The 288,358-nt window shown below is 40.7% G+C and overlaps 1 protein-coding gene across 10 annotated transcripts; it reads left to right on the top strand.

Moving 5' to 3' along the window:
* The first annotated feature begins 86,136 nt into the window (after positions 1–86,136).
* MPDZ (multiple PDZ domain crumbs cell polarity complex component) lies at positions 86,137–243,542 on the top strand. Of its 10 annotated transcripts, none has more exons than XM_063455138.1 (51): positions 86,137–86,267; positions 89,811–89,849; positions 93,412–93,578; positions 119,456–119,668; positions 120,670–120,809; positions 132,728–132,941; positions 133,790–133,918; positions 135,639–135,848; positions 136,149–136,263; positions 139,865–139,953; positions 141,949–142,132; positions 145,305–145,391; positions 146,143–146,225; positions 147,778–147,924; positions 150,118–150,288; positions 150,545–150,637; positions 150,989–151,174; positions 152,134–152,343; positions 155,484–155,600; positions 159,498–159,650; positions 164,743–165,084; positions 166,743–166,863; positions 167,689–167,887; positions 169,223–169,264; positions 180,883–180,966; positions 182,502–182,594; positions 183,381–183,558; positions 184,652–184,762; positions 185,102–185,185; positions 189,229–189,324; positions 191,797–191,868; positions 192,941–193,100; positions 194,890–195,086; positions 195,542–195,633; positions 197,869–197,959; positions 198,777–198,860; positions 201,993–202,085; positions 202,161–202,235; positions 202,772–202,955; positions 203,314–203,459; positions 204,242–204,325; positions 204,422–204,615; positions 209,598–209,745; positions 223,084–223,170; positions 224,290–224,386; positions 227,806–227,846; positions 228,877–228,999; positions 238,332–238,436; positions 239,968–240,080; positions 240,956–241,079; positions 242,238–243,542. In XM_063455138.1, exons 2-51 carry the CDS (start codon positions 89,834–89,836, stop codon positions 242,382–242,384), a joined length of 6,531 nt encoding a protein of 2,176 aa, XP_063311208.1. In that variant the 5' UTR covers positions 86,137–86,267; positions 89,811–89,833; the 3' UTR covers positions 242,385–243,542. The 10 variants fall into 10 exon arrangements, with proteins under 10 accessions (XP_063311208.1, XP_063311207.1, XP_063311213.1 ...); XM_063455137.1 differs by having other exon boundaries at positions 146,140–146,225; XM_063455143.1 differs by lacking the exon at positions 155,484–155,600 and having other exon boundaries at positions 146,140–146,225.
* The last annotated feature ends 44,816 nt before the right edge of the window (positions 243,543–288,358 follow it).

Below are 288,358 nucleotides of genomic sequence, written 5' to 3'. Positions count from 1 at the left end.
TGTGTTAGTGTAGTGAATGCAGTGTGTGTGTAAGTGTAGTGGATGCAGAGTGTGTGTTAGTGCAGTGGATGCAGTGTGTGTGTTAGTGTAATGAATGCAGAGTGTGTGTTAGTGTAGTGGATGCAGTGTGTGTTAGTGCAGTGGATGCAGTGTGTGTGTTAGTGCAGTGGATGCAGTGTGTGTGTTAGTGCAGTGGATGCAGTGTGTGTGTTAGTGTAGTGGATGCAGTTTGTGTGTTAGTGTAGTGGATGCAGTGTGTGTGTTAGTGCAGTGGATGCAGTGTGTGTGTTAGTGTAATGAATGCAGAGTGTGTGTTAGTGTAGTGGATGCAGTGTGTGTGTTAGTGTAGTGGATGCAGTGTGTGTGTTAGTGCAGCGGATGCTGTGTGTGTTAGTGCAGTGGATGCAGTGTGTGTGTTAGTGCAGTGGATGCAGTGTGTGTGTTAATGCAGTGGATGCAGTGTGTGTGTTAGTGTAGTGGATGCAGTGTGTGTGTTAGTGCAGTGGATGCAGTGTGTGTGTTAGTGCAGTGGATGCAGTGTGTGTGTGTTAGTGTAGTGGATGCAGTGTGTGTTAGTGTGTTTAGTAGTGCATGTATGAATGTAATGAAAGTTATTCCCCCCTCCCTGTTTCTTACCTGGTTCAGGGAGGGGGGAAGATCCTTTGATCCCTGGTGGTCCGATGGCATTCTGGGGCCCCCCGGCTCCCTGTATTTGCAGAGGGGGGCCAGCGGACTGCAGGAGCACTTTCCAGCATTTGCCTGTCTCTAACTCCCGCGAGACGCACATCTCGCGGGAGTTAGAGACAGGCAAATGCTGGAAAGTGCTCCTGCAGTCCGCTGGGCCCCCTCTGCAAATACAGGGAGCCGGGGGGCCCGCGGGTGCACATATATATAGCGATGATCGCTATATATATGTGCAGAGTGTATGTGCAGTCCGGGCCCCCCAGGACCGCCGGGCCCGTGACAACCGTCACGGTTGTCACCCCCTGATGGCGGCCCTGCAGGGATATTATACACAGACAGTAATTGATAGCTGTGCTGCAAAATGTCCTTGGAATTATTTTTCAAATGTTGGCATCTATGGCACTGTATCAAAGGAAAGGTGTTTGTTTTTTAATAATCTTTGGTGGAAAATAATGAATCCTCCACCAGGGATTATAAAAAGAAAACCAACACATTGTGTCGGGGGCGGGGCTTAACATGCGGCAAGGGCGGGGTCAAACTGCGGCGAGGGCGAGGTTGAATGTGCCCCCCTACTTTTGTCCCTGGCCCACCCTGTGCCCCCCCTAAAAATGAATCCTAGAGAAGCCACAGGTCATGTGTCCTGCATGAACACTTCTGGGTTCGGGTACACGGAGGAGCATCACTTGGATTGGTAAGTCACTTTATTTTACAATGTATATACTGGTTGTATGTTCACTTTACTTACTGATCTAGAGAAATAACCGCATAGGGGTCGAAACATCGATCTGGACAGTGTGTACCTTTTGCTAGTATGCAATAAAAAGCATTACGTTTATTCACCAAAAATACCTTGAGTGCACCCACTTTATTTTGGAATATCTACTAAACGTGGATAGCACTGGGGTAAGAGTTTGTCTTTATATGTTAAAGGTGAGTGCCAAGTCTTCGTTTTATATATAAATATATATGTACGTATATAGAAAATAATTTCTTTATATACAAAACAATCCTTAATTATATCCTTATATCCCTCCCCCATAGCTACTAGCATTTTCCTCCCTCTATATCTAGTATAAAATGCTTCTCTTCTCCCTCCTAACATCCTATCCCTTTCCATTATGAATCCTCCCCTGCCAGTTTATTTTTTCCTACAAGTAGGCCTTATCTCTGGTGCAAGACATCAAACGCCAAGCCTCACTGTGGAAAGTAACATCAGAAATCACCAAGTATAGCATGAGCCACACTGAAGCATTGCACTGAACAGAGTTTTATTCACTAAACACACTTTTTGCGACCAAACTCATTCCACCTGTAGACATTCTGGTCCTGGAGCCTTTGCCTGTTTCCTACCTTCTCATAGCCACATATGGCATGTGGTGGTTGCAATAAAGTGTAAGCAAGAGAAAATCTTCAGCTTTGTGCCCAAACAATATCTGTATTATATAGGTTTGATGCAGCTTGGAGTTGACATGGAATTGTGAGAAGTACATTTAGTACAACCTTGCAATAGTCATATCAAGCAGAGAGCCCAAATGATTAGCTTGAAAATGTGTTAAGTCAAGCTGGTTAGACTGTACATTTTTTTATGGCTGTCATAATTATGGTTTTCTACCTCTTGTGGTCACCAGCCCTGTTTTTATGCTCTGTCTTCCTTTCTCCATTTGTAGCCTTTTCTCCACAAATCTTCTTCTGAAATCTGGACCATGAAATTGTTTTCTACCGTCGCTCTTTATAGTTCTGTATTTTGTGATGCTACCCTTGGTCTCCAATCTCTTATTCCTCCTGCCATTCCTAACACTACTGTAGTTCTTTGTCTAATTTGTACCCTCTCCTTTTTTCCTTGAGAGATTTCTAAATTTACTTTTACAAAAGAAAGTTGGAGATAGGAATCATAGTGTTACTCTACGTACACTTAATGTAAGTAGGTGGAGATAGTAATTTGGGGCTGATTACAGTGTTAACACAAAAGTAATTTCCCTGTTTACATCAAGCAGTCCTGATCATGTGAAAGAGCAATCAAGATATAGCACAGTAGCATGTTGAAAATCATGATAACTTGATAACATTAGCTGACAACAAGGTAACTGAGCTAAAGTAGTAGAGTAATGGCACAGGAAGAGCTAAAGCTAGCTTGAGATCTAAGCGTGGATCCACCGAAGGGCAGGCTATTTCAACTCTTGCCCATTCTCAGTATTCTCTTCCACCCTGTTTTTTGCTCTCCATAAGTTTTAAGCGTAATCTAGATGAGATATCGCCTATATCTCACTGTTGCTGTATCTCTTTTGCAGAGAGAGCTGGCCTGATTTTGGATCTGTTCCACCCTTTTGTGTGGAATCAGTCAGATATGCAAATGGTCTTGGTTCTTTTTGTAATGGCACAAGATGAGCTAAAACAAGCTTGAGATCTGAGCGTGGACCCAGGGCAGGCTTTTGAGCTGTTGTCTGTTCTCAGTATTCTCTTGCGCCCTGCTTTTTGCTCTCCCTAAGTTTAAAGGGTAATCTAGACGTGGACTCCCTGTTCACAGTGCCGTGAGAGATGTCGAATGTACCTTACAGACAATGCCTAACAAGGTTGAAAACATTGTCTGGGGTTGCTGTATCTCTTGTGCAGAGAGAACCGGCCTGCGTTTTCTATCTGTACTGCCTTTTTGGGTGGGATCAATCTGATTGATAAATGGTCCTGGTTCTTTTTGTAATGGCACAAGATAAGCTAAAACCAGCTTGAGATCTGAGCAGAGACCAAACAAAGGGCAGGCTATTTGAGCTGTTGTCTGTTCTCAGTATTTTCTTGCACCCTGGTTTTTACATTTCATTAGGTGTGTTCACCCAGGAATGTGTAGGGGGAAGTTATTTATGTTAGGCCATCTTAGCTACTAGCAACATTCAAAATCTGCTAAACATACAAAATTTTACTAACCACAGAAGGTGTGCGCAGAGTTGTGTTTTGCATAAATGCGGGTGCCTGTAAGTGTTGTAGCTGTCTGTGTGAGATTTGTGTGGCTGTGAGTGATGTATGTGTTTTGACTGTGTGTGATGTATGGGTGACATTATGTGGAGAGGCTATGTTAAACACAATCTCCCCACATTGTGATGCTTTCTATTATTATATATTTTGTATTTTCAATACATTTACCCTTTCCTGCTTACCTCCTGATGAAGAAAAGGGAACAATAATATAACCTCTTGTGGTCCTCTGGGCTGCTGTTGGATTCCCTGGTGGAATAGTGGGACCCTGGTGGTCCAGTGGGATTCTTGTGCAGCCACAGTCCTCCCTGTTCAGTGCTCTGTGATGACATCGGAGAGCAGGTTGAGAAACCCAGCACCTGTGCTCTGACTCCTTCCCACAGCACCGGAACTGTGAGGTAGTATGGCTACACAACTGACCACCAGGAAAGGAGTATTATAGAGCTTTTGATCTCCCTGCCAGCTCATGTCTGGCCTAATTAACGCAAGGCTGGTCAGCATTCCGACTTCATTAGGGTGTGCATGGGCACACCTGGCACACACAGTGCACAGAACTGTTTTGCATATAGTGAGATTGTAAGGGCATGATCTATACACCAAATCTGCTTCATTAAGCTAAAGTAGTTTTGGTGCCTTTAATGCATTGAGTAGTATAATCCTGTTTTACACCAAAAATCACTATTTATGGAAAGATTCAAAGTCGATAGTAAAAAATGGAAACCATTCTAATTTTAGTGGCTATAAATAGGCAAGAAAAAGAGGGAAAGTGTTTACTGCAATTGATGTAGTGATAGTGAGTAGTCGCAATGTCATAAAAAGGGAAACATGAGAATGCCACAGTCACATATTATTATTATTATTATTATTATTATTATTATTCATGTATCACCAATAAATTCCACAGCTCTGTACAATGGGTGGACTAATAAACGTGTAATTGTAATCAGACAAGTTACACACACAGGAACAAAGGGGTTGAGGGTCCTGCTCAATGAGCTTACATGCTAGAGGGAGTGGGGTATAGTGACACAAAATGTAAGGGTAGCGATAGCAAAGTAAATTGGTAGAAAAGTATTCACTGACTTAATGTGTGCTTTTTTATATAATTATTTATTTTTGTTGTGCTCAGTGGTGAGATCTCTCAATGTGTCATCAGAGGTCACAGCCTTACTGCATAACTTTTGTGGAGTCAAGGGGCTCTCAGGGTGGAGCCCGGGGAGGTAGCAGGGCATCTGGGTCATGTTGCCGCAAGTCAGCTCACCTTGGGCCGGAGAGATTGGCCGCCTCTCCCCTTCACTTCACCCGCCAGGCCTCACTCACAATCTGCCGAGGTCTCTGTCTGAACACCCACAGACGACTGCTGGTAGGAACCCCAAGCCGGTTAATCATGCAGGGTGTCAAGTCTGCTTAGATCTTAGGTGACTGGACAAAATCAACACCCGACTTAATGTGTTTTTTGATAACACTTGCAAGAGAGCAATCGGGGGGGGGGGGGGGGGGGGGGGAGGTACTCCTGCAACTCCTAATCCTCTTTGTCATATAATCTCTTCATCACTTATCCTAGCAAACAGGAATCTACCCCTCTGCTATCACAGACAGAAATGCCCATGCCTCTAGAGAAATGTGAGAGGTAATAGAATCTGATAAATTACTTCAGGGGAATTCTCATGGGGATGTTCTAACTAACAATATACTGAAACACACAGGGTTATTCACTAAAGTATAAAGTAAAAGTGAATTTTGGGTTAATTCTGGAAATTCTGGAAACATTCTGTAAGGCAGCTATGCTTGCAGTTTGACAACTTTGACCTTAAATTTGAAATTAACTTTGAGTTCTTACTTAAGTGAATAATTCTAAAGATGTTGGTAATGTTTGATTTTGAGTCAAAGTACTCTTTAAATTCCTATAAATGTGTGTTAGTACAGTGTTTCTTTCTATATTTGTCCACAGTCTGTGAAAAAGTCACGCAAAATTGACTGATGTATGAAGTGTGAAAAATTGGTGAAAATCAATTGTGTGATTATCTAAGCATACGTAAATCCACTTCTAGTAGAACATATTTAATAAGCCCCGGGAGAGCGGTGATTATTTTGCATTGCAGATAGGCCTGTGTATAATAAACACAATTTAGCACCTCATTGTAAGCACTAAAACTATTTGCCTGTACCATTTCCCATAGTAGGCCGACTGACACTAACTTATGCCACTGCCATATGTGCTAATGTTTATGGAGCCAGAAACAAAGACACAGGCACAATTTAGATTTTCATCATATTATCTGCCTTTTATTTAGGACCTGATTCTTGAGTGCACAAATCTGAAGCCGGCATTGAAACGGAAGTTTCATGTGGAGCTAAGCTCTTTTCAAAAATTGCATTTTCTTAAACTGTTGTTTTGTTCTAATTACTGCCTAATCCAGTTTGCAGAATCCACGGTGTGAGCTGCTACCAAATACAGCGGGGCTCTTGGCATGTTGTTTCATCATCAGTGATTTCAAGTCATACATGTTTGCTGGATGTGCATCTATCGTTGTGCCAGAGAGACCCCCACTGATTAAAGATCACACATGCTGCATTTTAAAGGCAAAAAAATAACAAACAAGCCAATCATGTTAAGCCTGAAATGTTCCTAGTCTATCACATGAAACATCCTAACACCAACTGGAAACCCAGAGTAAAAAAAGAAGTTCTATGCACTTTACCGATCCCAATCTAGCTCTATGATGTAAATATAGCAAACAATATTGTATGTATAGAACACGTTCAGTTAAATAGACAGAAAAGGCACCATATCCTATAATCGTATACTGAGGATTTCAGCTTCTGATTAAACATGATAATAATAAATGTTATCATATAAAGACTTAGATTCTAACTAGTGACTTACATTTTAATAAAAGATAATATTTTCTTATCACATGCTGACTAATTTAAAATTATGTTCATTGCATTTTAACCCACCAGAATTGTGAGTTATGTTGCACTGTGGAAACTTCTTACGGATGTTCTAGTGTTTCAAGAAGGAAAGAGAAGACATCGAAGAAGACAAAAACATAAAACTTGTAGGATATACACAGAAGCGTACATGAGCAACTGTTGGGTCTAAGAAATGATCAGATTATATAATATTGAGCAGACTTAGACAGTTGAAATATCAGGAGATTTCATTAGTACTAACACATTCCAGGAGCATGTTCATGACATTTCGTACAGTTGATGGAAAAAAGACAGGACATTTTACCTCAATGCATACAGCCAGTACTTGCAAATAACTAATACAATTTCAGGATGAGTGGCAAAAAAATAAAAATGTGCCATTATCATTTTTTTATTACTATTATTATCTTCTGAACATTCTGAAATATATGCCTTCTGTTTCCTTTCAACTGAGTTAATTGTATTCAGTTATTCTCCCACCAGCCTTTTCTATGTCACTTTACTTTTGTATCTGAATATAGAATCTGGAGAAATAACAGAAGTATACAGATGCAATATTAAGAAAGATATATATTTATAAATATATTAAAAAAAATAATTCTGTCACACAAGAATCAATTATAAAATACAAAAGTAAACTTAATTTAAATTTAAGTATTTAATTTCCATCAGGATATATTTTATATATAATATATATATATATATATATATATAAAAACACACACATATCCAGTACAGTATATATAAATTTGTGTTTTATATATGTTTATATAATTACTAGGTAATTTTCTATTAATGTAATGTTTAGATTACTTTTTGGATGTAATCAAAATGAATGTCTTAATCCTAATGTGCATGAATGTTGAAATTGATATCACTAAGTCATATTTAATTTTATTAAGGTCAGCTTAGAAGATTAAAAAAATGTAAAGATTTTAGATTTAAAAAAAAAAAAAAAGAAAACATGTTTTCTGTTTGCGATTATAATCTCTATCCTGTGCATTTACTCCTCTATTAGAGATCATAATGAATGCATATTAAAGGCCTTCAGTCATTAAACGAACCTTTTGTTGGAACAGAAAATGTTTTAACTGTGAAACAAGAAAGCCTTTAATAACCCATTCTATTCTTCAACCATGTGAATGCACTGATTGTGTGCACAGGGAGGCTGCTTGGGAATCTCTGTTTAAACTCAGTCATGTTACAAGGAGATATGTAGATTTCAGCTGAGTGCAAGAACATTTTTTTTTGTCAACTTTGGGGCTAAGACAAACATATTTTTGTGTGACGCACACACACAATGCATTTATTATTTCTCTTTTTATAATAATAAAGGCACATGAGCTTAATTGGTTTGTTTATTTTGGGCTATATAATCCTGATATACAGAATAAAGGTTTTTTTTTTGTAGAGCATTTTACTAGGAAATTACTTTATTAGAAATAAAAAAGGCAATATGTAAATACAAATGATAATAATAAAACTAATGTATGTTTCGATAATTTCAACTTATATGGGTTTTAATTATCTATACATATTAGTATATGTATACTGAGAAGGTTTTTATGTCACACAGGCATTAGTTTTGGTAAAATATATACAGTAAAAAATAAAAGTTGACTTATAATATAAAACACAATGGTCTGTACAAATATCACTGTGAAATGAATTCTCCTTTCATAATAGAATTCCATGTTAATGCTTTTTGATTGGAATTAGTGTTTCTCTGTTTTTAACGAATAACCTTGTTCATGTAGGGGGCTGTAGTTACTAAGTGACACGTTGTCAAAACATTTTTCAATTTGACTGGGATAAATGCTATCTTTTGACCAATAACTTTATAGTAAATAGGGTGGATCTCCAATATAGTTTACACATTAATATGCATTGGTTTTATTAAACATTTCAAGAATTTACTTTAAAGAAAGGTATTTACATAATTAGAAAACAAATATATATGTTATAAATTGCACCAAAAACACAAATTGGGAGATGAGATTTTAATATTAGCAAACCATGGCCATTCCATGTCTGATTTAATAAAAAAAAAATCACTGGCATGATCTAGATGTGTAAATACATGGGTATGGTGGTATTAAGGGTTTCTTAAGATGGATATTACACATTACATACATGCTTACATGAGACTGACTGCGGAAGGATGAAGACACAGTTGTAAAAGTGCATCTATGTTACATCGCTGTGATTTTGAGCTTGTCAAATTGATATCATAAGTTCCTGTTAAGTAAAAGCAAACTTAAAATCTAAACATACAGTAGAAAAAGAAATAACAACAATATTTGATGAAACTCTTCAAATGTCTTCAAGAAAAATCATTTGAAATCTTCCCTTTATAAACCCTCCAGTACTGTGGAGATGATTTCTATACATGGTACTTATTATTTATTTAGTATTTATCTGTAGGCATATCAAATATATATTGTACATTGTACTATGCACCCCTCTCTTTCTTCAAATTTAATGTTTTTGGGGCATGTTATAAATAAAATATAGCTAATATATTGCCCATATTTTTTTCAGTATTCTCTTCAATATCATTATCAAATGTAAACGTATTAAAATTACAAAATAAAAAAACTGTATATAGATCATTTGAACATTTAAGTGTTAAACATATTTGAGAACGTGAACATCAAATCAATGTACTGCAAAATCTTTAACACTATAACCAAAAGTTCATTTTACCTAAACTGGCATGCTTGTTTTATTTTCCACTCTCTTAGAACTATGTTTATTCAAGGAAATATGTAGTGCTTTGAAAAATGTGTAGCATAGTGGACTTTGTACATTTCTTGATTAGTTTAACCTCTTCTTCTATTTGCCTAGCATCTTCTTTGAATTTAACCATTAGCTCTGATGTACATGATTTACATGATCTTTTCTTGGCCTACATCAGTCAAGAAAAACTTACCGAAATCCATTTTCAAGACGAATCATCACTTTCTTCTGCACGCGTAACCTTATACAGACCTTTTTTTTTTTTAATTATTCAAATCTTGTAGAATGTTTCAAATTCCTTAAGAAAATGGCATAGTTTATTTAGTCACTATAAACGTTTTGCCTTGTATCAGCATGTCTTCACTGTTAAAAAAGCGGTAAAAAACTAAAATAAAAGTTGTACTATATACAGGCAAAAGGACAACGAGCGACACTAAACAGCACGAAAACATTTTCGGAGAATCCACACTTTTAGACATAATCTGGGGTTGTCTTTGATTTGCACACACAGACACAAAGACCAGCACCTATCGCCAATTCCCACCCTCTCCAAATCCATCCAAGTCCTTCTTTTAGCCATTCCTAATTAATCTTTGTGCATCTCTTTGTTTTGCATTTTCTAAACCATGCATGTTATTACCCTTGAATATGCTAGAATTAATCCGGCAGTATTTGTGTATATATTCTTTTGTTAAGAATTAAAAACACTTTGTAACTTTTAAGAAGAAGGCAATTACCATTTTGTTTATGGTAAATAAATTATATATAATGCTTTATGTGTTCAATAAGCCATGATTAATTCCATTATTAGATTTATTTTTTATGTCCGTGCAGCAAAAAAAAATAATTTTAAATATTATCCCTGTCAAGTGAAAGGACGCACCAGAATATGACACATTTCTTACAGTACAGTTAAAAGCAAACAGGTAAAAATACCGAAAGAAAATGTAAAAACTTTATAAATATGAATGCGTAAAATAAAATGTAGTAATATTTCAGTAGGGAAATAAAGAATCTCATCACGTTAAACTAATGGTTTCACCTCATCATTATCTATATTAAACTATATCCAGCAAGAAAATGCTAAATTATTTCAAAGTTTCTGAAAATAACTCAGTTGAGTTTCGATTTTTGCAGGGTAAGCATTCTCAAAAAAGACTCTGGGGATTTTATAATGATGGTTAGCCTGAATGTTTAATAGAAAGGGGAATTCTTCTGTTAAGTTTTATATGTCCATATTAACATGCTACCTAATGTAAAATGGAATACAGAATACCAATCTTTGAATTAATCAGAGGGGATAGTGTGTGCATTCTGTCATTACATGGCAATATTTCCCTCTAGTGGCAGTTAAGAAAAATACTGGTTGAAATAAACTATATGACCATTTTTTTTATATATTAATTTAAAATATAACACCAAACAACAGGTGTGCATACATTTACTATATGTGTGACCATTAAAACTGTAAAGTTATTATATTTCTTAAAGAATTGTGCTGTGTTTGAAACATTTAAAAAATATATATATTTACAAAAACAAGTGTGAGCATGAATTATGCAAACTAAGTTGAAATTGTTAAGCCAATTGCTCAAATTCTGTTACTATATTGTGCAAATTTTTAAATCGAGAGTGCTACTAAAAAGTGTCAGATATGGTACAATGTGGCATTATAATCCCTAAAGCTATGTGACTTGATAGATAATCCCGATAGCTCAGATATTGGTTCCCGCCATTATGGCACAGAAAAGTGGATATCTAGCAAACTGCCTGGTTTTTGTAACCTGGATCTGTGATATGTTGGGTTGCCTAATATACTTTGATAAAGCATGGATTTAAAAAAAAATATATTTAATCCTTTTCATAACGTTAAATACTTTTCACTTGCCGATAAAATATCTCAGTGTTAGCAGGTCTGTAACAAAGAGCTATGACCCTTTAAATACAAATCTGCAAACTACTGGGAGCTATAGGATTTAATACCACCTGGCAAGGCACACATCAGCTACTCTGACCAAAGAATGAAACAGGAAGAGTCTGATAATGGTGTTACATTTTCTAGAGATATTTAAAATATAATCTTCCAAGCCTATCCTATACTTCTGACATGGTTTTAAAAAATAATCAGAGACCTTTGTTTAATTCAAAATGAAACGGTGATTAAAAAAAAAAAAATAACTAAAACTGTAAACCAGGTATAAACATACACTTTGAGATAATCAGAATTCTAAGAATATTTTTCCACGTTTTAGCTCTATGTAAAATCTATCCCTGTCATACACATATTTCATATTTTTCATTTATTTATAGCACTTTGTTTACTTATTAGATATTTATTTATTTTTCTAAAGTATTTCAAGATATCTATTATTGTATGTCTCTATTGCTATGATTATTATTAAAAACAACTTATATATACATATATGTATTTTCCATATTATATTTCAGGGTTTATTCACTAGTAGTTTTGGATCAGCACAATACGTTTACTAAAGGCATGTCTCTGAGCATAGGATATGAGTATATCCCATTCTGTAATAACCAGACCACTTTAAAACTCAAGATTTTCCATAGCCGTATGGAGGCAAATATTATGCATTAAACTCTCTTTACTACTCCACAATAGCAAATGATTAGTTAACAAACTAGTTTGCTGAAATAAACCGAAAAGCAATTCAACCAAATATAGATAGAATATCCAACATCCGTTCATATAACTCCATAGTTCATATAAGACAATGTATCTATAATCTTATCCTAATTCGAGTTGCAACAAATATGTGGAAATCTATTCACAAACCGGACTTTACATAGGACACGAGGTCATGCATTTAGACTAGAAGGAAGAAGATTTCGTCTAAGGCAAAGGAAAGGTTTTTTTTTACTGTAAGAACAATCAGGATGTGGAATTCTCTGCCTGAAGAAGTGGTTTTATCAGAGTCCATACAGATGTTCAAACAGCTACTAGATGCATACTTGCAAAAACAGAATATTCAAGGATATAATCTTTCAATGTAGGGTAATAACTGCTTGATCCAAGGATAAATCTGACTGCCATTCTGGGGTCAAGAAGGAATTTTTTTCCTAGCTTGTTGCAAAATTGGAAGTGCTTCAAACTGGGTTTTTTTGCCTTCTTTTGGATCAACAGCAAAAAACATATGTGAGGAAGGCTGAACTTGATGGACGCAAGTCTCTTTTCAGCTATGTAACTATGTAACTATGAAGCTAAAAGTAAACCTTCAGCGGTTGGCCCTAGTTTAGTGTTAAATAATCTAACTAATTGTGGACCATTTTCATCAGGATTGATTTCCTCTATTCACTAGACATTGCTGCATTAGCATTGCCTAGAAGGCATATTGCCCTCTGCGTCCAACCCCTTAGGGTGTTAACATGTATCGGATTGCCAGTTTTAGTAGAGTTTTCTGACAATTCAAAATTTTTAATTAGAGGACCAGTTATATACAGTAATTTATTTTGACAGAGTTTAAGAGATGCCTAGTCTGTTCACAGTATTAGACAAAAAATGTAATCAATTTCAGATCCAGTTCAGGTGTAGCATACATTTGTTTTAATGATAGGTCGTGGTCATTCAACCCTTTATTTCTGGACAATTTGGCTAATGGTTTTCTCATTCAATTTTCAATATATTTAGAGACATGCAAAACTGTGTGCATTCCACTTCATTTCTTCATTGTCAAAAAGTGTTTACTCACAGAATCCGAACTCACAGAAACAATTTCATAATCAGGATCATCTGAGGAGGAAACAAATTCTGAAGTTGGAGCCAAAATCGTTTCCTTCTGAGGAAGAGTTGCTAGAGGATGTGAAGAAGGAGTCTGGTTTATTCCTTTTCAAAGCTTTGTGATCCCGTTGCTCTTCATTACTAGCAGAGGGTCTGTGGTGTGGTTGTTTAGCACACTTATCCATTTTGCATGTATCACACTTATCACCATGGTCTTGGTCCTTTAATTTTGATATGTTTGTAGGATCTTTAGTGGGGATAGTAGGGCCATTAAAGAAAAGCTTTCTTTTCTGACTGACCTTACCAGATTTTTATTACATTTTCTAGCTAACTGGCATTTAAACTCTACTGCAGACCAACATGGACCAGGATTAGAAGTGTTAGCGGAGGTAGACTGTTACAAGGCCAAAGCCACATATTTAGTCAGAGTGTCTTGCAATGAAGACATAACTGTGAGAACTGCACAGGCAGGGGCGTATTAGCCGCGAGGCAAACAAGGCATTTGCCTTGGGCGGCATTTTCCAGGGGGCGGCAAAAAAAGCCGCCCCCAAATGCCCAGGGCAAATGCCTTGTTAGCCTTGCGGCTAACTGACATGCCGTCTGGGCGGTCTGCTGGACGGCGCTGGCAGGCGGCTGGCGAGGGAGCACTTCCTCTGAGCTGTCTGCTCAGCTCCCTCGCGCGCCGCACAGTGAGGCTGGGAGCCGGAATATGACGTCATATTCCGGCTCCGCCTCCCAGCCTCTGTGCGGCGCGCGAGGGAGCTGAGCAGACAGCTCAGAGGAAGTGCTCCCTCGCCGGCCGCCCGCCCGCCCGCCAGCCCGCCAGCACTACCCAGGGAGAAATAGGACCCCCCCCCAGCATTCCCAAAGGTAAGGAGGGGGGGGTCATTTTTTTTTTAAAAAAAAGTGTTAAATATGTGAGTGAGTGAGTATGTGTGTATGTCTGTTAGTGTGTGTGTGTGTGTGTGTGAATGTCTGTTAGTGTGTGTGTGTGTGTGTGTGTGTGAATGTCTGTTAGTGTGTGTGTGTGTGTGTGTGAATGTCTGTTAGTGTGTGTGTGTGTGTGTGAATGTCTGTTAGTGTGTGTGTGTGTGAATGTCTGTTAGTGTGTGTGTGTGAATGTCTGTTAGTGTGTGTGTGTGAATGTCTGTTAGTGTGTGTGAATGTCTGTTAGTGTGTGTGTGTGTGTGTGTGTGTGTGAATGTCTGTTAGTGTGTGTGTGTGTGTGTGAATGTCTGTTAGTGTGTGTGTGTGTGTGTGTGTGTGTGTGTGTGTGTGTGTGTGTGTGAATGTCTGTGTGTGTGTGTGTGTGTGTGTGAATGTCTGTGTGTGTGTGTGTGTGTGTGTGTGTGTGAATGTCTGTTAGTGTGTGTGTGAATGTCTGTTAGTGTGTCTGTGAATGTCTGTTAGTGTGTCTGTCTGTTAGTGTGTCTGTGTATGTCTGTTAGTGTGTCTATGTATGTCTGTTAGTGTGTGTGTGTATGTCTGTTAGTGTGTGTCTGTTAGTGTGTTAGTGTGTGTGTATGTATGTCTGTTAGTGTGTGTCTGTTAGTGCGTGTGTGTGTGTCTGTTAGTGTGAGTGTGTGTATCTGCTAGTGAGTGTGTGTCTGTTAGTGAGTGTGAGTGTGTCTGTAAGTGTGTGTGTGTTTCTGTTAGCTAGTGTATGCGTATCTGTAAGTGAATGTGTGTGTGTATTTAGAAGGCGGGGCGGCGAAAGGGTGGGAGTGGTGCGGGCGGGGGGAAGGGTTGGATGGGGGTGGTGCGGGCGGGAGGGGGGCGCCTGAGTTTTGTCCTGCCTAGGGCAGCACAAAACCAGGATACACCACTGTGCACAGGCACTGTTTTATTAACTGTTTGCAGTTGGTCTGAATGGAATCTGATTTGTTTTTGTTTCCACCTTATTTGCCATTTATTTTTCAAAGAATAAGTAAATGTCACAATAAAGAAAAATGATAATACAGGTAGGACCAACAAATAATGCTAAAGATACCAACCTAATTCACTACAAAGGGATAGGCAAAAGTAGGCACTATTACTTTAAAACTGGCACTAGAGAAAATAGCTGTATCATTTAAAAGAAATGCTGTCAAAACAGTTACATAGTTGCATAGATGCATAGCTGAAAAGAGACTTGAGTCCATCAAGTTCAGCCTTCCTCACATATGTTTTTGCTGTTGATCCAAAAGAAGGCAAAAAACCTAGTCTGAAGCGCTTCCAATTTTGCAACAAACCAGGAAAAAATTCCTTCTTGACCCCAAAATAGCAGTCAGATGTCTCTACCCTACTAATTAGAAATTATATCCATGTATGTTTTGTTTTTGCAAGTATTTATCCAATTGCAGTTTAAACATCTGTATAGACTCTGATAAAATCACCTCTTCAGGCAGAGAATTCCATATCCTTATTGCTCTTACTGTAAAAAAACATTTTCTTTGCCTTAGCCTTTGAAATCTCCTTTTATCCAACCTAAATGCGTGACCTTGTGTTCTATGTATTGCCCTGTTTATGAATATATTTCCAGATAATCATTTGTACTGGCGCCAAATATATTTGTATAATGTTATCATATCTCCTCTGAGGCGCTGTTTTTCCAAACTACAGAAATTCAAATTTTTTAACCTTTCTACGTAACTAAAATGCTCCATTCCTTTTATCAATTTTGTAGCTTGTCTCTGCACTTTTTCTAGTGCCTTGATATCCTTCTTTAGAACAGGTGCCCAAAATTGCACAGCATATTCAAGGTGTGGTCTTACCAGTGATTTATAAAGAGGCAAAATTATATTTTCATCCCGAGAATTTATGCCCCTATTTCTACATGACAAAACCTACTGGCCTTAGCAACTGCAGATTGACATTGCATATTGCTGCCTAATTTGTTGTCTATAGCATTTCCCAAAGCCTTCTCATGTGTGGTTATCCCTAATTCACTACCATTTAGGGTGTAAGTTGCTTGTCATGATTCACAGCAAATCAAAGCACAAGAAATATGGGTACTTGACCACATGCATCACAACAAGAAGAGGAACAGGGAGGCAGTCTATCCAAGTAAACAAAATGGTGGCTCCAAACAACAGGCACTGAAAAGAAGCAAACAAATGTATGGAACTGATAGAGCAGGCAGCAGAACAGAGAAGGCATGAGAGAAGAGTGAGGAGAGGCATAAAACTAAATAAAGAAGCATGCAGGAAAACTGTATCTAAAGTTCAGAATAAACACAAAACCATAGGTGAGCAATGTGCCAGTTAAGTAGATGAAGGCTGTAAAAGAAGTCATAAGGGCAACCCTTCCGATAGAACCATGATATATAGTATAATGGATCCTGCTATCCCTGTAGGAAAGATCCCTGCAGCTTCTCCCGAAATCCCAGCTGAAGTAGAGCAAAGTAGTGATTATAGCTCCCAATGCCCCAAACATGAGTCAAGACTTCTTGAAGGGGTAAAACGATCTGGTTTAATGCTGGCCACAGCTATGCCTTTTAGGATGGTCTTCCAGCAAGGGTTACTCCCAAAGGGACCTTGTGGAAGACTGTGACAAGAAATACAGTAACCAATCATTTTACATTACAATAATAAACACACCCACACAAACAATGAAATCCCTCCTCTCTATCCTGCTATCCTGGAGATAAGTTGCTTAAGTGGTTGGAGTAAACTTAATTATCTCCAGGTAGAGATAAATACTTTATTTTTACAATATAACAAAAATGTATTAAAATCCATAACTTATATTTTGCTGAACGGAATCCCTCTGTTCAACATACTCCAGATAGCTTGGATCTGAGTGCTCAATATAGCCGAACCGCGCTCAGATCCCACGAACACAGTTCAAACGCCATGGAGCTAAAGAGTTAGTTCACCGGCTGTTTGTGAAAATGTGTCTGAAAAAAGCTCCATGGATTCAGCTACCTGGGGTCGGTCTCCTTCGTATACTAAATGTCCCAAATGGCATGGTGTTCGTGTACTTGGAGACAAATGGGATGGATGTTGGTGAGCCTCAGTGGTGTTCATCTGAAAATGTGTCTGAAAATAGTTCCGTACTGTCGATGACAATACACTGCTGGGCGTTCGACGATTTAAAATGGCCCCCGCCACGTGTTCGACAAACAAACGATGACCACCCAGCCGTTCGTCAAATACTTGTGGTAAACCGCAATGGCTGGGTGGTTAATGAGCTGCACACGACCACTCTAGGTGGTCTGACTGTTCGGTGATTTGTTCGGTTCTTTTAATGAAAGCATGGAAGGGCCAAATACACGAATACCGTACAAAATAAAAGACTCCAGAGATGCAGCAAAACAGGGGTTTTGTCACATATGGATGGAACCATGAGAATGGTTTTGAAACAACCATAAGCAGATTCATTGAATGTTGCAAGATTATGAAAGACCTGAATTCCACAGATGAAGATTCCAAAGCTTAATGTGGTTGACTTGAGATTCTTTACTGTAGTATTATATAAGGTAGCTGCTATTACTCATATTTACTGTTCTCTATCCCATATTAAAAACTGCAATAAGCAGGAAAATTGTTATTACAGGAAGAGTAGAATTTTAGTGAATAAAACAATAAACTTAGAAGTTGTCATTTTCCCACAGATTAGTACTCTAATATTATACTGTTATCATAATTTCTGTTCTTGATTGTTTACATGGTGTAATATCGTGTTCTATTTAAACAAGACCAACATTATAATCATTAAACAAATACTATTTTAATTTTGTGGGTACAACTTTTTCTGGTAACTCTATCACATTTGATGCAGAAGTTCTCTATGTCTTAAAAATGCTTTAAATTGATTTGTAATAAACACATGATAAAACATTCCATATTATCTCAATCTCAAACAAAGTAAATTAGGACACAAAGCAACTACTGGTGAAAAAATAATCACCTCTTTCCTGAAAACTGAAATCTGTTGCTCCTTCTGGCCTCCCTAGTAATGTGAAAATGGCAGTGAGGGCTTATTTGCAGGGTGACCCCACACAAATTATATTTTGTTTATTAAATAGCTTCTCTGGGTGGTGCACATAAATATGTTTCATAATCAAATAACTAAGATTTGATACAAGAACAAATGGCACAACTATGTAATTTTAAAATTGATATTTAAAAACATATGTAAGATTATTCAACATAAACCAATTTTATCTTTCAATTGAATTAAAATATTGCAATTTAAATGGTCTATTTATAGCATTATCTCAAAGCATGCAGTAATATGCATGACAACACAGACTTTACTGCATTAGTAATCAACTTGATCTTCGGAGAGATGATTAAAAACACCCGTGAGATGGCTAGCATTCGCTCTAACTCACATACGTCTGTGGAGTTTATTTATTATATCTGACAGCTCTAATGGCTGATAAATAATCACAGAAAGACATAGGGGAAGGTGAGTATTGCTGGGGTTATTATAGTAGCAGAAATGTTACAGATTGATTGGACAAGGAAATAATTCTACCATATATGGCATAGGATCCATTAACAGTAACAAATTAAATGTAATTTTGTGTGCCTTAATTTTCCTATGCTATAATGTCTGTAATATGCCTTCTACTGTAGATAACAATTGACAATATTTCTGTCACTATTTTCATACTATCAAATTTGGGAAAAATCTCCCATCACAAAAAAAAGGAATGCCAAGATAGTACAACCTGGAAAATTGAATTGATCCAGATTTAAACTTTCTAGTCTGTGCTGTGTACTTCCTTCTGTTACTGAAAATAGGACAAACTGAGTATTCCGTATTTAAATTTGTCATTGACTAAACTGGATTGTTTTTAGATCTATATAAGAAATATTTAAATATTATAATTTTTGGCACACTTCCCTTTTTTATTGAAAACCTCAATACAATACCAGGGTGCTTCCCAGCACATTAAATATATCCAAAAAGTAAAAAAGAGCACTCAATGGTTTTTGAAGGTGAAACAAAATGTGTATTCACTGTCACATATACAGATCAACCTTTCGGCCGACAAAACGGCCTTTATCAAGATGATCTGTATGATCTTGATAAAGGCCGGTTTGTCGGCCGAAACTTGGATCTGTATATGTGACCGTGAATACACATTTTTTTTCACTTTCAAAACCATTTAGTGCTCTTGTTTACTTTTTGGATATAGATATGTAAAACTAATGATCAATTTCATCATGAGATGAATAACTTCCCCATTACAGAATAACATTATTCAAATAGCATGCCACACTATGTGCAGACGTCTAGCTGTCTGTTGGCTAATAATCCCCTAAAATCACTTAAGAGCATAACTATACTTCTTAAAGAGTAAAAAAAAACATTTATTTTTATTGTTCATGAACAATATCCGAAGCATCTAATAACTTGTGTTGTAGAAAGAGAGATATCTAACTATGAACAAAAATATTTGATTATCTGCAGATGGAATACTGAATAATGTGTATGGTCATTTTGAAAGGTAAACTATGAGCAGCTCTTTAAAGATGCATAAACGGATTGACTTATTTTGACCAATCATTACCTATGTTCTATCATTTCATATTTAGTCCTACACCTCTATAACCCAATTCTCTATAAACATGTCCAATCCCTTTATATGTGAACATCTTACAAATGTATTAATTGCTTCCAGATTTTCTATTTCACCAGTGACGCTTATTGAGATTGTAGTCAAAACCAGCAAGCAAGCAAGCAAGATGTTCTAGAATCCCTTCGGCATTTTATGGAATTTGTAGATAGACAAACTGCAAGCCATGTCAGCCACAATCTTGGAAAAAGTCTGCCAGTTTAAAAAAAATAGAGGATTTCCCATCTCAAACAATAGGGAAAAACAGATGGATTAGCATCATGGCCTCAGTCATCCCAAAAGGGATAAATAGGGACAATGATTATTCCCGTATCCTATATTTCTAATTGAAAGGATGCTTTTCTTCTGAAGATCTCCCACTGGAGTGAAGAAAAGCAGATGTGAGGTCTTTACTCATAAACATGCCATCTCAGCACATAAAGGATATGGAGCTGTAGGCTTCATAATTACTGTGGGAAAGATGCTTAGCAAGTTATTAAGAAACATCATTCACAAATGTTATTTATACAACAATACATAGAGCTAGAGTGACTTTAGAAGCAATTCATTGTGGTCTGTCAATGTACTTTTTGTGAGAAAAAGAAAAGGTTCATTGATACCTGGTAATAATTATATTTATTTATTTTGATTTGGGATACGGTTAGGACATTTAAAACATAATATCCTTAACTCATATACAGTACCTTATTTTACATATACACCGCCTCAGGAAAGTTTCCATATGTTCCTGTGTTAAAACCCAGAATCAAGATTTTATTTTTATTGTTACCATTTGTTTTATAAACATTTGTTTTATAAATAGCTATAAGTTAGAAAAATAGCAGATTCACAGACTTTATTTCCCCGGACACGCAGGTCTTCATGCAGTTGTCATGCCTCCACTGGCTGAGATAATCAGTACTGAATAATGTGGGAATCTCAGCCAATCCAATTCTACCTCATAAGGAAGCATTGGGAGCCCAGTGTGCATGTGCAGCAATCACCACGCTGCAACCAATGCAGAGCTTGGAGATTTAAAAGCCGGTCCTGCATTCTTTGTAGGAACAAACCCATGAAGCCCTTCTAATGTCTGTTCAAGTGACTGCCACTAGAGGTGACATTAGACTATATGGTCCAGAACCACTACATTGAGCTGTAGTGATCCTGCTACCTGTAGTGTCCCTTTAATTAAAGAAATACTCCAGGAACTTTACTAACTTTATCAAAATGGTTACTGGTTCTGGCTTACGTTAATGAACCATTTTACTCCAAAGTTTTCAGTCCGTTGCCACACAGCTCTGCCCCCAAAATTTCCTTTTGAGTCCAAGACTTCAATCAGGAAGGTATGCCACTGATTTGCGTAAGTACTCTACCCCAATTTCATGAAACCACTGCACAAGCTCTGGTAGAGCCAGTAACTTTCAGAAGTAACATTACTAGTTAAATAGAATCCATCTTCATGAACGGAAAATGTCACATGATCTAAAAACAAACAAGCCTATATCTAGAAGTCCTAAATATTTGAGAGAATATCTAAAGAAACAATATCATGATAGCCAAGTGAGTATCAAAGCAACTCTGAATGTCAAAGTTCTGGAGAAGCACCAGCCAGTGTTATAAAATAAATTTGAAGTGTTAGATCAATTATTAAAACTGGATAGAATATGATACAACAGTGCCTTAAAAAGTTTGTTCACAACAAATTAGCAATTGTGCAAAGAAACAACCAAGAGAGCAATGATAACATAAAGAAGTTGAAAAGATCTGTAGCTACAATGGAAGAAACTGTCCATGGGACAACTAGAACCCATATAGCATGCAAAACCAAGTTCGAAGGACACACCGTGAGAAGAAAGCAAGTCTGCTAAAGATATTCAGGAGATACAGCCAACATGTGGTAATACTTATGCAAGACATTGAATGACATCAATCCAGATTCATATGTGTACTCTGGTGTCTCCCATTGAGTACATGGTGTGCTCTGTGCAGCCTTAGTAGACTCAAAAAAAGGATATTTTCTACATGTATGTGACCAAAAGTGTATTACTTGCAATTCAATTTCTAGCAGTAAATACATCTTGAAATGAATTGTATTAGAAACTAAAAGTCAGGGCCAATCATCTGTTCATGTACAATATCCATGGGCTTAAGTTATAAAAAAAATATTTCTTAAGTAAACAGTAGACAGAAAACTTTCTCTATCTGGGAATATTGTGACAATTTGACATTGACAGCTCCATCTGTGAAAGCATTAAAATTCATTTAAGTCTAAAAAAGAATGAAAACGAACAACAGTGATGTCAGTAAATCAAAGTATAGCTAGCAGATTAATTTTCTTTTGAAACATTGTGAATCTTCTATGTCCTGTGACATATTAATGTTGAACATATTTTAACATGGAAAGAATACATGCCATAATAACAACGTGCCTATTTGTCATGTCATTTCCATTGCTTTTTCCCGCTGTGTGCACATCTGCACTTTCTTTCACTGTCACTGGAGTATCGCAGAGCACTGCAATCTCATGGTTCCAATCATCTGGAGGTCATGAGAAAATGAAAGCCTGTTATCCCATGTTACTATTTGTGAAGACTCGTAGGATGATTTCCAGAGAAGTGCTACAAAAATATTAAATACAAGTGGTAATAATTGCATATTTAACACAGTACACATCATAATATGTAGGAGTATACTCCAATTATACTTTTATTTGGGGGATTATGCAATAAATGTGTAGTCAACATTTATGACTGTTATCATTTAAAGTCAACACATTTTTCCAGTTCAGATGAAATTTTCTGGTTTTACTTGAAGTTGATCGGAAATCACTCAAATTATTCTAACTAAGGGCCTTGTGTGTTGCTCAGAAATTGAAATGTACCCTAAACTCCCATTAATACCTCCAATAATAAAAAAAAACATAAACTACATTTTTAATGTTAGGTATTGACTTTATGAAAAGCAAACCTATTCGAAAACAAAGATTTTCAATTGTTCTGATAACAAAAAAAATCATAAAAGCATCTAATGTGATGCTCACAGGCTCTCTATAACTACAAAAGGATATCTCATATTATTTGTTTGAAAGAGCACAGAGGGATATAATACAAATATATTCAAGGTCAGTATAAACTGCTCTCTGGCTACCTGTTCAAATAAAAGACTATACAGAGGACAATTTAGACTTGAAGAGATTTCACCTATAGCAAAGGAATAGTTGTTTTGCAGTATGAACAAGTATGGTGTAGAATTCACTGCCGAACAGAATATTCAAAAATATAATAGTTAGTATGAGGGATAACTTGTGATTCAAGGAAAAACCTAACTTTTGTTTGGAGTGAACAATGATTTTTATCATTTTTTTCTTACTTTTATATAAACAGTATTTAAGTTGCCTGAAAGGTTGAACTTGATGGACTTTTATTTTATTTTCATCCTTTATTACAATGTAATCATGTAACTATGTTAAATATAAAGGCTTTTACGTAGTCTCCAAGTACACAGACTCTCCTTGTTTTTTTATGTCTTTTTCCCTTTACCATTGTCACTTACTAGTTACTAGATTTAATACAATTATGCCTTTACTGGCAGAGTTATTTACTAAAGTGAGAAACTAAAGTGAATTTTAAATTTGAAGGCCGTATCAGGTGAACTAAGAGCATGACTGTAGAGAATATTTCCAGTTCAACTATTTGGATCTTCAATTTGAAATTCACTTTGAATTCTAACTTTTCTAAATAACCCTGTACGTTTCCCTTAAGAACTTTTATTGCAGAGAATTGTGATGAAAAGACTTAAAGGCTAATTTTTCATAATGAACATTCCCTGTTAGTTACGTACTGAAAGAGAGGTACTCAATGAAACCAAACGGTAAGGTTCACTTAACTGTTTTAGTTCTAGTGTAAGGAAAATACAGCAGTGTGTTAACCATTGTTACCTTGCAACACCTCAATTGTGCACATTTATGTAGACAACAGTATCATTTACAATAAGAAAATGAACATATAACTTGTGTTGTTATTAAAAGATGTTTTTTTTCTAAATAAGCTGTTCTTAAATTCTTAAATGTTGACAAAACTGTCAAAATGTATTCAGAACAAAGCATGGATTGTTTAAATTAAACAATCTTCAATTAACCATGGAACCTTTACTCAATTACAATCTAGCCTCAGGCAGTGTGTATAAATATAATCTATCATTTGAACTTCATATTAATAAGTTAATATGTAACGTCTTACTTAAAATGAATGCTGAGTGCAAATGTAAACACCATTCATTGATGATAAAGTTTATGCATCTTTACCTCATTTTGTATATAACTAAAAAAAAGACAGTCAAAGCCAAATAATCACTGCAGGCTGCAGCATATTATAGTGCTTAAGGTGACTTGAATCCCCTGATGGTGTCCCCCAGAAAAGAGATAAAACAAACTTACCTGGGTCTCAGGCTTTCCTTGATATATAGCTAAAGCATAATATCCCATGTCTGCGTAGATAGATGTATAAAATAAGTCCCTAATTGGATGGAATTTCTTGGTCGAGAGGATCAACAGTTAGCTAAATCAATTAGTTAGCTGAATGGATCAGTTTGCTAAAGCTCTCCGTTTGGCCCATATGGCTTCTAGATAGAGAGCTAGAGATAGATAGATAAATAGATAGGTAGACAGATAGGAAACCTTCCTATTGTTCAAATCTCATCTGAGTCAAATTCTAGCATGTTGCCCTCGAGTCACATGATGAGTCCATCTATCTATGGGGGAAATGCTAGACATGTGCAATTTGTTTCGGCCGAATTAAAATTCGGCAGAATTTCGGATAATTCAGGCATTCGGGTTCTTCCGAATGTCCGAATAGTTGAATTGCTGAAGTGCCAATATTCCGAATTGCCGAAGTCCCGAAGTGCTGAAATTACCAAATTTCCGAAGAGTAGTAGTGCCGAAGGGCCGAATTGCTGAAGTGCCAAAGTTCCGAAGTTGCCAAAGTTCCGAGGTGTCAAAGTGCCGAAGTTCCGAAGCACAGTATTGCCTAAGTACTAATATACTTACCCAGTGAAAGAAGAAGAATGTTACATTGTATTTAATTTTAAATAAAAAGTATACAAACATAGCCAGGATTCAGCTGTATGCGTTTGCAACACTTACAACAATCAAGTAACACACATTCATATAAAATGTAAGTTTCTTAGCCAGTCATGTAATGACAGGAATGAATAAGTAGATAACTCCCTAATTCCTTCGGTATTAGGGAGCTATCTACTAAAAGGCTGAAAGACCTGAATTGGTATTTCAGTCAAATTTACTAATACTAAGTAAAGATTACTTAGTATTAGTAAATTATGCCCCTACTCGCTATACCGCGAGTAGGGTCATTTCTATTAAAAAGCCTGCGGCTGCTCACTGTTAAAAAAAGGTCCCTCCTCCTTAGCCCCCATCCGCGACGTGTGAGTGGGGCTTTCAAACTAAAGGCCCTCCCTGGCCCCCACCCCTGAGCGGCGGGTGGGGGCCCTAAAGTAAAAAAAGGGGGGAGGACCTATTGTCCTCCCCACTGGCCCCCACCCCTGAGCGGTGGGTGGGGGCCCTAAATATAAATTTGGGGGGGGGGACCTAATGTCCTCGCCCCTGGACCCCACCCATGAGCGGTGGGTGGGGGCCCTACACAAGAATAAGGGGGGGACCTATTGCCCCCCTCGGCCCCCACCCCTGAGCGGCGGGTGGGTGCCCTAAAGTAAAAAAAGGGGGGAGGACCTATTGTGCTCCCCACCGGCCCCCACCCCTGAGCGGTGGGTGGGGGCCCTAAATAAAAATTGTGGGGGGTACCTAATGTCCTCCCCCCTGAACCAACCCCTGAGCCGTGGTTGGGGGCCCTAAATACAAATTGGAGGGAGGACCTAATGTCCTCCCCCCTGGCCCCCACCCCTGAGTGGTGGGGGGGCCCTAAACTAGAATAAGGGGGTACCTAATGTCCTCCCCCCTGGGCCCCACCCCAGAGCGGTGGGTGGGGGCCCTAAGTACAAATTGGGGGGACCTAATGTCCTACCCCTGGCCCCCACCCCTGAGTGGTGGGTGGGGGCCCTAAACTAGAATAAGGGGGGACCTATTTTCCTCCCCCTGGCCCCCACCCCTGAGCGGTGGGTGGGAGAACTAAATACAAATTGGAAGGGGCCTAATGTCCTCCCCCCTGGCCCCCACCCCTTAGCGATGGGTGGGGGCCCTAAACAAGAAAAAGGGGGGGACGTAAAGTCCTCCCCCATGGCACCCACCCCTGAGTGGTGGGTGGGGGCCCTACACTAGAATAAGGGGGGGGACCTAATGTCCTCCCCCCTGAACCAACCCCTGAGCCATGGTTGAGGGCCCTAAATACAAATTGGAGGGAGGACCTAATGTCCTCCCCCCTGGCCCCCACCCCTGAGCGGTGGGGGGGCCCTAAACTAGAATAAGGGGGGTACCTAATGTCCTCCCCCCTGGGCCCCACCCCAGAGCAGTGGGTGGGGGCCCTAAGTACAAATTGGGGGGGACCTAATGTCCTACCCCTGGCCCCCACCCCTGAGTGGTGGGTGGGGGCCCTAAACTAGAATAAGGGGGGACCTATTTTCCTCCCCCTGACCCCCACCCCTGAGTGGTGGGTGGGAGAACTAAATACAAATTGGAAGGGGCCTAATGTCCTCCCCCCCTGGCCCCCACCCCTTAGCGGTGGGTGGGGGCCCTAAATACAAATGTAACCCCCCTCCCCCAGGTGACTAGGGGTCCCCAAACCCCTAGTCACACCCTACCCCAAAAAATGAACCCCTACCTAAACCCCTCACCTGAAAAATACTGAGGGGGTAACCTTTAACTAAGTACCTGTAAAAATAAACATACCATTTGATGTTTTCTTTCTTCTAAAATCTTCTTTTTTCAGACCCAAAAAAGACCAAATAAATATCCATAATAACCGACGCAATAAATGTATTTTTTTTTTCAACCCGAGCGCAAAAAAAATAATCCATCTTCACCCTTGGAGGGCTCCGCGCAGACTGAGCTCTGCAGGGTGGGGGAGACTTATAAAGCCTTGCCCCGCCCTGCAGTTAGGCTCAGAGCACTCTGATTGGTGGTTTTAAGTCATCCAATCAGAGTGCTCTGACAGGTAAATGAAGAGACTAACAGGTAAATTCCTCCGTCAGTGATGTATTCAGAACTCAAATATAAGAGAAAGGAGACAACAAATAGTGATCACTGGGTAAAATCCACGGATAAAATAAAAATAAAAATAATACTCACAAGAATGGAGCAGGCCAACTGCTCCTTGATAATAACACTGGTGGTATTATCCCCACCTTGGGATTACTTGGGGTCCAGGATGATGCCAGGTAAAAAACAGTGTTCAGTGTATTTAAAAAGATAGATGGTACCAATAAAAAAAGTAACCAAATAATCTTTAATATGATGAAATACACAATAAAATTCCACAAACGCGTTTCGCCAATACGACTTTATCAATATGGAAAGAGAACCACAAGGGAAAGTTTAAATAGCAAATAATTAAAATTGGCGCCAAAATTTAGGAATAGCCAATCAAAATCCAAATAATGTGCAATAATAATATAACATATTAAAATAAACTGATTGTGTAAAACATATATTACAATAAGCTCTGTGAGCCTTATAAAACATAAATACAAAAAAAACGAAGGTTAGATAATGTAAAAATAGATTTAGTAATGCGGTCATGTGACCGGCAGGCGGCCGCAAGGGGTTCTGGGGCTTGTAGTGTATAGACGTCGGCAAGCGTCCGAAGTTGCCGAAGTGCCGAAGTTCCGAAGTGCCTAAGTTCTGAAGTGCCGAAGTTGCAGAAGTTCTGAAGTGGCGAAGTTCTGAAGTGGCGAAGTGGCGAATTTGCCGAAGTTCCGAAGTGGCAAATTGCCGAATTTCGGAATGCCGAACCGAGCCGAATATTTTCCCCATGCACATGCCTAGTAACATGAGGTAACAGCTAGTAACTGATTTGTAGAAATGATTCACTTATTTGACACAATCAGAAGGAAACATCAGGTTATAAAGAACAGAGAGAAATCTAAAACTGATTTCAGCTATAGTCCACCAGTTCAAACACCACCAAGCCCTTCTAGACCGTTCACTACTCACACTGAAGAACATATGCCGTTACTCACAAAACTCTTTGAGACAGAGAAAACAACAGTGCAAGAGAGTTATAGCTTTGGGGTTAGCACATGATGACACTGATGGTTTTTCAGATATTGAGATGTTATCAAGGAGCTCTTTGGGAGCGACTTAAAGTGAATCATGCTAGATGAAGATCTGATATAGTTGGTCATCTGTTTTTCAACAATTATTGCATACAGAAAACAACAAAAAATATATAAACTATAAGACAATAATAGAGTAGACACTGGTAAAATATAAGCATGACATATGCTGAGGGCATTGTCTATTTTTCAAGCCAAAAGTCAAAAGCCATGCAGTGCAAAAGCAGATGTACTCACAATTTATTGATGTCTCATATGGCTATCTGACATTGTCTATTTTTCAAAATGACTTTTCTTTCTTTACATTTTTTGATATTCAGAAGACATTTGTGTTCAAAATATAAGTATTCCATAAAAACCTAATACATTTTGGTCTTGCTTGAATTCTACAATACAGGATAACATTAGTCATTTGTTCTTTCTGTTTCTGAAAGAAGATCCCCTTATTACAAATCTTTTTTGCAGTAAACATCCATAAAAGATTATATTATTTTGACTATAATTTCTATTCCTTTACTGGCAGGAAATCTATCCAAGCGTAAATGACAATCTCTGGAATTTCTTCAGCACTGTAAGTGTACAACGCATACATTGCATGTCATGATGTTTTCTTTTTCTACCAAGTACATTACCACATGTTATAGTGATACAACTGCAATTACAGTTTTGCATACCTTTCGTTTCTGTGCTTCTTACTGACTCACCGGATGCCACATGTTTCTTGGTGTCCTGGGATAGAGGGATGCATTTCCCCTGACTCCCGGTGGCCAGCTGTCTCCTCCATTCCTCTGCGGAACGCCATTGGCACAAGGCATGCCGCTGCCTCTCCAGTTTCCCCAGGCCCCGCAGACACGCCATGTGGTTTGCAGCGTGCGGTTGAAGGAATACAAGCTCGCCACTGTATCTCCCATCTAGTGAACGGACTAGGTGGCAGGTATTCCATGTACTCCACGCTGACCTGTGCTGGTTTACTTGGAAGCAGTGTTGGGATCAATGCCTTATAGCTACAAACAGACAAAACGTCCCGCCCACATAGGGAGGTGTGGACACCCAGTTACCCAGAGGAGCTTTCCACTTATATAGGCCCTTAGACCATTTCCTTTTCCCTATTTAAGCACAGACCACCGTAGGGTCTGTGCTCAGTTGTTTTGTTGTTCCTCTGGAGTACATAGCCAGATCGTGACTGAAGTGAGTTGATTACCCTCATCTGTGGATTCCCTGAAACAACTCTTGTCTGTCTAAATTCTGCCTTGAGTAATAATTGACCCTGCAACGCTGTTTCAACCTTGGTTAACTCCTGCAATGCTGTCTCAGTTTTGATTTATCTTTTCCAATTCTATTACAACATCAAGTGTTTCTTCACAGGGCCGGTGCAAGGATTTTTGCCGCCCTAGGCAAAAGTAAATTCCCCCCCCCCCATATGACATCACAATGCCCCACCCATATGATCTGCCATGTTAACTAACGCAAGTGCTGCAGTGCCGCCGTGTTTACATTAAAAGGCCTGCAGGGACAGGCTATAGATACCAGAACCACTACATTAAGCTGAAGTGGTTCTGGGGACTATAGTGTTTCTTTAATGTGAGGTAAATTAGAGATTAGTGTCACTAATAATATACTAGATTGCCTACTTACAACCAGATGAGGATGATGATCTCTAGCTGCAGTCTGGCTCCACTGGTCTGGTGTAGAACAGGCTCTCTGGAGGCTGTTTGTAACTGTGGTCACAAAAATCAATGTTCTGGGAGAACGGGAAGCAGCTCCATTTTTTTTACGCCCTTTACACAGCTCAAGTTCTGGGTCCCAGGGTCCACCTTCATGTTCCACCAATGAGTTTGTTCACAGGAGGTGGAGTGGGGGATGTCCTGATGTGTGTAAGGAATGCATTGTGTGAATCTGTGTTTGTATGTGTAAGGGCTGCAAGGTGTGTTTCTGTGTATGTACGGGATGCAGTGTGTGCGTCTGTAAGCGGTGCACTGAGTGTGTGTAAGGGTTGCATTGCTTGTGTGTGTGTGTCTGTGTGTGAAATGCATTGTGTTTTTCTGTGTGCAAGGGGTGCATTGTCTTTGTGTGTAAGGGGTGCATTGTGTGTGTGTGTGATGGATGTCAATCTCTCCCCCCTCCCTTGTCACTCTCTTTCCCCCCCTTGTCCCTCTCTTCTCCCCCCTCCCTTGTCACTCTCTTCTCCCCTGCTTGTCCCTCTCTTCTCCCCCCTCTCTTGTCACTCTCGTCTCCCCCGTTGTCACTCTCTTCTCCCCTCCCAACCCCGTCAATTCCCCTCCCTGTCAATTTCCTCCCCCCACCCTGTCAATTTCTTTCCCCTCCCTTTCAATTTATTCCCCCCCTTCAATGTATTCCCCCCACCCACCCTGTTAATTTATTCACCCCACCCTGCCTGTCAATTTATTACTTCCCCCTCCCTCCCTGTCAATTTATTCCCCCCACCCTGCCTGTCAATTTATCCCCCTCCCTCCCTGTCCATTTATTCCCCCCTCCCTGTCAATTTATTACACCCCTCCCTGTCCATTTATTACCCCCCTCCCTGTCCATTTTTTACCCCCCTGTCCATTTATTCCCCCTCCCTCCCTGTCAATTTATTACTTCCCCCTCCCTCCCTGTCAATTTATTACGCCCTCCCCTCCCTTTTTATTTATCCCCCCCCCTCCCTTTCCATTTATTCCCCCCCGCCCTCCCCTACCTATGTTGTAGCGTGGCCGAGCCCTGTATGGTCCGCGGGTACAGGGAGCTTTTGTTTCCTGTACCCGGCCGGACTAAAAGGAAGTGCACACTCAGTGTTCACTTCCTGTTAGTTCGGCTGGGTACAGGAGACAGATGCACCCTGTACCCGCGGACCATACAGGGCTCGGCCACGCTATAGTGAGGGAGTGACAAGAGGGAGCGCAGAGTGCTGAGCGCTTCCCTCCTGTCAGCCACTGTCCTCATGCTGCGCCCGGGCGGTGCGCCCTCATGGACGCACCAGCCCGGGCAAAGCTGCAGCCGCCTGAGGCTCTCTGCAGAGCGCTCGGGCGGCTACAGCATGAGGGGGGCCGGCGCTCCTGGCGGCGCCCCTTCCCAAGGGGCGCCCTAGGCGGCTGCCTAATCCGCCTTACAGGTAGCGCCGGCCCTGTTTCTTCATTTACCTAGTGCTGGAACTCTGGTAAAAGGACTTTTATTTCTTGAAGGAATTGCTTTATTTACCGTTTATACGTGCATTGGGACTTGCACTATATTTATTTGTTTTTTCAAAACTAAAACATTTTAATTCAGTGACTGTGCCCGTGTAAATTTTCTATATTGTTTTATCAATCTTGTTGAGAAGGAATGTTGTCTCACTCTTCTTTACAACATTGCTTCAGTTCAATGAGGTTTGCTGGCATTTGTTTATCATGGTCCTGCCACAACATTTCAATCAGATTGAGGTCTGGACTTGGAATGGGCCATTGATTATTTTCTTTTTTCAGCCATTCTGTTAAAGATTTTCATGCATGCTTGTCCTGTTGACCTGGTGACCCAGTTCCAGCCAAGCTTCAGCTGTCGACAGATGGCCACACATTTGAGTCTAGAATACTTTGGTATACAGAGGAATTTTTGGTCAACTGAATGACTGCAAGTTTCCCAGTTTCTGTATCTGCAAAACAAGCCCAAATCATTAAACCTCCACCATCATGCTTGACAATTGATATGAAGTGTCTGTTCTGATATGCTGTGTTTGTTTTTTGCAAAATGTGCGCTATGCATTATGGCCAAACATATCCACTTTGTGAGGATATTTCTGGGGTGATAAATATTAAAAATAATATTTTCATTAAAATTATCAAAAATTCATTTAATTATTTTTATTATATCAATTTTTTTTTATCTTGGCACTGTTTTCCCAATTATATTAATTTAAAGAATTACCAACTATTTTAATTCTCATAGATCCTGGAGTAAGTTTCATTAGAGGATTTTTATTTCACACATTAATCACAAATTAATTATAAAAATATAATTTATTGTGACAAGAATAATAATAATATGTAACATGCGTGATAATAATCAGTGAATATTTAGGTATAGCATAAGTATACAATATGGCAGTGGTTTAACACAATTTATAGACAGTTCAATCTAACAACATTACATCGACATGTATGCAGTTTTCAACTAGATTTACGACAGGTCAAATCACACTGAATTAACTCACTCACTGCTAGCAGCAATTCTCCTAGGCAAGATCTTTTTTATATTGCAATGACAAATACAATATTTATCATACTAGATCATTAACCATTCCTACGTCCATCCAATAAGAATCATTAAAACCAGATTTTACTTTTGCAGAATTGTAACTTTTCTAATTAAGATTACTATTTCTAAATTACATAAGCTAATTTATCTGGATAATTACCTGGTATTCTATTTTTAAATTTAAAAGTGATATAGAGTTCATTGGTTCACCTGCAGAAATGGAATTACAAATTCTATATATTATTAACGACTCATGACTCCTTAATGTTAAAATCAACAGCTTTTATCCAAGTATATTCTGCCTTTTAGTAAAATCAATTAAATAAAATTAAATAAATTAAATAAAACCAGCATAATTACCAGTTATGTTGTCAAATTTCTATTTTTTAGACTTGGATATGTATCCCAGAAATTTTGAATGCAAGTATGATGTATAGAGAATTTTATGAAAATAGAAAGGTTTCAAAGTTCTGAATTTTAAAGAATTTCAAAGTTGAGTTGTAGTTGGAAAAGATACAAAGAATTAGGTGTGTCCAGCTTTGACTCCAGTTGTCAGATCTTAGATGTTAGGTGTGAGTCCATTCTCAGAGTGTGAGTGTCTGACTCTGACTCTCTGAGTGTTGAGTGTTTGAGTTTGAGTGTGAGAGTTCTGAGTGTGAGAGTTTGAGAGTGTTCCTCTTTTTACTTTGTCCTTAATTTTTAAAGGAAGTTCTCTATACCTCACTAGTTGATAGGACCAATCGAGATCTGTGGGCGTCTCTTTGCTACAGACTATCATCTAGATTTTGGTCAGCATATTGCACAATTATAGCACAGAAAATTCTTGTCAGGGGGTCCATTTACCTTTTTGTATAATGGGTTAACTTAATTTCATGATGCGTTTGACGTCATCTTGGTTATCTTTATGGTTACCTATTCTTCAAAGAAGCTGTCATCTTCAAAGCATTTTCTTTGGTTTCAGCCAGACTTAGCGTCTGGTGTATGCCTTTAAATTTAGATTTCTGACCTTTTCTAAACTCTTCTTCAACTCTCTATACAATGGAACTTTGTAAGATTCCATTAGTTTTTAAAAACTAAATTAATTACTTAGTGTTATCTGTCATTGGTAATCCTGTGTGTAACACATAGTAATATTATTTATACATGTCTATTACACATATTCCACTAACGTTAGTAAATAATTTGACATTTCTTCATTGATATTATATCCATGAATATTCTATATTATTAACTTAGTACTATTTATATATGATTAATATAATTTGGTAATTTATATGTGGATATTGTGTGTGTGTTTATATAGATAGATAGATAGATAGATAGATAGATAGATAGATAGATAGTGTGGCAAAAGTAACCTTGCCACTTGTACTTGGAGAGGCCTGCTTGCCAGCCTCTTGCCCCAGGATAATGGACCCTACAAAAAGACATGTTAAAAAGTCACTTCCATGGAAAAACCAAACCACTGAACCAATCGGGGTGATTTTTGGATATGTTGGTCACCCAGATCAGGGCTATCCAAGGATTTGTGTGGTTTCCATTAATCTTGGGGGTACTTTTGGCATGTTTGTAAATTGTGTGTTTTTCTGTACCTGGAGATACAGAGATACAGAGGAGGAGTATGTTGAATGTATTGCTTGTCTCTGCCTCTTCCCCTCCCCCTTTTTTCCTGTCCTATTGTTTCCCCAGCAGGGCGTTGTCCCAGGGACACTGCCAGACCAGTTTAAACTGGCTGCTCTGTCCCCCCTCAATCTCCCATCAGCCCTTGCTATTGTCTGACCCCACCCTTCCTTGTACTATAGTAATCTATGTAACCTATTGTATGTAAATTATGCTTTTGGGTAAAATTTGTATATGCTTGCTTTTGCATTAAACAGTCCTGCTTGGCCCTTTCTTGAAACCTTGGCTCATGCTTGGGGGATGGGACAACTATACTCTTGGGGATTGCTATATTCACACTATACTCCCCAGGATAAGCTCTTGGAAGAGCTTGTTCCTGATACGCTCTCTGGATTAGGAGAGGTCTACCCACTGGAAGCTGGATCCTGGTCTTGGATCCAGGGTGGGTGGAGGAAGGTGAGACCCCGGCGCAGCTGCATCGCTTGAAGTGGGGTCTGCAGTACTTATGGTGTCTGGTGGAGTGCTTGGAGTCCTCGGCAAGCACCAGGAGCACTGATTGGTGGAGGTACTCGGTCGGAGTGCCAGCGGTCCGTCACAGATAGATAGATATATTTGTCTCTGGGTTGCTGCATTCAACGCCCCCCTTACTGAAGACATCATTCCTTATCTCTAATGTTTACATTAGTTGCATTTCGTAGCTCAGGCTTGAGTGAATAGAGTTACAGAGAGAAAAAAATGTGTCTGTCTTTGCAATACAAAATGGAGTCACCTCAGTTTTGTGGGACATCCACTACTGGGAAAATTGGCAACTGTCTTAAATGTTCTCTACTTTTGAATAATCTTGTAGAGCGGTGAACTTTAATTTGTTTGGAATAGCCTTTTAACCCTTCACAGTTTGATGGGCTGCAACAATTGCTTCTCTAAGATCGTTGTTGATGTCTTACCTCCTTGGCATTGTGTTAACACATAACTGAATGCTCTAGACCAGCAAATTGTTAAAACTTCAGTTTTTATACAGGTGGTTACACTTGCTGATGATCAAGTAATCAAGGGCATTTCATTAGAAGCACTTGTGTGCTACTTAGCCTCTTAATGTTTATGGAAACAGTAAGGGTGTACCTACTGTTTCACACACGGCTTCTTAGTTTTGGCTTTATTTTTGTTAAATAAATCATGACCCAATGTAATATACCATGTGTTGTTGTTCATCTGAGGTTGTATTTACCTAATTTTAAGACCTGCTAAGGAACAGATGATTGTTATATCCCAATATGTAAAACCATCAAATTCAAAGAGGGTGAACTTTTTTTTTTCATGACTATGTATTATTTGATTTTAGTATTACAGCACATTACCTTAAAGTAAAGAGCAAGCAAATGACCAGTCTCCAAATGATAGAGATTGAGTGAATAACTAAAATACCAACAAGTGGAAAATATTTGAAAACAAGCTCTTTGCACTTTGTACCAAATTATGTATGCTATTTGTCTGACTTTTCAAGCACAATCACACAAATACTCCTTGATTTCCTGTTAATCCTGTAAGGATTAAAGGTTAGCAGCATTCTGTATATAATACAATTCATTGTCAGAAGAAGACATATAAAGATAGTATCATTTAAAGGGGAAGAGCCTCAGATTAGATCATATTATTTTGTTTACTTACTAAAAAAAAATGTTTCCAGAAATAAGTGTCTACCCTTTAACACAGTAGGTGCTTGATAGAGCTGAGCAGCTGCAACATCTTGAAATGTGCTACTGTTGTGTACTGCTTCTTACGGTTCACCATGAACAAGACTTGACTAAAGTGTTCCAAGAACTCATCATATACTGTGAATATTCCCAGCACTGCACAAATCTGAAATACCACTGCTGTGTTTATTTCTTGGTTTTGATAGAGGATTTACGATCCATTTCCCTTCCTCTCGCTCTTCCACCAATAGAGGCGATTTATAGTACATTTTGCATGGCATGGGGTTATATTTAATTTCCAATGTAGGTTATTCACATGCTAGGCATGGTTTTCTGCCTGCCTCTAATCTATGAAAAAATATGAAATTCTAAGATCTTACTTGTATAAATCATGCAAAATTCACCATTTGTAACCTATATTCTGGAATAGTTTGTGACCATAATGTGAGTATATTACAGTAGCTTTGCTCACTAGTGATAGTCTGATAAAGTACAAACTTGTTGCACTCAGCATTAACTTGTAGGTAAGAGCAATGGGAAGTTAACCTGGAGCTGATCTTGGCGGATGCTAATATTCAGGCAGGTGAGTGTCGAGTTTTTTCTCTTTTTTCCTTTCTCAAACATGCTGAATACAAGGTCCAGTACAGCTTTTTGAGTTGTTCCAGTTTTTATTTTTAACAGTTTGAGACATATAGGCTGTTTGTGTAAATCAACAAATTCTAACAATTCAGTTCAACGTACAGGTAGGTGAATACATCCTTATAAGAGATTTGGAGTGTTAACGTCAAATATTCAAATTAATATATTTTAAAAGCTGTTTTTAATTTATGCCATACTTTAATTAAAGCACTGTGTGATGAGAAAGTATTTTTGTTTTTATTTTGCTTAAACGTATTTATTTCTCATTTTTTTGGAACATTGCAGTTATGAGATGCATTTACCTCCACTCACATATACTGTGAAAGTGTTTCTGGGACTCTAAACTTAGATTTTTCAGTAAAATAAATAATTTTGGGGGGGTTGAATTTGATGCATTTTTTTTTAACAACACTGATGTAAATTCTGACTCATTTTAGTTTTTTTTTTTTACATATTGATCTAAATCATATGCTTTGTTATTAATGCTTGGGTTTGCTAGATTTTATCATACGTTCCCTTCACATCCGCATAAGGTTTATATGTCACCATAAATGATGAGGCCATCTACGTACTTTACAAAGCCTTCATAGAGAGCATTAGATTCGCATGCACTTGTCTGTCATCAATCATACCCTCTGACACTTCCCCAATAACAGGCTTATTGTTTATTACAATTGCAGGAGTGAGAGGAGGCATCAGGAGATGAGCTTCAGTGCTGTGTGAAAGCAGGTCTCGGCCCATGTGTTGAGTATTTCCTAGCTGTCTCCTGCAGGATGTTTGCCAACAGGATGCTTTAAGAGAGATGCTGTTTATCTGTCATAGTCTCTCTAAAAACCACATTATGTCATTGCTCCGTTTACGAACAAACTGATGAGATAGTTCCTTCCTCTATCAAAACCATTGTAAATACAGCTAAGTAACAAAAAATGTATCATATGCTTAAAATTGTACAGATTAAAAATCCTCTGTTTGGTCTACTTTGTTATTTGATATATGTGTGGCTTCCCATGATTAATTTGTACAAATATACAAATATCCTAATTATGGGTTACCTTGAATGGTGGGATGAAATATTAACACAATAATTCACTAAAGGAATAGTTCAAATTAATTCTAAATGGATTCCAAATATGAGGCCATAGTAGCTGAACTGGATGAACTGCTTGGCTATTTTGTTGTTAAACTTGAAATTCATTTCAAATTCACTTTAACCCCTTAAGGACCAAACTTCTGGAATAAAAGGGAATCATGACATGTCACACATGGCATGTGTCCTTAAGGGGTTAAATTTGCATTTCAGTGAATAACCCTATAAAAATATTGAATTATGGGTTACCAGAAGACCATTGTGTTTTGAGGGGAGAACCTGACTAATGGTTCTATTGTTTACCTCACCTCTCCCATTTGCGTCGACTGAGGAGTTATAAATATAATTAAATAGGTCTCAGGCTCCCAGGCTCTCTACTGTTCAGTACTGAGAAATGTAAAGCTCACTGGCATTAATCACAACATTATCTTGCCATGTGTAATTATCCTCTTGTTGGATAATATATAAAAATGATCTTCGGGGTAATTACATATTCATGTCAGGGAGTGAGAAATTTCCTGGCATGGAAGTTGAAGATATTTGAGGCTCCATTTTTGTGTGTGGTGGTCTACAAGAGCATCATAGTTAAATTTACCCTTTCATCCAACATGGGTAAATAGAGTGGGTCCATGAACAGGCATTTCCCTTGGTGCTCTGGACCCTCAAAATCATTACTATACTAAATATATATTAACACTCAAACCCCTGCCAATAAAGTGAGTGAATATGAAGGCCTATTGTTCCAATATGTCAATCTTGTTTTGTTAACATTTGGTATTTGTCTTGTTTACCTCTTATATACTACTGTGGAATGTATTGGTACTATTATAAATAATTGTAATTGTTTTCGCGTTGAAGGATCCTTTTGAGGTATTAGATGGTCCATGGTATAACATATTTGTGCAGTTAATTATGTAATGTTTAAATAGCTCTATCCATACTAAATCCACAAAGTTCTGCAATATTGTGGTTTTCTGCATTGCACAAGCAAACTGAAAACTTCAAATGTAATATTGGCTGTGCCAGTGAGAAGGCAAATCAGTACATAATTTTTGTTTGATAAATATCCTCCAAAATCTTCTGTACAGAGTGACTCCCATCCATGCAGAAATACAGAGGGGTCAAATGAAGCCCCGAAAAGGCATGTTTCATTTTCTTGCCAGGAATTGAAAGCTGCTGGAGCAAAGAAGGTAACAAATGGGGTTATATAGGCAGCAATTTGTTCTGCTTTGCCAAAAAAATATAATAATTATGTTGTCTTTTGCCCTTATTTTTTTTTTGTGGAAAGTGAACATTTTTAAATAAATACTTTTTTCTTTTTTTTGTGAAAATATGATCCCAGTAACTGACCAGTATGCTACAGTAAGTTGCATCTGATGTTAAATATGTATATTTATAATAAGGAGATACTGCTATCCTTTTATAAGGTTATTTGTGCTAATGCAGATTATTTCTGTATAGTGGTTTAATTTTAGGGTGCAAGCCAGATAGGCCCTGGCATCTGTCTATTAGAGGATTACAGCCAACACAGTTGATTTTGCCCAGTATTTTTTTTTGGTAAGATATCTTGTCCAAGACACCAGGTCCACACTAATTGGACTGGTATTTCTCTAGTGGCATCTAATGGAGCTGAGTGGCCAGATGGGCCCTGTCTGGTGATGTGAAATTTGGAGTAAACATCAGTACCTTTGATATTTGCTCAATTTAATCTTAGCTAGCATATGCGCCAATGACTGCTGATAGGGGAGTTGATTTTTTTTTCTGACTTGTAACTTGGTTGCTTTAATTTTCAATGCAGTATTTGCTTTTATTATATTTAAACAATGAAAATATGTACTGCTAACATTTAAAGCACTTTTAGTGAGCTATATAAAGTAGTAAGTGAAACCAGTAGCATCCTTCTTATACATGCCAAATGCAAACTCTAATCTCCGTATTAGATAATTATATATGTAGCACCATTTGGCATTAGTGTTGTATAGTTAACCTCTGCATCTTACCCTACCACTGTGTATAAAAAATACTTCTTGTACATTGCATCCAGGAACCAATCAGATTGTGCAATGTGAATGAAACTAGATGCTACAAAACATCTGCTTTTTGTTGATATAATGTGTCATACTTGTCTTGGTGGTACCAGCACACCATATTTAATTGAATTATTTGCTTCTATCATTTTGAGTGTCAGTTGACCTAGAACACACTATTTTTGTACCAGATTTTCTTCCCTGTTTACTGTTATCTGCTGCTTCCTGCTGGTGACCTTTTACTGGATTATTTGATGTCAGTCTCTTCCAAGGGATTAGCACATATTGTATTTGAAATTTGGTAAAGAATGTAAAGTAAAATCAGTTTCATGAGCAAAATAAATTAGGAATACACATTCAGGCACAGCTTAAAGAAAAACTCACAGAACACCTTTAAGCAATTACATTTAGAGCTGTTAAACACTCAAATAAACCAATTAAGCCGATTTTGCTTCTGGGTGTATTAGGGTATTTTCATTTTTTTCATAGAAGTATATCTGGTATTCAAAGTGCCATTTTAAGGAATGCAACTCTCAGATCATGTTTTTAGAGAAATAGCTAAATTTAGTTTATGATGTAGAAAACAAACAGTATATGATCAAAGGCATGTGGACACCCCTACTAATTATAGAGTTTGGGTGTTTCAGCCAGCCGCACCTATTGTGCAAAGTGCATAAAATCCAGCAGGTAGCCATGAAATCTCTGCAAACGCAAGCAATGGCAATACAATGTTCAGTACTGAAGAGCTCAACGCCCTTAAGCACAGTCAGCTTTGCCACAAGTCAGCTTGTGAAATTTAAAACCCAATAGATCTGCCCCGGTCAACTGTAAGTGATATAATTGTAAAGTGTTAGCATCTAGGAGACACTCGAGTGAACTGCATAAAGCCCTGACCTCTACACTACTGAACATCTATTGGATGCATTTGGGATGCCGACTACAAGCCAGGCCTTCTTGTCCAACATCAAACAGTGCCTGGCCCAGTGGCGGATCCACAGCCTGATCTCGAGAGGGGCAATTGTAGATTATTTAAAGAAATAATCCAGACACAATAACCACTACAGCTCAGTGTAGTGGTTATGGTGTCAATAGTGCCGGGACCCCCTCCCAGAGTAAGTAGTCAAACCGTTTAAGAACAGTTTGACAACTTACCTGAGGTCTGCTGGGAAATGGGGCTGTAGTAGGGCATAGGAGCAGTGGTGTGTGTGAGTGGTGCAATGTGTAAGGGGTGCAGTGTGTGTGTGAGGGGGACAGTGTGTGAGCAGTGTGTGTGTGTGTGTGTGTGTGTGTGAAGGTTGCAGTGTGTGAGTGAGGGCAGCAGTATATGTCAGGGATGCAGTGTGTATGTGTTAGGGGGGAAGTGTATGTGTGGGTCAGTATTTGTGTGTGACATTTGCAGTGTGTGTGAGGATTGCAGTGTATGTGTGAGTGTGGGGGGGGGCAGTGTATGTGTAGGGCAATGTGTGTATGGGGAGCAGTGTGTGTGTATGGGGGCAGTGTGTGTGTATTATTATTATTATTTTATTATTTATAAAGCACCATCAGATTCCGTAGTGCTGTAGGGCAGTGTGTGTAATGGGGGGCAGTGAGTGTGTATGGGGGGCAGTGTGTGTGTGCATGGGGGGCAGTGTGTGTGTGCATGGGGGCAGTGTGTGTGTATGGGGGGCAGTGTGTGTGTATGGGGGCAGTGTGTGTGAGTATGGGGGCAGTGTGTGTGTATGGGGTGCAGTGTGTGTGTATGGGGGGCAGTGTGTGTGTGTGTATGGGGGCAGTGTATGTGTGTATGGGGCAGTGTGTGTGTATGGGGGCAGTGTGTGTGTATGGGGGGCAGTGTGTGTGTGTATGGGGGCAGTGTGTGTGTGTGTATGGGGGCAGTGTGTGTATGTATGGGGGGCAGTGTGTGTGTATGGGGGGCAGTGTGTGTGTGTGTGTATGGGGCAGTGTGTGTGAGTATGGGGGCAGTGTGTGTGTATGGGGTGCAGTGTGTGTGTATGGGGGGCAGTGTGTGTGTGTATGGGGGCAGTGTATGTGTGTATGGGGCAGTGTGTGTGTATGGGGGCAGTGTGTGTGTATGGGGGGCAGTGTGTGTGTGTGTGTATGGGGGCAGTGTGTGTGTGTGTGTGTATGGGGGCAGTGTATGTATGGGGGGCAGTGTGTGTGTATGGGGGGCAGTGTGTGTGTGTATGGGGGCAGTGTGTGTGTGTATGGGGGCAGTGTGTGTATGTATGGGGTGCAGTGTGTGCAGTGTGTGTGTATGGGGGCAGTGTGTGTGTATGGGGGCAGTGTGTGTGAGTATGGGGGCAGTGTGTGTGTATGGGGTGCAGTGTGTGTGTATGGGGGGCAGTGTGTGTGTGTATGGGGGCAGTGTATGTGTGTATGGGGCAGTGTGTGTGTATGGGGGCAGTGTGTGTGTATGGGGGGCAGTGTGTGTGTGTATGGGGGCAGTGTGTGTGTGTATGGGGGCAGTGTGTGTATGTATGGGGGGCAGTGTGTGTGTATGGGGGGCAGTGTGTGTGTGTATGGGGCAGCGTGTGTGTATGGGGGCAGTGTGTGTGTGTATGGGGGCAGTGTGTGTATGGGAGGTGGGGGGGACAATGTGTGTGTGAGTGTGATTTAATTTAAACAAATATTCTTTATGTCCCCCCTCGCTTCTTACCTTTATTGGGAGGAGAAGGGACATTTCTCAATCCCTGGTGGTCCGGTGGCTAATCCCTGGTGGTCCCAGTGGTAGGAGTGAACTCTAGCCCGCGCTCCAGGGCTAGAGTTCACTCTCGTGATATTTGGAACGTTGCCGTGGTAACCGCGGCAGCGTTCCATGCTCGCGAGAGGAGGACCCGGAGGAGCTGCAGGTAAGAGCTCCCGGGTCCTCTCTCACTCCCTCCCCTGCCAACTGCGATCACAGTGCCTTCGGACCGGGGAGGGAGATCTCTGATCTCTGATCTCTGATCTCCCCTCCGGTCCCGGTCCGCGAAGGCACATTGCAGAGCTGGCACTTGGACAATGCCAGCCCTGAATTAGCTGGCAGGGGAGAATCTCGGGGGGGGGGGGCAGGAGGGGGGGAGGGGCAATTGCCCCCTTGCCCCCCCTGGATCCGCCACTGGGCTGGCCTCACAAATCCAAAATCTTGTGGAAATTTTACCCAGAATAGTAGCAACTGTTATAGCTGCAAAGGAGGAAACAAATCTATTTTAATGCCCATGGGCTTTGGAAAGGTATGTTAAACAAGCTGCAATAGACGTCATGGTCAAGTGATCACATACTTTTGGCCAAATAGGGTACATGCTTACTTTTCTCATTCATTCAATGTTCATTGTATACAGACTTAGAATAAAATGTAAGCCATGTTGAACTAGAGAATATATATTACAGCACTGATGCTCACCCTAGCTATCAATGTGGTACATGTAAGCTTTTAATATTTGCTTAGTAATAAGAACCATTGTGTTAATGATATGCTTATATTGCAACTGGATATTTACTAATCCCAATTAACTACTTAAACAATGTATGTCCATTGAATATTGTACCAAAAATAAGCTTGTTGAAGCTTTGAATGTTTCATTGCAGAGTTATAAAGATAATAAATATTATTTTCCTCAGGAACACAAAAGTCTGCAAAACAGCTCGCTTGGTTATTTTTTGTTTTGTATGACTTCCCCCTATTGTCTTTCCAAACAGCTCCTTATTGTTTTCTAAAACCAGTTATATTCTCTCTGTTTGCCCCTCCCAAATTAATGCCCATTTATAAAAAAAAAAAAAAAAAACTATGCTTGTGCAGGGCAGACAATTTTGGCTCTTTCAGGCAAAGTTTTCAGAATGTAATTTCTTTTTCCGTTCCTCTGACATTCAAGGATCTGTATGTTTGGTTTGGCCAAAATATTTGTAAATATAAAAAATCGACTTCCCTGTGCGAGGGTTAACCATTTGCCAAAAAAAAAGAGTGAATATTAAAAAAAAGTCAGAGTGGGTCAATATGACACCCACATTAGTACAAAGAAGGTTGCATATATTCCCCCATGTATTAAGGCTGTTCCCATGCTGTCCAATTTAAATTAGAGTACTCTGCTTAGCAATTGTGGAATTGGGAACGACTTTTGTGATTTTTTTTTGTCGCTTCAGTTAGAATGGATTTTTATTTGGCCTTTTATGGAGCTAAAGTTTTTTGTTTTTTTTTAATCTAGTTGTAAATATAAATAGATATATAGATATTAGTTTTATGTCCACCCCACTCACTATTATTAGGACAAAAGTTGTAGGAATATTGTTTTCTAATTAGGAGAGTGAGCATAATTACTGGACAATGGCATGTCCAACCCAGTTTATTGAATTGGGTAGACAGTAAATCCTCCTTATTAATATTAGAACCCCCACCCATGGGTAGGGGATGGGTGGGACATTACATTCCTCCCAGTTTATTCATTAAAGCCCCCATCTGCTGACCATGAGGGTCCAGAAGGGACATTATGCATCCCCCCTGTTAATTTTAATTATTGCCCACTGGTCAATGGGGGGCATAGGGGTGCACTATGTCTCCCTCACATTATTATTTAATTAGAGACTTATCGTAGGGGCATGGGGAGATTTTTCATTTTTCTGCGTCATTTTAGGGAAACATAAGGTCGATGGTGATCTGTCTTTAAATTTAAGCACCTAACCAATGCCTATGCCCAGTGAGTGGGGACACTGGGAGGTACGTTACTAGCAACTGGTTGGTTGCTTCGGGATTAGTGTTTTTCAGAGGGATTGCCAATCGATACAAATTTGAACACATCAGGATTCTTCTTATTCTCTCCTAGTGACCTGCTAAATAAGGTGTAACAACACCCTTCTTCGATTTGCAATAGTTATGGTGGTTTTGTTCCTTCCTACAGTGATTATGGTGTGGGCCTCCTTGCTAATGTGTTATTTCTACCAAGTACCTGCTCCCAGACTTTGTTTTCCCTTGCCATAGCTGGATTTTATATGCTTCCTGAGGTGTTCGTTAGTTGGTTTGGTAAATAAAGATGTTATCACGAACAGGGTTACAGTATTCAAGCAACCGAATCAAATGTCGAACGACCGACCATCCTTCATGGGGAGTGTGCTGCTGGTTACCACCCAGAAGCTGCGGTTAACCGTAGCTTAAAGCGGCACTGTCATGCCGAATTCCGTTTTTTTTTTAACCCCCCTCCCGCCTCAACTACATCCAATCGACCCCCTAGTCATCCCCAAATGCACCTATGCCCCCCACATTACCTATTTTTTATTCTTTATTTTCTGCCCCGATCTATATTCAGGGCGCCGCCATCTTTGTGTGGGTAGGTGAAGTCCCTGTGGGACACGTCATCTACCCACACTAGATAGCCCTGAGATTCCCGCACATGCCCAGTGAAACATCTGGACATGCGAACGGGAATTTCACCTATTCATTCATTCATCAGACAGACGAATGAATGAATAGAAAAAATCAGACGAACAAACTAACACTGTGTATCAGTGTTCGTTTGTTTGTTCGGTTTATTACAAGGAGGGAGCTACCGGCGTGCAGCTCCCTCCTTGTAATATGTAAAGACAGAAGCGACAGGGAGCAGTGCTCCCCACCACTTCATTAGCCCCCCAGGTCCTCCCCTCACTCTATGGGGGTCAATATGACCCCCATAATAGCACAAGGGAGATTCAAATCTCCCCAATGCCCCTACTCGCTATATCGCGAGTAGGGGCATGTCCACTAAACAGTGAGCAGCCTGTGGCTGCTCACTGTAAAAAAAAAAAAAAAAAAGGGTAATAAGGGGGGGACGGGGGGACCTACTGTCCTCCCCCGCCGGCCCCCACCCCTGGACGGCGGGTGGGGGCCATAATGGGAATGAGGGGGGACCTACTGTCCTCCCCTCAGGCCCCCACCCCTGGGCGGCGGGTGGGGGCCATAATAGTAATAAGGGGGGGGGACCTACTGTCCTCCCCTCAGGCCCCCACCCCTGGGCGGCGGGTGGGGGCCATAATAGTAATAGGGGGGGGGGGGACCTACTGTCCTCCACCCCCCGGCCCCCACCCCTGGGCGGCGGGTGGGGGCCATAATAGTAATAAGGGGGGGGGGGACCTACTGTCCTCCACCCCCCGGCCCCCACCCCTGGGCGGCGGGTGGGGGCCATAATAGTAATAGGGGGGGGGACCTACTGTCCCCCCCCCCCGGCCCCCACCCCTGGGCGGCGGGTGGGGGCCATAATAGTAATAAGGGGGGGGGATCAACTGTCCTCCCCCCCCCCCCCGGCCCCCACCCCTGGGCGGCGGGTGGGGGCCATAACGATAATGGGGGGGGACCTACTGTCCTCCCCCCGCCCCCACCCCTGGGCGGCGGGTGGGGGCACTAAGTAAATTCCCCCCCCCCCCATCAAGGTGACTAGGGGTGCCCAAGCCCCTAGTCACCCACCCCCCACCCAAATAAAAAATGCCCCTACCTACCCCCCTCACCCTAAAAAATAGTGAGGGGGGAATAAAATTGCTAACCTGTAAAGTAAAATTAAACTTACCATTCTTCGTCTTCTTTTTTCTAAAATCTTCATTTTTCAGCCCCAAAAAAGGCCAAATAAAAAACCATCATAGCCGTCGAACTAAAAATAAAATAAAAAACCCGAGCGCAAAAAAAAAAACCCGACGAAAAAGAAAAAACCCGAGCGCACAAAAAAAAATAATCCATCTTCACCCATGGAGGGCTCCGCGCAGACTGAGCTCCGCAGGGCTGGGCAAGGCTTATAAAGCCTTGCCCCGCCCTGCAATTAGCCTAAGAACACTCTGATTGGTGGGTTTAAGCCAATCAGAGTGCTCTTTGTCATTTTACAAGCGTGGGAAAGTTCTTTGGAATTTTCCCACGCTTGTAAAATGACACAGAGCACTGTGATTGGATGGCTTGAAATCCATCCAATCACAGTGCTCTGTGTCATTTTACAAGCGTGGGAAAGTTCTTTGGAACTTTCCCACGCTTGTAAAATGACACAGAGCACTGTGATTGGATGGCTTGAAATCCATCCAATCACAGTGCTCTGTGTCATTTTACAAGCGTGGGAAAATTCCAAAGAACTTTCCCACGGTGGGGGCCGGGGGGGGGCAGTAGGTCCCCCCCCCTTATTACTATGATGGCCCCCACCCGCCGCCCGGGGGTGGGGGCCGGGGGGGGGAGGACAGTAGGTCCCCCCCCCCCTATTACTATTATGGCCCCCACCCGCCGGCCAGGGGTGGGGGCCGGGGGGGAGGACAGTAGGTCCCCCCCCCACTACTATTATGGCCCCCACCCGCCGCCCAGGGGTGGGGGCCTGGGGGGGGAGGACAGTAGGTCCCCCCCCCCCTATTACTATTATGGCCCCCACCCGCCGGCCAGGGGTGGGGGCCGGGGGGAGGACAGTAGGTCCCCCCCCCCTACTACTATTATGGCCCCCACCCGCCGCCCAGGGGTGGGGGCCGGGGGGGGGTGGACAGTAGGTCCTCCCCCTCTTATTACCATTATGGCCCCCACCCGCCGGCCAGGGGTGGGGGCCGGGGGGGAGGACAGTAGGTCCCACCCCCCTACTACTATTATGGCCCCCACCCGCCGCCCAGGGATGGGGGCCGGGGGGGAGGACAGTAGGTCCCCCCCCCCTTTATTAACATTATGGCCCCCACCTGCCGCCCAGGGGTGGGGGCCGGGGGGGGAGGACAGTAGGTCCCCCCCCTCATTATCTTTATGGCCCCCACCCACCGCTCAGGGGTGGGGGCCGGGGGGGGGGGGGACAATAGGTCTCCCTCCCTTATTTTACTTAACGGCCCCCACCCGTCATTTAGGGGTGGGGGGCAATATTTTTTTTTTTTTTCTACAGTGAGCAGCCACAGGCTGCTCACTGCTTACTAGACATGCCCCTACTCGCGGTATAGCGAGTAGGGGCATATTATTTACTAATACCAAGTCATTTTTACTTGGTGTTAGTAAATTTGGCTGAAAGACCAATTTAGGTCTTTCAGCCTTTTAGTAGATAGCTCCCTGATACCGTGAGAATTAGGGAGTTATCTACTAAGCGGCTGCAAGATGCAGCCACAGCAATGAATAGGATCGGAGTTTCTTTCATTTGAATGAAATTCCGATCCGAACAAAGTACCGAATTGCATCCTAACACCAATGGAGAAACAGTGCTCATTCTGTTAGGATGCAATTCGGCAGTTTTGCCGGCGTTCTGTCTAAGTGACAGGACTTTCGGCAATACTGACAGGAAGCATTGTGGGAACAGGGAGGAAAGCTAGGGATCATGGGAAAATTGCTCTGACCAGCGGAAATGAAGCACACTTTGCTCCTCCGCTGGTCAGAGCTGGTCAAGCGGAGGAATCCTCCATAAGACAGAGTCCCTACTTTGTCTTATGATTTTAAAGAAAACTAAAGAAGAATGGAAGAAATGAATAACAGATCCCGAGAGAGGGGGAGAAGAGGAAGAGATTGAGGAAAGGTAAGTTCGGCATGACAGTGCCGCTTTAATTGACGAAAGGCTGGGTGGTCGGCGTTCGTATGAACGAACACGTGGCAGCGGCCATTTTGTTTTGCCGAACGCGCTCTGCAGTGTTTTGTTGTCGAACGCCTGGAACTATTTTCGGCTACTATTTCCACGAACACCGCTGAAACTTCTACCTTCCATGCGTTCGGCTAAATACATACAAACAGAGCGCTATTTCTTGTGAATAATCTACCGAATGAGGCGCATCTAATGAAGTAATGCACAAACGGATCCGTTCCTGCAATTTGGACATTATGTAAATGAGAAGATAGACTGGCCGCACAGCCTAAATCTGTGGAACTGTTTGAGGCATGAAAGCCATGCTTGCAGTCGGTCAAAATGACTTCCACAAAACGTTTGAACCCCTGCTCTGATCTGGGTATTTTTTTTATATGTTGTTCGCCCAGATCAGAGCTATCCAGGGATATATGGGGTGTTTCTGTGTTTTGGGTAAAAAATTATATTTTCTGCTTGTGGATAATTAGGTTATTTCATTAGCTAGCTTAATTATATCACAGGCAGAGGGGAGGGATTGCTGACTGTATGTGGGAGTGTTACTGTACCAATTATTGTTTATATTGGTTTGTGTCCCTTTTGTCTCAGTTTACCACAAGGTCCAGGGGGTGTGCCTCTGGCCTGAAAAAAAATGTATAAAAGAAATGTCCCTTGCACTCAATAAACCAGAACTTCTTACCCTCACTCGCATATCACTCTCCTGGAGAAGAGACCCAGCTATACCCTCCTGAGGAGGGAGCCCACTCTACCAACTCCTCAGGATATAGAGTTGGAGCTCTGCAGCATTCTCCAATACTGGTAAGAAGGACATCCAGACGGTAAAAACCCCCACTCTATAGGGGTAACCGTCACATGAGGCATTAACATGTAATCAACTGAGTACATCTGTTTACCTCTACTCTTCAAATCTACTTAATACCAATACCATCTTTTAAAGGGTGCCATTTGTCAATATCACTAACATAATTTGCTAACTTCTACTATTGCAGCATTTTTTAACTGTATCGTAAAGACAGATTCATGAGTGCCTGTATCAACTTTCCATTACAAATGCAAACACTCCCTAGAGGGTGTGTGGTAAATGTTGCCAGTTGCCACATAACCAGGTTGGTGGCACCAACAACATTATTGGTTCATTTACAACATTAATGATATACCAATTCAAAGAAAGCAACAATAAATACCAAAATCATGTTGCATTGCTATAGTCCCATTAGGTATTAAACAAAATGCTTCTCATACTTTGGAATGACTTGACATGTATATACAATTTACTTCTAGATCCCAGAGTTATCCACAGATTCTGTGTCCTTACATTCACTTTAGTATAGGCAGATCAGTAATCCAAGTAAAAGAAAAAAATGTTTATGTAAAAATTACATCATATAAAAATATATTTTCTGTATAACTACTGAATACACTCCATACATTTTCATATGTAACTGTATATTGATATTTTTTGCAGTTATTCAATCTTGAAATTTTCAAACCAACTCATAAAATTCTAAGTATGAAAGTTAATATAACAGAGGCACTGAAAATCGTCAGAAATTCCGACTGGACGTAGTATAATGGAATCCTGGAGGCCCCAGTAAAGGGTAACAGACACAGCATTAGGCTGTCCAACACATGCCGAACATCAAACTTTATCTCATGTGCAGAAAATCGAGCAACGGATAGAGTAAGATGGAAAACAAACCAAATCCTTAGATCAGAGTCTGGATTAAAACCAGATAGTGTCAGAGACAATAACAGTTTAAATCTACTGACTGATATATTATTAAATGTGGCTAAGAAAGGATAGATTAAATAGATATTCTGGACCATAGTCACTAGTTAAATGCATAAATATTTAGCAGGGCAGCAAAATGTACATTATTTTATTGAAAATGACAGCTGCCAAGGCAAAACAATCTGTGAAATTGTAGTATTTTTTAATAAAGGGGAGAAAAATATAAAAAGCAAGTGGGGTTTGGGCTGTGTATGAGGGGCCAAAGTGGCTGTTTGTTGCAGAGCTCAGTCGACATGCAGTCATTCAGTTCAATTGTTCATATAGTTTATTACAAGGAGGGAGCTACCTGCTCCCTGCCACTTCCTAACCCGCACATGCCCCTGTCATTCTATGGGGGTCAGTATGACACCCATATTTAGCATAAGGGAGATTTAAATCTCCCGAATGCCCCATCATGCTATGCCGCGAGTAGGGACATGTCTACTAAACATTAAAAAAAAGAGCTCCCCCATCCCGAATCCAATAAAGTGGGACGTAGCACAGGTCCCCAATGCTGGGGCATCTATTTAAATTTCTAATATTTATGGAAGAAAAAATATAATCACAGCATCTGTGAGGATCATTAATAACAACATGGTTAGAAATATTAGTGATTTTTTTTTAAATTTTTCTTTAATTAAAAAATGTAAATGAAAAATTCAATGGGGTTATGCAGTCAGCAATCTGTGGACCCGAGTGAATCTGCAGCAATTGCCCAGATGCGTTCAGTATCCAGATTCTAATCTGTGTTTTTGCATCTGGATCCAATACAAGGTATAGGAATAAGAAGTTTAAAAAAATATTTAATATTCAAGACTGAATGATTTTTTTCCGCCAAAATGTTCCCACCTTTGGATGCAAAATAACAAGTTACACATTGCTGTTGGTATGAAAAGAAAACCCTAAATATTGTTTAAACCACATTGTATAAAATGTGGTAGTGCCTGAGGGAAATTACTATACAAAGTCATAACAAAACTGCAATTTTCATAAAATGTTAATATGGATGTTTTATTGCTTTAAGTATTTGGATCCCGAATTTAGGGACAATTTGTACTGTTTGCGATATCATCCATAGTCTATTTGTCTTTGAAAGAATGCCAGTCGGCAGTTACAGTTACATCTATGATCAAGACAAGCATACTTGTTGAATTGTTTGGGGTAGAGATACATAGAATCTCAAGCCCTTATTAAATTGCCAGTGTGGTTTCTCTTTTTTTTTTTTTTTTTCCTTTTTCATAATTTGTACATGCTCAAAAGTATTCCAATATATATGTATACATGTGAGGATTGATATTGAGCACATTATAAATGTGTGTAGCACTGTGATAATTTAATGTTGAAGTGTTTTAAGCTACTTGTGCATCACCTATTGCATTAATAAGATTTGCATAATTAATACAATATTGAGTGGTGTACATTGATTCTTAAGTATATATTTTTTATTTTGCAACTATCTAAAAGTGACAGATTCTTCTATGTCAAGGCTGTCTTTAAATTTCTTACCCACATGTACAAATGCGTCCACAGTCATGCTCCTCCCTTACCTTTCATGGCTCATCTGCTAATATATCTCAAACCGTCCTCTCAGCTCCCTCAACTTAGCATCTCAATCCACACACCCATGTGCTCCTTCTTGATTCCATTCATTTTCTCTCTTAGACCCTTGGCACTGTCTATCCACAACCAGGCAGGCATTTTATTTCTGTTATCTTTCTGTAAACCCCTAAAGATACACCTCTTCACTAAAACCTCTCCTTGACACTTCCCCACTTTTACCTTCCCCACATATACAATTCCCCCATTCAGATTTAAATTAAACCAAATAGGTAAGAATGCTACACACATGGTAACATCTCTTCTCCACTCGACACTCTTCTCTCCATCTTCTATGAGGATTGTATGAGTGGGGATCAATACTTCCCATTTCTATTAAAGTCGTCATGGTGCAGCATTTTGCTATGAAACACTGGACATACTGAGTTTAACGCATCTGCACCCAGGTGCAACTCCTCCTTTGACAGTGTCATTGGGGCTTTATTAGCCAGTTGACACTCTCAACCAACCTGTGAGCAGCAGGCTTATCATCTGGCTTCAGCAACTACAGAAACCAGATGTCGTAATTCTGCTGAACAGGAGAAATAGAGTCCGGCAGAGACCGAGGAAAATGCAAAACATTGCAAAAACAGTTTGCTCTATCACGGGTGAACTGCTCCAGAGTACTTCTGCCATCATAACTTTTACAGAAGGCAGTAATGGTTATGATAATTAGAGTAACCATTTAAGCTGTTTGTGTAATGGAAACATGGGTGACCTGTCCCACTAAATTCTCTGCCCCATCTCATCTGACACTAGGGATTACTACCACATTCTTTAATGGAAAGGTGTGGCCCCTTACCCACTGGGCAGGCAGATATCACACCCTCTGCTTACGCCTTCTACCAGGTAGTTATTGACTACTCAACCTACTTTTTATGGAAGGCAGGTATCTCCCCCTCTGACAAATCCTGACATTGTCTTTATAAAGAAGCTTTTGTCTTTAAGGACCAATTACTAACAATGTCTGGAAACATGTCTACAAGCTGTTGACATTAACATTTCTACATTGAACTTGTAGTGACAGAGACAAAATAATATATGAAAAATAATAGCACATTGGAACATATATCCAGTATCAGAATGCAATAAATTATCACTCAGTAACAAAGTGGGCAAGTCAGGAACACCAACACACCAAAATGAAAAGCCTTGTTCCTACAACAGTCATAACATACAAACATATGCCTACTCCACATATTGGCACAATAATGGATGCATTTCTGTTACTTTATCATTTGTATATTCTGCCCACAACCCTTTGTCTCATCCCTGTAGATTGTAAGCTCACAGGCTGTCTTGTATAGTACCTTGTAGGAGGTTGAAGCCCCACAGGCTCCTTCTGTATCAGCGTATCTAATTATATATTTTTCTGTCTGTATAACCACCCGTGTTGTTTTTGCATAATTTGTAAAGCACTCTCGATAAGATTAGTAATGCTTGGGAATGAAACTGCTGCCACCGAGTCCTCTGTAATAGGAAATACAGAACACAGCAACATGACTTCTTCAGTGAGTGAATTTATTCAGAACATCAAGTAGATGACATGGCAATGTTTCCACCTTAAATAGTATCTTTGTCAAGCTTGAAAAACATCCCTGATAGAGGGCAGTGAGACAATATTACAGATGAAACGGATATACAACAAACTGATTCACAGAAACACAAGGGCTCAATGTCAAGAACAGAGTTGATTATGTTTTTGGTGCAATAAGTTTATGGTGAGGAACCACATATCAAAAAAAATATATTGTAAATTTGAATTGAAGTTAAAATGTGTACTGCCATATTTGGGATTAAAACAATTAAGTAAAACAATTTTGCTGCCAAAGGATGCCAAATGTTATCTTGATAACCCTTAGGGACAAGGCATTTAGCAATATTTGCATGTGAGATATTCAAATGAGGGATTTACATTTTGAAAGACGAAAACAAAGATCTCAATTCACAAGATTCACTGACTGGGAATAAGTGAAGGACTTTCCCACATACATCAGTTGCATGTACTAAACAGAACAGAAAGTACAATGGTCTGTCTAGAAATTGTGTGTGTTTTACCAACTTCCCATGTGGTGTCTTTCCATAAATTACTCAGCTTTTATCTTAATTGCATTACATCCACACACATTAGTACATATTGCAAGGTTCCAAACCTAGGACTGGTATAGGTGGGGTAGAGCAACGGTAGGTTAGATAATTTTATGATCTAGTTGTACAGTGGAAAATATGGATATGATTTAGATGTGTGCTTATAAGTTAGCTTAATTGAAATACATTATTGAATAATATTGGTGATAACCTGGAAGCATTGTAGTTTGAAATGTATACACATTAATGTGCTATATTAATATTTTTCTTAAACATTATAATATGCAGCTACACAAAATGTTATAAAATCATATAAGACAGTCTTCAAAGAAAATTATTATACTAATGTAGGGTTTTAAAAAGGAAGATTTTGGCAGTTTGGGACAGCAAACCTCAAGAGACTGCTTGAATGCATGGAAATAAGAGTGCACACGAATAAAAAGAGATGAAAGAAGGCTTAATAGTAATAAAAAATGGTATTCCATTAAGAAGAACTGTTAAATAAATATCTATATAAAAAATGGCAAACGCAGCACACTACTACTTCTACCTGTTTCCACCTTAGCCCTTGCCATGGTCAAGATAGCCACAAAAAAACAAACAAAAAAAATTGTTGTTGATCACGGCAAACAAAGACTTGCTGAAAGTGACTGCAGGGACGGATTTACAATTAGGCAGGATAGGTACTTGCCTACAGGCACATGCCTGATGATGGCACCTACTCTGCCAGTTAAAAGCCCCTCCACACCTCCTGACAAGTGTCTGCTGTTTGCTGACCATAAGAGAAGCCGATTGACTATGGGATTGCCATATTCAGTCTGAGGGAACCTGATCTGTGCTTGGCCCCTGAGCACTGCAATCTTCTGGAGGGAGAGAGGAGAGGACTGGCCAAGAAAAGAGAGGGTACCGGGCCAGAATGGTAGAAAATATTTCTTCCCAAACTAGATATGTACATGCGCACGCGCACACACACATTGCTAAAACAAACTGTTAAACACACACAATATGGAAAGAAAACTAAAACTTGCGTGAACAGCAAAGTATAATGAGAGAAATTATGTGTGATTTAGTAGACATATTACATTAGTGGTTCTTTTTCCCTTTTTACATATTTGTGCTAGCAAATAAGCACAGGGAGACATAAAGGGAGAGCTTTTTCAAAAAAGATCATTACAAAAATTAGAATTGTTGGGAATTCAAAGTGAATTCAAAAACAACCTTCACTACCAAGCACGTTTAGATTGAAATATATTAACATAATATTTATTTGAAGCAAGGGATGCATGATGTATAAAAAAAATGGAAAAAACACTCATATACAGTAGTTGTAACAAATATAGAGAAATACAAAATATCAAATACCTTGCTTATAGGAGTTTGTAAAGACCCTAAAACATAACTAGCCGCACAGCTCACTAAAAGTGACAACTGAATATAAAAAGAATATCTGATAATCATAATGCCCACATACATATATTTCTAGAATAAAGGTATTTAAAACTGCTATATCAATCTTTATCAACCTCTAGAATGTTAATGTATTGCTAATGGTGAAATGGTCACCATTACCAATACATTAACATTAATTTTGAACTGTAGGGATGATATGACCCAATATAACTTTCTTTACAGTTTGGCAGTGGGTGAGCAGGCTGCTTGGGATATTGCATGTGGGAGGCTGCTTGTGGTGTTGTGTGCGTGCATGTTGGTTGTCAGTAGTGTTGTGAAGCTGTGTGTGTGTTTGGTTGTGTTTTATTTGAAGTATTTGCATGAAGAGGATGCTTCTTCTGCAGCTGTGTGTATATCTGGCTGTGTGGTAGACTTCCCTATGGTCCAGTAGGGACCACACTGTCCAGATACAGGACAAGGGCAGGGGCTAGGCTGGCTACATCAAGCTGCGGATTCCCTTTCACAAATGGTGGGAGAAAGTGTTTTCAGAGCATTTCCTTTAAGCACCGCAATGAGTGATTTGACGATTGCAGCTCACCACCTGCTGCAATCAGTGACGATGTTCAGCTGGCACGAGCAGATATCTTAAGAAGTTCCATGACCCCTCTTAGGCCAGCCAGTTTGGGTCTGGCAACCTTCCCGGATGTGCAAAGACTCCACGTATGCGATGTTACCATATGTGGCACATGTATCACAGGTTGCTAATCCCTGGACTAGTGGCTTCTGGCACAGCATTTTTTTCTCTACAGGTAGTAAGTATAACTAGAGTATAAAAGAAGGGTAGGGAAAACAACTGCTTAGGAGCTTCAGGCTATCCGACTGAAGTAGTAGAGGAAGGGAGCAGCACCCAGCAGACCTTAGGTAAGAAGTCAAACCTTTTTAAAATAGTATACTAGAGGGAGTGGCTAAGCCTTGTATTTTGTGAAAAATCAATGTATTAAATGGTTACTCTAACCAAAAGCAAAAGGACTTTGTAGACACCATTACAATTGTATCTAATTGAAGTGTTAATAGTGCCTGGAGTCTGGTACTGAATTAATGTTATACCATTTTCTAGTAGTTTACCATCAAATAAGAGTCCCTGGCCTCCCACGGTCTGGCCCTTCTGGAGGTATGGCTAAAGCAGACATTTTATACTCTCTTTCTTCTAAGCCATACCAATACATACCAGCAATTGGTGCTATGATAGGCTGAAAGCGGTCAGCTGCTGAAAGACTTTCAATTAACATTAAAACATTAATAACAGTTTAATGCTGAATAGAAGGCTGACATAAAGGCACTCCAGATGCCATAACCACTTAATTGACATGAAGCAGTTTCAGTGATTACAGCGTTCATTAAAAAAAACTGTAGTGGCCATAGTACTTGGAGTAACCATTTAATCAGTTCAAAACTATACTATCAATAGTGTTTGCGATCTTACTCATATTGCAAAGACTGGGACATTTTCCCATGCTTTACAATAGCTGAGATAGGAGGGGAATGCTCACTATCAGAGTTCGGTTTGCACGGAGCCTTCAATGGTTGAAACATTTTTTTTAAAAATTCACTTTCATTCGAGTCTGAAATTATGATTTTTTTTTTGGCAGTTTTATTGTTTTAGCAGGTTTTTAAATCTATTTGCCCACTAGCTGCTAGCGATGCTAGCGTGCAAATAATTTGGCTTTTATTTTTAGACCCAGTCCAGAATTCGCAGCATTCGGTCAGGATTGCAGCAGTCTGGCAATGTTCTTTGAATAACAAAATCCAAACATTTTGAATTGCATAAAATAATATGCCGATTTTTGCAGTCTGAATGGCCATGTACGATTGTTTTGCCCCATTCGGTACAGGGCCATTCAAACTCGACTTATTTACCTTATCAGTAAGCTCTCTTTAAGATTGAAAACTAGTGATGACATGAACTGCTGGGTACCTAATTACATCATCATAGATCAGGAAGAAAATCTACTTTCAAACTTATGCACAGTATACACAATTAAAGGCTCACCTAGGTAACTCAAAATATACGTAACCAGATGTATTCCCCCCACACATACACACACTTTTGTGCTCTCAAATGTCTTGTTTTACTTCATCAAACATTTACTTTATGCTTTTTCATTGTAAGCTCACAGGATCTCTTTCCCTTTTTGACTCTTAAGGAGCTTTTTTTCGTCCCTGCATTTCCTTTATCACTGTTTTACTTTTCCTGCAATGCCTAATGCAGAGTCACTCTTACATAATTGTTTCTCTTGTACATTTTCAATCCTACATTTTTTTATTTTGTACGTTTTTGATCCTACGCTGCCGTTTGGCATGGTGTACCATTCCCACTTTGGTTCTTATTGTGTTTTCTACTTTGTCTTTTAGAGTGTTTTGTTGTATTCACATTGTTTCTCTTTGTACTGTTTTGTTTATGTGTTTCATCGTCCTTCCTTCTTCCCAATTTAGCCCTTCACTGAAGGGCTAACTCATGGGCTGAAAGCATAAAGCTCTCAGTTGGAAGTAGTTCAGGCAGGAAGAGGGATCAGGCAGACCCCAGGTAAAAAGTAAAAAAAAAAAAAAAAAAAAAGACAAACCATTCTAAAATGATTTGACGACTTACAATGGGGGGCACCAGGGAACTCATAGCACCATAACCACTACAGTACACTGAAGAAGTTATGGTGCATTAAGTATTCCATTCCATTAACTGGAGGTTGACATCATTTCTCAATTTGGCAAGGGACTGTCGGATACCACCAAAAGCAGAAAACCCATGGAAATTCAGTTTATGTTGGGATGGACACAGGACATTTTTTTCACTGACTGAGCATCATGGGAGATACTGATAAAGAGCAGCTGGAGTACATGAGGTTGCTTATTCCTGTCTAGAACTGAAGCAGAACTAATTGTATAACACATAGCAGACAATTTCCTGCAGTAAGACAGGGAGTGGCCTGACAGTTGAAAGTTTCCGAATTGTCAAACAGCAACTTCAGAGCAGAAAAAGAAATTGAAATGGCAGCACTGACACCTACTGGTATTTTTTCATGAAGCCATCTGGAAGAAGTCAAACATTTGACCTCTTAAGGAGACAAGTTACATGTAATTCTCTTTGTTATATATTGCACAAAAACAGGATATAAAACTACTCAAGCAATTCTGCAATACATTAAAGTAAATGCAAAAATGTAAGAATATGAAATTATGAGTTGATATCACGCATACTTCCTGTTAGCTAATTATATCCACCTGGCCATATACAGTACATACTAGTCTTAAAGGAGATGCTATACATCATTGAGGATAGCTCCTTTACAGGATGGGTGCATTCTGGCTCTCCAGATGTTCGGCACAACTTCATTTATGCTCAACTACTGGCACATCATGAAGTAAAGTGAAGTATATTGAAGCTGTAATACCAAAGGATACATATATCAGTTGCCACAATATTTCACATTATAATACTATCATAATTGCAGTTGCAGGGGCAGCCTGGGGGAACATAATTTGCTAAAGGGACACTATAGTCACCCAGACCACTTCAGCTTGCGGAAGTGGTCTGGGTGCCAGGTCCCCCAGGTTTTAACCCTTCAGATGTAAACATAGCAGTTTTAATCCAACCTCTAGTGGCTGTCTTTATGACAGCCGCTAGAGGCGCTTCTGCGACACTGGATGTGAAATTTGCATCCAGCATGCAGAACGTCCATAGGAAAGCATTGAGAAATGCTTTCCTATGGACTGTTTGAATGCGCGTGCGGCTCTTGCCGCGCATGCGCATTCCGCTCCACCTGGGAGCTGGCGTCGGCAGGGGAGGAGAGGTCACCAGCGCAGAGGGAGCCCGGCGCTGGATTAAAGTAAGTAGCTGAAGGGGTTCCTTCAGCACCAAGGGAGGGGGACCCTGAGGGTGGGGGGTCCTAAGGATGATATAGTGTCAGGAAAACTAGTTTGTTTTCTTGACACTATAGTGATCCTTTAACACCTGATTATGCTGTTACTACCTTTTACACTTATGATCCAGCCATATATATATATAGACATCAAGTTTCAGAAAATAGGCAAAAACACAAAATCTTTGCCTCACTCTCTTTATTTATTTTGTCTATCCCTGTCTCATACTACACTTTGGACTTGTGCACATTGGAAAAATTCAGTTTGGCCGAATCCCTTTATCTGACAATAATGAGGACAGTTACCTTATGTCCCAAAATTTGGAACATCAGGGCACCAAACCAGGATGATTAAACAGGAGAAAAAATTGGGATTCTCTTGCTGGATCTGGAACTTTTAGGGGGTATTAGACATATAATGAGACACATAGGTCCACACATATGGACACACAAAATCAGAAATAACTGAATAAATGCATTTCTTTTTAATTGTGTTTCAAAAAGGTGACAATACATGCAGACGTATTCAATAATATCAAAAATAGCAGACACGGTTTGTACATCATAGTAATAAAATAACGTTCCAGGGAGTATCACAAATAATCCTTAAAAATAATGTCACACTTTCAAGATTTTTCTCAGTGTATATAGCCCAAGAATAATGAATGTATATAGTGCTGAACAATGTACTTTGAAAGCATGCAAAAGGGTTACTGATATGAAATGTAACAGAAGTCTCCATTACCATGGCATTTGGAGAGGACTGCAGGTCAGCCTTCTTCCCACTGACTATGGGCCCTGGTCTGGTAGGGGGTTCTGTTTTGGGGAAGCAGGTAAACGAGGGCCATTCAAACTGCTTTCCCCTCTGGTTTGGGTTTGCCACTGTTGCAAGATCGAGGTACATTTGTTTTAAAAGTGGATTTTTTCACACTTGTGATGACTCTCCATTGCCCTGCAGTGATTTGTATAGGCACAATATGCAAATTAGGTAATTGCACAAAACAGACCAGTTTCATCTGCATATCCATGTTTTTCCATAGTTTGGAAAGTTGTGATTGTATTATAAATTTGAGGCATTATTATGTTGTGTTATGTATTATGTTAAGTTATTAAGTCACCAAATGCTAGTACGTCTTCATAATAGTGCGTTAGTTCCATTGGGAACTGTGTGCCTGTCTGGTTTATTCAGGGATCCCAGTCACAATGTTTTCTGACCTGTTGGCTGGCTGTATTGGTCTCTGATATGCAGGACGAGTTAATAAAGAGCTAGGCTTGAAAGCCACAAGTGTATTTGTAAAGGCAGTAGCTGAAGACAGTGAAGGCAGAGGTGTTTGGCTTGAGAAAAAAATTGAAGAGGCAAAGGCAGAGGGGACGATACTTCTCTGGAAGGAGAGAGCTGCAGCCTGGTCTGGTGGAAGAGACCCCAGTCAAGCTTCGGTGACCGGGTCTGAAGTGTTCCAGAGTCCCTAGAAGCTGAGACCTGGAGGAGGCATTCAGTCAGAGTATGGGAGCTTTCTCACATGTAAGTATTTGGGGTATAGAGAATTTAAGGAGAGATGGATCTGGATGAACCATGATAGGACCTTAAGCAAATGCTGCCTTTGAGGTGTCAAAGGCAACCAGAACCTCAGAAGTTCATTCCTGGTTAGTTCTCCCTTTTTTTGTCATGTTAGTAATGGGAGAAAGGATAGATGAAAATCCCTTAAACTCCTGTAATAATTAGAAAACCAATGAACCTTTGCATAGCTTTAAACCTCGTGGGTATGGGCCAATTCCAAATGGCATCTAATTTCTTTGGATCCATTTGGAATCCAGAGTCAGATATTACATAGTGCAGATAGAAATATTAGTGTGTTTTCATAAAACCTTAACATCAGCTCAAACAACATGTGAATATTTTATGCAGGGGGTTCAAAGTAGCAACATATGTTAAAACACACAAAAAGAGGACAATATATAGTGCAGATGACAATACTAAGAATTCCACAGATTAAAAGCAAGTAGATACATTCACATGAGGTAGAGCCCAAAATCTATTGGCTCATTTTTGTGCAGTTATGCATAGTAAATGTGTAGATATTACATGAAATTCACATTTTCTTGATAAAAGGGACAATTTCTAGCTTGCAATATAAACCATTGACCATCAATCTCTGTAACACCATGCTGACCTGTTTGTGATGCGTCTCTACATCTGGAGAATATTTCAGAATGTCATTTAGATAACCTATGATGAATTCATGCAAATAATATCTAAATACATCATTTATCAGATGCTGGAGGACAGCCTAAACATTACAGAGTCCGAATGGTATGACAGTATACTCGTAATGTCCATATTAAAAGTTGTTTTCCAACTTTTAATTTTCATGTCCTTACTAAATTGTACGCTCTGCGTAGGTCTACTTTAGTAAATATTCTGGAACCATTAAAGGGACACTGTAGTTACCAGAACAACTACAGCTTATTGAATTTGTTCTGGTGAGTAGAATCATTACCTTCAGGCTTTTTTCTGTAAAAACTGTCTTTTCAGAGAAAAAGCAGTGTTTACATTACAGCCTAGTGATAACTCCACTGGCCACTCCTCAGATGGCTGTTAGAGATCCTTCCTGGGTCATGGCTGCCTAAAATGCATCCAAACATTCAGTATCTCCTCCCTCTGCATGCAGACACTGAACTTTCCTCATAGAGATTCATTGATTCTATGAGGAGATGCTGATTGGCCAGGGCTGTGTTTGAATCATGCTGTCTCTGCCCCTGATCTGCCTCTTTGTCAGTCTCAGCCAATCCTATGGGGAAGCACTGTGATTGGATCAGGCTAAAACTTCTGATGATGTCAGCAGACTGCTTGTTTTTCTGAGGCAAACAGCATGCAGATCTACAGCTTCAGGCTTGAATACAGTAAGATTTTGCTATATTTATGGAGGTTTGAGGGGCCAAGGGGGGCTAGATGGTGGTTTTAACACTATAGGGTCAGGAATACATGTTTATGTTCCTGACCCTATAGTGAGCCTTTAAGTCTGTCAAAAAAGTTCAGTAATAAGAAAAATGGGATAAACATTTCATACTGTAATCTTACTTAGCTTACACTAATCGATACATAGCTTACGATTAAGAGTACCAGCTTACTTAAACACAAAGAAAAATCCTGCACCAGCTTAATACGAGATTCTCTTTTATGTATTCTTTCAAAACCTTATTCTCCTTAAGAGAGAGTGGATATACTGAACCTCTAGGTGGCATAGTCCCGGAAGTAACTCTATTGCACAATCATAAAACCGGTGTGGGGTAATTTATCAGCCTCTTTTTTTTTATCAAACACCTCTTTGATATCACGGTAGACCCCTGGTACCTCAGTAGGCTAAGGAGGTAAAATAGAGACATTGATTAAACCTAATAACTCATCCCTCTATACAAGAAGGACCCCATTTAATGATTCCACCCATTTCCCAATCTATGAGAGGGTTATGTTTATTCAACCATGGATAAACCAAGACTATAAGAAAAGAAGGTGAATATAGTGATTGCAAGATAATGATTTCCTTGTAAAGAATCCCAACCTCCATGAGAACTAGAAGAGTCAACTTAGTAATTAGTTCTTCAAGTGGTCTACCATATATGGACTCTACAATGGTGAAGTTCTTTCTTTAAAAGGGAGAGAATATTTACAAGCAATAGCTTTGTCAACAAAGTTCTCTGCCGCCCCAGAATCAATAAAGGCAAAGATATGAATTTATTTTTCATCCAACTTCAAGGTTGTATGCAGTAGAAGCAATGTTTCTGATCTTCTAGACATTGAGGCCTCATTTAAAACACCCAAGGCATGTCCTCCAATGAACCTTAGGCTCTAGAGTTTCCCAGCCTCTTTTAGGATGAGATAAGATGACCACTCTTTCCACAATAAATACATAGATTCTCTCTCCTTCTATGCAATCTTTCTGCCTCAGACAATCTTGCCATACCTCACTGTATGGGTTCAGGGATAGCTAAAGCCAAAGAGGCAGAAGGAAAGTAAGGAGCCAATCTCACAGCAGCTCTTCTAGGTCTTTTTTTGTATTTTGACTGTGTCTCAACCTCTCATCAATATAGAAAAGATAGATAATGAGTTCCTCAAAGTTCTTTGGTAGGTCCCTAGCAGCTACCTCATTCAAGATAGTATTGGATAGACCATTAGGAAATATGTGCCAAAAAAAGCTTAACCCCTTAAGGACCAAACTTCTGGGATAAAAGGGAATCATGACGTGTCAGACACGTCATGTGTCCTTAAGGGGTTAAATATTCCAATAAATCTCTGCTGCCAGAGTGTGGAATTCTACTAAGGAGTGCTTGCTACAATTTTAAAAAGGCTTTGGCTGCATTGGCTTTTCTACCTGATGGATCAAATGTTATTTTGAAAGCAGCAATAAACTCCATATAGTCATAAGCCAAATGAATATTATTTTTCCATAGTGGATTGGCACAGAAAAGATCTTTGCCAGAGCTTTACCAGTTAGTAAGGTAATTGTAAGGTAATTATGAAACCTATTTAGACTTTTCAGTAGAATATGACCATGGAGACAACTCAAAATGGATATTGATTTGAGTATCCAGAAGGTTTTGCTAGCATGCTGGCCATGTCATTCTTGAAAGGTAAATGCTTGAAAAGTCCATGAATATCCCTATCAGAGACCAAAGTAGAGCATTTGGATGGTGGTGGACTGCGTGGAGCTTGCCGCTCCGCATAGGTATTTGGCTCCACAATGGGAATCTATGGACTTCTTCCCGTGTGGCCAATGTAGCTCGAAAATATTTTGTGAGGGATGTCAATTTCTGTTTCCTGGGTACTTCCAGGTGCCTTTAACCTCTAGATCCTTTTTTTTTCTCTATGTCTACTGTAGTACTTTCCTAGTATTACTTTAGGACCCGATAAGCTGGAGAGCTCAGTAAAATGCTGCAATCTACTGCAATCCACGCTTACCTTCTGTCCCTCTCACCATATCCTTTCCTCATCTGTCCCTTTCCCCAAACACATAATTTCTCTTCCCATATCTTCTCTTTCATAAAGTGGCATGGAACTGACAGTTCTAGAGGAGGGAATGTTCTATCAGAACTATCAGAACAGTTTTGCATCGGGTGCCATGATGAAGGGGGGATAGAACATAAAGTCATACGCCGGTGTCTGTCACAGCCCATGTCATCAAAATGAAGAGATGCTTGAGTGCACAATGTACATGCTACCTTAAAACATTTTTAAAATAGTAGAACCTCACAGAGAAAACAAATTAAAGTACAAATACCCATATCAGGTAACATGACATAGATGCATGTTTGGCATTTCGGGGTCCTGGCACTCCCTTCCATGATCTGGATCTGATTAGTAGTTCTATAAAGAATAAAACAGTTTAACTGTATAAAACGTGTGTTTTAATACAATTATTAAAAAAAAGTTTCTTGAAAATATTACTCATACATTTGCTAGCAATAACTGCATGATGACAAAGAAGATGCAATTTCCATGTTCTAGTGGCAGCTCTGAAGATGTTAAAATGTATGTGGATGATCTATTTCAGCGTGCTTGACTGCTGAAACACTGTTTGCTTGCAAGGTAGCCTTTGTTGCATTCCTTATCACAGCCAGCACACTATCAAACTAAAAGCCTAAAGCCTAAAGCAGCACTGCACAGAATCATTGAGCCCCTAGCATAATTTCATGACTGAATGGAGCATTTATTATTAAAATGCTCAAATCTTTCTCATTAAGTTCTTTATAACCTATTTATAGAAGAGCCATATGACAGAGAATGGATAAAGTGAGAAAGCTGTTTGTTTCCTGCATTTCTGCAGAATCCTCAGTATTTGCTATCATAAACAGCGCATTTGATTTTTTTATGATACCAAGTCAAATTAATGTGTCTACGGCTACATAATCAGGAGCATGAATGGTGGCTGTTAATGTGAACACAGAAATTGCTCAAGCTGCACTAAATGCAACAATGCTTTGGCTTGAGAAAAGTATGTTACTTTGGAACAGTTCAGTTAAAAGGAATGTAAATGTTTCAAAATGAAGGCATTTCCTTAAAGGGAAATAGTCACTTCTCTGGAAATTATATAATCGAATACCACATTGAAAATCAACTATGACATTTTTTCTTGTAATTCTACATTTTCTTTTAAATGTATGTTAAAGATTTAGAAACTTACATCCCAATACACCTCAGTCCTGTCACAGCCAAGGCACACAATGCAAATGAGGAGGAGTAATAGAAACTTTGTTTTGTTTTATAGAGGAGTCAGTAATGGAATGCGCCTGCTGGTTACACTGGTTTCTATGTTGATTAGCTCTCTTTTTGTACTGTTTACTACATTTTAGAACAGGATAGTTTGATAAATCCCCCCTGTTGTTTCAGTTTCTCCTTCTTTCTCTCTATGTTGACTCAAAGGTGCAGAGTGTAACCTGCGATGTTTCTAACAATGATTGACAAGGAGCCAAGATGAAAAGACATATAGGGTTAGTCACTAAAGTGAGAATTCAAAGAGAATTTAAAATTTAAGGTCAAACCAGACAAACTGGAAAAATTCTCTATCAGCTATGCTTTCAGTTTTGCTACTCTGGCCTTAAAAGTAAAATTCACTTTGAATTGTCACTTTAGTGAATAATCCTGTTAGTCTTAGGGTACAGTGGTGTAGATTTATACAATTTATATAGTTACATAGTTACGTAGGCTGAAAAGAGACATGTGTCATTCAAGTTCAGCCTTCCTCACATTTGTTTTTTTGCTGTTGATCCAAAAGAAGGCAAAAAACCCCAGTTTTAAGCACTTATGATTTTGCAACAAACTAGAAAAATAATTCCCTCTTCACCCCAGAATGGCAGTCAGATTTATCCTTGGATCAAGAGGCCCTACAGTTGAAAAATGAATTGAATATTCTGTTTTTGCAAGTATGCACTATTTTAGCACGAAGCCTGTTACCCTCAGAGCCAGGATATTAAAGCTCTGAAAAAGGTGGTCTCAATACCTTAATTTTATAAATGTATTGTATTTTTAATAACTATACTACACATTGAATGCTTCTACTATTTTTATCTTTCCGGAGGAAATCCTAACAGAATATAGTGGTGGGATGATGCCCTAAAAAGCATACAAGCCATGTTTACTGAGCCAATATTATAGGCTCTTTGAAATGTGAGTGATCCATTCTGCTACTTAATTGAATTATCATAGTGTTTTACAATCTGCACTATATTGTACTTTCTATTTTTTTGTATATATCCACTTGACGTGCACGGTTCGATCAAGACCTTGAGGGGCAACCCCCAAACCCTTTTAGCGCACCACTTAAGGTATATGTATATTGTGTACCAATTTTGTCTTTCTGTTAAATTGTGTGTGGAATAAAGGGTAATCCACACAAATTTACAGAGCGGCTATACACAGATTTCACTGTAAACCATTTTTGTAACACACACTCTCCCAAAAGGAGATTCTGGTTCTAGTGTGTTGTTATCCCTAATTCGCTTTCATTAAGGGTATACGTTGCTTGTGCATAACTTTGCATTTTTCTACATTTAATTTCATCTGCCATTTGAGTGCCCAGTCTCCCAGTCTATCTAAATCCCTCTGCAGCAAAGTAATATATTGCTGCTCACATTGTATTAGTTTACAGAGTTTTGTGTCATCTGCAAATACTGAAATGTGACTTTCAATGCTTTTTTCAAGATCATTTATAAACATGTTAAATAGAAGGGGTCCCAGAACAGAACCTTGAGGGACACTATTTGCCACCTCTGTAATTTTGTCAGCTCTTAAAACACATAACACAGGGGACATGTCCTAGACATCACGGGGAGAAGTTGTATGTCGGTGTAGCTCCACTTAAAGTAGGCCCTCAAACAGCGTTACCCCTATACCCAGGCATTTAAGACACTCAATAATAGACACAGAGAAGTCTGAAAAACCTAACTTTTTGGGGTTTAGAGCGAGCTAAGGAGTGCGCAGAGTCCAGCAGGAATTGAGTCAAGTTGGCACCAACAAAGATCAGGCGCATACCGCTGAGCCAACTGCAGCAGACTTACCCGTTACACAAGTGATACTGCAATCAATGCTGGATTTACTTTTAAACAGGATTCCACAATTTTTGCAAGACTTCATAGGGGCTCTTAGATAGTGATGTCCCGAACGGTTCGCCGGCGAATAGTTCCTGGCGAACATAGCATGTTCGCAATCACCGCCGCGGGCGAACACATGCGATGTTCGGTCCGCCCCCTATTCTTTATCATTGAGTAAACTTTGACCCTGTACCTCACAGTCAGCAGACACATTCCAGCCAATCAGCAGCACACCCTTCCTAGCAGACCCTCCCACCTACTGGACAGCATCCATTTTAGATTCATTCGGAAGCTGCAACGATTTTATTTTATTTTTAAAATTTTTTATTTACTACATAGTTGGGGCATAGAAGTGCCAAAAGAACCGAAAGCATCTCCTTACAATTGGAGACTACCAACAAACTGGAGAAAAGCTACCTGCCAAGTGATCCTTCAATGTAATGTAATATTTTGTTTTAAGAACATCTACTAGTCTATGCTTAGATTGCACTAATGACCCACCCAGACCACTAACCCACAAATGAGGATAGCCCTCATAATTCTCTCTGTTGTGATTTTGGCCACTGTTGGGACAGAGATAGTTCATGTCAACACCTGATAATGCATAATATTCCTGAGCTGCCCCTTACTGGGAGTTTGACTTAGCTACTAGTTCATCACTGCAATGACATTGCATTAGCACTGTGTTTGTACGGATACAAAACAGGAGGATTGCTTACATAATATAAAAGTTCAAGGGAAATATATATAGAAGAGCAAAAAAAAAAAGTGAGCGATTGGAGGTCGGAGAGTCGCTAGAATTATGCAATGGTGCTATACATAAAAGGTAAACATACATTCTTTATTGTAAACATAATGAAAACTAAATAATACTATTAAAAACAATACATTTTAAAATATGAATATGAGATTGTTATAACTCATGACTACATGTGATTATAAATCTGCAAAAAGAGAAAAAATATATATATATATATATATATATATATATAAAAGTTTTGGAGAGGTAGGATAAACAAAATACCATCAAAAAATATATAAATATTTAAAAATATATAATATGTTTTTGAAATTGATTACTAGGGATAAGAATAAATAAAAATAGACATAGGCTCCTACCTCGCATACATATAGAGTGCATATAAGAGTATGAAATTAAATTAAAACTGCCATTTCGAAATCCCCATTGAGTCCACTGGGAGACAAGGTGTCTAAGTCAAATATCCACCTCCTCTCGCATTTGCTCAACGTGGACTCCAAATCGCCACTCCTCCAGTGTCTCTGTACGTTCTGAATACCGAAGAACTGCAAGGCGGATCACTGGTGTGGTGCCTTAAAAAGTGTAGAGTCAGATTATAGTTAAAAAACCTCTCTTTATGTTATAAATATGCTCATGTATCCTTGTTTTCAGGCATCTAGAAGTCTTGCCCACATATTGGAGACAACAAGGACATGTGAGCACAAACAAAACACTTTTAGAATGGCAAGTGATGAAGGAACCTATTGGGATATATTCTTGTACTGAAAATGATTTAAAGCCTTCAATTTTCTTAATTTTAGGTTTTTAGTATTTTTACAGGTAACACAGTTACCACAATATTGGAAACCCTTTATCTGTCCTCTATGTGTACTAATAAAATCTGTGTTCCCATTTTCAATAAAACTTGGTTAAAATCTGTTTCAGGTTACGAGCCCCTCTGAAAATTATCCTAGGTTTATCCTCCAAGAACGGGGTCAAATTAGGATCCTGTTTTAAAATATGCCAGTTTCTTTTTAAGATATGTCTCAATTCCCTATGATTTTTATTATAATTACAAATTAAAGGAACCTTGTCCGTTTGTGTAGAATCCTTCCTGAAATTATACTCTAAAAGGTCATCTCTATCCAAATTCCCTAACTTTTTGAATTTTTTAATTTAAAATATAAGATGGATATCCTCGTTTCAAAAATTGTTCTTTTAAAAAATTGGCCTGATCGTTATATTGGGCTACATCCAAGCAATTTCTCCTCAATCTGAGGAATTGTCCTTTTGGGATGTTGCCTAGCCAGGGGCGGAAGGGACAGCTATATGTGTGGATATAACTGTTCACATCCACCTTTTTAAAGAATGTTCGAGTTTTATTTTATCCTTTTCAATATAACAGAAAATTTTCTTTGTTCATGGCTCTCATGAGTCAACTTAATGTTCCACGAGTTAGTGTTTAAAAAACATTAAGTTGACTCATGAGATCCATGAACAAAGAGTTCATTTTCTAGATCTAGAGATTTATATTGAAAAGGATAAAACAAAATGATAAAATAAAAACTTGAACATTCTTTGCGCTTGAATCCACCCTTTCCACCATCTCCCAGTATGATTTAACATCTGAGGAAAGGGATTTAGGGTTGATTATTTCTGATGACTTAAAGGTAGGCAGACAATGTAATGGAGCAGCAGGAAATGCTAGCAGAATGATTGGTTGTATAGGGAGAGGTATTAGCAGTAGAAAGAGGGAAGTGCTCATGCCATTGTACAGAACACTGGTGAGACCTTACTTGGAATATTATATGTAGTACTGGAGACCGTATCTCCAGAAGGATATTGATACTTTAGAGAGAGTTCAGAGAAGGGCTACTAAATTGGTTCATGATTGCTGCATAAAACTTACAAGGAAAGGTTAAAGAAACGTAACATGCATAGCTTGGAGGAAACTTGGATTATAATATCTATTTTTATTTCATTCATTTTACCTTTCTTACTCAGTTTATAGACATATTTCTAATTCTAACATCTTGCATTATGGTTGTTATTGTCATCTTCACAATATTGTAATGATAGTATTCTCCTTTTTATGTTATCTTGTTTTTTTCTATTTTATGTCTTATTACATGTTTTTTGCAACCTATACTGTGGCTATTTAACACAGATTACCACACAAAATATGGGCACAGAATACCTAACTTGCCTTTCCTAATATGCTTAAATCCAGCTGGCCTGGGACCGCCCCCTTTGCACAGGGAGGTGTGCACATTGCTTGTCTTATTGAAAAGATGTTCACACCCCCTGTGCCACGGGTGACCGCCCAACGGCTGTTATACACTACATTTCCCAAGATGCCCCTTTCAATGGGCCAGATCAATTGAGACCACCCCCTCTGTGGAGAGAGGAACACACACTGCTTGCCATAAAACAAGGTGTTCACGCCCCTTATGTCTTGTGCAGCTGCCTGGCGGCTTCCACAAACTCGCTACTACATTTCCCAAAATGCTCAAATTTGATGACGCGGCGCTGCAGCTGGTCACATGTCTACCGAAAAAAAAATATATATATATATATATATAATTTCCCTTTCATTTTGTTCCCTTCCCATACTCGTTTTTAAGGTATTTTTAACTACAGTTGTTTGCCAAAAGTTACAGTACAATACGAAATATTGATTTAGTGATTTTAATGTTAAGTGAAGATGTAAGCTTTTGATTGGTTGTCACATTTTGGTACCAATTCATTTTACTCTTATATAAAGCCTATTAGCCAGGTAGTATGTTATATACCATTTGAGAAAGTCTGGTGAGACGAAACGCGTTATGGTCATTTTTATTGTGTTTTTTCAATAAAATATTTTTTGGGTTACAACTCTGTGCTCATCATCTTTTTTAATACACTTATCTATTTTTTTTTTTTTTTTACCTGGCTTTCTTTTATCCTCGTGTGACTCCAAGTATATCCTAGGTGGGGATCATACCACCAACGCTGATATCAGAGTGCAGTAGGCCTGCACTCCACTTGTGAGTACATTTTTATCTTATGTTTATTGTACATTTTATTCTACTGAGAGCACTATTAGTTGTCTTTTATATATCCTTCTCCTGAGTGCTGGACACCATCCCTCTGGAAGACTCCTATTACATATCCTTTAAAACAGGTATTATACCGTTGTAAGCTCTTCACACCTGAGCTGGCTATCACTCTTTGAAATGTGACTTGATTACACGTATTTGTTCATTTTATCCTCATTGGCTTGTACATACTGCACCATTGGTTGTGTTCGCTTTTGTTTTTCATACAAACAGAGAGGTTGGACCACTAAAGGCCCACTCACAGACACAGACACACTGATACTGACATACTCACACTCACTTTCTCACTCACAAATTATTATTATTTTTTAAAATTTTAATTTAAATCCACCCAGCCTTGCTACATTTGGGAGAGCTGGAGTGGATTATTTCCCTGAGGTCCAGTAGGGCTGATGTCTATGTGGTCCAGTTGGGCTGAAGTCCCTGGGTTCCAGGAAGGAAGGCAAAAGGGGAGGTAAGGGAGGGGGGGAGGAGAAGGAACTATAGTGTAAGGAATACAGCTTTGCTTTCCTTACACCAAGCATGTCAAACTTGCGGTCGACAATAAATATATTTGCGGCCTGCCTGCCCTGGTGCCGCTTTGTGCATGGCTGTGACCAGCCCAGGACCAGACTGGGAACTAAAAGCAGCCCTGGAAAAAATTCTATAGCCGCCCAATAATGCATTGCGTCAGCATAATGTGCTGATATAGAGGTGGAAAAGATAACTTACAATTGAAAACTATTACTGCAATGAAAGAAAGCAGTCATAGTGCTTTAAAATAAAAAACAGAGCGGCTTTATTTTAAGCAGACGTGCAGTTGCATATAATCAATGTTTCAGTCCAACTACCTTAACATATTAAGGAAAGTTTGATAATGGGACTGAAATGGTGAATGTTTGCTGTTACACAGTTGTAAAATATGAAGTTATCTTGTTTATTTTAAAGTCCTATGAGTGTGCTCTTCACTTTGAATATGTTATTGTGCTGGACTGTGTACCCAGCAACAAGACTGGGCCAATGTGTGCCCATTACATATATGTTATATTTTAATTACATTTATGTGGGTATTATTCATATATAAATGTATATTAATATATGTGTAAATATTATAGGTATAATAATATATACAGTTGAACCTCAAAACTCGAACTTAATCCATTCCTGATGGCTGTTCGAGTTTCGATTTGTTCGAGAACCAAATCAACATTTCCCATAAGAATTAATGTATATTTGATTAATCCATTCCAGACCCCCAAAATTACAGCATTTTAACACAAATTTTATAGTTTAATAATGCCCCACATGCATAGAAAACATTTGGGAAAATAATAATAAACAGAATGTACAGTAAATTAAATGTAACTTCACTTTACCTGTAATGATGAGAGTTGATGGCGTAAGTGGAAAGGAGAAGAGATATTATTGTTTGAATGAGATACGTAACTGTTCTTCTGGTATTTAAAATGTCTCTAAAGTGTGTCTAATTGAACATGTTTGTGGCATGATTTGTTCGGGTCCCGAAGATTGTTCGTGTACCGAGACATTTTTTACTCAAAGTTTTTGTTCGACTTCCGAATTGTTCGAGAACGGAACCGTTCGAATTCTGAGGTTTCACTGTATTACTAATACACACATTAATATACATGTATATATATATATATATATATATATATATATATGTGTGTGTATTACTGTCAGAATTACATCAATTGAAGATTATACTAGCGTAGTATACTAATAATCTTAATTTTAATAATGACAAGAGGCAAGTATTTTGCATTAACTTTCTTTACTAACTCCATAGCAGCAAAGAAAAACAGGTGAAATAAATAACCTATCAGAACACAGTCAGAGTGTATATAAGTAAAAGCATATCCAGAGCACTTCCTCTTGACAAATGCGACATCACAAGTCCATAACCAAATGGATAACTTTGTACGAAAATCCAACTTTAAACTTAAAAATGATAAGGGAAACAAATTCCTCCCATAGGCTCTAACGACTAGCTCGGCCATAACTGTGTCAGAAGGAGAATCGTAATTCTCGTCTCCGTATTTGATGGAGTACTCCCGCAATCATTGCTAATGGGGGAAAAGCGTAAGCCCCTTGTCTTGGCCAGTGTTGCATGAAGGCGTCCACCGTCGTGCATTTTGGATCCGGGATCCAGCTGTAAAACACTGGTAGTTGATGGTTGTTGTGTGAGGCAAACAGGCCCAGTAGGAGTGGATGTCTCCGGTCGTTCAGGCGTGCAAATATCTGAGGGTTTAATTGCTAGTACCTGGCGTTTCTCCAGTGTCGGGAGTACCAATCCACTGTAAGGTTTGACTCCCCCAGTAAATGTTCAGCCCTGGTTGTGATGTTTCCCAAAAGGCAATAATCGAAAACTTCCTTTGTTAACTCTGTCAATGTCAGGAAGCGAATACCTCCCAGATGATTGATGTAACATTCTGCAGAGACGTTGTCCATCCAAAGGAGAATACAGCATTTGGATTGCCCTTTTGCCAGCCTGCGGATGGCGAAGGAACCCACCAACAATTCCAGGCAGTTGATGTGCATCATGAGTTCCTGGGTCGTTCATGCTCCTCCCATGGATGCGTCCCCATCCCCATCCCCACCGGCTGGCGTCTGACTCCAGTATGAAGTACAGGTGGCTGCCAAAGATGGCTCGACCATTCCATGCTTGCATGCAATTGAGCCACCATTTGAGTTCTTGACAAACCTCATCTGTCAGCGGAAACGGCTGGTTGTATGTGGGGTTTCGCCTGAGGAAGCAGGTCTTCAGCCGTTGCATGGCACGATAGTGCAGAGGGCCTGGAAATATGGCATGGATTGAGGAGGACAGCAGGCCAATGATCCGGGCAAGTTGCTTGAGCGGGATGAAGTAGAGCCTAAGGACCCTGCGGGTCTCCTTCTGAATGGCCGTAAATTTGGAAGACAGAAGGTGGAGTGTGCAGGACCGGGAGTCTATCTCGAAGCCTAGGAATTGAATTGTCTGGGTGGGAGTCAGTGCAGACTTGGCCATGTTGACAATGAATCCCAGAGATTCCAACAAGTGTACCGTATATCCGGTATGTTGTGATAATAGGTTGATTGTCCAGCAGAACAGGAGGATGTCATCCAAGTATATAATGCATCGGATCCCTCATGCTCCACCGGCTTCAGCATCTTTGTGAAACACCATGGTGCAGAGCTGAGCCCGAAAGGGAGGCAAGTGAACTGCCATGGAATGCTGTGCCATAGGAACTGAAGGAAAAGGTGACTGTCTTCGTGAATTGGGGTTGATAGGTATGTGTTTTTGAGGTTTAGACATATAAACCAGACACGTAAACCTCTTGTAGGACGTCTCGGAGGAGGTGGATTCCTTCCATCTTGAAGTGACGGTATGTAACATGTACGTTTAGATCACTTAAATTGATCACTGATCTGAAGTCTCAGTTTTTCTTGCGAACGTGAAGCATGTTGCTGAAGAAGTCCCTTCGTCCGAGCGCAGGTTGGACTGCGCCCTTTTTGCGCATTTTGCAGAGTTCCAATTCTATGAGATGAGCGTCCATGGTGGAGAGGCACTGGGGGTGAGGGGGGTGGTTCTGCATAGAGAACATCTAAAGTTCGATGTGATAACCTTTGGTGGTCTGTAACACCCATGCATCTGCAGACAGTTTAGTCACAATTCTGGAAAAAAAGAGAAATACAGCCGGCAGTAATGGTTAAAGTAGGCACATGTAACTGATGGTCTCTTACCTGTGGGGAATCTTGCGCGGGCACATTCGCGACCTCCCCGGTCTCTGTCCGATCCCTGGTAGAGGGGTATTGTTGTCCTGTGCCCGCTTCCGGGTATAAATGTTGTGGGTGTTCAAGTCAGCTGGTGGCACGTCCCCTTTGCCGACCAGCCCTGGAAAAAACACCCCTGGTGGGGTTGCCTCTAAAGACTCTGTGCATGGAGGTACGGGCCCTGTTTCAAGAGGTGAACACGTTTACGTGCTTGTTTAATTCCTTCATGAAGGCCTCTCCAAAAAGTTTTCCCTGGGCCTGTGGGCCTAGGTCTTTCGCCCCAAGATCCGCCAGTTTGGGATCAATGCGGAAGAGTGCTGCACGGAGCGGCTCAGTCTAGAGGGCCGCATTGGTATTGCCCATAAAACAAAACCTTCTTTGGGTTCATTCTCTAATGTCGTGTGCCCATTCACACACCATATCTGCAGGGAAAGAGTCTGCCCGGACGTATGCATCATCCACCAGGTACATTACACAAGTCAGTGGCCCCATCGCGTTCAGGAGTTTATCTTGTGCTTCCCTGAAGCTCCTTTGACCCCTTTGCGAGGGTCATGACCTCCACGTGCCCTAAATGCAAGCATGAGCCAGTGGAACTCAGGTGTAAAAGCCACTTTTAGTGATGGCCTGGGGCATTCAACCCTTAACCGCTTGCGGACGTGTTTGTCCAGGGGCTTCCGTATCCAAAAGTGCATAAACTTAAGGAGGTGTTCTGATGGAGCCCACTCCCCGGAGTGGGGATTTCTGATGTTCCTGGGGTCAAACATCCTCTGACCGTAGCATCCAGAAAAACCTCCTGGTCCTGAGCAGTGGATGTGTCCGTCGTCTCTGCATCCTCATTACTCTGGGGCTCACCCAGAATCAGGAGCCCCAATCACCTTTGTCAGAGTCTGAGACCTCTGCCTGCCACTCATCCAAGATGGAGAGGGAGTGACGCATATCTTTCTTCCGGGTATAAATGTTGTGGGTGTTCAAGTCAGCTGGTGGCACGTCCCCTTTGCCGACCAGCCCTGGAAAAAACACCCCTGGTGGGGTTGCCTCTAAAGACTCTGTGCATGGAGGTACGGGCCCTGTTTCAAGAGGTGAACACGTTTACGTGCTTGTTTAATTCCTTCATGAAGGCCTCTCCAAAAAGTTTTCCCTGGGCCTGTGGGCCTAGGTCTTTCGCCCCAAGATCCGCCAGTTTGGGATCAATGCGGAAGAGTGCTGCACGGAGCGGCTCAGTCTAGAGGGCCGCATTGGTATTGCCCATAAAACAAAACCTTCTTTGGGTTCATTCTCTAATGTCGTGTGCCCATTCACACACCATATCTGCAGGGAAAGAGTCTGCCCGGACGTATGCATCATCCGCCAGGTACATTACACAAGTCAGTGGCCCCATCGCGTTCAGGAGTTTATCTTGTGCTTCCCTGAAGCTCCTTTGACCCCTTTGCGAGGGTCATGACCTCCACGTGCCCTAAATGCAAGCATGAGCCAGTGGAACTCAGGTGTAAAAGCCACTTTTAGTGATGGCCTGGGGCATTCAACCCTCAACCGCTTGCGGACGTGTTTGTCCAGGGGCTTCCGTATCCAAAAGTGCATAAACTTAAGGAGGTGTTCTGATGGAGCCCACTCCCCGGAGCGGGGATTTCTGATGTTCCTGGGGTCAAACATCCTCTGACCGTAGCATCCAGAAAAACCTCCTGGTCCTGAGCAGTGGATGTGTCCGTCGTCTCTGCATCCTCATTACTCTGGGGCTCACCCAGAATCAGGAGCCCCAATCACCTTTGTCAGAGTCTGAGACCTCTGCCTGCCACTCATCCAAGATGGAGAGGGAGTGACGCATATCTTTCTCCTTGTCCGAGGAATCATCCTGGATAGGCATGGAGGCCATGGGCGCTGGGCGCTTATTGTGCTTGAGGGGTGCCTTACCCTGGCTAGGGCCTTTCCTTCCAATGGCATTTCACCGGGCGTACCCTCTCTCTGGAGGAATCATTAGACTCATCTGAGTCTTCCCTGCCTAGGGAGCGTTGAGGAGCTGGCTTGATAGAATCAGAGGCCATAGCCTTCTCCAGGGATGCGGCCACCGCTGTGTTAATCATAGCCTGGAGCCATGGGATTCTGGGTATCTTCCATGTTAGGGCTATATGTATGTATATATATATATATATATATATATATATATATATATTGTAACTTTAATAACCAGGTACACGTAGGAGAGGTATAGGGACCGGTTGGGAGGGACATGAAACAGGCCGTGGGCCGTAACTTACACACAGCCTAATGGCTTGCAGCAATTAAGCAGACTCTTATTATCACTGGGGCTCACCCAGGAAACCGGAATTGCAAATACAGATTCCGTTCAGCAGCACTCTAGGTAGTACCCAAATGTTGGTTCACCCCTTGCCAGAATACTGGGTTATTACACCAACCTGACCAGGTCCCTGACAGTATGCATAGCACAGCTGGACTGCAAAACTGAAGAACACCGAGAGCCTCTTCGTGATGGGAAAATCCACGAACAACAACACCAACAAGATAGCTGCCGCGGGTATCACGAGAACCGGGGCTAAAATGGTGTAAAAAGCTTGTGAAATGAGTTTGCAGGAAAACATACGATGTAAAAAGGAATGTCATTAGACACGAATGGAGAATTCCGCGAACGGTTTGTTCGCGTAAAACTACCGAACACAGTGTGAGAACGGGAAACCCTGCAAACGGACAGCCGTGAACGGTCAGTTCATGTGCAAGCCACCAGACGCTATGCACAGGAAAAGGTGCGAATGGGAAAAACCCACGAATGGCCCGTTCGTGCCTAAATGCATGAATCAACAGACAGGGGCGTACCTAGAGCATTTGGCACCCGGGGCGGGTCCTATTTTTGGCACCCCCCTCCACCCCCCAACTTTAAAATGTAAAAAGCAACCACATTTTTTTTTTTTATGTATTTAGCACTAAGCAGTGTTTATGTTTTTAAATGTAAGCATGTTTTTGTATGGAGTATGTTTGCGTGAATGTAGGATGTGTGTCTGTATGTGGTGTTGGCATTTGAATGCAGGTTTTAGTGTGGTTTTTGAAGGCAGTGGTGTGGTTATATATAGTGGTGACGTTGAAATGCATGGGTGTATTTGTGTGTAGTGTTGGCGAGATTCTGAGATGTATGCACATATACACATACACACACACCTAAATACACACTGACACACATGCAGATACATGGACACATAGGAACAACATATAGGGGGTAAGATACCACAATCCAAACTGGGGGGGGGGGGGGCACTAAAACTTTTCACTAAGGGTAATGTGCTGCCATTGGCAGCATGCAGTGCACGTTGGCATCAGTCAACAAATTTGCATATAATTCACATTAGCCATCCAGATTTCTTGTTCGTGGGCTAGTTGACACCTCTTAAAGTCGATCTTTGTTTATCAGATAACTCCCTTATTTGCTATCCTTATGTGGGATTGCCATATTTAGGGACACCAAATAAGGATAAGGGAGCTATCTGCTAAACAGAACTCTAATTTGGTATCTTTAAATATGGAAATCTCACATAAGGACACCAATTTAGAGAATTATCAACTAAACAGCTAAAAGATGAATAATAAAAAAAAAACCTTTTCCTAATTTCAGTTGTTTAGTAGATAACGCCCTTATTTGTTATCCTTATGTGGGATTGCAATATTTAAGGACACCAAATAAGGGAGCTATGTACCAAACACATACACATTTATATACACACACAATAACACAATAGGTGTATGTCTGTGTGTATATCTGTGATTGTGTGTGTGTGTGTGTATGTTTATATATACACGTGTGTATGTATGTGATGTTTGCGTGTGTATATCTAATTATGTGTGTTTGTAATTGTATGTGTGTGGGTCTGTGATTGTGTATGTCTGTGTTTATGTGTGTGGGTCTGTGATTGTGTATGTCTGTGATTATGTGTGTGGTTGTATGTGTATCTCTGTAGTTAAGTGTGTGTGTGTGTGTGTGTATATATATATATACATACACACACACACACACACACACACTTAACTACAGAGATACACACACAACCACACACATAAACACAGACATACACAATCACAGACCCACACACATACAATTACAAACACACATAATTAGATATACACACGCAAACATCACATACATGCACACATTTAATAATTAAGAGGTCCACCCAGCCTCCCTACCTTGCTCTGGGAGGGCTAGAGTGGATCCTCAGTCCCTGGTAGTCAGTGGTTGCTGCTGGGATCTCTGTGCTCTTCATGCACACGTCCCTTGCACATCCTGTAATATGACGCCGATGCTTGGATGATGTTATGTGCCGACTCACTGCAGGGCGAAGACAGTCAGATACAGTCAGATGTACACAGTTATACGCATATACTGTCAAATACAGCCACATGCACACCATACCAAACACATAGTCACTTGCACACTGTCAAACGCACAGCTGCAGGCAGACAGTAACACACACAGTTAAAGACCGACAGTCACACACACACAGCTACAGGCAGACAGTCTCACACACACACAGTCTCACACACACACACACACAATTACAGGCAGACTGTAACATAGTTACAGGCAGCACACAGTCACACACACTCAGTGACATGCAGACAGTCCCAGGTAGACAATCACAGGCAGACATTCATACATACAGGCACAGGCAGACAGTCACACACACAGTCACCAAAAGTCAGTCTCATGCACAGTCACAGGCAGACAGTCACACTCAGTCCCAGGTAAACTGTCACAGGCAGACATTCACACACACACAGGCACAGGCAGACAGTCACAAACGCAGTCACAGGTAGACAGCCACAGGCAGACAGTCACAGATAGCCACAGGCAGATATTCACACACAGTCACAGATAGCCACAGGCAGACATTCACACACAGTCACAGATAGCCACAGGCAGACATTCACACACAGTCACAGATAACCACAGGCAGACATTCACACAAAGTCACAGATAACCACAGGCAGACATTCACACACAGTCAGAGATAGACACAGGCAGACATTCACACACAGTCACAGATAGTCACATGCAGACATTCACACACACAGTCACAGATAGTCACAGGCAGACATTCACACACACAGTCACAGATAGTCACAGGCAGACATTCACACACACAGTCACAGATAGTCACAGGCAGACATTCACACACACACACAGTCACAGATAGTCACAGGCAGACATTCACACACACACACAGTCACAGATAGTCACAGGAAGACATTCACACACACAGTCACAGATAGTCACAGGAAGACATTCACACACACAGTCACAGATAGTCACAGGAAGACATTCACACACACAGTCACAGGAAGACATTCACACACACAGTCACAGGCAGACATTCACACACATTCACAGACACAGTCACAGGCAGACATTCACACACAGTCACAGACAGTCACAGGCAGACATTCACACACAGTCACAGACAGTCAAAGGCAGGGATTCACACACAGTCACAGATAGTCACAGGCAGGGATTCACACACAGTCACAGATAGTCACAGGCAGACATTCACACACAGTCACAGATAGTCACAGGCAGACATTCACACACAGTCACAGATAGTCACAGGCAGTGGCGTACGTACCGCAGTCGCAGGGGTCGCAGCTGCGACCGGGCCCGGCACTCCAGGGGGCCCGGCCGCCCTGCGGCCCCCCGCGACCGGGTAGCAGCTGCCATGCTTTGCGGCCCGCATGTTAAGGGGTCCATCGGGTGGCCCATGCTGTCAGGGCCACCCGATGGACATGGATTGTAAGGGGGCCCGGTCTGCGCCGAGCGCTTTAAGAGCGCGACCGGATCCCCTGTGATGAGATCATCACACGCTGGTAGGAAGTGACCGCACGTCACTCCTCCCAGCATACTGAGAGCCCGCGCGGGAGGAAACAGAAAGGAGGAGGGAGTCAGAGTGAGAACTCTGACTCCCATCAGGCTGAGCCACCACTGGACCCCAGGGAAGTCACACATGGTAGGAAACATTTTGTGTCTCTGTATGTGTGTATGTATGTGTGTCTGTGTCTCTGTATGTGTGTCTGTCTCTCTGTGTGTGTGTATCCGTATGTATGTCTGTGTGTGTGTGTGTATCCGTATGTATGTCTGTGTGTGTGTATGTGTGTCTGTGTCTCTGTATGTGTGTCTGTCTCTGTGTGTGTGTATCCGTATCCGTATGTATGTCTGTGACTCTGTGTTTGTATGTATGTGTGTCTCTGTGTGTATGTTTGTCTATGTCTTTGTCTCTGTATGTGTGTGTGTGTATGTGTCTCTGTATGTGTGTATGATTGTATGTCTGTGTCTCTGTATGTGTGTGTCTCTGTATGTGTGTATCTGTCTCTGTATGTGTGTATCTGTATGTATGGCTGTGTATGTATGTGTGTGTCTGTGTCTCTGTATGTATGTGTCTGTCGGGGGTGTGTGAATGTGTTTGTGTCTGTATGTGTCGGTGGGGGAAGGACCCACACCAGGGACTCACTGACTCCACTCCTCCACCAGTAAGTAAGAGAGAGAGAGAGAGAGATAGAGAGAAAGAGTGTGTGTGTGTGTGTGTGTGTGAAACTGCTTGTGACTGTGTGTGTGAATCCCTGCCTTTGACTGTCTGTGACTGTGTGTGTGAATGTCTGCCTGTGACTCTGTGTGAATGTCTGCCTGTGACTATATGTGACTGTGTGTGAATAGGACTTCAGAATCAACAAGATAACGTAATTTGTTTTTTACAGCTGTGCAACAGGATACATTCACCATTTCAGTCCCATTACCAAACATTTGTTAATACATCTAGGTAGTTTGACTAAAACATTGGTTATATGCAAATACATGTCTCCTTAACCCCTTAAGGACGGCGGGCGTTGTGATCTGTCACGTATTCATCCGCTTATAAAAATGTGGATAATGGCATTTACTGTCCACACAGGAAAAGTTGTGCCGAGCAGCAACCAAATCCACAGAAGGGTTATTGCTGAGCAGCAATTATGCAAATGTGAACCTGGTAACTGCCTTTGGGGTCAAAGGCCGGTTACAGCCTATCAGATCTAGAGGAGGGTTATTTACGCCCAGTTCTCATCCTGCTCAGTGCCCTGTCGTGGTTTCCCTTGTGGTTGTCTGAGAGCGCGTTCCTGATTCAAGTTTCTTCTATTTTTTTACTTTGACTTTGATTTTGACTTCCCTGTATTCTGTATCCCTGACTTCTGGCTTTCTCTTATAGTTGTGTCTCTTTCTGTATCCCCTGACCTCGGCAAGTATCCTGACTATTCTTTGGTACGTTAAGTCCGGCCATTCTAAGGTCCGGTAATACGTTACATATTAGTCATATCTGTGACACAATTCTACGTGCTGGATCAACTAGTAATCCTGACATGATCGCAGTGACAGCCTGTAGAATTATATTGATTAAATCTATATATAAAATTATAATTATATATAATAGAAAAAATATATATGTAAACATGTTAAAAAAAAAGTAAAAATAAAAATATACGTGTGTAATTTCGTTCTAACTATAGGATATATACATATATATATTGATATCAAAATACACGTAGAACAAAATAATATATACATCTATATACATAAGGAATTTGTTGGCGATATATAAATAATAAAATAATAATAATAATAAGTATATACGTATATATCACTATATATACACCTATATATAAATAAAAATTATTTTAATAAATTATATACACACACACACACATATATATATATATATATATATATATATATACACACGTGTATATATAATATTTCTATGTATATATTTAATTAATAATTGTACATAATTAGGTAATTTTATTAATTACAATTTGCGGGACTTTGGCTAATGTTTGTGACCAAGTGGCTACTAAAAAAGACTGGACATACCCCATTTGCAATACCTTGGGTTGTCTACTATTGCAAATGGTATGCCATTATGGGGGTAATTCTCAATCCTGGGCTACTATACGGTCTCAAAGGCAACGTAACCAATCTGGCGAATTTCAATGTGAAAAAAAAATAATAATTTAACGTGCTATATTTGACCCTGTAACTTCCCAAAACACCATAAAACCTGTACATAGGGGGTACAGTTTTACACGTGAGACATCGCTGAATACAAATGTGTATTTTATTGCAGTAAAAGCAAACAGTATTATGACATTCACAGTTAGAATTTCATGTAGAACTACATTTTGTTTTTAATAAAAATTCTTATTATCTCCCATTTTTTATATATTTTATTCATATTAAATTATGTTTCATACCTAAATATTTGATGTTAAATGAAAGCCATGTTTCCCCTGCATAAAATGATATATGATAAGTGTGGGTGCACATAATATGAAAGAGGTGAATAAGGCCTGAACAGACATATAGCGCAAATTCAAGTTTTTGTTTACGTTTTGTTTTGATCACAACATGTACATTTGGCTCAGTCCTTAACCCTTTAAGTCCGGAGGACGTACTATTACGCCACGCAGAAACCGGCTCTAAACGCCGGCGGGCGTAATAGTACGTCCTCGCTTTTAATGCCGCCCACGTGGCCGGCGGTATTCTCCCGCTGCAGATCGCGGTCGGGGGGGATGCCTGGCCCCCCGGGCAACCCCCCCTGTGGCCGGTGACCGCGATCTGCAGTCTCTGATCGCAGTGACAGGCTGTCACTGCGACCAGTATTCAGCATGTGTCAGCCGATTTCAAATCGGCTGACACATGCGGCCGGCGGCTTTCCCGTTGTGCAGATCGCGGTCGGGGGACTTACCTGGCCCCCCAGGCAGTCCCCCTGGGGTCAGTGACCGCGATCTGCTAAGTCTGATCGCAGTGACAGGCTGTCACTGCGATCTCAAAGCACTCTGATCGCAGTGACAGCCTGTCACTGCGATCAGTGTTACATGTGTCAGCCTATTGGCTGACACATGTAACTGGCACAGTGATCCCCCTGCAGATTGGAAGGGGGGAGTGCTTGTACCACCCAGGCACTCCCCCCCTGTGGTCAATTACCCAATCTGCAGGAGGTGATCACAGTGACAGGCAGTCACTGTGATCACTGATCCTGTGTGTCAGCCAGTGATGTGAAATCACTGGCTGACACTGTATCTGCCCCCTGTCCTGTAAAAAAAATAAAATATTAGTTCAAAAAATAAATTTAAAAAATTACAGTTACAAATAAAATATACTTAGATCATATGTATTATATATATATGATCTAAGTATATATATATACACATACACACACACACACACATTTACACATACACGACGTGTATTTAAATATTAATAAATATATATATATATATTAATATCAAATTACACGTAGACTGATACTGATTAAATATATATATAATTATTGTTATATATATATTTATATATAATATTAAAAAAATATATACGTAAAAAAATAAAATTAAAAAAATATTTAAAAATAAATAATAAAAAAATATATAGATGTGTGTTATTTCGTTCTAACTGTATTGTGATAATAATATATATATATATATTTATATCAAAATACACGTAGAACAAAATAATATATATCATAATATATATATCTATGTACGTATATATACCTATATATAAATAAAAATATTTTAAAAAAAATTATATATATATACGTATATATACACATATGTATATATATACATATATTAATTCTACACATATATTTATGTAATAATTTTACATAATTAGGTATCCTAATTAATTACAATTAGCGGGACCTGCCTGACAACCCATGCCGAAAGTATAGGGAATTTAATTTGCTAGCACTATATTTAACCCTATAACTTTCCAAGACACCATAAAACCTGTACATGGGGGGTACTGTTTTACTCGGGAGACTTTGCTGAACACAAATATTAGTGTTTCAAAACAGTAAAATGTACTACAACGATGATATCGCCAGTAAAAGTGACGTTTTCTGCATTTTTCACGCACAAACAGCACTTACACAGACGATATTATTGCTGCAATACTTTTTACTGTTTTGAAATACAAATATTTGTGTTGAGCGAAGTCTCCCGAGTACAACAGTACCCCACATGTACAGGTTTTATGGTGTTTTCAAATGTTACAGCGTCAAATATAAGGCTTGTGTTTCATTTTTTTCACATTAAAATTCGCCAGATTGCTTACGTTGCCTTTGTGACCCTATGGTAGCCCAAGAATGAAAATTACCCCTATGATGGCATACCATTTGCAATAGTAGACAACCCAAGGTATTGCAAATGGGGTTTGTCCAGACTTTTTTAGTAGCCACTTAGTCACAAACACTGGCCAAAATTGGCGTTTTTTGCATTTTTCACACACAAACAAATACTAACGCTAACTTTGGCCAGTGTTTGTGACCAAATGGCTACTAAAAAAGACTGGACATACCCCATTTGCAATACCTTGGGTTGTCTACTATTGCAAATGGTATGCCATTATGGGTGTAAATTTAATTCCTGGGCTACTATACAGTCTCAAAGGCAACGTAACCAATCTGGCGAATTTCAATTTCAAATGTAACACGCTATATTTGACCCTGTAACTTCCCAAAACACCATAAAACCTGTACATAGGGGGTACTGTTTTACACGTGAGACATTGCTGAATACAAATATGTGTATTGTATTGCAGTAAAAGCAAACAGTATTTTGACATCCACAGTTAAAATGTCACATAGAACTAAAAAAAATTAAAAAAATCTTTTTTTCTCCCATTTTTTATATATTTTTTATATTAAATTATGTTTAATACCTAAATATTTGATGTTAAATGAAAGCCCTGTTTCCCCTGAATAAAATGATATATAATAAGGGGGGGTGCATTTAATATGAAAGAGGTGAATTATGGTTGGACAGACATATAGCGCAAATGCCAGGTTTTGTTTACGTTTTGTTCTGTTCACAACTTGTACATTTGGCTGCGGTGTTAAGGGGTTAACGGGTTAAAATACATTTGCTCTTTTGTTTACTTTGCAGCCCAACGAGAGTGAGGACCTCCAGTGTCAGTTAGGGAATTTTTTTTTTATACAGTACTTTTCAAAATAAACCTACCTTGAAGTGTTCCTTTCATACAATCAAGTAATTAGGCAATTAAAAACTTTCAGCTCCATTAATCCGGCCCTGTGCACAACGAGAGGATCTTATGTATTAAAAATACTAAACCTAAAGGAATAGTTATATTTCTTATCTCAGTAGGATTAGATAATTAGAAGAATAGAAATGTAAGGTAATAGTAAATAAATAAAAAGGTCTCAGTAGACCATTGCAAAGGGAGTGAATAGAGGGGAATCAATAGAGACGGTCATAGAGAGATTCCCTCCATTACTTAGAACCTAATTACTCCTAAATGAATACTAAATACTATAGAATCTCAATATTTTGCTAGAGGAAGCTGCTACAATCCCCTCTTAAAACACCCCCTGAGAAAGCAAACAATTGATCTTGTAATTTCACTACCTGAAAAGGGAAGCTCCATTAGGGACCAGATAAGAGTGGAGTCCTATTGGTTATTTACAATTGTGTTTGTAAGATACATGTCCACTAAGCATTTCCATAAATGTTAAAACAGGCAAGCTGTGACTGTATTTGGAAGTTAAAGAACTTTCCAAAACTGGCACTTTTTCGCAAATTTTACATTTGACACTTTATTTTCGACCAAAAGAAGTGACAAGACAGGCAATGCTCTGTTAGAGTTATTCGCAAACTCCATTCTAATGAATCAAACCCCACATCCTAATACTTTAGGAATTATTTGACAAACACAAAAAGTAACAACAAATAAAAGTGACCATGACAACTTTAAAAAAAAAAAAAACTCGTTTTAATCAGCAGATTTAATACAGTGCTCTTCACACAGATCATAGTGTGTGTGTTATGTATTGGGTGCACAGTTTCACCCTCTCCTGGTACAGGCAGCATTCTGGACATCTCCTCCCCCCTCCATCCATCCATCCTTTGTTCCATGCTGCTGCCCCCCTCCTCCCTCAGGTTCCATGCTCCACTGGAGCTAGCCGACCCACCCTGGCCCGTGACATCAGAGCGCCGGCAGCGGGATGACGTCAGAACGTGTGGTCTGCGGGCGGGCGGTCGGTCGGCCTCCAGTCCCTGGTCTCTGTCCTTGCTCCTGGTCCTGATGGGTCCCATAGGGGCGGCAGCCGATCACTGCTAGAGGACTGCGGGCTGCAACAGCAACAGGTGATCATCGCTGGGGTAGCGGCTTGGGAGGGAGAGGGAGAGACGCGCCCCCAGGCTGCGTGTGTACAGTTATAATCCTAGCTGGCATGGATGGAGCTCACAGTGTGCATCTATACTCTCATCACAGCCAGGCAGGCATATTGTGTGCGATAGGAGAGATCATGGGATCAAGGGATCAGATACATACAGACTGCTGGATATTTGTACAGTCATCCACTGACATACATTCACTGACTAAAACTACTGCTCTGGGTTTGCACAAGAATTATGCTTGTATACAGGGTGGCCAAAAAGTAGGAATACAGTATAGTTTTCCAGTGCTGCTTTAGAATCCACTTTAGAATTCTTTTATCTGCCTTCCACTAATTGCAGCATTCCACAATTCTTTACAACTGCCACACTGATATTTACATGCCTGAAATGTAACTGCCACTATGTTGTGTGTCAGTATGTATGTGTATCCATGTAATCTGTTGTGATTAATTTCGTTGATCCAGCTGTATGCCTACATTGTTATCACTTAAACGCATTAGATAAAAATGTCACATGAAGGAAAACAAAAAACAAATTCAATTTGTTTAAAATGAAAAATAATTCAACACTGATTATCATTAAACGTATATCTTCCTCAGATGTGTATACCTACATTTCGGCCACCCTGTATATTATGTATATGTTGAATAATCTGCATTGTTCCATTCTCATACCAGTTTTGCTGAAGCAAAACAAGTTATGTGGAGCTTTTTTTGTTTGTTTTTTTGTTTTCCTTTGTGGGATCTTTTTCATTTTAAACAAATGTAATTTCTTTTTTTTTTTTTCCTCTTCATGTGAAATTTTTATCTAATTTGTTTAAATGATAACAATGTTTACAGACACTGAGATTGCAGCTCTGGAAGTAATTACAGTATTAACATTACAAAAGCAGCTGATCTGCTAGTCAGAACTTTATGCTCCTCTAAGAGTGCAACATAATATTGTTTATATTAAAAAAAACTTTCAACTCTTAATCCAGCTACACATTGCAGATGTGTTTGAAACACTTCTTTTGAATACTTTGTTTTGTATTAGGTCTTAACCTGAATGTGTCAGTGTTAAATGTGGCATTTCTAGATTATCACTGAGCAAATGTTAAAGGACCACTCTAGGCACCCAGACCACTTCAGCTTAATGAAGTGGTATGGGTGCCAGGTCCAGCTAGGGTTAACTAATTTTTTTATAAACATAGCAGTTTCAGAGAAACTGCTATGTTTATCAATTAGTTAAGCCTTCCCCTTTTTCCTCTAGTGGCTGTCTCACTGACAGCCGCTAGAGGCGCTTGCGTGATTCTCACTGTGAAAATCACAGTGAGAGCACGCAAGCGTCCATAGGAAAGCATTATGAATGCTTTCCTATGCGACCGGCTGAATGCGCGCGCAGCTCTTGCCGCGCGTGCGCATTCAGCCGACGGGGGAGGAACGGAGGCGGAGAGGAGGAGGAGAGCTCTCCGCCCAGCGCTGGAAAAAGGTAAGTTTTAACCCTTTTCCCCTTTCCAGAGCCGGGTGGGGGCACCCTCAGGGCACTCTAGTGCCAGGAAAACGAGTATGCTTCCCTGGCACTAGAGTGGTCCTTTAAGAATTTTGGTTCCTAAAATACATCTTTGGCCTGTGGCTGTTCAAAACAAGAATATTTGTAGTTTTGCAGTTGTTTCATGGGTTTATGCCACTCCTATTTTTTTTTAGTTTTATTTAGTATAACATATTTTATCTATAAATACACTTGGACTGTCACGGAAAATAAGTGAAGGGGATTTACAAACCATTATAGGATTATCTTAAATCCAACTCCTGATGCTACTTTGGAATAAATTAATTTATCTTGGTTAGTTTGTTGACAGACATAACCCTTGTGTCCTCCCTTTGATTTTTATTTCCTAGATATATTAGAGTTAATAAATATTTTTTTTTGCATATTGCTTTTCTTTTAAATGAAACTTTTTATTTTTTTTATAATTTATTAGTAAACATGTTATGTTTAGTATTAGGATTTATATTTGTATTTGGAGTGTGGAAGGACCATCATCCCATGTACCATATTAATTTTATTTAGTAACAGGTTTGATTAAGTATATGTGATATACCCACATTAATACATTATGATCAATTCATAGGATCATGTTAAAGCGACTCTTTGCATATTCTGCAAAGGCCCCAGATGGTGGTATTGGCACTTGGTGTAATGTGGCCTAGAGCTTGCAGTGGAGCAGAGTTATACTTTTTTGATGCTGCCCCATAGGGCCATCTTCGAGCCTTAGCTTCCGAGGCTTAATTTGCTGGGAGCCCATATTGGGACTTCACGTTCGCACTTCATGACGGTACAACACTTAGGAATAGGTTCTTAGGTTCCTACTTTGTCTTATATCTTTTGACTGTGTTGGAAATTTGAGCATTTATGAGCATTTTATAAAGATTTTATCTTAATGAAATGTGTTTATTTTTTTTATTTTTTTTGTGTTTGTTTGTTTTTTGGTAACTTTAAAATGTTCACTTGAAAAGAGAATTGGAAGAATGTACTGTCCCCAACAATTTAATTTGTGTTAGCTGTTAGGTTTTACATAATTAAACATGGAATACTACACTTTCTGCATTAATTATAAATGTATTTATAAAGCAACGTCATAGTCACAATATAAGTGTTAACAAGAAGGACCGATATAGGATTTGTCACTATATTCTAGATTAGAAGAAATAAGTAATGACCATTTAGAATAATTCACAAGACACAATCTTACATTTATTGGTGTCACATACTTTTTTTGACACATTAAAATTCACTGGAAATAAGTCCATAGGATGCTAAAGTTTTCTACATATATTGTAGGGAGGCACCATGCTGTGTAACCACTTTATATCCGTCTATGGAGAGTGCATGGTCGTTAAGTTATTGTATATAACATTATATATATATATATATATATATATATATATATATATATATATAGTGCAGAAGGGTTGCACTTACCTAAACATGCATACAATATAATGGTGCTACTGGGACTGATTTATATAGTGTGCAAAAACAAGTATACTTTGTTTTAATCTCCAAAATATGCCAATCCGCATGTCCTCATAGAGATACGTTGACTCAATGCGTCTCCTGGGGGCGTGTTCGGTGTCTGAAGGTAGATCCTGCAGTCTCTGCATAGCAGCAACCAAAAATCCCTTTAGTGGCATTCTGATGAAAAAATTTAAACAGTCTTTTTCTGTGTTTACATTGCTGATCCTGTATGGCAGGCTCATTAAGCTGTAGTGGTTCTGGTGCCTAGAGTATATATTCAAATGAAAAGGCGGTTTGGACTTTCAAACCAATAAATATTCCAAATGCAAAATTGCGTATGAAAATGGAAAACAATCTTGTTGGGGCTTCATGAAATGTTATAGTGTACTTTTTGGGGGGGAAATCCAACTTTTTATGTTACTGTACTGTTCCTGAAAGCCAATCCTTGGTTTTCGTTGCTGGTTGCATAGTGTAATGGAACATATTAAAACACAGCACGTTATTTTGCAGAAAGAAAAACATTTTTGAAAACCATGCTGGAAACAATTGGTGAGTTACAAATAACTGTTGAATTAAAAACCTGTTCCTTCTTTTTTTTTTTTATCTGCGATTTTGATTTCTGATTACGCCACAAAATTAGTTGCCGTGAGGGTGGCGCAAGTGGAAGAGGATCAGAATATTAATTGTTGGTTGTATAGAAGTAACCGTGTATTCAGGCCCAAAGGGTAATAACGCTTTCCCCTTCTTAAAGTTGTTGGGTAGCACTCAGAGTGGGGGTTATTATGAAGAGTGACACTACACAAATGAGGAAAGTAGGGGGAGAAGAGTGGGACAAGTGAGGGGGTATGAGAAAAGAGGAGTAAAGTGAGGGAAGGGTGTGTGAGAAGTGTGGAACGGGGGCGAGACATGGGGGTACAAGTGAGATATGAGAAAGGAGGAACACGTATGGAAGGGAGAAATATAGGGAGACGGTGACATGTAAAGGACATGTAAAGGAGATGCTGATCAAGAAAAGGAAGGGGGCAGATGGGATTGAAATCTCAGTGCGTAAAGACACTTGCATTCAAGCACAATAACCTTTCACTCAAATACTCTTGCATGCACTCATGGGCATGCAGTAAAAATACATCACTGCATTTTACATGCTAACACTCTACACAAATATACCCCTGTGTTTAGCATGCTCTTAGTAATCTTTAATTTACTGCACTTCAAGCATATCAGGAAAATACCCAGATCACCTCCCTATTATTTTAACCAATAACACCTACTTTAACCTCCACCCACACCACTACCAAATAAGTACACAAGTACCTCCAGTCAGTGGTGTATCCTGGTTTTGTGCTGCCCTAGGCAGGACAAAACTCAGGCACCCCCCCCCCCCCCTGCGCCACCCCCACCCAACCTTTACCCCGTCCCGCATTCTAAATACACACACACGCATTCACTGACAGATACGCATACACTCGCTAACAGAAACACACACACTAACAGACACACTCACACTCAGTAACAGACACACTCACACTCAGTAACAGACACACTCACACTCAGTAACAGACACACTCACACTCAGTAACAGACACACTCACACTCAGTAACAGACACGCACTAACAGACACACACTCAGTCACTAGCAGACACAAACTAGCAGACACACACACTCACTAACATACACACACACACAGTCAGACACACACACACTCACAGGCAAACACACTAACAGACACACTCACACTCAGTAACAGACACACTCACACTCAGTAACAGACACGCACTTACAGACACGCACTAACAGACACAAACTAGCAGACACACACACACTCACTAACATACACACACTCACAGGCAAACACACTAACAGACACACACACAGTAACAGACACACACACTCACACTCACTAACAGACACACACACTCACTAACAGACACACACACTCACTAACAGACACACACACTCACTAACAGACACACACTCACTAACAGACACACATTCACTAACAGACACACATTCACTAACAGACACTCACACTCACTAACAGACACTCACACTCACTAACAGACACTCACACTCACTAACAGACACACACACACAGGGCCGCCATCAGGGCATGACAACCATAACAGTTGTCATGGGCCCGGCGGTCCTGGGGGGCCCCGAGCCCCACATACTGCTACAGTAAATAATGGCTGAGCTGGGGAGTTAAACAATCTCCCCAGCCAGCCTGCACTCAGCAAGGGGCCCGCACAGCCGTCCGCGGGCCCCTGCTGCTAAAAATGTTCTCCCTCCGTGCAGGGCATACTGAGGGGCAGCTAAGGGGCCTTCCAAAGACCCCACTAGGCTGCCCCACAGTGTGCCTGTCTCCAAACACAGCCTCACTGAGCTGCCTGTAACACTGCTCAGGGCAGCTCCGTGAGGCTTGTTTTGCAGGAAGTGACATCACCAGTCACAGTGAGCTGTGCGGAGCTGCCCTGAGCAGACTTACAAGAGGACCACCAGAAAGGTAAGGTTTGGGAGGGTTTTGGGAGCCACTACCCCCCCTTGCTCCCACTGCACCCCCTACCCCCACTGCACCCCCTACCCCCCCTTGCTCCCACTGCATCACCTACCCCCCCTTGCTCCCACTGCATCACTAACTCACTCACTAACAGACACTCACACTCACTCACTCACATTAACACTTTTTTTTATTTTATTTTTACTTCAACCCCCCCCCCCGCCTCCTTACCTTTGGGAATGCTGGGGGGGGGCATCTTTTTTCCCTGGTAGTCCAGTGGCTGCTGGGGTGCTGCTGGGCGGTCGGGCGGCGCTCTTGGGCGGCTGGCGAGGGAGCACTTCATCTGAGCTGTCTGCTCAGCTCCCTCGCGCGCCGCACAGTGAGGCTGGGAGCCGGAATATGACGTCATATTCCGGCTCCGCCTCCCAGCCTCACTGTGCGGCGCGCGAGGGAGCTGAGCAGACAGCTCAGATGAAGTGCTCCCTCGCCAGCCGCCCAAGAGCGCCGCCCGACCGCCCAGCAGCAGCCCAGCATGTCTGTTAGCCGCAAGGCTAACAAGACATTTGCCTTGGGCATTTGGGGGGCGGCTTTTTTTGCCGCCCCCTAGAAAATGCCGCCCAAGGCAAATGCCTTGTTTGCCTCGCGGCTAATACGCCCCTGCCTCCAGTTGCTTACCACCAGCTTCCAAATCACTTGCACCCAACCTCCCTGCCCTCTCATTTCTTCACATAATCTACACTCAGCATCATGGCACGTCTACATTCAACATATCTGCTTCCACCTAGTCACTTATTGCCATTCTGCCAGCCACATGCTCCAAACTGTGTATTATTCTCCTACCCTTTCAGTGCCCTAGCGCCACCATTACCTCGCCTCCCAGTTATACCCATTCACAGACTCCATCACATAACATGTCACGAGTACCCATCCATCATGTCATGTTCATCATCCAATCAAACTCCAAACTAGTGCTGTTCATCCATCCAATCACATCAGCTAAACTTAAACCTAGATCAGATCAAATTAGAAATACATTTTTGTCTTTGATTGTGCCTAGAACACATAATTTATATGAGCCTTGAGACACGTGCACTCCAGTGATGGGTCAAAGGGCAGGCCAAGACAGAAATGACATGGTCCAGGGGTAGGCAACATTCAGCACTCCATGTGGACTCCATCTCCCCTGATGCTATGTCTGCATTGTGGAAAATGTAGTTCACAACATCTGCTGTGCTGAAGCTTGCATACCCCTGACATAGGCCATTGTATAGTCTTTAAAGGAATGTCATTGGATCATGACATGGAGGGAATTAGAATGTGAAGATGCCAAGGAATATTTTGCACAGCTATAGTTGTTTACGAAGAGAAAAAAGGCTAAAATTCTCATCTTTCCCAGGGGCAAAGTGACCGGGTTTCAGTTCAAGAGTGATATGTACACAGTGGGGTTTAAATTTTGTCCCTTTATTGGTTGATATCTTTGTGAATATAAATATATTACTCTGTGTTTATTGCTTTAACAATTTCACAACAAATGTAAACCCAATCTAGAATGTAAAGTGCATGTGAATCTCAAATTCTGGCAATGATGCATTTTTTTTTTCTTTGCATTATAGATACCCACCGTGCCTTGCAGGCAGTAGAACGTCTGCATGCAAAGGTTCGGGAAAGGGGGGATGTAGCCAGTGAGGAAAAACTGGGTTTGCTGAAGTCTGTTCTTCAAAGCCCACTTTTCAGCCAGATTCTGAATCTCCAGAATTCATTGCACCAAATGCGAGAGCCGGTAAGAGCAAATGCATTGTATTCCATTTTTATATATAATTGTTTAGAGTGGGGCATGGCTATATTTATTTATCAGATATTTTGAATTTATTCTTATTTTTTATGTTTTGTTTATGAGTTTACATTTCTTTAGGGTCAAGTGCATGTTTTAAATAAGACAAATAGCCGTTTCTATATATCAGTAGAAAGTGTTTGTTATAATTTATCAATAAAACCCCAATATGTCCAGTAGAGTAGTACAAAAGATAAGTGCACACACTTGTGCAGAGTAACCAATCTGAAAATCTGAGGCAATCTAGTAAAATCTGATAGACCTTTTACCATAATAGCGTACATTAAACTCGTTTTGTCGTTTTTTTGGAATGCTTCAAAATCTCCAATCAGAATTGTGATCATTTGACCACCATCTCCCTGGTGTGTATATTCATTTCCAAACATACATGAAATGTTCACAAAAAAGGCTTTCAGTGGAGAGAGCCCTGCTTATTTGAGCTGAAAACACAATGTAGATTTCAATTGTAAAGTTAATGAGAAGACACTAGAATATTCATTGATCATTCTACTCTGAGTAACATGAAACATTTTATTTCTTGGATAGAAGGGTTTACTTACTAGCATCAAATTATATTGAATTAAAGATTAAATTGCAAAATGCAGGCAAATCATGCATAGTTTGGAAAACTTCTGTAACTCTACTATAGCAATAACTTTGCTATTTAAGCAGAAATTGTGCAAATCAGAGTTTTTCACTATAGTGAAAATTGTCAGGAATTTAAAGTGAATTAAAAGTTGCTTACAAATATAAGAGAAAAATAAGAAAACTGGAAAATTCTCCAAGTCAGCTATGCTTCTGGTTCTTGATTTGAAGTGGTCATGGTGTCTGGAGTCTGTATCTGAAGCATTTCACTATGAAACACTACTGGCGGCATCATAGGGGCATCATTTCTATGCAATTTATTTATTTATTTTTTATTTTTTGCATAGTGTGCCAATCATTAGCTGACACCGATGATGCTGATGCTCTCAGCCAATGAATGGCAGCTGAATTGGCAGTTCTCCTGAAACCATGAGCAGAGGAGCCTTGGGGATTGGCAGGGACTCGGATAATTGGCAAACAGTTACCAAACAGTTTGCCATATTGCTACACCTTGTCAGGGTATTCCTGGCACCATAACTAATACAAAGAATTGTAATGGTTATTCTGCTTGGAGTAAATCCTTTAAATGTGTGATTTAATCTAAATTCCTGACAACCGTCACTTTAGTGAATAACCTTGACAGCTTTAAATTCACTACAATTTGTGTGAATACATGTTAAGTCACCATCTATATAAAAGACAGCCGAAAATACCAAGAATATGCAAATAGAAGTACTCTGGAAAGCATATGTAAGTAGTAAGCAGCATTCCTGTTATAGTACAGACTCATATTTTACAAGAAAGCACACCAGAGATAAAATGGTTCTGTTATGGTGCTCTATTTTGCTTACTACAATGACTGACATGTTCACAAATGTTTTTGCTTCGTTTTTTGGGGGGTTTTTTGCGCGTCAACCTAGGAGGTTGGTAGAGATCTGTGAAAACAAGGTGATTTGTAAATCTGTAATGAACAGCTTGAGTTCAGATCTAGAAGTATTTTAATTGCTCTGTGTGGGCTGTGGCAATAGTTGGCATTCCTAAACTATTGCAATCTCTTAACCCTCTAGAAGTTTTACTCAAATCAGCTAATTCATTGCTTAAAAATGAGTACACACATTAGTCAGGTGTTGATACAGCCAGCTTACATTTTTATTTGAAATGCTAAGCTAAATATCATCTATTGCTTGTACGCTGTTGTCTCAGATATTCATATTACTTAGATCCTAAAGGCATTTATATACTGATATTGTTAAAAAAAAAAAATTAACTGCAGTTTAATGTTAAACACTTTTTTTTTATTTTTTTTGGGTTCTAGACACATTTTATATTTTGTCAATGTTTTCCTTTTTCATTCTCCTCCTCTTCCTCATTCACACGAAATACTATTTTCTTATTAAATTGATGTTTTCCCTTATACTGTGACCAATTTTATAACATTTTAACTTTTTTCAAAGTAGATTGTACTTTTTGAATAATACAGTTTATGTTGTGATTTTTGTCTCATTTATGTTACTGTGTTTTAAATGTAGGCATTATTTTGTTTTATGGCACTTCGTTTCTTTAAGTTCCCTTCTAAGGTAAAATGTAAAGGTGCACTACTGATATTCAACCTCAGTTCGTAAAGTGTTATAGTCATAACACAAAAAATACAATATGCAGCTGCTTCTTCATGTATCAAGGGTTTATTGAGATTTTCCATCAATCATAGTTTTCATTCATAAGAGTTTATGGGATACATAGGTTAACAGACAATAGTCCTTTTATCCACAAAAGGACAAGAAACAGTTAGCTGCTTATTCAGCATGCAAATTGCAGTCAGATTCTATTTGACCTAAGGAAGGCAAAGATCCAAGATCTTAAACTCCTTTCCAAGATATTGGCCAACAGCGTATCACTGCTGCTCCCAAGTATTAGTCCATGCCAACCAGTCGCGCTTCATTCCGGGCTGCAAGATCCGGGATAACACCACCAGGGCCCTGAATATGATCAGTGAACTGGGTTCTACTCTTGTCGACCGACGCAGAAAAAGCATATTTTTATTATTCTGACTCTCTGCATCCCTTTGCTTGTTTTCTAGACATGTGCGATTCGTTATGTTCCAAATGTAAATTTGGTAACATTTTGGCAGTTCGGACATTCGAATGCTTCCGAATGTCCGAATTGTCGAATTTCGGAAGTGCTGAACCGAATTGCCGAATTTCGGGAGTGCCGAAGTGCTTCGGATTTTTGAAAAGTGGCAAAACAAGAGAGGGAGGGGAAATTTACTGCAATGACAGGAATCTAACCCTACCCCAAACTCCAACCCTAATCCTAACTCTAGATGTGTAAGTGGTTGTGGTGGTTAGGGGTATGGTTGGGGGTATGGTTGGGGGTAGGGTTGTGGTTAGGGTTACGGAATTGCTGAAGTCCCGAATTTTGGAATTGACGAACCGATTTTTTGCATGCACATCCCTGTTGTTTTCTCATTCTTGTGTACCTCTGTATTCCTTGACCCAAGCATCCTTTTTTACTACGATTTCTTGATTTGATTTTTTATGCATACGTTAAGTCCGGCCACTCTGAGGTCCGGTGTATATATCCTGTTCTTCCCTCTATTTTGGCTAATAAATATCCTTCTCCCTGCGTGTAGGAGTTACCCCAATTCTGATATTACGACAGGGCCATAGACCCTACAGGGTTAGGACAGCAGCTAGCCAATAATGAAACACGTATGGAACAAATGGACCATAGGATGGACCAATTTGCACAAGCGTTGCACACCATACTGACCAGGACAGCATGTCTCCAGCAGGAACCACAAATTGGTTCTGCTAGTAACCAGACTCCTCCCGAATCTGCTCAAACTGCAGGACCTGGCCCTTCTATACATCTCATACCTCCACCTAGATATGGGGGTGACCCAGCACATTGCAGGGGTTTTGTTAATCAGGTAGTGGTTCATTTCGAGCTGTCGCCCAGAATGTTTTCTTCAGACAGGGCTAAGATTGCATTCATCATGAACCTTCTGACCGATAATGCACTTGTTTGGATTAACCCTGTGTGGAAAAATTATGATCCCTTGGTATATAACTTCTGAATTTATCACGTCATTTAAGAGGGTATTTGATCCCTCAGGGAAAGAAAGAAGTGCCAGGAAAGCGCTCATGAAGATTAAGCAGGGTAATAGGTCAGTTACTGATTATGCTTTTGAATTCCGTACGTTATCTTCAGAGGTATCGTGGAATAACAGCTCCCTCATTAGTCCTTTTACAAAGGGTCTGTCTGATACCTTACTGGATGAGTTAGCAGTTAGGGATCTACCTGATCATTTAGAGGAGATTTCCTACACATCCCATATAGATGGGAGAATAAGGGAGTTTAGGCTAACCAGGAAAGCTACCAGACTGGCCCCTAGATTTATCAATCCTGCGGTACTTGCTTTACCCGCATCTCTTCCTGCACTAGAATCTATGCAATTAGGTTATCGGAGGAGGAAAAATCATATCGACGTAGAGAAGGCTTATATCTCTGCTGTGGTAAAAAAGGACACCTCAGAAAAGATTGCCCTTCTAGGCCGGAAAACTCGCACACCTAAGTCCTAGTAAGGGACTAGCCTTGGGTGTTAACACTTTGTCCCCTATCAAGCCTCACACTCGTTTCCTTCTACCGATAACCTTGAAATGGGGTTCTTGCACTACTCAGACTCAGGCATTATTATACTCTGGTGCTGCCTAAAGTTTAATTGATTTAGCTTTCGCCACCAAGCTAAACTTACCCCTTAAAGAAAGAGACACACCCTTGGCGGTTGAGGCCATACATGGTATACCACTTCTATTGCCTGGAATCACTCACAAGACAGATATCTTATCAATGACAGACTCTTACACCACAAGAAAATATTGTTACAGGTCATTACTTCTCCCTCTGCTCCTATAGTGTTAGGATTTCCCTGGTTGTACATACATAATCCTACCATTGATAGGCAGATAAGGAATATCATCTCTTAGGACTCTATATGCAGGAACTCTTTCCTTCAGAACATCTTACCTGTTCATACCCTTAACGTGCCCACAGTTCCACCTTTATCTACTAGTGTACTAGATCAATATGCAGACCGTAAAGTGGTATTTGACAGGAAGGAGGCCGAGAAGCTGCCTCCTCACAGGTCATACAATGTGCTATTAAGCTCCTTCCAGAATGCATGCCACCTAGAGGTATGATCTGTCTCCTCAAGAAAATGAGGGGAATACATGAAAATGAGAAGGAATACATCCAAGACTCTCTGGCCAAAGTTTTCATCAGAAGGTCATCCTCTCCTGCTGGAGCAGGTTTCTTTTTTGTCTCTAAAAAAGAGGGGGTCCTTAGACCTTTTATCGACTAAAGAGCGTTAAATCCTATAACTGTTAAAAATGCATATCCCATTCCTCTGGTTACTGAGCTGTTTGACAAACTACAGGGTTCCACTGTATTCACAAAACTGGATCTCGGGGGGGCTTATAATCTTGTCAGAATTTGCCAAGGGGTTGAATGGAAGACTGCCTTTAACACCAGAAGCGGGCATTATGAATATACCATTATGCCCTTTGGCTTATGCAATGCTCCGGCTGTCTAACAGGATCTCATAAATGAAGTCCTTAGACACTACTTAAATAGTTTTTGTTCTTGTATATTTGGATTATATATTGATACATTCACCAGATATCAAGACACATCACATGCATGTCCATAAAGCTTTGTCAATGCTTTTGGAAAATGGTCTATATTGCAAGCTCGAAAAGTGTATCTTTGATCAAGGGAGCGTGCAATTCCTTGGTTACATTATTAATTCCAAAGGGTTACTAATGGATTCCAATAAAGTTTCTGCTATACTCGAGTGGCTCATTCCTCATGGTCTTAAAGTTGTTCAGAGATCTATTGGCTTTGCCAACTATTTTAGATGGTTTATCCTCCATTTCTCCTATCACTGCCTGAACTAAAAAAGGAGCCCCTAAAGTTTGGACTCAAAACACACATACATTCCTTTTCTACGGTTCCTGTTTTGACACATCCTCATCCTTCCTATCGATCTATATTGGAGGTGGATGCTTCAGAAGTAGGGGTAGGTGCTGTTCTATCTCGAAGAGAGAGTCCTAAAAAAACTCCTCTATCCATGTGGGATTTTCCTGTCGAAAACTTTCTACTGTCGAGAAGAATTATGACATAGGTGAGGGAGAATTACTGGCTCTAATCTTAGCCTTAAAAGAATAGAAATACAGTTCACGAACCCCAGTGATGATCCTCACTGATCATAAGAACCTCTCCTATATTGGTGATGCTAAAAAGTTGTACCCCAGACAAGCTAGATGGTCTTGTTTTTTGTATAGGTCTAACTATCTTATCACATACAGGTTTGGTTAAGGCCAAGGCAGACGCTCTTTCTCGTATGTATAATGAAACTGAAAGCTCTGAGTCTGAGACCTTCTCTATAGTAGTACCATCCGATAACCTCATTGCTACTACTATTACCACACTGTCTTCTACGCTTATTGAATCTATCCAATCCACTCAAATGGAGTCTCCTGCTCGTTTACATCCAAGCAAACTATATGTCACACTGCCGTATTGTGGAGAATTACTACACTTCTTCCATAACACTTAAATGGCAGGTCATCCAGGTGTATAGAAAACTAGTTCTCCCATATCTAGACTATTTTGGTGGCCTTCCATGAAACGTGATGTATCTGATTATGTTGTAGCCTGCACCATATGTTCACAAACTAAAGTACCCCATCAATTACCTATATGTCTCTTGCATCCATTGCCCATTCCAGATAGTGGTTGTGACGAAGTGAACCTCGTTGCGGGTTCTTTGAGGGGCCTGCTTGCCAGCCTCTTCCCTCAGGACTATGGGCCCTGCAATATACCTTGCCCCCAATGCACTTTAAAAGGCTCTGTTCATGTGAAGTATGTACTATTGTACTCTAGACAGAGACACCGACCGTTAGCCCTAATTCTCTGGATCTGTTTTGGGCATGGGGCCATGTGCACAGTCGGTCAAAAAAAAGACTTCCAGGAAATTTCTGAACCCCTGAACTGATCTGAGTGATTTGTTGGATATGTCGGTCAGACAGATCAGGGCTATCAGGGGATGTAACATTTGTGGGGTTTTATGGGGTACTTTTGTGGTGTTTTTTAAAAGTGTGTTTTTTCTGTGCTTGGAGATAATTGGATTAGAATTGGTACAGTTACTGATCCAATTATCTCCCAAGCAGAGGAGAGGGATTGTGTGCTGTGTGTGGGAGTGCCTTACATTGTAAATGTGTTACTATTGGTTTGTAAGTTTGTGTCCCTGTCCCCAACAAGGTCCATGTGGGTGTACACGTTGCTTGGGAACTTGCATAAAAGGCCAGTGTGGCTCCCATTAAAACAGAGATTTGTGTATCCCTTCATGAAGTTTTGGCTCATGTTTGGGGGATTGGAGAACTACATTCACTCTGGGGATTGCTATATCACAATACTCCCCTGAGCATAATCACTAACTCTTATAAGAGCTGTTCGTGCTACACTCTCTGGACTAGGAGAAGTCTACCCACTGGAAGTTGGATCCTTTTCTTGAGTCCAGGGTGTGTGGAGGAATGCGAGACCCCAACCTAACTGCGGTGGTTCGTGGGGTCTACGGTGGTTATGGTGTTACAGTACAGTGCTTATGGTGCTCACAAGTACTAGGAAGCAGCGATTGACGGAGATACCTGGTCGGGGTGCCAGGCGGTCCGTCACAGTGGTCACACATATCCATGGATTTTGTTGTTGACTTACCTCCCTCTAAAGGGAACACTGCTATACTAACAGAATAAACATAATAAACAGATTCTCTAAAATGGGTCATTTCGTTCCTCTTCCCAAGTTGCCTTCTTCCTCAGAATTAGCCATTGTTTTTGCCAGAGAGCACTTTAATCAATGTCAAATATAAAACAGAGGAAACCGCACTAGAAAAACCAATACTATAAAAGAATATAGGAGGCAGCAAACCTAGAGTAGAGTTCCCTCCAAGCCTTACTAGTAGCTACTACTTTATCCTCCCCATATTAAATGTATTCATTGTTTTCACATCCTTAATAGATGTATAAATGATTATGTACCACATAACCAGAAAAAAAATCACTTCTATAACTCATTCACTTTAACCTGCCTAAAGGGAGGTGAGACTTATGTCTCTTACCTCCTCCCCACCTCAATACTATATTAATGTGGGCATTACACTCTCTTAATTGAACTAGATCTTTTTTTATCCTCTCCCTGCTGATTGCCATGCACCTTCCCATTATACACTCTTTATTAACATGCAGCATAACTTGCTGCATCAAAAATGAAGTTCCCACAATCCTCCCCGGCCTGTAACTGATAACCACGCCCCCTTTTCACTAAACACGCCTTTCCATCTGAGCAGCTCTGCTACCCTCCATCATGCTCCCAACCTGGTTTGCGGCCGAAAACCACGCCCCCTCTTCCTCCTCTTACTCACCGTAAAGCCCTATTAATTAAAAGCTCGGTCCACTCTGCCATCAACCACACCCCTCACCCATTCTACGTATCCCAATATGCTCAACGTCACGATCCGTTTCCCAAAATGGCCGGTGATCACAAGACCTTTTTTTATTACAGTTTTAAACTACATTAAAAGGCTTGTTTTGATGCCAATATTTATATAAGTCCCTCATACAATAAACTAACTGTATGTACTTTTTTAAAATTTTGTGTTTTGAATATGCAACTTTTATCTATGACGTCATTTGGGCGCCAAATTTGTAATTGTTTTATTACCTGTCCCCTATATATACCCTATCCTACCAAGCGTGTATTTTTTACCTTCACTTGAGAGAACCTCTAGGTGAAACGCGTTGTGGATATTTTAGCATTGTTTTCAATAAAGGTACTTCGGCTACTTTTAACTACATTGATTGTGCCATTTTACTTTACCACCTTTTGCTACGGTTTAAATTTTTTGCTGTTGCTGCTTGGTATCCGGATTTTATTATTTCAGTCGCGTATTACTCCAAGAAATCCTAGGTGGGGATTATACCACTCATGCATGATTCATTGAGCAGTCCGTCTGCTCGATCAAATGTGAGTACATACGTTTATATCTATACTCCTACCAATATTTTATACTGTGAGCACTATTAATTGTCTCCCTTTTTTACCCTTTTATGGTCTAAAGTTGTTCCCATCTGGTTCCTACAGAGAACATTGCTCCCAAAGACTGTTGATTATCCCTCTGGCAAGATATATATTAGGACTCTTTCTAGCATTTTTGTGCTTTGAATTTGACATTGATATTGGACTTTTTTGTAATATATACTTTTAGCAATTAGCTTTTCCCTTTGGCATAACCTCCTCTTTTTACTTAAAGCATACTTGACTGTGTGGCTACAATCAATAAGTTGAAGCTACTACACACAGAAGAGGGAGTGGGACCCCAAAAATCCCACTAAGCTGATATCTTAAGCCGAGAATATACTGGCTCTTCACTTGTGAGTGTATTTGAATATATTCATTCACTTTAACACTAATATACAGACAATATTGCGCTAGTGTTTGTTTTTCTTTTCTGTCTACCTTTAGGGCCATACTCCCTAAGGAATTACCATATACAATTCTTTCAAACTGCATGTAAGATACTCCACCTTGTGTATATTTGCATTTTGAATTTGTTGGTGTGGGTTAAGGGAATCCCACATAGCTGTTAGAGCAGGGATCCTCAAACTCCGCCCCCCCAGATGTTGCTGAACTACAACTCCCATTATTATTTGAATTACATAGATAGCCAGAGAATCATGGGAGTTGTAGTTCAGCAACATCTGGGGAGGCCGGAATTTGAGGACCCCTGTGTTAGCGTATCAGATACTGTTTGTAAACTCACTGGCGTTTTTGTATTCATATTCTTTTAAGCTATACACCTTTTCCCCTTGCAGAATTTAAGTGAGTACAGCTAATATGTAATTTCTTGAAAAAAAGAGAGTACCGCACAAATAACATTGATATGTGTTTAACACAAATCAAAATTCAATTCCCAATTATAATAACAAATGCAAGTATAATTTGGAAAACGCCCTAATTAAGGAAATGAAAGTGGGAGATAGCAACCCTCAAAAAGTATGTAAGAGATCAAATAACCCCAAGAGGACTTAGATTTTCTAAGCTTTGATATGGAAGACCCCCAGTTCATGACAGGATGGAACAAACTTCTAGATGGTTTGTCTTTTAGCATGATGGGCTACATAGTACTGTACTAAGAAGGGAAGATAGCCTCCCTAAATTAGATGAGGAAATCAATAAATGGAGGAATAACCTAATAGAAACCATGAGCCCAGAAGTATATAATACCACCCTTAAGGAAATCAAAACACAAGTAGATTAAATTGAATCAGATATCATAGAGATAAAAAAAGAAAAAATACCTAAGGGTATATAAAAGATCATCTGATGTGCCACTCCAAAGGGGTCATATATATCCTGAGATGTTCATGCAATTGTAGATTATGCTAGCTTTAGTGTACCTATAATCTTAATTTTATTAATGACAGGAGGCGAGTATTTGCTTAAGTCTCTCTTTACTAGAACTCCACAGCAGCACAGAAAAACAACCAATCAGAAAAAAGTTAGGTACTATAAAACTCCCCTCCTCATGCATCATTTCCTCTTTCAAGCTGCGACAAAAACAGAACAAAAGGAGAAAACATAATGGGGAGAAACGAAGTCCTAGATACGATGAATACAACGATGTCCACCATCCGAGAAGAACTGCCAAACCACATAGTGTTGATGGACTGTAAACTGAAACGAGAGAAAAAAACAGAACCAAACAGGTTGATTATCCAATGAAAAAGTACTCTGAATAAACATGTGTGCACCCAATGTAGCAACCAAAATTACCTTAAAATGTAGATATCCCAACCCTACTTATGAAAATAAACATAGATATAAGAACAGGCGACAGGTAGCAGAGACAACAAACAGAGTTGCATACGTACCTGATTAATCCAATTTTTATAACCTAAAACAAGGGTGGGAAAAAAATGGGTGGGAAATACTCGCCTCCTGTCATTAATAAAATTAAGATTATAGGTACACTAAAGCTAGCATAATCTACAATTTTATAACATGACAGGAGGCTTCGTATTTGCTGTTTTAACGCTCAGACAACAAATCCAATGCTGTTTGTTTCGCTGGTACCTATTCTCGGAGCTACCCGAGCCATCCTAAATGGACTTTCCAACTGCGATAGATGACAATACACCGATCGATGGAGACGCCAGCTGATGAAGTATCCTAAAAACTGAAAAAACATCGTCCGTTGACAGATCCATTGTACGTGGGGATGCAACCTGTTGCCTACCAGCTGGTCCATGAGCTGACAAACCGCCCTATTAGCCATTTCCCTGCGGTTAAAAAATGTCAAAAGTCATATGCGGACTTAGGCCGCGATAAGACCTTGCCACCATGTCTCAACTCTTGATGTGTAAGGTTGCTCCACCGATCGTGCCAGGGTCACCCGGCCACGCGGCCTTGCGGGTAGATCTTCAATCTCAAGGAATGCGTCTAAGTCCACCACCAAATCGCAATAGAACCAAGTAGGATCTTTCGTTCCCTCCTGGCCTACCCGGTGAGATGTCTCATCCGAGAATACATTTCGAATGCACGCCAGAGTGTGGTCAAACTAGCCGTATCCTAAGTGATTCCAATATTCCAAGTGGACTGTGTAATCCTCGGATGCGGTAGGGGAAAGACTCCAAAAGGACGTCCATTCAGGGTTCCGAATTGAGCACGTGAGGAGGAACGGTGGTCGACTATTCTGGGCATAGTGGATCCCAGAAATAGTCAAAGGGATGGGAAATGCAAACCGGAGTGCAGATTTCCATCCAGATATGTCCTCGTCTAAGCGTGAAAGATGTCTGTGTAGGATTCTGGGTACACCAGGTATCCCCATAAGGTCCCGTAGGTCTCCTTGACTGTAGTTGAAAAGTAGGTTGGCGCAAATCCAAAAAACAAAACGGCTCCCGTGAGGGGTAAATAGAGTATGGACGGAGGACCCACCACCTCCGAACCCTGTTCACCAGGTATGCGTACCGAAGAGATGGGGCAGTCCTGACCAAGTTATCCCAAGATCGTAATGACCGGGGAACTCAAAACAACCGGGGATTCCTGACTTACCATGTGACCCATACGTACGGTTCTATCTCCAGACCGGGTAATAGGCCTCCCTTCATCTTGTTACCCGAGTAAGGCAGTGCCTGTTTGCTCCATGAAGGTCTCCGTATCTCCTGACATCTTGACATGGTAGAAACAGTCTGCGCAGTTTGCTCGTAATGGCCTGGATATCCAAAACCGAAAGCAATCTCTGTATTATATGGTGCAGAATATGCCAAAAACCTGCACTCTCATAATACCGGAGGGCCATCCGTTAGCCGTACCATCTCCAGGAGTGCGTGTAAATAAGTGTGAGACTCCCCCCGTTATACCTCTGAGTATTTCTCGCGTGTTTTACAGCGGTCCGGCTCCAGTAGATCCACCACAGGAGATAGAATAGAGGGATCTGGTCCAAACATGTAATTCTTGCATGCCAAGGCTGTCCTCTAGAACGAAGTCAGTAGCGTGGATGTCAGCCCTAATTGAGTGCAGGAGGGACGCCCCTCTATGTAGTCATCAATGTCTTGCACAGGTACAAGCCTGTGTGATTAACAAACGGCCGGTACTGTAGAGCGTCGAGGGTATGAGAGAGCCGCGCTCTCTACTACTGTGATTGCGTATCGTGAGAGCGTCCGTTGTTAGCCTGAGCGGGCCGCACCCGTTAGTAACCAACAGTAGAGTCTACATCCGTGATCGGTTCTCTCTATGAGAATGGGTCCACCCAACCTGTCCTCTGTATCCAGCCCAGTATCTGGTTGAGGATGAGTGAGGGGCTGCGCCCTCTAACAACAAATAAGTATCTGGTTCTGTATGAGAGGGTTCGCCCTCTGTTCCTGAAAATAAATATACTCGGACCGAGGTGATGGAGGGCCGCACCCTCCTGTGGTGCAAACTAGAGTCCCTAGAGATTCAGGGTGACCAAACTGTAGGGCGCACCAATTACAAATGTCAGCATAAGGCTGAGGGCAATCTGGGAAACAACGATGGAAAAAACTATCAACCGACTATCCGGATCCCGCGCGGGGTCCAGGTAGACCGTTGGTAGTCCGAGGAAAGCTGGAGACGTTCTCCGCAATCCACGAGTGCCCGGGAGGTCGGAGGAGGCCAAGTCAGGCCTCACGACGACCCGAGCGAAAAGGAAAAGGAAGTCATGAAAAAACAAAAAAGCAACAATAACATAGATAAGAGAAAATACACCCATTCTATCTCGGATAGAAGGCAAGAAGCAGGCCGGAAGGTAAAAAAAAAAGTAAGTCCCACTGGACAGGGCCAGGAGCTAACCTAACGCAGGAAAAAACTACCGAACCTATAAGGATTCCGGGAGGCAGATACGGAGTAGCTGGTAAAGACAGGGAAAAAACACCGCTTTCTCCTGTAGGAGTCTGAGTAACGGTCCTTGCCTGTGCAAAGTTCTCCTTGGAGATGTGCCGTCGCCGGTTTGGAGTAAACCGTGGATGTGTCCGGGGTCTTCATAAGAAACTTTGCCCTTCAGGCATGAGGTTTAGGGCCTTCACCCTTCCCACCATATTCAGATGGCCGTATACTGGTGTCCTCTTGAACACTATGGCAATGGTGTTTGTCTGGACACCTGCTTATTTCCATTTCACTGGTGTGCACTGGGTTTTCCTCAGTGATATTACCTCAGGCCCGCTGCCAAAAGGGGTTCGGTACCAATAGTGTAGGCCCGTCAGTAGGGCATAGGCCCAGCCGGCCAAACGAATGGACGCAGAGAGGTTAGCCAAGCAAATAGTCACAGACATAGCCGGTCATTCAAGTAGGCACCGACATAGCCGGTCATTCAAGTAGGCACCGACATAGCCGGTCATTCAAGTAGGCACCGACATAGCAGGCCCATCAAAGGGGCACAGACATAGCAGGCCGTTCTTATGGGCACGAGCATAGCAGGCCAATCTTATGGGCACGAGCATAGCAGGCCAATCTTATGGGCACGAGCATAGCAGGCCAATCTTATGGGCACGAGCATAGCAGGCCAATCTTATGGGCACGAGCATAGCAGGCCAATCTTATGGGCACGAGCATAGCAGGCCAATCTTATGGGCACGAGCATAGCAGGCCAATCTTATGGGCACGAGCATAGCAGGCCAATCTTATGGGCACAGACATAGCAGGCCAATCTTATGGGCACAGACATAGCAGGCCAATCTTATGGGCACAGACATAGCAGGCCAATCTTATGGGCACAGACATAGCAGGCCAATCTTATGGGCACAGACATAGCAGGCCAATCTTATGGGCACAGACATAGCAGGCCAATCTTATGGGCACAGACATAGCAGGCCAATCTTATGGGCACAGACATAGCAGGCCAATCTTATGGGCACAGACATAGCAGGCCAATCTTATGGGCACAGACATAGCAGGCCAATCTTATGGGCACAGACATAGCAGGCCAATCTTATGGGCACAGACATAGCAGGCCAATCTTATGGGCACAGACATAGCAGGCCAATCTTATGGGCACAGACATAGCAGGCCAATCTTATGGGCACAGACATAGCAGGCCAATCTTATGGGCACAGACATAGCAGGCCAATCTTATGGGCACAGACATAGCAGGCCAATCTTATGGGCACAGACATAGCAGGCCAATCTTATGGGCACAGACATAGCAGGCCAATCTTATGGGCACAGACATAGCAGGCCAATCTTATGGGCACAGACATAGCAGGCCAATCTTATGGGCACAGACATAGCAGGCCAATCTTATGGGCACAGACATAGCAGGCCAATCTTATGGGCACAGACATAGCAGGCCAATCTTATGGGCACAGACATAGCAGGCCAATCTTATGGGCACAGACATAGCAGGCCAATCTTATGGGCACAGACATAGCAGGCCAATCTTATGGGCACAGACATAGCAGGCCAATCTTATGGGCACGGACATAGCAGGCCAATCTTATGGGCACGGACATAGCAGGCCAATCTTATGGGCACGGACATAGCAGGCCAATCTTATGGGCACGGACATAGCAGGCCAATCTTATGGGCACGGACATAGCAGGCCAATCTTATGGGCACGGACATAGCAGGCCAATCTTATGGGCACGGACATAGCAGGCCAATCTTATGGGCACGGACATAGCAGGCCAATCTTATGGGCACGGACATAGCAGGCCAATCTTATGGGCACGGACATAGCAGGCCAATTAATGGGGCACAGACCTAGCAGGCCAATTAATGGGGCACAGACCTAGCAGGCCAATTAATGGGGCACAGACATAGCAGGCCAATTAATGGGGCACAGACATAGCAGGCCAATCAATGGGGCACAGACATAGCAGGCCAATCAATGGGTTGTGTATTATCACAATAAGATTATTAACACGTATAATATAGCGCCTTCCAATTCAGCAGCGCTTTACCATGGGTCTTGAATTAGTAATGGGGATCTCTGAGCTTGGGTAGGGTTCCCCAAAAAATTGTAGACCCCCAGAGCACCCTGTGACATAGGGCCCCCAGACATCAACCCTTTTAGACAGCGTAATGCCGTGTGAATAACTTGAACCGGGACTGGCAGTCCCTAAATGCCCAGTAGGAAAATAGCGGTATTCCAGCTGTATTGGGTATAAGTTAAAGTTATTCCAGTGATTACAGGGTCCATAAAAGCCAGATATACTGAGCGATACCTTCCTCAAACTGTGAATTGGTATGCCCATGCACATACAGATCTTTTGAGATCACGCATCTTTACATAGCTCATCATACCACCTGAAGGGTATTGTATAGATGGTCTCTTTTGGGAGTAGGGTTAACCTTTGCTAACTCAAAGAGTCTCCCCCTAGAGCGTGACAAAAATTGAATAATATCCGCGTAGACTGGTCTCCCATATCAGATTGAGCCAGAGCCAGAGCTGCTTAGCTTTAATATCGGATATGGACAGTGGATTTAAACCGGAGTAGTCCCATCTGAGACTCCATAGCTGGACGGAGAAGATATACCATGAAGCACATCCATCCTAAAGCAAACTAGTAAATTGGCTCTGTATACCCCTATCCAGAGCCTGTACAACTGAGTTAGATATATAAATATATAACTCACAGTACTGTGATCTACCTAGTCAAGGAAATCTCACATAATCTGTGATACATACACTATCCTAAAATCACATAAATCTGTGATGTATACTGCTATAAAACACAGGAAGCTGTGATATATGCACCTATATTAAAACACCCAGTAATCTGATGTATACTGCCATACAAATAGAGAAACACTGACATAGAACTCAGAATCCGTTATACAACATGCCCTAAAACTCACAGCAAGCTGTGAGCTAAACACTGTATATGTGGCAAAATAACTGAAAAAAAACCTGTCGAGGTCTGCCGGTGAAGTCCAGCAGGGCAACCCTAGCCGAGAATCGAGCACTTAGGATGGAGGAGGGGCCGCGAGCAGGTGCGCCCTCCTCTAACCAGTCGGAGGCCGCGGCTCCAGAGGGAGCCATCGCGGTGAGGCTGCCACGTGCGCGAGCGGGACCGGCCGCCGGGGACTCGTGTCCGACCGGAAGTACCCCGGATGCCGGTAAGCTCACAAAGGACCTCGGGGAATCAGAGGAGGCAGCCAGACGGCTAGCCTCCCCAAACCCCGAGCCAAACACGTGTAGCCCGCGGTTAGCAATGGCGGGATCAAAGCAGAAGGGTGATAGAGAGTGGGGTAGGCGGGGGGAAGGGTAAAAGCAAGGGAGAGTAACCGGAAAGGATCTCCCGGGACCCCCATAAACCCCCAGAACGATAAAGAAAATCTCCAAAGAAAACCAGGGGAATCAAAGAAGAGCCAAAAGCACATTAACCCCACAAAACTAAGCGAAATAATATAAGACATAATCAAACATAGTAAATCACCAAAACCAAGCCTGATAAATATAAATCATAATCAAACATAGTAAATCACCAAAACCAAGCCTGATAAATATAAATCATAATCAAACATAGTAAATCACCAAAACCAAGCCTGATAAATATAAATCATAATCAAACATAGTAAATCACCAAAACCAAGCCTGATAAATATAAATCATAAGTCATAGTAAATCACCAAAACTATGTAGAATTAATATAAGTCATAATAAAACATAGAAAAACATCAAAACTATGTATAGTTAATATAAATCAGAATAAAAGATAGTAAATCACCAAAAAACTATGCATAATTAATACAAGTCATAAACAAATCATAATTAATCCCAAAGCCACCCACTATAAGCAGGAGGCAGTGGTACTCTGACCTGTACTGTCTGCAGAGCAGCAAAGAAAGAGGAAATGATGCATGAGGAGGGGAGTTTTATAGTACTTAACTTTTTTCTGATTGGTTGTTTTTCTGTGCTGCTGTGGAGTTCTAGTAAAGAGAGACTTAAGCAAATACGAAGCCTCCTGTCATGTTATAAAATTTGCTGTATGTAGGCAGAACCATTAGATCATTATAGGGTCAGGAACACAACCATGTATTCCTGACCGTATAGTGTTAAATCCACCATCTAGCCCCCCTGGTCCCCTCATGCCTTTATAAATATAGCAAAATCTTACTGTATTCAAGCCAGAAGCTGTAACTCTGCATGCTGTTTGCCTTAAAAAAAAATAAAAAAAAGCTGTCTGCTGACATCATCAGAAGTGGTAGCCTGATCCAGTCACAGTGCTTCCCCATAGGATTGGCTGAGACTGACAAGGAGGCAGATCAGGGGCAGAGCCAGCACAGTCCAAACACAGCCCTGGCCAATCAGCATCTCCTCATAGAGATGAATTGAATCAATGAATCTCTATGAGGAAAGTTCAGTGTCTGCATGCAGAGGGAGGAGATACTGAATGTTTGGATGCATTTTAGGCAGCCATGACCCAGGAAGGATCTCTAACAGCCCTCTGAGGAGTGGCCAGTGAAGTTATCACTAGGCTGTAATGTAAACACTGCATTTTCTCTGAAAAGACAGTGTTTACAGCAAAAAGCCTGAAGGTAATGATTCTACACACCATATTAATAGGTAATGATTCTACACACAATAAGCTGTAGTTGTTCTGGTGGCTATAGTGTCCCTTTAAGGTCAGAATTGCTGAACATGTCAGGAATACTAAAAAAGGGGTAGAAACACATAGTGCTTCACTACATTTTAAACTTATGCATAATCAGAACCCAGAATGCTTGTTTTTTTGTGAAGAAAGACTGGAGGGCAGGCGATTATGTGAAAAGACTAGGCAGAGAAGAAATGTAAGTTTATATTCAATTTTAAAACATTAAAGGATCACTATAGTGTCAGGAAAACAAAACAGTTTTCCTGACACTATAGGTCCCCCTTCCGTGGCGCTGAAGGGGTAGCTTACCTTAATCCAGCGCCGGGCTCCCTCGCCGCCGACATCGGCTCCCTCTGCTGACGTCAGCGGAGCCGAAGGCAAATGCGCATTCAATGCTTTCCTATGGACGCTCTGCACGATAGAGGCATAATATGCCTCCAGCGTTGCAGATGCGCCTCTAGTGGCTGTCCGGAAGACAGTAAATAGAGGCTTGCTTAACCCCAAATGTAAACATAGCTATGTTTGCATCTGAAGGGTTAAAACCTGAGGGACCTGGCACCCAGACCACTTCATTGAGCTGAAGTGGTCTGGGTGACTATAGTGTTCCTTTAATTCCATATGGTTTAAACTCCGATTTTGAAGTCTGTAATTTTTATATAGTATTTATGTCTATAACGGTTTCTAAAAGGTACTATATATTTATTTTACCCATCAACCATAGTAAATGTACCCTTTTCCAGAAATGAATTTATTGCAAAAATTCATAGGTTACTATAGATACCAATAGAGAGATCATATTTTATTTTAGATATTTCCCGAAGGAATTACCATATACAATTCTTTTTAAACTGCATGTAAGATACTCCACCTTGTGTATATTTGCGTTTTGAGACTGCATGGTATCCCTACCCAAGTAGTGTCTTATTGTGGTAGTCAATTCATATCCAGCAGTATGACCTTCAGCGCCCTGCAAACCAATACCCCAATGATCGATGCCACCCTGAGGGTGTATTGCGCCCTTTGATACCCGCTGCAACTGTCCACGTCCCCTAACCTCCTGACGCCCATCCCACATAATCCAGACCTGGGAGGTGGTCTGACACCGAGGGACCTACATAATTTCTCCCACTCAGACTGGATGTATATACGCCAATTTTGCGACGGCACCCACCTCAAAACCCTGACTAAAAATTCTCCCCGACACACTCCCAACTGGCCTAGATACACCCCACTGCTACCAACTGAGGACGTACCACACAGCATGCCTTAAAAACAGAGATCTTACACAATTCGAGACGATATGCACAGCACGACGACACATAGGGCGGGGGATCTTCATACTCTATGCCAGGGCTGCCCAACAGGTAGATCCCCAGATGTTGTAGAACTTCAACTCTCATGATGCTTTGTCATTCTAAAGGGAAAGCATCAGGGAATTGTAGTTCCACAACATCTGGGAATCTACCTATTGGGTAGCCCTGATCTATGCCATGCTCCTCAAAGGGGAGAACAAACCTGCACCGAAGTACATTGCTAAGTGGGAAAGGGAGACAGGAGTCACATTGACAGATTGGGAAAAACTCTTCATACTCACCCACAAATGCTTCATCGGCTCAAAGTTCCAGGAGACAAGCTTTAAGTTGCTGTCACACTGGTATAGGACACCCGACGTACTACACCGCATGAATGCAGACATACCGGAAAAGTGCTGGAGATGTGGGACCGCAGCTGGCACAGCACTCCATATTTAGTGGATCTGCCCTGACATTGCCCCCTTCTGGACGATGGTAAACACAAGGATCAGGCAGATCGCAAATCGTGATCTGCTGCTCCAGGCCCTCCCCATGTTCGTACAACACAACACTCAGACATTCCACTGAAAACCAGACACCTCTTAATCGCAAAGTCCCTGATCCCTACTCTCTGGAAGGGGCACGCCCACCCTCCAGCAATGGGTAGATAGAATTGGAAAGATTTACAACATGAAATATGTTACTACATTTGTACAACATGCTGTCACTACGTAAATGTAACATCAACCGATGCTAACTCTATGCATGTATTACCCTAAGTCTAATTGCACGATGTTGTATTACGCACATAAAATATTTCAATGAATACAAAGATTGTCAATTCATATCCAGATTCTGGCATAAATTTTGTTCTGAGATGGCTTTCTCTTCCGCTTACCATCCACAGTCCAATGGTGCCGCTGAACGTACTTATCAGTCCTTGTAATAATTCTTGCGTTGTTTGGTCTCTGAGTCAAGACAATTGGACTTATCTGCTCCATTGGGCTGAATTCGCCAGGAACAATGCTACTCATGAATCCTTGGGGCCCAGTCCTTTTTACACCACGTATGGTTATCACTCCTCCTCCCTTCCTGACTCTTTTTCCAAAATGGTGATGCCTGTTCTGGACCAACATCTTGCTAATCTGTCTACTCTATGCCCATAGTTTAAGGCGTTGTTAGAGAAGTCTTCCTCTTCCCACAAGGTTCAGGCTGACAAACATCGTATTGCTGCTCAAACTTATCAGGTTGGGGACAGGGAACAGGGTCTGGTTGTCCTCCAGGAACATACGTCGCCGTGTTCCCTCCATGAAATTTGCCCCTCAATACATTGGCCTTTTTAGAATCTAGCGCAGGATCAATCCGTCTCCTACGCTTTTGACTTGCCTTCTAACCTTCGTATACCTAATGTGTTCCATTTTTAAAGCCTTTGGTTTGTAATAGGTTTACCGTTGCTCCTCGTTCTCCTCCTCCTCAGTCTCTGGTCCATGGGGAGGAAGAATATGAGGTTCAGCGCATTCTGGATTCCGTTTTCTCTAGAGGTCGTTTACAGTATCTGGTCCACTGAAAGGGCTATGGGCCTGAGGAGCGTTCTTGGGTGGGCGTCGTGGATCTCCATGCGCCTTGCTTGGTGCGACTCTTTCATTTTGGTGGTTCCCGTCCTTTGGGCGGAGTTTGGGGGTACTGTACTACTTGGTGGTGCCGCGCAGCCGCCACCAAGATCCCGGTCTCATGCCGCTCTCACTGTTGTGAGCGCTGCATTCCTGGAAACCTCCAGCTGCAGTTCTCTGCACTATCTGCAAGATTGCCAGATTTCCATTGCAACCTCACGCCACCTACAGGCGTCCTTTAAAGTTACAGGACCCTATAGGTGTTACACTTTATACTCTCTTTTTAGTGATGTCATATTTGTTGGACGTCTTGCACAGATCATCACATCCCTTTGTGTGTCCTGGTGCAGGGTGATAATGGTGTGCAATAGTATTCTTTATAGCCCTACATAAGTTCCCACCTTGCTGGGAATCATTGCCCTGTCATTGTTCTTGCTTGCCTGAGAGTACGTTTATTAATATTGTTTTTCCTGTTGCTGACCTGGTTTCATATTTTGACTATTCTGACTCTCTGTATCCCTTTGACCTTGGCTTGTTTTCTCGTTCTTGTGAACCTCTGTATTCCTTGACATAGGCATCTTTTTTTACTACGATTTCTTGCCTTTTTAGGCACGCCCACCCTCCAGCAATGGGTAGATAGAATTGGAAAGATTTACAACATGAAATATGTTACTACATTTGTACAACATGCTGTCACTACGTAAATGTAACATCAACCGATGCTAACTCTATGCATGTATTACCCTAAGTCTAATTGCACGATGTTGTATTACGCACATAAAATATTTCAATGAATACAAAGATTGTCAATTCATATCCAGATTCTGGCATAAATTTTGTTCTGAGATGGCTTTCTCTTCCGCTTACCATCCACAGTCCAATGGTGCCGCTGAACGTACTTATCAGTCCTTGTAATAATTCTTGCGTTGTTTGGTCTCTGAGTCAAGACAATTGGACTTATCTGCTCCATTGGGCTGAATTCGCCAGGAACAATGCTACTCATGAATCCTTGGGGCCCAGTCCTTTTTACACCACGTATGGTTATCACTCCTCCTCCCTTCCTGACTCTTTTTCCAAAATGGTGATGCCTGTTCTGGACCAACATCTTGCTAATCTGTCTACTCTATGCCCATAGTTTAAGGCGTTGTTAGAGAAGTCTTCCTCTTCCCACAAGGTTCAGGCTGACAAACATCGTATTGCTGCTCAAACTTATCAGGTTGGGGACAGGGAACAGGGTCTGGTTGTCCTCCAGGAACATACGTCGCCGTGTTCCCTCCATGAAATTTGCCCCTCAATACATTGGCCTTTTTAGAATCTAGCGCAGGATCAATCCGTCTCCTACGCTTTTGACTTGCCTTCTAACCTTCGTATACCTAATGTGTTCCATTTTTAAAGCCTTTGGTTTGTAATAGGTTTACCGTTGCTCCTCGTTCTCCTCCTCCTCAGTCTCTGGTCCATGGGGAGGAAGAATATGAGGTTCAGCGCATTCTGGATTCCGTTTTCTCTAGAGGTCGTTTACAGTATCTGGTCCACTGAAAGGGCTATGGGCCTGAGGAGCGTTCTTGGGTGGGCGTCGTGGATCTCCATGCGCCTTGCTTGGTGCGACTCTTTCATTTTGGTGGTTCCCGTCCTTTGGGCGGAGTTTGGGGGTACTGTACTACTTGGTGGTGCCGCGCAGCCGCCACCAAGATCCCGGTCTCATGCCGCTCTCACTGTTGTGAGCGATGCATTCCTGGAAACCTCCAGCTGCAGTTCTCTGCACTATCTGCAAGATTGCCAGATTTCCATTGCAACCTCACGCCACCTACAGGCGTCCTTTAAAGTTACAGGACCCTATAGGTGTTACACTTTATACTCTCTTTTTAGTGATGTCATATTTGTTGGACGTCTTGCACAGATCATCACATCCCTTTGTGTGTCCTGGTGCAGGGTGATAATGGTGTGCAATAGTATTCTTTATAGCCCTACATAAGTTCCCACCTTGCTGGGAATCATTGCCCTGTCATTGTTCTTGCTTGCCTGAGAGTACGTTTATTAATATTGTTTTTCCTGTTGCTGACCTGGTTTCATATTTTGACTATTCTGACTCTCTGTATCCCTTTGACCTTGGCTTGTTTTCTCGTTCTTGTGAACCTCTGTATTCCTTGACATAGGCATCTTTTTTTACTACGATTTCTTGCCTTTTTAGGCATACGTTTTTTTTTTATTCCAGTCACTCTACGTATCCTGTTCTTCCTTCTATTTTGGTTAATATCCTTCTCCCTGTGTGTAGGGGATACCCCAATCCTGACAGGGTTGAATCCAATATTCTAAAGACAGGCATGTACACCTCTATTACAAAGGTGGGTAAACTAGGTAGAAGATACCAGAAGATATGAGAAGTTTTGAGGATCTCAAGGCTCTTACTATGAGGGAGAGAGTAAAATATACACAAAGGTATTTCTTTCCTCTGCGTCATTTGTGCTGTTCCTGTCTGGGACATGATTAGAATTGTAGTTTGTGTTGCTAGGTACACCTCGTCATCGTTTCAGTGGAGTGGGGCTTAGTTGGTGTGACTAGCCGGCCCCGTTATAATTTTAGCCTTCCCTTGCTCCTCTCCTTCCCCCATTTTGCCCTCATTTTTTTCTATCGCTTTCTTTTTTCCCTTCCTCCTCTTTTCTACACTTTAATCCTTAATGCAATACTTAATAATTTTTTTGTCTACATTACTTCACTAATACTGCAACTCAGTGGTGTATCCTGGTTTTGCGCATGACAAAACTCAGGCCCGCCCCCCTTCCACGCCTTCTAAATACAGACACATTCACCGACAGACACACATGCACTAGCTAACAGACACCCATACACTCTCACTAACAGACACACACAAACTAACTGACACACACACTCTAACAGACACACAAACATACACTAACACACTCACATTTTTTTTCTTTCAATCCCCCCAGCCTCCTTACCTTTGGCAATGCTGTGGTGGATTCTCATTTCTCTGGGGTCCAGTGGGGCTGCTGGGCGGCCAGTGACTGCAGGCGGTGAGGGAGCACTGATCCTCCTGTTCAGCTCCCTCGCGCGGCATCACTCTGCTCCCTCGCCCGGCATTACTCAGCGCCGCCCGCCCGCCTGGATTTTCAGTTAGCCACCAGGCTAACAAGACATTTGCCTGGGCATTTGGGGGGGGCTTTTTTTGCCGCCCCCTGGAAAGTGCCACCCAAGGCAAATGCCTTGTTTGCCTCGCGGCTAATACGTCCCTGCTGCAACTCAAGATGTATGGGTGTTTACGATGCTTGGAGTGTCCATTTCATTGGTTATGACTTCCTACTTTTCCTCCACAAGTTAATGTGGGTAGTTTTGCTTGTGAACCTAGGCTAATCTCAACTAAAATTATACAGAGGAGAAGTGTATAAAGGTGTAAACTGTCCCAGGAGGAGACAATGAATTGTCAAAGTTTCATATGACTTTTATGGTGTTTTAACCATAAATGTTAGCTTTTAAATGAACAGTTATCCCTCTGTGGTCTTCATTGGGCTACACATCTTGCTCCATTGCTGCAGGCTCTCCAGCCTACTAGCGGTCACATCTGCATGTGTATGGTTAGAGCAGCACTTACAGACTTATTCACTAAAAAACTAAATTCCTACTATAATGGCAGTTACTGAAGCAGCATCAGGTTGGATTTTAGTGCAAGCAAATCTGCAAAAATCGCACTGCTGCATTTGGTGTTAAGATTAAAATCAGGGCTTTTGCATCCAAACTCTATATAAAGTATAGGATTAGGAAAATTCTTTTAAACATCGAGCAGGATGCACGTTTGCAAATTAACTTGTTGTTTGCAAGTGAATTAGCATTTCAAGTGCTATTAGCTCGCTGACCGCACTAGCTTGTTAGCTAGCCGACGCATAAAAAAAAAAAAAAAAAAGTTAAAAAAATTATCTACTAAGCATTGTTTTTGTCAGTGGATTATTTATTGTTAAATATACCCATTATGTAGTTTTTAAAGCATTGCGCTGTATAAATGCTAATTATTTTTAAGGAATTAAGCTATACTTTTTTAACTAATGTTTTGACAACACCTATGTGTTGTGTTGTAAACCTATAGGAAAATTGGGAAGTAATATGCAAGAATGATGCAGAACCGTTTGCATTGTCTGAGCACAGCAGAAGGGCCACGCTGTAAATGCAGGAAGAGCACTGTTTGGTTACTTATTTATTGGCAAGCTCAAAAGTGGTTTAGGGAAAAAATGGCGGGGTGAAACTCACTCTTTGCACCATAACCTCAACAGTGATTATATTACTTCCATTGCTCCCTTATAAACTGGTATGATTGCAACACTTCTGAATTAGACCCTTTGTGTAACATAGCTTCATTTTGCATTTGACATTTTATCCCATTTTACAGGATTGCAGATAATATCGGCACATTAGACACCATTGTAAATAAAATAAATACTCAATTTCATGAATGAAATGTGAATAGTTTCCCTCTTTCTCTCCCCATGTTAATGTGCAAATATTTCTCGATGTGGTGACCAATAATCAGTTTATACAGTTGCCTATCCTGTGTTTAAGCACATCAATTTTTTTGCTCCGTGATCATATGTTTTGCATAAAGAATACGAATGGCGACTTTATGTGCTGACATTGCTGTTTTGCATTCTAATACACCTAGATATCAAGTAGTGCACTATTTTTGCAGAGAAATGTATTGAAAAATAAGACCATGTCATTTCAGCAATTCTCGTTAAAACATTCCATATGTACATCAATTTTCTTTTATGTAATATGTGTATCCATTCCTGTAAGGCTCGAAGAAATAAAAAAAATAATTACTGCCTGTACAGTTTACAATTTCCAAAATAAATTAGAGAATAAAAAATCAACAGGATATGCTAACATTGTACACTAATGAAAGTCTTCTAAAAATAAGACGTTTCATGTTTTTCAAATAGTTTATTTTTTTAAACTACATTTAGCAAATTCAGTGGCATTGCTTGCTGTATATTGAATGTTGCTTAGTGAGAAAAGAAAATTCAGCTATGTACCATTACATGCATCCTGATATGACCTGTTCTGTGTATCAAAATGACCTGTTCATTACGCTTCATATCTATGTGGTTTTCAGAGACATGGCTTAATTGTTTCAATTGCATTCCTCTTTTTCTCTCCAATTTCAGACTAGTGTGACACCCTCTGTATCTTCTGTAAGTGAGTTTTCTCCATACGGATCCAGCTCTATTGCAACAGTGCAGAATGAGTCCTATGCGTTGTCTCAGCAAAATGGAAGTCCGCTTGACTCTCCACAAATGTCAAGAAGACCAGTATCTCCGGAGATCAATGGCAAACCTGACAGTGAGGAATTTTACCAAATCATCAAACAAATGGCACAAGTATGTGTTCACTACAATAGTAGAACATTATTTCTCAAATACAGAACAGTATAGTTTTGGGGGACTTTAAGAAAGGTTACTCCGATTAAAACACATGGCCCACAATAACTTTGTCATATGCTGGTATCTATTAAATGGGCAATCATTGAAGTGGCCTGGGTGCGCTGTCCCTGCCCCCCTTAGTTTTGCAATGTAAAACATTGCATTTTTAGAGAAATTGCAATGTTTACATTGCAGTAATACTTGTGGACAGGCACTAGAGGCCCTTCCTGGAGTTTCGCACAGTTTGAGTCAGTAAAATGATGCTGGACGTCCTCTCGCTTTGCATGAGAACATCCAGCATCCGAAAAAAGCCTTATAGGTAAGCATTGATTCAATAGTGTCCTGTGGCAAAGACCTGATTTGCATTAGATCCCCCTATCGGATGATTTCGGAGGAGTTCAAATTAATAAATAGTTAATAACTCTTTATATCGCTGAGGTGAGGGAGGGGGGGAGAGGGGGGACAGAGGCTGAAGAACACTAGTGTAGTGTATTCCTAAGACTAAAGTGTTCCTTTAAACGGTGAACTACAATTCACTGAATAAAGCTTTACTTAACAATGGCCTACAATAAACACCAGCAAACTCTGCTTATGACTTACAATGTACATGTACCATGTGAATATAGATATGAATATGAAGCAAAGATCTCTGTAGTGACTAGCATTGTAGTACTAAAAACATCAATTTAAAATGTTACAGCAGAACTGTCGCTGCTCTAGAAATTACACTATTTAATAAGACAGAAAATTCATGGCTAGGAATAGTAAGTGTGTGTTTGTGCACTTTACTTGCTGTTGTAATAATTTAATGTTTCCTACTATTGTATCAGCTGGTTCAGGTACACATTAGTGTAACTATATACAATATATACTCCTTAAAGAAACTTTATGCCGAATGTATTTCATATGGAATATTCTGATTTTCCAAATTATCCAGTTTAACATATTGTTCATTGCAGGGTCGGCTGATTGAAACACTGAATCTGATTAAACCCTCCATTGGCAGTTTAGGGTTTAGTGTTGTGGGCCTAAAGAGTGAAAATCGAGGGGAACTTGGAATATTTGTACAAGAGATTCAAGAAGGCAGCGTGGCACATAGGTAAGATGAACTTTCACAATGGGCAGATATATATTTCCATCAATGACAACACACACACAAAGATTTGATGATCAATTGCTGAGTTGGTAGTGTGCACCAAAAAGTTGATAAAATATCTAGTTTTGTATTCACTGAAATTATTAGTGAAAGGATCACTCTTTCAGCTATTCTATCCAGGAGGAATAAGGTTGTTAAAGGGTAGCTTGAACACTTTAAAAATTATAGGGAAAACTATGACTGTTCCACTGGTATTGCATCCTATTGGATTTCTTCTTAGGTCAATTATTTGTTGACATGAAGTCTTTATGAAACTAATAATTACGACCACCTAAGACAGGGGACAGGGGATGGAATGTACTTTTGTAACCTAAACCATATCATTCAATTCAAACAGTAAAGAGAAAATAATGAATTGCATTATAACTTCCTTTACCACAGACCAACAACAAAACATGTAAGATTGATCCTGTTCTGGTGTTTGTGATGATTGTAATATTATTATGGAGTGCTCTGTAACTGATAAAGGACCATCTTTTTCATAGAGCCTGCTGTATGTCGATATTGTCGTTGTCATTGTTTTCTTATTGAAGTACTTTCTACTTTATTTTAGAGAGAAGGGGGGGGGGGATATATTGACACATATTTTAGACCTTTATCGTTTGTTCCTGTTCAGTAGAGAATGCATAATGTTTACATAGTGTGATATATAAAGTACATTATTTATTTAGAAAATATTTTACCAGGATGGATACATTGAGATTTCTCTCGTTTTCAAGTATGTCCTGGTTATAACTTGTTACAGAAAAGTAAATGGGGGTAGGTAACAAGGGGGTACATTGTCTTGCCCTTTGTCACGATGGTACAGGCTGCTATTGGTTTGGTTGTGCCTGACTCCCAGTGCTCTTTTGGCTGGTGGTGCGTGTTTTTTTCCCTTCGTATAGTGGCAGTACTTACAACTGGGATGTTCCTTAGGGTTCTGGACAAGAAGCTCCCCCTTCTTTAGAATTTAAATGCTGTGCTCCGCCTGCTGCCTCCATATAAGCTGTAACCCAGAGACACACACCAGTTCTTCTTGTCCCGGCAACGGGACGGACAGGTTCCCCACAGTGCAGGTGGAGATTGGTGCGTTCAGCGCAGGTTGCTGACCGGGAGGTGAGTGCCCGATAGTTTCCCGGGCGGGAACTGAGTGGCAATAGTACTTCCGGGTTCGCGTTACGGAACGCGACCGGGTACTGTCTTTTGTGGTTTTCTGGCGGAGTTCCCAGGCGGTCCTCCTTCATTGCTCGTTACTCATGCGCACAGTGGTGGAACGCACGCCCGGGAGGCTTTGCTGTCCACCGAACACAGAATCGCGCTACTGAGCATGTGCGAAACGGTGTTTGGCGCCAAATTCAAAATTTGGACCTAATGGCTGTGCAGGACCTTCCTGACCCCACGGGTGGGTGTACAGTCCTGGTTCTCCGTGTCACCAGCCCTCCTACACGGATCTTAGGTGATTTGAGGTGAGATTTAACTATTTAACTCTCCTCTTTTCACCTTTCTTTATGCATGCTCCTAGAATTAAATTATTCTGACAGTCCTATGTCTCCAGATAAGACAGATAAAGACAAGATGTCAACTTCTGTTCCAAAAAAAGCCACAAGCAAATCTAAGCACTTATGTTGTCTGGAATGTGCGGTACCTCTACCTGACGGATGTCGCAAAAAAACATGCAATCAGTGCGCAACGGAACGGCTAGAAAAAGCCAAGCAGACTGATATGGCATCCTTCCTGGGCTGGTTTCAGGAAAAATTGTCCCAGACATTTGAATCTTTTAAAGATGCTGTGAAAAAAGAACCGGCTATTCGGGAGAAACTGCCCACAAAGCGTAGGAGGAATAGATCTCCTTCTGTGTCTGACGTCTCTTAAGGTGAATGCTTTTTTTCTTCATTTCCAGCCTGGCTTCAAGTGTGGAGGAGGGTTTTCCACCAGAAGAGCTGAAGAAATTTATTAAAGAAGTGACGACGACGGTACAAGAAACTAACCTACCAAGGGTAAGGTTAAAGGTTTCCCAATGTCTCCTAAAATCTTGGATCTCCTTCATAGAGAATGGAAGAATCCTGAAAGACGTGCGTTCATTTCAAAGCATTTTAAACTGCTATTCATGCTACAGTCTGAAGAAAAATGGGAAGATCTTCCTAAGGTGGATGTTCAGATTGCCCAGCTATCAAAGAAAACCACTATACCCATTGGCGAAGTCTCAGGGCTTGAAGACCCAATGGACAAACGGGCCGGAACTTCGTGTAGAAGAATATTCCAGGCCGCAGGATATCAGTGCAGAGCTGAAATTGCAGGTTCAGCGGTTCTCAGAGCTCAGAGCGTTTGGCTACAAGCCCTGGAAGATTCCCTTATGGGAATATCAGATACAGATCCTTCCCAGCTCTTGTTCCTACTGAAACTATCCAATGAATTCCTTTCGGATGCCTCTGATGAGTTTCTTCGTGTATCAGCAAGAATTATGGGTTTGTCGTCAGTAGCCAGAAGAGCTCTTTGGCTACGAACATGGACGGCTGACTCTGCGTCTAAGGCATCCTGATGTGAATTACCCTTTGAGAGGAACAAGACATTATTAGACTGATGTCTGATACAAAGAAACCCTGCCTCTGGAATCAAGAACCCAGGGATATAAAGATTTCAGTACAAGGGTCAGAGGTCCTTTTGTTACCAAGGGCGGTTTCGCAGGTTTCAAAAACATGGTGGAAACAACAGCCAGTGGTCTAGCCTGGAATCCAACAGGCATGACAAATAGAGGAAGTTTTGACGTGCCTTCGGTTCTTCGCCCAAGAATGGGAAAAGAGTACTTCAAATGGGTGGATTGCAAGAACCGTTTCAGAAGGTTACAGAATAAAGTTTTCATCAAAACCACGTCCATCCTTCCTACTCTCAAGCTATCCATCAAGAGTAAAAACAGAGGCTCTCCCAACAGAAGCTCTTCTTCTTTTTAGAAAAGATGTGGTAGAGAAGGTACCCAAACGTTGGGAATTTCAGGGAGTTTACTCATGCTTTTTTCTGCTTCAAAAACCAGATGGATCATTCCGATAAGATGGGAGAAGCCGATCCTAGACCTGAAACAAGTAAACACCTGCATACTGTTCCAGAAGTTCCATATGGAAAGTATTCTGTCTGTGACACACATTCTACAAAAGGGAGATTACATGGCAAAGTTAGATTTAAAAGATGCTTATCTCCATGTACCGGTTTCGGAATCTTCCCGGAAGTTTCTCAGGTTTGCGGTTCTAACAAGAAACTGGTTTCACGCTTCGGATTTAAGGCTCTTCCCTTTGGCCTGTCCTCAGCTCCTCGAGTTTTTAAGAAAATTCTGACACCCATAGCGGCAGTTTTTGTCTGAAAGGTATCCCGATTGTTCCATACCTGGACGATTGGTTCCTGAAGGCCCAATCAAGACAACTGCTAAATCTTCATCTCAAGATTACAATAAAGGTTTTAAGAGATCACGGTTGGATCCTGAACCTGGAAAAATCCAAGCTGACTGCGTCACGAAGTCTAGAGTTCTTGGGTCTTCGAGTAAATTCAGTCCCTCTCTCTTTTTCTACCAATAGTGAAACAAATGAGGATTTTAAAAGCCGTATCAAAGCTGCAAAAAAACCTAAGTTCAATCAGGGATGCTATGAGGTTACTAGGCCTCCTCACTTCTGCAATCCCAGCAATGGCCTGGGCAAAGGCGGAATCAAAACCATTGCAATGGGACATCCTTTCCCAATGGACATGAAAACAGGAAGATCTAGACTCTCCCTTCCACCTATCCAAAGGGGTGAAAAGACAACTGAACTGGTGGAAACACAGAAGCAACATCTCAAAGGGCCTATCATTTGCACAGAAACAATGGATTACGATAACCACAGATGCCTCCCAGATGGGTTGGGGCGCTCATCTAGGTTCTCAGTTCCATCAAGGTCTTTGGAACAGAGTGGAGGCAGGCGCTTCCTCAAATTTCAGGGAATTAAATGCGGTTTGGAAGGCACTGGTTTCCTTCCGTTCAGCCATCACCAATCAGTCAGTGAGGATTCAGTCGGACAACGCCACTACAGTGGCTTATTTGAATCACCAGGGAGGCACGAAGTTGAAAGCTCTACAAGATATCTGCTACCGCGTAATGTCTTGGGCTCAAGCGAATCTTCTCGCTATATCAGCTACCCATTTCAGAGGGTCTCTAAACGTTATTGCAGACGACCTCAGCAGAAGCCATTGATCTCAGACAGACTGGGCACTGTCAAGACAAGTTTTCTTGGAGCTGGTTTCACGCTTCGGCAGGCCGGAGATAGACCTGTTGTCCACAAGGAGAAACAGGAAAGTACAAAGATTTGCTTCTCTCCATTCAGGTGATTACCCAGATGTCCTAGACGGTCTATCGATACCTTGGAACTTCGACAGGGCTTATGTTTTCCCTCCTGTCGCTCTTATACCACAGATTGTTCAGAAAATAAGATGGGAGAAGGCTAGAATTTTGGCAGTCCTGCCCTTCTGGCCGAACAAAAGTGGGTTTTCAGAAGTGGAAAACATGACAATCTCACATTGGCATCTCCCAGTCTCTTCTCAAATATTGGAGAATGTGACTCTCCCCGTGGAAACTCTGGAGATGTTTTCACCTGATGGCATGGTTGCTGCAAGGGTGATCCTTCAAGGCCATGGTCTTTCTGACCTTTTATGTGACGTGTTGCTGTCTTCTGTCCGCTTGTCCACTTTGAAATCTATTTCAGAGTTTGGATGGAGTTCAGAACCTGGTGTTCACTTCGAGGTTGGGATCCGGCAAAAGCCTCTATCCCGGAAATTCTTTCTTTTTTTGCGAGATGGGTTTGAAGCCGGCCTGGGAGTATCTACGCTCAAAGACCAGATTTCAGCCCTAAGTCACTTCCTGGTTCATGACATTGCCTCAGACCTGCTTATTCGAAGATTTCTTAAGTCCATAAGGCTTAAGAGGCCTCCTAAATTAGTACCTTTCCCTACTTGGGATCTGTTTCTGGTGCTTCAAGCCCTTTGTAAACCACCGTTTGAACCATTACTGGAGGTTCCTATCAAGCTACTTACCTTCAAGACGGCTTTCCTGGTGGCTATCACCTCTGCTAGAAGAGTAGGTGAGATCCGAGCTCTCTCTTCCTCTCCGGAATTCACCATTTTCATCAAGACAAGGTGGTCCTGCACACCAAGCCTTCTTTTTTGCCTAAGGTTATTTCTAGTGCTGCGATTAACCAACCTATTGTCCTGCCGTTTTTTTGTCAATCTCCTACATCGGATCTGGAAGAAAGTGGCATCTCCTAGATGTTAGAAGATCCCTGAAAATCTATCATCTATTTGTATACTTTCGAGGCACTAACAGGGGTTGTGCTGTCTCAGGACCCTCTTTGGACAGATGGCTGACGAATACAGGTTGTAAGTACTGCCACTATACTAAGAAAAAAGGAATTTACGGTAAGTAAAATTACTGTTTTTTTTGTTTGTTAACATAGGTCACCCATGGCTGCCACTGTTCATCAAAGGTTTGATGGCTTTCTGCTGTATTTGCCGAAAGCCTTTCACACAAGTAGTGTTGGCGGACCTTGGTTTTGAGTTCAGTGAATGTAGGACATGTGTTCTGTTTCCATCCCTGGACCAGTAAGTTCCTGGTTGCTAGTAGTGTCATGGCTGTTATTTGTCTGGCTGCCTTGGTAATGCCCTTGGGGAATAGGAGAAGAAAGAGTTATATGGCCGGCGTTCTGGGGATATTCTTCACCTTTAGGGTCTGGAGTAGTCTCTCTACATTTTCCCATAGGGGTTGTATGGTTGGGCATTCCCACCAGATGTGGGTCATATGTCCCTCTGTTGCGCCACACCTCCAACAGGTACCTGGTGTATGCTCTGTGTAGTCTGCTTGGTGTTAAATATCACCTGTATATACATTTTTTGTGTGCTTCTATGTGTGAGTAGCAATTTGTAATGCCTTGTGTAGGACATTGAGTGCTCTCTGCCATGTCTGTCTTGGTGTATCATATTTGAGTTCCTTGGACCACTTCGTCCTATAGCTGTGTGGCTTGTCTGGGATATTCTCTACGAGCGCGGTGTAGCATTTTGATAGGGATTTGGGCCTTGTCGGGGTCATCTTACACCTTGTGACAATGTCTTGGTACGTTTCTGTGTTTGCTCATTGTTGTGGGTTTTGTGTTGTTCCATGCGTTGTGAGGATGCCTCTAGTTTGGAGATAGTGAAAAATGTGGTTGTCTTGTATAGAGTATTTGCTTTTTAGTTCAGGGTAGGGTAGCATTTGTTCTTGGTGGTATAGGTCTCCAAGTGTGGTTATCCCAGCGTCTTGCCACGGTTTGGCTGATATCCATGGGGATAATAGTTTTATCGTTGTTATGGGTGTTTGGGGGTGGATTGTTTGTGTGCCGATTTCGTTTTTTAGAATGCGTCCCATATCTGTATCCCTAGGAGTGTCGTAGGGTAGACATTATATGTTGCGTGTCTAAGGTGTGCTGGTGTCCACAGGACGTCCACGGGGGAAGCGCCTGGGACATAGTCGTGTTTTATATCTACCCATTGTAGCATGCCTCTTGGGGAGTGTAGTTTGATGATGGTAGTTTAACCGATCTCTACTTATATAGTTCGGTTCTACATGTTTGTATCAGGGTATTGTGGTTCTGTTTAATGATCTCTGTTAGGGTGGAGGAAATGCTCACTCCCAAGTAAGTGATGGCTGACTGTTTCCAGTTGAAGGTGTAGAGATTACATAGGGTCTCCTCGTCTTTGGTTCGTAGTCTTATCGGTAGTGCCTGTGTTGGGTTGCTCCTTATTTTGTATGCTCTGACCGTGTCATTGTTCCTATCTTTGCGTCTTAAATTTGTGTTATCAATATGGTTGGTATGAGGAATCTGTCAATTCTTGTGTATGTATTATGTACCGGGAAATGGAATGTGTAGTCTACTTCTCCTGGGTGAAGGATGCGCCATGGGTCTACATAGCCATGCTGGGCGTGTTGCCCAGTTTTGGATGCGTGGTTGCCTGATTCTTGGTCATCATGGGGTGAGATTTACTGTGTGAGGACAAGTCCAGGGAGCTGCTTAGGAGGAAGTTTGTGTCTCGGCCTACAATCACTGAGTCTAGTCCGTGTAGTATGGTCATTGCGAATATTTTCTCTAGGAAGTCTAGCTTATTTTCGCGTGTGCCACATATGTTAATGAAGGTGTATTTTTCATTATTTAGGACACATTGTAGTAATAGGACTCTGCCTTCTTTGTCACCCAATTTTTTGACAAGAGAGACCAAAACATCTTTGCTTATCAGGATCAGGACACATCTTCGTTTCGCTTTATAACAGGAGTGGAAATTTTGTGGGAATTGTAGGCAACTAATTTTGGGTCTGTTGTTCCACATAAAATGGGTTTCTCGGAAAAATACCACTTGGGCATTTTGTTTTTTAGTTTCTGCTAGTGCTAGTAGTCTTTTGTGTGGGGAGTTTAAGGCCTTTTACATTCAGAGATAGAATGTTTAGAGTCATTATAGATGTTTAGAGGGGTTGCATGTTTTCTCAATTTACTAGAGGTTGATTATGTTTGTTGTCTGTTGTGACCATTGTGCTAGCCGTTGTTTTGTTGGATACGGTGTACCATACCCTACCCGGCCAACCTTTCGCCACCCATCTCTCCCCCAGCTGGCCTCTGGTATACTTTGTGTTCGGTCGGTTCTAAATGACACCGGTTCTCGGTTTGGTTAGGTCTAGACCCTTGGGTCCCCATTTTATAGAGTCCCTACCCTGCGATCCACAGGACCGGTATGGTAGGTTACCATTCCCTGGAAATACTAAGCATTCGTGCATGTTATAGCTATACAACATTTTTACAGGCAGACATATGGGAGTATAGAGAGATGTAGAGGGTAGACGAGAAAAGGTGAGACATAACAAGTAATAACTATTTACAAATTTCCGTGTGAAAACAGAACTGTTGAGACGGTGATCATACGGCTGGGTGGTGACTGCATCTATAGTGGCGTTGCTAGGGTGTGTATGTTATCATAAGTACAGCGAGATACTCGCCTGCATGTTCTGTTGCTTGTGCTCCAAGTTTTGTTGCTTAAAGGACCACTATAGGCACCCAGACCACTTCAGCTCAATGAAGTGGTCTGGGTGCCAGGTCCATCTAGGGTTAACCCTGCCTGCTGTAAACATAGCAGTTTCAGTGAAACTGCTATGTTTACAATAGGGTTAATCCAGCCTCTAGTGGCTGTCTCATTGACAGCCGCTAGAGGTGCTTCCGCGCTTCTCACTGTGATTTTCACAGTGAGATGACGCCAGCGTCCTTAGGAAAGCATTGAGAATGCTTTCCAAGTTTGTTTTCCTGTAGGCATCTTGTGTAGGGAGTGGAAGGCGTGATGTTGGGGCTATGATCCACACTGCAAGCGTAGGGTGCCAGGTGTGGTGGTGATGATGCATCGTGCAGACCATAGACTATTGCTCTCAATTGCATTGCGGGGCCACACGCCTAACCATAAACTTATCATGTCGGGTTGAAAGGTGTGGATAAGGGCAGGGTCCCTTTAGTTTGGGTTTTGTTGATCTAATATTGCTGGGGAAAATCCATACTATAGTATGCATCAGACTGCTTTTTTATTTTTAATATTTTTTGTATTCATTTCATAGAGCGTGGTGGTGTGTGTGTGTGTGTGTGTGTTTTTGGTGTTGTGCGCCCTTTGGGTCTCAGTGTGGACTTAAGAAACCATAGTAAGTGCATATACGGATTTGGAGTTAACTAGTGCAGGTTGGCCTGCTAACATGGAGAGTCTTAAATACGACTCCTGGATAAAAGGGGTCCAAAACATTTGTGGGGCTACGTGCCCAATGGAAAACTTGAGGTGAAAGTTTTAGTGTGTCGTGCTTCACTTAGTTGTCTGGACGGTGTTCCAGTCGTTGGAGATCCGTGCCGGTGATCTTGGGTCTGGTTTTTGATTGCTGTCCGGCGTGGTGATGTTCAGTCTCCATTCTTTAAGTAGGGAATATCCATCTTGCGGTGTCTGTATGTGCTTGTCAGCGCCATTTCGTCTGATGATGAGGTGTGCTGGGAAGCCCCATTTGTGGGCAATCTGTGCATCTCTGAGGGTTTTAGTGATGAGTGCATTATTCTTTTCATTTTTTGCAGTGTTTCTGAAGTTAGGTCTGTGAATATTTGCTGCTTAGCAAACTTGGCACCGAAATTGGTGTGGACTCTGGATGCTTACATGATGCGTTCTTTTGTAGTGAAATAGTGTAATTTCACTATGGTATCTCTTGGTATAGCTGCGGGTAAGTGCTTTGGCTTGGGTAAATGGTGAATGTGGTCTATCTGTAAGTCTTGTGCTGGCATGTCTTGTAAGAGCGTTTGGAAGAGGTCTATGGCATATGTGGCTAGATCTTTTAGACCTATTTCTTCCTCAATGCCTCTAATGTGGATATTGCTCCATCTATCCCTGTCTTCCTGGTCTGTGATCTTATTTGTCAGAGCTGTAATCTTTGCATCCATTTCTGTATAAGCATCCGCTAGAGAATTGTGTGCTGTTATGATTTCTTCAGTTTTTTGTGGGGTTTTTTTTTTAGGTGGGCATTGTGTTCACCTATGGTTTTAATGTCTTCTTTGACTTCTTTGGCCATTTTGGTGAATTCCGCCTGTAAAGAGGTTTGCAATTCCTTTAGCATGCGTTTTATAGAGGCTTCTGTAATTGGTGTTGCCTCTGCTATAGAGATGGAGGTTATATTGCTGCTCTTGGATCTGGACGCTGGTGAAGTTGGCGCAGCGCGCCATCTTTGCTAGAGGCACGTGGCGAGGTGAGTGCCGAGATTTGCAGCACTGAGGGCTTACGTTTTGTTTCTTTACCGGATTTGTGGGTCATGTTGATGTGGTGCTCACTTACCCTATGTTTTAGTGGGTTTACCTCTGGGTATCACGCTGTGATGCAGTGTTCGCCGCTATAATTCTGCAGAGTTTCAGGTTCAAGTGTCCATCTTGTTGGATGACTGGCCACGCCCCCTACTTTCTACTTTTTATTGTATATATTTGTATTAGTAGATTCAATATAAGGGAAAAAGGAACTATAGCTTCAGATCAGAAACATGCACATGATACATATGGAATAAAATAAGCATGGAAAAAATAAAGAGAGAAAGCACTAAACATTTTGGACAAACCAAGTAGAAATACAAAGAAAACAATTGAGAAAAGAGAGGCAGAAAGATAAAAGAAGAAGAAGAAGAATGTGAGATGGTTCTTTAGAATTTCAGAATATATATCCGTAGTTAAATAAAAATAATGACCTTGCCTATTACACTAAAATATGTTTTGAGAGAGGAGATAATATGAATTTATCCAACATTATCATGGTTTTCCTGCATTCAGTGGCTAACATATAGGACAAGCATAGTAGATGGTGAAAAGCCTTCTTGGTATCAAGAGAAGGCATGGAGTTTTGGAAACTTTTGCCGTCTGAAGGAGATATAACCATGATTTGGTATTAAACAAGGAATGGAATGGCAGGCTTTTTGGACAATTACACGATGAGGACATCAACTTTTTGAAGTTTTTCCACATCTCAGAGTCCTGGAGCTTGAATAGCTACTTAAATTGTTTGGAGATAAATGTTCCTTTTTCATGATGTTGATACATTTTGGGTGCCAAGGGAAGCCTTTTCCTTGAGTAAATGCCTTAAATTCTTCTGTTTAAGTTATTTTGTAGTTCCTGCAGTCTGGTTTTGATAAGTTTTTAGCGTTTCCACCTTGAAAGTACAGCTATTGGCCCAGAGCCATTTTTTGCGTTGAGAATTTGCCTTTGAGGCTTTCATAAGAAGACATTTTAAAGCCAGCTGGCAAATTCATCCTCCTCAATCGCCGCTATTTCAGAAAAAAAAGAATTGCAGAGATACAAGCATTATCTGTGTCTCCAGAATTCATGATTTTTCATCAAGATAAGGTCGTTATACACCCTAAACCTTCCATTTGACCTAGGGTACTATAGAAGGAGACTATTACCAGACTTTTATTCTACATACATTATGTCAAAGTCCATCATCTTCTAAAGAAGCAAACCTTCACTGTCTGGACTTGAAATAAGCACTATAAATATATATGAAGTGGAGAACATCTGATATCTACTCATTGACTTCAGTGGAAACTGTAACTGAAAGAGGCATGTAAAACTAGGATGTTGAATCACTAAGACTTTTCAGCTTGCAAATGAGACAAAATGGATGAACTTGTCATTCAAGGTTAAAGCCGATTCTACAAGAGCAATGGCTTTTTCCTTGGCAGAAAGGATGAATGCCTATTCAGAAGACGTCAGTAAAGCAGTAACATGGTCCTCTTTTGACATCGTATCCTTAGCTGAAGCATCTTTTGGGCATAAAGTGTTGCAAACAACGGTCACATAGATACTGACCCACCCTTGTTTTTTGGGAGATCTAGCTGTATCCTTAATATACTGTCACTGTATGTAATGAAAAAAAATATAAATTTGTTATGCTCTCTGTATTACAATTTCATACCTTATTTAATAAAGTTTTATACTCGAGAGTTTAACACTATAGGGTCAGGAATACATGTTTGTGTTCCTGACCCTATAGTTTTCCTTTAATCTGAAATGCCTGAAAATTGAAATACTACTACTAATAATACTAATAGGACAAACCTTTTCAGCTATAAATGAAGTTTAAAAACACTTGGTCTTGATTATTTGGTTTTCTCTAATCAGCTATGTTGTTGCAAGATTCAAGTAAATAGCTAGCAAGAAAATTGCTAATTTCACACCTTACTAGCTTTCCCTTATGCCCAAATAAAACTGTTTTAGAAGATGCTGTATAATGCCTTCTCATTTTAGTATTGCATGCACTAAAAAACTAAAATGTATTTCTCTTTTTGGTGATTTTAGGGATGGAAGGTTAAAGGAAGCAGATCAGATCTTATCCATTAATGGACAGCCACTTGATCAGACCATAACACATCATCAGGCTATTGCCATTTTGCAGAGAGCAAAAGATCATGTACAGCTTGCGGTTGCTAGAGGACCCCTGCCTCAGCTTGTTAGTCCTGGAGTATCACGCTCGGCATCCGATGCCAGCACATTGTCTGCCCTTTCGAGCCCGGTAAGTACTCAGTTCCTATAACCTTTTATTACCAGTGACTCTATACATCATTAATTTTTGGTTTTTATATCTAAACATCTTTTTGTTTTAGTATAGAGTCACGTAGCAGGTCATCCCAACTTTTCAGCTTCAAAAGATTGCATCTCTGGGTAAATCTCTAACTTTGCCAGTTAGGGTACTGTATTTTATATCTGACATGTGAGAGAGGAGCCAACCTTATAAGCTCATACATTATTGTGACACAACCAAGCATCACATGGTGTGATAGCAGTTTTTCTACAGTGAGAGCAGTCAAATGCACAAGTTGATCTAAGCATTACTTTTCCAATGTAAATTCAGAGTATGCTGTGACTTATTACATGAGAACTGCCTTTGCACATGGTTACACATGGAAATAAGATGCAAGGGGAGCAGAATATCTTGAGAATGTGTAGGTGTAATTGTTTGCTCCATACCACTCCAATAAATGCCTGTATAGTGTTTCATGTGGTGAGGAAACGAGAAATGTTCACCAGAAGAAATAGAACAACTCGTCGTGTGTCTTGTTTTCCAACTTCACTAAGGAATAGTGCTTAGAACCCATTCACAATATTATTAATATACAAGTTGTCTGAATGCGTACACTGCTCCATTATTGCCTATTTTAATTATATAAAAAAAAAAAAAACATGTTGCTTCATTTTTAAAAAGAATGCAAACTATTGCTGCTTCTACTTTTTTAGTAAAATAAATCAGTAATTACAAAAAAAGCAGTTGATAAATGTACCCCGAAAGGTTAGAGGAATACGGAAATAAAGATTTATGTTAATTTCATAATTACAAATCATTTAATGTTTTGTTTTTACCAGATACACTGGCAGCATGTGGAAACCATAGAACTGGTGAATGATGGGTCAGGTCTTGGTTTTGGAATTGTTGGAGGAAAAACAACTGGAGTTATTGTCAAGACTATTTTACCTGGAGGTGTAGCAGACCAGGTTAATGCATATTTAAAGATTGTGTATATGTGTGTGTTCATATAAATGTCTAAAAATAAAAATTACGTCTGATACTGGCAAGTAAAAACTAAGCTCAGGATTGGTCTGTTGGGAGAACTTGGTCTCGACTATGTATTCCTGAATTAAGGAATTAATGGAGTATATTCGAAGCTTGGGCTTGTCACCAGTGGGGTACCTCAGGGATCTGTACTTGGACCCATTCTCTTTAATATTTTTATTAGTGATATTGCAGAAGGTCTTGATGGTAAGGTGTGTCTTTTTGCAGATGATACTAAGATATGTAACAGGGTTGATGTTCCAGGAGGGATAAGCCAAATGGAAAATTATTTAGGTAAACTAGAAAAATGGTCAGAGTTGTGGCAACTGACATTTAATGTGGATAAGTGCAAGATAATGCATCTTGGACGTAAAAACCCAAGGGTAGAGTACAAAATATTTGATAGAGTCCTAACCTCAACATCTGAGGAAAGGGATTTAGGGGTGATTATTTCTGATGACTTAAAGGTAGGCAGACAATGTAATTGAGCAGCAGGAAATGCTAGCAGAATGCTTGGTTGTATAGGGAGAGGTATTAGCAGTAGAAAGAGGGAAGTGCTCATGCCATTGTACAGAACACTGGTGAGACCTCACTTGGAGTACTGTACACAGTACTGGAGACCCTATCTTCAGAAGGATATTGATACCTTAGAGAGAGTTCAAAGAAGGGCTACTAAACTGGTTCATGGATTGCAGGATAAAACTTACCAGGAAAGGTTGAAGGATCTTAACATGTATAGCTTGGAGGAAAGACGAGACAGGGGGGATATGATAGAAACATTTAAATACATAAAGGGAATCAATACAGTAAAGGAGGAGACTATATTTAAAAGAAGAAAAACTACCACAACAAGAGGACATAGTCTTAAATTAGAGGGACAAAGGTTTAAAAATAATACCAGGAAGTATTACTTTACTGAGAGGGTAGTGGATGCATGGAATAGCCTTCCAGCTGCAGTGGTAGAGGTTAACACAGTAAAGGAGTTTAAGCATGCGTGGGATAGGCATAAGGCTATCCTAACTATAAGATAAGGCCAGGGACTAATGAAAGTATTTAGAAAACTGGGCAGACTAGATGGGCCGAATGGTTCTTATCTGCCGTCACATTCTATGTTTCTATGTTTCTATGTAAGGAGACCAGTATTGGTAATGAACAATTAATAATATTCCCATAAAAATCTTGTAAGCTCTCATCTCAATCATCTAGTGCATTTGTTTTTTGTTTGTTTTTTCTTGTTGTTTTGTGTGTTTTTAGGATATGGGCAGCTTTCACATATACTTGTGTAAGCGCGTTTTATGAGCTTTAATATGAATCAAAGTTGTCAAAGGATCTTGAATGTCCCTTGAAGTGATACTGTTATATAAAATATAACAATATACAATTTGACATTTAATGGATTTGAGCTGAAATGTGTACATAGAATTAAATACTGGGTGTTTAGAAACCGTTTTTTAATAGTAAAACAAACTTGTTTCAAGCAAGTCTAATAATACCTATTATTGGGAACCTATTATTATTATTATTATTATTATTATTATTATTATTATTGGTATATTGTAATCGCTCTATTTTTAGAACAATCCTTTTTTTCCCACTACTTTTTATACATAGAAATTAAAGTATAATGTAGATGTACACTGACAACCGTGTTTACTTCTTCAGCATGGCAGACTGCGCAGTGGAGATCACATCTTAAAAATTGGTGCAACAGACCTTGCTGGGATGAGTAGTGAACAAGTAGCACAGGTTTTGAGACAGTGTGGGAATAGAGTGAAGCTGGTGATTGCAAGAGGCTCGGTAGACAATCTCTCTGCAGGAGTTTCTGCTACAGTTCAGATGCCTCCATCACTACCAACTCTCCCAGAAATTCAGGTCAGTTTGATGCTTGCTTCAAGTTCAAGAGTGATTAAAGTGCACCTTAATCATGTGAAGGCCATTAATCTTAAAGGTGGCTGTGGTCTTAGAAGTGTTTCTTTAACGGACTACTTATGTAGTGCTAGGACACTCCTGACGCCATAACCACTACAACACATGGTTATGATGTTTGATGTGTTCCTTTAACTTAGGTTTTAAGAATAAACACTTTAGCATCCATGGGAAATATGTATTCGTGTTGACTAGGCACATGCATTGCTTTGAAATGTGTTAACCTTCTTTCTTTTTATTTACAAGGTGAATGAAGGCGTAATTAAATACCCAGATGATGATACTTTTGATGTGAAGCTAGCGAAAAATGCTCAGGGTTTGGGAATAACTATTGCTGGATACGTTGGTGATAAAAGCTCAGGTACATTCCCACTTTATGTACCATTGGTGACCACCAGAATTCTAGCTGTATAAATATATTTTACAATTGGTGGTAGGCAGGGCCAGTGCAAAGAATTTTGGGTACATAGGCGAAGATGCATTTTTCCACCCCCCAAAAAAACATCTTCACCTCCCTTTTGTGTTTCTTATCCCGTCTTTAAATATCTGACTCCCTTTAGTGTATTTTTATCTCCTATTTTTGCCTTTGTGTGTCTCCTATCTCTCCTCTTTGTATGACTCTTACATCCTCCCACATTTTGTGTGTCTTACTCCTCCCAGACCCTTTGTGTGACTCCTTTTCTCCCAGCCCCTTTGTGTCTTTTACTCTTCCCTGCTCCTTTGTGTGTGTCTCTTTCCTTCTCAAGCCCCGCTGTGTGTTTCTTTCACATTCAGACCCTCTCCCCATCCCTTAATGGTGCCCTCCCTTCTCTGACCCTTACTGTTCCTCTCCCCTCCTTTCCCTGTCCCTTAGTGTTCCTCTCCCCTCCCCCTCTGTTCCCTGTTGCTTAGAGTTCCTCTCCCCCCTCCCTCCTTTCCCTGTACCTCAGGGTATCTCTCCCTTCCTCTCCCTGTCCCTTGGTGCGCCACCCACCCCCATAGTGATCCCCTCCCCTTCCTGGTGTGCCTCCTACCTTTCTTGTAGTGTGGCTGAGTGGAGCGAATCCCGGTACAGTGAGCTTTTCCTGTCAGTCCTGCCAGGTACAGGAAACAGAACTTCCTGTACCACGGTACACTCCGCTTGGCAACGCTACAGTCAGGGGTGTATAAACACTGACAGTAACACACACTCAATGACAAACACACAGACGTCTCTGACAGCCAAACTCACTTATCTGACACACTCATTCATTGACAGACACTTACACGCACACTGACAGACACACAAATACTGACAGACTCATTGACAAACACACTGACAGACACACACACACTCACATGCCCACACACACACACAAACTCACAGACACACATACTCACACACAAACTCACAGACATACTCACACACACTGACATACACACTCACTCACACACACTGACATACACACTCACTCACACTCACACACACACACTGATAGAGACACACACACACACAAACTCACAGACACATACTCACACACAAACTCAGACACACATACTCACATGCGCACACACACACACACACACACACACACTGACAGACACACTCACACACACTGACAGGCACACTCACTCACACACACTGACAGACACACTCACTCACACACACTGACACACTCACTCACACACACTGACACACTCACTCACACACACTGACAGACACACTCATTCACACACTGACAGACACACTCATTCACACACACTGACACACTCACTCACACACACTGACAGACACACTCACTCACACACACTGACAGACACACTCACTCACGCACACTGACAGACACACTCACACACACTGACAGACAAACTCACACTGACAGACACACGCACACACACTGACAGACACACTCACTCACACACACTGACAGACACACTCACTCACACACACTGACAGACACACTCACTCACACACACTGACAGACACACTCACTCACACACACTGACAGACACACTCACTCACACACACTGACAGACACACTCACTCACACACACTGACAGACACACACACAAACTCACAGACACACATACTTGCATGCACACACACACACACAAACACTGACAGACACACTCACACACACTGACACACTCACTCACACACACTGACACACTCACTCACACACACTGACACACTCACTCACACACACTGACAGACACACTCATTCACACACACTGACAGACACACTCATTCACACACACTGACAGACACACTCATTCACACACACTGACACACTCACTCACACACACTGACAGACACACTCACTCACACACACTGACAGACACACTCACTCACACACACTGACAGACACACACACAAACTCACAGACACACATACTTGCATGCACACACACACACACACACACACACACACTGACAGACACACTCACACACACTGACAGACACTCACTCACACACACTGACAGACACTCACACACACTGACAGACACTCACTCACACACACTGACAGACACTCACACACACTGACAGACACTCACACACACTGACAGACACTCACTCACACACACTGACAGACACTCACACACACTGACAGACACACTCACTCACACACACTGACAGATACACTCACTCACACACACTGACTCACACACACACACTGACAGACACACTGACTCACACACACTGACAGACACACTGACTCACACACACTGACAGACACACTCACACACACTGACAGACACACTCACACACACTGACAGACACACTCACACACACTGACACACACTCACACACACTGACAGACACACTCACACACACTGACAGACACACTCACACACACTGACAGACACACTCACACACACTGACAGACACACTCACACACTCACACACACTGACACACACTCACTCACACACACACACACACACTGACAGACACACATACATGCACACACACATACACACACTAATTAATAATCTAAATTTAATTTAAATTTCCCACCCAGCCTCCCTACCTGGAGAGCTGGAGTGGGTCTCTCATTGGTGTTCCAGTGGGGCTGCTGGGAGACGTGCGGCTGAACAGGATTTCGAGGCAGCGAGGGAGCTCTGATCTCTCTGATCTGCTCCCTCGCAGGCTGTTTTCTGATGCCGCGGGAGCCGGAATATGACATTATATTCCGGCTCCCGCGGCATCAGCAAAAGGCGCGCAAGGGAGCAGATAAGAGAGATCAGAGCTCCCCCGCCGCCTCGGAATCCAGTTCAGCCGCACGCCGCACCGGGGATCCAGGAGGTGACCTGGCAGGAGGGAGCACTTCCCTCCTGCCGGTCACTGGAATTTTGCGCCCCCAGAGCCGGTGCACCCCAAGGCAGCCGCCTGTGCCGCCTTATGGACGCGCCGGCCCTGGTGGTAGGTCTAATCTGCAGGAGCAATATGGAATTTTAGATTTTCTGCAGTTAGACATTTGCAGATCATTGAAATTATTTTTTTCTTAAAAGAAGATGTAACGGTTGGTATTCGGTTAATGCTAATATTTCTCAGTAACAAGATCTGTATTGAAGTGGAGTTTTTCAGTGAGTGCAATGTGATCTGTAACACATCCACTAAAAATGAAAATGCTTTGGACCAAAAAATAAATATATAATATAACATATATTTTATTGTATTTTTCCTCTTCTTCTTACTTACTCTAACAGGCCCCTCCCTACCAGTGCTGCCATCTTTTCTTTCCCACTCCTAGAAGCCTTTCTTTTGTCATGAGTTGCACCACTATTGTATCCATGCTTGCTGGGGATATGAGAAAAACCCTGCAAGCCACTGGCTTTTAGAGCTAATTAAAAGCTAATAAACTGTATTACTTTGAACCTAACTTTTAATTGTAATGAATTTTTAAAATACATTTGATGTTTGTATCTGGCAATTTGTAATTCGAAAAAGGAAAGCATAGGTTCACTTTAATAGTTGTAACATTAGATGTTTGTGTTATTGTCAGAACCATCTGGAATTTTTGTGAAAAGCATTACCAAAGGCAGTGCGGTAGAGCATGATGGGAGGATCCATGTTGGAGACCAGATCATAGCTGTGAGTAGACAAATGGAAATTTTCTTCTTTTATTTTGGAGTGCAGTATGGCTTTCTCATTCACTGCTACTGTTCTTCTTTTGCCTGTTGAAGTTATAATATTTTTTAGATTATAACAGTTTTTGTCTGCATAGTAAATGGTTTTGCTAAATGATTCCTACACCCCTCCACCCCCCGAATCTTTTAACCTAGTTTTAAACTTCTATAGTGTGTAATTATGCACTTTACTTCATGACATGTTACTTATTGCTGTTGTTACAAATGTGAAACAATCCCAATTTTTGTTGCTAAATTTAGAATCTAGTCCCTGGCTACTTTATATTTTACAAGTTAACTTGGAATCTGCAGCTTTATCACAGTTTTTAGCTTGTTTGTCACTTGTATTCCTGTTTAATTTGGTTGTTAACTAAGAGCAGAAGAAGTAGACTTAACAGTCATATTTAAAATAAATAAATAAATAAACGAGACAGGCTAAAGGGCACCTAGAGTTTAGAAATATTCATAATGTAGTCCATAACCTGAAATATTCTTTATTAAATATTAGTATTAACTTTTAAGGGACTCTTTCATGTGTATTTTAATATAAAACATATATTATCCAAAATCTTGTGCTAGATGAATGACTCCGGATGTCTGTTATTTTATTTTAAAGGAACACTCCAAAGACCATAGCCACTATTTTGTCAGAGAGCTCCGAGAGGCACCTTCAAATGGTTTATAACTGAATGAAGGTCCTTCTCTGCTGCTCTGTCTTATGCATCAGGTGACTACTTTCAGTCCATCAATGACACCCAGTGCTGGTATCTCAAAGCTCACCCAGTCTCCACTCCTTTAAAAAATCGTTAAAAACCCACTTCTTCATAAAAGCGTATCAATTAAACTGTTAATAGTTCCTGACTGATTCCTCTTATGCAACTGTCACTAGTCTAATACTATCCTTACCTTTTTGTGTCATTTTACCTCACTCCCTCCAGCATGTTAGCTCATTGAGCAGGGCCCTCAACCCCTCTGTTCCTGTGTGTCCAACTTGTCTGGTTACAACCACATGTCTGTTCGTCCACCCATTGTAAAGCGCTGCAGAATTTGATGGTGCTATATAAATAACATAATAATAATAATTATAATAAATCGTAGTATTAGGGAAAGCACCCCATTTAATATACAAGTATATAGCCTTCTAAGGCTGCATAGGGCTATGGCTTTGTTACCTGCAGATTTGTTTTTACATACAGATGAATACTGATGCCCAGCATTCCTTGTTGTGTATTTAAGATCCTTTCTCAGTTAAGGGGTGCCAATAAAGGGATCTTCATACACATCAAGGAGTGCGGGACACCTTGTGTTCTTCTGTACCCAGTGCTGGTATGGCTCATGCATTTACACTCCATTTTAATTATACCTCCTGCTGGGTGGAGCAAAGGGAGCTCTGGAACCCTCATTCGGTTTTAAACTAATCAAAAATAGTTTGTACTGAACTGTAGGATGCCACCAAGCTTGTTTTTTTTTTTTTTAAGTGAAGAAATGTCTGTGCTTCTTTGTACCTTCCGAGATAAAATCATCTGGCAATGTTTTCACCTCCAAGTTGTGGCTCCATACCTGGCACGCCTGCCTTGCATTTTCTGTTCCTCTCTGCTGTTCAGTGCAAAGTAGGTATTGCTAAGGGGCCGCTGCTAGGTTGCGAGCCTATCAGTGAGTGCCAATTGAGAAAAATGGCATGTACCAATTATTTCACTTGGTGCCCATTGAAAGGCTGAGAAAGCCAGCTGTCATTTTCCTTCTGTCATCTTGAGTTGTTATGTAAGAGGAGTGTTCATTCTAAAGATTGAGTTATTACACACTCCCTTTACAAGTTCTTTAATGCAGAACTATGTAAAAATCCTACTTGGGTTGGCTGTATTGCCATATCTTTTTAGTTTGTTTGTGCTACAAAGTCATTAAAAGTCATGTGGTCATCATACTGCAAAATAGAATGTACTTTTAATATATATATCCATAGGTTGATGGTACAAATCTTCAAGGTTATACAAATCAGCAAGCAGTGGAGGTTCTTCGTCACACTGGGCAATCTGTCCAGCTAACTTTAATCCGGAGAGTACGCAGGCAGGAATTTGGCATTCAGTCAAACGAGGAGACTGCCAAACCAACTGAGAATGCATTGCAAAGTGCAGAAGATGGCAAAGGTAATTTGCACAGTTCAAATAGATGATCATTGACATTTAAGTCTGGATTAAAAAAAAATAATATCAAATAAAACAAAATGTCAGTGAGATACTTTTTGAAAATCATTTTTTGTTTTCTTTTCATTTGCATTAAAAAAAATGCAAAAGATCTTTGCATCTGAAAAACGTTTGTTTTCTATCTGCACAGGCGATTACTCATCATTTTAATGAGATTGATGCTATATATCCTCTTATTAAACTATGCACTAATGATTGGTTTGTTTGTTTTTTATTGCTTAGTTAATCAATAAATTGCATGCACATCTCTATTGAATGTTAGTTACTAAATATGCTCAGTTCGTCTCCAGGGTAGTATTGTGCAGCTTTGATATTCTTACAGCTCCTTTCTATATTCGGATAGATCATAACAGGTGTAACTGCTACAGTAGGTTGTTACAAAAGCTAATAAAATATATTTATCATGTCAGAATTTATCAATTTTTCAGACAATTTTTTATTTTTTATTATAGGAGTTTCCTTTGCAAATGTATATGTAAGTTCTGACCTTGCTATGCAGGTTTAGACTGTATGCTGTTATCATTGTGCATTGTTTAAAGAAACACTGTAGCGTTGGGACTACAAACCTGTATTCCTAATGCTTTTTTTTGTCCATGTCTCTAGTTTTCTAGGAACCCGCCCAACCGCCTTCGGCACAGAGTAAAACTCTGCTACAGACCCGGACGCATATCTAATGGCTGTCTGGAAGACAGCGACTAGAAGAGGAGTTAATCCTACAATGTAATCACTGCAGTTTCTCATAAACTGCAAAGCTTTACTTTGTAGGGTTAAACAAACTGGGACACTGCACCAAGACCTGTTCAATGAGATGAAGTGGTCTGGATTCCGAAGTGTAACTTTTAGGAATTATCTGTTAATACATTTTCCTTAAATTGATAGCTCCAGTAAATCCACTTTTGACCTCTGTTTGTGTTTATATATATATATATATATATATATATATATATATATATATATATATATATATATATATATTTATTTGTGCTCAGGACAATAAAGCCGTATTTGTATTGATACCTTATCATACCTGTAGAGGTATACAATATTCGGTTGAGGTGTGCCGAAACCGACGTATCGCTAGACCTGTAAATAAAGTGGGCAAAAAGATGTATGCTAAAATAATTTATTCAATCAACAATTGCCTTATTACAACATAGAATATCACAATGCTAAATGTTGGAATGCCTGTCTAATTTCCTCCGTGTAGCGACCGGCTTACTGACCGGTTACCCGGAAGTGAAGTCACTCGAAACGGAGCGATGCCTAGGAGGAGTCTAGTGCTGATGGGGAGTATTTATGTCAGCACTAGCCCCTCCCACAACTCCAGGCTCAACCTTTACATATATATATATATATATACATATATATATATATGTGTGTATATAATATATACAGTAAGGGAAAAACGTAGATGATCACCTGCTGATTTTGAATGTTTGCCCACTGACTATCATTTTAATGGTAGGTGTATTTTAACAGATCTAGAAAAACTCGTGTCAAAAAAGTTATAAATTGATTTGCATGTCAATGAGTGAAATAAGTATTTGACCCCTTCATCTTAGTACTTGGTGGCAAAACCCTTGTTGGCAATCACATAGGCCAGACATTTCTTGTAATTGGCCACCAGGTTTGCACACATCTCAGGAGGGATTTTGTCCCACTCCTCTTTGCAGATCCTCTCCAAGTCATTAAGGTTTCAAAGCTGACGTTTGGCAACTCAAATCTTCAACTCCCTCCACAGATTTTCTATGGGATTAAGGTCTGGAGACTGACTAGGCCACTCCAGGGCCTTAATGTGCTTCTTCTTGAGCCACTTCTTTGTTGCCTTGGCTGTGTGTTTTGGGTCATTGTTATGCTGGAATACCCATCCACAACCAATTTTTAATGCCCTGGCTGAGGGAAGGAGGTTCTCAACCAAGATTTGACGGTACATGGCCCCGTCCATTGTCCCTTTGATGTGGTGCAGTTGTCCTGTCCTCTTAGCAGAAAAAACCCCTTCAACCATAATGTTTCCACCTCCATGTTTGACAGTGGGGGTGGTGTTCCTGGGGTCATAGGCAGCATTCCTCCTCCAAACACGGTGAGTTGATGCCAAAGAGCTCGATTTTGGTCTCATCTGACCACAACACTTTCATCCAGATCTCTTCTGAATCATTCAGATGTTCATTGGAAAACTTCAGACAAGCCTGTACATGTGCTTTCTTGAGCAGGGGGACCTTGAGGCCCAGCAGGATTTCAGACCTCACGGCTAGTGTTACCAATTGTTTTCTTGGTGACTATGATCCCAGCTTGAGATCATTAAGAAGATCCTCTTGTGTAGTTCTGGGCTAATTCCCCACTGTTCTTATGATCATTGAAACTCCATGAGGGGAGATCTTGCATGGAGCACCAGACCGAGGGAGAATGATAGTAATTTTGTGTTTCTTCCATTTGTGATTAATTGCACAAACTGTCACCTTCTCACCAATCTGCTTGGTGATGGTCTTGTAGCCCATTCCAGCCTTGTGTTGGTCTACAATCCTGTCCCTGATATCCTTGGACAGCTCTTTGGTCTTGGCCATGGTGGAGAGTTTGGAATCTGATTGATTGCTTCTGTGGACAGGTGTCTTTTATACAGGTAATGAGCTGAGATTAGGAGCACTCCCTTTAAGAGAGTGCTCCTAATCTCTGCTCGTTACCTGTATAAAAGACTCCTGGGAGCCAGAAATCTTGCTGATTGATAGGGGATCAAATACTTATTACACTCATTGACATGCAAATCAATGTATAACTTTTTTGACATCTGTTTTTTAAATTATAGACTGATCGTTTTTTTTGTCGGTGGGCACATGTTCAAAATCAGCAGGGGATTGAATACTTTTTTTTCCTCACTGTATATGTGTGAATTTCATATTTAAGCCCACAATAGCTGAACCAGAAAAACTTTACAAGCCAGCTGTTTATCCATTTCAGCTCCTTGAGCCTTAAATTTGAAACTCTGTTTAATTCAAGCTCTGTGCAATACATTTCCTCATGAAACAGTGTGTTTGTTATGATTATGTTTTGTATCTGTATGGATCAAAAACTAGTTTATTATATAAGGAAGCACTCTTGTTTGTTTGTGTTTCTCTCTCAGAAATCTCCCTGAATATCGAGCCATTAAACTCAACAATTTGTATGAACGTAATGCAAACTGCAACAGTCGGAAAGAGCTCACAAACAGGTACTCTGGTTCAACGTACACTGCATGCACTGTGTGTGGGAAAGACGTGCGGTATCAATCTGTTAGCGGTGCTGTGGGCCAGCTGTCCTTTAGATCCTGCTTCCCGCTCTACTCTGTTATGTGACAGTATTAGTTTATTTAAAGAAGAAACGATCTACTGACACACCTCTCAGTTTGGAGCTCTATCAAAAACCTGCATATGCTGTTATTTCTTTGTTATGCAGAAAAAAAGTGACAATATGGGTAACAATGATTTGTGTTTGTCACACCAAGTGATGCTTTGAATACAAAATATGCACAAGAAAAATAGCTGTAGATAGTATCAAAGGTGCTTTAAGCAGTAATTAAGTGCAATGGCAAACAGCTACATTAGCTCCATATGATATTTACATAGGAGGGATGGGTTTAATCATTGTATAGGAAGAAACAACATTTCTTTCTACTACTTGTTATGGGGCATGTGAACACAAAAGCTTTTTAAGTTCAATATGATGTTTTTGAGGAAGAATAGTTTGTGCTCTTTATGGACTTCAAACTTACAAGTAAAAATCTGACTCACAGGCAGAATCCCATAATAATTTAATCATAAACCATTTTCTCATAGTCAGTATTTTGTATCCTCGTGGGTATTTTATTTGTCCTTTCCATGTCTACATGTTTTTCTGTATCTTGATTTTCATGTTTTATTTAGAAAATGTTTTGTATGTTTCTAGCCTCCATTTTATATTAACATAACCTTGTGTCTTAGAAGATGAGTGTGACGTCGACATGGAGAATGGTGAAGCCAAAAAGAACAAGTGGCAAAGAATTATGGGTGGTGACTATGAGATTGTGGTATGTTTGTTTTCTGTTTCGTTTTGTCAGATTAAATACTTCAAAATGTTACTTAAAAGATCATCCCTGATACATATTAATTGAATGCATTGACAGCTGGCTCCAAACTGCTAGTAAGAGCAATATGGAAGAGAATACTCCAGCACATTTCCCAGTGTTCCACTGTTCCAGCAGTGTAAAGGAAGCCTAATTCAGACCCGGCAAGTAGGATCTTAAAGGAACACTATAGTGTTAGGAATGCAAAGCTATATTTCCTCTGCCCCTAGCGAATTAAGATTTAACAACCCACCCTTTTTTTCTTTACTTACCTGGTTCCAGCACAGAGGTTCTTCTGCGCTGGTTCACTGGCTGCCTCCTCTCACGTCACAGCAATGGGGGTACCTAATGTGCATGCATTTGACCTTCCTTAGGTTATTCCATAGGCATTGAAAGCAATGTTTTGCCATGACGATTTAAAAAGATGCTGGACAACCTCAGGAAAAGTTAAACTCTGTGAAACTGCAGGAATGCCTCTAGTGCCTGTCTGTAGACAGCTGCTAGATGCAGTCTTAATACTGCAATATAAACATTGTTGTTTCTCTAAAACTGCAGTTTTTTTCAGCTGCAGAGTTAGGAGGACAGATACACTGCACCCAGACTACTTCAATGAAATGAAGTTGTCTTAGGGCCTATAGTGTCCCTTTAAGAAAACAAATGTAACTGTGAGGAATCTTTGCATTAAGATTACAAAATTATTTATGATCATTGCAATACATCTCACCCACGTAAATTGGTGGACACCCACCTGTTGAATGTACCCACCCACTCAAACTGACACTGCTCTCAGATGCACACATGCATATATACATGCACATAAATACTACACACAAATCTAACCATGATCTCAGTCTATCATACGGTTCGTCTTCTGTCATCGTTCCCTTTTCTAGGCTTATTTCATTCACCTTACCCCATATGTTTCCCTTCCTGCCCCCATCTCCTTTCTTACTCAATTTCCCTCCATTCATCGTCCGAAACAATTCCAACACAAAAACGCGAAAAGAGAGAGAATAACTTAAGTACCAAAATTAAAACAACTCCATTGCATTATTTCATAACAAAAGCCTGTGTGGAACTATCAGGGTTTTTAAATCAAGATATTCAGCTGTATTCTTATTCTGCAATAATCAACCAAACTATTTTACTAAAGTGTGGGAAAAGTCTTAAAAGGAGTCGTTACAAAATTTGACATAAGATACAATTCAAACCTCCACTAGCATGCCAACTTTAAGATGGATATTTATGAGACATCAAACCTTTGTCAGTGATTGTTTGGATTGTCTGTTTTATCCATATTTTGTAGGTCTGCTATAAAAGACAAGATTTTGGGGTGAGGTATTCTAATTTAGAAAATGAAATATACATGTTTACCATCAAAACACAAATATATTTATTTTCCTCCTCTCTTTGACCTGCAATGCAAAATCTAATGAATAATATATAGACCACATTTAAAATGTCACTGTGATTGAGATAATGCTTAATACATTGTTGCAATTCTTGTCTTACTCAGGTGGCACAAGTGAGCAAGTTCAGTGAAAGTAGTGGATTAGGCATCAGTCTGGAAGCTTCAGGTAGTCACCATTTCCTAAGGTCCATATTACCAGAAGGTCCAGTGGGTCGAAGTGGGATGCTATACAGTGGCGACGAACTGCTAGAAGTAAGATTTTACCTTTTATGTATACAATATTGATTGAGAATATGCAGAGAAATATTACAATAGGTGCTGTTGGAGCTGAAGCTGCAGGCCAATACAGTACAATAGGTTCAAGCTGCCCAAAGTGTTTTTTAATTTTTTTGCTCTTGCTCTGAAATGCTACAAACATATGGTGTTAATGATGAGAGACAGTGTTCATAAGACCCATTACTTGACATGTAAATACTTATCAGTTTCTGCCCACATATCTACTAGACCCTTTGCACAAAGGATGAGTCTCTCTCTGCCCTAGGCCCATTTCTCATATGCCCTCTGCAACCCATGACCTATATCAGGGCTCAGAATGTTCCACTGGCAAGTGAAAATTCAGCCCTCGTGAGTAGAAATTTACCCCCTTGTGAGTGTGTCATGGAAGCTCTAGGCTTGCAGTGAGGAGTAACTTTTGAAGCCTAGCTAGTAGTATAGGACTAAGCCCTAACCTATATGAAGGGTTCCTTGTGACCCATTCCTATTGCTTTGCAGAAACTCCTTGTACTTCTTGCTCTGCCAGTGGATTCCTCTGTGCCTCAGCTTGTTTGTGAGGTCTTAGTCCTTGTGCTTCACATTGCCACTTAAAAATGCATATTGGAAAGGTTTTATATATGACAACACAGTATAGCTACAGCAGAGGCCAGGCACATGCTCTTCTAAGCACAAGATTTCAAACACATGGATTTCAAGACCAGAGACAACATGGGTTTACTTCAGGGAGATCATGCCAAACTAATCTTATTGATTTTTTTGATTGGGTAACTAAAATTATAGATCAGGGTGGTGCAGTAGACATTGCTTACTTAGATTTCAGTAAGGCTTTTGACACTGTTGCACATAGAAGGCTTATCAATAAACTACAATCTTTGAGTTTGGATTCGAATATTGTTGAATGGGTAAGGCAGTGGCTGAGTGACAGGCAACAGAGGGTTGTAGTCAATGGAGTATATTCGAAGCTTGGGCTTGTCACCAGTGGGGTACCTCAGGGATCTGTACTTGGACCCATTCTCTTTAATATTTTTATTAGTGATATTGCAGAAGGTCTTGATGGTAAGGTGTGTCTTTTTGCGGATGATACTAAGATATGTAACAGGGTTGATGTTCCAGGAGGGATAAGCCAAATGGAAAATGATTTAGGTAAACTAGAAAAATGGTCAGAGTTGTGGCAACTGACATTTAATGTGGATAAGTGCAAGATAATGCATCTTGGACGTAAAAACCCAAGGGTAGAGTACAAAATATTTGATAGAGTCCTAACCTCAACATCTGAGGAAAGGGATTTAGGGGTGATTATTTCTGATGACTTAAAGGTAGGCAGACAATGTAATAGAGCAGCAGGAAATGCTAGCAGAATGCTTGGTTGTATAGGGAGAGGTATTAGCAGTAGAAAGAGGGAAGTGCTCATGCCATTGTACAGAACACTGGTGAGACCTCACTTGGAGTACTGTACACAGTACTGGAGACCCTATCTTCAGAAGGATATTGATACCTTAGAGAGAGTTCAAAGAAGGGCTACTAAACTGGTTCATGGATTGCAGGATAAAACTTACCAGGAAAGGTTGAAGGATCTTAACATGTATAGCTTGGAGGAAAGACGAGACAGGGGGGATATGATAGAAACATTTAAATACATAAAGGGAATCAACACAGTAAAGGAGGAGACTATATTTAAAAGAAGAAAAACTACCACAACAAGAGGACATAGTCTTAAATTAGAGGGACAAAGGTTTAAAAATAATACCAGGAAGTATTACTTTACTGAGAGGGTAGTGGATGCATGGAATAGCCTTCCAGCTGAAGTGGTAGAGGTTAACACAGTAAAGGAGTTTAAGCATGCGTGGGATAGGCATAAGGCTATCCTAACTATAAGATAAGGCCAGGGACTAATGAAAGTATTTAGAAAACTGGGCAGACTAGATGGGCCGAATGGTTCTTATCTGCCGTCACATTCTATGTTTCTATGTTTCTATGTTTCTATGTTTCTATGTTTCTATGTTTCTATGTTTCTATGTTTCTAAGATACCAGAAACGCAAACTAAAATTTCAGTATTAGGCCCACAGTCATTTTCAACTCCAAGCCCATGAAGTCCATAATCCAGCGCTATTATGTCATTACAATAAGTTATTTTTGTAATTTTGTTTTGTCTATGTTGTTTTCTTTGATAGGTAAATGACCTATCTCTACTTGGTCAAACCCACAAAGATGTAGTAAATATCCTGAAGGAATTGCCCATCAGTGTAACCATGGTCTGCTGTCGTCCAGTTCAACCTCTCGAAAGTCCTTTTGAAGGAGAAGACCAATGTATATCTGAAAATGATATTGACCTGATCGAAAAGGTAATGCCTTTGTCATCCTTTCATTTGATGCTATAATTTATGCCATTCGAAGGTTACATTTTCTTAGTCAATGAGCTAATAGTGACAAATCCAAAGTTAAATTTTACAAGCAGCTGTGCAATTAACAATATAATGACAACTTTATTAATATGTCATCCATATTTTTGCCATATGTTGTTCCCATAACTGTGACATGTGTATGTTTGGTATCCTGGTGTGTTTAGTTATCTTTTATAATTTATACTTTATATTTCAGGATCAGGACCTGTCTGGTGCTACATCTACGGCTCTCTGGAATAGTCAAGATCCAATATTGCCTTTATCTCACAGCCTTGATAATGATTTACAGGTAACACATTCATCTCTGTCTTCAACTAGAAATAAATAGAATATACTGAAAATAGCATTTTCCAGACTCTGAAATGTGTAACATAACTCCTCTTATAGAGCCAGATTGGAGTTATTAATTTTAACAAAATATCAAAACTCCATTTATGGCCCTGGGTGGTATGTAGAAGTATTTGTGATCTATACATGTGATTTAACAGTACATTGTGGAAATCAAAATGGTAAAAAATGATTAGTATTATGTCAGAGCAAATGTTAAATGATCCTATAGAAAATATTAAGAGTTTTTATTAATGCTGTGTGATGAGATATGTATAATATTAGTATTTTGACAGTTTTTGTTTTATTTTAGGGTCATATTGACTTTGGAACAGTTGGTTCCTCGGAGACTGATGACTTTAACATGTCCATGGGAGATGATAGCCCTTGTACGGAGGATTTGCAAGGATCTCCTCTGGCAATGTGGGAAACTGATGTACAGTACATAGAACTAGAAAAGGGATCTCTTGGGCTTGGTTTCAGTATTTTAGATTACCAGGTAAGCACTATGCTGTCACATTTAGTAATTTGTCAAAACATCTACCATCAAAAAGCTAAAATTATGTTTTAACTATCACGTTTCAGCTCACAAGATCTAATCAGCCAAATTAACACACAATAGAAATAAACATGTAGGTTAATGTAGCACCTATGGAACCAGTTAAATCTCAGGATTCCTGATGCTGCTACTTGGCCTTTCTTTGTCCTGAGATCAATCCAATTATTATTATTGAGTTAATATCTATTTAACAACTGGAGATTTAACTCCATGAATGTGTCACAAAAATAATTTGAATCTACATATGTGAGAAAAATAAGTAATGTTTAAAGTGATAGCCATCACTAGTGATGTCCCGAACAGTTCGCCGGGAACCGTTCGCTGGCGAACATAGCGTGTTCGTGGTCACGAACACCCGCGATGTTCGGTCCGCCCCCTATTCGTCATGGAGGTGGGAGGGTCTGGGAGGGAGGGTCTGCTGCTGATTGGCTGGAATGTGTCTGCTGACTGTGAGGTACAGGGGCGGACCGAACATCGCGCGTGTTCGCGACCGCGAACACGCTATGTTTGCCGGCGAACGGTTCCTGGCGAACTGTTCGGGACATCACTAGCCATCACTATTAATAGAAATGTCTGAAATAGAATACACTTAATAGTTTCTCTGTGTGCTAATATAGATTTACAATAATGTCACATATGAAAACAACAATTGTTTAATCTTATAATGTTTAAATGTAAAGTCTTATTAAATGCATCTCCGTGTTACACCCAAACAATCTCTATGACTCATTGTGGGGACTTCTTTTTATAAATGTATAATTTTTTTTTTTCTTTTCACACATAGCTTTGCATTGCTTATTAACAGAATCATAGAGAAAAGCATACAGATCCTGCACAATCTCTATCTTAATAGCAATGCAAAACTTATGAGTGATAATAGCGTTCTTGTGTTCCTTTAGGATCCCATTGACCCGGCAAGCACTGTGATAGTAATCCGGTCTCTAGTTCCTGGAGGTGTTGCTGAGCAAGATGGCAGGCTTCTTCCTGGAGACCGTCTCATGTTTGTCAATGATATTAATCTGGAGCATGCTAGTCTGGAGGAGGCAGTTCAAGCCTTGAAAGGAGTGACAGCAGGAAAAGTTACCATCGGGGTGGCAAAGCCTTTACCTGTAAGGAGTTCATATTATGAATATTTACTAAAAATGCTAGTGAAATGCAGGTTTTTTTTTTTTGTTTTTTTGTTCTTTTAAATTGCCCATCCCTGTAGCCTTTTTAAAATCTGACATAACATGCACAACTTTGAATATAATCAATTTCCAAAGCTAATTATGGTGGGAATGCCATAAACCGGTAAATGGTTACTCTTCAAGACTTAATGTCCAGTGTAGATTATTATCAGTAATAGGCTTGTAACCAATAAGTTAATTGCATTTGAGGACTGCATACTTATGATGCTTTAAAAGCAATTTAAATAACAAATCAGACTCTCAATTATCATAAATATTGTGTATATGTGTTGTACACGTATTTTCTATTAATTGAATATTCTATAGTGATTATGGATTATTTGTTATATATAGCATTATTGACATGTCCATTGTTTAGTTGTTGTATTACTTTATAGAAGAGTGTGATATGCATTGTGCCTTGACTATTATAATGTTAATATATATACAGTTGCAAGAAAAAGTATGTGAACCCTTTGGAATGATATGGATTTCTGCACAAATTGGTCATAAAATGTGATCTGATCATTAAGTCACAACAATAGACAATCACAGTCTGCTTAAACTAATAACACACGAATGAAATGTTGCCATGTTTTTTATTGAACACACCATGTAAACATACACAGTGCAGGTGGAAAAAGTATGTGAACCCCTAGACTAATGACGTCTCCAAGAGCTAATTGGAGTGAGATGTCAGCCAACTGGAGTCCAATCAATGAGATGAGATTGGAGGTGTTGGTTACAGCTGCCCTGCCCTATAAAAAAACACACCAGTTCTGGGTTTGCTTTTTCACAAGAAGCATTGCCTGATGTGCAAAGCTCTCAGAAGACCTACGATTAAGAATTGTTGACTTGCATAAAGCTGGAAAGGGTTATAAAATTATCTCCAAAAGCCTTGCTGTTCATCAGTCCACGATAAGACAAAGTGTCTATAAATGGAGAAAGTTCAGCACTGCTGCTACTCTCCCTAGGAGTGGCCGTCCTGTAAAGATGACTGCAAGAGCACAGCGCAGACTGCTCAATGAGGTGAAGAAGAATCCTGGGAGTGTCAGCTAAAGACTTACAAAATTCACTGGAAAATGCTAACATCCCTGTTAGCGAATCTACAATACGTAAAACACTAAACAAGAATGGATTTCATGGGAGGAAACCACAGAGGAAGCCACTGCTGTCCAAACAAAACATTGCTGCACGTTTACAGTTTGCACAAGAGCACCTGGATGTTCAACAGCAGTACTGGCAAAATATTCTGTGGACAGATGAAACCAAAGTTGAGTTGTTTGGAAGAAACACACAACGCTATGTGTGGCGAAAAAGCGGCACAGCACACCAACATCAAAACCTCATCCCAACTGTGAAGTATGGTGGTGGGGGCATCATGGTTTGGGGCTGCTTTGCTGCGTCAGGGCCTGGACGGATTGCTATCTTCGAAGGAAAAATGAGTTCCCAAGTTTATCAAGACATTTTGCAGGAGAACTGAAGGCCATCTGTCTACCAGCTGAAGCTCAACAGAAGATGGGTGTTGCAACAGGACAATGACCCAAAGCATAGAAGTAAATCAACAACAGAATGGCTTAAACAGAACAAAATACGCCTTCTGAAGTGGCCCAGTCAGAGTCCTGACCTCAACCCGATTGAGATGCTGTGGCATGACCTCAAGAAAGCGATTCACACCAGACATCCCAAGAATATTGCTGAACTGAAACAGTTCTGTAAAGAGGAATGGTCAAGAATTACTCCTGGCCGTTGTGCACGTCTGATCTGCAACTACAGGAAGTGCTTGGTTGAAGTTATTGCTGCCAAAGGAGGTTCAGCCAGTTATTAAATCCAAGGGTTCACATACTTTTTCCACCTGCACTGTGAATGTTTACATGGTGTGTTCAATAAAAACATGGCAACATTTCATTCTTTGTGTGTTATTAGTTTAAGCAGACTGTGATTGTCTATTGTTGTGACTTAGAAGATGATCAGATCACATTTTATGACCAATTTGTGCAGAAATCCATATCATTCCAAAGGGTTCACATACTTTTTCTTGCAACTGTATTTCTGAAATATTTGAAGAACAACAAATTCAGGAATATGATCTTTTTGTAAAGCATCCATAATGATTTTGTAAGAGACTACAATAAGGCTGTGTCCTTTTTTTGGATGTGTCCTTTACTGGGAGATGCTTAACACTATGCAAGCGTCATCGCTGCATGTAAGTAATTGTGGCTCTGCTTGATGCATTTTTATAGACATCCCTAGGCATTCACCTAAATTATGAATTTGGCATCCCTGCTCTAGAGTCAATATCGGAGAAAAGGCAGAACATTTCAGCCTAGGAACATCTCTAGTGGCCACTCCTCAGACGGCCACTAGAGGTGCTTACTGGCTCACTGCTGCACAGTGTGCAGTACACACGTTCAGCGTCTCCGCACTCTGCATGGGGACACTTTTCCCATAGAGATGCACTTATTCAATTCATCTCTATGAGAAGATGATGATTGGCCAGGGCAGCATTTGAAACTGACCCCCGTCCCACCTCCTTGCCTGAGATCAGCAGCATTTACAATCTCAGTCAATCCAATGCTTTCCTAGGGGAAAACATTGTGATTGGCTGAGATAATCAATTCTGATTAATTTAGCCAAGAATGCAGATGGGGGACAGAGTTAGCACCAGCAGACCTGTACATCTCTGGAAATAAGGTGAGTTTTGACTACATTTAAGGGGGGCGAGGGCCGGAGGTCTAGTGTTTATAACACTATAGGGTCAGGACGTTTGTGTACCTTATCTTATAGTGCTCATTTAATATTATTAATTTAAGTAAAAAAGGTAAGACTATTTCAAAGTAAAGTAGATTTAAGGTATGTTGATTTTGTTGGATAACTTGTAAATATTTTTGAATGCCCTAAGACAAGTTACACACTGCTTATCTTTTAAGCACTCAACTGCTTAGCAATGCTGCCATGTAGAGGTTTATTGAGTGTAGCTGATATTGTTGCTGTGAAGCCTTGCTTACCTCTCCACTTGCTTGCATTCTCCATCTGTGCTGTTGTTTAATGCAGTCCAACTGGGACCTCATTGTTTTCTGCAGCTGTCACCAGAAGAGGGCTATATTTCTACTAAGGACGACTCTCTTTTCTACACTGCCCAATCATATGATGAGGATGTACCCACTGATGCTCCCCTTTTCCATGCTGAGCTAGCTCTGGTTAGTGCCAGGAAATTCCTAAAACTCTTGTAGACAAAAATGGTTTAATGGCTGTTTTTTGTTTTTGTCTTGTTTTTTACTGCTACTATTAAAATATGTTTAATTCCGTATGATTTGAATCTTCCACGACACGTGACAAAACAAGATAATCTATTTATGTCAATGATTCTCCAACTATAGTTATCATATTAATGCTGAACATTGATGCCAATTGGATTTCTATTAACCACAAGCAGTGATCACAACTGTTTGTTGGATTTGTATTTCAGCTATAGAGTGATTATTCAGAGCTGGCATTGACACTCATGTATCTCACTATATTAAAACGTGTTTCCACAGATAATATAAATCATAATTATGAAAGATGCTGTTTGGCTTGACTTTGTTGTGTATATACATATTTTTTTTTCTTATTCTAATCCTGTTCTCTATTTTTTTTTTAATTTCACTTCAAAATTGTGTTTTCCATTTTCTGTTGTATAAGTGTATGGACTATTTAGTTATGGGCTTTTCTTTCTTTGAACATCAGAATGAAGCCTTGGCTGCACATTTCGCAACTTGATTGAAGGATGGGGTCAGCCATCAGTCAGGTTACGAGAGGTGACTGGAGAAAAAACACACAGACTGAAAAAGGAACCTTTGCATACACTTTGACCACACATGCATATTGTTTAATGCATATAAATACTCATTTGAAAAAATATGCATTTACTAAAAATGTGTTCAAATATTTTGTAAATCGTAAAAAAACAAAAACAAACTACATTTAATTTGCTGCTGGTTTCCACATCTACTGGTTTCCACAGCTAATGCAAATGCATTCTTTTTTTGTTCAGAACATATGCACCTTGTTAATGCTGGACATTGTCCAATGATATGCCTCTAGAAGCACTGAGGACAAAGCTCCCACATGGATTCTGGTTTATTTGAGATCACACTTTAGGATTCTATTGGTTCAAGTGTCATTTTTAAGTACTGTATATACTCGAGTATAAGCCGAGTTTTTCAGCACATTTTTTGTGCTGAAAAACCCCAACTCGGCTTATACTCGAGTCAATAGTCTGTATTATGGCAATTTGCATTGCCATAATACAGACTGGGGCTGTGGGGGCTGCAGAGAGCGTTACTTACCTGTCCTGCAGCTCCTGTCAGCTCTCTCCTCCTCCGCGCCGTCCGTTCAGCACCTCGGTCAGCTCCCAGTGTACTCGCGAGACTTACAGTGTGAGCTGATAGTGGAGCTGACCGGACCGGCGCGGAGGAGGAGGGATCTGACAGGAGCTGCAGGAAAGGTAAGTAACATCTCTGCCAGCCCCCCTCCCCCCCCCCCCCCCACTGGAACTGCCAATGCCACTGGACCACCAGGGAAGGAGAGCCTCCCTCCCTGCCATGTGTCAAGCAGGGAGGGGGGACGAAAAAAATAAATATAATACTAATAAAATAAAAAATTAATTAAATTAAATAAATAATAATAAAATAATAATAAAAAAAAATCTGAAAATAATTTAAAAAATAATAACATTGCCCACCCCCACCAAAGCTCTGCAACACACACACAAACACACACTGCACACATACACACACACTGCATTCATACACACACACTGCACTCATACACACACACTGCACTCATACACACACACTGCACTCATACACACACACTGCACTCATATACACACACTGCATTCATACACACACACTGCATTCATACACACACACTGCATTCATACACACACACTGCATTCATACACACACACTGCACTCATACACACACACTGCACTCATACACACACTGCACTCATATACACACACTGCACTCATACACACACACTGCACTCATACACACACACTGCACTCATACACACACACTGCATTCATACACACACACTGCATTCATACACACACACTGCATTCATACACACACACTGCAATCACACACACACTGCATTCACACACACACTGCATTCACACACACACTGCATTCACACACACACTGCATTCATACACACACTGCATTCATACACACACTGCATTCATACACACACTGCATTCATACACACACTGCACTCATACACACACTGCATTCATACACACACTGCATTCATACACACACTGCACTCATACACACACACTGCATTCAAACACACACTGCACTCATACACACACACACTGCACTCATACACGCACACACTGCACTCATACACACACACACTGCACTCATACACACACACTGCACTCATACACACACACACTGCACTCATACACACACACACTGCACTCATACACTCACACACTGCACTCATACACACACACACTGCACTCATACACACACACACTGCACTCATACACACACACACGGCACTCATACACACACACACGGCACTCATACACACACACACGGCACTCATACACACACACGGCACTCATACACACACACACTGCACTCATACACACACACACTGCACTCATACACACACACACTGCACTCATACGCACACACTGCATTCATTATACACACACTGTAAATAAATATTCAATTAATATATATTTTTTAGGATCTAATTTTATTTAGAAATTTACCAGTAGCTGCTGCATTTCCCACCCTAGTCTGTTCCAGCATATCCCACAAGTGCTCAAACGGATTGAGATCTGGGGAAATTTGGAGGCCAAGGCAATGCCTTCAACTCTTTGTTATGTTTGCCAAATCATATCGGAACAATTTTTGTAGGTGTGGCAAGGTGCATTATCCTGCTAAAAGAGGCCACTACCATGAGGTAACACCATAAAGGTGTGTATGTGGTCTGCAACAACCTCTAGGTGTGTGGGATGTGTCAAAGTAAAAAAAGTTCATCAATTTGAGCTGCAGTTTTTCTTCTGTGTGATCGGGCAAGCCTTCACTCCCCACGTGCATCAATGAGCCTTGCGTGCCCATGACCCTGACATCGGTTGTTCTTCCTTGCACCACTTTGGTAGATACTATAAACCACATACACCCCACAAGACTTCCCATTTTGGAAATGCTCTGATCTAGCTGTCACTCAGATCCTTTCACATGCTCATTTTCCATGCTTTCAACATATGAAATTCAAGGACGGACTGTTCTCTTGCTGCCGAATATGAACCACCTGTTGACAGGTGCCATTGTAACAATATAAACGTTATTCATTTCACCTGTCATTGGTTTTAATTTTGTAGCTGATAAGTGTATCTATTAACTGCCACCAGCTTAAGCACCAATTTCTTTGAGCATGATATGAGATCCAGTTATCGAATATACCTTCTTGCTCTCAATTTGATGGGTGACAGTGACCCCCTCCCCTCCCCCCCCCCCCACCCTTCCCAGCACCTAGGAATGTCTTAGGTGAAGAATCAGAACTGATGTATGTTTTATTATGAGGGAGTTAGAGAGTTAAGGTATCTAAAGCATCGTATGCTTTGACAATCTATGTGTAACTGACCCAGTGTCTAAGGCATCTGTGGTTAGTATTTTATTTATGTTGACACAAAAATATATTGTCAGCCAGGAAGAAAGTATTCCAGCTGGCTGGCTGATTGGTGACCCTACACAGAGAAGAAAAAAAATATTTCTGCAAAGAAACCTTTAAAAAAAAGAAACAAAAAAAAAAAAACAACAGTTGCAAGGACAAGGTCTTTGCAGCATAGCAACTTCAGATATATCCTTTAAGCACCACACATTCTAATAGTACTTTAGAGGTATTACAGAATAAAGCCCAAACAATTGGATGGTCCATACTTTTGCACAGAGAGAAGCTAAAAGATGTGAACTTATTTAGCAAAATTTCTTATGAACTAAAAGACAGATCTGATATTAATAATTTTATAAATACTTTTTATTGTCTCCATGAATCATTTGCTTATTGACTTTTCCTACTTTTGCAGGTGGAAACGTCAGAAACTGACCTAATGGGTGATTCTGCCATGGAATCCAGATTTCATCTAGAAGATAATTCTTTTCAGGTTTCTATGTTAGCTCTACATGGAAGTGCTTGTAATAAAGATCTTAGTGACGAGCTATCTGTGTCCACTCCCCAGGTGAGCAAGTGGCACTTTTCCATGTAATAACAATGGATAATTCAAGTTCAAAGCAGAACACTTTTTGCTAAGAAAAGACTTGCCTTTAATGTTAGGTGATAAGACAGAAATGTAAAAAACTGTTTACTTCAGTGGAGCTAAACTCAAGAGGCAATTGACCAGAGCACTTGCCTTGCAAACACTTCTCCCTGAGCTGCACTGGGAAGTCTTTGAATAGACAGCCACATAAAGTCTGAGCTGGGAAGAAGAGGAGGACTTGGAAAGGCTCTATGCAAGAGATCTAAAGCTTTTGCAAGCTGTTTTTAGATATACCCCCAATGGAAAACGCACAATTAAGTTCATGCATGTTTGTATAAGGGTATATCTATTAAAAAAATGATTTTCTTTTGTTATTTATTTTGTATTAGGGCAGTTGATTGTCCCTTTAAATTTAGTATTTACTGAAATCAATCGGCATATATTGTTTTCACTTTGAATTACTTATTCCCTTTCATAGGGTACAGGGCAATGGCTAAGCTTTTGCTGCCAGGACAGTGCCATTTTGTTTTCTTTTTAATCAAACCTCTCAAAGCGGTTTTACAGAAAAAACTAATGGCACTCAAAGACCTTTTACATCTTAAAGGAACACTATAGTGTTAGGAATACAAACTTGTATTTCTAACCCTACAGTTTTTATTTGGTCTCCGTGGGGAATCTCCTCCTCCTTGGCAAAGATCAACGAGATCGAGTATCTCAGACAATCGAATGCTGTCCTGTAGGAAAGCATTTGGAGGCCAGTTCACATGCATGGTATAATGCCACACTTCACCAGCCAGTTGTCCAGCGGGAGTGCCTCTAGTTAACAGCCACTAGAGGTATTTAAACCCTGCAATGTAAACATTTCCGTTCTTGCAGTCACCTGGTACTGTCCTTTCATTTAGTGTTAAACCATTTTTAATGTAAAATGAGATTTCCCATTTACAGTGGGCTGCTGTGATTTGATTGACAGCATCAGCTGATCGCTTTCAGCATATCATAGTGTCCATTACTGGTATGAATTGGTATGGCGAGAACAAAGTCTCTGCCTTAGCTATACCGCCTGTAGGAGCCAGGCTATGGGAAGCCAGGAACCCTCAGTCAGTGTTATACTCCTAGTAAACAATGTAACACTGAATGACCGTGCCAGAGATCTACAGGCACTATAACCTATTCAATAAGATGAATTGGTTTTTGCACCTACCATGTCCCTTGAAAGACCTGTCAATGTATGATAACTAAGAAAGCAACATCAAAGACTAGTTATTAATTAGTGAGCACATAAGACACAGCCAGATATTTCAGATGATGATATATACTAGGGATGTGTTTAGCTAGTAGAATTACTCTTTAAGAAATGTTGATGTAGTAAAAAAGTAGAGTTAGCACTTTTTCATCAATAAATGTGTAAGGTGAAATAAAAACTTTTTATAATGAATAGCCTGAGGCTGAAAGCAGTAAAATGTTGAGCTTGTCCCTTGTGCCTTAAGTCTGTAAGATAGATCAATTCCTGGTGGTTGATGTAAGATAAAAAATACAAAACAAACAAAACACTGTTAAATATTTAGTTGATAATCACCAAGTTTCCGCAGCCACATCCAAAGCTAATATCAAAACTCGCAGGAGAGCCTGTGAAAAATGTGCAGGAAATATAAAATCTTTAATCAAAAGACCAGTAGTTAGTGAAGTCTCGGTATAAGAAGTAACAATTTATTGCATGAAATATAAAAAATAAAAACATATCACAGGATAACACTGTTAATTTTGGCACTATTGTTTATGCGCTGTCAAAGAAGCGCAAAAAACATTCTATGACCACTTCTGGCCCTCCTCTGAAACCTCCTTTATCTCTTCCATCTGTGGTTCAGTATCTAGATTGAGCATACTCCTATCTATAACAAACACCTATGAGCGTTCCACATGGAGCTGAGACACAACCAGGGAATCGAAATGCAAAATATTCAAAGTGTATAACAAATGTTCTAATGCCACCATCTGGTTTCTTTATTCCTTTTTTTTCAGTGCATTACATTGTTACTTTTTATACTGAGACATACATTTTAAATCCTTATTATTGGTATGCCATTTTTGTTTTTTTCACTAAACAGTGGGCTTTAATCATATACCTTTTGCACATGTTTTAACATACCTTTGTTAGTGTTTTGGTTGCTGGGATATAAGAGGCACTGGTGCCAACACAAAAAAATAATTTGTTTTGATTGTTTGTAAAAATAATACAGGTTTCCCTCTGAGACATAAGCAAGGACAAGGTCAAAGGATTATGATTGTTCCTGCTGTCAAAACCCCATAGTGTAGACTGGTGTTAATGCCACTTTGCACGTGATGAGTCAGCCTATAGCAGCTACTTGACATTGACAAAGAACTCTGACATAGTCCTTTCAGCTTGGCAGTTAAAAGTAGAGAACTCCATTGCTCATTCTCACCATGCAGAGGATTTGAAGAAACAGAAGGATGGCCAGCTAATCTAAACAAAGTCTTTGCTCTAGTCTAGGGCATTTGATTTTGATGTGAACGTTTAAAGAATATGTAGTTAGGGTCTGTATGTTTATAGTATTTAAAATGAACTTAAACAAGTTATTCCACCAATATATATATGTATATATATATATATATATATATATTTATATATTTATTTATTTAAACAAAAATATATATAATGTTAGTATTGAGTTTAAAAATGAATATGAACTCATTTGCATTACTCGAGATCTCTTATCACTGAATCTTTTTTTTTTTTTGACTATTTGTAATTTTCTGCAAGCAAATGCTCAAAATGATAATATTTTTTATTTTCATTTGGGAGAAAGTAGTTGATAGAATAAAACAAAAGTGTGTTGTTGTTTTTTACTCAAACAAATAGCTATAAATAGTAAAACCAGATAAACTAATCATTTTACAGTGCTCTCTCTTTTTTCCAGAGCTATATATACACTGATCAGCCACAACATTAAAAGCACTAACCGTTGAAGTGAATAACATGGATTATATCATTACAATGGCACCTGTGAAGTGGTGGGATATATTAGGCAGCATGTGAACAGTCAGTGCTTGAATTTCATATGTTGGAAGCAGAAAAAAAATACTTTGTGACTTTGACAAGGACCAAATAGTGATGGGTAGAAAACTGGGTCAGAGCATCTCCAAAACAGCAAGTCTTTTGGGGTGTTCCTAGTATGCAGTGGTTAGTACCTACTAAAATTGATGCAATAAAGGACAACCATTGAATCGAGTTCTAGGTTATGGGCACCCAAGGCTTATTGATGCATGTGGGGAGCAAAGGCTAGCCCGTATGGACCGATAAAACAGAAGAGATCCTGTAACCTAAATTTCTGAAAATCTTCCTACTGGCCATGAGAGAAAGGTGTTGAAACACACTGTGCATCACAGTTTGCTGCATATAGGGTCTGAGTGCAGATGTTGACCTCTGTCCACCACCAAAAGCGCCTTCATTGTGGACATTGGGCCACAATTTGTATGTTAGAACTAGACCATGGAGCAGTGGAAGAAGGTGACCTGGTCTGAGGAATCATGTTTTCTTTTGGAATAGATGGCTTGGTGCGTGTTTGTCATTTTCCTGGGGAATAGATTGCAGCAGGATACACTGTGGGAAGAAGGCATGCCAGCGGAGGTAGTGGTATGCTTTGTGCAATTTTCTGCTGGGAAATATTGATTCTAACATTAATGTGGATGATACTTTGACACATACCAACTACCTAGAGATTGTTGCAGACCACGTGCACCTTTTCATGGCAATGGTGTTCCTGCATGGCAATAACTGCTTTCAGTAGGATAACGCGCCCTGCCACACTGCAAACTTTGTTCAGGAATGGTTTGAGGAAAAGGAGTTTCCCTGGCCTCCAAATTCCCCAGATCTCAATCCAATTGAGTATCTATGGGATATGCTGGGAGAACAAATCTGATTCATGGAGGCCCCACCTCGTAACTTGCAGGACTTAAAGCATCTGCTGCTAATGTCTTGGTGCCAGATACTGCAGGACACGTTCAGAGCCCATGCCTCGATGCATCAGAGAAGTTTTGGCAGTACGAGGGACACCTTTTTTTTTTAATGTTGTGGCTGATCAGTGTATAGCATAAGTAACAGTACTTAATATTACACATTGCAGTTTTTAAAAAGACCATGGTAATTTGCTACTTTATAATAAAAGTTACACTCCATGTACCATATCCAGCGTGCTGTAGTAATTATGGTTCCAGTAAGGACCTGGCACCTCCCCATTTGCAAAAACTTTTTTTGAGCCAAGCACAGCAGTGTAGGGCATAACTCATTGTTAAAGAGGATCAGCTGATTTCCTTCAAGTCAGTGAGCTAAGCCCTCCACTGCCGTGCTTGGCTTAGACAAACAGCTGAAGCTCTCAGCCGATGATCCAGCTATGCACTAGACTAGTGCAGGTTTATGTTGCCACCTAAACTGTTTAAGTACTTGGGAAACGCCAGGTCACTCTTGGCATCTATAACCATTACACCAAGCTCTTGTTGTTATGGTGCTTGGAGTGTTCTTTTAAAGTGACAGTACAGGCACCTAGATCACTTAGCCTCAATGTGATTGCGGTATGGCAATGTATTCATTGAAGGGTTTAGGTGTCTCTGGTGGCTCTAAAGGCACTTCCATCACATGGATGCGGAGCTGCGTTTTGCACGCATTTACATCTGTCTCCCAATTCTACCTATGCTGCAGGAAACAGAACAGAATACAACAAGGTCAATAAATATAGCCTCCAATAGGGTAGTTTTGATTGACTAAGTTCATCAGCTAAAGAGGCATGTCAGTAGGACCAAGACCAGTATTGCAAGTGAGAAAAGTTAAGTAAAAGTACTTTTTTTTTTGTTTGTTTCTCGTTCCCTGCAGGAGGTGCCAACGAATCTAAACTGCCACCAGGGCACTGCAGTGTTTTGAATATACATTTGTATTCCTAATGTTAAAGTATTCCTTTTATCTTGAGGGTATTTTATTAGATCAGTAATATGACTTTTATTTTTTCTAAATAAAGTATGTACACAAGTTTGCTTTATTAATTATGTTGCATAACTCTTCTAGAGTGGATCAGAAGCAACAATTGGAGAGGACTCCTTCCACTCAATATCAGAATTAAATGCAGAAAAGTTCAACTTTCACAAACAGTTGCCTGCAGAGGAACTTTGGGCAACTTCAACTCCTGTGTTGGATTTTAAAATGCCTTCCATGGATTTCTACAAGCAAAATCACAGCCAGGATGAGATTGGGCCAGTGGAAAATCCTAGCTGTGTTTCTGCTGAGCTTCCTAAAAGTTTGGATATAGGAATGTATGAAGAGCAAAATGAATGTGCAGCTTCATCCTGGGTGAAACGGAAGACTGATTTTGTGGAAACAACTGAAAAGTATCCTAGTTCTTTCTTAAAGGTAAAGTACATCTGGTGTACAGTTTGTTTTTACATTAATGTGACGGGATAACGGTGTCTCATTTGTAGACGTGTGTAGATGATCTCTTGAGTTCCACATCTCAGTTTTAATCAGAGAAGCTAATAAATAATGCATGCTTCAGGCAGTGTTGGTTGATTAAATTTTCCCCAATATCTCCCTAAAGTATACTTTTTGTAAATTGTATTTTTTTTAAATGAGACTAGTGGTGAATATAAGTTAATAAATGCTTTAAAAACTTGTGCATTTTTGTCTGGGACCGTATGTGTTTGGGGTAGCTGTTTGAAGTGTGCTGTGTGTATGGGGCAATGCCTGAAGCCTTTGTGCATTGTGTTTATGGCAAAGCTATGTTTCATGACTGTGTGTGTATGATGAATATCTTCATCTGGTGACTGTGACAGGGTGAGTAAAGGGGTACCAGTGGCAGGAAGAGTATGACAGGGCAAAGGGGGTAAATGGGACTGGGTGTGGGGGTGTTGAGACAGAGAAGGAAGGGGGAGTGTGACAGGGCAAGTGGAGGTAAGCATGTCAGGTCAATTGTGGCATGGTAGGAGGGACATGTGTGACAGGATTGGAGGGGTAAGAATGGCATAGTTGGGAGGGGTGAGTAACACAGGGTTGGGACAGGGTGAATGGGACAGCGTGACACGATTAGAGGCATTAATGTGGCAGGGTTGGGGGAGAGTGAGAGAAGGGGAGTGTGACAGAATTAGGGAGGGCAGGTGAGTTTGGAGTAGGTGAGATTAACAGGATTAGGAGTGGTTAATGAGTTTGTGAGTGTAGATGTGTGGATGGGAGGGTGTGACAGTGTGTGGGAGTATGGTGTGGAAGGGCAGTGATACTGTGTGGGACAGTGGTGTGATACTGTAAGGGAAGGGGGGTGAGACTGTGTGTGGGGGGGGAGGGGGAGGTGTGATAGTGTTTAGGAGTTGGGTGATACTGAGTGGGAGGGTGTCATGGGTTAGCAGGGTCACCACTTCTCTAATCCTCCGCTGGCCCTGGATTCAGCTACGGCATACAGTGATTATAGCCCTCTGGAACCTTGTAAACTTTCCCAATATAGTGGACAAGACCAGTCGTATTGGGTAAAACAAAAGAGCTGTTTATTTCAGGGAAAACCTCATATATTTATTACCCTACACTTCATCCAGAACAATGCAAACCACTCCCTGGTGTCTTGGTGTCGAAGACATAATGGGTCAAGACATGATAACTTACATTGGTTTTATGAAACATTGGTCATGTCAAACTAACCTAATTGTATTCTTCAAAGAAGTAAGTAGAAGTATAGATCAGGGTGTTGCAGTAGATGTGATAAGTGGTTTGTGTTCAAACTAAAAGAAATGAGTCTAGATGAAAATTCTTGTTCTTGGGTAAAAAAGTGGGTAAAACAATATTTAATATTGATGCTTTATTGATAAAGGAGGACATATCTTGCAGTCCATAGAACACAAACCACCCTCTTTTCTGTTTTTAATCCAGACCTTGCCAATGCAGTTTTAATTTGCAGTTTATTTATCCAGCTTTCCTTTTATCATGGCTGCAGCCAATGTGTGCTTAAGCAAATTTAGCAGTTTACATGTTAAACAAAATGGTTTTATTGAGATTAAATCAAGCGTCTCTATCATTTTCTCTCATAGGTTGATGGATATTCTTCTGGAAAACAGTATTTGGAAAAAAGTAAGGATTGTGCTTCCAAAGCTTTAATTAAAAACAGACTTGAGAAAACCATTACTGTAACCAGAGGCAACTGCAGTCTAGGTAAAACAACATTATAAGCATTTTTTTTATTAGACAGTGTTCCAGTTTTGTATTTGTGATGAACAATGGTGGGTATGTGCAGTAGAAATCTATTGTTGTAGGCTGCCCATAGCAATACAACCATTACTGACAAATATAAGAGTTATCAGAACGTTGACATTGAAAGCGAATCAGAATATATTTTATTTCCTCATCTGCTTGTTTGCTAAAATACTTACCTTTTCTGCAAAATTAGTGTTAGTGCATATAAGCAAAAACTGCAATAATCTGATCTGCCATTTAGAATATTTAGATCTGTCTCTAGAGGCACAATCTGTATTGTTCAACAATACAACCTGCAGCTTTTCTTGGTAGTAGCATTCAAGCAATGTAGGATAATTGTATTATCACTGATCCTAAGGCTTAACACAGTGGGTTTGTGTTTTACTAAATAGCCATGATCTGTATGTAAAGGGGTTAAATGAACTGTAATGATAAGTTACTGAATAGAAGATTACAAAGAATGTTGGCACTTGCAGAAAATTATCGTAGCGTTGTCTTAGCTAAAATACTTAATCTAATCATTTAATATTCACCAGCATTTTGTGTCTTTAAACCTTTATTCTAATGGCTTAAATATGTAAACAAAAAGCTTAATGGCTAAATATATATTGATTTAAAATTGCTCCCAAATTGACAGCTATGAAAGTGTCAAAGCTCATTTTCAAATTACATGGTAAGTGTTAAGGCTATGAGGTACATGCAAATGTTCGATATTTGAAGCAAATAAAGAGGATATTCTAGCTATGATAACCCATGCTCATATGTTTTGCTGAACTGAAATAGGTATGACTGTGAGTGCCAGTAAAGATGGCTTGGGAATGATTGTCCGCAGTGTAATTAATGGAGGCGCCATTAGCCATGATGGCCGAATCAACGTGGGAGATTGCATCTTGTCCATTAATAATGAGTCCGCTGCAAACTTAACCAATACGCAAGCACGGGCAATGTTAAGAAGACATTCCTTGCTTGGACCTGATATAAGGTAGGCCTTTCAAATCCAATATGGGTACTGTTTTCTTGGTATAAGATATTATTATGTAATGAAGCATTTCTAATACTGGACTTTTTTTGTGTTGCAGAAGAGCCTAGGCATTAATAAAAGAACCATTTTTTTTATTGGTTCTTTTTCTTCAGACATTAAAAGTAGGCTACAAAACCTGGTGACATCCTTTAAAATCTGGAGTTTAAAACTCACAAATTAAGTATTACTAATGTTATTTATAGTTGCCAATGCAACATATTTATGGTGCAAACCGAACCACATAAGGTGCGCTTATTTTAAAAAAAAAAATAGAAGTGTGACTTATTTAAAACAGTAAAAAGTTTTTAAACACATGTCAATAGAGTGTTCCATGCTAATATCGTCACCACAACACTTGATGATTTAAAGATTTTCTTTTCAGCAGTAGGTATGTTTGAATTCAGGAATCTTTAATGCTTTACACTGGACTGTTTATTAATTTATTATAAAAAAAAAAATGTGTTTAGGATATTTTAGAAATTGCTTTGTAAAATTGCTGTATCGTATCTTTACATACATTATCAAGTTTTTCTTCAGCCATTTTTGTAACCTTTTTTGTACTTTTTTTTTTTTTTTTTTTAAATCGCTTCACTTTATCTGACTGGAAAAAAGTCTCACAAAACTATGTTGCCAAATATGAGTTGTTAAAGCAGCCATTTTGTGAAAACAGAATGTACAGTGAGGTTTCCAAGATGAACATATTGGCTTTTTTTGTAAAACTGCAGGTTGTTTTGTTTTGTTCCTTTTTTTTTTCTTTTTTTTCTTTATTAAAAGGAAGTTTTACAAGCTTTGAAACAGCTGGCTAGGATTGCTGGTTTGGGTTGTTTTGCTCCGAGAACCAGCTGTGAGGCTACTCACAGAATGCGTGCCATCCCACTTCACACTCCACCTTGCCAGGAGTTTCTGCTTTTTGCACTGTAATAAGCGCCAGAACTTTGCATTCAGCAGCAGCTGCTTCAAACATCTGTTAGATAATTATCAGTTTAGAAATGGAATTCACCTGCCCTCACCTAAAGAATAAATTCTCGATCAAGGCAGACAAGACGGATGGCAGGAACATTTTTTTCCACCCCTTCTTGTTCGTTATCATGGCTATAGACACAGAGAAAGAGCAGATGCTTTCTGGGGAGGTGTGGATGAAAGGAGAGTTGTGATTTGAAGGGGGGAAAAAGCAGACACCAAAAATTTGCACATACTTTTAACTACATATGTATGCCTCACACACGCAATGCAAGGCTTTGACATTTTGTTAACACTATTGTAAAAAGATACTGCATCGTATGCTTCCCATTCTAGATCTTCTCCAGCACCCGCTGATGATCAGGCCCCCTTTTATGTGTGAGTATCGGTGATTCAAAGGCTCAGCATGGCTTGCTGTCTGCAACACGTCTGTTCGAACATTTAATTCATTTATTTTTCATTTTCATAGATTGATCCAGAAACAGACTTTTTTCTTTTTTCTTGTTTCTTATTTTGATATTAACCAGCATGCACATGTTTCACTCTCTAATTTGTTCTTTAACCTTTCTGTATCTGGATCAGAACTCACTATGTATTTTTACAATTTATATATTATTTTTTTTACTTCGTCTCCTAGTTTTTTTTCTCATTCATATTGATAAGCAGGATAATCTTCTGTAAATGAATATTGATTGTGAATACATCATCCATTGTTCACTGCTTTTATTAATACTTCCACAGAATGGCATGGCTGCACTTGCATTTTTCTTTCTTTCTTTCTTTCTTTCTTTCGTTCCTGTTTTTCCTTTTTTCCTTTGTGTATTTGTGTGTATGTGTGCCTTGGCACGTCTACAACTGAACCTGTTCTCTGCATGTAGAGCTGTTTGCACTTTATAAAGAATGTTTCCTTCTTTACCTACACCCCATCACACTCAATCTTATTAAAGAAAGCACACGTTGCTTTCCATCATGTAATTTTGTAAAATCCACTTCTGTAAGACCTGTGTTTGATTGTAAGAATGTTATTTTCACAAACATCCCAAATTTAGTTCCTCAGTGGTTCCCAAACATACCCTCAAGCTCCAGTCAAAATTTAGGTTTTACTGAGATCTCATTAGAACGGAAATAAATTATCCCACAATGCTGCACTGTCTGGTGGTTTGGGAATCATTGTGATCATTACATCATACTTTTGATACGTATTGTCCACTTTTTTTAATGTTGCCATTGGATTTGTGCAGTATTACATGTTAAATATAAAGAGCAAGCTATGAGTTTTTGTGTTGTTAAAAGTATTGGTGCTTAAATGCATTATTTAATGGGATGTCCTGAATTATTTTCTTTTTTCCTTTGGAGATTGTTTTTTTTTTTTTTTTTTTTTTTTTTAGCAGCAGAGCTTGCTATAAAGTAATCTTTTGCAGACAAAGTTATCACTTTATACATAGAATGTGATAGGAATTTGCACCATCTACAGCTAAAAATAAAGAAAAGGTTTATGAAGTAATTTTAGGCAATGAAGTGGAGATTACGATGCATTTAAGAGAAGTGTTAATCCCTTAAGGACTAATGATGATCTGTGTTGTCATAACAATCTATTTTCTAAGGATCCTATTTCAAACGTCGTGTAGGCATATATAGATCAGCCAAAGCCAAATAACTGGAACATTGTATTTTGCTATACGTGATTATGACGACAGCGTTTGTCCTTAAGGGGTTACGATTTGTGATGTGAAAAGAAAACACTTTTCATAAAACAGCAATATTTTTACTATTGCAGCCCATTTCAGTTCTAGCAGTAGATGAATAAGAAGCTGTGCATGATCAACATTGGCATTTATCATATAGAAAGAGAGTTTTAATTTTTTCTGGAGGTCCCCAAACTAATTTGGAAAATTACATAATAAATGTACCTGCATTCAGTCACAAGAGAGACCTCATGGGGTGTATAAAACAATAAAAATTTAATTACAGTAAGCTCTAGTTAAACAATTTATCGATACAATAACAATCTCCTAACCAATGTGATGTCCTAGAGTTAGTGCTTTCCTTCTGTATTTTTTTTTTTCTTCTTTAATGATTTGTATTCATATCATGCTAATTCTTATTGTCACATAGTTTAAGTTCATTTTACAATTATAGATTCTTATAACTTTTGTCAACCCAGTTGATGTAGACCATTCTCCGTAATGATCAGTCAGGAGATCATATGTCCACCTATATATCGCATATGGCAAAATCCTGTTGCAGTGATGGATGTAACATTTGATAGGCTAGTTGTGGAATATGTTTCCCATGCTACTGAGCCAATTGGTTATTGTATGCTCTAATCCAAATAGTCAATAAAAACAGTCCTAGCAGACTTTCTCAAATACGGGCTATTTATCACTGTAGGCTCAATAAAATTGTATGGGTCGAACATGAACTTCGGACAGGCTTGTTTCAAACAAAACCAATTTACGAACACACAAAACGTGCATCAAAACATAGCAAAAAGTAACTACAGAATAACTGCATTGCTTTGCTTTTACAGTTTGTTTAATATAATTTTATTTAGCAAAATTCAGTTGGAAAAAAAAATATTTTCCTCCCCTTCTTGAATAGACAACACATTTTGTATTGAAAGCAAAATCTTGATCATGCATTCATGAGTTGTTTATCTGACTCCTACTCATTGGATGTCAGTCAAAAAACCCAGGTGCCAGGCAGTGTATCAAATTCATTTTAGCTGTGATATCGTCATGTTTATTGGCTAATTCCCAAAGCACTTGTGTTGGTAGCCACCAGCTGTGATGCTTGATTAAGGTGCTGGTGGGCTACATGATATTTTTATCTTCCTTGATTCAATTTAGCACATAATATGAAATCAAATGAAAATTACGTATATTCTTCTGTCAGAGCTGTAATCTTCAGGTCTTTATTTCCAGGAACCTATAATACAGTTTTTAACTCATCCAGTGGCAAGTCTTATGTAAAACAAATTGAAAAACATACAAGCAAGGGGAAAAAATGGGAATCTTTAGCTTTGCATAAAAATCCAATTGCAGTTGAAATCACATTTAAATACCAGAACCACTCTGTTTACCAAGGGATATAAAATGTGCTTTTTTTTCTGTAGCCATGACCTTATAGTGAAGGTTGGCCAGTTATTGTCTTATCAGTCTGTTTCACCTTTTTTATGAATTTTTAATCTGTTCCCTAGTGTTGGCGAATCTGCCAAAAACCAGAACAGAAGATAGAAAGTTACTCATATGTAGTGTTTATTTTTATAAAAGAGATTGACTAATGTACAATTGTGATATTTTGACAGCACATGCAGTGTAATCCTTAAACTTATTGTAAACCTGTGCTTACTTCCTGGAAGTACTTTCAGACTTGTAAGGAGATGACAATTTAAATACCCTAAAGTCCTGGTGGATCTTCCATGTCTACATATTGTAGAGTTTGCAGAGCACCTTGTTGATGTACAACCAAGGCATACAGTTATGTCTGGAAATATTTGGGCACTTACACAAGGCTGTTTACCAAAATAAAATAAAGTCACAATTAAAAAAAATGAATATAGGCTTAAAGGAACACTATAGTCACCAAAACAACTACAGCATATTGTATTTGTTCTAGTGAGTATACTTTATTCATTACATTACATTGCATTACAGCCTAGGGATACTTCCACTTGTCACTCCTCAGATGTCTACTATAGGTGCTTCCTGGGGCTGTGCAGCACTTCCATTCAGTATCTCCACCTTCTGCGTTAATTCAATGCATCTCTATGAGGAGATGCTGATTGGCCAGGGCTGTATTTGGCTTGTGCTGGCTCTGCCCCTGATCTGCCTCCCTGAAAATCTTAGCCAATCCAATGCTTTCCTAAAGGAAAGCATTGTGATTGGCTCAGATCATAACCTCTGATGATGTCAGCCAAACAGGCAGATCAGAGCCAGCAGCAGCAGACTGGAGTCAAGGCAATATTTTACTATATTTAGGGAAGCGAGGGGGCAGGGAGCTTGATAGTGTTTTTAACACTATAGGGTCAGGAATACATATTTGTGTTCCTGAACCTATAGTGTTTCTTTATACTGCAGTCTCTCATCTTTAATTTGAAAGTGTTCACATGCAAACTGGAGGCAGGGTTTAGAATTACAGCTCTTTAATATGTAGCCTCTTCTTTTTCAAGGGATCAAAAGTAATTGGACAATTGACTGAATAGCTATTTCATGGACAGGTGTGGGCTATTCCTTTATTTCTTCATCAACGGAGCAGGTAAAAGGTATGGAGTTGATTCCAGGTGTGGCATTCACATTTGGAAGCTGTTGCTGTGAACCCACAACATGTCCAACATGCTGTGAACCCACAACATGAGCTCCTAATGCAAGTGAAACAGGCAATCCTTTAAAAAACTAAACAAAATCAAGCTGAAAGATAGCAGGGACATTAGGAGTGGCCAAATCCATAGTTCTTTACATTCTGAGAAAAACTAGTTAACTTATGAGCTCTGCAACACAAAAAGCCTGAACGTCAACGGAAAACAGTGGTGGATGATAATGGGATCCTTTGCATTGTAAGAAAAACCCCTTCACAACATCCAGCCAAGTGAAGAACACTCCAGGTAGGCATATCATTACCCAAGTCTACTATAAAGACAAGACATCACAAGAGAAAATAAGGAGGGTTCCCCACAAAGTGCAAAAAACAATTCATAAACCTTAAGAAAAGAAAGACCACAGTAGACATTTTGTAAAAACATCTAAAGAAAAAAGCCAGCCCAGTTCTGGAACGGCATTCTTTGAACAGATTGAAAAGATCAATCTGTACCAGAATGATAGGAAGAAAAAAGTATTGAACAGGCTTGGAACGGCTCATGATCCGACGCATACCACAACATCAATAAAACACAGTGTAGGCACTGCGATGGCATGGCACTGGGTCACTAGTGTTTGTCACAAACTGTGTCTCCAAAAGACTATATTTATCCCTGTTGCATTTGTTGTTTCAGCCCACTTGCTTGCCTGATATTTTCCGGTCCTCATGCAGAGGATCGCCCTACCTGCTCCTACTGGAGCTATAATCACTGTCCGCTTGGCAGACCGCAACTGCAGAGACCAGAGAACTAAGAGTCCAGGCTAGTAGCTGCTTAAAGAGCGCTCTCTCCACCGGAGAGACGCAAGCCCTAGCAGACCCTCTGGAGCTATGAGTCGTCTTCACAGCCACAGAGTCCAGCTGGCCACCTGGAAGTCCGCGCCGACCAATATGAGAAGGGCCTCCCATTTAAACTGGTTCACCCCCTTTTTCCTGATAGGCTGGCACAAGTAAAGGGCTCAACTCTGAACACCTCCCCTCCCTGAGCACTGATTGGTCACTGCATGGCTTAGGCGACCAATAGGAGAAGGAGCCACAATGCAAACTGGGTTCGCATGCTTTTTCCTGATAGACCGACGTAACTTAAATGGCTTAGCTTGGAACCTCTCCCCTCCATGATCGCTGATTGGTCACTGCATTGTTTAGGCACAAAGGTTGAATTTACCGGCCTAAACCAAATGATTCTTTTGGGTATGTACAGAGCCTCAAGCCCAGACTTTGTACGACAATTTCTCTGGCTCTGTACATCCAATAGCTCTGCTATTTGCAGGGATCATAGCTGGGATCAAGAGCTATTTGGGGTTATTTTATGTCTTTGCTATGTTTTGGGGTGTTTTTATGCTTTGTCTTTTTTGCACAGTTGTGTTGTGGGTGTGCTGTGGGAGCGTTCCAGGGTGGGTTTGACTGTGTCCATGGTACCTGGTCCCAGGGTTGTACCCTTCATCAAGTCTCGGCTGATGTTTGGGTAGCTAAGAGCTCTGATCTGATCACGGTTTCACTTGGGATTTGTGGAGACTTATAACAAAAGTACTCAGTCAGAGTATAGGGGATCTGTTACAGTGTTTATTGATGATGTGACAGAAGATAGACACCACAGAATAAATTCTAAAGTGTATAAGGATATATTATCTGCTCAGATTCAGCCAAATTCAACTAAGTTGATTTGACAGCGCTTAACTGTAGAGATGGACAATGACCCAAAAAATACTGCAAAAGCAACCCAGGAAATTTGTACGGCAAAGAAGGGGAATATTCTGGACTGGCTAAGTCAATCACCTGATCTTAGTCAAATCGAGCATACATTTCACTTGCTGAAGACAAAATATTAGGCAAAAAGACCCACGAACAAACAACAACTAGCTGATGATAAATGGGAACTTACATGAGGTCTGGCATCTAAGGATGCCTTCAGTTGTTAAGTGTCTGGCTTTTTTTATGGAAGTCTTTCCTGTTCTCATACAAGAGATTCTGGTAGAGTGAGGGCGGAGCCTAGCGTCTGAAGCGAACGGTCGCATGGACGTGGAGCTCCGGACAGACGAGCATAATAAACCCTATCACCGACACCCCAAGCCCTGTCAAACCTCTCCCGGGACGATCCCGAGACCCCACGGGCAGAAAATCTAAAAAAGCGAGACCCGACAGGGCATGCATATCGGAGAGTTATGGAGGCAGGCGCACGATGCTGCAGGAGCCAAGATGGCGTCCCTGCACGGCGGCTGCTCAGATTTTACTGACGGATCATCGGATAAGGACAGGGGAGACCCCATGGGGTCCATGCCGACCCAGTCGCTAACCCAGGCACAGCCATCCACAAAGTCTCACACCCCTGTGACCATGGAGGCGATCGGAGCACTTATGGCCGACCATCATAAGAAAATTGCAGATGATGTGGCCCTGCTCAGAGAGGACATTAAAGGCATCACCAACAGGCTGGGAGCAGTAGAAGCCTCCTCCACCGGCCACACCAACCAGATTGCAGTCCTCCAAGAAGCGATCCGAGACCTGCAACAAAAAGCTCGGCAACATGAACAGCAACTTGCCGCCCACGAAAATAGAAATCGTCAGAATAATATAAAGCTAAGGGGGGTAGCCGACACCGTTCTAGAGACCGAACTCCCACATTTTATTAGGAGATTACTTACAGAGCTACTTAACCCAAAAGCAGCAAAAGCAACCACCTTGGAAGGAATATTCCGCATACCGCGACCAGCAAAGGCCCCACCAACTGCGACAGGGGACCTAATCCTCCAATTTCGGTCACTCAAGGACAAAAAAGCAGTCCTAGAAACCGTCAGAGGACAGCCCACGTATCCCTTCGAGGGAATTAACCTCTCATTTTACGCAGATCTGTCAGGAGGGACACATGAGCCCATAAACAGCTCTCCTGTGCCTCCATCAAATCCGCTACCACTGGGGACCAGGTCGCACCCTCACTATTGAAGCAGGAGGCAACAAACATACTCTTCACGACATGCAAGAGGCCACTGGGACGCTGAGTCTACTTGGCCTCCCCACGGACTCACTGGCTCCGAAGACACGACCTGCTGGCCAAACGCGCCCGCAAGGAAGATACTCAGCCGATGCACCGGAATTTGTACCCCGGAGAACAACCACGGACCCATATGCCAAGGCCACCACTTGAACCAGGACATACCCTACAGGACTTGCAAAAAGAACTGTACAATGCTATACATATCCCCTGCCAGCCAGAGAGCCCAGGTACGCTTACAACTCCAAGTTCCCATACGCCTAGGCAGAAAACGGGACCTGGGCACCATGAGGGGATGCCAAACCGGACAACTGGACTAACGAAGCTGAACTACATCGGCACATTTTAGGGTTGTGGTTTTTGTTTTGTTGTTTTGCGTTGTTTTGTTTGTTCTATTTTCTTTTTTCCTTCCTCATTTTCTGTTACTTCGGTGGGCTTGAGCTCACATACCTGAACAGCCAGCCTTGGTTAATTTAATTTCTAGTTGATGACATAGCTCAGGCACATACACCAAAATTTTCACCCCCCACTCACGAGCACTTTAAACCCACCTTGACATCTCACGTAAGCCATTGGCACCAGAAAACTGTCACCGCACAGACTCTCGTCACGGAGGAACGCCAGGCCTGCTGCAGACTCCCCAATCATACGCATACGCATAGGCCCTAATCTCACATGCAGGCCATTAAAGCCACACATAATAGCCTTTACATGTTAACTGCCGCTTGATGCCTATAAATATTAGCCCACTCCAAACACAAGGTATATAAGCCTAGACTATACAATAGGGCATTTCTAAGAATACACACTCACTGTATTATAGGTTCACTTGTGCACAACTTTTGATGCCTTTGACATGCCTCCACCGACACTTGAAACGTAGCACGAAATGCTACTTACCGCTACTTTAGAGGCTACCTACTGCATGACCGAGCATTGTTATGTTACCTAACTTGCTTTAACTAACCTCTTTTCCTCACTAAACCCAAAATGGGCTACTAAACGTAATACAATGTCTTACTTTGTTTTGGTCCGTGTCTGTGACCCTTACATTTACTACTAGGGTAGACACAGCATACTGTATTATATAATGGCCGCGCAGCCCAACCAGGTTATTAATGCGCTGTAATCTGAAGTTCCACGGCTGTCATAATATATTGAAATAAACAGCAACAGTTCAAGCATAGTTAATGTAACCAGTAGCTGGACTGACTACTCACCATAGCCATGCTAGCATTTTATGATAAAGAAGCAACGTTTCAACTCAATCTATAGCACTAATCTCCCATTGTTTCATATTGTCACGTTTGACTTAACCTTGTACCACACTTTTTCCGATAAGCTAAACTGAAATATTACTTGATAAGCAACAATTATACATAAAAATGTGCAATAACCTCTAATGCCTGACTACTGTAAAACGATAAGGAGTCTTGGGATTTTTATAAATGATATTAATTGTAGGAGATAGTGCGGTGTCCATAGGGGCTATCATTACGTCATCACCAAATAAACCCATGACATTGATACAGATGAGGTTAAGAAATAACCGTTGATAATTGAATCAAAACACCAAGTAATAGAGAAGGAGGGACAGCTGACAACCTTGTTTATAGCTTTTAGAAATTTTAGAGAGGTGTTGAACTAAAATCAGACTAAGTAGTACCCTACTGCATGCTTAATGACTTCAAGGTGGAGAAGCAGGGAGGAGCAAGAGGATCAAATGGAAATTTTAAAAATGGGGATGTTCAAAGATGACTGTCCTGCCCCTATTAAGGGGAAACCATAGGCACTTCATCTCAATGAAGTGGTCTAGGTGCAGTTTACCTGTACCCTTAACCCTGCAATGTAAAATATGAAGTTAATTTAGTTATTTAAATAATAATGCGGGGGGACAGCAATGATATAAAAATAGTAAACTGGAGGCAGCTGGTGGGGCTATTAAATTGATAATAGTAAGCCGAGGGGATGGGGCACCACCTAATTTCCCATATCCAAGGCAGTAGATGGGGGGGCTCTAGTTAAATATAAAAGACGGGTGGGGTGGCCATGTAATTGTTTCGGAAGCACATTTATCACAGCCTATGTCCAGGACTGATGCAATGATTCTTGCCGCCCTCGGCAACAATCCATTTTGCCGCCCCCTTATAAATGCAAGTACATTCTCTGAGGTTTATTCACTAAATTCTAAATTGCAGTGAAGATACATACACACTTCCCCATACATGCACACGTACTGCCTAATGCATACATCAGTAGACACATACTGCCCAATACATATATCCATACACACATACTGCTTAATATTTATATCCATGCACATAAACTGCAACATTTTCATATTTTGGTAGTGCTCGTTTTAAATATCCTGGTCAGGTTGAGTAGTATTTTGAGGTCCCAATAGACGATGACAAAATGGGACTTGCCTGTTCTGGCGTTTTCCATTTTGGTAATTTAGATCAGGGGTAGTCAATCTTTTAATACCTATCGCCCACTTTTGTATCTTTGTTGATGGTAAAATTTCCTTCCTCGTAAATCATTTTATAGCTTAAGTGCGATTGGTAATTTTTTTTTTTATACGTACTTAAAGGACCACTATAGGCACCCAGACCACTTCAGATTAATGAAGTGGTCTGGGTGCCAGGTCCATCTAGGGTTAACCCTGCAGCTGTAAACATAGCAGTTTCAGAGAAACTCCTATGTTTACATTAGGGTTAATCCAGCCTCTAGTGGCTGTCTCATTGACAGCCGCTAAAAGGGCTTCTGCGCTTCTGATTTTCACTGTGAGAAGAGGCTTGCTTCCATAGGAAAGCATTGAGAAATGCTTTCCTATAGACTGAATGCGTGCCCGCCTCTTGACGCGCATTTTTTTTTTTTATGTGTCTGTGAGCGTGTGTGAAGAGTGCTGTGCATCTGTGAGGTGGGCAGTGTGTGTGTGTGTGTGTGTGTGTGTGTGAAAGGTGCAGTGTGTGTGGGGGCAGTCTGTTTGTGTGTGAAGAATGCATAGGGTCTATGGTGGGTGAGATGTGAAAATCTATCTTAATGTCTCCCCCTCCCTTCTTCTTATCTTTTACCAGGAGGGGGGACATAATGCTGCAAGACCTGGTGGTCCAGTGGTGGCATGTTTAATTTAGCCTGCACTGTCTGTCCTACTGCGAGCACAGCACTGTATTGGAGCATTGCCACGGTAACGCTCCGACCAGCCTGCTCGCAAGGGGAACACAGAGCCTCCCAGGCCCTGCTCTCCTTCTGCTGGAACTAAATGCCAGCAGGCCAGTGAAGGGAGATCACTGGTCTCCTCATCAGCCCGAAAGGGCTTACAGCAAGGCTGGCTCTGCATGTGCCAGCAGGGGAGATGAAAGGTCTTCCCAGCCGACCTTGGTCCACGGCAATCGAGACCCATTGGGCATTTTCTGCAGAACCCACCACCGCTCACCTGAAATCCCTAGCCGAGCACTAGTGGACGTAGGGACCAGGTTGACTACCCCTGGTTTAGATGAACTCTGATACTTTACATTGATGTTGGGCACTGTTGTAAGATAAGGCCAGGGACTAATAAAAGTATTTCAAAAATTGGGCAGACTATATGGGCCGAATGGTTGTTAATGAATCATGTGTTTGGGTTGTTATAAGGTGTGGGAGTCCGTACACAGTGCGGAGGGTTTTTACTAAATTTATTTTTTACTCAATAGATATTTTTTTTTTCTTTTTAAATGCATGACCTTTGGGAAAAGAATTAATTCAAAACAGACAATCATTTAATTTGTCATCTGTTGCTCATCTTGTTTTGTTAAATCGACACCATACATGATCAGTTTTACAGGAGACCAGACTGATAAAACAGCAGGCTCATCCACTGTACCTATAATATGGTGAAATTAGTTTAATTGTGTTTTCTATTCTTTTTTTTATTTTTTTATTTCCCTATTGGTTTGCGGTGGATTAAGCAGAATTATATAAAGATCATTATGTGACTTTTCTGCTTTAGTTCGTTTTGTGTTGTTTAACACCAACTAGAATACAACAGAAAACACTCAAACCATAGCAGCTAAATCTAAAACAAATATCATAATACTTAGGTTTGCTCTGCACTGATCTTTTTCAGGTTTTTATATGGTCCAGGTGACATTTTTAATTGAAAGCATTTTTGAATAGTCAAAGCTTTTCTTGGATAGTCTTATTTCACAAATGTGTTTTATACTGAGTATTGTTTAGCTTGTGTTTAACTCACTGCCAATAATAGCATTTTACATCCTAACTTACCGTGTTTCTATAAATATTAGAGAGCCTTTGTTGCCATAACAATATATCTTCCAGATTAATTGCAATTGCATAAATTAAGATTAATACAATTTTTTAAAGATATGGGTAGCACACACCTGCATGGTTAGTAGATATTCAAATGGGAAAGCAGTATTTACACGAGTATAACTGCTTTAGAAGATGCCACACAATATTTAGCAGCACAAATACAATTTTATTTACATTGTATTGCTTACGTCCCGTTCATGTGATGCATTTATTTGTATATAATGAGTTGGTTCCATCTAATATAATTATTTGTGTTTACAATTTGTTTCCTATTTAGGGCAATTTAAATTTTTTTTCAGAAACTTGGAAGTATTAGCTTTCATATAATTTACTTCTTTTATAGCATTTCATATGTGCCATGTGAGAATTTTGAGGAGTATAAAACGTGCGCTGGTCAGCAGAGCGAGTTAACTGCACACAATGTTAGGTGAGTATTATGTAATAAATGAATTTAGTAACTCTAAATGCAGCTTAAAGGGACACTAGAAACATACAACTCATTGTTTATGTATTTTACAGTATTTGGCCTATTTTATTTGCCACATTTATATCTTGTGCATTTATGTATAGATGTTGCAAATAAAAAGGATTTACAGCATTCTGGTATTCATTGATTGGCTTATTAGTGTTCCCTGCTGCATAACTTGAATGATGATTGGAGTCTGTTTAGTTAAGTAACACATCATGATTTGGAAATCACCATCCACGACCAGAAAGAAATGACTCTGGTTTGGATTGTTCAAGCTGCCTACCTGCATTACAAACAAGCGCTAGGGACCTTACCTTTTGTACTATTTTACACATAATCATTTGTTAGAAAAAGATGGCTTGAAAAGGGGAATTACATTTAACTGATTTGGCATTCACAGGTGAGGATTATACGTCAGACTCTTTACTATATCTTGAGGGGGGGAGACATGAAAAAGGGACAGGTTACTGTCTTTGATTTTATATTCTCTGTTTTCTAACCAACAACTTCAAGTAATTCAGTTGAGACTTGGATTGTATAAGAGCAGGTGCTGATTTTCCTAAAAAATAATGGTTTCCTCTTACTTGTGGCACATAATGATGATCTAAGTGAAGGTCTTATACGGGAAAGAACCTTGCATATGGCCTGTGTATGAGAAAGTCAGAATAAAATAAATGTGTATCTTCTAGAGCTCTTGCTCAGCTCATTAACTAGAAGCTGTGCACACACTAGAAATAGTACATATGAGGAAAATCTTATGGTACAGAAAATGCAAAGTGCACTATTAAAGGGACAACTTGAGCTCATTGAAGTTATTTTTTGAAAGCAGGAGTTTCCCAGTGACTTCTTACCTTTAGGGGCTACACTTTTTTAACTGCTACTCCTCCCCCTGACTTCCTACCTACCGTAATACGAGGAAGGTTTTGCTGGGTTGAGTCAAAATCACACACTGGCCGCCCATTGAAAGAAATAATACATATGGATTTTCTCAATGGGGGGGCCAGTGTCACTAGTGACTAAAAGCTTCAGCTGACACTTGCAGCCTTTCAAAACCTTCCTCATACTGCCAAGGCTGGGATGAAAGAAATCAAGGAGCTGCGGTGTCAGACACTGAAGGACCAACTTCCTTTAGAGCATTGGTGGCATTTAGAATATAAGACAGATTGACGATAACCAGGTAAAAAATGAAGAATGAAAAGAGAAAGATAGACAAGTAACCTCAAAGTATGTAGACATTCATAGCACATAGTTTAGCTTTCTCATTTCCCCATGATCAGTTATGCCTATTTAATTATTTTCCTAAATATTTCAGTGACTGAAAAAGTGAATGGTTGTCAGAACCATTACATTTCAAATAGCAGTGTATCTGTTTAGAGTATTTCTATGGATATGTTCTCCCAAGTTTGAAGATAAATACTCTCTTGTCTATAACTTTAAAAAGCAAACACCTGTTATCTAAGGATTGGCCCTAAATTGTCATCATTTGTTTTTAGTGAAGGCCCTGAACTTCCGGAACGTGAAGAAGGAGAGGGAGAGGAAAGTGAATTGGAAAATGCTGCTTTCAGTAACTGGAACAATCCTAGAAGGTACAGGAGTCAAATGTTATTACTTTCTATCAATCGGTTGCTATATGGTTAATCACATTATCAAGTCCCCATACTGTTTGAAAAATTTTACATACATTAATCTAAACGTAGCATTGTTGAGCAAACCAATGCATCACCTTAAGTCAGCAGTTGTTTTTCCATAGATCTTGGCCCACAGTGCTTACTTTGCAGCTATGGATTCTGGGTAAGAACAGCAAATTAAGACTCACTATAGTATTAATCTACGTGTCCACTTTATTTATCAGCTACTTCAGTATGACTTTGCTCTTTAAAGCCACTTATTAAAACATAGTTTTGGTTATAAGATGCAGTGCCAGAAACAACTCCTGTACAGACCATTTCAGAGTTTGTGGGAATCCTCAGTATGATGCTGATTTCTGGCAAACTTCATTGCAAATCTTCTATAGAATGTCGATAGAGCCAAAAACTGTGAATAGAAAAATAAAATAAATAAACAAAACCAACAATTCTAAATATAGAGAATAGCTTTAAAAAGTTTGTGCTCGTTATATGACACTCAGTTTGATTTTGAACTTTATTACAATGCTTGGTAAATTCGAAATATTTGTCTTTGAAATCTTTTGCAAAGGTTCTTGTGATACAAAGTAGAAGTGTGGGATTTTTACGTGTATTTAATGAACATCTGCGGTATAGGTCCTAAACAAGCTAGCTGTGTCTTTTTAATCTACAAGCTTCTGTCATTTAATGATATTACCTGCATTTTCTAAAGGATTATAGAGAATGATGGTCATTATCCTTCCTTAGGGTTGAGCTCTGGAGAGAACCTGGCAAATCTCTGGGGATAAGTATTGTTGGCGGCAGAGGAATGGGAAGCCGTTTAAGCAATGGTGAAGTCATGAGAGGGATCTTTATTAAACACATTCTAGAAGATAGTCCTGCTGGGAAAAACGGAACTCTGAAAACCGGAGACAGGATTGTGGAGGTATGGAGAATATGATGCATTGGATGTCTCTGTCTGCTTTTGTAAAATTATTATTTTATTAATTCATCAACTAAATGGAATAGGTCTATCATCAACTCATTGAAGAATAGAACACCTGGGATTCATAACCTAGGATAATGGGGAATATCTCTACATGGAAAACTCATAATGAGATCTAGGGAGCCTAAGAATTTGCAATATAGTATAGGGATTTCAGCAATCAGTCATTTCCATACACACCATGGTCTCCTGCTACTGCAGTTGTATAAAAAATGTTTGGCTGTAGCATTACACCGATTTATTTACAATCTATAAACGTGAGACATTAGCTGTGCTGGTAGTGGCCCCCAGTGACTTGCATACATAGCCATTTGGAAATATTAGTTTAGATTGTTTTAATTCCAAAATAGATAAATAATGGATATTATCCCACTGAAAATTAATTTTGGAACCAACAACCTGAACTTGGCAAGATGCACTAGTCTTTTTCTTTTCATTCCTCAACAAGATTACAATCCTGAATCTTCAACTGTCTCTTTCTATTTGCTCTAATGAGGTGTCTGCCAGGTTTAAGCTTCAGATTATCTTTGGGAAACATAGCCATGTAAAAAAAAAAAGAGAGATCCTAGCACTAAAGCCAGTTAGAAAATCACTTACATAGCATCAGGCTGTCTCATCAAGGTTTTTTTTTTTTACCATAATGAAGCCTATTACTGACATCTATTTATAACAACCCATAAGTCAGAGGCATGACGTGTAAAATTAGATGTATTAGTTCAGTGCAGTGACAAAATCCAAATACATCTTCTATTTTTACAAACACCACAAGGTTAGACTTCCTTCTTTTTTCTTTCCTTATTATTTTAGGAAAATGTATATATTTTTTTCTATTTAATTATTTAAGCTATAGGGGTATCAGACGTAGAGTCAATATTTTGATTTTTGATTAGAGTTGTGCAAATGTTTGTTTTCAATAAGAAGTGAAATATTAATACTAAGATGCAACATTTAATATATATATATATATATATATATATATATATATATATATACACACACACATATTTTAAAAAGGCTGGCATCACTGTTGTAGGTGGATGGCACAGATTTGAGAGATGCCAGTCATGAACAAGCTGTGGAAGCCATAAGGAAAGCAGGGAACCCCGTTATCTTTTTGGTTCAGAGTATTATCAACAGACCAAGGGTAAGTACTGGGATGTGCTTGAGTGGATGGGAGTAGATGTTTGGATTCAGAATGCGTAGAAGTGCATGTTGTTGTTTGAGTGCAATGGGTATTACTTGAAGTATAAAGAATCTGATTTTGAATGGTGTTATTTGCACTCTATGATCCTTTCTATCTGAATAAGATATGGATGCTATAAGGGAATCCTGCCTTATTACCACTAATCAACTGTTCTCTGTGCTTATTGATTAACTAACAATTTCCATATCCTGTCGCTTCACATTTTAAGCTTCCACTTTTATAGTTTCTTCTTGAGTCACAAATTAATTCACAAGATGTCTACCACCTTTTCTTCTCCAGCCTGAATCTCTGTATTGCTCTCCGTCTGCCTCTGCTTTTAGAGGGCACCCACCTACTAACCCATTTTCTCATCACACTGTCAAGGTAAATATACAGCTTGCACTTGCATGCTCATTGTTACCTCCATTCAGAAACTAGTACTTATGCTGTACAAATGTCTTGATGGCTGCAGTTTTTCACATAATATAAAGATTTTCCTCAATTACACCCAGGTTTTTTCATTTGGTTTTCATTTGGAGTTGTTACTCAGAAATACCATGTTGGAGTTGTTGCTACTCTGCAATACTGATTTGCTGGGTTGCTACACTGCAATACTGACTTGGGGTGTGTTTTACTCTGCAATACTGACTTGGGGTGTGTTTACTCTGCAATACTGACTTGGGGTGTGTTTACTCTGCAATACTGACTTGGGGTGTGTTTTTGACTCTGCAATACTGAACTGGGATGTGTTTTACTCTGCAATACTGAATTGGGGTGTGTTTTACTCTTCAATACTGATTTAGAGGCTTGCTACTCTGCAATACTGACTTGAGGTGTGTTGGGGTGTTGCTACACTGCAATACCGCATTGGGTTGTTTCTGCTCTGCATTACTGAGCTGATGGGTTGCTACTCTATTTTAGGAGATACTGTGCTTTGCTTAATTGACATTCCTCTGTTGATAGAAAGCTTTACTGCTATACTGAATTTGGGGGGGGGGGGGGGGGGGTCTTAGAGTGATTTTGGGTGTGGTTGTGACTTTTTCTGGTGGTTAGGTTGATACTTGTACTCTGCAGTGGTAATTTCTGGTTCTATGTGTTTTAACTGTTAGGCTATTTTAAATCAGTTCTATGTTGGTAGTATGGTTCTAAAAATAAATAAATAAAATGGTATCAGAAACGTAATAAAACTATGGGTTAATTTCTGGATCATTTTCTGCATGCTTCATTAAATCAAAAGCACTTCATTTCTGTATTCCAACTACGGAGAGTTTGCCGTGCTAAGCGTTACACTTCTGCATATGTCCTTGAGGTAAAATTACGAATGTTGCAGTTATAGTGTTATCTCTGCTGCATTTTCCTTCCTACTGGCTCAGTTGTCTTTAACCAGAAGGAATCTTTTCTATTCATGCATACCTCCCAAAAGTCCCTGTTTAGGAGGGTCAGTTTCCAGTTTCTATTTTGGGCCCAAATTCATTTGTCCTTTTTTATTCTATCCCAATGTCCCTCTTTTGTAGTAGCTCACTATTCTTGGTGTGTCTGAAGTTATACCAGAGCACCACAGCAGTAATGTGTTTCTAAACTTCAATAAATGATTTTAGAAATCAGTCAGTCTAGATACATTGTTCTTGTTGTAAATTACAACAATAGTTGCATAAATTGTTAAAGGAACAAGCGTTCCTAGAGTTAGGAAGTTCTTTTTTAAAATTCTTGTAATTCAAACTGGCTCTCCATACACCACACCTTTTATGCATTTGTATAGCATTTAGCCTAAATAACTACCCATATTCTCTGTATGCTCTATTGTGGATATTATTTGTAGGAAAAAAAAACAGTTTTGAATCATTCTGCAGCAGAAAACAACCATTGTTTCACATCCACCATTCTAAAATAGTCAACTTCTGCTGGTTATTGTAGCCAGCTACCTCCCAGTCTCCACTATTTCTCCAGTAAAACATGTGTTTACATTGTTGGGTAGGGGAGCCAAGGTTGTTGTGAGTTGTTATTCAGCTCATGGCTTTCATAAGTAAAAACCTAATACATGTATTGCAAGAAACATAAAATCTGTATTTGTCCATAAAGCCCTGTAGTGCAAGCATTTTCAAACTAAACTAAGCATTTTTAAAAAGGTCCATCAAATATAAGCATCAGCTGATCAATTCCTTGTTTGACCAGTGATAACTTGCAATATACACTGCTCTAAAAAATAAAGGGAACACAAAAATAGCACATCCTAGATATGAATGAATTAAATATTCTTCTGAAATACATTGTTCTTTACATAGTTGAATATGCTGACAACAAAATCACACAAAAAAAAAATGGAAATCAAATTTTTCAACCCATGGAGGTCTGGATTTGGAGTCACACTCAAAATTAAAGTGGAAAAACACACTACTGGTGATCCAACTTTGATGTAATGTCCTTAAAACAAGTCAAAATGAGCCTCAGTAGTGTGTGTGGCCTCCACGTGCCTGTATGACCTCCCTACAACGCCTGTGCATGCTCTTGATGAGGTGGCAGAGGGTATCCTGAGGGATCTCCTCCCAGACCTGGACTAAAGCATCTGCCAACTCCTGGAGAGTCTGTGGTGCAACTTGACGTTGGTGGATGGAGCGAGACATGATGTCCCAGATATCCTCAATTGGATTCAGGTCTGGGGAACGGGCGGGCCAGTCCATAGCATCAATGCCTTCGTCTAGCAGGAACTGCTGACACACTCCAGCCACATGAGGCCTAGCATTGTCTTGCATTAGGAGGAACCCAGGGCCAACCGCACCAGCATATGGTCTCACAAGGGGTCTGAGGATCTCATCTCGGTACCTAATGGCAGTCCATGCCTCCATGCCCTGGACACTACGCTGACAGACACAGCATACCTTCTTGCCATAGCTCGCATTGATGTGCCATCCTGGATGAGCTGCACTACCTGAGCTACCTGTGTGGGTTGTAGACTCCGTCTCATGCTACCACTAGAGTGAAAGCACCGCAAGAATTCAAAAGTGACCAAAACATCAGCCAGGAAGCATAGTGGTCTGTGGTCACCACCTGCAGAACCATTCCTTTATTGGGGATGTCTTGCTAATTGCCTATAATTTCCACCTGTTGTCTATCCCATTTGCACAACAGCATGTGAAATTGATTGTCACTCAGTGTTGCTTCCTAAGTGGACAGGTTGATTTCACAGAAGTGTCATTGACTTGGAGTTACATTGTGTTGTTTAAGTGTTCCCTTTATTTTTTTGAGCAGTGTATGTGAAGCCTGGGAAATTATTGCAGATTCATCAACTTCAAATTTGAGTATTTTTGTAATATCTTAATTTTTTTGGATAGGGTCTATTAAAAACATTTTTAAGAAGTGCTTGGATGGAGTTCCAGCCTGGAGCGCTCTTTAAATTTGGGGAGTTGCTTTTCTTAAGTAAAAGGGATACTCTAATCAAAACACAAAGCCATTTTGGTGTATAGATCGTACCTTTGCAGACTTACTGCTCATATCCCTCTCATTTAGGAGTTAAATCATGCTTGTTTCTGTTTTTGCAGCCCTAGCCACACCTCCCCTGGTTGCAGCTGACCCCGCCTCATGAAAGAATGGTTTCATGTTCAATCAGATCTGACGGCACAGTGTGTTTTACTTTAGAAGTTTTTATCTCCTGCTCCGTTAATTGAACTTTAATCACACACTGGGGGCTCCTGCAGGCTCTAACAGGCTTTTAACAGAGCAGGAAATAAAACATCATACATTAAAAGGACTGCAATAAATGAAATTAAACTTTAGATCTTTCTTTACAGGAAATGTGCCAGGAAACTGTGTAGGTCACATGCATGGGAGGTGTGACTAGAGATGCATGAACAAAGTGATTTAACACCTAAATGGTAGAGATTTGAGCAGTTATTCTGCAGGTACATGATATGTACATCAAAATCAATCCATTAAGCAAACTTTGTTTTGGTCTTTATAGTGTCTTTTTACTTTATTTCATCCACTGCTGGAAGTTTACATGTCATAACAAATTCTGAAAGAAGGCAAGGAGGTAAGTAAGGGACGTTAATAAATTATGCAGTAATGAGCACATAAAGGTACGCGGTGCAGTTGGGCAGAGTTAGATTTCTCTGTAATTACTAGGTTATTGCCAAAATGATTATGCAGTTTAGAAATAAAACATACATACATTTAAAGGAATATGTGATCATCATATGTCTCAATTTCTGTTTGCCATTTTACAATGTATAACTTGTTATGAAAATGTATAACTCATTTAACATTTGCATTGGCTGTGCAGTTTGCTGCAAAATAAAAAAAAATATTTGTCTTTGCATGTATATAAAAACTTGTTTTGTTAATTTGCAATGCTATTGTGGTCTCTCTATTCTGCATGGCTTTCTTTTATTTATTTTTTATATTAATAACATGTTATCTATTTCCCTTTATAGAAAGATACCTTGCCCTTGCAGAGCACGTTTGGTACTAAACCTCTCTTCAGGTGCACTAACCCATTTGCTGGTCCTTCTCAGTTCAGCACTAACAAGGTTAGATGTTGGTAAACTTGTTTGGTGTGTAATTTTGTCCTACTTTTTATTTTATTTAATTTTTTTTTATAAAATGCCTTTGAGGAATTTCAAAGCATATAAAACACAGATTTTTACTGGATGCCAAAACACCCTGTGTAGTTTTAATAAGGTTGAATGTTGGTGCCAAGATGCATGCATATCTGAGTACCACTACAGCCTCCTGTGTACCTCTTAAATACTAACATGGCACCGTTTGCTATCTTCACTGTTCTAGTATTTAATGTGAACTTACACTCATTAAACCAAGCAATTATATTTAAGCTCAGACATTCTTTCCCATGATTATACCAACTATGCTTGGGTCAAAACATTTTTAGTGACTCAGCATTGTTCTGTTCAATACCCTGATGAAAGCTACTGTTGCTAATTCTGCAGCACATTACAGTACATTCAGGCGTTGTACACGTTTGCTATGTTTTGAAATAGAGAAAATTAGTTTATCTGGAGCCATTATTAATTTGCTCTATATCATTGTTATTGCAAAAAACAAGTCTTATGTTAAACATCCTTTTTTTTTTTTTTTTTTTTTAATTAACATTGTGACTACTCTTCTGATAAACAGCATACACTTTTTAAAATACAAATCAGTTGGACTTGAGCTGGGTTTGTCCATGCTTCAGTAAGAAGCATGTTTGTGCACTGGTTGCCGACTGTTGCAACTACCGGAGCCTTGCAGTCTTTAGAGAGGACTCTACTACTCAACTATTATATTTCCAGCAGCTGATGATGATTGGCTGTACACTATTTAGGTTATGAGCACAAAGGAGCATTCTTAGAAAGAAGCAAAACATGACACTAATATTATTTAAAATGTAATTATTATTTATTTTTTTACATAGGAGTTATACAAGCTATTATATGTAGGTAAAACACTGCTAACCGTTTTGCTTAATTGTTACTTATTTTTTTTGTGGATATGTTTGCAAAAAACAAGGTGTTTGAGTTTTAAAGAATCAACACCGTAATGTAGGGAGAGTATATTTAAAACAAGAAACGCTACCACAACAAGAGGACGTAGTCTTAAATTAGAGTGGTAAAGGTTAAAAAATAATATATGGAAGTATTACTTTACTGAGAGGGTAGTGGATACATGGTATAGACTTCCAGATGAAGTTGTTGAGGTTAACACCGTGAGTGAGTTTAAGCATGCGTGGGATAGGCATAAGGCTATCCTAGCTATAAGAAAAGGCCAGGGGCTTATCAGAGGATTTAGAAAATTGGGCAGACTAGATGGGCCGAATGGTTCTTATCTGCCGTCACATTCTATGTTTCTAAGGTGATTTTTAAATTTTTTTCCAAAAGCCTATGATATATGGTTCCATGTCACAAATGTTGAAACAGATTCCAAGGAATCATTTAAAACTAATTAAAATGATCTTATCTATACTATAGACTTTTTTTTTGAGACAGGCGTGTTTGTGATGATGCCACATTTAGAGGCATTACTGGTCAGTTTTTGTTACTCTTATCTGTGGTGCATAATTACAACATGCAGACTCCTCTTTCAGAACATCATTTAAAATCTAAAGCAACCATACACTTACATTCTTTTAAATAGTCCTGTTCATAGTAGCCACTTGTTACTATTTCAATATAAAGTAGCATATTGACCGAAACACGGATGCATTTCTTCCTATGCATTCACATCTTTCTATGTTAAGTCGCTGGGTTTGCACATTTTACATGGGTGAAAAAGATGAACAAGGTTTTGACATCTTAATCTTATTTTTAAATGTATTGTATTTTTGGTGGTCAAAGACTAGCACTTGCTCTCTCTCTTTTTTTTTTATGGCCTTTGGTCACATGCCATCAATTAAGCTGTCAGACTATTACATATCTGTAAATGCATCAGAGATGTCTAAAGAAAACATGTTTGATTATTGTTAATATTTTGACCAACACACAGAATAATACATTTATATATAAAGTGATCACAAGCCACTTATCCGGACGTAGATCAGAAATGCATATAGTATAACATGATTTGAATGTAACACAAGACAGTGGATTGTTCAGAAAGATGGGGAATATATAGTAATTCGGGTCTGTGCACTACAATCTAGGTAGCTTTTCCTTAATTTACTTTTTTTTCAGCAAGGCTCTTAATAATATAATACATTATTATTAACATGAATAACATATCATTAAGATTCACAGCTGATCAAAATATTCAGAATTCTCAGAGGGTGTTTAGAAAAATCAATTCTAGGTTTAAAATTGGAACATTCTCCTTTAGAAATCAACATAATTGCCCCTGCTAATTATTCTAGTTCTAGGACTTTGCCTAGCAATGATTCTTACATATAACCACCTGTTTTTTATTATATTAGAATACATCGGTTGCCTTGTTTATTGTAAATAAGAAGCTTTCAATTCATGCCTTGTTTTAGTTTTTGCTGAATATTCAATTCTGTGTTTTTATTGCTATAGGACACAATGAATCCGGTTAGAATTGCCTTCCGTTGTTCCCCAACTAACCCCTTTGCTCCCACACCATTTAAGGTTTGTCAGAGTGAGCAAACTCACATCTGTGTGGATGTGTTATATACTAATTTGGTGTGTAGTTTGGTTGTGGTATGTTTGCATCCCATTGCTGGTTTTATCTATTCAGGGTCGGATTCCTTCTAGACAATAGAAGCACTTGGCCAGCAGCCACTGGCTACCGCAAGCCATATCTAAATTATGCACTGTTTTCATTTGCTTTTGAACCAGCTCTTATTATTTCTGTAGCAAAGATCACCTGGTAAGCATTCTCCACAATGCAAACTGCATGCATATTTAACCTCAAATTTATGCCTGTAGTTTTGCCTTCCACAGAACACTCACCAGGTGATCTTTGTTACTATCAAATGCTATTATTATGTTATCTAGTGGTATATTAAATTAAGCGCCCTAAAGATGCTTTTAGATCCTTAGAATGTAAATCCGGCCCTGCTTACATTTATTTCATTTGTAACATTTCTGCTAACATTATTTTAATTAAACTATTAAGTAGTTTTTTTTTTTTTTTAATACTGCAGGGGAGATTCATAAAAATTTATAAAGAAAAAGTGATCCAGAGACCTCAAAGTGGGGTAGTTACTATGGAAACTGGTGGAATGTATTTGCCGAGTGATTGGTTTCGTTCCCATGGTGATTGCCCTACATACGGTAACTGTTTATGAATCTTCCCCTGCACTACTGGACCGGTAACAGGACATAATGCAGTTACCTGCAAGTTAAGTTTAAAGAATTAATATTCCCATCATGTGTGCATGTCTGTTTTTACTGAACTGACAATATGCAATTTCAAAAACTGGCATATGGTACTTTGAAAACTTGTATACTTGCATATGACATGCATCCCCTCTTGTTACATACAGCCATTTTCAGCATGTTACCCTTAGATGCCTTGTTTTCTCTTATAGGAAATTGCTGTCTTTGGGATTGATGTAGAATTTGTATTTTAGTAGTAACCAGAAAATTACATAACCCACTTACCATAATGAGTGCAAGTAAATCATTTTTAATTATCAGTTCCATAATAGAAAGTCAACAAATATTTATCCAGGTAAGCATTTCTTCTCTCTTCCAGGCTTCAAGTAATTCCGATTCAGACACAGAAAAGCCTGCTTTCACTAGCTCTGTTTCTGCTCCTTCTACATTTCTTCCACTGAGCTCTGAAAGTACTCAGATGGCATCCAGCATGACTGTGGAAGACCCAGAGAAAGAAGATGAGTTTGGCTATAGTTGGCGTAAGTCCAATATTTAATCAATATTTTTGTTAGAGATTTTCAACAGAAGGTATTTTTCGACATACCTGAATGAGGCAATAAATGCAATTAAATGAACACTATAGGGTTAGAAACACAAGCATATATTCCTCACCCCATAGTGTTAAAAACATCTTTCCCCCTCTCCCTCCCCCCGCCTTACTCCCTTAAATATAGTAAAAGATTACATTTATTTCAGTCTGCTGCTGCTAGCTCTGCCCCTGATCTGCCTGCTTGGATGACATCAGAAGTGGTGATCTGAGCCAATCACAATCCTTTCCCATAGGAAAGCATTAGGTTGGCTGCGATTGCCAAGTAGGCAGATCAGGGGCAGAGCCAGCACAAGCCAAGAGATGTATTGAATCAGTGCATCTCTATGAGGGAAGTTCAGTATCTCCAGGCAGTGGGTGGAGACACTGAATGGCAGTGTGCAGCACTGCCCCTGAAAGCACCTCTAGTAGCCATATGAGGAGTGTCCAATGGAGATATCCCTAGGCTGTAATGAAAACACTGCATTTTCTTTGAAGTAAAGAAAAAACCTTGTTTACAGCAAAAAGCCTGAAGCGACCGATTATACTCACCAGAACAAATACAATATGCTGTAGTTGTTCTGGTGACCATAGTGTCCTTTTAATGTCTGTTTTACATTAACGGCCCCTTATCACTTCAATAACATTACATAAGATGCACATGTTACATGTGCCACAGAGTTGCTTTAGATGCAAACTTATGTACATTTTCTTCTGGCATAAATGGTTTTGTTCTAGAATATACAGCCACAAATTCAAAAGCACTTTTTTATTTTTTATCTGTTTGTCAGTACACAGTAGAAAGATGTAAATTATTCTATTGTTCCTTATATAAACTTCTGCAAAATCCAGTGAGTGTAACATGGATCTTACAAGCTTACAGTGGCTAGTGACCTTTAAAGCCTGGCTAGTGTTATAGGACTTAAAATGTAAAGCACTGCATAAGAACTGCTAAATAAAAAGAGGCTTGAGATTGAACTCTGTTGAGCGACATACATCAACCTTATTCAAATTGTATCAGTGTAGGAAAAGTTAGTTTTAATCCTTTTTTTGTGATTATTCCTTCTTAACTTTCCTACTCGGTCAGTAGGTTTATAAATATAGATTTCACAGAGCATGCTCAGTGATTGTTGCATTCAATCATGGACGTTTATATCCATAAATTGTTAGTTTTACCGAATCTAAGTTACTATTAGATTGAGAGTGAATAATTAAGCTGAAGGTTCCTATTTCCCATCACTCTGTATCTTTCCCATTAGGATAACCAGTTTATCATGGACTTGTTAATGAATGTAAGGTAAGTTGTAAGCAAGTCAAGATCGGCACAGTTAGGAGACAATGTTTATTATTTATTATTTATTTTTTTGGGAGTGGGGGATAATCACTTTAAGCTCATGTTTTATTTTTTTTATTTTTTTTTATATTTTTTTTCCCCCTTTCCTTTAGACACTCTGCGGTCGTGCTTGATAAAACCTTTATTTTATTTTGCACTGTATTATTGGTTCTTGCTTCTTTTATTCAGAAAATAGTTGTTATTCCTCACAATTCACCAATACAACTGAATTCAGCTAAAAATAAATTTAAAAAAATTAATCTTTAGTAGCTCTCTGTAGTAAAATGGTGGTGGTTGTTGCTATGGGACCTCAACACATTTTATCCTAATTTTGCTGCAAAGAGCTAATTATCTGTGTCTGTTCTTAGTTAGATGGACTTGTTAATTAGTGTTTCTTTTTCCTATTTAGGAAAGATATCGCAGCGGTATGGAAACCTGCCAGGAGTGTTGCATATGATAGAGTTGGAGAAAGGCAAAACTGGATTGGGTCTGAGCCTTGCTGGAAACAAAGACCGATCACGAATGAGCGTTTTCATAGTGGGGATTGATCCAAAAGGAGCAGCTGGCAAAGATGGCCGTTTGCAGATTGCCGATGAGCTATTAGAGGCAAGTAGATTTCAATACACAGCCGGCAAGTGCATGGATCCTAATTGTACGTTAAGATTTTGAATTCTTGGCAATGGCAAAGGTTTGTGAGATTTTTATTTTTTTTTCAGATTTTTTTTGCATTTTTTTAATTATATTGATGAATCTGTAAATTGCATTAGAGAAAAAAAAGTTTCACAAGCAGTGCTGTATATAAAACAAAATGATCAACATATAAAATAATAAAAGTAATGCCTTAAAATAAAATTACAATAAAACAACTTGGCTGTAATAAGCAATATAAATGGTTATTTTAATACATAGATGTTTTTTCAGTTTATTAATATAAAGGAAGAATGTTTTGTACCAATTATTTTCTTTATTTCCCATTACGTTATATTATCTTGTTTTACTTTGCTTTATACTTCTGTTATATAATCAGTATCGTTTTTTTCTTTGTTTTTTCAACTTAACAGATTAATGGGCAAATCCTATACGGAAGAAGTCATCAGAATGCCTCATCGATTATTAAATGTGCACCATCAAAGGTGAAGATTATTTTTCTAAGGTAAGGGTCAACTTTTAAGCCTTAAGGGTATTTATCAAGTACAACAAGTGTTTATAGTACACCTATCCAGTTTTCTACTGATGGGGGTCTTCCAATTAATGCTGTTAAAATATTAATGAAATCAATATTACTTCTATGGAAATGCCTTAGCAATTTTGGTGGATAGGGACCACCAGTTTTGCAGAACAAATATAAAATGGCTTGACAAAGAACAACAGCCACTACATTGGCATCCTACATAGACTGTTTATTTAACTAAATGGCTCGTGCAGCCAAGACAACTTGTAAAATAAGATAATAAAATACGTGCTTTGCCATAGAATCCCCAGTGTAATAGATTCCTAGTTTGTTGGCATAATAGTACCAACCCCCACAATAACCTTTCTCTGAAGGATGTCATGCTAGGAAATGCATAAAATAATAATGTCAATATAAAAATGTAGTACTTTTAAATGTCTCTCCCTTTCCCATGCTCCTAAATATGTTCTGGCATATGGGATTTCTTACATAACCTGTAAATATATTTGATTTGCCTAATCCACAGTTGTCATGTAATGCCCACATATGCTCATCTACTGTCCATGATTATAGGCAGCCTGTAAAATAAAATAATTTGTGTTCCCAGCATGGAAAGGAAAAAAAACTAAAATAACTGACCAGGAATTAAAATAAATCTGATCAGCTGTAACACCATAAGATTTATACCCCATGCATCATAGTTGTAATATAAACAAAGCACATGGTTCTTTTGCTAAAAGGTTTTAAATGTCCTGTGTTAAAGCAGTTTCAAAATAATTGGGATATTATATTTCGTATATATTTCTTTTCAAATTCATTACATAAAATGTACATGTTACATGTGCCAAAGAGTTGCTTTAGATGTAAACCTATGTACATTTTCTTCTGGAAAAAATGGTTTTGTTCTTGAATATACAGCCACAAATTCAAAAGCACTTTTTATTTTTTTATCAGTTTGTCAGTACACAGTACAAAGATTAACTCTTCCTATTCTCACTGTAGATATATTCCTATGTTTTAATAAGTAAACCTATGCATTCCCAGATTGTAGCAGGTCACGTTGGATGGATAACTTGTGCTGTGATTCTGAAAACCACTAAAAGCATACTTTGATCGCCATACTTTGTTCATTATAAACAAAACAGAATACACAAATGTTGAAAAACTGAGTGCAAATGTGAGGAAATATTACTTACTAAAAAGTAGATATTTTAAATTGGGTGAAACCGTGTTATTCCCATGCAATTAGCCGGAATCCATACAATGTAGATTAAACTATAATGAATATCAAATCTCTATTATTCTGTGATTTCAGAAGTGTTAGATATTTTAGAATGGGACGATATGTTGCAGAATTTATCCCAGCTTTCTAAGGTTTTCTCCATTGACTCCACTGGTGACATACTCTGCAAACTCAGTTGGTGTTTAGGCATGTAAGACTTTAGGAAAGCAAGCAATTAGGAACTTGACATAAATAATACATCTTATGTCTTCATTTTATTGTTGGTTACACTTTTCAAGTGATTTAATATTGTTGGATACACTTTTAAAAACTTTTTTTCAAAATACTAAAAACTAAGAATATATGTCATGTATAAAAAAATAAAGAGTATACAAAAATATTAAATTGTGGCTTTTCTCCCAAAATGAAGGGTGCTATAGCCTGTTTATTATTTTAAATGTTTACAGCAAAATTAACTTGTTTAAAAGCAAATTTACAGTGTAACGTGGCACAATAAAATTCAACGCAACCAGACTTTTGTCCTTTTAAAGCATAATACCTATTACAACACACTTGTTGGCACAGGAGCCAGTTGCTAATAGGCTCTGGCCAAAAATGCCCCTCTTCCCTGTTAACAAAACATAAGACTGCTAGGTATAAATAAAACATAAGACTGTGCAAGGACAATACAGAGCAGTCAGTTTTAATTATACTTTTTAAGATCATTCCATTTAGGAGGGGACATTTAGTGTAATATGTAAGTTGATTATTACGGTTTGATCTCTTGTTATGGACCCCGATTTTGAGTCTGGGTATATCTGTCTTAAGAGATTCATTTAACACTAGTCTAGTGGAAGTTTGCATAACTTACTTTACTATATACAGTATATTTTTATTTTATTTTTTTAAAGTATTTTTTGGGGGGGGAGGGGGGTAAGCTAAAGCATTATTAAGAAACATATTTTTGTTTTCTGACTTTATTTGTATCCTATAAGGAATAAAGATGCTGTGAACCAGATGGCTGTTTGCCCTGTGAAAATGACAGAACCAGGCGCTTCCGGTTCTCCAGAATTCCCAAGTCAAGAGGTAGGATCACATAGAGTTGTGTGCCTAGTATATGTGCCTCTGAGACATAAATATGCTGAGATTCATTAACGTGCTGGAGAACAGATTGCTGGATATCCAGTATGTATGGTGTGGGAATTTAAGTATGCACACAGAGGTTGATAAATCCCAAAGAGCCACTCCCATACATCAGTTTGTATTTCTAATAATGTAATTGGAAGTCATTAAGAGTTCACTTACAGCCAGCTGGCAATTAAGCCACGTGTAAATGTCGGCAAAATAAAAGGGATATTATATTTCGTATATGTTTCTTTTCAAATTGAATTTCTCATGTTTTCCTTTCTGGTTAAAACATTGACAGCGACAGCATTCTGCAGATTGGAATAGGAATATATACAATTACCGACGACTTGTAAATATTCTAGAAACCGGTTTATAATCTACTGTTTAATAGATAGATATGTATGTGTGTGTGTGTTTTCAGAAACATTGGTTTCATTCAAGAATAATCAACACTTGGATTCTTTACAAACAGTGGTTTAAAAATAAAAAAATCCCAAAATACACAGTTTAATATTATTAAGTCTACGTTCTGCCTGGATGCTTAAATCGACATGTATAGAACTTTGAAGTGAAAGATCATAGATACAGGAATGACATCATTAAATGTAAATTTAAAAAAAAGTTTCCAAAAAATGGTTGATGTATTTCCTGCCTCCGTTAAATTTTTGTAAAAAAATTATGCTTATGTAATCAATGATGAATGTGTGCGTGTGTATGTATGTGTATAAAAATGTATTTCATTATATCATTTATTTATTTTGTATTTTCTCCACAGATGGAAAAGGAAACGGTTTTAAGCCAAGTGCCTCCTGTGAACATTGGTTCCTTTAAAAATGTCCTCCAAGTGGAATTGCCCAAGGTAATAAAATATTGTGGGTCGATGTGTGAACGTGATTTAATCAAAAAAGTAAGATAAACAAGGTGTAGCTAGTGTATGCATAGAAATAAATATTGCAACAAAAATGCAGTTCTTTCAGAGATCTACATACCATATAGATGCACTGCAAACTGGATCATACTTCTGTTGATCATAATTGTTAGAAACAAGAAACAATGTATCCATTGCCCCTTACATTTTTATTTTAAATATGGCTACTTGCCATCTTAGGTAAGCTGTTTAATATTAGAGGGTCAGACAATAAATACTCGGTTCATTTTGGTAGTTTACCAATACAAGTATTATGACATGTTTAATATTTTTTTTTGCAAGTATCAGCATAATTTATTTTGAGAAGCCCCAGAAGTTTCAGGATAAAATAGTTTTATTTTTTACATCGGGAGAACACTGCACTATGTCAAGTGCACAATAATGTTAGCAGTGATACATACCTGGTAATTCCGATTCCTGTTAAGGGGTTGTAATTTGGAAGTATTACTTCTGGAGTTAAACGACTGAGGGATAGAAATGAAGCTTAGGCTTAATTTTCAGATATTTCGTCGTGACTGTATTATATAAAGTAACGATGTGTACCTGGATAGTGATTTGTTTGTACATATGATTCTTTGAGCTGTATGCCAACGTTTTTAAGTTTAACCCGTGATAGTTGTCCTTGTATGTTTTTGTTATGTAATTTGTATTGGGCTCATGTAACTGTGTCACCAGAATGTGCTTACTATATCATATGGGTTCTTGGCTAAGTGTGCACATGGTTGTAGTACTACTTTGGTTGCGTAATGTTAGCGTATTCTCGTGTATTACTGGTATTCCTAGGTTAGCCCCTAGTTTGCTAACTTTCGAACTGAGTGGAGCTTATTCTAGTGGTCGTGTAATGTAGATACCAGAATGAACCTTGAACTGTAACTTACAGGTTTGTTCTTTGTGGTATGGTTTGCTTATTGGGTTAGATTCTTGTGTACCCGATTGGACCAGTGTTGTGGACTGTTAGTAGCTCTTTATTTAACTTCCAGGGATGTTACTGTGACCTCACCCGTCCTCCTCTCAACCTCTCCTCCCTTTCCCCCCGCCCCACCTAGAAACCGCCCCAGTTTAAACCTACCGTGTGTGCTAGAAAATCAATTATGATGGACCTGTACTCTGGAATTACATAATGACAAACGAGCATACTTTTATGTATACATACATTTTGTCAAATTACTGTATATTATGCCAACCTCTGTCAGCTTAACATTTTATGTGACTAAAACAGTACCCCATTTTTCAAGCTATTTAACAAATCATCCGTTAACCAAATAAAGCGTTTCATAAATGCATATCATGCCTGTCCCTGTGCATCCTGCTTATAAATTATAACAGCAGTGTGTCACAGTTTAGGTTTTTATGTAGTTGGTACTTTTTGAAAGTAGATGGCGGTATTGATGCGCTTGTGCGTATAGGAATTATAATGTTGATATCAGCCAAACGAAAATGCCTGATTTTATAAATGCCATGTGAGCGCAGCCATACAGAGTATTTCCTATGCAAATTGCTGTCTGTATGTGTAGTGAAGTCGGGTTTGTGTGACCGCTTGCGAGCCTAACGGTTCGTGAGTATTTTTCATTTAGTAAGATAATATTTTTTGGAGTGCCCTTTTAATACATTCAAAATCTGCTTAGAGTTGGTATGTTATATTTATACTGCTGCAAACACTCTAATTGTGATACCCTTGAAACACATTCAATATAGCATAGAAGAAAAAAAGAATAAGAGTGGAGCAATATGTCATGAGATAGCTGTTTAGGTAATAACCCTTAGAATAATATGCAAAAGTGAGGAGATTAAACAAAGTAAAAATAATACTTAGAAATCCAGAAGGTTCTTTCCATACATGGGTTCCTCAAGACATGCAAAGGAGAAATACATAAAAAGATAATAGTGCAGATTGTACTAACTTTATCACCTAAACCGTTATCTCATGACATATTGCTCCACTCTTATTCTTTTTTTCTTCTATATTTCATTTAGAGTGTAGCTATGTGCCACTATCCCTAATAGCGTTCGTGCGTATGCAAAACCCGATTGGTAGTTTTGGCGCGTTCGTGTGTACTCTCGATTACCAGGTGCTCGAACATTGACCCGAAAGTTCAGGAGGGTGCCCCGGAAGCTTAGTGGCTTTTAGGAGCAACCGTGTTCGAATGGTCGTCGCTGGCGTCTCTTTTCTGTGGGGCGTGAGCCTGCTGGATTGCCTGTATGGTATTCTGGCTGTAGCTGGTCCTAGGAGTGCCGCACAAGGGGAATTTTTTCCTGCGGTGCAGGGACCGGAAGAGACCGGAAGCGGTTGAAGCTGGTGTCGGCATTCTGCGGAACGGGGGCACGGGGGAAACCTTCTGGTGAAACCGGAAGTGACCAATCGATGACAGCCCGGTATGGAGGTAGGTTTGGGCTTAGATAGGCCAGATTATCCCCTCCCACAACTCCAGGCTCCGCCTTCCCATGTGTGTATGTGTGTGTTTATGTGTATGTGTGTATAAATGAAAAATATAGGCGCACACCTGGATTTAAGTGTTATTCAATTTACTGTGTCCATAAATTCAAAATTCTCTCTTGAATTTTGAATTTATGGACACAGTAAATTGAAGAACACTTAAATCCAGGTGTGCGCCTATATTTTTCATTCTTAGATATTTTTCGCTGGCTGAGTTTCACCCTGGTATGTATCTTTATTTTTTACTTTTTAAGGAAGAGTGCCAAACCTATCTTTATTTTTATATATATATATATATATATATATATATATGTAAAGATGGCAGAGTCTGCCACCAGCGCACTGTGCATGCTTGTAACAGGCGTAAATGTTGCATAGCATTGACATTTGAACGTCATAACATAGTTCCAGGCTGACAAAGTTACAGGGGGGTGCAGAAAAGATCTCACTATGTTCAGTGTTTGAAGTAGAAACACACTGCACATACAGTTTCCTATCACCATGGCCTCTTTTAAAAGCATAGTGGTTAGAGTAACCCTTTGAATTAAATTTGTCTCCACATTTCTCAGGTTGCTAAATTAACATTGTATATTCCTATTTATATTAATAATGTGCTGTCCTATTAACAGGATCAAGGTGGCTTGGGTATTGCAATCAGTGAAGAAGACACACTTAATGGGGTAGTTATTAAAAGCTTAACAGATCATGGTGCAGCAGCAAAGGTAAGATGGGAACTAATGTTACTGATACTGCCCTGCTGTGTATTGCTCTTTAATCTAAATCCTTGCTATCTATAGGATGGACGCATCCAGGTGGGGGATCGTATTTTGGCTGTTGATGATGAATCTGTGGTTGGTGACCCTATAGATAAGGTATGATGCATTGTAATAAAGTTTCAGTGTATCGGAATTATAAGATGGTATGCTGTGTAACTATAATCCTTTTATGTTGCATACAGCATGTATATTATATGCCTTATTATTTTTATTTATTTTTTTGTAATGGAATTTCTTCTGTTAGCATTAGTGACATAATGTACGTCTACAGAATCACTACTTATTCCTTCAGTTTCTGGGCAGCAACTTCCATAATGCTTTTCAAGTATCTAGCTGAAAAAGACTTGGAGTTGTAGTCCAACACTTACGTGGCATTGCCTTAGGAAGTGACTCAATAGTTATCATATTGTAATAGCATTAATGCTAACAGAAGACAGACTTTATTAAACACACACAAAGCATGGTTTGGAGCATTAAAATGTCACTTTAAAAAGCGAATTATTTATTTTATTATATGGAGCTGTTGATGTTTGGCTCTTTCAAAAGTTTTATTTATTCATGTTTTAATATTTAATATTGAAAGGTAGTTTTTCCAAGTTTGGTTAGTTTCTATGTTCCATCATTCCATGTAGGTTATTTCACTTCTAAAGAAGGCAAAAAATACTGTGACGCTGACAATATGTACAGATGATCGTGACGTGCAACAACTGCTCCCTATATCATCAACAGCTTTGACTACCAACACTGTAGAGAAAAAAAATGGTCAACAACAATGTTCATCTCAACTCAACCACTCAGAGCCTGAGCAAGTTCGAAGTAAGATGCAAATTCTGACGCTATTCTACAATGATTAATGTGTGTGTGGAGAGAGCAAGAGAGAGCACCATGGATATATTCATAGCTATATGAGAGAGATCCACAGATGCTTCCTTCTCTCATGTTTACGTTTTGTGATAAATAAATCATGTAATTTTACATTGGTGTTATGTTAAATTGTTATTGCCTCTGGTTACTGGTGCTGTGCTACATTGTCTTGAAGTCATAAAAATCTGATTCAGACTTTGTACACCTGGAAGCTCACTGACATTAGTGTGTCATGATATCTTATGTAGCCTGCACTGTGTGTTACTGTTTATGTTTATCATTTCCAAATCCTGTCGTCTGTAATGTTCAGGTGCAAGCAGATCCTCCACTCCAGCCACATTTCCCTCTGACCCAGCCATGTGCCCAATCATCCCAGGATGTGAAACAACCATTGAAATATCAAAAGGTCGCACAGGTCTTGGACTCAGCATTGTGGGGGGTGCCGACACTCTTTTGGTATGTAGATTTAAATCTCCTGGAGTTCTATCTGATTTGCAATAACCACAAATTGTATATACTCAAAACGAAAGGTGGTGAATGTCGTCCCTCTAGTTTCCAAGTATCAACTTACTGCCTGTTTTGGCAGAGTGGCAGAGTTTTGGAGTTCAAATTTAACAACACTAAAACCTCTCTAATCATAGAACTACAGAATGGCCAATTGAGGTCATCCAGTTCATACTGATCTGCAATGCAGATATTGTTATTTGTGTCCTCATACTTTATTCCAAGACCTTCACACTCCGGCTCAAACCCAGGAATGAATTCCATGATTGGTAAATTGTAAAAGTAAATTTATTTTCAAATCATAAAAAGGCAAATGCTTTGACTAAGTAAATTCTATTCGGCAACATAAAACAGACAAAACATTTTAAAATACAAACCTGGTTGTGTTTCGTTTTCAAGAATATTCTAAGCACTTTGTCAGTTTCCAAAGAAAGAGTTTTCTAAACTTATGGGAACAAGAAAATACAAAATAATTACAGCAGGTATACCAAAAACAGCTGTAGGTTCTACGGTTATGTTAATCAAAATGGAAAGTTTCACTTATAAGAACAATGATTCTAATTTCAAGACATTATAAAAAAGCTATTTACACTTCATAGAGCAGGAATCTTACACCCTGGAACCTTTAGCTCAGTGTTCAATTTTTCATGTTCTTTAACTGTCTACATATGTACATGGCTATTTAAATTATGATTTTGATGGGTTTTATTAATTCTAGTTTATTTTTTTTTTAGGGAGCCATTATCATTCATGAAGTCTATGAAGAAGGTGCTGCTTCCAAAGATGGTAGATTGTGGGCTGGAGATCAAATCTTAGAGGTAATGATATGCTTACAAATCACTTTACACCACTTCCACCTTTATTTGCATTGCTTTGATTCTGACTGCATTTTGTTTTGCATTTTTGATTTACAGGTAAATGGTATTGATTTAAAGAATGCCACACACGATGAAGCAATAAATGTACTCAGACAGACCCCACAAAAAGTCCGACTTAGTGTATACAGGGATGAAGCTCAGTACAAGGAGGAAGACATGTACGATATTCTTATTGTGGAACTCCAGAAAAAGCCTGGGAAAGGCCTTGGATTAAGCATTGTAGGAAAAAGGTACACGTCTGCATTTTTCATATTTTGTTATAACGTACCAAAACCAAAAAACACAAAACAAATATCATGCTAACTGGAAAATTGCTAAATTCATGGAATCACCACAGTTTGTGTATACTTTAATTGGAGAATTTTTCCAAATTCAATCTTTGCCTAATAACCCCTTTAAAATCAAGTATTTGCTTTTGTGGTTTTAATTACATAGAGAAGGAATCTGTGCACTCTCTGTATTTATTCATTGTCCACGCAATTCTGATGGAAAAAAAACACAATTTATTACCCAGATTGTGTCTGTTTTTTTTGTACTGGATTTAGTACCCAGCATTGTTACCGTTTAATATATTACATAGGAAAATCTTGGTAGCACAGAATAGAGGACATTTTTATTTAAGATATCTAAATAATTATTGTACAAAGCTAATAGGTCTATTTTTAAAATATGTAGATAACATTTTTAGGATTTCAGATTTATTTAAAACACGTGTCCCTGTGTTGGAGGGACAGTCCCTATTTTAACCCAAATCCCTCTGTCCCTTCTTTTCTATCCTAATGTCCCTATTCTTCCAAATTGTTAGTGTGTCTGAGTTTATAACAGGACTTCACAGCAATGATGCTCATGGTAATATGTCTTTAAATTACGTTAAATGTGTTTAGAATTTAGTCTGCCTAAGAAAAGTTGTTCTTGTTCTAAATTACATTTTAGTTGCATAAATTGTTGTTAGTATAATGTCTCAGAACCACCCTAAACCTAAAATGTCCCTCTTTGTCCATTCAAAAATGTTGGGAACTATGTTAATAAAAGGACATTGTAGAAATTAACTGACATCTATATTAATGCATTTATGGGTAATTGATAAAATTATGCAAAAAAATAAAAAAAAATACAACTTGCAGCTGCTGCTAATCCATTGGCAAGCTACGTTAGCAAACAGCCCTCTCTCAGACCAAAATCAGGAGCCACTAATTCTGGCATGTGGGGTCCAGTTTATCCCCTAGTTTATCATTTAACTGATGTCCCCATTCACAGTTTTGCTAATGGGACTCTGTATAGCGGTTGCCTGAACCCCTGACCTTTTATCCATGCAGCTGCGTGACAGGTTTCAGACCAGAACCTCTGAAAGAAGTAAAGAGTTAAATGGTGTACATCATAAATATTTTGGATGGACAGTGGAGGGAAGCATAGCTTTCCTTTGCCATCCGGAAGAATATGTCAAATGAATGCAGTCATAAGCAACTATGCGTACAGAGGAAGGAACAGAAGACCTCTTTAAACCATACTCTTTTAGTGTTTATTGTGCTTGAAGTGATACATTAATTATCGGGAATCTGTCCTGAAATATATGAGAGCCTCATATTCTAGTAGATCTATGACTTTTGTCTGTGCGTTATACAAATTAAAAAGCTCTTGTGCCAACTCTGCCACACTTCTCAATACCAGGAATAACACACATATCCGTAAATTGATATGAAATGTTGTGTGTTTTTAATATAGACAGATAATGCACAGGAGCTCACGTGAATTTTCTTACAGCATTGTACAAAAGCCTTGTATCATTTTCTGGCTAGAATAATCTATACATATATTTTAATCTATACATATATTTATTGTTTCACCTGCGCTGTAAATAGATATGAGTGTTCACATGAAGTTCACAATGTCATTTACATATTTTAAAGGGAATAAAGTCCATTTAATATACCGTATATACTCGAGTATAAGCCGAGTTTTTCAGCACATTTTTTGTGCTGAAAAACCGGAACTCGGCTTATACTCGAGTCAATAGTCTGTATTATGGCAATTTGCATTGCCATAATACAGACTGGGGGAGAGGGGGCTGGCAGAGATCTTACTTACCCGTCCTGCAGCTCCTGTCAGCTCTCTCCTCCTCCGCGCCGTCCGTTCAGCACCTCGGTCAGCTCCCAGTGTAAACCTCGCGAGAGCCGCGGCTCTCGCGAGATTTACACTGTGAGCTGACAGAAGAACTGACCGGACGCCGCGGAGGAGGAGAGAGCTGACAGGAGCTGCAGGACGGGTAAGTAAGATCTCTGCCAGCCCCCTCTCCCTCCCACTGAACTGCCAATGCTGGACCACCAGGGAAGGAGCCCCCCTCCCTGCCATGTATCAAGCAGGGAGGGGGGACGAAAATAAAAATAATAATTAAATAAAAACTAATAATAAGAAATAATAATGAAAAAAAATATATTAAAATAATAAAAAATAATAATAAATAAAATAATAAAATTGCCCACCCCCCCACCACTGCAACACACACACACACACACACACACTGCACACATACACACACACTGCACACACACACACTGCACTCATACACATACACACACACTGCACACATACACACACACTGCACTCATACACACACACTACATTCATACACACACACACTGCACACATACACTGCACTCATACACACACACTGCATTCATACACACACACACACTGCACTTATACACACACACACACACACACTGCACACATACACACGCTGCACTCATACACACGCTGCACTCATACACACGCTGCACTCATACACACGCTGCACTCATACACACGCTGCATTCATACACACACACTGCATTCATTATACACACACTGCATTCATTATACACACACTGTAAATAAATATTCAATTAATATATTTTTTTTAGGATCTAATTTTATTTAGAAATTTACCAGTAGCTGCTGCATTTCCCACCCTAGTCTTATACTCGAGTCAATAAGTTTTCCCAGTTTTTTGGGGTAAAATTAGGGGCCTCGGCTTATATTCGGGTCGGCTTATACTCGAGTATATACGGTAATCATTTTTTTTTTCAAAGTAATACAGGAACATTTAGTAATGTTACAGAAGAAACAAACGTCAGATTCAGTATTAGAATTGGTTATGCACAGTTTCTATAAATAGACTTGTTTGCCTGCCTTTGCGAAGTGTGACAGATATCAGTGATGCTAATCTCATCTTCAGAGATCTGCAGCAAATGTGTGAAGGAAGGAAGATTGAAGGAAGTTTTGTATTCCGTGTGCAAAAAAAAAATGTGTTAAAAAAAAAAAAGTCTAGATTCTTTCATATTTCTACATGAATTTCTTGTTGTTATTAGTTGACTCATAAAGCGCCAACATATGCGCAATCTGTGAAATACAGATTTATAGATAAACTATGTAACTGTGAACTATGTATATTGGGAAAATAATGCCATCCAAGTGTTCTGGATGTATTATGATAAACTAAAAGATCGAAGGTGTAGTGGTTTATACATCTCTCCAGGGCTCAAAAAAAAGCATTATTTCCCGTAATGCATGCCTTGCTGTTATGTATCTTTTTATAGTACACAATATTTAAAGATAAGGATTAGTGTAAACGTTAGCATGGTGTAGTGATTAAGTGATCGTGTAGGGCAGGGCTAGGCAACCTATGGAACGTGTGCCATGCTTGGCACTCGCGGTACCTTTGCACGGCACTTAAGATTGCTAGACCCAAACAGTCTCTGGTCTATCAGGAGTCTTAGTGGAACTTCAGATATCTGCTAGTGCAAAAAGATGGTGATCCTCAATTCACAATTTATGCACGGTAGCACTTAGAGGAAGTGATCGCTTCCTCCCAGCATAGAACTGGAATTCACCCTGGAGTAGAGTAGACCACAGCAGCTATCGCAGCTCATGCCCTTGACCTGTATCTGGCCAGCCCGGTTCCTCACTGGATCCCATGGAAGCCACCCACACTGCTAGAAACACACAGCTGCAGCAAAATAAGCCTCCCCTTCATACAAATATTTCAAACAGCCCTCATACAAACACACCCACAGTCCAAACAAACACACCACCACTGACAATCCAAATACATGCACACAACCCCAAAAGCAGCCCAACACATACACACACCACGAAACATACATTGTGATGACATGCACACAAACTACTCATGGACATCTACAATATAGAAGCCCACATTGCACAAATACAACTCTGCAACTAAGCAACTACAGCACTCATAAATGATACAAGCAGAATATTACAACATACACATCTCAAATATATATTTTTTTTTTAAAAAGGACAGGCACACCACGGGACTTCAATATCTTTTTTGGCACAGGACCTCTAAAAGGTTGCCTACCCCTGGTGTATGGTAAAGATTAATGGTAGTGTATAGTTATAGGGGAATGTTTACGGTTAGAGAAGTACAGTGGATTATTTGTCCAGATGGTGCTTGTGATAAGTGTGATAAGTTGCAGTCCTGGATTTAGATGGATAAAGTCAAAAACATGATATTTCCGCCTTAATAAGATCATGCAAATATTTATTATATGTGTAAATGGAAAAAAAAATGCTAATGATATGCATGTGAGGAGAATATGGCAGTATTAACAGTGGAACAGAAATAGTAAAGAATGCTTAGGAGACATTTGAGGAGATACAAATAGACTTATAGAATGCATTAGTGTTTATGAAGAAGAATAACCATAGTGAGAGGAGACACATTTTTGGTAGTGCAGTAAAAATAATGTAGTAATATATGTATAGAATGCAAATGAAATGTCATTAGAAACCTGCCCAGTCAATCTTAGATGATCTGCTACAGAATGAATGCCAATCTTTATCCACAGTGTGAGGATGCTCATTCTGCTCCACCACAGGGCAGGATTTAGAAAAACCCAACAAAACGTGCTTAGAATAGAATGACTGGCTTGTGCCTAAGCTTCAGTTCGGGTCTTGTCCTGCAGTGGCTCAGGTTTGAATATAGCACAAGTAAGCCTTGGATGAAGATGACATCAATTAATTGGTCTCCTTGTGAAGTGCAGTGTGACTTTCGTGTTTAGAATGGAATGTAAATTGAAAGGTTTATATGTCGATGGTTGGAATCAAGGAAGTTTACTTAATAAACACAGATGTGAAAGCAAATATAAAGAAAGGGATACACAAAAAGCATAATTAAACCTGTTAATTGATATTTTTTTTTCTCCAGAAATGACACTGGAGTATTTGTATCGGACATCGTTAAAGGGGGCATTGCTGAGACTGATGGCAGGCTGATGCAAGGAGACCAAATATTAACAGTAAATGGAGAAGATGTTAGAAATGCCACCCAAGAAGCTGTTGCTGCCCTGTTAAAGGTAATAATTATATTTAAATCCAGTTTTCTTGTATAAAGAACTAGAGTATTCTATAATACATTCCATGTTTTGTTTTTCACTCATTGAGCAGGGCCCTCAATTCCTGTGTGTCCAACTTGTCTGGTTATAAATACTTGTCTGTTAGTCCACCATTGTACAGCGCTGTGGAATTTGTTGGCGCTTTATAAATATTAATAAATATACCCCCCCCCCCCCCCCCAAAAAAAAAACAACATAGATTTGAGGCATGATGTGTGGGTATGTACAAACACGAACAGAAATCCAGGTAATAAAGTTGGCATGTTGGTAACAGTAACAATTAAAGGGTTACTCAAAGCATCAAAACTGCTAATAAAAAGGAACATGGATACGTGCTTAGTAACTGAGCAAACTAAAACTGTAAACTACAGCCTGCTGTAGTGGTTATGATTCCAGGAGGACCCATGACCCAGTACCGGTAATGAGGCAAACCGTTTAGCAACAGTTTGCCCCCATCTGGGACCTGCTGGGCTCCAACCCACCCTAGTGGTCCAGTGATATGTTTCCGGTTTCTGCAGAAGCTGAAAGCCACAGGGGGCAACATTCATTGGTTGGGAGCGTCCACTAATTACTCTAGTTATAGGCTGGCTGATGACACAACTTTGACATTACCTGAGGTGGAGTTACACCTCCGCCAGCACAGGGATTAATCTGCATATACAGCATTTTGCTTTGAAACTCTGTACATACAAACTCGTGGCACCATTATGCTTGGAGACGGAGTAACTGTTTAAAGTATCATTTGATTACTCCATTTGGTGTGCTAGATGCTCCAAGTTTCTGTTTTGTGAATTTGGGGTCTCTAGTTCATAATGCAGATTCTGGTGCATTGAAACAATATGATGTATAGCCCCATTAAGCTGTACATGAATGCACTGATTACATTTGTTTCCTGTTTTAATGTGCAATGGAAATTTTGACCCAGTCTGCCTACGATGATTTTAAGAATTGTAATACAGAATGTTCTTGCAATAGATTACTTATACAGACACATTTGAGATAGTGATACTTTTGGATGGTAATTGATGATGATTAGTAAAATGTGCACTATTTTATTGTCTGGTGAGCACATTCAGTAGACAAAGGAGAAACTTAAAAAAATGGCATGTGCATACAATTGCAAAGTGAAACAGAGATTTATCCTTTAAGTTTACCTGTCATGCTACACTAAACTTTATTTAGAAGTGAAATTAAATGTATTCATTATGCTAGTATATTTTGTTAGCAAATGTTATAGAATTAAAAAATAAAAATAAAAAATACCTGTCAATTGTGAGCACAGAGACCAGATAAGCAGCACTCCATCTGTCGCTCACAGCAACTACAGCACAGGCAATGTAGTTGTTGTGATCCCGAGATGTGTGCCCTTTTTAGGCAAGAATGTTTATAGGGTAATCGAAATAGTGCAGCAGTCATGGTGCTGGAGAGGAGGTAAACATTGAGTTAACATACAGAAAAAGCAATGAAATATATATTATCTATTGTTACATTAAAGTATTTATTGTATTCATTGCTTAAGGAGATCAGTAGAAGCACGCCTGCTGTTGTGAAAAGCTTTTTTTTTAAATTTATTGTTGTTTCTTTTCAAAATGTAATTGATGGAATCCAAACAGGGTTACCTATGCAGTCGGTTGTAAGATTTTTTTGGATTCTAACTTCTATATCCATAATAATCGAAACACTATGCAGATTCTGGACAAATACAAAGAAACTATGTAACAGAGAACTAGGTGGCATATTTTTCTAATCATTGTGCAATCAGCAAAGCATCCCAGTGGTTTCCATGGTGATTGCTACATTTTTACAACTTTGCACCATAATTGCAACTTATGTGGAACCTCTATAATGTCCAGTTAGAGCAGCATTGTGTTCATATGTATTTAATTACTTTAATAATAAAAAAATACTAGGACTTTAATACCTGCCAACTTGCTCAATTATTTGTGATCTCAAGCATGGATGTTATTAGAAAAAAATATATATGTAAATAAAAAAGGAATTTATTTTAGAGAAACATATAAGTAAGTGCATATTTAAGTTTAATATATTTTGGAAAAATTACCTATCTCAAAGGTATGTTTATAAAGTTGTATTATTTAAAATGCCCTCAAGAATTGTGTATTATAAAATTTATGATGAATGTAATGTGAGTTGGAATGGGGCTGTCATAAATATGTCAGTTTTAATACCCAAGCTAAAAATGATGTAGAACAGACATTGATATGGGAATGATCCAGTATAACTGGAAGCATTTGGATCTGGCATTGAACAGGGAAAAGCTTTTTATACGAATGGCGAGGTTTATAATCCCTGTAAACAATAATCAACACGAACGCTGACTGTCATCTACTGGTCCTTTTGCACTTAATTCTTTTGGCACCTTTTTCTCTTCACCCCCAAAAGTGCACCATCAACTGCAATTTCTCTCCATTAGGCACTATTGTTAAAACATGAAACTAAGGGAGGAGGCTTATAAAAACAAAAATGACTTCAATAGAATGGCTGTAATCATATACTCAATGACTCAGGAGATCCATAACTAGATAATAATAGCAAGTTACATCTGATGACTCCAGATGGCAGAACATAAAATAAAAAGCAGCAATAACTGTAATCTCGGAAGGCCTTGTTTAATAATCCTATTGATTCCCCATGTGGTTATTTTAAGAGACTGCAGCCCCTGCTCAACCAGAAAGCTCTCGGTATCCTAGTCTTTGTGCTTCTTTTATATTTTCATTTCATATTGTTTTGTTTTATTTCCAAGCATCCTCCTTGTCTGTTTCTCAGATGATTGCAGAACAAGTGAATGTGTGTTGCAAACATTGGTAGTTTAAAAACACTGATCATAATGAATGGTTTTGAACTGTAACCCCTTAAAAACCATTGTATGAAACACTTTATTTTTTTTATTAAATCCATAAAAGATAGTGTCACTAAGCAGGATGTACATACATTGTGCAGGTAAGCTTTTGCAGGGAGGATGTGACATGGTTATAGAGGTCTGCAGTCGTGGGATATAACCATGGACATGCATGTCATTTTATTGGTTTATAAAGCACAGTCATATTCCTTATTGTTTTACAGTGTGTCAGCAAAGCATATGTGATCAGTGACACAACTTTTAATAATACAGGAACCAGAGGTAGAAATGGTCCTGCTTAAACACTAATTTCTCAACCTGTGGTACGTGTACCCTAGGGGGCATGCACACCAAAAGCAGCTCCAGCTCAAAATAGTCCCAGACTGTCCCGGCAATCACTCGCGCTGCGTGCAGAGGTGGGTATCTAGGTGAATTAGGTAGTCCCCAACAGTCGCCAAGCTCACCAACTTTTATAGCCTACTCACCTCCGGTGTGACAGTGCAGGCCTTGCCTTATTCCTAGTTCTCCCCGGCAGTCTCTTGCATGATTATGTCATCTTCTGAGGTTGCCCATGCATTGGTTCCTGGGAGGTTGAGAAGGACGAGTAAGTGAACAAGCCCAGCCTCACACTGACCATGGCTGGTTTTAGATGTGACTGGATGGACACAGCTTTTCGCCTATCATCCAATATTTGCATATACAAGGACAAATTGAGTTTAGGGTGCATAAAATACAGACAGTAATAACCAAACCAAATAATTTAAGCAATCCGCAAACTTTGTAATAATCTATAGCAAATTTAGACAGTTATTTAAACTAGCTTGTATTTGAGTCTCTCAAAAATTCCAAATTTGCTTTATTTTCAATTACATAAAAATGAGGTTCTGTTTTCTGATTTAGTCTTCTCTAGTTTGCTCCAAAGCTTTGTTTGTGTTTATAAAAATGGCCCTGCTCAAACAAGCAATTTATGGATATGGCCCTGCTCAACCAAAAACACTTTATAGAAATGATCCTGCAGAAACAAAAACAGTGTATAAAAACAGCCCTGCTCAAGCAAACACAGTTTATGTGCACTGATCAATCAAACACGGCCCTGCTCAAACAAACACCGCTTATAGGCATAGTCCTGCTCAAACAAACAGTTTATGGGAATGGTCCTTCTCAAACAAATACAGTTTGTAGGTATGTCCCTGCTTAAGCAAATACAGTTTATAGGAATGGCCTTTTTTATAGCTATATGTAGTTTCATCATGACTGTGACAAACCGTTATCCTAAGCAGGGCCGGCGCTACCCTAAGGCGGCCCAGGCGGCCGCCTTAGGGCGCGCGGGTACAGGGGGCACGATCTCCGGTGAACAGAAGGAGGAGGGCGCCATTTGCATCGCTCCCCTCCTGTCTGTCACTGCGGTGCGTGGCTGAGCGGGCGGACCGCTACTTACCCGGTCTGACAGGAAATGCAACGAACTGCTTCCTGTCAGACCAGAACAGGAAACCGGATCCTTCGCCGCGGACCTCCAGCTCAGTCACATGGACGGAGGTGCGGAGGGGAGAGGAAGGAGACAATAAAAGGTACAGGAAGGGGGGGGGGGCAATAAAAGAGGCATGATAGGAGGGGGGACAATAAAAGGAACAGGAGTGTAAGGGTACAATAAAAGGTACAGGAAGGGGGGGGACTATGAAAGGTTCAAGAGGGAAGACAATAAAAGGTACAGGAGGGGGAACAATAATAGAAGGCAGAATAGGGGAGTGGGGGACAATAAAAGATACAGGGGACAACAATAAAAGGTACAAGAGGGGAGGGGGACAATAATGAAAGGTAGAATAGGGGAGTGGGGGACAATAAAAGATACAGGGGACAACAATAAAAGGTACAAGAGGGGAGGGGGACAATAAAAGATACAGGACAGGAGGGGGAAAGGGTATAGGAGGGTAGGGGTACAATAAAAGGTACAGGAGGGGGGGACTATGACCGGCTCAAGAGGGAAGACAAGAAAAGGTACAGGATGGGGGACAAGAAAAGGCACAGGTAGGGAGGGGAGACTATGAAAGGTTCATGAGTTGAGACAGTAAAAGTAACATTTATGAAAGATACAGGAGGGGGGACAATGAAAGGAAAAAGAAGGGGGGACAATAAATGGGACGGGAGGAGGGACATTAAAAAGCACTGGGGCATTGAAAGACACAGGAGGGAAAGGACAACTATGAAAGGGTCAGGAGGGGAGGAGGTGAGACAAAAAAAGGTACAGGAGGGACAATAAAAGGTACAGGAGGGGAGGGGGGGCAATAAAAGGTACGGGAGAATATAAAAAGACACAGGAGGGCTGGGTGGCACAAAGAAACATACAGTGGGGTTGAGGGGGGACAAACACAAAGGGGCTGGGGGGAGAAAGAGTCGCGCAGAAGGGTGAGGGGCTGGGGGAAAGATGCACAGAGGGACTGTGGGGGAGAACGAAGCACAGAGGGGCTGTGGGGGAGAACGAAGCACAAAGGGGCTAGGGGGAGAAAGAGATGCACAAAGGTACTGGGATAAAAATACACACAAATATGTTGGGGAGAAAGAGCCACACCAAAGGGCAGGGGGACGAAAGACACACAAAAGGGCTGGGGGGAGAAAGAGAAAGGCAAAGGGGCTGGGGGAAGTAAAAAATACACAAGGAGGGTTGTAAGAGACACAGGAGAGATAAAATACAGCAAAGGGGACACACAGGATAAAAGGGGGGGGGCAAGACATACACAATGGGATATAAAACACTAAAGGGGGTAAGTTAGTCAAAAGGGGGGTAAAAGACACACAGGTGAAGATACATTTTTTTTCGATGGGGAGGGGGGTGGCAAAATTCATCTTCGCCTGTGTAGTCAAAAATCCTTGCACCGGCCCTGATCCTAAGTATTCATGTGTTTTAGTGTACCGTAGTTTCTGTCCAAGAATGTCTTGCGTTGTATATAGTGTATGTTAATATAATATATGGATAACGTGCATGTTGGATTGTGTTTGTCTTGGCTCTGAATGTTTCAGTTTGGGGTTTGTTTGTTTGTTTTTTTTGTCAATTTTTATTTTTGCAGTGCAAGGATTAGCAATCATGCTGACAGTAACATTTCAATTAAGTTTGACAAGATAGAAGTACGGTAATCAACAAAGGGGCACTTGACATGTGGAAAACGCACTATTTTGATATAAAAACACAAGACTATTCAGACATTTGTGAGAGTTGTATCATATATCAGAACTAAAGAAAGACTAATGGCATGATTCTTAACTCTGAGTTTCATAAGAGAAATAGACCCCTGGGTCCCACCAACATATAAAGAAGAAAACATAGGAATCAAAAACAAATAACAAAAATAGCTGCCCTGTATGAGCCAAGAGGTCTGTGTAAGGGGATGAAGAAGGAACCCCAAGCCTGAATGTTTGATTAGCAGTTTCTAATGTTTCGGTTTAGATTTCTGCTCTAGTGGAAAACATGGATAGCCATCAACCTTACTTTGAATGTTCTGTATCAACCTCTAGTACAGCAATCTTAGTGAATATATGTAAATAATGACTGTTAGAGTGCCTGAGAACCTGGGTATACCTAAAAACAATGAGATTGATTTTGGTTTGTCTGTTTCCTGAAGTAGATATTGTCTGCTTGTATGTCAGCTGTACCTTTTGCATCATAACATAACTTCAGCTATGCTATTACAGATGATAATATATATATATATATATATATATATATATATATAATTAATGGGACAATCTATTTGGAGCTAGAGGGGAATATAAAAGATCCATTTATTTATTTATATGTAGTAAGGCCTTTTGGCCTGTGTTTGTGGGAGGGGCGTATGACACACCCCTTCCCTACTTAAGGGACACCCCTTACCTGGCTCCATACCTTCGAGGTCAGCGTTGCATCCTGAATCCACTTCCGGTTCACGGACGGCGCCATCTTGCTTTCGGAAACCCGCGTTTTTCTTCGGTGTCAGCTGTGTCCAGGAACTCCTTACAGGTCTCTCCACGGCCAGCCACGCACAAAAAACCCGGTCTTCTTCGCTGATCGAGTCCTCTGGACTTCTCAAACGTAAGTCCGTCGCCCGGATCACTTCCCACGGCGTCGCAATAATTTTCAGCCTCACTTTACGGCCACACGCTTTACGGCCAAAGTCTCAGGCAAATTAACCCTCCGGTTTCCGGAAACCAAGTACTAAGTATGTAGCATTCCTATGCTTTACTTTTTCCCTCCTTTATTTCAGTTTGTTTCTATATTATAAGTTTTAGTACCTGATAGTAGGATTATTCATTTTTAATGCAGATTATAGTTTATTGAATACCAGTCTGTTTTATATACATATAACGATTATAGCATGTATTTCATAATTTATGCTGTCACATTAATTATACCTAGGTTAGGGCTCATGTATTATTAGTTCATGATATTCCCCTGGTATACATATACATAGTTTCGCTTGAACAACTTTACTTTTTGTGTACCTTCCATTTACACTTAGGAATTTGTTTTAAACAAACGTTTTTTTTTTTTTTTTTTTTCTCTCCTCCCTGTTTAAACACACCATGTACACTTTTCATTACATGGCACTTGTCATATGCTGACTTTTCTTTATGTACTCAAATTACATACACTAGAAACTCAGATAATTAATCAGGAATAGGTATAATGTGTATATATATATATGTGATAAAGTTTTCTCTAAATTAATTGTGTATATTACGTTGTCACTACCATGTACACCCGTTTACATGGCACCTACATTTCCTGACCTTTCTGCATATACTCAAACGATATATCGTGTATACAGAACACGGTCCCAACATCTCACACTTTCAGGTTTGAATCACACTTTTGGTTTAACCTCTCATACGTCTACTTTTCTGCATATGGTCAATTTTCATAGTTTAAACTCATACTCCCTGCACTACGATTACTACAGTAGCACGGCCATATATATATTTTAAATTTGGTCACCAGGTATACACATTATATGTAGACACTACAAGCTAATCCTGCGTTACGGTTTTTCTCCATAATAAATCAGGCGGGGTACTTCCTTACTCTAATTGTTCCCCTTCAACACATACGGTTAATAAAATCAACCACAGCATATCTAGTCTACGTTAGTATCACAGGATCCATTTCTCATACTATCATATCTATTTCTACCCTTTTAGGTTTATCCAGGTTTTCTATACCTTACGCACCATATACGTATACATACTATCAGGTACGTAAGCCTGCTCACGTGTCACATACGTTCTCCCTAAATAGGACGTAGAGTACTGGCAAGTTAGGGGTATAGGCCCAAATAGGTATCTCCCCTCTTGGCATACCGCCTATAGTTTAGAGGTCCGCGAGGCCAACACCCCGCCTCAAACGTTTCGGAGGCATACACCCCTCGAGCCACACGTTAGTTAGCCGCCTCGCAAAGTTTAGAGAGGGCGTCACCTGTCACTCCCTTCCCCTGTTTTTCTTTTATTGTCACCGAGAGGCCTACGAATTCCTGCCACTACATGGGTGGCCTCAATATTCCCTCGCGCCAACGCATAGATAGAGCCTCTCATAGCCACTTGGCAAATAGCAGGGCCTCACCTGTCACCAAAGGACAAGATTAATTTTTTTGCCTCACACGGCATAATTAGCCCGCCAGTACATCCCCTGGGTTTCAACACTAACGGTATATTTTCTCATCTAGTATGTCTCAAGAAGGGGTAGAGGATTTCTCCATCCCGAGCACTCCGGCTAGACCAAACTCCCCACCACCGGAAGAAGACATGGCTAGTCCTGCATCATTCAGGTCCTGGACAATCCCTCGCATAACTAACGAACTCAGGAGGCGACACATTCCTTTCCCCGCTACTGCCAGGAAAGCGGAACTATACAAACTGTTGCACACCTCAACTGATAACTCTGATGCAGGGGAAGGGACTAGCCAGTCTAACCCGACAGATATACATGGCATGCTTACATCCCTCATGTCATCCATGGGCAAGGTAAACTCCAGGCTGGAGAAACTGGAATCGGTCACCACAGCCCTTACCTTGGCTGGGTCAGTCACTGTGACCCCTCCGCCACTGGTCGAGTTGCCACTAGTTTCTCCAGCCACCACCTCTGACGAGCAGGAGGTTAACCCTGCCCATATGATACCTGAGCACCTTAAGAAAGACATCCTGGAAGGTAAAGATGTCAACTTAGCTGCACTACTAATTGCCTCCCAGGATGTGGTGGAGCATAAAACTTATGCGTATGAGGATATTTCTGTGGTGGTAAAGTCCAGGGATGCACGCCTAAACAGGAAACTCACCATCCCGGAATTTGTGTTGGCTTTTGGCATCTACCGGGATGTCATATGTGCCGTTTACCCACACAGGCGTGAGGAATTCGACATGTATATGCACAAGCTGGTGGACCTGGGCAATAAATATGGTGGATCGGCATTCTACGATTACCATAGATCTTTTTCTGCAAAAGTGTCAGGCGCCTTCTCACAGTACGGGACAAGGTCCAACTGGAGTAAGATAGACACAGTGATTTTCTGCAGACACTTTGCAGGGCTAAGGACGCCGGCTTGTGCATACTGCTCCTCCATGTCTCATTCGGCAAATTTTTGTCCCACCACTGCTAACGAGCATACCCACGTGCAAGGACCTAGCTCCGCTGGTCCTACGGAGAAAATAGCTAAAGACAAACTGGGTAGACCTATCAAGTTTCTGGGCAAATCCCAGATATGTAATAACTTTAATGTTGGTACATGTAATTACAGCGGTTGTCGTTTATTGCATATATGCTCAAAATGTTTCAGGGCACATGCAAAAATCATGTGTCCCAATAAAATGTATCCCAAACAGTACCTAACGTCTATCAACATATCCCTACTTGCGACATTTCTGTCACAGCATCCATCTACACATTTAGTAGATTTCATAATCTCTGGTCTATCAGAAGGATTCCACACAGGTATCATACATATGCCTTCAGGAATCCTGGAATGTCCAAATCTACAATCCGCCCAACACAACCCTACAGCTGTTGACACACTCATAGCTAAAGAAGTGTCAGAAGGTTTTTTATTGGGACCTTTTCAATCCCCTCCTTTCACTACATGGAGGACAAACCCTATCGGGGTTGTCACAGGAAAATCTTCCAACAAGCAGAGACTTATTATCGATTTGTCGGCACCACACACCTCTACCACTCCCAGCCTCAACTCCTTAATACCATCGGAGGAATTCTCCCTGCAATATTCCACTATAGACCACGCCATTACGGCTATCTTACAGGCAGGAGTCGGTGCATGGCTCAGTAAGACCGACATAACAAATGCATTCAAACTACTACCAATCCACCCCACACTGTGGCACCTACATGGCATCAAGTGGGAAGGGAACTACTACTTTTTCTCACGACTAACTTTTGGTTCTAAAAGTAGTCCAGCCATATTTGACACATTTGCCGAAATCCTATGCTGGTTACTACTCAATATATCCAGATGCCCTACAGTCATACATTATCTGGACGATTTCCTAATGGTCGAGGAGAATTCTTCCCCTCCCACTAGCCTCAAAGAAACTGTCAGCCTATTCAACCAGTTGGGGGTCCCAGTCTCCCCTACCAAGACCGAAGGCCCAGATACCATCATCACTTTCCTGGGCATCATGCTAGACTCAGCCAACATGCAAGCTAGCCTACCACGCACCAAGGTAGAAAACATTCTGACAAACATCAACCTCTATATACAACTACGCACTTGCAATCGCAAAGAATTACAATCTTTACTGGGGTCACTCAATTTTGCCATGCGTATTATACCTCAAGGCCGTGCTTTCATATCACGTCTCCTCAGCATGTTCCCACGGTTTCTACATGATGCACACAGATTAACCCTAGATACCCAAGCCACGGCAGACCTTCTCATGTGGAGAAACTTTTTAAACTCCTGGAACGGAAAAAGCATGTTCCTCCCTCAATTGTCTGACACTTCTCCTACTGTTTGGACAGACGCGGCGTCTACCACAGGTTTTGCAGCAATTTTTGGGAACGAATGGCTTTGGGGTAGCTGGCCTTCAGAGGTGCAGGACCTGGAGTGTTTTTTCTCTACCTCAGCTCTTTTCGAGATATATCCCATCGTGGCGGCTGCCGTGGCATGGGGACATCTATGGACAGGTTCATCAGTCAGGTGTTACTCAGACAACCAAGCAACCTGTTCCATTATCAACAAAGGTCGCTCCAACTCCCTTACTATCATGAGATTTTTGAGGAAACTCACTTGGTTGGCAGCATGTCATAATTTTTTCTTGCACTGTGTTCATATTCCAGGTATTTGTAACGAGGCAGCTGATAATTTGTCTCGTTTTAAATTCCAGGCCTTTCATCAACTTCTCCCATCAGCCGCGCTCACAGCCACGGCCACTCCACTGTTCCATCAGCTAACAATGGACTAGACGTTATCATGCAACATTGCAGAACTTTGTCCCAACTAGCTCTATCTACAAATACCAGGAAAACCTACAACAGAGCTTTCAGTTTATTCAAAAGATTCCTGTTGGAACACAACATATTACAACCATTCATCATGACATCTTTTTTAGGTTTTGCCTCTTTTTGCCACCTCAAACTCAAACTTTCTTACAACACAATCAAACTATATCTTACAGGCATCCAACATCACATGCTGACCTTACAACCCAACAACTCAAGTTTCATGTCATCATACCAAATCAAGAACATCCTTAGGGGTATACAAAGATCCGAACCCCCGCATACAGCACAGAGGCTTCCTATAGATTTTCATATCCTTAAGAAATTATCACAACTACTAGATCTAAAACCCTTCTCCTTCAACACAACACTAGTCATCAAAACAGCTATTTATGTGGCTTTTTATGGGTTTCTGAGACCTAGAGAGTTTACCGCCATCAATACAACACAATCCACTCACCTACTGCTTCATTCGCACTTAACCAAACACATGGACTATTATATCCTGACACTACCTCATTCAAAAAACAGTCAACACGCTCCACCCGTAGAGGTTAAATACTATCCGACTCACAACAGTTGGTGCCCCGTCCAAATATTGGACTCTTATACAGAGAGTCTCAAGGCACCACCATCACAACCACTTTTTGTTCTACGAGGTTCAGTTCTCACTACTACCAACTTCATGACCCACGTTAGGTCATTACTAACACAGCTGGGACTCAAGCCAGCTAACTATTCAGGCCACTCCTTCCGCATAGGAGCGGCCTCCACAGCCTCCAGTGTTAACATACCGGTTCATGTTATCAAGACACTGGGGCGCTGGAAATCATCCGCTTACACACGGTACATTCCTAACCCTGTACAAGAAGTAAGGAATGCTTTTCAGAACATGTCTTGTTAAGTTTGTATATTGGTAGTTTGTATTAAAATGTTGAAATTTCTATTTTTGCCCTCTTTATTTTCAGGCCTACCTCATCGTCGGTTTCGGCACACCACAACCGACTTGCTACTTTTATACCATCCTACACTTATTAGGTCTTATTTCTCTTTGCCATCATGAGCCCTTCACACAAGTAGTAAGGCCTTTTGGCCTGTGTTTGTGGGAGGGGCGTATGACACACCCCTTCCCTACTTAAGGGACACCCCTTACCTGGCTCCATACCTTCGAGGTCAGCGTTGCATCACCCTCCCACCCACACCTCTTTATCAACTCCTTTTTCTTACATTTCTTCTTGGTAGGCCCTCTTTATTTTCAGGCCTACCTCATCGTCGGTTTCGGCACACCACAACCGACTTGCTACTTTTATACCATCCTACACTTATTAGGTCTTATTTCTCTTTGCCATCATGAGCCCTTCACACAAATATATATATATATATATATATATATATATATATATATATATATATATATTTCTATAGAAATGGAGTGGTGAGTTTCCATTTCATATACAGGTATCTAATATACAGTGACAAAGAAAAAAATATAACTAAAAATACAATTCATTTGTATAATATGTTAAACTGGTCCTTGAATTCTAATATAGAATGACAAAGAAACAGTATAACTAAAAATACAATTCAGTTGTATAATGTGTTTGACCTGGTCCTTGAATTCAAGGACCAGTTTAACATAGTACAGAACTGAATTGTGTTGTATTAAAGTTAAGTAGGGCACTGGAATGAGGCAGCTGTGACAGGGAGGGGTGCTAAAAATACTTTTGATGATTTTCGTTTGATTTTATTTAGTTTCAATCAAATAAGATTTCTACAAATAAGAATGTCATTTTTCAGAAGTTTTCTGAGAGTCCTGTAATAGCTTCCCAGTGGAAATGGTAAACTAGAACACACATTTTGCACAAAATTATCTTAGACTATACACAAAATCTGTTTTATTAAGAACATTTAAGATGGACTACTGTTGCTTAATTACAATCACAATCTATTTCCTTCTGTTTCTCAGTGTTCTCTAGGTACAGTGAAGCTAGAAGTTGGAAGGATAAAGGCTGGCCCTTTCCATTCAGAGAGGAGGACATCACAGGGCAGTCAAGTGAGTCTAAAAAGTTTATTTTGCAGCATCATAGAAGCCTCACAAGAAGCACGAGCTATTAAAGGCCTCAGGCTGCATTTCTTTGGTTAAGGAGGCTAGTTGTGTAAAGAATACGCAGCGAAAAAAAAACATGTCTTAAATCCTACTAAGGGGGGGAAAAGAGCATTTTTTCTTTCATAAAAACATTGCTTCAAATGTATGAAAATTATCATTAATAAATCTCCAACATATTCTGTAGTTTTGCATGATGTAGTGAAAGCCAAGTAATTGTAATCAAATAAACTAAACAGAGAGGAACTAATTGTGATGAGGACTCTTCTTGAAGGAGAACTTTCACCTCAATATTATTTTTTAATATAATAACCCTCTCGTCAAGTTTTAAAAGGAAATTGATTATTTTATAAATGCAGTATATGTAAAAAAAAAATTAGAAAAACTTTAGTATACGACCGTATTCTTTAGCCATATGCACATACCTTGGGTCAGACAGTGTTTGAAATAGACTGTTAGTGGGTCTGATTGATGTCTACACTGTGCAGGGAGTGAGACTGGGAAGGTTTTCAAACATTGTCTAACCCAATGTGTATACAGGTATGTATATGGCTGAAGGATCCTGTCATATATAAGGAAGGGATGTGTCTTTCTCATTTATTTTACAAATACTTAATTTGATCAATAATCTAATTCCTTTCAAAAGTTGATGACCAGATAATTATATTAAAATGATGTTAAGGTGACAGTTGTCTTTTAACCCCTTAAGGACCAAACTTCTGGAATAAAAGGGAATCATGACATGTCACACATGTCATGTGTCCTTAAGGGGTTAAACCATCTTCTGCTAGAAGGGATTTGGGGTATAGATAAAGACAAAAGGGCAGCATATTTCCTGAGTATTCAAACACGTTATAACCATTACATAGCACATGTGAAGGAGAAGCTGGAACTAAGTTAGAAAATGTTACTCACCTCTCTGGTATTGACAAGTATTGATAATAGGTGTGGCAACTGCATTAAGACAGTGTCCCTGCAGTTTAATAGCTTTAGAGTGTTCTATGTATGTAAGAGACACCTCCAGATGTTTTACTTCATGCCATTAATAGTGAATTATTTTACTTGTAGGTTAGTGATGGGAGCAGTAATCTGACTTCATTTAGTTTCCCAGCATCTGGACCGTCACAAACTGATCCATTGGATAGTGCATCCAAGAAGAATGAATGTAAGAACCCATATTAATATTGCATTAACACTGCCTCATTTTTTTCTACTTAGTAAGGATTTAAATTTGTAAGATAAAGATGATTGACATGTTGTTTTCCAGCTGTTGCAAGCTAGAATTCTCACGGTGCTTGGTCTGCCTAGTTGTTTATCACCCCCAGCCTAAATGCTAAATACTACATGCACTCTTTTACCATCATAACAAAATGGAATTATCTAGAAAATGAATGACTACTGGGTTGTATACAGCTACCAATGCTTCATAAACAAAACTATTTACTATAACAATGTTTTCAGAGACTAATTTGTGATGATGGCAAAATGTAACATGATGACCTAAAGAGCTAAAATAAACCTAATTTTTTACTGAAGAAATGCTTAGGTTAAAAGTGGCCTTATTGTTATGTTTATTTTTTGGGGGTATTCGTTGGTTGAAATGTATGGTCAGTGGTTCATCAAGTTCTTCGGGCTGTTAATTTCAATATTAAAAAATTACTCCATTACTGTCCTACCAGCGAGGTCACATTCAACTTAGTTAAACGAACTGGTATTGTTTAGCTTGCTTAGCTTGCTTAGCCTGTAATAATGATACTTCTGGTAATGATGCTGCTAGTAATAATACTACTGTTCTACCAGCGAGGTCACATTCAACTTAGTTAAGCAAACCTTTATTGTTTAACTTGCTTAGTTTGTTTAATCTGTAATAATAATAATACTACTGGTAATGACACTGTTAATGATAATACTACTGTTAACATTTTTATAAAAAAGAGGCCGCTATTCTTGGGAATACATGCAACTATTGAGTACACCAGTTATGCAAACCGTATGTTTTCCATGCATTAACTCATTGCTTTACTTTCTGTACTGAGCCATCATACGCCTCAATAAAAACAAAGATTGACAACAAAAAAATTTAAAAATTACTCCATTAATCAGTCATTAAATCTTATTCAGAGTTAAATCTAGTCAAATAAGTTTAAGGGTTTACTCCTAGCATCATAATCACTACAGCCTTCTGTATTTGCTATGATGCAAGGAGTTCCTCTATGATGAGGCAAACCATTAAGGAATAATTTGCCCCTTTGCCTGGGTACCAGCCAAGCTCTAAATCATGATCTGTGCATGGCCCTGCACCCAGACTGAACACGGTGATCTGTGCATGGGCCTGTCTCCTTAGATTGAGCTTGGCAATCTCCTGGCGGGAGAGGTGAGGGTTGGGCAGTAGAAGGGACAGGACTGGAGCCAAAATTTAGAAATGATAGGTACACACGTGCAACTACTCAACTGCACACACACATACTGCTACTCGTATCGATGCCCACACTGTTACTCACACAAACTGGCACCCATACTGTCTACACACACTGCTGTACATACTGCTATTACCCACACTGTTATGCACACTGCTATACAAAATACTACACATGTTACTACCCACACTGCTAAGCAAACACATACACACAACTACACATAATGCTACCCATACTGTTACAAACACACACTGCTACACACACAAATTGAGACACACAGACAATCATACATTACATTTTTTTTTTTACTAAAGGCACTTGTGATATAAATCGAGGCCTAATCAGTATATATACATATCCATTACTGAGCAGGTCAGTACAAAGGTATACAAGAAAAAAATAAATCATTCCCAAATAGAGGAAGTGGAAAATGATTTATCATGGAGCACCTTCAAATATCTGTTTAGATCAGGAGTAGTCAACCTTTTAATACCTACCACCCTCTTTTGTATCTTTGTCGATGGTAAAATGTCCTTACAACCCACCAGTGCCGCAGTAATTCATTTTATAGCGCAAGTGTATTTTTTTTTTTATATATTAATACGTACTTAAATGTATCTGTTTTTTTCACATCTACTTTATATATATATATATATATATATGTGTGCCTGTAAGGTGCTGTGTGTGTGGGGGTTGAAGTGTGTTTGAGGGTTGTAGTTTGTGCGTGAAGGGTGCATAGAGTCTACGCTATGTATAGGTGGGTGCGATGTGAAAATCTATCTTAATGTCTCCCCCTCTCCTCTGGCTGCAGGTTGACTCTCCTGTCCTCCTGCGAGCACAACACTGTATTAAAGCGTTGCCATGGTAACCCACAGCAATTTTCCGTCCAGCCTGCTCGCGGGAGGAAGACAGAGCCTCCCAGATGCCCTTCCCTATCTCCCTCTGCTGGAACTAAGTGCCAGTGGGCAAGTGATCTTTGATCACATCACCAGCCCCAGAGGTCTTGCAGAAAGGCTTGGCTCTGCGATCTCCCCTGCTGACTTTGGTCCACAGCCTTAAAAACCCAAGGGGCATTTTCTGCAGAGCCATCTGAAATCCCAAACCACCCACTAGTGGGCGGTAGGGACCAGGTTGACTACCCCTGGTTTAGGTCAAGTAAACATGCAAAATAAAAAGTGGTTTACGTTGGAGCAAGATCTAAATTTTAACTCTTAGGGGAGAATGCCAACAGTCAATGAGACCCTATTTTTAGGAAATGGTCATTGGTTTAATGCACAGCTGCCTTCAGCTTTTCCATCTTGATCAGGTATTTGACCTTAGCATCTAGCTGAGCCTGAGAAGGTATAACCAAAATGCCTTTAATATGTATGTTGTTTTCAAAGAATAATTGCTAATGAACAAGTTTCACACCAAATCATGTTAGCCAGTCATGTTTCCTCAATTTTCAGCCTATTAGTCAACTTATATTTTTATTTCCTTGATGTTTTTAACTTTTTATTTCCTTGATGTGTTTAACCTTTATAAAGTATGTCATTATCACCTGATCATCATGTGTAAGTAAGTAAAAATCTAGATTATTTTGTAGAACAGCATAAAGGCAGTAGAGATCTACCACCCCCACAAAAAGAAACAACAAAGCATATATTATACAGTGTGGAATAAAAATAGTACACTAGTATTTTATAGACTTCATTGTGACTGCCTATCACTGATAGCTCGAGGAGCTTCCTGTTGCTCTAAATATATGCGTCAGCAAACTTTATCAATCCAAGCAATTGTTCGGAACAACATGAGCCAAAGTGTATTGAATGCATTCTCTCATTTCATTCCCACAGTGTGGGAAATTGTGAAAGAGTGATCCATTCTTTAATAGTTATTTGTACGTAATTTGGGTTTTGTTTAATGGATATGGTATTAAATACATAAAATTGATGTCTGAACTATAAATAGAAGTTAAAGTGAAGTGGCTCAAAACAGGAAAAAAGTGTCAGTCTAACATGTTTTTTTACAATCGAAGTTAAATGTGCCACTTTTGTTAAATATCTGGGGTAATAATAGCTCATCACGTCCTTTTCCTACTCTCTGAGTGATTGGCATGATATTGACAAGATGCAGCCTCTATTTGTTCTTTAGATTTTAATTATGTCACATATTTTATCTTCTGCAGCCACTGAAATTCAAGGCCTAAGAACTGTGGAAATCAAAAAGGTACATGTGTTTTTAGTGTGAAAACTACAATCTCAGGCATCCTTTGAAGCAAACCTGTTTTTTTGCACAAGTTTGAATGACCATGTCTACTTACGGCAAAAAATAGAATGTAAACTTTACATTGTGTCAGATAATTTAGTGACTGTGTAAAGACACTATTGCTCTGTATGCTCTGTACGGTGCAGTTCACTCATTGATGTTGCAATTTGTCATAAATGAATGCTCATAATACAGCAAAGATTAGACCATGATTTCAAATAGAATTTATTTGTCCGTTTGCTATTTTACAAAGTGTGTATAAAATGCATGTTTTATTAAACAAATACACACTCAAGTATTGGGAAAACAAATTATGAATAATTCTTTGATTAAAAGAAACATTTTTAATTTGCCCATTCCTTTAACATTTTAGCAAACGAGCTTACAGTGCACCTTGGCTTACTTTTTGAGCCTTGTAATTGGGTTGCCATGCTAGCTGTGTGAATCCCCTTTAACTGTACCATACTAGTGTTGATCAGGTCACAGACAATTATCAGCCAAATTCTAAATGCAGCCCTACATTTGATGCATGCTGTTAATTAATCTATAAGATTGAAAGCTACCAGTAGTATCCATTTAATTTATTTTCTAAACTGAACTGGACCAATGCCCTAAAATAACGAATGTATTTGACTTTAGCAATGTTTAATATTGTAAGATGTATTAAGGTTGTAAATTAAAACATAAATATTATGCTAAGATATAAAAAAAAATGTTGGCAGTGTTATTTAAAGCAACCATCCTTTTTTAGCGGTCAAGGAAATTCATCCCAAATTCATCTGTCAAACAAATTTCACAAACACCCTGGTCAGATGAGCACTCTATTGTGACACCCTAAAATGTTCTTTTACATTCTTAAAACAGTAGAACATGTAAATCTCACAATAAAGCTGGAGTTGCACCATTATCTTTTGTAATTTAATGAATAGGTTTTATCATTATAATTCAGTTACACTCAACCACCTTTTTTTTTTTTTTTTAATCATTAAAGGGACCGTCAGACTCTTTGGGAGTCAGCATTGCTGGGGGAATCGGGAGCCCCCTTGGCGACGTACCAATATTTATTGCCATGATGCATGCAAATGGACTTGTTGCACAAACTCAAAGACTTCGGGTAGGTTTTTTTGATTTGACAGAGTTAATACAGAAGGGTGTTCTTAAATGTGAATACAAAGCATATTTAATTATTTATTTTGCTGTGTTTTATTATTTCTTTGCCATGTTTGCCTTCCAGAGGGATCTTTATTCATCACCCACTTTGATTTATTTTACCTCTCCCTAAATTTTCTAACATACCGGTACATAGTTTTACTTACTAGGTTAGTACCTTAATCTGTGTTACATGCAGCTACTATACTATACAGACTTACTATCAACATCTTTGTATCATGTAAGGGTGGAACTTCAGGTATCTTCTACCCCTTCTCTTGCAATGCACAGTGGGCACCTGTAGCTTCTCATTGTGTTTAAATGAGATGATCTATGGAGAACCTCGTGGAATTTTCCATAGATTTCTATTTTTATACTCTTAAATACGCAAAGGAAATGGAATGGGTGGAGGGGGGTCTATACTGGAAAATTGAGGTGTAGTAAAACTGACAAAAAAGGATGGAAACAAAATACAGAAATGTGGTTATTAAAAATGCAACTGAGCAAGTGCAGAGAAAAGGATGGAAAGAAATAGACATTTAAATTGTAAATTACGTAAGAGATTGGTGAGAGGATGGAAAAAGTGACTGAAGATTAGAGTATGCAGAGATAGGAAAATAATGCAAGAAAATGATTGGAGTGGAGAGAAGATAATTAGTATTTAGGGAATATTCCCTAAACCAGGGATTAAAGGAACACTACAAAATTCGGAATACAAACGTGTATTCCTAATGCTATAGTGTCCTGTTTACAGTTTAAGTTCCCGGCCCTCACCTATAAGGAGTAAACTTTTAACTTACCCTTTCTCTCTTACAGTGCTGGTTTCTGAACTGTCATTCTGACTCCATGACTGATAATCTCAGCCAATCCAATGCCTTTCCAAAGGCATACATTAGGATGTTAGTGCACAATTGTGGCAAAACACCATCTGGTTGAAATAACCAGGTTTTACCCAGCTGTAAAAAAAACAAAAAACTTTAATGGCGCCAGAATGACTGCCACTACAGGCATGTAAATATTGGCGTTCCTGCAGAGAAACAGTGTTTTTGCCGGCTTAAAACGCAGTGACATAGCACCAAGCCCACTTCATTGAGATTAAGTGGTCGGTGTGCCTGCAGTGTCCCTTTAACGTTTGAAGTTCTATTCTACTTGCCCCTGCAAGTCATAGAATATACACAAAGGGTAAGTTGTTACTCAACAGGGCTATATATTAACTCGCTTGTGGAAATTCTAAATACTGACCTAAACTATGAATTAACCATCAAGTTGCAAGACTGAGGCCAGACTAACGATGATAGAAAATTAGTTGAGTTCAGTAAATGTTCAACTCTTTTGTCTAAATGTTGAAACTCTTTCCTTGTTTGTCAAAATGCAATTACTGGATTGCTCTCCTGGCATTTATTTCTGCACAAATCTGTGTATAAGAGCAAATAATGAATGGTATTCATTTTTATATTGGATGGGAACACATGTAGTACAGTGAATTGAAATATCAGTGTATTTTCCTCGAGGCTATGGTGCTAAACTGGTAGCTCGCCTAAGGCATTTTAAAGTCTTATTGGTCTGTGTACACTGATTTTAAATGGATGGTAGTGTCAATTAGTCCAGTATCTATAGTAATTATAAGTATCAGGTTTGCTCTTACTAAAAAGTTTTATTGATCCAAAAATCTTGCTTTTAGTGACTTGGTTTCTCTCATTATGAACTGTGTTTGTATCATTCCCTTGAGTAAGCATCAAGCTAGCTTACATGAAGCTAGACAATTGGATAAAACACAAAGGTGTCTGTATAGCTATCTTTTTACTGCCACCTACTTTTCTTGGTGTATTGCAAATTTCAAAATAATTGCAGTTTACGAGTACTATAATATTTCTCTCTCTCGTTAAATCAGTGCAGATCACAGGAAACCGTTATTATTTTCAATTTTCTCTATACATTAAGCTTGCATTGAACTAAATAAAAAAACATGGTATACTTTATTTACTTTGTATCTTTCATATGTATGGTATTGTTATTGAGATAAAACTACAAAAATGGCAATCAAAAGGGGCATCCCATTCATACCATAATTCTATGTGTTGAATTCATGGGTACAGCTGCCTCCAAGGCATTGTGGGATTGAAAAACATTTGAGGGCAGTGGGTACATGCCCTGCACATCCTACATGAGCACTATTTTTAAAGATTAGTTAAATATATCTTAAGGAGCTATGTTAGGGGTTTCCACCTCACAAGTTAATATATCTTACATGAAACTGGTCTTCTGACAGACTGATTCACTAGAAGTTTTAATGGTGTTTACTATCACAAATAATTCACAGGCTCTTGGGTTTGAGAACAGCAGACCAGACTTCAGTTATCATTTACTCTTTATTAACTTGTCAAATAACAAATGAATTGTGTGCCCTTTGAGTCAAGTTATTTTTGTTGAGAAAACACGACGACAAAATATTAGGTTAATAATACATATATATATATATAAATTCTTATGTGCTGATTAAGCTTGGTTTATCGGAGTTACTGCATGTATAATGTGGCATGGTGTCAGGCTGAGATTGTTAATACTATTCTATTGATAAAATGCCAACATATTCCATAGTGTTGTGTGGCCGCTAAGGTACACACCCAAATTCAACAAGACAAGTATCGCTTTTTTGAACAAGACGTGATGAAAGATCTGCTCAAATGAGCTTACAATCTAAATTGTAAGGTAACATAAAAAGTAATGTTAATGTACATGCTATTCAAAGTAACTATTGCTTTTGTGTATTACCAATGATGTGACTTGAGTTGACAAGAGAGCAAAGCTATTGTTGTGCAATAGAGGCAATATGTGTCAGGAGAAAGAAGTCAATTAGTTATTAACCAATTGATTTGGTATGTCGTAAAGAAGTTTTTGAAGATTTCTTAAGAATGAAGAGTATGGGAAAGGTTCATCGTGATAGAAGTTCTGGAGGAGCAAATTGGTGGTGCGAACAGGAGGGGGAGAAGCAATAAGATCAAGAAATAATGTGATGATTAGGGGTTTGAAATCTTGGTGTGCATTCATATCCTAAAATAGTTTATATTCATTAAACAATAAATGAGCAGTGTGAAAATTGCTTACCTGTCACAGCAATCCTGCAACTCTGACAGTGGTGGAAAAAATTGTCAAAAAGATAAGGTGCTGTTTTTTTACCTTTATTTGTTATACACTGAAAGCAGCAGAGAGAGCCAGAGAGCGTTCTGGATTTATCGACTAAACATCCCCCTTTGACTTAAATGAGGGGTTCTCATTTTTTCCATTCATATCATTTACATTTTACATGACTCTATATTAAAATATAATTTATTGTACCCTTTAAGTATGAATAAGGCTTACACACTCATTTTTTTCACATTCATTTTATTATCATTTTTTTTTTGTGGTAGCACTATGCTATACCTTTGTTCAAGCTTTATCCTTTACCTCTTGGGGCCCATCCTCCTGTTGGAATTTTTTTTATCCTTACTGGTTAAATTACTATTGACATGTCCTGGATATTATTCCTTAATAGTGGGTATTAGAGCAATAAATAAACAATAAATATATATAAAAACAAAGTGCATATTGCTAACTCTGAGGGTTGTCCGCTAGGGTGTATCCACTTTTTCATACTAATTGCTTTCAATTACTATGGTTTATTGATATATGTACACATGTTAATCAGCCAGTAGTAACAAAAAATATGTGAGTTATTTATTTTATATATATTTTTAAATGTTCTACAATTATCTATATGTTCTACATGTTCTAGTTATGTGATTTACGACATGGCTCAACAAATCCCAGGTTGCAATGGCGACTAGAAATGTTGTCCTGTGGCTGGGATTTGTGAGTCCGTTCCCTCGAAGGAGGGCAGGCAGGTAGGTGACTGGCCAGCTGCATGTATTGTAGGCAGGTGGCGAGGGAGCTGTGATCTTCCTGCTCTGCTTCCTCACACAACACTTAGTGATTCCGGGGTCAGAACATGACAGTCACTTTGGCCCCAGCCTCACTTAGCGGTGCTCAAGGTAGCAGAGCAGGAAGATCACTGCTCCATCGCCGCATACCTACAGTATGCGCAGCTGGCTGCCCGCCTTTAGTGTCCCCTAACCGGCCGGCCAGTGGACTCCAGGGAGCCAATCCAGCTCTCCCAGAAAGTATTGAGGCAGGATGGAATCAAAATTAAATTAAAACAAATCATAATTTGTGTGTGTGTTTCTGTCTGTCAGTGTGATTGTTGGTGTGTGTGTTTAGGTAACTACCCCCCTCCCCCCCCCCCCCGATCCCATGGGAATGGTGTTTTTACTCACCTTTTTTCTCACGCCATTCCAGTCTCCCTGCGGCTGGCCTGCCTCTATGGCTGAGATAATTTAAGCTTGATGATCTCAGCTCATCCACTGCTTACCCATGGGAAAGTATTGGGAAGTTTTAGCGCATGCGGTGCAAAACGCTGCGCCAATCAGCATTTCTTTATAGAGATGCACTGAATCTATGCATCTCTATGGGAAACATTCAACTCACCAATGCAGAACGTGGAGATGCCGAATGTAGATGCTGCACACTGTGCGGCACTGAGATAGGAAGCACTTTAGTGGCCGTCTGAGTGACTGCCACTAGAGGCGTTACTAGGCAGCAATGTAAAACCTGCCTTGTCTCTGCTCCTAACTTTTTAGCTGGCTCCTAGATTAAAATCAATTTTGTCAATCCCCGGATTACTAATTTGGATCATTGTATACATTTTATACACCATACAGTATAATTAACAACGTTTTATCTAACATAAATTTATGGATAACACGTAAATCCTACATTTAACAGTATAGTGTAATAATACAAAACTGTATAATCAACGCAATAGGTCTGCCACCACATACCCCACCCCTCACCCTCGTGATGTAAAGAGTTAAAAAACAAAACAAAAAAACAACAATCTTTTTTCACTTGCCTGATTCCAGCACCAGTGTCCTTTTGCAATGGGTAGGCCTCCATCTCCGCCAGTGGTAGCCAATGGGGGAAATACAATGCAAATGCTCGGCGATCCACAAGCTTATTAGGCCTTCACAATAGGTATGCATTGACTCTATGCTTTCCTATGCGGTTTTTCAACACACTGGACATCCCTGACACTTACAAACTCTCTCTGTCAGGTAGTTTCTCTAAAACTGCAATGTTTTACATTGCAAGGTTAAGGGACCAGTGACAATGCACCCAGACAACTTCAATTACATAAAGTGGTCTGGTTAGTTATGGTGTCCCTCTAGTATTTAGCCTTTATTAATGTGACAGTGTGTGGTGTTTTTTTTTTTTTTTTTTTTATTGCTGATAACCTTTGTTTGCCACTAGATGGAGATATATACTACCAGATTAATTCTCTTCAGCTAGAACTAATAATGTTTTTTCCCCAGGTTTGATTTACTTAAATGCCTTCTTTGTTAAGGTACAGAGCTATGTTGTTATTCTAGTTCAGCTTTCATAGAGCATCAGGTGTTTAATAACTGACTTTTACAAGCATGTCAGGACTGTTTATTCCCACGTTCAATTAACTATTCACTGGCAGCGTGTTACTCTACATCTTGACACTGCATCAAAATGATGGGCATTTCTTTTGTAGTTTTCCTTTGTGGTGTCTTTCACAGCTTAATCTCTTCATATTTTTTTAATGACTGCTCATGTGAGTTCCACCGAAGGCTACGTGGGTGGGGAAGTTTTCCTGCAAAGTTCTAATTTTTAGGTTCTAACATTTTGATGTTTTATGTAATTGAGGAATGATTTAATCACTATCTCAGGTGGTTATGTGAATGAATGGGACACTTCTGTATAGTGTTGACATGACTTTTCGTATCATATTGCTTATCGATACGAAAGCGTAAAATATCAATAACTAAAATACCCTCATGTGAAGTACCTGTATGTTTATTTAACTAAACAATGGAAATAGAAATTTATGTAGAAATGGCATATCTCTGACTAGAGCTGATTGTTACCAGACTAGTAATTGGCTGAGATTTATTTTCAAGTCCTGTCCCTCATATTATTTTCATTGACTACTTGAACATGCCTCATGAGTGACAGCAGACTTGCACCAGGTTAGGAACAAAGCTGGCATTGCTCACTGATAAGTTAAATGGGGGCTTGTCTCTAGTATTCCCAAGAAGGAAGACACCAGAAATCCATGGAATGTAAGAACAGGAGCCAAACTTTGGCTCACGGAATCAGAGACTATTAGGAGGTATGTGAATGTTTAACTAGCACCGTCAAAGAAAACAAATATATGAACTAATGGAATAGAGGAAAATTGGATAGTGGGAAGTTGTAGACTGGGAACCGAGCAGACTGTAAAATTGATCTCTGAACAGAAGAGATTTGGGGACCAAAGATACTAGGTGATTGAGATTTCCAATATTCGCATGTGGAAAATTCTAAATTTTCTGATTGTGAAAAACATATTTGAACCACTAAAAACATTGAACCACTATTGAAAATAATAAAACCATATTTGCAAGCAGCAACCTCTGTTGTGTGCCTAAACTTGGGGTTGCACCTTTCATGGTTGGATGTTCTGTCTTCTCTGTTATTCTTTGCTCATTATAGATCAGCTAATAAAACATGTTTTTTAACATGGCAATTCTGGATATTGCCTTGTCACAGCATGTTTACGTCCGCAGCTGGCTGCTGTGAATCTAAGACTTCCTGTGGTCATGTTGCATGAAATTGAAGACTCTTTCATTGCCAGAAGGGAATCTCTCCAATTTTCTGTGGGTAATTTAAATACCCCCCCCCCCCCCCCCCCCCCAAATTCAAAATAAAGTATTTGTGTTTCTGGCACTATAAAGCTTTATAAATGCACAATTACTTGGACATGACATGGATGAGAATTAGTATAGACATACTGAAGCAGCAACATTTGAGGCCTGATAATGATATGTGTGTGTGTGTATATAAAATTATTTTAATAAACGGATCATGTCTTGGAATCCTGTACTGCATGGATGGTGATGTCATATGTGCAAATATTCCATGTAAAAATGGACGAGTAATAATATTTATCACCTTCATGCGATCTGGGGGCCCTTATCTCAGGCAGACCCCAAAATATCTTCCCCTGATCAGTGGAAGTTACATTCCGGAGTGGCATCTGTCGCACAGACTATAACTCTTATTAATCTCAGGCAGCAGTATGGGACATTGGGATATGTGTGGATATTTTTTGGGGTGGGGATGCATTCTATATATGAAAGCTCTGTTTTAAAAACAAAAACAGTTCTTGGTCACGCCTTCCAGTGTGTTACATGAGATGCAAAAATAAAAATTTACAGTGGGTACAATGTTTGAAGTAAACCCTTAAGCTATATTATGCAATTGTATTTTCTTATTATAATTTAGTTATTGTTACAGTTTAGGAGTAATATATATATATATATATATATATATATATATATGTATATATATATATCTCAAACAATCAAAACAAGGGAGCACTCCAGGTCTTTTAGTCAAGTGGAAAAAATTGTATTTACAGTATCAAAACATGATACAAATTCTGTGCACAGAATTTGTATCATGTTTTGATACTGTAAATACAATTTTTTCCACTTGACTAAAAGACCTGGAGTGCTCCCTTTTTTTGATTGTTTGCTATATTTGGACGCGGGATTGCACCTAGGCATTTGTTCTATTTGAATTTAAATATAGGAGGAGTGCCTTGTTTACCTATTTTTGTATATATATATATATATATATATAGATATAGAAAAACAATAAAGGGAGCACACTAGGTCTTAGTTGTAGTACAACATTATTTACTGCATTCCAAAGAATACATAACTGTGGTATACAAAAAAATCAACGTTTCGACCCTGCTGGGTCTTTATCAAGATCCTGATAAAGACCCAGCAGGGTCGAAACGTTGATTTTTTTGTATACCACAGTTATGTATTCTTTGGAATGCAGTAAATAATTTTGTACTACAACTAAGACCTAGTATGCTCCCTTTATTGTTTTTCTATATATATAACGCGGGATTGCACCTAGGATTATCTATATATTTGAAAGTAGTTTGTTAAGGAGGAGTGCCTGGCTCTGGATTTTTTTTTTATATATATATATATATATATATATATATATATATATATATATATATATATTTAAAAAAGGGACAGAGCTTACACGTTTGGTTTCAAACTGAGCTATTTATTTGTAGTTCCCTACCCAGGTCAAATGTACCCAGCCATCGTCTGTAATTAAAACTTACTCTGATGAATTGTTTTAGCAAGAAACTCTCCCAGGACAGGTGCATGGGACCTTGTTTAGCTCCTTACTCAAACTCAGACCTGCAGGAGAGAAGGGGCGTGTTTATCGCATTACCTGGATTTAAAAAAATAATAATAATAGAAACAATTAACTTTTTCATACCTACATTTAGCATTAAAACCACATTTATGGGTAGATAAAAATAGTAACACATCACTGGCAAAATGAATGCACATAAACAATGATACCATGTGCAAGACTAGCTAGAAATTTAAGAACTACTCATACAACTGTTTAAAGGTTATCACATTGGCCTTCACTTTGTAGTTTTGTTTGTTGCTTTTTTTTGTTTGTTTTTTTTCTTTCTCTGAGCATTCGGCCTTTCATTAACAACTGTTTCTCCACCTAACCTTGCCTAAAGAATGTGTGTGCATAAACAGCATGTATAACTAAATGTTAACACTGTGTTTTAGAATGAGGTTGTTTCACTAAACTGTGAATTGGTGATAAATGACAAGGAAACTAATTCACATCTTACAACAAAGTAGTCGACCTGGAGCAATAACTGTGTTGAAGAATAATTTCTGTTTGTCAATTTTGGCCTGGAAGCTGGGATTCATCCATTCTCTCATCTCCCAATCTAGTGAATAAACATAAATGTTTTTTATACTTGGTAACTTGGAAACATTTGTATTATGAGCTACATATAAGGCAAAGGCAAATATAAGGCAAATAGTGCTTGACTTGCAAAATAAACATGAGGAATCTATAGTGTTCTTCTTTGAATCAATGGAGTGTCTGTTTCCTGAATAATATTGCTGCCTAATAAATAACCCATTAAATGGTTATCCTCTACAATATAATGCCATGGCTTTGTATGTATTGCATCATTTTTGTTCTTTACTTTTTACTACACTTATTTCTAAAGAGATTTTTTTGATACTTGTAAAAACATATCTTGATTTGGATTGCAATAGTGAACGTATATACTGAACAATGACAGCTTTGTTTTTACTTAACAAAACCTTTTCTTGTTGAATAAAGGTCGGTGACAGGATTGTTAGTATATGTGGCACATCAACTGAAGGAATGACTAATCCGCAGGCTGTCAGTCTCCTAAAAAATGCTACAGGCGCTATTGAGCTTCAAGTAAGGCTTTACTTTCTTAATCACATTTATAATCTGTATGCTAACCAACTCCTATTCAAATACTTCTGCCACTCAGTATGCAGAAACCACATATGTGTAATACACGTATAAGCAGAATTTCATAAAACTTTGTTAAATGTAACAAATGTTTCATTCTCCATACAAAAGACAATCAGTTCAAAATTAAATATTGCTGCAAGTATCAGTGCATCTTTTTTTTACAATGTACCCCTTCTCTAGCTAAGTAACAAATTTGAAAGTGCCCAAAGCTAATTTTATTCCTGCGCAATTTCTTATTAACACACAGGATCAGCCACAAGGTTAGTAAATAAAGGCTGCACTGAAATGATGATCAGTGCAAGCTCTATGTATCGTACTATAGGTCTAAAGGCAAAAAAATGGACAATAAAATGTCTGTATTCCTTCAGGAGATTTTATCAATCTGCTGATTGAAATACATAACACCTAGCCAGCAACCATTCTTTATTCTTCTGCACCCACACCCCTCACAAAGTGCCCTTCTAGTTGCTCTACTCCAAAATTGCATAATTGAGAAGCACTATAAATGCAGCATTACTGTGACTTATGCAGCAATACAGCAGATAGTGGCATTTTACATAGATATGCATTGTATATTATAATTTTTTTTTAAATTGATAGATTAACCCTAGGTAGCTGCTAAACTGTGTGATCTATAACCTCCGTATTGAATATGACAATGTTCCTGATACCCATCTGTTACCACTAAAATTATATAAAGCAAATATTTAAAGGAACACTTCACTGTCTAAATACAAAAGTACATAAAAAAAAATACAGTTGAATAGTTATGCATTAAATGCATAATCAAACGCATACATTTAATTACACATTTTTAATTTAGGGTATATTTAAAAATAGTTTGCAAAAGCTTCTGTCTGAAGCCTTTGCAAGCCCTCCTCTTGTAACCCCGCCCAGACTTTCTTTGGCTGTCCAATTACAGACTTCCCAATGCAGGTCAATGAGAAGTCTTTACAAGGCAGGTGTTCTGAACAATTCCCTGCCACTTGACTTTAGCATCACTGAGCTAATCTTCCAGGAAGTAACAGGACCGGTTGTCTGATAGCCAGCCAGGGGGATGTAACCTGGTTATTTTATAAAAGTGCCATTTTCTATTGAAATATGCACTTTTTGTACAGGGAGAAAAAAAAAAAGAACATACTCTTCACATCTAAATCACTTAAGCCAACTCAAGTGCTTTAGGGGTCTGGAGAATCCATTTAAGCCTTTTCTTCAAAACTTTCAATCCTATGACTATTTCATAAACAATTTATAATATTTTCGATCTGTCTAATATAGCCACCAAAAATTTACCATTTGTGGCCTTCCTGCATCCGTTGTTTCCCTAATAAGGACAAGAGGTTTAAGTATTTATGGAAATATTTGTAAAGGATGTTTCATAGTTATAGTGCCATTGAACAAAGTATTCTCCAATAAATCGATACAGACCTAGCATTTCTATTGTGTAAAGCCATGTCTTATTAATATCTAGGTTGTGGCTGGCGGGGATGTGAGTGTGGTAACTGGTCAGCAGCAAGAACACGTTGGATCTACCGCCAGCTTTTCTGGACTTACCTCCAGCAGTATATTGCAAGATGATCTGGGGTATGTATGATTAACAGTGCATACATGAAAAATGCTGAAGCTAGGTAACTGGTTTAATTTGCAAGAAACGTATTAAGACGGCAGATATATATGGTTTTTGGGATTTGTTTTGGAGTTTTTATACCTATTAAGTGAATGTACATCTTCTGATTTCAGTGCCTAATAGCCTGTTCTTCTACTTTTGTTTAAAAAAGCTTGTGTATACAAATGGCTTTCAATTGCAGGAATTTTCCATTTTTCAAATTCACAGATATTACTTTCCTAAAATGTATTTATTTTCTAGTTTCAACAATGACTTTAAAACTCCATACATAATTTAAATGTACTTGTTAATAAGTGGAAACGTTTAGTGAATTATATTTTCAATCTACAAATTTGTAACCAATATCAGAGAAATAATGTTCACTTCAAGCCAAACACTTATTTTACTAGGCATGACTACTTCTAGGCTAACGAGCATTGAGAGTCCTAGAAAGAAAGCATGAATGAGAGTTTCTTAATGGATAATATAATTTTCTCTTGAATATTAATATTAGAAAACCACATTTACCTATATTATTTAATAATAAGAAAAAGTCAGTCCCTGTAGATGGTTGGTTAGTTCAGTTGGTTTCTTCACACCTTGTGTCTCAGCTCAAGATCCAAGCAGGGTCCTCCTTAGAAGAATCAAAATGTCAGGGCTGAAAAATATCTTTCCCTGCACATAAATGAGAACTACAGAAAATCTAAATGGATCTTTCGAGATTGGAAGAAAAATTGGTTATTTAGTGTTTTAATGTTTTTTTTGTTTAACTTATTAGCACTAATGTATGTTCTTAAGCTGTGTTTCCTTAATATGTAATAATCAGTTTTTTATTGTTTCTTTTTAACCCTAGACCACCTCAATACAACACCATTACCCTTGAAAGAGGACCAGATGGTCTTGGTTTCAGTATTGTAGGAGGTTTTGGAAGTCCTCATGGTGATCTGCCTATATATGTCAAGACTGTGTTTACTAAGGTATATATATATATTTCTTCCTCTCATTTGGATAGATAGGCACAAGCAATCTGATAATATTGGTCATTTGTATAGTGGATCGTTTAGACTCCCAATGGTTTACTCCATTCTCCATGACCACTTCTGCTATTAGATGTCATCATGGTGGAAGCAATCTGTATGTGTAACATTTGAGCTTGTAATTGTGCCTATGCACCATCTGCGATTTTGTGCCAGGATGTAGTTATGCCTCAGTGACTGTCAACTCGGAATTCTGCTCCAGACTGACCAATGTGATTCCTTTGCAAAATAAATCGTTTTTTAAAAGTCCTTCATTAGCACACACTGCATAAAGGCGGCAGTTGTAATCAGCTTCTTACCTTGCAGGTAGCAATGTAAACAACTAAAATAAACATAATTTTTTAATATATAGATATATATATATATATATATATTTTCTTATTTTTTAACTTGTCACCATGAAAGAAAACAAACCCATCCATCATTGTGTATAACATTCTTGTTAAAGAAATAATTATCATTTATGTCATTGATATTATAGGAGCGGTTTAGGCTGCTTAAGAAACCATAACAACATCTAAATTACGTTATCGTACCAGGAGGCCCCTGGGCTCACTCTCACCTACAGGGGTTTAAGCCATTCTCGAACAGTTCAACCCCAAAGTTTCTTTCAGCGCCGATCTCCATTTCCCCCACAGGTGGTATCTGGCGTCTGAAATTTCAGTTTCAGGAAGCGTTGAGTGCCCCTGGGCAAAAGGGTGCCGCTGATTGGCTGAGAATGGTCAGCTGATGCTTTCAGCTAATCAATGACTCCCCATTCACAAAACTGTCAACTTTGACTCCTGAAGCTGTGTGTGTCTAGGGCTCCTCCTGTCACCATTACAACTTCATTTAGATTGTTATCTTGGTGCCTGGAGTGCCCTTTTAAGTTTGAGCTCTTAATGTGGGTTCAATTTCTGAACTGCTGTATTGTATGAATTTTCCCCAAAAAGCTTCGTTAGTAGACACAGTGTGAGATTGTACTTATATATTGTTTGTCTTTTCTTTACTGGGCTGACTTTCTTTGGGGGAAAAAAAAAACAAGAAGAAAAACCTAACCTGACATTTTTGCTATTACCATAGTATCCCCATGTAATGAATATGTTCCTTTTTTTACAGGGGGCAGCATCAGAAGATGGGCGCTTGAACCGAGGAGATCAAATCATTGCTGTGAATGGGCAGAGCTTAGAAGGGGTAACTCACGAGGAAGCTGTTGCCATTCTCAAGAGAACAAAAGGAACAGTTACCCTGACAGTTCTTTCTTGACTTATTTAATGCTTCTTGCCTCCATAAATTCATTTTTTCAGTGGTCCTATCTTACCAACAACTTTCTATGTATATAAAAGAAAAGAGTATATGTTCAAAGATAGTTGGGTGTCAAGTAGACTCTTAATTGGTCTAAAATGATGTATTCTAGCTGCTATATTTGAACCTGACTGGTGTATATTTTAGAGGAAAATTACTATTTTAATATGTTTTAACTACTACAGATTTGTCTTTTTATTGTAGTCAGTCTTGTATTAAAGTTTTTGCAGTGCAGCATTTTTCGAGTTGGCCAAAGAAAGTCCATTTCAGTATTGCAGTATTAATGTGTAAATGAAGGCGCATTTGACAGTGGCTCAGAAGCTTTTGTTGGACTACAAATCCCTTGATGCTTAGCTAACAAGAGGCAGACTATTGCTTTATCTAATTAGGTGTTTCAGCACAACTAGATGAGAAAAGGCTTGTACATGGCTTGCTCTCCAAGATTATAAATCTTAAATGTTAAAGAATATTGTATTCAGTGATGGTTTTATTTTGCTTTTGTTGTATACTGTAGTTTTTGTCCCACACATGTGAAAACAGAAGTGTTCAGACCTTAATATACTGACAGTCCACTCATCATTCTTGTAACCTCTTACCATATCTTCTCGGGAAGTCCATGACCTCTCCAAAGTCTAATAAAAAGACAGATTGTTTTAATAATACATAAGATGAGCAAACGGTCAGGTAGCAAAAAAGAGATGCATGCAAGGAAATATTATGAATTAGGGTTGTTCACACATTCCCTGGTTACATAAAACTGCTTTTATTTAAAATATCAGTATTAAGCCATGAAAGATTACAAATCCGTTGTCAAGCTTAAATAGCAATGTGTATGGAATTGTTCAGTTTGGAATTTCAATGTATTTTATGTTAACATCAATATCACGTTCTACCTGAATACTATATGATTGTAGACAATATTGTGTATTGTTTGTAACAAAGTTTCAGATTATTTGTATACATTTTGAAGAAGTTTTTCCAATAAAATTCCGTATTAGCTTGATTGTTTTAGAACATGAAGAGCAAGATTACTTTTGTTTGTGTTTTCTCAACAATTACATTTTTAGACAAAACGCGAATTTCATATGTGTATAAAGTATGTTTCTTAGGTTGAACAATAAAATACTGACATGTCTGATTTGATGGTATGGCATTGTATTCATTACAAAATAAGAAATTATTTCTCTCAGCAATTTTTTATATTGTATATATTTATATTTTGTATATATATATATATATATATATATTTATTTTTTTAATTTTTTTTTAAATAACATTTGTCTTCTTTTTTGGGTGACCTACACATAGCTATACATTTATTACAAGCATTGTATATATCACAATAAATTAATCATCAAACAGCACCCTTTTATTATTTTTATAAATATAGGCGAGAATGAGCAATGGGCCATATGCATGATCACAATTTCTTGCTTTGTATAGAATAACTAACCTTCTCCTTACCTATATTTCTGTCCCCTTCTATGTATTTAAGCTGTTGGGTTATTCACAGTAGTACCTGGACTTAGTCACTTGGTACGGCCATTTCATTTACATTGGCAGTTCACTTATTTGGTATGCAATGTTGTTCAAAGTTTTGAGTCACTCAGAAATGTCCTTATTTTCTATGAAAACATACATGAAACGAGTTTGAATAGGGAAAATTACATTGACAATGTTAGAAATAATTACATTTAAGTGCAATTATAATTGTATCCTTCAAACTTTGCTTTTGTCAAAGAATCCTCCATATATAGCACTAACAATTTTGCAGACCTTTGGAATTCTAGTTCTCAATTTGAGATAATCTAAAAACATGCTTCCTGAAGCTTCTCCCACAACTTGTATCGGATTGGTGGGCACTTTTAATGCACCAGATAGTCAAGCTGGTCCCATAACAGCTGTCTCAATCCCACGTCTCACTCCATGGCCGATGTGGTTCCTCTTCAGTGCATGCCAGAGTCTCTGGCAAACTTACCAGGAAGCAGTATACAGACAAAGGAAACAGTGCTAAAATAAACCAGTACTATAAATGGGGAGAGTAGGAGGCAGCAGACCTAAAAATAGGGTTTCCTCTAAGCCCTATAAACAAGGATAGTACAAAAGACAAGACAAATGAAGGTTGCGCCAAAACTGACTATAGTACAGCTAATTGTGAACAAAGTCCAAAATATAGTGGTAAATCTTAAGAAAAAACCTTTTAAAAAAGAGAGATACCAAAACAAAGTCTTTAGTAAAGCTGGATGGGACACCAACACCCTATGTAGAGGAATATTCTCTGTATGGATCAAATGGAGACTGCTTCCCAGGATCCGTATGTAAAGAGAGGAGATGATAATATTGCAATAAGTCTAGTACAAAAGGTGGATAGCAGGAAGGAGAGCCGGCGTCTTCACTATGTATAAAAACAATGCCGTGGCTCTCCCCATCGCGCTGCGACCTGCAGTTAGTCCAAGCCCCAGTCAGCTACACACATGATAGGGGTAGAACCTCCACCCCATAGTGATGTCATAAGTCTCTTAAAGAGGCAGATGACTTATTGAGCAATAAAGATAGAGATCAGTTAACCAATGATGTGGGGACCTCTCCTCTATATAACCACAGCTAAACCATACATCCTCTTAAGTCCTCTTCAGTGCTCAGTTATACTGTGTTCCACAGTGCATACACTTTTGTGATTCTTGTTATCGTCTGATCTTTGACCCATGTGCCTGTTCACACTGTTTATGAATCTGTTACATCCTGTATCACTTCCTCATAACCTGCACTCATTATACAAGAGCACAAATATAATGTAAATAATGTGTCATGCTGTACCTGCCTTTTCTACAACTGGCTTCTCATGGTAGTATATATCAGCAGCTAGACTCTCTACTCTTTGAGAGGCCCTTACAAGTTCACCTGTACCCATTTCCATTAAATAGATAATTATTGGTTGATTGATGATGTAAGCTGCTGTCAGTACCATATGGAATGTGTTTTCCATAGTGCAAGCTGCAATTCTTTTATTTTTGTTTCTACTAATATAGCAAAAGTTAAAATAAGTGATGTCTATTCAATGTTAGAAGAGGGGACATTAGAATTAGAATTTAAGAATCCTCCCATGCAGAAAGCTGAATTAGCTGCATATCTTGTTAAAGGGACCCTTCAGGCACTCAGACCACTTCTGCCCATTGGAGTGGTCTGGGTGCCAACTCCCATCACCCTTACCTTGCAGGGTTAAGCTCTTTTCTTGTGGCTGTCTATCAGGCAGCCACTAGAGGGACTTCCGGGTTCTTAAAACTCAAAAGATGTTTTAAATGACGCTGGACGTCCTCACGCTATTCATGATGACCGCCAGCGTCACCGGAATCCCATAGGAAAGCATTATTCAATAGTTGAATAATGCTTTCCTATGGGGAGGTCTAATGCGTGCGAACATTGCCGCACATGCGCATTAGGTCTCCTCTGCTGGCGGACGTCAGCGGGGGAGGAGCTTGGGCGGAGCCTGACCCAGCACAGAGGGACATCAGCGCTGGATTCAGGTAAGTGGCTGAAGGGGTTTTAACCCCTTCAGCAACATGGGATGGGGGGTGGGAGGCACTGCCTGGCACTGGAGAGCAGGGGCGGGCTGGGAAGGGGGGCAGGGAGGCAATTGCCCCCCAGGCCGCCCTAAACCCAGGGCTGCCCACACCCAGCAAAAAAAAGGAAAAATCTGAATCCCCTGCTTCTGGCTGAGGAGTCAGATTTTTCAACTTCCCTCACTCTCCCTGCAGTCTGCAGTCAGTGGAGTCGGCCGGCCTCTCCTGATGATGTCAGGAGGAGGGGGCGTGACTTCCACTGCTCTTCTCACAGGACCGCTGGGGAGTCTGGGAGAAGAGCAGAGGAAGTCACACCCTCCCTCCTGACATCATCAGGAGAGGACGACTTCACTGGCTGCTGCTGGTTGCTGCTACTGTTGGCTGCTGTCCACCCCTCCCTGGCCTAAGGTAAGACTCAGGGAGGGGGAAATACACTTTAGTGTTTTTTTTATTCCCCTCCTCAGCTCTGCCCCCTCCTCAGCCCCTGTCCCATCCTCAGCCCCTGTCCCATCCTCAGCCCCTGTCCCATCCTCAGCCCCTGTCCCCTCCTCAGCCCCTGTCCCCTCCTCAGCCCCTGCCCCCTCCTCAGCCCCTGCCCCCTCCTCAGCCCCTGCCCCCTCCTCAGCCCCTGCCCCCTCCTCAGCCCCTGTCCCCTCCTCAGCCCCTGTCCCATCCTCAGCCCCTGTCCCATCCTCAGCCCCTGTCCCATCCTCAGCCCCTGTCCTCTCCTCAGCCCCTGTCCCCCCTCCTCAGCCCCTGTCCCCCCTCCTCAGCCCATGTCCCCCCTCCTCAGCCCATGTCCCCCCTCCTCAGCCCCTGTCCCCCCTCCTCAGCCCCTGTACCCCCTCCTCAGCCCCTGTACCCTTTCCTCAGCCCCTGTACCCTCTCCTCAGCCCCTGTACCCTCTCCTCAGCCCCTGTACCCTCTCCTCAGCCCCTGTACCCTCTCCTCAGCCCCTGTACCCTCTCCTCAGCCCCTGTCCACACCTCCCCTTCGTCAGCCCCTGTCCCCTTAGTCAGCTCCTACCTCAGCCCCTGTCCCCTTAGTCAGCCCCTGTCCCCTTAGTCAGCCCCTGTCCCCTTGGTCAGCCCCTGCCCCACCCTTTCCCTGCTCCTTTCCCCCCTCTCAGCTCCTGCCCCCTTCCTCAGCCCCATGCCCCCCACCACAGCCCCATAACATCCCCACTACAGCTCCTCTCCCCCAATTGCAACCTATATTACCCACACCACAGCCCCTTTCCCCAAATTGTAGCCATCAACTTGCTTCAGCCCCTATCCCCCCGTACATTTCCTAAACCCCCAATTACAGCTTATACCCTCCACTACCACCCCCTGTCCCCCACTACAGCCCTGTCCCCCACTACAGCCCTGTCCCCTTACTCAGCCCCTGTCCACTGGTTTTAAAAGTGTAAAGTTTGGGTGTGTGTGTATGAGTATGTCTGTGTGTATGAGTATGGCTGTGTGTATGAGTATGGCTGTGTGTATGAGTATGGCTGTGTGTATGAGTATGGCTGTGTGTGTCAGTATGGCTGTGTGTGTGTGCGCATCAGTATGGCTGTGTGTGCGCATCAGTATGGCTGTGTGTGCGCATCAGTATGGCTGTGTGTGCGCATCGGTATGTCTGTCTGTGTGTGCGCATCGGTATGTCTGTCTGTGTGTGCGCATCGGTATGTCTGTCTGTGTGTGCGCATCAGTATGTCTGTCTGTGTGTGTGCCAGTATGTCTGTCTATGTGTGTGCCAGTATGTCTATGTGTGTGCCAGTATGTCTGTCTGTGTGCCAGTATGTCTGTCTGTGTGTGTGCCAGTATGTCTGTCTGTGTGTGTGTGTGTGTCTGAGTCAGTATGCCTGTAACAGTGTGTCTTTCTGTGTGTGTCTGTGTGAGTACCAGTATGTATCTCTATGTGTGTGTCAGTATGTCTGTGTGCAAGTATGTCTGTCTGTCTGAGTCAGTATGCATGCAACAATGTGTCTTTCTGTGTGTGTCTGTGTGCCTGTCAGTGAGTGTGTGTTTTTTTAGTGTGTGCCAAATCAGCAAGTGTGTGTGCCTGTCAATGATTGTCTGTTTAGGTGACTGCTTTCCCCCCTCCCCCCACACACACACACTTTCAATCACATGGGAAATGTGTTTTTACTCTCCTCTTGGTGCAATGGGCCACTTGACTGGATTTGCCCCCCAGGCCTAAGGCTGCCAGCCCTCCCCTGCTGGAGAGTCCCTTTAAGTGTTATTGGGCCTTTGGCCAGCTAGTGTGTATACCAGACTGAGGTCAGGAAACTGAAGATTAAACAAGTCCCTTAAGGAAAACATTGAGTCTTTCAATCCTCTATCATTATTACATCTCCACTGTGCCTTCCTGCTGTATTTAGTTGTTCTATTATGAATGGATTCTAGATTAACTGTTAAGTTAATACAATTAACCTTTTGGCTCTTGGTACAGCGCATCTGGAATGAACTGGTCCTAAACTAAATGCCGAGGTTTGTTTATGAAGATTGTGTGTGTGTGTGTGTGTGACTGTCTGCCTGTAACTGAGCATTTCTGACTGTCTGCTTGTAACTGTTTGTGTGACTGTATGCAGGCAACTTGGTGGGTGGGGCGCAGAGCAGGAGAGGAGCTGAAGAATCCTGGTGCCTCAGACTCCCTTCAGCCTTGGTCAGCAAGCTTCCACTGGACCCCTGGATTTGCATCAAAAGTAAGTAAACAGGAGGGTGGCTAAAATATGTAAATTGTAATTTGTATATGTATGTACCTGTTTATATGCGTTTGTGCATATGTGTGTGTATGTCAGGGTGCCTGCCAGGCACCTGTGTGCCTATGTTTGTGTACCTGTATGTCTGTGTACTTGTGTGTCAATGTGTACCTGTGTATGGATACTTGTGTATCAGAGTGTATGTGCACCTGTGTGTCTGTGTACGTGTATGTGTACTTTTGTATCAATGTGTTCCTGTGTGTCAGTGTATATGTACCCGTTTGTATGTGTACCTGTATGTCTGTGTACTTGTGTATCAGAGTGTATGTGTACCTGTGTATGTGTACCTGTATATGTACCTGTGTTTCTATGTACTTGTGTGTTAACATGTACCTGTGTGTCTGTATGCGTACTTGTGTGTATGTGTGTCTGTGTATATGTACCTGTTTGTGCATGTTTATCTGTGTGTATGTGTACTTGTGTGTCTGCGTATATATACACCTGTGTGTATGAGTACCTGTTTATGTATGTTTACCTGTGTCTGTATATATGTACTTGTGTCGATGTGTGTCAGTGTTTATGTGTACCTGTGCATATGTGTATGAGTGTGTGCATAACTGTGTGTGTGGCAGTGTATACACACATGCATTCCAATGCCAACAGTGCATTTGCATTCCAACGCTTACACTACACACAAATACACCCCGTCACCCCCCCCACACACAGTCAACCCCTACACACTGTCACCCCAAAACACATATTGTCACCCTCCCTCACACACTGTCACCTCCTTCTCTCTGCCACACTCACATTAACTCCCCCAATCCTGTTACACTCATCCATACCACACTCACCTCTCAGCCACACTCACCCTATCACGTTAACCCCTCCAATTCTGTCATATTTATCCCCCCAACCCTGTCACATAAAGCTCTCCTAATCGTATCACGCTCACACCCCCTCCTCCAACCACGCCACATTCACCCCAAATCTGTAACACTCACCCTCTAACCATGCCACACCACCACCACCATTGGTTGCAGGAAGGAGTGTGTCAGGATTTGGCACCCTTATCTCCTCTCACCCTGTCACACTCCTTCCTCCAACCATGTCATGACCACCCCCTAACCCTCTCACACTCACTCTGTCACACTCACCGTCCTACCCTGTCTCATTCACCTCTCTGGCGCTGTCACACTCACCTTTCCACATTTACCCCTTTTCCCTCCCTGTCACAGTCACCCCCTGAAGACATAAGCCATCATACACGCACAGTCATGAAACATAGCTGCACCATAGACATAATGCACAAAGGCCAGAGGCAGCCCCCATACACACAACACATTGTAAACCGTTACTAACCACACATATGGCCGCGGACCCAAACATACACATGGTCTCAGAGACGTACATTTGAACACAAGGATACTCACTGTCACACTCGCTCTCAGACACAGCTACTGTGATAGTTATTAATGGGCAAAGGGGGCTAGGGGACCAAGCAAATGCTTGCCCAGGGTCCAATCTATATTAAAGACAGCCCTTTTTATCCTACAATATAAGAGCAAAATTACATGCCAAAACCAACCTGGTCTGAAAACTTGTTTCAGCTAGATAATAGCAAAACAAACTAGGATATATCTACAAAATGCAACTCGTAGGGTAGTACAACTAAAACACCAAATATGTGTGAATTCAAGGTTAATTTTACAAAAGTTAATGAGAATTCAGGACCATCAATAATGGAACAGGTTCCAAGTATTGGATGTTCTCAGGATACTCAGAAGTATATATGGAGAAAGATGAAAAGAAACATTGTGCAACACTGTCGAACAGGTAACGATTGCTTTATTTTAACACACTTACAGACTTAACGTGATAAAATGCCCATCAATATAGTACAGTAGTCTCCAACTCCGATGGTAAAAGGGCAAGAGTAGAGCAGTGATAAGCAGCTCCTCTAGTTAAGTCAACCGGTCGTACAAGTAGTAAATACTAACAAAAAAGTAAAACAAATAATACATAATAATTATTTATTGTATTAATACAATTCATTATAATACTTATTATTTATTTTACAGAGATAAGAAGCTCCTCTGGTTAAGTAAACCAATCGGATAAGCAGTAAGAACATCCAATACTTGGAATTTTCATTAACTTTTGTGTGTTTAACCTTGAATTCACACATATTTGGTGTTTTACTTGTACTACCCTATGAGTTGTATTTTGTATTTTGTATATATATCCTAGTTTGTTATGTACATTTGATGACATAGAGGAATCCTTCAATATATCTACTTCTTCTATTGTGAGAGGTTAAACACCATATTCATTTATTTAAAACCATTTATTTAACACATCACTTTTTCGGGTTGCTGAACTGTTTATCTTTAGATAATAAAAAACAATCTGCAGAAATTATAGTTCCTTATCCACATTAACTAAAAACAGCATTGAAGCAGTAACAGAGATGTCTTAAACCATTGTGCCAAAGCTGTAATCCCCATTAGGTAATTCAAATTAAGTTTAAAGCTTATGGCCAAAATAGTCAAATTGGATACATTTTGCAATCTGTTAGTTCAGCTACTTTGGCCTTAAATTTGAAATTCAATTAACATTTTCAACAATTCTCACTTCAGTAAATAGCCCTGAAAGGTTTTAATACCCCATAATATAACACTTTCATAAAAATGGTATAGTGAGTTATAGGGCTGGATTGAGTTAACAATGTGTTTGGGCATTTAAAGGCAGATAACCCAAATACAACGGGGGGGATGCTGGCGATGTGGCTGCCCGGGAGCTAAAATTGTTGGATGAAGGGCGCAAAGAGGAGCGGGATAGTGGCCTGAAGCAGGTGCATCTCTACTAAAATATAGCCCAGGAGGAAAATCCCCACTGGAACCCCAAGGAGAAAATCCCCATTGGACCCCAGGAAGAGGATCCACACTAGCACTCTCAAAGGTAGGGAGGCTGGATGGGCCTCAAAAAATAAAACCACAATAAATACAATTAATTTGTGAGTCTGCAAGAATGTGTAAATGTGTGAGGTGTCTATCAGTATATGTGTGTGTCAGTGAGAGTGTTTTAAACAAGTGAGAGTGTCCGTGAAAGTGTGTGTCATTGTGTCTGTCAGTGAGTGTGCTTCAAATCAGATGACTCTCTACAGCAGTGGTTCTCAAACAAGTCCTCATGGCCCACCAACAGTCCAGGATTTATGTATTTCCATGTTTTATTCCAATGGAGATACTAACAAAACCTGGACTGTTGGTGGGTATTGAGGACTGGTTTGAGAACCACTGCTCTACATAAAGTGTTTAGGAAGGCTGTGTAAGTCATATATATATAGGGAGGTGTGACTATGACTGCATTAACAAAGTGATTAACTCCTAAATGGCAGATAATTTAGCAGTGAGACTGCAGGGTCAAAATCTATACACCAAAACTGCTTATTAAGCAAAAAATATTTTTGTGACCATAGTGTCCCTTTAACACCCTGACATGTCAAGGCCTAGAAAGGGGGTAAGGAGGGAGGAAGAAGGAGCATATTTCTTCTCCTTTGCCCTCTGCAGCCAAACAGGGAGTAACCTTTTGCCTCCAAGACTTTCTGAGAGAAGAAGAGAATGAAAGATGGATCTATTCTTTTATACTAAATCTGACTCACAGCAAGCCCAGAGCACTTGCTGACGGAATTTTAAACCCTCTAAGTTACAAGATTGTTTCAAGGGGACTAACACCTGGACTGTGGCATGCCGGAGGGGGATCCATGGCAAAACTCCCATGGAAAATTACACAGTTGATGCAGAGTCTAGTTTTAATCCATAAAGGGCATAAATCACCTAACATTCCTAAATCACAATGGATATGGATTGACACCTGACATATGACATATTGACACCTTGACATATGGATTGACACCTGTCCTCAGAGACGCTGATACACACTGACACAGAGCAGAATAGGGACTGTTCCCTCTACATAGTGTCACTTGGCAGATATGGATTGACACCTGTCCTCAGGGACCCTGATACACACTGACACAGAGCAGAATAGGGACTGTTCCCCCTACATAGGGTAGCTTGGCAGATATGGATTGACACCTGTCCTCATGGACCCTAATACACATTGACACAGAGCAGAATAGGGACTGTTCCCCCTACATAGGGTCACTTGGCAGATATGGATTGACACCTGTCCTCAGGGACCCTGATACACACTGACACTGAGCAGAATAGGGACTGTTCCTCCTACATAGGGTCACCATTTTTAGCCCAAGGCAGCTCATCTCATCAGGCCTTTTTATGTATCGCCCACTGTCAGTCCCTTCGGTATCCATCCCTCATTCATCTTAATAAAGGTGAGGTCATCTAGACTTTTTTGACCTAGGCGACTTCTCAGTGACATTACCTCCTGCTGCACGGAAGGTCCTTTCTGACAGGACACTTGAAGCGGGGCAGGCCAGAAGTTCTATCACAAATTGGGATAGCTCAGGCCACAGGTCAAGCCTGCACACCCAGTAGTCAAGGGGTTCATCACTCCTCAGAGTGTCGATATCTGCAGTTAAGGTGAGGTAGTCTGCTACCTGTCGGTCAAGTCGTTCTCTGAGGGTGGATCCCGAAGGGCTGTGGTGATGCGTAGGAAAAAGCTCTGCATGTCCTCCATCAACAACACGTCTTTAAAGTGTCCTGTCCTTGCCGGCGTGGTCGTGGGAGGAGGAGGATTAATTTCACCTCTTCCCCTGTTAGATTACCGTTGTGTTGTGACATCACCCTTATACGCTGTGTAAAGCATACTTTTGAATTTATTTTGCAAATGCTGCATCCTTTCCGACTTGTTGTAATTTGGTAACATTTCAGCCACTTTTTGCTTATACCGGGGGTCTAGTAGCGTGGACACCCGGTACAGGTCGTTCTCCTTCAGCCTTTTTATACGAGGGTCCCTCAACAGGCACAACAGTATGAAAGACCCCATTTGCACAAGGTTGGATGCTGAGCTACTCATTTCCCGTTCCTCCTCCTCAGTGATCTCAATGAAGGTATGTTCTTCCCCTCAGCCACGTACAACACCACGGGTACCAGATAGGTGACAACGAGCACGCTGGGATGCCTGTTGTGGTTGGTCTTCCTCCTCCTCCTCAAAGCCACATTCCTCCTCTGACTCCTCTTCCTCACAATTCTCTTCCAGCGTTGCCGCAGGTCCAGCAAGCAATGCTGATAAGGCTGTTTCTGGTGGTGATGGTGACCACAACTCTTCCTCTTCCTCTTCACGCTCATCTATGGCCTGATCCAGCACTCTTTGCAGGGCATGCTCCTGGAAGAAAACAAATGGTATGATGTCGCTGATGGTGCCTTCGGTGCGACTGACTAGGTTTGTCACCTCCTCAAAAGGACGCATGAGCCTACAGGCATTGCGCATGAGTAACGTGGCAAAAAAAATTCCCAGCTCCCCAGAGGCTGTCCTAGCACCCCGGTCATACAAATATTCATTAACAGCTTTTTCTTGTTGGAGCAGGCGGTCGAACATTAGGAGTGTTGAATTCCAACGTGTCGGGCTGTCACAAATCAAGCGCCTCACTGGCATGTTGTTTCGCCGCTGCACGGCACATGTGTCAACTTGCCCAACTTCAATGCCGCCAACAAATTTCTTCCGTTGTCACAAACCACTTTGCCGATATCCAGTTGCTGCGGAGTCAGCCACTTTTCCACCTGTGCATTCAGGGCGGACAGGAGTGCTTCTCCGGTGTGACTCTCTGCTTTCAAGCAAGTCAAACCCAAGATGGCGTGGCACTGCCATATCCAGGATGTGGAATAGTACCTGGGGAGCTGGGGGGGTGCCGTTGATGTGGAGCAAGACGCAGCAGCAGAAGAGGACTCAGCCGAGGAGGTTATGGAAGAGGATGGAGTAGGAGGAGTAGAGGAGGTGGCAGCAGGCCTGCCTGCAAGTCGTGGCGGTGTCACCAACTCCTCTGCAGAGCCACGCATTCTCTGCTTGGCAGCCGTCAGCAGGTTTACCCAATGCGCAGTGTAGGTGACCATGCTTTGCAGACCAGGTATCAGTGGTCAGATGGACCCTTGCCCCAACACTGTGTGCCAGACATGCCATTACTTCCTTTTGCACAATCATCGAGTACATGTTGGGGATTGCCTTTTGTGCAAAGAAATTTCGTCCGGGTACCTTCCACTGCGGTATCCCAATAGCCACAATTTTTTTGAACGCCTCAGACTCCACCAGCTTGTATGGTAAAAGCTGGCGGGCTAATAGTTCAGACAAGCCAGCTGTCAGACGCTGGGCAAGGGGGTGACTTTCTGACATTGGCTTCTTACGCTCAAACATGTCCTTGACAGACACCTGACTGTGGGCAGATGAGCGGGAACTGCTCAAGGCGAGAGACGGAGTGGCGGATGGTTGAGAGGGGGCAAGGAGGACAGCAGTGGTTGACGTGGCTGAAGATGCTGGACCAGGAGGAGGATGGCAGCTTTGAGTTTGTGTGCTGCTTGTACTCGTGTTGATCCCATAGGCGTTTGTGATGTGCGATCATGTGCCTACGCAAAGCAGTTGTTCCTAGGTGGGTGTTGGACTTCCCACGACTCAGTTTCTTTTGGCACAGGTTGCAAATGGCATCGCTGTTGTCAGAGTCAGACACAAAAAAAATGCCACACTGCTGAGCTCTGCAATGACGGCATTCTGGTGGTGGACACAGCATGCGTTGATTGGCGTGCTGTCGGGCTGACCCCGGGTGCCGATGCATGCTGTCTGACTGTGCCACTAGCTCCTTGCGACGACCTCCCCCTGCTTCCAACTCGTCTCCTCCTCCTCCTCTCTGTCTCTCCATCTGAACTTTCGCCCTGTTCTTCTTCTTGCCGAGCGGGCACCCACGTGGCATCCATGGACGCATCATCATCATCAACCGCTTCACTTGTATCTGACAACTCAGCAAAGGAAGCAGCAGTGGGTACAACATCATCATCATCACACCGTATGTCCATGTGTGTAATACTGCCTGCCTGAGACATATCCCTGTTATCTACATCCTCTGGCAATAATGGTTGCGCATCACTCATTTCTTCAAACGGATGTGTAAATAACTCCTCTGACATACCAAGTGAAGCGGCTGTGGTGCTAGTGTTGGTGGTGGCGGCCGGCGCGTGAGTGGTATCTTGAGAGGTGCCCGAAGCTAAGCTGGAGGAGGATGGTGCGTCAAGGTTCCGAGCGGAAGCTGTAGAAGATTGGGTGTCCTGTGTTAGCCAGTCAACTATGTCCTCAGAACTTTTCAAGTTCAGTGTACGTGGCCTCTGAAAACTGGGCATTATTCTAGGGCAAAAGGGAATCACAGCACCATGACCACGATGGCCCCTGCGAGGTGGCCTGCCTCTGCCTGTCATTTTTTTTGGATTAGTGGTACTATGCGTGCAAGCTACTGTGAGACCAGATACTGTGCAGTGGCAGAGGTTGGCAGAGTACACGCTGTAGGCCTGACACACCCGCTTGAAGACAACTAACTGCTATTCAATCTATAACAGTGAAAAAAGTTTTTTGGTTTTAAATGCACTCTATTGTGACACCAGATATTAGTGGCAATGTGCACTGGTAGAGGTTGGCAGAGTACACGCTGTAGGCCTGACACACCCGCTTGAAGACAAGTAACTGCTATTCAATCTATAACAGTGAAAAACGTTTTTTGGTTTTAAATGCACGCTATTGTGACACCAGAGATGAGTGGCAATGTGCACTGGCAGAGGTTGGCAGAGTACACGCTGTTGGCCTGACACACAGACTTTTGCAGACAACTAACTGCTATTCAATATATAACAGTGAAAACATTTTTTTGTTTTTAAATGCACGCTATTGTGACAACAGATATGAGTGGTGGCACTGGGCAAGTGGGCACAGTATCCACTGTGAGCCTGACACAGAAGCTGGCAGGCAGGCAGGCAACTGCAATTAGATTACACAGGAAAAAAATGAATAAAGCAGACTGATGTTCTAGCCCTAAAAAGGGCTTTTTGGGGTGCTGTTCTTACAGCAGAGATCAGATGAGTCCTTCAGGACTGTAGTGGTCACTGAATACACTAGCCTAGCTATACATTTCCCTATCAAATGCGCAGCAGCTACACTTTCCCTCCTCTATCTAAGAATGCCGCTTCAGAATCAATCTAAAATGCATGCTGTACAGGAGGTGGGAGGGTCTGGAAGGGAGGGTCTGCTGCTGATTGGCTGGAATGTGTCTGCTGACTGTGAGGCACAGGGTCAAAGTTTAGTCAATGATGACTAATAGGGGGCGGATCGAACCGCGCATGTGTTCGCCCACCGTGGCGAACGCGAACACGCTATGTTCGCCAGGAACTATTCGCCTCTCTGTGAGGTGTGATAGGTAGATATGATATAATCTATAATAATGCTTTCACACATGCATGAGTTGATATTGTCCTCTTTAGCATGGCTGTGTAATTGTTTTAATTATGTTTTAAAGCATTTTCCTTCTGCAGTAAGTACAGCAAAAAAGAAAATCAATGAACTTTAATGAATGTTTAACACGTAATGAGAAATTGGAAACTGTCTAATTATAATTTATTTTTGAAAAAAAGTGAAAATGTGCTCACTATAGTTTTGCAAGAATTTAAAAATAAACATTCACCCATCTCTCCTCGAGATGTCAGAGCAGCTACAGAAGTATCTTTTTCCCTGGGCAGAGGTCTTTTTAATTATAAAGCAGCAAGCGGCAGTAAAGTCCTAGGAGCATTCACGCTCTGCCACGACAATCTAGTTAGGGACTGCGGCTGTGAGTTCAGAGGCGGCTCTAGACTTTATGAGGCCTGAGGCGAAACTCAAACATGAGGCCCCACTAACAAAAAAGTGTCACATGTACACATTGATGCACAGTTTATCTGTGTATGTGCCTGAGTGTGTCTGACAGAGAGTATCCTTGTGTGTGTGTGTGTGTGAATGTATGTCTCTGTGAGCATGTTTGCGTTTTTTCTTTGACGCAATGTGTATAGGGTAGCTGCTTGAAGTGTGTTGTGTTTATGGGGGGGTGATGGTGAGGCCGAGGTGAGATGGTGTGGGGGGTGATGGTGAGAGGGGGGTGATGTGAGAGGCGGGGTGATGAGAGCGAGGGGGGAGTGGAGTGAGAGGGGGGTAATGTGAGATTGAGGGGGGGTGATGTGAGATTGAAGGGGGTGATGTGAGATTGAGGGGGGGTGATGTGAGAGGAAGAAGGGTGATGCTGAGGGAGGGGGTGATGCTGAGGGTGGTGAGGGTGATGCTGAGGGTGGTGGGGGTTGGTGAGGCTGAGGGTGGTGGGGGTGATGAGGGTGGTGTGGGGGTTGATGAGGCTGAGGGTGGTGTGGGGGGTGAGGCTGAGGGTGGTTGGGGTGGTGAGGCTGACAGTGGTGTGTGGGTTGAGGCTGATGGTGGTGGTGGGTGGGGGGTGAAGCTGAGGGTGGTGGAATTATGGTGAGGGGGTGAGGCTGAGAGTGGTGGTGAGGCTGAGGGTGGTGGAGGGTGGTGGTGAGGCTGAGGGTGGTGTGGGGGGTGATGAGACTGAGGGTTATGGTGGGGGTGGTGAGGCTGAGGGTGGTGGGGGGGTGATGAGGCTGAGGGTGGTGGGGGGGTGATGAGGCTGAGGGTGGTGGGGGGTGATGAGGCTGAGGTGGTGTGGGGGTGATGAGGCTGAGGGTGGTGTGGGGGTGATGCGGCTGAGGGTGGTGGGGGGATGATGAGGGTGGTGAGGGGTGATGAGGCTGAGGGTGGTGTGTGGGGGGTGAGGCTGATGGTGGTGTGTGGGGGTGGAGAGGGGGTGAGGCTGAGGGTGGTGGTGAGGCTGAGGGTGGTGGAGGGTGGTGAGGCTGAGGGTGGTGGGGGGTGATGAGGCTGAGGGTGGTGTGGGTGGTGATGAGGCTGAGGGTGGTGTGGGTGGTGATGAGGCTGAGGGTGGTGTGGAGGGTGATGAGGCTGAGGGTGGTGGGGGAGGTGATGAGGCTGAGGTGGTGTGGGGGAGTGATGAGGTTGAGCGTGGTGAGGGGGTGATGAGGCTGAGGGTCGTGGGGGAGGTGATGAGGCTGAGGGTGGTGTGGGGGGTGATGAGGCTGAGGGTGGTGTGGGGGGTGAAGAGGCTGAGGGTGGTATGGGGGGTGATGAGGCTGAGGGTGGTGGGGGGAGATGAGGGTGGTGTGGGGGTTGATGAGGCTGAGGGTGGTGGGGGGGAGTGATGAGGCTGAGGATGGTGTGAAGGGTGATGCTGAGGGTGGTGGGAGGGTGCTGAGGGTGGTGGGGTGATGAGGCTGAGGCTGGTGGAGGGGTTATGAGGGTGGTGTGGGGGGTGATGAGGCTGCTGAGGGTGGTGGGGTGATGAGGCTGAGGGTGGTGGGGGGTGATGAGGTTGAGGGTAGTGTGGGGGGGTGATGAGGCTGAGGGTGGTGTGGGGGGCTGATGAGGCTGAGGGTGGTGGGGTGGTGGTGAGGCTGAGAGTGGTGTGAGGGGTGATGAGGCTAAGGGTGGTGGGGGTAATGAGGTTGAAGGTGGTGTGGGAGGGTGGTGAGGCTGAGGGTGGTGGGAGGGTGATGAGGCTGAGGATGGTGGGGGGGATGATGAGGGTGGTGTGGGGGGTCATGAGGCTGCTGAGGGTGGTGGGTGTGATGAGGCTGAGGGTGGTGGGGGGGGGTGTGGGGGTGATGAGGCTGAGGGGGGTGGGGGGGTGATGAGGCTGAGGGTGGTGGGGGGTGGTGAGGTGGTGGTGAGGCTGAGAGTGGTGGGGGGTGATGAGGCTGAGGGTGGTGTGGGTGGTGATGAGGCTGAGGGTGGTGTGGAGGGTGATGAGGCTGAGGGTGGTGTGGGGGAGTGATGAGGCTGAGGTGGTGTGGGGGAGTGATGAGGCTCAGGGTGGTGGTGGAGGTGATGAGGCTGAGGGTGGTGGGGGGGTGATGAGGCTGAGGGTGGTGTGGAGGGTGATGAGGCTGAGGGTGGTGGGGGAGGTGATGAGGCTGAGGTGGTGTGGGGGAGTGATGAGGTTGAGGGTGGTGAGGGGGTGATGAGGCTAAGGGTGGTGGGGGAGGTGATGAGGCTGAGAGTGGTGTGGGGGGTGATGAGGCTGAGGGTGGTGGGGGTGATGAGGGTGATGTGGGGGGTGATGAGGCTGAGGGTGGTGGGGGAGTGATGAGGCTGAGGATGGTGTGAAGGGTGATGATGCTGAGGTTGGTGGGGGCGTGCTGAGGGTGGTGGGGTGATGAGGCTGAGGCTGGTGGAGGGGTTATGAGGGTGGTGTGGGGGGTGATGAGGCTGCTGAGGGTGGTGGGGGTGATGAGGCTGAGGGTGGTGGGGGGGTGATGAGGTTGAGGGTAGTGTGGGGGTGATGAGGCTGAGGGTGGTGTGGGGGGCTGATGAGGCTGAGGGTGGTGGGGGGTGGTGAGGCTGAGAGTGGTGTGAGGGGTGATGAGGCCGAGGGTGGTGGGGGTAATGAGGCTGAAGGTGGTGTGGGAGGGTGATGAGGCTGAGGGTGGTGGGGGTGATGAGGCTGAGGATGGTGGGGGGATGATGAGGGTGGTGTGGGGGGGTCATGAGGCTGCTGAGGGTGGTGGGGTTGATGAGGCTGAGGGTGGGGGGGGGTGATGAGGGTGGTGTGGGGGTGATGAGACTGAGGGTGGTGGGGGGGTGATGAGGCTGCTGAGGGTGGTGGGGGGGTGATGAGGCTGCTGAGGGTGGTGGGGGGTGATGAGGCTGAGGGTGGTGGGGGGTTGGGTGGTGTGGGGGGTGATGAGGCTGAGGGTGGGGTGGGGGGGTGATGAGGCTGAGGGTGGTGGGGGGTTGGGTGGTGTGGGGGGTGATGAGGCTGAGGGTGGTGAGGTGGTGGTGAGGCTGAGGGTGGTGTGAGGGGTGATGAGGCTGAGGGTGGTGGGGGTGATGAGGCTGAAGGTGGTGTGGGAGGGTGATGAGGCTAGGGTTGGTGTGGGGGTCATGAGGCTGTTGAGGGTGGTGGGGGTGATGAGGCTGAGGGTGGTGGAGGGGTGATGAGGGTGGTGTGGGGGTGATGAGGCTGAGGATGGTGTGGGGTGATAAGGCAGAGGGTGGTGTGGGGGGTTATGAAGCTGAGGGAGGTGTGGGGGGGTGATGAGGCTGAGGGGGGTTAGAGAGAACCTACCTTAATTTCCCTGGTTGTCCAGTGGGCTCCCTGGTGGTCCGGTGGCCATTGCTTCCGGTCTGCAGCTCCGCAGAGCTGCAGACCATGTAATCTCGCGAGACCATCAGACCATTGCCGTTGTAACTCGCGGCAACGCTCTGATTGGCCGGTTTTCGCAAGACACATGGTCTGCAGCTCTGCTCACTGTGGAGCTGCAGACCGGTGTCTGTGGTGGCTGGCCGGGCAGGCAGGAGGTGCCTCGCACCCGGCGGCATACCAGGCAGGGACTCGATACAGCCTGCGCGAGGCCTTAGTCGGTCGCCTAAACCGCCTAATTAGAGAGCCGCCTCTGTGTGAGTGCCAATAGAGAGTGGGGATATAGCATTATGTTATCCCTGCCCCCTGCTCACAGAGCCTAATAGAAGACAGAGTATGGTGCGTGGGTGGCAACAGAGGTATTGGCCATAACTTTGGAAGGGCTGGACAATGGCACTTCACATTACCCCACCACAATAAAACAAAAGTCCATAACCCTGGTTGATTATTAAATATCCCCCACCTGCCACCAATGGACAAGGGCTGGGGGGCAGTGGGATGTCCCCACAGTTATTATATTAGTAGCCTGCACACGCCACCTATGGATGGAGACTGGGGCTGACATGTGTTTGTCCCTCTATGTGTTGTCGTTTTTTTTTTTTTTTCTTACAGAGTAGGAGTACCCATACTGCTGGCCACAAGTGGGGGCATGGGGTGGACAGTGACCTGTCCGCTACTTTAAAAAAAAAAAAATATATTAAATTTATTGAATTTTTTATGTAATTTTAATTAAAATGTACCCTATACTAATATGGGGATCATCTTGACCTGCCCATGGGCTTTTTAATTTATTTACGCATTTACTATTTAATGTGGCATCTAGCTTGCAAGTACTGGCCAGTCACCACACGATTAACCCTTGCACTTCTGAGTATTTCACTATTTTCCCACTGGCTGCTAAAACAGCAAGTGGCCAAAATAGTACATCAACTTGTGATTTGATTGCACAAAAGCAATACATAGTGATTTTAAACTAGACACCAAATGCATCCGGCCAATTGGTGCACATTTAATAACTATGAAAATTGTAATTCCGGTCAGAATTCAGACATTCTTAGTGAATAACCTTTGTGTCTGAGGTAGATATGCCATACTAGATAGGTGAATTTATAACAAAGACAATAAGAGCTAGAGGGGGGCAGGAGGAGTGGGCTCTATTTCAGGGAGTAGTTGCTAAATGACATGGATAGAAGTAGGTTGTAAGATAATAGGAAAGCTTAAAGGGAAGAGAACCTCAATTAAATGGTTATATTTGAAGGGAAGGTGGTCCTGAGACAAAAGTAATAGGAGAGATAAAGGGTGGATAATAGGAGGCAAGGAGAAACACTGAAACAGCGATGCTTAGATTGCTGGGGTAAGTTTATGGAGTTTGAGGTTGATGCTGAAATAAAGAAAGCAAAAGAAACTAACATAAGATGCTGGGAGCTTTATCTACCTCTTGAGAAAATGTTGAAGGGGGCTCAGAAGCAGAGGCATGGATAGTGCCCCATTAACATTAGATTACAGCCTGTTTATTTTGCATGTTTCTGTGCACCTGAGAACAGACAAGTTCATCGTCTATAGAAGACAGACTTTGATTTATCAGTATAAGGAGTTTATGAGAAGGCATGCAAACAATATAGAGCTAGGAGAGGAGCTACATGCTCTTGTTTGCTCCATTTCTTCTAAAGCCTTAATTACCGTCTTTCCCTGTAAATATGACAGGCTCTTATATTAATTTTTCCCCCGAAAAACACAATAGGGCTTGTTTTCAGGGGATGTTTTATTTTGGGGGAAAATGTGTGCTAGAAAGCAGGTCTACCAGTTCACTAGGGCATGGAATCCTGCAAATCTGTGTTCAGGGAAACTTCGAACATAGATAGTTTACTCACGAATAGAATACCGTGAATCTATGTTCGGGGAAAATTCCCCAAACATAGATTAGTGAACGACTAGGGTTTATTTTCGAGGTAGGGCTTATATTAGGAGCATCCCCAAAAATAATCTAGGGCTTATTTTCGGGGGGTGTCTTATTTCTGGGGAAACACGGTACCAGTACTTGACTTTTACAAATCTAAATAATATGACATTGATAGCTGCCTGTTTCTGCCCTGTCCAGGTAGTGTAACACTATTGATTCAACTTTACACTTGCATACTATGCTTCCAACGGTGTCTCTAGGAACATTCAGTGCCTTCTCTATTTTTTCCCTGGCACCCACATGATTTATTGTAATACATTTTAAGCTTTTTTTTTTTCTCTCTTTTTACACACTTTCTCCTTAAGGAGTTTTTATTTGTTATTAATGTTAACATAGTTACCTAATAATATGGCCTCTGGGTGTATGACAGAATATCTAGAATCTGTGAATGTTTGAGGGGAAAAAAGAAACAAATACATTTAGCTCTGATTATATGGCGAACTAAGCTATTTATTGCCAAAATTTGCACACTCAGAAAATAAAATATAGAAGCTGTGAACTAAATGGAAAAAAATCTTCAATTAATAGCTCCAGAATACTTTTTGAAAGAGGTCAGCATTTTTAAAAGCTGAAGTAAAGCCAGGGTTCTAGAATCCTATGTATTCGTAAAAGGATATGTAATTCTTTAAAACATTTATGGGAATCCTGGACTACATTATTTATAAGAGAGACAAATCACATATCAGACAGATCACAATACAAGAGTAAATATGGATTAAATAAAAAGATGATATCATTTTGATAGTTAATAATTCAGTTTTGCCATCCACACAATTGCTGATTGTGTCTCTTTAATTAAATTAAAGGAATACCCAGCCTGGTGTTGACACTACCACCCCCTTTTTGCTTAGTATATTGTGCATGCACATAAACAAGTCAAATTTATTGCTTGAGGTAGAAATGAAGCACCCCTAGTGGCCGTCTTAGTGATAGCCACTGGGGGTGTCCCTAGGGAGCTAAGTAAACATTGCCTTTTATTCAAAAATGTATGCAGGGAGTGAGTATACACACCAGAACAACTACATTAAGCTGTAATTGTTCTGGTGCCCTCACAATAAAGCAGCTTCTTCTCCATTCCATCCATTAAGGGAATGGTACTGTGGATCAAGAATGGAAACAAGCATAGAAACATAGAAACATAGAATGTGACGGCAGATAAGAACCATTCGGCCCATCTAGTCTGCCCAGTTTTCTAAATACTTTCATTAGTCTCTGGCCTTATCTTATAGTTAGGATAGCCTTATGCCTATCCCACGCATGCTTAAACTCCTTTACTGTGTTAACCTCTACCACTTCAGCTGGAAGGCTATTCCATGCATCCACTACCCTCTCAGTAAAGTAATACTTCCTGATATTATTTTTAAACCTTTGACCCTCTAATTTAAGACTATGTCCTCTTGTTGTGGTAGTTTTTCTTCTTTTAAATATAGTCTCCTCCTTTACTGTGTTGATTCTCTTTATGTATTTAAATGTTTCTATCATATCCCCCCTGTCTCGTCTTTCCTCCAAGCTATACATGTTAAGATCCTTTAACCTTTCCTGGTAAGTTTTATCCTGCAATCCATGAACCAGTTTAGTAGCCCTTCTTTGAACTCTCTCTAAGGTATCAATATCCTTCTGAAGATAGGGTCTCCAGTACTGTGTACAGTACTCCAAGTGAGGTCTCACCAGTGTTCTGTACAATGGCATGAGCACTTCCCTCTTTCTACTGCTAATACCTCTCCCTATACAACCAAGCATTTTGCTAGCATTTCCTGCTGCTCTAGTACATTGTCTGCCTACCTTTAAGTCATCAGAAATAATCACCCCTAAATCCCTTTCCTCAGATGTTGAGGTTAGGACTCAGGCTTGTACAAAGTTCCCCTGGAAATCTAGCACATGGCCGCTTAGAAATTGGAAAAGAGAGAGAGAGAGAAAGAGAGATATTCCATAGTATCAGATTGGCACTCACAAGACATGTTACAGAAATATAAATAGTTAGTTCAATTTCAGCAAAAAACAGGTGTCAATAGTTTTAGACCTCTGAGGATAACAACATAAAAGGCATTTTTGTTCATGGTGTTTGTTAAGGAAATAATACAGAAGGTTGGGTAGGCACAGGTATGCGGTAGCGACCATGCCAACAGTCAAGAGATGACCAAACTCAACTCCTCTGAAGTTAGCTTGATAAAATTATTATTATTATTTTTTTTTTTATATATATATTTTACCAGGAAGGTAACATTGAGATTTGCTCCCATTTTCAAGTATGTCCTGGGTCCACAAAACATTGCATTGATACAATAGGGTACAATAAAATACAAAAACAATATTACTACACAATATATACAAAATTTAACATAGAACAGATAGGAAATATATAATCAACCTTGACAGGTGCATTCTGTTTTGAGATATGTAGAGAGGGATCTGTTAAAGTATTTTAGGCCTGGGGAAGATTTTAAAATGCTCTATTAGGAGCCAAAACATTGCTGCTCATCATCCAATAACTCTGCCTGCACCTTAGACCTGTGCCCAGTCTTTTCTCTTTTTACTTATGAAAAAAAAACTGTGCATAGGGGCATTATCATACTTAAACATGTTGGAGCCATGTGTACACCACATACTGAACCTGTATTACCAATGCTAACTCAGGCATTAAGTGACAAGGTTTTAGGATAACAGAAATAATCCAGTAGTTCCCATGGCGACTGCTTCCATTGCAACCGTTTAGGACCAAACTAGTATTAACAAATGATCCCCATAGCTTTTCACGTTCGTCAATACTTTTATGATGGCTCATAAACATTAATAAATCATGATTGCAAGATATGTTTAAGAAAAAAATGTTTTAAAATATATATATGCATATTTACAATTAATACAGACATTGTGATCCACATTCTAGAGAAATGACGGTGTCAATTTGAAGACTTTTTTGTCTTGCTCAAATTACAGAGTAAAATGGATACAATGAATAATTGTCCTTCAAACCATAATCAGTAGGAGGGAAAAGAATGAGTAGGATATATTGTACATTGTGTAGTTAATTCTTGAAATAGAATTACAGCACAGTGTCAGTAAAAAATAGTTCCTGCTTTCTATTCTTTATCTCCATAGCAAATGTATAGTGGTCAGGTAATGAATGGAACACCTGTTAGTATGATGAAAGAGGTTTATGTAAATTGAAGATTATGCTAGCTTTAGTGTACAGATAATCTTAATTTTAATAATGACAGGAGGCGAGTATTTTGCATAATCTTTCTTTACTAACTCCATAGCAGCAAAGAAAAGAGTGACATAACTTTTAACCAATCACAATATAGAATAGGGTATAAGAGGTGTGACCTATGACATCATTTCCTCTTTAAAATTGTGACATCACAAGGTAATAATGTAGAAATAACAGAACATGAGAAAAAGTCCATAAAATAGGAAACTGGAAACTCAATCAGAATAAACTGAACCGGAACAGGTAGAATGCAGATGAAGGCATCCCATTTTCAAATGATGGTCTCCCTAGACCTGATGATAAATCTCCTGATGCGATGATGAAGACATCTTGTATGGAGACTTTAGTGATTCCGTGTAACTTCTGTTTAAGCTGAAACGAGAGTATAAGGTGCGTTAGAGTCCAGAAATGATTGTCTAAAAACAATGAGTGTCTGTCCCTTAATTCAACTCAATATTGACTAATAAATGTGAATAAACTAAACGTCCTCCCCTAATGGTGTTAAATAAGTATCCCACCCCAAACAGTATATATATAGAACCATAAGTGAATGAAAATAAGGCATTGCAACAAGTGTTATCGAGTCAGGCATTATACCCCCATATGAGAGAGTCAAGTGTCATAAGTAGAGGTGAAAATGAGAAGGGAGGGAAGAACGAAAGAGAACAGGGAAAATACTCGCCTCCTGTCATTATTAAAATTAAGATTATCTGTACACTAAAGCTAGCATAATCTTCAATTTTATCACATGACAGGAGGCTTCGTATTTTGCAATTTCAACGCTGTGAAAGAAAAGAAAAAGCTGGGTTATCCAGAGGACGAAAGTAGAATGTCCTAAAGGTAGACTCTCTGGTCCAGTCCGCTGCTCGCAAGATGTCCGAAAGGGACGCGCCTGCCGCATAGGCGGAAGAGGCCGCTGCCCCACGCACGGAGTGTGCTCCGAAAGCTTGGTCAATACCGGCAAGGGATAATAGCCATCTAACCCATCTGGCCAGTGTAGTGACCGAAACCGGACCATACGGGCGGACGTAAGAGATGAGAAGCTGATGAGTGGAAGGCTGCCGCAACGTCGCGGTGGCTTCCATGTATTGACGGAGGGTTGAGACCACGCAGAGTTGAGGGTCAGAAGGGAAAAAAGGGTAGAAAACTGAGTGAGAGTTGGACTTAGTGCGACGTGAGATCCGAAAGGTGACACCCGCTGGACAGAAGGTAAACGCGTTGGCGTCAAATGCGCGTACGTCCGATACCCGTCGGAAAGAAACCAGACAGAGCAGGAGGGTGAATTTTGCGGTAAGCTGGCGGAGTGACAGTTCTTCGTTGGGAGGCCAGTTTCGTAAGAATTGGAGGACCACACCAACGTCCCAAAGTCTAGAGTATTTGGGTTCCGGGGGGCGCCGTAGGCGCATGCCACGGAGCAGTCTGCAGATGAGCGGGTCCTTACCAACAGGAGTCCCCTGAGTCGGAATATGAGCCGCTGAGATGGCCGACCGTACCACATTGATGGAACGGTATGATTTTCCGGCAGTGAAGAGTGAGGTCAGGAAATTCATGATGGAGTGAGTAGGTGCAGTAAAGGGATTGAGGTCCTGTCCCATACACCAACTTGTCCAGGAATGCCATGCTGATAAGTAGCACCTCCTTGTTCCTGGTGCCCATGAATCCCATAGCAGGTCCTTAGTTTCCTGCGATAATTCCTCGGTTCTCCAGGAGCCCCGGAAAGAGTCCAGGCCACAAGGGGCAAGCGTTCCTGCAGGACTAGTGGGTGAGGTAGGCCCAATGGGCTCCTGAGGATGGTTGGGGCATCTGGGAGGAGGAGGGGATCTTCGATTGAAAGTTCCAGAAGGTCCGGGTACCATGGCTGGCTCTGCCAGAGCGGCGTGATGAGAATTATTCTCACTCCCTGTAGACGGATCCGGTGAAGGACCCTCGTTATCATTGCGAAAGGAGGGAATGCGTAGGCACCGTCCCTTGGCCACTGTAGGAGAAACGCGTCCGTTGCGAGGCTCTCTGGGTCTGGGAGCCAGCTGAAGAAAACCTCTGTTTGTCGATTGTTGCGGGACGCAAATAGGTCTATGGAGAGAGGGTAGTGCAAAGATATGAGGGTCTAGCTGCCAATCGCTGGCGTCTCGCCAGTGGCGTGAGTACCAATCCGCCGTCGTATTGGAGTCTCCTGGTAAGTGCTCTGCCAGCAAGGTGATGTTGCGTGGAAGGCAGTAATCGAAGATCTCTTTCGTGAGATCCGCCAGTGCTCGAGAACGAGTGCCTCCAAGGCGGTTGATGTATCTGACCGCTGAGACGTTGTCCATGCGGAGTAGGATACAGCAGTTGGATCGATCCTTTGCCAGGCTGCGAATGGCGAAGGACCCGGCCAAGAGTTCCAGGCAATTTATGTGCATCGAGAGCTCTTCTGGAGTCCAGACTCCTCCTGTGGAGGTGGTCCCGTCTGTTGCTCCCCAGCCTGAATGAGTGGCATCCGATTCCAGCACGAAGTCTGGCTGGTTCCCGAATATGGCCCTGCCATTCCAAGCCTGCATGCAGTTCTGCCACCAGTGTAGTTCTTCCCGAATCTTGGCCGACATTGGAACCGGTTGGTCGTATGTTGGTTGCCTCCGAAGGAAACTTGAGGCGCTGCATGGCCCTGTAGTGCAGGGGTCCGGGAAAAATGGCCTGGATGGATGCGGAGAGAAGGCCCACAATCCGTGCCAGTAATCGTAGAGGTATGGTAGTCCGACGAAGAACTTTTCGGATCTCCCTGCGGATTGCTGTAATTTTGGTAGTCGGGAGATGGAGAGTGCATGATGTGGAGTCTATTACGAATCCGAGGAATTGGACTGATTGAGCCGGGGTCAATGCGGACTTGGGACGGTTGACGACAAAGCCCAGAGAGTCCAAAAGGTGTAGTGTGTTTTCCGTGTGTCTCCGAAGAGTCTCTGCATCCTCGTCGAAGATCAGGATGTCGTCGAGATAGATGATGCATCTTATGCCTTGGGATCTGAGCTTCGCCACTACTGGCTTCATAATCTTGGTAAAGCACCACGGGGCCGAACTGAGGCCGAACGGGAGACAGGTGAACTGCCAGGGAATCCCGTGCCAGAAAAAACGGAGGTAAGGATGGCTGCTTCGGTGTACCGGAATGGTAAGGTACGCGTCTTTGAGGTCCAGACGAGTGAACCAGTCGTCGTGTCGAAGCAAGTCCCGGAGAAGATGTATACCTTCCATTTTGAAATGACGGTATACCACGTGAGAATTGAGCTCCCTGAGATTGATGACAGGGCGAAATTCGCCAGTTTTCTTCCTGACCAGGAAGATATTGCTGTAGAAGCCGGTGGCATCCGGAGCCGGTTGGATGGCACCCTTGGAGCGAAGTTCTCGGAGTTCTGCGTCTATGAGGCGGGCATCTGCCCGTGTAGTCTGAATCGGGCGTGGAGGGGCCCGCTGGAGCGGGTTCGAGTCGAACTCTATTCGATAGCCCTGCACCGTCTGGAGTATCCACGCGTCTGAAGATAGTTCTTTCCAGTTCTGGAAAAAAAGAGAAACACGACCTGCGATATGACAGCAGGTTAGAGACAGAGTAAGATTCCGACTTACCGTTGGAGAATCTTGCCCGTGAGCGTCCTCGGCTGCCTCGGCCGCGATCAGATCCCCGGAATTGGTGGAATCTATGTCGGGTAGATGAATCCGGGTAGTACATTTGCTGAGTCCTTGTTGTACGGGGGCCAGATGGCCAAAAACGGCTGGCGGCACGGCCCCTCTGCCGTCCAGCCCTTCCAAAAACACCACGGGTATGAGAGCCGCGGAAAACTTTCCGCATCGAAGATTGTGCCTTGTTAAGGGACGTGAATATGTTGACCCTTTTATTTAATTCCTTAAGGAAGGCCTCTCCAAATAATTTACCCTGTGCCAAGGGTCCTAATTCCTTGTCCCCCAGTTCGACCAGTTTTTCGTCGATACGGTAAAGTGCTGCTCTGCGCCTCTCCGAAGAGAGCGCTACGTTGGTGTTCCCTAGGAAACAGAAACACCTTTGTGCCCATTCCCGGGTATCTCGTGCCCATTCACGCACCGTATCTGGGGTAAAAGTATCAGCCCTCTCGTAGGCTTCATCCGCCATATCCATTATTCTGGCTAGTGGCCCAATGGCATCTAGCAGTTTGTCTTGCGCTCCTTTGAAACCGCGCTCTATGCCTTTGCGCGGATCCCGACCCCCTCGGGACATGAATGTAGTCATGAGCGGGTCAAATTCGGGGGTGTGCGTTATTTTGTCTGGGAGACTAGGCCGAGGGCATTCAGATCTCATCCGGTTTCTAACTTCCTTGTCCAAGGATTTTCTGAGCCAGAAGTGCATAAACCTTGCCAGATGCTCAGGTGGTGACCATTCTTCCGAACGGGGGTGCCGGATGTTTCGTGGGTCAAACATTTGGAGTCCCGATTTATCGAGGAAAATCTCCATGCCCTCCTGTGGGTTATCCATGGATGTTGTCATGGGGTCCTGGGGCTCACCCAGACCTAGTTCCCTTATACAGTAAGGGTCAGAGCTGGCCGTGGAATCCCTGTCTGAGTCCCCTTGGTCGGAGGCTGCCGCCTGCCATTCATCCAGCACAACTAGTGCCTGAGTGGGTTCTACATCTTCCTCACCTGAGGAAAGTTGTGTGAGCTCGTGGGTTGCACGAACCGTGGCTTTCCTGCGATCAGCAGGGGCTTTCCCTTTAGCCTTGCGTGGGGTTACATTGCCCTTCCAATGGCGCTTACGCCGTTGTGAACGCTCCCTGGAGGAGTCGGAGTCCTCGGAGTCCGCTTTATAATGAACCCGTTTAGAGATGGGCTTGGGGACTTCAGAGTCTGTCTGGAGCGACTTGGAAGCGGCTTGTTCCATAGCTGCAGCCACGGCTGCTGTTATCATGGCCTGGAGGTCTGAGGTTTGTGATTCCTCCATTATAAATAATGAGAATTCGGGGCTCGCCCGATTAATTGCGTGAGGGCACTTAGGCACAATAGGTGGAGAGGCCTGGGGACCGGGTGGTATAGTATCAGGACTAAATAACCTGAGTTTAGAGACCGGTAGGTCGTAAAGAAGAGAGGGCTGTTTACTGGGGCTCACCCAGGTAATAGGAATCCTGCCTAAGCAGGTCCGTTTAGCAGCAAAAAATGGGGGCTCACCCCGGCCAGAATAAGGTGTAGACCAACTGGCTAAACCAACCCCTAAAGTAAGGCACTAACCTGGTCCCACTGAATGAAAAAGATCCAAGATATTCAAATGCTTGCAGGATTGCTGGAGCAGAAAAATCAGGCACAGTTTATCCCTTTAAGATGGCCGCCGGACTGACAGCCTTAGTGTGGGGAGGATAGTACCTCCCCTAATTTGGGCGGCAAAACTGAAAATTCACCGTTCGTATAGTTAAACTGACGAACGTGCGAACTGTAAAAAGGATGAGAATGCCTTAAACAGGCGAACGCGTCAAACTACCGAACGAAGCGTTCGGTAGAAAGAAACGAAAGTCAATGAGCGATCGCATAGAAGAACCACGGCATTCGCATAAATCAGGTGAATGCGCAAAAACTACCGAACCACGCGTTCGGTAGAAAACTACCTAAAATGATGTGCGCGAGCGCACAGAAAAGCCGTTGGCAGAAATAGAGACATGGAGGGAAAATAAAGACGCGGTGAAGCCGTGAAAGACACCTAGGGAGCCAGTCAGGGTCCCATGGTATACAGATAGGGTATGAGTAAGAACAGTGTAAATATTAAAAGGTACAGTAATAGTACAAATGCAAGAATAAAATATGTCAAGTATAGAGACACAAAATATAGTACTTAGCTTGGGATGGAGCAGCAAAGAAAGAGGAAATGATGTCATAGGTCACACCTCTTATACCCTATTCTATATTGTGATTGGTTAAAAGTTATGTCACTCTTTTCTTTGCTGCTATGGAGTTAGTAAAGAAAGATTATGCAAAATACGAAGCCTCCTGTCATGTGATAAAATTGCAATTCAGATGCAAAGTTCCAAAAGTGGAGCATTACCTATGCTCAAACAAACCAATGAATATAGAATCTAATTTCATCACATGACAGGAGGCTTCATACTTTGCATAATCTTCCTTTACTACTCCATAGCAGCAAAGACATTTAGAGAAAAAAAAGGAACCAATCAGAGACAGGCAGAGAGTATAAGATACGCCTTCCACTGAGTCACTTCCTCTTTATTGCTGTTCCATCACAAGTCAGGTCAGAATATTGTGTGTCTAACACTTTGTTGGCTTGTCTTGTTATATTTACTTAGTTTTACTTATTTACTTGATTGATTTCTGTCTTTTCTTACTGTTTTGTTTTGTATGGTATAGACTTGGGATATCGGTGTACCTACTTTATCACCTTTTATTCCCTGTCAGTTTTTTGTTTATCTTACAGTTTATGTCAGTACATAATACCGATTTCATTATTAGAGGGTGAGCCCCTCTCATAAACTCAGCTCAATACTGATATTGATACTATTTTCATTATTAGAGGCCGAGCCCCTCTCATAAAATATTCTCTTTGTGGCTACGCTCACCACTACACAGGCACTCTCCCACCGCCACATCATATTATTACATAACCTAGTACATTAACTTGCCAGAAAATAGTGGCTAGTAGATCTGTCTGTCACTGTTAAAGCTCCTATGATTGGCCTGTCTGTGCCATGGTACCTCCCTACGGGATATACTCCTGGAGGTTTTATTATTACTGGGTGAGCCCAGTTATTACAGATATATATTGGAATTGGTGTAGAAATTGGCTTCTGTTCTTGGTATTGGCTTCTGTTGCCTGTTACAGGGACCTGTCAAGCTCTTGACAAAGGCGCCACAATGCGCCGAAACGCGTGTCGAGTAGGACGCTAGGTGTAGGGTTCTTTCTTTCAACCACTATGGGTTTTAAAGTCTAGGTTTATGACTCAATTTTTATGAGATGGATATTTAGGATAAGGATTCTCTTTAGATCCTCTCTAGACGTCTCAGATCTACCCAGTAGATGTAGGCATCTGTAGTAGCTACCGGCTGTGTGCATCTCGCTCAGTACTCAGGCAACATTGTATCAAGACCCAGGCGAATTAGACTTGAGGATACCTTATATTTATGTGCACATAAGGGAATGATACTGTGTACTTTACACTAGGTAGCCTGTGGGATTTTCTCTGATTTTTTCTGCCTTTGAAGCAGCTAAGCTACTCTGCCTCAGAATATTGGGACATTGGGGAACTTTTTAGCTATCTGCTAGAGCACTTCAGATCCCTGTATTATACAAGTATACAGGATTAGGCTCTGACCACGACTATAGAGAATACCTACCCTCTTATATAATTTTACAAATATATAGGATAGTGTTTTGTGACCTAGATCAGTGGGGAGAGTTACTATTTGGACTTAGCATACAGGAAGTTTACCCTCACTATTTGTAATAATTCTTCCAATACTAATAGCTGTCCATTATATACTCAGATACCCCTGTCCTCTGGTCTACCTTTATCCTACAAATTCCTTGCTGGATATTTACCTAATCTTGACATCTATCAGTAAGATGATTTCATCTCAGTAGCTAGACTTTATTCTAGACTTAGACCCAGTGTAAATAAGCACTTTCTTTTTCACGTTTTTTTTCACTCTACCTATTATTGTGTTTCGATTTTGGGTGTATTTACTTTATTTTTTATATATGCATTAATATGTTCATCTATTAAAGATTTATTATTTTTGAATTTATATACCAAGGGATCCTTACTATATACCTATGATATGGGCACACCCCTGTTGCAGCGTGTTTTGTAAGTGGGACCCTTCTGTTCCACTTTCAGAAACTCTGACCTTTGGGATTCCTCTATCTATTTTCGCTTCTGGGTTATGCCCTTCAACTGTTGCCCATCTAGTCCGTTTTTTTGACTCTTGGGTCAGTGTTTTCTGACCCAGTAGTCATTTTTTCTTTGACAAGCTTAATATTAACCTAGGGGTGATTCAGCCGGTCAGGTTTATACCTAGTAACCCGGCTCGGGGTAATCCCCCATATACCGCTGCTGAGTGGAGCTGTGCTTGCAGCCTCCTTTTACCTGCCACAGCGTTGCCTCTACATACATTACTATGGGGCGCATACTTGACCACCATTCTCGTTTCTTCCGGAAAGTGTCACAACGTAACAGACGGACTCAACGTCACTTTTTTTACCCATTTTTTTCCATCAGAACCCAACTTTGCGTGGTCTAGACACTGCACGCCTACGTACGGCTATGGCCACGCTACGATTACCTCATCCCAACAATTATTAGTGTCCTACGTTAAGCCACATGGGCCAGTCTCTGCTACCACCTTGGTCTGCTGGGTACAATGGCTTTTATCTCTCGCCAGAATGGACCTTTCCTTCGGTGCGCACTCGGTTCGGTGCGGTGGCCTCTTCCGCCATCACAGCGAGGGCCCACTTACCAGATATATCGCTCTTGGCAGATATAAACCCAGCTTTCGGTTGTTTAACTCTCTGCCGTCCTCTATTGCCATTTTCTCTCTATTACCTGTCAGGATCGGGACAGGGATCCAACACGCAGAGTACAAAGAGTAGAGAGATACGTATACCGGACCTTAGAATGGCCGGACTTAACGTAAGAACTACGTATAGAATGGTCAGAGACAAGCCGAGGTCGAGGGAACGAGAAGACAGGTAAGCGAGAGACAAGCCGAGGTCAAAGGATAACAGAGAAGCAGGAGAGTAATAACAAAACCGGGTCAGAACCAAAAGACAATCAGGATACAAGAGCACTGTGTGACTAGACTGGCTAGAACCACGACAGGGCAATGAGCAAATGCGGAAAGCTCCATTAAATACCCTGGCTCTAGAGAGTAATCACGCCTCCGACGAGTCCTGATTCGTCTTCCGGACTTGAGTGGCAGGTCGGACTGGATTAGCGTCATGACGTCGGCTATTGAGCGTCGCGTCATAAAAGGAAGTAGCTCCCTCGCGGCCGGCGTGTAAACGACCGAGGGAACCGCAAGGAACGGGAGAAACAGACCCTCTGGAAGGAGAAATGTCTAAGTCTCTACCCCTCTCAGAGGTAGAGACTACAGGTACCCTGACAGTACTCCCCCTCTCAGAAACGCCCACCGGGCGAAAGGAACCGGGACGAGACGGAAAGCGGGAGTGAAAAGCCCTGCGAAGACGAGGAGCATGGACATCCTCCTGAGGTACCCAAGTCCTCTCCTCAGGACCATATCCTTTCCAGTCCACCAGGTATTGAACCCTCCCGCGGGAGATACGAGAATCGACGATGGAGTTGATCTCGTACTCCTCCTGGCCCTCAACCTGAACAGAGTGAGGAGGTGAGGCCTTGGAGGAGAATCTGTTACAGATTAACGGTTTCAGCAATGAAACATGAAAGGAATTAGGGATACGCAAAGCAGGAGGAAGTGCTAAGCGATACGCAACTGGATTAATTCGAGTCAGAATCCTGTAGGGCCCAATGTAGCGAGGAGCAAATTTCATAGAAGGTACCTTCAAACGAATGTTTCTAGTGCTCAACCATACCCTATCCCCAGGCACAAAACTTGGAGCCGCCCTTCTGCGTTTATCAGCGTGTTTTTTGTACAGTAAGGAATTATGTAGGAGAATTTGTCGAGTCTGATCCCACAATTTCCTCAGATTGGCAACATGAACATCAACCGACGGTAACCCCTGGGAAGAGGGGACCGAAGGAAGAACGGAAGGATGGAAGCCATAATTCATGAAGAAAGGGCTAGAGTGAGTTGAATCGCAAACGAGATTATTATGTGCGAACTCTGCCCAAGAAATCAGACCAACCCAATCGTCCTGGTGTTCCGAAACAAAACAACGCAGATATTGCTCAATTTTTTGATTGGTACGTTCAGCAGCTCCGTTAGACTGAGGGTGATAGGCAGAAGAAAAATTCAATTTGATGCCTAGTTGAGAACAGAATGATCTCCAGAAACGTGAAACAAATTGGGAGCCTCTATCAGAAGTAATTTCAGAAGGAATCCCATGTAAGCGAAAAATTTCTCTTGCAAATATTTCCGCCAATTCAGGAGAAGTCGGAAGTTTAGGTAAAGGTACGAAATGTGCCATCTTGGTAAACCTATCAACCACCGTGAGGATAACAGTCTGTCTTTTAGAAGCAGGCAAATCTACAATAAAGTCCATAGCCAAACATGTCCAAGGTTTGTCTGGAATCTCCAAGGAATGTAAAAGACCATATGGAAGCGAATGAGGTAGTTTGGTCTTGGTACAGACCTCACAAGCTCAGATGAAATCCTTAACATCCCTCCGTAAAAAAGGCCACCAGAAATCCTTAGAGATCAAGGAATATGTTTTGCGAATGCCCGGATGACCAGCTACCTTACTCTCGTGAAGACACTGTAAGAGCTCCAGTTGGAGTTCAGGAGGAACGAAGTGTCTTGACGCAGGAGTCTGTCTAGGTGCCAGATGCTGCAACTTCATGATCTTGGCAAGCAGCGGAGAATGGATTTTGAGAGTTGTGTTAGCGATAATATTACACTTGGGAACTATAGAGGACAAAACCGGCTCTGATACTGCAGAAGGTTCATATTGACGAGACAAGGCATCGGCTTTAGAATTCTTAGAACCAGGTCTATATGTGAGTATGTAATTGAAGTGAGTGAGAAATATAGACCAACAAGCCTGCCTTGAGGATAATCGCTTAGCCTCCCCAATATAGGGCAAGTTCTTATGATCCGTTAAGATAGTAACAGGATGCAAGGTCCCTTCCAATAAATGTCTCCACTCCTTTAAGGCCATGATAACCGCTAGAAGTTCCCTGTCACCAATGTCATATCTGCTCTCAGTACCGGACAATTTTTTGGAAAAATACCCACATGGATGTAATGGTTTATCCACACCTAACCTTTGGGACAGGATAGCACCTATCCCCGTCTCGGAAGCGTCAACCTCGAGTAGGAAGGGCAGAGTAGTATCAGGGTGAACTAAAATTGGTGCGGAAGCAAAATGTTCTTTGAGAGTTTTGAAAGCAAGAAGTGCTTCAGTAGACCAATTCTTAGTGTCAGCCCCCTGTCTGGTCATATTGGTGATAGGAGCAATAATTGAAGAGTATCCCTTAATGAAACGTCTATAGTAATTGGAGAAACCAATAAACCTCTGAATGGCCTTGAGACCCTTAGGTAAAGGCCAATCTAAAATGGACTGGAGTTTCTCCGGATCCATCTTAAACCCCTCCCCAGAAATTACGTATCCAAGAAAGTTTGTCTGGGATTGGTCAAAGCTACATTTCTCCAATTTACAGTACAAGCCGTGTTGAAGGAGTTTGCGCAAAACCCTTCTGACCTGTCCGTGGTGAGTCTCAATTTCTCTAGAATGTATAAGTATATCATCGAGGTATACAATAACACAGTCATGTTGAAATTCCCTGAGAACTTCATTAATTAGGTCCTGAAATACTGCTGGTGCATTACAGAGACCAAAGGGCATTACTGTATACTCATAGTGCCCATAACGAGTATTGAACGCAGTCATCCACTCGTGTCCCTGCTGAATTCTGACCAAGTTATATGCCCCTCTGAGATCTAACTTAGTGAAGATCTTGGAACCCTTTAATCGATCAAAGAGCTCAGTGATCAAGGGAATCGGATAGGCGTTTCTCATGGTAATTTTATTCAAACCTCGGTAGTCAATGCAAGGTCTCAAAGTACCATCCTTCTTTTTAACAAAAAAAAATCCAGCCCCAGCAGGGAGGAGGACCTCCTAATGAATCCCTTGTCTAGGTTTTCACGAATATACTCCTCTACAACTAAATTCTCCTTCGTAGACAAAGGGTATACATGACCCCTAGGAGGCATAGTACCAGGAAGTAAATTAATCTTACAGTCAAAGAACCTATGTGGAGGTAAAGTATCGGCTTTTCTTTTGTCAAATACCGCCCTTAAGTCCAGGTACAAGGACGGTATTTGTACTTCTGTAGAGTCGGTAGAATTAGTAGGTGTGTTAACTGTGCAAAGCGGTGACACTCTCTTTAAACACTTCTCCTGACAATTCTGGCCCCATGAGACTATCTCTCCTAATTCCCAATCAATAATAGGATTATGTCTCTTAAGCCAGGAGTATCCCAGGACTATGGGAACAGAAGGAGATGAAATGAGTAATAGAGATGTCTCCTCCTCGTGTAGGATACCAGTAGTTAAATTAAGAGGTATGGTTTCACGAAAAATCACAGGTTCAACTAAAGGTCTACCATCTATGGCCTCAACGGCCAAGGGTGTGTCCCTTAACTGGGATGGGATAGTGTGTTTGGTGACAAAAACTTGGTCGATAAAGCTTTCAGCAGCTCCAGAGTTTATCAATGCCATCGTCTCTAGAGTTCCCTTCTCCCAAGTTAAGGAAACGGGTAATAGAAGCCTGTGATCCTTGTAATTCTGAGTAGAGGACAAAATAGAAACACCCAAGGCCTGTCCTCTAGAGAAACTTAGGTGCGAGCGTTTCCCGGGCGATTGGGACAATTCAAACGTAAGTGACCTCTGACTCCACAGTACATACACAATCCCTCCCTTCTCCTGTACTGTCTCTCCTCCTCTGAGAGACGAGTATGGCCTATCTGCATAGGTTCTGGAAAAGGTGGTGTTTTGGCCTCAGGACTTTGAAAAGACGGAGCTAGTCTAAAAGAAGATCTACAGGTTCTATCTCGAGTGTTCTGCCTCTCTCTTAGACGTTCATCAATGCGAGAGATAAACGAAATTAACTCCTCCAAATTCTCAGGAAGCTCTCTAGTAGCTACCTCGTCAAGTATTACATCAGATAGTCCGTTTAGAAACACGTCTATATAAGCCTGTTCATTCCACTTAACCTCTGCCGCCAAAGACCTGAACTCTAGTGCGAAATCCACAAGTGTTCGGTTATCCTGTCTAAGGCGCAACAGTAATCTAGCTGCATTGACCTTTCTGCCTGGAGGGTCAAAAGTTCTTTTAAAAGCAGCTACAAAGGCATTATAGTTGTATACTAATGGATTATCATTCTCCCACAACGGATTAGCCCATCTCAGAGCTTTCTCAACGAGTAAGGTGATAATAAATCCCACTTTCGCTCTATCTGTAGGATAGGAGCGGGGTTGTAATTCGAAGTGGATACTTATTTGGTTTAAAAAACCACGACACCTCTCAGGAGATCCAGCATAACGTACAGGTGGGGTAATTCGGGAAGAAGCCCCTACAGTAGCTACCTCTAGACCTGAACCCACAGGAGAAATAGAAGTATTACGCATCTCCTCTGGTGGATTATTAGGACGTGATAACAACGCCTGTAGCGCTAGTGCCATCTGATCCATTCTGTGCTCCATGGCGTCAAACCTAGGATCAGAAGAACCAAGCTGACTGTTTGTACCTGCAGGATCCATTGGCCCTGTCGTAATGTCAGGATCGGGACAGGGATCCAACACGCAGAGTACAAAGAGTAGAGAGATACGTATACCGGACCTTAGAATGGCCGGACTTAACGTAAGAACTATGTATAGAATGGTCAGAGACAAGCCGAGGTCGAGGGAACGAGAAGACAGGTAAGCGAGAGACAAGCCGAGGTCAAAGGATAACAGAGAAGCAGGAGAGTAATAACAAAACCGGGTCAGAACCAAAAGACAATCAGGATACAAGAGCACTGTGTGACTAGACTGGCTAGAACCACGACAGGGCAATGAGCAAATGCGGAAAGCTCCATTAAATACCCTGGCTCTAGAGAGTAATCACGCCTCCGACGAGTCATGATTCGTCTTCCGGACTTGAGTGGCAGGTCGGACTGGATTAGCGTCATGACGTCGGCTATTGAGCGTCGCGTCATAAAAGGAAGTAGCTCCCTCGCGGCCGGCGTGTAAACGACCGAGGGAACCGCGAGGAACGGGAGAAACAGACCCTCTGGAAGGAGAAACGTCTAAGTCTCTACCCCTCTCAGAGGTAGAGACTACAGGTACCCTGACATTACCTTAGCATTATAAATGCAAAATATGAAGCCTCCTGTCATAATGACAGGAGGAGAGTATTCCCCCCCCATTGAATGTCCCTCCCATTCAGGTAGGTTCGCATTGTATGTTATCAATATGGTACTGGTCGTTTTCTTGTGACTACGTAATTGACTCTATTCACTCTAAATGGAAAGTTGGGGTTGTTTTTCATATAAAGTTGATGTATGTATAGATATTCCATATTAGGTAGCTATATTATGGTAAGTAGGTTACATTTTATAGATCACGATAGATTGTGATAGTACCGAATTATTGTGCACCTTTTATGTGATGGTTACTCATATTGTTTAGGTTTACATTTCATATCATATTCAGCTTAAAAGACACAAAGATCTTCTACATCAAGCGTACAAGGATAATTTGAAAGTTCTTCCTTATTCCATATGGTTCTTAAGTTGATTGTGTGACTTGTGATGTCGCCGTTACCAAGAAGAAGTGACTCAGTGGAAGGCGTATCTTATACTCTCTGCTGCTATGGAGTAGTAAAGGAACAGTATGCAAAATATATGCCTCCTGTCATTATTAAAATTATTTGTACACTAAAGCTAGCATAATCTTCTATTTTTATACATAACTCAAGTGACCCAAGTCTTCTAAAAGTCATATTTACTAAATGAGCCAAATGGTACAGTAAAAATAGAAATCCAGCGCACTCCCTTATCTACTAAACAGCTACTTTGATGCTGACATCATATATATTTAGGAGTCTAGCCAGCTCCTTGGTTTTGAACCGCCCCCTGTCACAGGTGTCTCATCTCAGGACCCTATTTAAGCCTTGTACTCCAGAGAACTCGAGATGGAAGGATTTCCCCAAGTGAGTAGCTCATTTAGTAGACAGTTGGAAGTGAGAGTAGGACCTGCCAAAGATGGGGTACATTGACGTTGTGGCAGGCTTGTGCAATGTATGATCATATAATGTAACTAAACCCCCATTATTTTTTGCCTAGATTAGGTGTTTTTAATAAAACTAGTCAAATATGTCAGCATCAAAGTAGCTGTTTAGTAGATAAGGGAGTGCGCTGGATTTCTATTTTTACAGTAAATGTCATTAAGCACATTTCTGTAAGCGGATGAATACGTGACACCAGGTTTCATTTGCACAATTGCTGCTCAGAATTAACCCTTCTGTGGATTAGGTTGCTGCTCGGCACAACTTTTCCTGTGTGGACAGTAAATGTCATTAACCACATTTCTATAAGCGGATGAATACGTGACACCTTGAGCTTCGCCACCAAGATAGTTGAGTTCTTAACTGGGGAGATATCTGGAACCAGCAATCTAGATCATCTTCCTTTCTTGACCAAGCTGATAGAATCTCCGACTGAAGAGGCCTTACTTTGGATTTTGCCCACTTGACCGCTGGAAAAGAAGATGTGAGGAAACCCAGTATGGTCTTCTTTCTGCAAACTGGACACTTTTCTTTCTTTTCTGTTTTGTAAGATGAACAGACAATGTCCTTGAATTTACCACGAGACCTAGAAACTCAAGCTCTGTTGATGGTAGAAGAATTTACTTTTTAAATTTAGGATCCAACCATGTTCCTGTAGTAGTTTGATAGAGATATGTAGGTCATTGATAAGAAGCTGTCTTGTTCTTGCTATGAGAAGCCAGTCATCCAGGTATGGGATCACGGTGACTCCAAGCTCCCTCAAATGTGCTGTTATGGGAGACAATATCTTGGTGAATATTCTCAGGGCAGACGATAGGCCAAAAGAAAGAACTTTTAACTGGTAATGTTAGTATGTCCTGCCCCTTTTTACAGCGAACCTTAGAAATTTTCTCAATGACACAGCAATCTGGATGTACAGATATACGTCTTAAGATCTAGTTTTACCATGAAGTCGCCTTTTTGCAGGATCGGAATTATAGAGGCAATAGACTCCATGCGAAACCTCTGGTATGGAATGAACTGATTGATTTCTTTTCAATCCAGAATTGGTCGAAAAGAATGGTCTGGCTTTGGAACCAGGAAGACTCTTCAATATACCCCCTGGTATTTTTGATGTTCTGGAACTCTCTCTATTACCCCTTTCCGTAAAAGTAAAAGAGTTTGGGAAAACAGCGCTTCTGACTTTTTGGAGGATGGATAAATGGACACGAGAAATTTTGATCATGGCATTCTCGTGAAGTGTAATTTGTAGCCATTTCATACCAGATTTAGAATCCAAGAATTGCTGGTAGTAATTTCCCATATAGGATAGAACCGTTGAATTTTTCCTTTCACCTTTTTGGCTTCAGAAATGTTTTACTTTATCAAATCTGTCAGTTCTCTTTCCCTCAAAAGTTAGATTTTTTTCCTTTTCTTTGAAAATTACAAGACCTCTCTTGGTATGGTCTTCTGTTTCTATACTGGAAATTTCTGTTAGTAGATTTCCATGAGAACTTCCTTTCCTGAGGCAGAGCCTACTAAGTCTCCGACATTTGTTTTATGATTTCCTCTAAGGGAGACCCAAACAGCTTCTCCAAGGGAAGCTCACAAAGAACCAATTTTGACGCGGTATCAGCCGTCCATGATCTTAACCATAAAGCTCTCCTTGCTACCGAGGATAAGCCCATAATCCTAGATGCCAGTTTCAAAACTTCCACAATCATATCCATCATAAAATCGTTGGACATCTGTACATTTTGGAACAATCAGATACATTGTTTATCCTGATTGTGAAGAAAATAGACTGAGTTTGGTATTTTCTTCTATGTTCGGGCTTTTCTGCAGTATTTTGTTCATTTTGGATCTATTAGTTCGGCAGTTTAAAACTAACGAATACCGACTACCCTCCTGGTTCATTATCTTCAAAAGAACCGTCTATTAACCCCTTAAGGACACATGACGGAAATATTCCTTCATGATTCCCTTTTATTCCAGAAGTTGTGTCCTTAAGGGGTTATGCACTCGACCTTCCGAACCACTGGTGAAACTACCGAACGCCTGCTTCCTTTAGTTGCCGAACAGCCAGGAGAGTGCCATTCGGTAGTTTGGTTCATATGAACAAGGGGAGCAATCACTCCTATGAGCCAGGACGATCCATTTGGGACTTTTATTCATTTTATGTCATTTACTGAATTGACCGACCGCACACGCTGAATTCGTGGAACTGTTTTGGGCAGGAGCCTCGTGTGTGGTCAGTAACTTATGACTTCCATACTTTTTGAAAACCCCTGACCCAATCTGGGTGAAATTTGGATATGTTGGTCCCCCAGATCGGGGCTATCAGGGGGATATGTAATTTGTGGGGATACCTTGTGTGGAAAGGGGTGTTCTAATTTTTGGGGAAATTGTGTGCCCTCTGCCTGGAGAAAATTGGGTTATTCCTTAATGTGACGGACCCACTGGCACTCCGACTGAGTACCTCCGTCAATCAATGCTCCTAGTGCTTGCCGAGGACTCCAAGCACTCCAACCGACACCATCAGCACTGCAGACCTATCCCATCCCCCAAGCATGAGCCAAGGCTTCAAGGAAGGGTCAAGCAGGTCTGTTTAATGAGCACACCAAAAAGAACAGCACTCATGCAGCAAAATATCTCCTCCTCAGAAGAAAACAAAATGACAGTTAGAAGGACAGACAGAGTTTGAAAATATGACAGTTATTAAGGGTTTAAACTGGTGTTCTAAGAAGGGTGGGGGGGAATAAAACAGTCAAACTAAGTCCATAAAACAGGGTTTTTCTTCACACTCTGCATCCGAAGTGCATAGCAAAACTGCAGATCCTTTGTCAGAGCATTTAATGGGCCAGAACCAGTCTAATAAAATCCACTATGCCCAAATAACGTATTTAAAGGGCTACATCTTCCAGGGGCCGTAGTCATATGGCAAGAGGCTGGTAATTAGTCCTCTCCAGGCACATGTGGCGAAGGGCACTTCGTCACACATCTTCCCTCTGGGAGGGAGACTAACCAGGTACCTGACTTTCTGTTGGTCAGTACCTGAGTTAGTTGAGTAGCCCACCCACAACAAACAGTTAACAGAGTAGCCCACCCACAATACACCATTACTGCACCTGGTGATTCCTGGTGTCCAACTCTGACCTGTATGTCCCAGGTTGCTGAGGGGAACCAGTGGACAGAGACCAGCGGCACTCTGCCCTGATGCCAGCGCTTCTGCTGGGTTGGCCGATGGGTATTCAGGCTCTGACCAAGAGGGCAAGAGAGGGCAGAGGCCAACCGCACTCTGCCCGGATGCCAGCTCTTCTGCTGGAAGGGGGTCAGTGGAGGCTACCATCTTCTCCACTAAAATCAGTACCGGTTTAGGGGTTGGCTGTGGAGGGGAGGGGTCACCTACCTCCTCCTCCTGCTGCCACTGGGGAGCGAGACCGGTTGCCTCCTCTCCCTGGGGCTTCAACTGCAGTTGGGGATCTGGGCCGGCTGCCCAGCATCCCTGTAGGGCCGGTAGAGAGACCTTGGTCCCATCTCCACCAGCCGTTTGGGGGTCCTCCAAGGACCAGTTCATGAGGTCCCCTACCTTGGTTACTTCTGGTTGCTGTTGGGGGGGGGAGACCGAAAGTCTCTTCTCCCACTAACACATTCAGCCGCTGGGGAGCGAGACTGGTTGCCTCCTCTCCCTGAAGCTCACACTGCCGCTGGGGAGAGAAACCGGTTGCCTCCTCTCCCTGGGGCTCCAACTGCAGTTGGGGATCTGGGCTGGCTGCCCAGCATCCTTGTAGGGCCGGTGGAGAGACCTCGGTCCCATCTCCACCTGCCATCTGTGGGTCTTCCCAGCACCAGTCTATGAGGTCACTCAACATTTGAGAATAAGGACCACCTGCCTCCGCACCCGGTAACTCCGGCCGCTGCTGGTGTTCTGGGACGGCTGCCCAGCATCCCGGTGGGCCCGGTGGAGAGACTTTGGTCCCATCTCCACCTGCCTGTTGGGGTTCCTCACAGGACCAGTCTATGAGGACCCCTACTTCGGGTACCTCTTGTGGCTGCTGGGGAAGGAGACTGGTTGTCTCTTCCCTCTGCACGGTGCACTGCCACTGGGGAGGGAGGATGATACTCTCCTCTCCCTGTGACTCAGTCTGCTGCTGGGGAGAGAGACCAGTTGTCCCGAGCCCTAGTCTCCACATACTGAACTCCCATTCCCGTGCTGCTTTGTTCTCCTCATCCAACTCTTGCATGATACGGATGATCACCTCTTCTGAAGGGTCTGGGCCATACTCGACTAGCCGCCTCTTTACCTCCGTGATGTAAGCATCGCCCTCATAGCAATAAGTCATGTTTGCTTGGCCCCACTCTGGGCCACTAGCGATCCGATCGTGCCTTGGTTTCCACTGTAGACAGGGGTGCTGCACGAGTGCTAGCGTCGCCCTCACTTCGATGCTCAAATCGATGCTCCTAGAGCTTGCCGAGGACTCCAAGCACTCCAACTGACACCATCAGCACTGCAGATCTATCCCATCCCCCAAGCATGAGCCAAGGCTTCAAGAAAGGGTCAAGCAGGTCTGTTTAATGAGCACACCAAAAACAACAGCACTCATGCAGCAAAACAACTCCTCCTCAGAGGAAAACAAAATGACAGTTAAAAGAACAGACAGAGTTTGAGAATATGACAGTTATTAAGGGTTTAAACTGGTGTTCTAAGAAGGGAGGGGGGGATATAACCGTCAAACTAAGTCCATAAAACAGGGGTTTTCTTCACACTCTGCATCCGAAGTACATAGCAAAACTGCAGATCCTTTGTCAGAGCATTTAAAGGGCCAGAACCAGTCTAATAAAATCCACTATGCCCAAATAACGTATTTAAAAGGGCTAAATCTTCCAGGGGCCATAGTCATACGGCAAGAGGCTGGTAATTAGTCCTCTCCAGGCACAAGTGGCGAAGGGCACTTTGTCACACTTAACTTATCTCAATATCTCCCGGGGGTTAATGTAAATCTGTATGTTGATTGGTTATTGTCTTTGTTTACTGTGGGAGGTCTTTTTGCAGGGGGATTTCTCATAAAAGCCAGTGTGGCATCAATAAAGGTTATTCCTGAAGTCTAGGCTCATGTTTGGGGAATATTCTACTTGCTGGGGAGAATCATCTTGGAAGCTGCATTCATCTACACTACTCCTCTACCTCGAGAAAAAACAGCGCTGGTTAAAGATGGAGCAGGTCCAACTACCAGAGTTGTGATGGCTGAAAGATACAGTGGGGCATAACCCCTGCTAGTATAGAGAAAAAGAGGACTAATGGGTGGCAAGTGGAGACCCACTGCCTCCCAGAAAGACCTAGTATCTAGATATGACAATACTCTGCAATTATAAATGTACCAATGGGGCACAGAGAATATAAGTAAAATAAAAAACTCTTTAATATTCCCTCGTAGGGGAGGAACTCAAAACACAAAAAAAAAAAAAATAAACACACAAAAAATATGTATAAAATAGGACCTAATGGAATCAAATTTAGTCCAAAGTACATAGAAATAACTGTGAATTTATATATAGCAAAATTGCCTACTTATAGTTATAAATTCTATGAAAAAATGGAAACCCTCAGATGCAAAAAAAGATACATGCATCAAAATATGTGGATGGTAGAAACAGTTTGTAGAGTTGCAAACTGTGACAGCTTATTTAAATACCCAGCGATACAAGTGTATTCCAATACCTATTGAACTATAGGAGATTTGGGGGAAAGGAGTCCCTAGCATAGGATAAATAGCCGAAATATAACAGTCCATATAATAAACAGGGTCAGTAAGAGAACCAGAAGAGATGTCCAAGGTTAAAAGCATCCGCTCAAATACATGCTTGCTTGACGCGCATTTTGGCGAAACCAAGTCGCCTTTGTCAAGAGCAATTTGCGGCGTGAAAGGCGCCTCTTTTTAAACCTACTTAATGCTCCGCCCATAGATTATGACGTCAGTGAAAATCCTTCGATCATTGGGCTGCGAGAAATAGAGGGCGGGGAGCTGTGCTGCTCGGGATAATTCATGACAAAGTTAACCCTTACAAAGGTTTACCCCACGTACTGCAGCTCGATTAGAATGCGACAGTGATATGCAGAGTGTAAATATAACGGGTAATTTGGAACAGTGTACAGCAGTCTCACGAGGATATGACAGTTATGGAGCAAATTGTAACGAATGCCCTAACAGTGTTGGTTGAATACACAGTAATATTATATATATAATTGTCAGTCTTACCCTGAAACCAAACTGATATTATTGACTAGTTCCAAAATAAAGGGATAGAGTTAACCCTGACACTGCACTTCATAATGTAGAAAAGAGGCGAACATAGATGAAATTAGAGATAAAAAACAAGGATGCAAATATGGGGATAACTAAAAATATACCCCATGAAATGAATTGAAATTAAAGTAACCTCCATGTAATAGATATTAATATTAATACATAAAGAGTATAGTTAGTGAGAGACAAATGTGTTGACTAAATCAAGTGGCAAATTGGAGAGTATCTCCATTAGTGATGACAAGAGCTTATCTAGATAGATAAAGACAAGGGTAAAATGCTGTACTACTTCAACCCTGTATAGTGAATACACAGATGCACTAAATAAAGAATATAAGGTAAAAATTAGGGAAGAGTAGGAAAAGAGCTGGTAATGGTACACATTGTGAATGTGTTAAATAAAAGGAGCAAAGGAGAAGCCTTCATTGAGGCCTTTTGGTTGAAGGGTTCTAAGTTTATAGATCCAGAGGCTTTCCCTTTGTCTCAGGAATCTATCATAATTGCCCCTATGTTTGTCCTTGTGTACCAGCTCAAGTCCGCAGAACCGAAGTCCTTGTGGGTTACCCGCATGGTATTCTTTTAAATGATGACCTATGAGGGTATCAGTGGGGAGTTTGGGAGATCTAACATGCTCCTTGATGCGCTCCTTAAAAGGTCTAAAGGTTTTCCCTACATATTGTAGCTTGCAGGAGCATGTTAGAAGGTAGACAATGCCCGCTGTGTTACAGTTGAAGAAGGATTTAATCTTAAAAATCTTTTTTCCATCACTGAATCTGTGATGCTCTTCGAATCGCGTTTAATATATTTACACGCAACACAGTGTTTACATATTTTGATGCATGTATCTTTTTTTGCATCTGAGGGTTTCCATTTTTTCATAGAATTTATAACTATAAATAGGCAATTTTGCTATATATAAATTAACAGCTATTTCTATGTACTTTGGACTAAATTTGATTCCATTAGGTCCTATTTTATACATATTTTTTGTGTGTTTATTTATTATTTTTTTGTGTTTTGAGTTCCTCCCCTATGAGGGAATATTAAAGAGTTTTTTATTTTACTTATATTCTCTGCGCCCCATTGGTACATTTATAATTGCAGAGTATTGTCATATCTAGATACTAGGTCTTTCTG

The sequence above is a fragment of the Pelobates fuscus genome, chromosome 5 (assembly GCF_036172605.1).
Source record: "Pelobates fuscus isolate aPelFus1 chromosome 5, aPelFus1.pri, whole genome shotgun sequence".
NCBI classification, from domain to species: Eukaryota; Metazoa; Chordata; class Amphibia; order Anura; family Pelobatidae; genus Pelobates; species Pelobates fuscus.
Note: the sequence above shows the minus strand (reverse complement) of the source record. Positions and strands in the feature narration are given on the sequence as shown.

What these genes read in the sequence shown, in the direction of transcription:
- MPDZ (XM_063455137.1), top strand. An exon ending in TTGCCGATGAGCTATTAGAG is followed by an intron (nt 195,087 to 195,541) that starts GCAAGTAGATTT and finishes TCAACTTAACAG; the next exon opens with ATTAATGGGCAAATCCTATA. An exon ending in ATCATGGTGCAGCAGCAAAG is followed by an intron (nt 202,086 to 202,160) that starts GTAAGATGGGAA and finishes TGCTATCTATAG; the next exon opens with GATGGACGCATCCAGGTGGG.